Source organism: Emys orbicularis, chromosome 2 (assembly GCF_028017835.1).
Source record: "Emys orbicularis isolate rEmyOrb1 chromosome 2, rEmyOrb1.hap1, whole genome shotgun sequence".
NCBI classification, from domain to species: domain Eukaryota; kingdom Metazoa; phylum Chordata; order Testudines; family Emydidae; genus Emys; species Emys orbicularis.
Window position 1 is genome coordinate 204,689,887 of NC_088684.1, and position 251,483 is coordinate 204,941,369.

Genomic DNA, 251,483 nt, shown 5'->3' on the forward strand with positions numbered 1-251,483 from the left:
GTTCTTGAACCCTCTTTGATAAATATTTGTCTAGGTTTTATAGTAACTAGTTCCTTATGGGAAGAAAGACAACACTATTTGTGACTATTTGTTTATATTAAGGTAGCACTTAGAGACCCCAACTAGAGCTTGAAGTGCGCCAGGTCAAAATGGGTTGCATGCCCAGGAAATACAATTTCTAGGAGACAAACTGCGTTGCTGAGGAGTGTATAGTTTTCATACTAACCTCTCACTGGTTGCTTTCCCCACTTGCCTGCCTCCTAGGGTAGAGCAGCCATTCAGGCCTGCTGCAGGAATCCATCAGCGATCTCTCCCCCACCCCTCAGCAATCCAACACCATTCTCACAGGAGGGAAAACAGATGAAGGAAGAGAAAGAGCCCTTGCTCAGAGTAGCTCCATTCCCTTCCCTCCCCGTCCCAGCAACACTTGGCTGGGGAAGGAAGAGGGGGGACCCCACTTCAGCCTGCTCCAGCCTGGGAGCGGGGGTGAAGAACTCCAGGAGCTACAGGACAAGGAGAGGGGAGGCTGGGGGGTGGGGTGCAGAACAGATGTGGGAGTAGAACTGATATGAAGACGGGGGGGACAGGACTGATTTGGTGGTTAGGGGCAGAATTAATTGCCAGGCAGGGGGGCAGGCAGATGTGAAGGTGATGTGACCCCCACCCACTTTTTTCAGACCACTTTAAGCACTGATGCCACCTGAGATTGGAACCTTCTTGTACCATACAAACACACAGCTAAGCCCTAAGAGATAATAAGCCAAAAAAAAAATACAGACAAGAAGTAGGAGAAATGGAATATGATTAGCCCCATTTTATAGATGGGGAACTGAAGCACAGAGAGAATAAGCAACTCCAGTGGCAGACCCAGGAAATGAACCCTGAGGCCTAATCCAGTGTTTTACCCAGAGGACCATCCTTCCTCCCACTCTCACGGCTTCTGTAGTTAAGTTATTTGGGCTCGTTCTGTCTCTGCCGTTACGTTGTTTTAAGTTATCATTTCACTATTCTTTTCTGCTGCAGGCAGAGGTGGACTTTACTTCAATTTTTGTTTCAAACCTTATTTGAAAAACAGGCAGCAAACCTTCAGTTGCTTAGATGGTCCAAGCAGGAAATGTATCTGGCTTTTTAACCCTCAGACGCTGGTGGGGGATGTAAACAAACTTTGAAAATGCTGATGAGAATAGAGATGTCCGAATCTGCTTTGAATCAATCAGCTCCCTGCATCCCCTTTGTTCCCATTATGTTGGCAACTTGGCTTGGCTTCTTTTCTTTCCTCATGATTAGACTTAGCTGACTGACACAAGTAAAACACCGGCCTGGGAACCCTACAGCCTGATTACCACCCCCCACAAGGGTCAAGCCGCACTCGTTAAGAAAAAGGGAAGAAGAAAACAGAAGACTGAGCTGTTTGCTGGAAGTGAGTCACCAACGCCGAGGGAATTTTCTTCTATTATTAATGTTCATTATTTCTATCTGAAAGTGGAAGGCCCAGCCTGAGATATTACTAGAAGAGTTTGGGTTAGGTAATATTTTTTTCTGGACTTTTTTCTTTTGTGTTTTGTTTTTGCCACGCTAGCTGTGTCGGGGAGTGTCTTGCTTTATTAATGCTGAGCGGCTCCAGCACTTGCTGTGGTTTTATGATCAGTTAGTCATCTGCTGCTGCTGCTGCTGCGCTTGCTACAAGTGGCTGAAGAGCCCAGAGCCAGAGCAGTGCATACGGGCCCCCTTCTGTTCCAAGGCCAGCAGGGAAGGAAAAGGCGGGAAAGAGAAAGGGATAATACAGGTGTGTGTGTGGGAGGGGGGGAAATACAGTCCTACTGGTTTTCCCTAAGTGCCTGGTGAGAGGGGGGATGTTGTATGAGTGCTATTGGGGGAGGGGAGACTCTAGTTATGTATGAGGGGGAAGAGACCCCTGAATACTAGTGAGAGGCTGTGCAACTGTCCTTGAATATTAGTGATTGGGGGTTGGAGGAAGAGAGTACCAGTGAAGTGTGGGGGGGGGGAGGGGTATGTGTGTGTGAGAGTCTCCCTGAGCACCAAAAGAGCAGGTGGGGGTGAAAGAGATGCTCCCTATGTAGCAGGGAGAGTGTGTGAGTTTCTCTCTGTCCCCCAGATTAGGAATGAGAAGCAGGTGTGTGACTCTCTCCCTGAGTATTAGGGGTATGTGTGTCCCTGAGTACTCTTCCTGTATTACAGTTCTTTCTTTCTTCCTTTCTCTAGGATGAGGGGGTCCTGGCAGGCGTTCCCCCCTCTATTCTTCTCCCTTCTCCTTCTCATGCTTCCTCTGAAGGACATCTCAACCTCACCTCTGTCTGGTAGAGCCCAATCAACTCTGGTCTCTGGTGGGAGTGACAATGGACACACCTGTCTTGGTATGTATTCAGGTTTTGTTTGCTTGCTTTGTTCATCCATTTGTTATTACACTGGTAAACAGAGGCTAGCTGTGCACATAATAAATCATCCTTTATCTGTTTCAACAGCTGCCGCTGCTGCAAAACACCAGTAACTTAGCCCAAATAATAACTGTTTTAAGACTCTCAAAGCTAAAATGGAGTTTGGAGCTGCTGTTTTATAGAATTTTGGAGCTGCTGTTTGATAGAATTCATACCCTTGGTCTGCAGGAAATATTAGTGATACTGGCTTTCACACTTAGTAGCTAGAGAACTGAAAACAGGATGTGATTGTTTTTAATTTTGAATGTATGTTACTATGTTTTATTTTATTTACATATAGAATGTATGTTACTACAGATGAGCTTCCCTTCCCCTCCCACAAGACACCCTCAAAAAACAGAAGTTTCATCTCAGTTGGTTTTGCCTGGCAAAATCTTCTTAAGAAATACATCTAGGTTTGGGACACAGAACTTTGTGAGTGCTTCTTTGGGTTTGACAACATGTTCCCAGTGTTCAGGGTGAAATTCATCTGATGTGAAGGGCCTGTGCAAGGCTTTTTGCATCACTTAAGCATTTGCCTGCTTTGGAGGATGTGTCTGCTCTGGTCTGAAAGACCAGCACAGGGGGAAGCATTGAGAAATGTTAAGGAAGAAGCCTTGAGATACATGGATTCAGTGGTCCTAACTACCCGTACAAGCGGCATGGAGGTTTGCAGCTCCTCTTCCAGCTTGCATGCTGAACTAGTAGCCATGGAGGTTGAGATGTGGTTTAAATGTACACACCCGGGTCCATGCACTTAACCAAATATGCGATGATTTGGGCTTTATGAAGGTGGAGTGATGTTCACCCCTCTGAGTTTTGACAAACACGTGCACTAGCAAACATGTTGTGGTGATCTCCACAACATGGACTTGGTTAATTTAGTCCCAAGGTGTAGCAAATCTGATAAAAGTACTAATGTCAGAGTCAGCTCGGAGCATTTCTGGCATCTGTAGTTAAAGTGCAGTAGGCAGGAGAATCAACCAAGGTAGGGAGTGCAGCTTTTATTTATTTATTTAGTTTTAATTGACATATATTTACAAAACAAACATCAGTTTGCTTTATGACCAAACAGACTTTGTTTGACACCTTTTTGTCCCTCTCTAGATAATTCAGTTTTCACTGAACACTGCATTTTGCACACATAATCACACGCCAGACTAGTTTGAAAAATTCTGTTCCTCAATCTGCAGAAGGCTTTTTGGGAATAGACTTATGAAAATGAAAACTATCTTCACTATTTCAATGTAGTCCTATGTAAAAGGGGACTTTATGATGCTGTCTTTTAAAATAAAGACACTACAAACAATTTAGGGACTCCCTCCCTTCTTTGTGTTGCACATGTGATATTCTCCTCCATCAGTTTTATAATGATAGATAAACTGCTGCCCATTTTATATATTTAAATTACAACCATAGGGAAACAGCTGCTCTTCCCTATAGAGGCCCAGATCTAGGGCTCTACATGCAGGATAGGTGAGTTAGGAGCCCCTGAGTTCTGAGTCTGGCTTTGCCACTAACTTGCTGTGTGGCCTTGAAAAGCCAATTAGGACCAGATGTGTATACCCTTATTAACATTCATGTGTACCTTTTGACAAGAGTAGCCCTTTGCTTTCACTGAGGCAACTTGTCGAGCAAGTTACTACACACACAACTTCTCTGAAAAAGGTATGAGAGTGTGGCCTTTAACCCCTTATGTCTCCGTTTCCCCATCTGCTAAACAAGCAAAATAGTGCCCATTTCACAAGGCTGTGGTGAGAAATAGTTAATCTTTGCTAAACACAGTTTGAATACCAGGTATTATTGTTGGCCATGTCTAACATCACATTCTCTCGCTCTCCTCATTTCTTCTTTTGCATCTCTGTTGAATATTTTTACATTGCTAGTGAATTTTAAAATAAGCTTCTGTTCTCTCCTCAGTTGCCAGCGAGTGCTGTAGGGGATGTGTGCAAATGATCAGTGGAGTCTCTCGTAATGATGTGACTGCGTGTTGCAGTTGCATGGCACTTCTTGCTAATTGCACATTTTATTTTTTTTAAAACTTCAGACTGCACAGCCCCCTTTGCAGCTCCACTTTGGCTGCCCTTTGGAATGAGGCTATTAGTCAGAGAGAGCACAATATGTTTGGGCAGCAGCTCATTTAATCTTCTCTAGCTGACTGATATTGTGTGGGTCAGCAGCCACACTGGCCAATTTCAGCTTTACCAGGGCCAATGTAATTCTCCTTCATTCTTCTCATCAACTTCCCTGGACCACCTCTCACATTCATCTGTGAGAACCTAACTTCGGGGGTGCGGGGGCATGCAGTAGGCACCATATTAAAACAATGTATGTTTTTAATAATAATAATAATAACAACTTCAGAAAAGCAGAGGGAAAAACTAACCCATAATTCCAAGCTCTCCTGTGTTATAAAGTGTTAATTTGCAGCCCTGATAGTTTGTATGATATCCAACTTTTAAAACTGTCTAGCTGTGCTTTTTATGGCATGAATGCAGGACTGAATAATTTACTGTAGCGTATGCAGTGTAATTGTAGCCGTGTCGGTCCCAGGATATTAAAGAGATTTCCTCACCCACCCTGTCTCTTACTGTTGGGTAATAAATTCCAAATCTCAGATCAATGTTGTTTGCAGTTCCTGATAATTTAATACAGTGGCACATACCTAACACAGTGAGAGGCTTTTAATAATAATGCTGAAACAAAATGGCTGTTTAGATATTGTCTAGGGAAGCAGTGTGCTATAAAACATAATATATAGACCAATGAGTGCTGTAAAATGCCATACTTTGGCATCACTGTAAAACCACAATTCATTTTACGCTGACAGCCCAGGCTAGATACTGATCTCGTCTCACATGAACCAGTGTAAATGCAGAGTGAAGCCATTCACTTAATTGAAGTTACTCTTGATTTACACAGATGAAAGTGAGCAGGATTTGGCCCATACTCAGTAGTAAATGTCAAGTGTTTGCTATATTATTTTTTTCCTTTGATTGAGATACGTATATATGAATCCCAGGCATATATAGCTCTGTGGTAGTATACTATACCAACAGTTGAATAGATATTTTCATTCTAAGCCTGTATTTTCAGAGAAATTTCAAGAAATATAAGGTAACATCTTCAAAAGCACCTAAGTCCCATTTTAAAAAGTGACTTAGGCACTTAAGAATCTCATTGAAAGACAGTGGCCATAAAGCATACATATAACAATGAGTGCTGTAAAGAATGTATGTAGCATACTTACACACATTTTGGTGCTTTTTGAATATTTTACCCATCACCCTTTGGGTTGAAATTCCTTGTACTTGTTCTTAGCCCAAAGGTAAGCTTTATTTCCCCTTGCACCTTTAGTAACATTCTTTTTTGGCACGTTTGAATGATATGATGATGAAAAGTTGTTTATGATTCCCATAATAGCTGTAACTCAGCCACCAAATGCTTATATATATCTTTTCTCCTTATAGAGTCATCAAAAGTATTGCACGCACTCAATGAACACCTTTCAGTGGTTTGGGGAGTCCTACATTTTAATCTCTTTACTTTTGTGCATATAAAATGTAAAGATTGTAAGCTCTTTGGGGAAAGGACCATCTTTTTGGTATATGTTTGTATATATATGGTACCTAGCACAACTGGGGCTTCTAGGTGTTACTTCATTAATAACTACTGTGGTCGGGGGTTTTTGCATTAGACTGAGGACAAACTGGAAGAAAAGATATGATTAAACCATCCTGACCCCGGTTCAGACTTCAGTGGGATTTAAGCACATGTTAAAGTTAAGCATGCGCTTAAGCACCTTTCTGAAGAGGGAAGCTTTCCTGAATTGGGGTGTCAGAGAAAAGAGGAATAGAGAACATCACTTTTTAGACTACACACACACACACACACATTTTTATGTTAAACAATATAAAAGAGGCAAATCCATTGGAAATTCTTGTGTTATATATTTTGCTAAATGATTATCTTTCAGATATACCTTATGTAGCACCAGGCATCTATGTGGATAGGTACCACTGACCTCTACTGGGTGGAGTCAGAACTTTCCACATCTATACCATGGTCCCTGTATGGTATCTAGAGGAGAGAATAATAAATAGAGACCTTTGTTTTTTGAGCAGTAGGATCAGAGTTCTGTCCCTGCTATTGCATGATGCTCAGAGTGACTGTAGTAAACAAGAAAAGTGACACATGTGATGTTCCTAGGTTTTTGTGCCATGCCATCTACTGAGATGCAATATACTTAAAATATCATATATTTATATTAATATTTTAAATATATGGTAATGCACTACATTACATTATGCAGCATAGCTCAAATATAATGCAAATTGACAAATTTGGTAATATTCTAAATAAAATTTGTGTATTGCCACATATGTATTTAACATGCAAAATATGTTGCATAACACAACAAATTTAGGGGAAAATGTATAGTCTATGCCAACATTTTTAAAAGTGGGTACCTAAAATTACAGTCACATCAGTGTCTCTATCCAATGTGTTTACATATTATGCATATAATATGGAAAACTAAAATCTGAATTTTAACCATTAGATCACATTTCCTCTCTCTTTTTTTGGCTTCAGGGATGATTTTAGCCCAATATGTTGAAGCAAGTCAAAATACAACAAATTCTCTGCAGAAGTACAGTTCCAGAAATGTCTCAGAGCCCTCTTTGGCTATACACTCTATGCTGCATTAATCATCCCTAAGGACTCCAACTGAGATAGCCAAGACATTTTTTTATTAACTCTGTTTCCTGATTTTCCTCCATATCCTAAGGCTCGCTTTGTAATAGAGTTTTCTGAAACTTGGACAAGTATTGTATTAACTGTGAAATACAATAGATTAAGGGATATTGACTTAGAACAATGTTGTGCCTGTTGAAACCATATATTATCAGCCCCAGCTCTTTGCTAACTTACCAATCTATTCAGTTGAAGCAGATAAAAATACCAGTAAACATATGAGAGGTCAAGACAACCAGACTCCTCGTCCAAATGCAGGTGTAGGGGAAGGCAAGGTGGTAGGGGCCAGACAACTGCATGAAATGGGAGAAGTGCTCAGTGTGCTTCAGAAAATCCTCATTCTTGATATCAATAGGAAACATTTAAGATATATACAACATTTGGGAATGGATATTCATTTTTATAAGGGTCATTCTTTCACAGACAGAAATCAGGAGGTTTCGCTGTATATTTAGACCTGTCTTTATTTTCCATTGAACTTGAACTCATTTTATGGAGGATGTTCTTTAATAACTAGGATCAGATGCTGTCTTATGTTGCGAGCAGCAAAAACAATCCTTACCCAAAGTGGAAAGCAGGAATAATGGACTGCTACAGGCTCGTGCCCACGGGAGATTGGGGATGCTGTTCCACAGGAGCTCAGCAGGGCTAGGCTTAGGATCTTTGGAAGTGGGGTGGAGAAAGCAAGAAATGGAGCCAGCAATCGGTTCTTCTCTGCAGAGTGCTTCGCTCCTGATCCCATCTATTACTGAGCAAAAATCTATCCCTTAGAGAAGAAATACCCCCCGCAGCTGATTCTGAGCAACTGTGAGGGGAGTCAGCCAATGTTAGCTTGGCTCCTGAAAATTCAGTGCACCTGGATAGGAAATGGTACCTCCACACCTCAGCAGTTCAGCTTTTACAATGTTAATATGGGGTGATCAGAGTTTCCTGACTTCCTCCTGCAATAGCAAATGTCTTATTTAAACACACAATGGAAAGATACAACTTACTAACAAAACTGCTTTATTCCAGCTGCCTGTGCAGCAGAAACTCTCACATACAGTAAGTCTTCCTATTTGGATGTGCTCAGTAGAGTGGGAAGACAATATGTAAACGAAGTAATGAAATCCATGCAAGTAGACACATGCAGTGCAAACAGCAGTAGTACACACCGTTACACCTTGCACTGCTTCTAGAGGAGGGAGGACTAGGAATGATTACTCATGTTCAAGTGGAAAGGGGAAGGGTGAGATTTCTCTGTTTGAGTGGAGTTCATCCCATTCTCCAGACACTGCTCTATAGTCCAAGTTTCAAAAAGATACCGCTGAAGACCAAATATTGTGCCTTTCCACCAAATGGTATTCATTATTTAGGTACTCTTCTGCACAGACTGCCACCCCTCCTCACAACTCAGCACTGCTTTACAGAGTGCCTCCTTGTGCGTCCCAGTAGCACAAGGGGCAGAGAATAATTTGCAACACCCCTTTAGGGGGTACAACATTCTCTCCACTGCACAACTGGCTGGCTCCATGGGGCTGGGAAGGCAGAGCCATAGCTTCTTCCACACCCCGCTGCCTTTTCAGCGAGTTGCTCCCAGCGGAAACAAATTAGTCACAGTCCTGACGCTCCTCTGAGCACAGGGACTGCCATTCTGGGAAGCCCCTCCCAAGTTCAGTGACTTGTGCTAGCTCAGCTCGGGTGAGCTGCGTAACAGGGGAAGCATCGTTAGCTGTCTAAAAGGGGAAGATCGTTGTTTCCTCACCACTGTGTGTGTTTGTGAAAGGGCTAGCCACACTCTCGCCCTCAGAGTTTGCACAATGGTGGAAGCAATCTGCCTGGAAAGCCCCTCAGCCTTTCTCTCATTGCATGTCTGAACTGCACTTTTCAGAGGGGCAGTTTGCCTAACTAGGAGTTCAGTAAGGTGGAGGGGTGAGGAAAAACTCCATTGTCTAGAACCCTAGATCAAAGTAAAGGATGGCAAGCTATTCTCATTCAGTAACATGAAGGTCTGTGGGTTCATGTAGAGTGCCAGAGAATCCATTTAATAAAGTCTTGGCTTTACACAAACTTATCTGCAATCAGAAACCTGAAAACTAAAGAGGCAACTCTGTGTGCCTTGACACTTTCACAGCAGCCATAGATATAATTCTAATGATAGTTTCTTTTGTATGTTGCTGCAGAAGTGGATTAAGTTAAACTGTCTGCTCAGATTGCTAGAGGCTGCATGGCCAAGAAATGAATCTCTCTTGCTCTGGTTTTATTATAAGGGTATGATTTTTTCTAGTCTATTGGTAATGTCATTTTATTATTATACACTATTTTCAAATACATGGGGAGAAGTGCTCCTTGCCATGTGAATTTTCAGATTACTGCTGCTGAGTAAAATGGTTATGGTTTCCTCTTATCTCCTCATAAATTAATAGCAAATGGGACAAACTATCTCTAAAAGAGACAGGTATTTTATTAATACCAGAGTCTAGTTTCTAATGGCTAGTAGGCATTATAATACCAATGTATTTCTCCTAGAGAAAACATTCTTCAACCTGTCAAGGCGTTGAAACCTATTATCTAGTACCATGGAACAGGCAATTTCTCAAATCTTGTTTATAAAGAAAATCCCACACAACTACAAAATAAATGCAAGTTTTCAACTTCATTTGAGGAACCAATTTAACTTGCTTCAGATGTGCCTCACACAATATGAAAAATAAATCAAATATCAATTCGCTCAATTAAAAAAAGCTATAAACAGATATTTCTAGATCTGAAACTGGGTAACTTGCTTTTCCACTGAGCCCACGGTCTTATATACTCTCTGAAAATATTCTCTGACATCAGCAGAAGTGATTAAAGCGGTGAGATTTCACCAGGTCTTCAAAGGCAGTTGACTTTTCTTTTTTTTCTCTCATTTCCTTTTTATCTACCTAATGATTTTCCATTTTTAGCCAACAGAGTACAGACCATAAAAGTCTTATGAAGATTTGCTAATAGTTCTGTGTGAGGAGCTGATGATTGTAAATTTTTTTTAAAAAAAGCCTGTAGCAAAAGTGAACTCTGCTGATATTATTAGTATATGCCTGGCGAAAAATTGATTGTATAAATGGTGTATGATTATGATATGATCAGTGTGCACTAAGGCACAGTCCCTGCCTTGAGTATCTTATAATTTAAATTATCTTATAATTTAAAGAGAGAATTCCACCCTAAACTTCCCAAAAATCCACCTAGGGAATACACCTCTACCTCGATATAACGCTGTCCTTGGGAGCCAAAAAATGTTACCGGGTTATAGGTGAAACCGCGTTATATCGAACTTGCTTTGATCTGCCGGAGTACGCAGCCCCGCCCCCCCGGAGCACTGCTTTACCACGTTATATCAGAATTCGTGTTATATCGGGTCGCGTTATATCAGGGTAGAGGTGTATTTATAACTTCACCATGTGTCATTCTCTTCTAGGGCATTGGGAAGGAAAGGATGAATTGTTATGTTGATTTGTTTCCTATCAGTCTTAGTTTTACACTGAAATAAAATCTGTCTGTAATACATCAGAATGCAATCTGAACAGGCATCCATCTAACAATGTAATTAACATTCTTGCATCCATCTTATTGACATGCTGCTGCATCTGAAATATGAAGTGAATATAATACTTAGTTCAGTTTTTGGATACTATAATACAACTTCGAAGACCAGAAAAGAAGTGACATGACACAGGATGTACATCCTCCCCTTTCTGCTTGACCGCAAACATGCTGTGATTACAACATATAATTGCATCATCAATGAGAGTATGGTATCACACTGACTGGTTACATTAAATGGCAGCTATATGGATCCCTAACCACAACAGCAAATAGTTCCTTCCCGCCTGATAGAGTTCAAGAAGATGCTTGAGGTAGGAAGACTTCCACAAGGACTGACAGGATCGTAACCATGGCTATGGCTGAAACGTCATCCCCGCTATAAATGGCCACAGTACAGTGCTTTGAAAGAAAAGCAGATGTGCACTTGATTGCTTTGTTAATTGAGAAATGGATGAATATATCATGACCAGGCGATCCAGAGGGAATGCTATCAGGGGCTTAGGTGGCGAAAGAGCAGAGAAAATGCTGAGTTCTCTGTTATATAACAAAGACAAATGGAACATTATTTTTTCTGCCCTGCAGTCTTTGTCACCTTCAGCTGCTCAAAGTGACAGGTTGCTCAGCTTGAGGAAGTAGATGTTCAAAATCTAAATAAGCAACAGAGGGTCCTGTGGCACCTTTAAGACTAACAGAAGTATTGGAGCATAAGCTTTCGTGGGTAAAAACCTCACTTCTTCAGATGCAAGTAATGGAAATCTCCAGAGGCAGGTATAAATCAGTATGGAGATAACGAGGTTAGTTCAGTCAGGGAGGGTGAGGTGCTCTGCTAGCAGTTGAGGTGTGAACACCAAGGGAGGAGAAACTGCTTCTGTAGTTGGATAGCCATTCACAGTCTTTGTTTAATCCTGATCTGATGGTGTCAAATTTGCAAATGAACTGGAGCTCAGCAGTTTCTCTTTGGAGTCTGGTCCTGAAGTTTTTTTGCTGTAAGATGGCTATCTTTACATCTGCTATTGTGTGGCCAGGGAGGTTGAAGTGTTCTCCTACAGGTTTTTGTATATTGCCATTCCTGATATCTGACTTGTGTCCATTTATCCTCTTGCGTAGTGACTGTCCAGTTTGGCCAATGTACATAGCAGAGGGGCATTGCTGGCACATGATGGCATATATAACATTGGTGGACGTGAAGGTGAATGAGCCGGTGATGTTGTAGCTGACTCCAAAGAGAAACTGCTGAGCTCCAGTTCATTTGCAAATTTGACACCATCAGATCAGGATTAAACAAAGACTGTGAATGGCTATCCAACTACAGAAGCAGTTTCTCCTCCCTTGGTGTTCACACCTCAACTGCTAGCAGAGCACCTCACCCTCCCTGACTGAACTAACCTCGTTATCTCCATACTGATTTATACCTGCCTCTGGAAATTTCCATTACTTGCATCTGAAGAAGTGAGGTTTTTACCCACGAAAGCTTATGCTCCAATACTTCTGTTAGTCTTAAAGGTGCCACAGGACCCTCTGTTGCTTTTTACAGATTCAGACTAACACGGCTACCCCTCTGATACTTGACACCATGCAAGGCACTGCATTTAGCCGTATGGAATGGAAATCTATCAACCTCATGAAGAAACTTGCACAAATACAGACAGATATCATCTTCCTTTCCAAATGCAAACGGATGGACATCATACCAAATGGACTGAAGGTGAAAAATCCATTGCTATCTACATACTGCACAGACCACAGTGAGAGATTATGCCATACACTATCAAAGAAACTGAGGAACCACCTGATCAGCATCCTATACAGCAAACAGAAAAACATCAAGAAAGAGCTCTCCAACCTGGAGACTTTCATAAATAACCAACCCTCCACACAAATGGACTTTACTAAAATAAGACAGGAGATCTACATTATACGCTTCACCTCTCTACAAAGGAAAAAGGACCGTAAGCTGTCTAAAATCCTACCTGCCACATGGGGCCACAACAGGGGTACCCCTAACTCACCCAGCAATATCGTCAATTTATCCAGCTACACACTCAACCCAGCAGAAGAGTCTGTCCTATCTCGGGGACTCTCTTTTTGCCCCAGCACCCCCACGAACATGATACAGTTCTGCAGTGATCTGGAAGCCTACTTTCGCCGCCTCCGACTCAAAGAATACTTTCAAGATAACACTGAACAGCGCACTGATACACAGATACCCTCCCACCAACAACACAGGAAGAAGAACTCCACATGGACTCCTCCTGAGGGTCGAAATGACAGTCTGGACCTATACATAGAATGCCTCCACCGACGTGCACAGGCAGAAATTGTGGAAAAACAACATCGCTTGCCTCATAACCTAAGTCGTGCAGAACGCAATGCCATCCACAGCCTCAGAAACCACCCTGACATTATCATCAAAGAGGCTGATAAAGGAGGTGCTGTTGTCATCATGAACAGGTCTGACTACCAGAAGGAGGCTGCCAGACAACTCTCCAATACCAAATTCTACAGGCCACTTTCCTCAGATCCCACTGAGGAATACACTAAGAAACTGTGGGGTCTCATGCGGCACGGATAAAGCACACGACCAATGTGGTTGCAAGCTGACTCAAGCTGACTCCAACTCTGTTTATTACAAGCTTTCTTTTATAGTCTTTCTTAACATTACATAACACAATTAGGCTATAATTACACATCTACCGATTGGACAAGAAGGAGAATCATGTGTTTATCACATGTATAGCCCCACACCGATTGGTTCAATTGTTCCTTACATAAGGCCTCATCTTATATAACCACCAGGGGGCCTTACATAAGGCCCCATCTTATATAACCACCAGGGGGCCTTACATAAGGCCTCATCTTATATAACCACCAGGGGGCCTTACATAAGGCCTCATCTTATACAACCACCAGGGGGCCTTACATAAGGCCTCATCTTATATAACCACCAGGGGGCCTTACATAAGGCCATGATTTATTGCCAGGCAACTGTCCCATCGTGACCCTTACCCTCTCATGGAACTTTACATCCCCACAACCATCTATTCAGGACACTCTCTACACTAACACAGGAACAAATCAACATACCCTTAGAGCCCCGACCGGGGTTATTCTATCTACTACCCAAGATCCACAAACCTGGAAATCCTGGACGCCCCATCATCTCGGGCATTGGCACTCTCACTGAAGGACTGTCTGGATATGTGGACTCCCTACTCAGACCCTATGCCACGAGCACTCCCAGCTATCTCCGTGACACCACTGATTTCCTGAGAAAACTACAATGCATTGGTGACCTCCCAGAAAACACCATCCTAGCCACCATGGATGTAGAGGCTCTCTACACAAACATCCCACACACAGATGGAATACAAGCTGTCAGGAACAGTATCCCTGATGATGACACAGCACAACTTGTTGCTGAGCTCTGTGACTTTATCCTCACGCACAATTATTTCAAATTTGGTGACAATATATACCTCCAGACCAGTGGCACCGCTATGGGCACCCGCATGGCCCCACAATATGCCAACATTTTTATGGCTGACCTGGAACAACGCTTCCTCAGCTCTCGTCCACTCACGCCCCTTCTCTACCTACGCTACATTGATGACATCTTCATCATCTGGACCCATGGAAAGGAGACCCTGGAAGAATTCCACCATGATTTCAACAGCTTCCACCCCACCATCAACCTCAGCCTGGACCAATCTACAAGGGAGGTCCACTTCCTAGACACCACAGTACAAATAAGCGATGGCCACGTTAACACCACCCTATACCGAAAACCCACCGACCGCTACGCCTACCTTCATGCCTCCAGCTTCCACCCCGGGCACACTACACGATCCATCTCTACAACCAAGCGCTGAGGTACAACCACATCTGCTCCAATCCCTCAGACAGAGACCAACACCTACAGGATCTTCACCAAGCATTCTCAAAACTACGATACCCACACAAGGAAATAAAGAAACAAATCAACAGAGCCAGACGTGTACCCAGAAGCCTCCTGCTACAAGACAGGCCCAAAAAAGAAACCAACAGAACTCCACTGGCCATCACCTACAGTCCTCAGCTTAAACCTCTCCAACGCATCATCAGTGATCTACAACCCATCCTGGACAATGATCCCTCACTTTCACAGACCTTGGGAGGCAGGCCAGTCCTCGCCCACAGACAACCCGCCAACCTTAAGCATATTCTCACCAGCAACCACGCACCGCACCATAACAACTCTAACTCAGGAACCAACCCATGCAACAAACCTCGATGCCAACTCTGCCCACATATCTACACCAGCAACACCATCACAGGACCTAACCAGATCAGCTACAACATCACCGGCTCATTCACTTGCACGTCCACCAATGTTATATATGCCATCATGTGCCAGCAATGCCCCTCTGCTATGTACATTGGCCACACTGGACAGTCACTACGCAAGAGGATAAATGGACACAAGTCAGATATCAGGAATGGCAATATACAAAAACCTGTAGGAGAACACTTCAACCTCCCTGGCCACACAATAGCAGATGTAAAGGTAGCCATCTTACAGCAAAAAAACTTCAGGACCAGACTCCAAAGAGAAACTGCTGAGCTCCAGTTCATTTGCAAATTTGACACCATCAGATCAGGATTAAACAAAGACTGTGAATGGCTATCCAACTACAGAAGCAGTTTCTCCTCCCTTGGTGTTCACACCTCAACTGCTAGCAGAGCACCTCACCCTCTCTGACTGAACTAACCTCGTTATCTCCATACTGATTTATACCTGCCTCTGGAAATTTCCATTACTTGCATCTGAAGAAGTGAGGTTTTTACCCACGAAAGCTTATGCTCCAATACTTCTGTTAGTCTTAAAGGTGCCACAGGACCCTCTGTTGCTTTTTACAGATTCAGACTAACATGGCTACCCCTCTGATACTTAAAATCTAAATGAAAATCTCTGCAAATTTTACTTACATTATTGGTAGTGGGGGGAGAATATGTCTTTTCTCTGTGAATGTGACCATGCTTGGAATTTGCCAATAGATCCTCTCGCTCCCTTGTTTGAACCAGGGCTTTGGAGCGGAGCCCGGAACTGGAGCGCGGAGCAGCTCCGGAGCAGTGGAGCTGCAGGTTTTTGCCTGGAGCTGGAACGGAGCCAGAGCACAGCTCCAAAGCTCTGAAACCACTCCATCAGGTTCTCCTTGCCAGGGCATCAGTTTGAACATTTTGCCCTGGATAACAGGCTGTGCTCAGTTCTGCCTGAGTCTACAGATTTTTGTCTCCTGTCACATTCTCCCCTCATGCCTTTTGCTCTGCCAACAGTGTTGACCTCGATGCCCCTAGAGTTTTCTTCTCCTGCTCCCATCTTTGCACTTTTTCCAGGCTGCCATGAATGCAATGCATGACGTTCCGAACCCACTTCTCCCAGCCAGTGTCCCGTATTCATTCAAATCTTCCCTGAAGAGTCACTTCTTCAGTGAGGCCCACACACAACAAAAATGAAAAATAATAACTACTACTATTTAGAAATGTCAAAGCCAACTCCTGCCTCTCGTTTGGCTAGTGCGTCTTGTCTTTTTACTCCTGTCTTCGAGACTGTAAACTCTTTAGACCAAGGGCTGTGAAAGGAAGGGTAGTCTTGTGGTTAAAGCACTGGACTGGTACTCAAGAGACAAGTTTACTTCTTAGCATTGGCACGTATTTCCTATGTAAGCTTGAGCAAGTCATTTAATCTTTGTAAAATAGAGGCAGTAATAGGGGTTGGGAAGGTAAATTTGCTAATATTTCTAAGGTGCTCAGACATTACAGTGGTGGGGGCCCTAGATATATAGAATAGAAGTCCCTCCTGGATATGTTCCTAGCAGGGTTTCCATGGTGGGTATAGGGATGTACGGTATGTCTGCTCTGATTGATGTTGGGTCTCTGATTTTGTTGCTAAGTTTGGGATATTTTCTTCATTATGAATTGATTTTTTTGGTTAAGTGCTAGTTTCTTGAAATGTGCTGCTGTCTTTCTTCCTTGGTGTCTGTTTCAATTTATTCTCTGTTTTATGTAAGTATCCATTCTCATAATTAGCATGCCTTCTAAATTATATCTGTTAAGAAGTCCTGTTGAGGGTTTTGTTTAATGAGGTTAAGTATAGTGAAGCAGGGTTTTTTTTATGTCTATCATGAGATGGTGAGCTCCGTGCTATTCCCATTCGTGTCCTTGAATTGCTTCCTATAAAATATAAGGTTTGCTTTTTTCTATATAGAATTATATTACCTTGTAATAAAAACTCTCAATAAAGAGATTGGGCCTAATAATTTCCAATGGTGGTATATTTTCTCCACCACTTTCCAACTCATAACCTGGTCCATGAAGAATATCGCAGCTTTATGTGGGAAAATAACACCTTGTTTGGTTTATTAGCACATTGTGGCAGGGTCATCAATAGAGAATTTAACTGCCCCTTACTAGATATAGGCCTGACCAAAACCCTGAATGTTAATAGCTCTGAGCTTTTGGAAAGCTTGGATCTGTATCAGTATTTGAATTTTGCATCGCTCTTTTGTGTCAAACCAAAACCTGAGATCTGAATCCCCTCAGTAGTCCCTGGTAGGAGAAAAGAGACAGGACTTGGCTGTATTGAATACAAGGGGAATTCTTTATTTGGGCTGCTGGAAACAAATAGATCTTAGAGTTCTCTCCAGCTCTCTAGCTCCTAGAATAAACCCAGCCTGTGCTACTGATTGTCACTACACAGGCACACTCTCCAAGTCTGTCTACACTGCAACCGGGGATGTAATTTGCAGCTCATGTAGACATACCCATGCGAGCTTTAATCTAACGAGCTAGCTGGTGGAAGAATAGCAGTGAGGACATGATGGCATCAGCAAAGGCTGTACAAACCCACCTCCCTTGCTGGGTACATACTTGCTTGTCCAGCCAGTGCCAGCATGTCCTCGCTGCTATTTCTAGTGAGCTAATTAGATTAAAGCTAGCAAGGGTACAGCGACATGAGCTGCAGATCACAGCCCCAGCTTCAGTGGAGTCATAGCCTAAGCCTGGCTTGAACTTCGCAGTCAAGGAAGGGTCTGCTGATTATAAGATTATAAGAATTATAAGAATAGCCAAACTGGGTCAGACCAAAGGTCCATCTAGCCCAGTATCCTGGGTTCCAACAGTGGCCAATTCCAGGTGCTTCAGAGGGAATGAATAGAACGGGGAATCATCAAGTGATCCATCCCCTGTCACCCATTCACAGCTTCTGGCAGACCGAGGCTAGGGATACCATCCCTGCTTATCTTGGCTAATAGCCATTGATGGACCTTTCCTCCATGAACTTATCTAGTTCTTTTTTGAACCCTGTTATAGTCTTGGTCTTCTCAACATCCTCTGGCAAAGAGTTCCACAGGTTGACTGTGTGTTGTGTGAAGAAATACTTCCTTTTATTTGTTTTAAACCTGCTGCCTATTAAGACTTTGCATCATCTAACATGGCTCCTTTATAAAATTGCAGATCTCTCACCCCATAGCCTCACTGAAGGGAGATCCAGTGACAGGTACCCCAGTTTTATATGGAGCTATGTTTGACTTTTGAGCAACAGCTCTGTGCAGGGGCCAATGTGGAGTCACCTCACGAGGAGCACCAGAGACACCTCGACCTCTCAAAGGCACAGCTCTCCAGTGCTGCCCCTTGCACACAAGGAGAATGAAATGTGCTCTGTTGGGATTAAATAGAACCTCTTCCCTCATTCTCTGCCATTTCCCCTAGTGCACCAGCCTTGCTCTGCTGTCTGGTTCAGTGGAGGCAAGGCTGTGTTCCCGCTTGCTCCGGGCTGGAGCAGCAACGAGCAATCCCTGTGCTTACCAGAGCTCAGAAAGTGACCCATGTATAACCACATAAAGGGAGCGTGGTGAATTTAGGAAATATTTCGGCTTTAGCAAATGTTTATTTTGCTGTCTCGGGGCCTGCTCTTGCAAGTCTTCTGTGTGCGGAACCTCCATTGACTCCCCTGGAGATCCTGTGCAGGACTATGCCATGTTGTCACTGGAGTGTTTTGTTTGATGTGTTATATTTGCAGTTGGTGATTTCTAATCTACAGTCATGCAGGAGTTTTTTGTCCTTCAGCTTTTGCCTATTTCTGTCCTGGTGCATGCTGTGAAGATGTAACAGTTACGTAACTGTGAATCAACCATGGGCATGTGATTGCCAGTTATGTGCAAAGTGCCAAGATGCTGATTACAATACTGTCTGTTGGAATAGTATTGGATCTCTAGAAGATTTTTTTTCCTTCCTCAGTTTGTTTCTTAGGTGCAGGTGGGTTCACACTAGGGACAAGAATCAAACCTAGAAAATTGTTTGTTTGTACGGTGTTTCTCACCAGTGTGGCTACAGCTAGTTAAAAATTTCTAACAAAATATTTTTCTATTGGAAAATACCATTTTGTAGAAATCTTAACTTTCTGCTGGAACATGTAGATTTTGGCAAACTTTAAAAAAAATTGATAAAAAAGCATTTCTACATTATCAGAATGAAACATTTTGATATTTTATTTCAACATGTTTTTTTTATAAATTTATTTTATATGCTGTTATGATATAACATACAAAAATCAAAGTTTGGATCAAAACATCTTGATTTTATTGGAATGAATTTTGTTTTCAGAAAGTTTTTGTTCCAGGAAATTTATGGTTTTCTTCTAATTCAGAATTAAAACAAATTTTGAAATGTCAGATTTGATGGGAGTCTTGACCAGATCTAAATATGGCTATATAAAATGTAGGATGTTTTGTGCATTCATGTACCAATTGCATCCAATCTCTGGCTTGATAAGTAGCACTGTTTTAATAAAAGTTAGCAATATAGTGGGTTTTCCCCCCCAGAAATATTATCAGCCATGTAACATCTCAAAAAACAAAACACCCACTGGTTCATGTCCACTTGGCTTTATAGACACTCTATTTAATCCTGTCATATGTATGAGATAGTGATCTCTTTGTTTTGCTTGTTTGCAGGATGTGTGCTTGTGGTATCAGTGATTGAACAGCTTGCAATGTTTCACAACTGTACAGCAAAAGAAGCAATAGAGAGACTCTGCAACTATCTACCTGGTAAATATCAAATACACCATATGTTATGCTGGTACCACTGTATTTCACTGTTAATTAAAAATTCACTTGAATCTGAAAATGTTTTACTCACTATTGTAACACCATCTACGAATAGTGTATGTGAAAGATATCAAGGGTGAAACTGTGGCTCATTAAAGTCAGTGACAACTCCCACTGACTTTAGTGGAACAGAATTTCACCCCAAAGATACTTGCATATAATACCCCCAGTTTGTTTACTTTGTATATTTGTCAGCACTTTAAGAATAGCCAGTTTCACTGTATATTCAGTCAGTTTCCCCTTACATTTGTGCGAGTCTTTACATAGCAACTGGGAAGATGAAAACATTTTCAGAAATAGGAAACTGTTGTTGTAAAGTCACAAAAACTGGCAGAGGGACTGAAGGGCAGGTGTAAGACATTCAATTACTTTAAAGTAACTTTTTAAAATTGACTAGATGTATGCCATGGTGCTGGTAGGGAACAGTACCTCACTCCCCCATCCAAAACGTAACCCAGGAGCTGCACTGGTGCAACAGTAACACAATCCGCAGCATGCTGATGGCGTATCTAGCCCTGCAAATCTGCTGCCTTGCATGGGCAGCCAAGGCCTGAACAAGGTCAGGCAGGTGCTGTGCTGCCGAGGAGAGAAGGGGGAGAGGTGCTGTTCACAAAAGGCAGGCAGGAGAGCTACCCCTCAAGGGTCATGGCAGATTCTCCATCACTGACCATTTAAAAATCAAGATTGGATGTTTTTCTAAAAGATCTGTTCTAAGAATTATTTTGGGGAAGTTCTCTGGCCTGTATTATACCGAAGGGCAGATCAGATGATCACAATGGTCCCCTCTGGCCTTGGAATCGATGAATCTAAAGTTGATGCTGTCTCTAATTTCATGAATTTAAAAAGACAGTTTAGGATTTTTCATTAAAGAGTTTTTTATATGGTATCTTATTAATTCCATCTCTGAAAAACTAATGTCTTGCTCTTTAGTCCCTAGTTTCATGGAGGATGCATGTAGAATAATAATTCTATCCTTTCTGAGGTGTGGAGAAGGATTTGCTAGAGGTCATTCACTGAGTCAAATGATGGTCAGTCAGTTCCTGTTCCATGAGATATATTTTCATTTTTTACATCATAGGCAGATAACGATAGAGCTTCAATTATAAACCCTAATACTGCTGTTAAACTATGGTTTTCTTCTTAAAAAAAAAAAAGGCTCTGTAAAAATGACACACTGTGGTTCAGTGTTTATTTTCACGCAGTGAATCTATTTCAAATTTGTTCAGTGTACAAGTGATGAAATTTATTTTTAACTGCCAGACCTGTAAACTTGCCCTCCACTCTGAAGGTCAAGTTGCATTCTTTCTGGTTTATACATCATTGCAAGGGTAAAAATTCTACAGGCAAAATTCTGCCCTCCTCTGTATGTATATAACCCCATCATCCCTTCAAGTTACATCTGTGCAACCTCATTATCTTCAGTGAGACACATGGAAGCTATTGCTATTCCTTGAGGGAAAAGTTTGACCTGGAACTAGAAATTAGTTAACAATTCTGTGGATGATGCATGAGCCAGAATGCAATCCAGCCCTCTCTCTTCTAGATGTATAGGCTCTGCAGAGCTAACAAGAGTAAAAAGTAGTAACAACTTCCTTTTATCACTCAAGTCAATAGATATTATTTTGAATGCACACAGGGAGCAGAGCTGTTGAGGAAAAAGGTACCATTTACGCTGAAGGAGCAATTCTATTATTATATATATGCCTGAAGAGCCTCATGTGAATAACAAAAACAAAACTAATGTACAACAATTAGGTTTTTAGAGGAACTAAAGGGAACTTGTGGTTTCTGTTGGCCTAATCTAACTTCCTTTAAGGTCAATATTCTTCACCCTCTTAAAATAAGCATTTTTTTACTTGAACCTCTTTCCCCTAGCAAGGCTTGTTTCGATAAAAAAGACTTCTGTGTATTCTTCTCTTTGTATCTATGTCCATACAGCACAGCAGGAGATGTGTGTAAGTACAAATACTGACTGACTCTGAGGACATAAATATAAAATATTGGTCAGAGGTTGTGGTATATTGCCTGAAGCCAAATGCTGAATGTAATACGTACAATCCAAGAAGACTATATTTACCCTAGGGCAGTTTTATGTTATTGCTATTCCCCCTGGAGCCAGCCATTATTTGTTTTGTTATGTCACTGGATATTTATATGCTGAGATTCTTACGCTCATAAGGAATTTTGTGCATAGAAATGGCTCTAGCTAGCCAGCTCCCCAATGTCTACTTTCTAGAGTCGATGGCAAGCCAAACCAACCCCTCCTCCTAGCTGCTAGCGAGGTTGAGCCAACCAGTTATCTCTTCTTGGGCAAGAGACTTTGTACAAACCTGCTGGCTTGTCTCCTCAATGGGAAACATTAGAGGATGCTGTCAGCTTTTGTCCACCATGGGAGATGTTGGGGAAGCCAGCTATTTTCTCTTACAGGACACTTCAAAGAGCCAGCAGGCTTACTGGCTAGCTTTACCAAGGGTATTTTAATCAGTGATGAGAGCAGACACGGGACTGTTGTCATCCACTGCATGTGCCCTTTCAGGAGGGTAATAGCAAAATCTAATTCTGGTCAGGAGACTCATTTTTAACCAGCAGTTTGATTATAAAAATCCAATCGAAAGAAATTATGTGGCAAAGGAGGCAAATAAATGAGGCTAGTAACTTGATTGAAATAAAATATTTAACATGGGATAAGAAGGGTAAGCTATAGTAACTCCTGCAGCTATCAGCAACACCTTATCATTAAGAGGTAGTTGGGTATTTAATTTATGCACTCACAGCTAGATTGTTAAACCTTTGGGGCCTGGTTCTCCTTTCACTTATGCAGGTTTTACACTGGTGTCACTCCGTTCACATCAGTGGAATTATTCCTGATTTACTCTGGTGGGAGTGAGAGGAGAGTCAGATCTGCTGCTGTCTTAAAACCTAGCGGTGTTTTGGAAGGAAATCCTTTTTGTCTGGGGAAGAACCTCAGAATAGACCACTCCAGCTGGATGTTGGTTCTGATTCATCTGATTGGGTGAGGAAGGATAACTACTTTGATTGGTGGATCCTAAGTGTTTATTTGGGCACATTAAGACGGACAGGACAGAGATACATAGGAGTTTGGGGAACAGTGTTTAAGGGGGAGGTGACTGGAGACTTGGACATAGCTACTTTCTGGAGTCCTAGGAGTTGTGGGCTTTATTCTTGCTTCTGTATTTTGCCACATTTACCATATAGATACCTGTGTAAATGCACCTATATTTTAATGTCTGGCTATGAGTTGTGCTTCACTGCTTATTAATAAGCAAAAACTGATATCCAGTTGTTGATTACAAGATACAGGAGACTGGTTGGCATAACAGCCCCAATTGAGTAGTACAGCCCTGTTCAGCACAGCTCTTAAGCATGTGGTTAAAGTTAGGCACATGCTTAAGTGCTGTACTGAACAGAGATGCATTTAACAATATGTTCAAGTGCTTTGCTGAATCAGGCCTGAGTCCAATTATATGCAGGAAATACTCCCATTCCTCCACAGAACTACAAGATCAGACCCTAGTATTAGATTGTAACTGGATTCAAACTCAGGTTTCTCTCACAGCAGTGCACCGCTTTTCCCTCAAGGCTAAGAAGATAGTCCAAGTACTTGTCTTTTTCAGTAAATATGTTGCTAAAGTTTTTTTTTATAAACTGTATTTCTATGTGTATCCTTATTCATTCAACTTAAAAGAATGAGGTTTTAGTCACTATTTAGAAAGGCCATAGTAATGTGAAAGATGAAAGGAAAAAGGAACACGATAGCTATTTGCCAAAGTATAATTATTCCTTCTGTTATTCATTGCAAAATTATTTCTATACTAGAGATGAGTTTTTTACCTGCATAAACACTTGAAGACACTAAGTAATTCCAGCAGTAATATGAACTCATACATCGTTTTCTGCACATTGATTTATCTATTTTGCTTTCTTTTTGAGCTACAATATAAGATAACAAGTGCTTTGTCCTTAAACTGCTTAGAAGATGCTCTATAATAAATATTTTGATAATTCTTAGCACTTACATTATGCTATTCATCATCAATGCACTTAACAAACATTAATTCTCACAATAGTTCTGTATGACTCACCTACTGACACACAAAGAGTCAGAGCTTTGGTTAGAAGAATTTTCTGGTTCACAGTCATGTGCTCAAACCACTGACTGAGCACATGCCTTTCTATAAAATAACCTGATATTTACATTGATAAAGCAAATCCTGCTGTGTTTCATGAGTTTGTAAAACTATCTTTAATTATGTTCCCCATTGTTTCAAAAATCTATGTTTTCCAGAAATACTGAACTTGCAAGGCATCTGTTATTTGGTAGCTGAGCTTTATGGACCAGAACTAATTAAACTGTAAGTACTAATTTTTCATCTAAAGCTTGCTTGTTTTGAAGGATTGTTTTTGGTTTTTAATGTACTGATGTATTGTCAGTGTGAAGTGCGGGGGGTTCACTCTTCAAGTCCCATTAGTATGAGAGTGAGTATAACTCTTTTATATATATGGTGTTCCAGAGAGACACTTGATTAGGTAGTTTTGGCAATAGACTGAAGTTAGCTGTTGTAAGGACCCAGGCACTAAAATCAGGTCTGCAGAGACTGGGATGGCTGATAGTCCCACAGAACCCCTAGAGGCCAGGCAGAGGCACGGCCAGGTAGCACAATGGAGAATAGGCGCCGCAGGAAGTGCCACCCAAAAGACTCAGAGTGACGATACCCCGAGGAACCTCTGATTGGCCAAGCAGTCTAATTAACCCCAGGAAAGTTGTCTGGGCAACCATACAGACTTTGGCCTGCTGCAACACCAGATTTTCCTTGATCTCAAGATCTCCTGTCTCCTAGTCCAGTCTGACTCTGACCCTGACATTTGCTTATGGAACCTGCTTGCTTGTGCTTCCTCCAGCTCCTGCCTAGCAACTACTGTTCCTGGTGAGCAGACCTCAGCCTGGCTGTGCCCTCTAGGCCAGACCACCTATGCTCCGGTCCCATACAGCTGTACCTGAATGAATTAATAAATACTATTGCATGCTGCTACTACTAAGCATTTTTATAGACCTTTACATCTGTAAATCTCAAATCAGGTCCATCTGTCTTCGTTACCTTTTGAAATTCAGTCCATTTGGCTGTGGAAGAAATTTCTTGAACCAATGGTGTGTGGGGGAGATCATATAAAGGGTCATACTATTTTAATCTCTTGTTCCCTAGCTTCCTTTTTTTACCTTAATGGGCTTTCTAATTGTCATCCTCTACTTGCTTCCAGCCCTTGACCTTGATTTGAGCACTTGGGAGCCCCACAAAGCAATTTAAATTCCTTTAAAAATAAAAGTAGATCATCTATTCCTCTTTGCAAGTTCTCAAATTAATTAAATGAATGTTTGCTTTACTTTCTACTTCCTTAGGGCTTTTTTTTTTTTTTTTTTTTAAATCTAGCCTGGAAACCATGCTACAGAGCTAAGTAGTTCAGTAATCAAACATCTTGATTTAATTCTCTATAAACCCAGAGGTTTGTCCCAAAAGAAGGAAACAATCTTGGCACTTGTATCTGACTAGAGGTTTGAAGGATTTCTAGTTATTTTGTTGAGTCAGGGACTGAAAATTTGTACTAGCCAAATTGCATCTGGATTAACTTTATCCTTTAAATCTTTGTCACGTGTATGGTTGCTTGAAAATGAGTACAGTTATAATATATTTGATTATGGGGCAGTATGTAAAGCTCAGGGCTTCTTCGCCCTGGAATCTGGTTTTAAATGCTGAGTAAAATGCAATGGCAGAAAATAATTATGTTCAGGCAGCTACACTGAGCTGAGCCTAAAGACCATTATAAAATGAGTTAAGGGTCTTAGTATTCTGGATACTCATCCTTCCATTGAAGTAGTTTATATTTCCTAATACCCAGGAGAGCTTAATGGTCTTTGTTGTGCACCATTTCCCTTTAGGTTAAAGTATAAAATGAATGCTGATGTGGTATGCCATTCCATTAAGCTGTGTAAACAGAATGCAGGACAACCGTTTTGTCATTTGTACCCTCCTCCAAAGGTAAGTTATGCTTGGATTTCTGAAATTACAGTGTAGAGGTGTGTTAAACTTGAATTGTACAATAGAAAGGAAGAAGTTTGCAATCTTGATGCACTGAATTGCAAGCAGAAATACTTTAAATGTGGACAGTTCCAGAAAGCTTTCAGTAGAATAAAGGGTACATGTGTACTATGTGTGATCCTCCTGTCTGTAGTACCAGATGTATGGTTATCAGTCTCCATTTATCACCGTGGGAATCTTAGAGGTAAATTCTCCTGCACCATTGTGTGTGAGTGCATTTGCCCTAGAATGAGTAAAAATCCTGGGTTTCATGTTATATATAAGTAAACATCCAGTTTTTCAAGTAAAAAACTAATACACACATACACAAACCCAAACTTTCAAACTTAGATGCCCAAAGTTAGGTACTTACATGCATATTTAAGCACCTAAATAGAAATGGTTTGATTTTTCAAAGGTGCTAAGCATGCCCATGTTCCATTGTCGTCTGTGAGATATATTGGGTTGCCCAGCACATTTGAAAATCAATCCATAGATTTAGGCAGCCATTTTTGAAAATCTATAGAACCTTGGACAGAATTCAGAAATCTAAATCTGAGTAAAATGTTGTGCGTGGTCTCTGATCCAACGCCCACTAAAGTCAATCGGAGCCTTTCTATTGGCTTCAGTGGGCTTTGAATCAAGTCCAGAAGAAGCGAGCTGGCTTTAATTCTGTTGCTGTTTAGAAGGGGGAAAATAGAGGAGAGGGGGGCAACCTCGCTCAGCTCCGGTGCTGTGCTGCCAAGACTTTATCAAAGTGGTTCCCTCAATAATATTCTGACGCTGCTGGCAACTTGTTCTTTGGGTAAAATACCCCTTCCACCTTTCCACAAACTGCATCAATCCTATACTCCTCCTGCCTTCCTCCAAAAATCCACCAGTCCCATACTCTTCTCTACAAATAAATCCACCGTTGCTTCCACCCCGGCACCTGCCCCAGTATCTCCTGGATCACTGGGCTTTCCCCTCCCCAGCACTCACAGCAGCAATGGTGGTGTCAGTAGCTGCAGGGTTAGTGATAGTGCTGCAGCAGCAGTTTGGCCCTGCTTCTTTCTTTCTTGTGTGTTCCAGGAGCAGTGGGTAGGGAGGGACTATGTGGTGCATCCTCTATGCGCTCCTAGCAACATTGGTGGGGCAGGCAGAAGGGCAGTTCCCTTCCAGAAGGTGCCAGGGCAATAGTTGATGCACCTGTAGTGGTCTAGATTTTTATCTGGATGGTGTGCCTGTACAGGGGAGGAAGGAGGAGCAAGAGCTTCCCTCAGACCTCTGCATGCGCAAGACTACCTTGGACCTAGGTCAGCAGCAAACACCTACCCTCTGGAACAAGGGGAAAGCTGGAGTGAACTGTGCCTAAAGAGAGCAGAGAAGTGTCTCCGAAAGCATAGTGCACCGTATACCCTAGGGCTGTACCTAAAGACTGTACCTACCCCTGAGCCAGCAGCAGTTGGGTTAGTTCCAGCCTCAGAGAAGGCTAAAAATTTTAACAAGCCAAGATGGCCACAGTATATTTTGCCACTCCCTCCACCTAAAATAATGTATCCCTGTCCACCATTTTCACACTGCTGTGCAGAGAGTCAGCCTAAGAACTCTGGGAGGGGTTAGTGAGGTGATTTGGGGATACACCCACATTTAACTGACTTTTTGTATAAATAAGTGTGTGGGATGAAATCTGACCCATTGAAGTCAATGGCTATCCTCCCATTGACTTCAATAAGGCCAAGACTTCATCCTGTGTGTCTGCATATTTGATATTTGGTTCACCCCCACCAGTCTCCTACAGCAGAAGTGGAACCCTTCTGCCTGCCTCTTCGAACCCTAGAGAGCTGTTCACATTGATTACATTTTTCAGACTAAATCATCAAACAAAATGGCTGGAAACTTTTCTTAAAAGTCAAGATTTGGCCCAGCCCAGTGTTATTTTGGGGCTCATGCAAATCCTCTCCAGTAATAAGTTTGCTTATTACTCTTTCTGACAGACTTCATTTGTCTCTCATCACCAGCTGGGCAGATCAATTAACAAAGAGGTTTTTCCTCCCGAACTTTTCCCCTGAATCTTTAACTATTTGGATGCCCCAAGAAACTACCGAATGGAGGAGGGGAAGGTGTTTCATTTAGAAACCATGCTCTAATGGCTGATAAATTGCCCACGGTAATTCTGTGACAAGTAACACTGCTTAAAGACGAATTGTGGGTGAAAACTTTAATATGCAGTCAGGGACTCAGATGCATAAAACCCAGTTTACCTCACATTTGCTCCTTCAGTTTGTAGTTTGATTGATCATTTCAGTTATATGAGCATGCAAATGTTGGCTAAGTTCCCTGCCAAGTTTGAACAAGATTTTAATACTAACGACTGTTTCGTTCAACTCTACTGATTTTCAGGTACACCATTTATGCATTTGGATGCACGCTTTCCCAGGGTTAGTGCAATATTTGTACTGGCAAAGTGAATGCAATAAATATGTAGTTGCTTTTCTTTATAGGACAGCATAATTTTTGTTTTTAATTACCTTTATGACAACAAATATTAATGGCACTTTGATGTTTAACAGTTTTTTCAATCAATAATTTTCATTTTTGGTAATGTTGATATTTATAAATGAACATGTTGCTGTACCAAGGGCAAATGTGCTCCGCAAATAAAACTCACTGTTCCAACAAATTAACATAAATTAAATTTTGTGCTAACCCTCCTGTAGCCATTAATGCTCCCTGATTATTATAGGAGACTCAGATAATTATGATTAAAAATACTGCTTTCTTCATGAAGCGTGAAATTCACTTAGCAGAGCAGGAGCTGTAGAATGTCCCAGAACAGTGGAACCAACTCTGTGTGGGTGGATGGCCATGGAGTGATTGTGCGGGGGAACTACCCATTTACTCTATGTAGTGGAACTGGGGGAGAGAGAAGGGGAAGGTGGCATGCTTTTCAAAGCTGCTCAAGGGATTTTGACACTGAGTCCCTATTAAAATAGGAGATGACTGTCTAAAGCCCCGTGCTGTCTTTTGGAAATCTCCTTATCTTAGTTATATACTGTGAAAACAAGAGGATTCCATGCCCATGCATTCATTATTGTACACTTCAGAGAATACTTTAGCAGCCCTGTAGCAATTCTGTATTGTGAGGCCTGTGAGGAGAATGGGCTCTTAGGATCTGGTATCCATTATTCTTTTTTGACTTGGTGAAAGCAATATGGATCAAAGTCGGAGGAAATACGCAAGCTGTGGTGTAGACTTATCTACACCCACTTACTGATGGGTTAGCCATTCTAAGTTCATAAAACTTACATACTTAGGAACCAGGTGATGGTGTAAATTAAAGCTTAGTAGTATGTTGTGAGGGACTCTTTGTCTGCTTTCCAGCACTGCTTTTAAAATGTTTCATGTCTGCATCCACTGCAGCTCAGTGTCTTTATCCAACATCGCTTGTCAGGGTTCTTGGTCTTTGAGAATTAAGTATCGGCAATACTAGAAAAGGTTTGCCAGTTTAGCTGTACCAGAAACCTTCCTCTTGTAGATGCAACTTATACTAGCATAAAAGTGCTTTTGATGGTATCGCTAGTACCAGTTCCCCCAGTGAAATAAGCTATTCTATCAAAAGCACTTTTATGCCAGTATAATAGTATTTACACTAGGGCTTTTTCCAGTATAGAAACGTTGCAAAAAAAAATCACACCCCTAATTGACATTATTGTCCCAACAAAAGTTTCGAGAGTAGACCTGGCCTCACACTTCTGATCTGAATACTATAATTATTACTCCTTCTCTAAGTGACACAGATTGATTTGCCAGAAATCTCAATAATATTGAAGGGAGTTAAGTGATTCTGACTTAACAGAATTTTTTGACAGGTGAATGAGACCAACAACGTAGCCTGTCATTTGTATTGGAATGGAAACTCTGTGGCCCATTGGCATGTTGATACATAAGTGAAACAGGGACCTGGATGCAAAGGATAGATAAGAACAAAGAAATTAATGGAAACAGGTTACTCTGCAAGCTGTAGTGTTTGATTGTTTCAGGCAACCTCAGACACTTGTGTGCACCCTGCTTCTGTCCACCAGAGATATTCTGGATTGTACCTGATTCAGTATCCAGACTACCCAAATCACTAGGAATACAAATCACTCAAGTGGAGAGAGAACTTTTATGTGTGTATCCTAGCTTCTGGCGAGGACATTCTCACTCAGTTTGTGGCTAGTTGTCAGAATTTCAGACTTGACATGCTAAGAGGAAATCAAATGTATATGAAAGAAGCAAATATTAAACAGAGCAAAACACAAAAATGTCCCACAAAATCTTCTTTACTTGTTCACCTATCTCCTCAGGTGTAAGTGTGAATTGTTATAGTTAGGGGTGGGACTGATCCAAGCCCCTTGATCTGAAAGGCTTCACCCAGAGTTCAGAAACAAACAGAGAGTGCACAGTTTGAGCAGTAACTCATTCCCACTCCACCTCACTTAGCTACAACTTGTTGGAAATAAATGAAATGCAAAAACCACAAAGAAAAAAGTAGTTCGTTCCCCAGGTGGTTCTCCACTTTTGTTGATACCTGTCATTACTACCATAAGTGTGGAGTTAACAAAGAGCGCGGGTGCACGCACACACACACACACACACATATATGTATGTGTGTGTGTGTGTATAATATCTACACAGCAGCTTCCCTCAAGCAGAATCCCAAAGCACTTCACAAATATTGGACATACAGTCACACTGAAGTGCAGACTCTTCCCGTCCAGATAAATATAAACTTGCATTGAACTTTTCTACTGAGCCTTCAAGCCCAGTGGATTTAAAGCTAGCAATTATGTTCTTATGGTGGATTGTAAGAGGGATTGATAGGGCATAGTCAAAAGGAGCAGTTTGTCCTGACTAACCATTTTGATCAGCAGCAAAGCACTCACACAGTTGTGATCTGATAGTATAATTTTCCTTTCAGTTTGAAAACCGTTCAACATTAATTGATTTCTTAGTTCACTGATTCTTATAATTCACAGAAAGAAGGCAGGGATTCCTTCCACAGCAAGGTTAGTGGGGCATATGCTCAGCTCTTTCATTCCAAACGCGAATGACAAAGGCTGAGGGGATCAGGAGAATGTGCCCCTGACTGATATGACTGGTTATCAAAGATGGCCTAATAAAAGCAGAACAACACATGGGATTCATTGTAATTGTTGTGGAAGAGTATTATTTAAAAAGTAAGTTGTATAAAGGGTGGGTATTAAGATGTTGCTCTTATGAAAGTTCACAAATTTGTCTTAAGTTCTGGGCCTGTCCTGCAAGCAATCTGCAGAGTCAATCTCCAAAGGCACCTTACAAAACTGAACCCCAATTACAGGGGTCTCTGACTTCGGTGAAATGTAAACTTGGAAGATCTTTCTCACATCAATATAGCTACCCTTTCCCCCCTACTGAAACTTTTTAATGTATTGACATTTTAATAGGTAAAAAATTAACATTTTCATACATAAAGGAAAGAGAGTATAAGTATGTTCCAGAGTACACTGCCATTCACTAACGGAGATACCCTCTCCTCAGTATCCTGCATAAATCGGATTAATATTGTTTACAATAGAGGGGAGAACAGTTCCCCAATAGCTTAGCTACAGTGGCTTAGATTCTATTCTCAATTACACCCCAGTCAACACGATCAGTAGGGATATCCGAGTGTAACTACCAACAGTGTGGTTCTTCTGTACAAGGACTGGGAAAGAATTCCCAAAGGTGGGGAGGGGGAGGGAGCGGAGGCTTCACACCACAGTATGGTGCAGAGGTCTACTCCATAGTGTCTCTCTGTGCTTCAGCATTCATGCAAGGGTTGGAGGCAGGGCTGAAAGTTCTACTGTCTGAGGCCAGAGTATTTTTTGTGCTGTGAGGGTGGCTTCTCAGCTGCTCCACTACTCACTTCCTTCTGCACTTTTCTCAGGCCAGTCTGTCTGGACTGAAGATTTTGGCGCAATGTAACCAAAATAAGAAAATGCATCTGGACAAATTCTATAAGGGAGGCACAAAATAGGTGTAAAATGAAACTGCAGGTAGAAATTAGTTGTGGTCAATGGTGCACACCAGATTTTTGATTTTGCAAGGCTGAACAAGCAAAACAAGGGCCTGATCCAAAGATGCAATGAGCTCCCAGTGACCCTCAGTATCAAGCCCTAATATTAGGTGTAGTCCCAAGTGTAGTGTCAGAGTGCAGGTTTGACAAGCCAGGTTTGCTTCACAATGTATCTTGCAGATGCCTAGTCACAGATCTCTGTGACACACTACACACAGCAGTTGTTACAGATTAGTGGAGCTGCTGATAAGAACCTAGACATTGATAAAAACTAGACCCCTTGCTGTTTCCTTTTGTATCCAGACTGCCCGCTTTGTCCTAATAGTATTGCTGAATATTTGGCAGATCCTGGCTGTGAGAGCCAGTGTTGATGTGGATTTGACCTTCACAGAACATGGCATAGATTACCTCCTACTGCCATATGAGCAGGTCTCTGTATTACTGCTGTCATTCAAGTTCATGGTGCCTGATGCATGTGAATTCCCTTGTGAATGGGATTGGTTGGATAGATGGCCCAGTAATATTTCTTGTTCCAAAGAGTGACACTTCCACTGCAATTGGGGGTGGCTATGTGGGTCTTTGTGTGCTGCTGCCAAGTGTCAGGGATATTAGTGTAGTTGCATTTGACCCACTTGTACAAATGCAGGAGAGGCTTTTCTCCTTGACATGCCCTCTTTTTGGCCAATCTGTCCCTCTGTTCTGCTATTCCTCCCTGTGTAAGTAAATTTACTGCCTTTTGGACATCCACAGAATGCCTCATTAGAACATGTGCAAGTGGATTGCGTCACAGGGTGACACTGGGCCTTTGAGAGGGAGCAGGGCCAGTGTACCTGTGCTTTATCAGCACACTCCAATTTGGCCAATTAAGAGGGCTTTAAAGAGGGCACCTGTGCCCAGAGTAGGAAGGGTGGGGGAAGAGACCAAAGAAGGAGAGTCTGGGTGAATCAGGCCTAAGGGCGAGAGAGAGAGAGAGAGCAGATCTGAGACCTGAGACTCTCCCCACCTGCTCCCTGAGAATAAGGGGAGAAGAAGTGGGAAGTTCTCTGGGAGTGACAGCCAGATGCCTCTGGAAGGGGGAGGCAGAGGGAAAGGGAGGGAGACTTGGTGGAAGAGTATCAGAGGGGTAGCCGTGTTAGTCTGAATCTGTAAAAAGCAACAGAGGGTCCTGTGGCACCTTTAAGACTAACAGAAGCCTGAAGCCCATAGCGCTCGGGCAGCTCGGCTCTTAAACAGAGCCGAAGAGTCAGGGGAGGAGCAGAGCAGCCGCGGGAGGGGAAGTGCCCGGCCGGCATTTTCCCGGACATGTTCGGCTTTTTGGCAATTCCCCCCGGACGGGGGTTTGATTACCAAAAAGCCGGACATGTCCGGGAAAAACAGGACGTACGGTAACCCTAGCTTAGCCCTAGGGTGACCAGAGGGCAAGTGTGAAAATTTGGGATGGGGGTGGGGGGTAATAGGTGCCTATATAAGAAAAAGGCCCAAAATTGGGACTGTCCCTATAAAATCAGGACATCTGGTCACTCTTCTTAGCCCTCTGGCCAAGTCACAACAAACACAACCCCCTCTGGCATACCAAAGTTGAAACTAAAAAGTCTCCACCAAACAAAAAGGTCCCTCTGCCCTTTGGGGATTCTCTTTAACGCACCTGCAGGGCCCTGTTCCCAGCCTGTTTCTAGGCTCGGTGCCTCGTGTCCTTCCTGGCTCTGGTATAGAGCTCTGGGTCCCCAGGCTGGCTCCTCTGGAATATCCTTTTCCTTACAGACCCTGGCTCAGGGCTTTCCACAGGAGCCTGTGGTTCCAACTCATGGGATCTCTCTTCCACCAAGCAACAGAGGGTCCTGGTGCACCTTTAAGACTAACAGAAGTATTGGGAGCATAAGCTTTCGTGGGTAAGAACCTCACTTCTTCAGATGCAAGTAATGGAAATCTCCAGAGGCAGGTATAAATCAGTATGGAGATAACGAGGTTAGTTCAATCAGGGAGGGTGAGGTGCTCTGCTAGCAGTTGAGGTGTGAACACCAAGGGAGGAGAAACTGCTTCTGTAGTTGGATAGCCATTCACAGTCTTTGTTTAATCCTGATCTGATGGTGTCAAATTTGCAAATGAACTGGAGCTCAGCAGTTTCTCTTTGGAGTCTGGTCCTGAAGTTTTTTTGCTGTAAGATGGCTACCTTAACATCTGCTATTGTGTGGCCAGGGAGGTTGAAGTGTTCTCCTACAGGTTTTTGTATATTGCCATTCCTGATATCTGACTTGTGTCCATTTATCCTCTTGCGTAGTGACTGTCCAGTTTGGCCAATGTACATAGCAGAGGGGCATTGCTGGCACATGATGGCATATATAACATTGGTGGACGTGCAGGTGAATGAGCCGGTGATGTTGTAGCTGATCTGGTTAGGTCCTGTGATAGTGCTGCTGGTGTAGATATGTGGGCAGAGTTGGCATCGAGGTTTGTTGCATGGGTTGGTTCCTGAGTTAGAGTTGTTATGGTGCGGTGCATGGTTGCTGGTGAGAATATGCTTAAGGTTGGCGGGTTGTCTGTGGGCGAGGACTGGCCTGCCTCCCAAGGTCTGTGAAAGTGAGGGATCATTGTCCAGGATGGGTTGTAGATCACTGATGATGCGTTGGAGAGGTTTAAGCTGAGGGCTGTAGGTGATGGCTAGTGGAGTTCTGTTGGTTTCTTTTTTGGGCCTGTCTTGTAGCAGGAGGCTTCTGGGTACACGTCTGGCTCTGTTGATTTGTTCCTTTATTTCCTTGTGTGGGTATCGTAGTTTTGAGAATGGAGAATGAAGATCTTGTAGGTGTTGGTCTCTGTCTGAGGGGTTGGAGCAGATGCGGTTGTACCTCAGTGCTTGGCTGTAGACGATGGATCGTGTGGTGTGTCTGGGGTGGAAGCTGGAGGCATGAAGGTAGGCATAGCGGTCGGTGGGTTTTCGGTATAGGGTGGTGTTAACGTGGCCATTGCTTATTTGTACTGTGGTGTCCAGGAAGTGGACCTCCCGTGTAGATTGGTCCAGGCTGAGGTTGATGGTGGGGTGGAAGCTGTTGAAATCATGGTGGAATTCTTCCAGGGTCTCCTTCCCATGGGTTCAGATGATGAAGATGTCATCAATGTAGCGTAGGTAGAGAAGGGGCGTGAGTGGACGAGAGCTGAGGAAGCGTTGTTCCAGGTCAGCCATAAAGATGTTGGCACATTGTGGGGCCATGCGGGAGCCCATAGCGGTGCCACTGGTCTGGAGGTATATATTGTCACCAAATTTGAAATAATTGTGCGTGAGGATAAAGTCACAGAGCTCAGCAATAAGTTGTGCTGTGTCATCATCAGGGATACTGTTCCTGACAGCTTGTATTCCATCTGTGTGTGGGATGTTTGTGTAGAGAGCCTCTACATCCATGGTGGCAAGGATGGCATTTTCTTGGAGGTCACCAATGCATTGTAGTTTTCCTGAGACCTCCCAGAAAACGCCATCCCACATATCTACACCAGCAGCACTATCACAGGACCTAACCAGATCAGCTACAACATCACCGGCTCATTCACCTGCACGTCCACCAATGTTATATATGCCATCATGTGCCAGCAATGCCCCTCTGCTATGTACATTGGCCAAACTGGACAGTCACTACGCAAGAGGATAAATGGACACAAGTCAGATATCAGGAATGGCAATATACAAAAACCTGTAGGAGAACACTTCAACCTCCCTGGCCACACAATAGCAGATGTTAAGGTAGCCATCTTACAGCAAAAAAACTTCAGGACCAGACTCCAAAGAGAAACTGCTGAGCTCCAGTTCATTTGCAAATTTGACACCATCAGATCAGGATTAAACAAAGACTGTGAATGGCTATCCAACTACAGAAGCAGTTTCTCCTCCCTTGGTGTTCACACCTCTACTGCTAGCAGAGCACCTCACCCTCCCTGATTGAACTAATCTCGTTATCTCCATACTGATTTATACCTGCCTCTGGAGATTTCCATTACTTGCATCTGAAGAAGTGAGGTTCTTACCCACGAAAGCTTATGCTCCAATACTTCTGTTAGTCTTAAAGGTGCCACAGGACCCTCTGTTGCTTGGTGGAAGAGAGATCCCATGAGTTGGAACCACAGGCTCCTGTGGAAAGCTCTGAGCCAGGGTCTGTAAGGAAAAGGATATTCCAGGGGAGCCAGCCTGGGGACCCAGAGCTCTATACCAGAGCCAGGAAGGACACGAGGCACCGAGCCTAGAAACAGGCTGGGAACAGGGCCCTGCAGGTGCGTTAAAGAGAATCCCCAAAGGGCAGAGGGACCTTTTTGTTTGGTGGAGACTTTTTAGTTTCAACTTTGGTATGCCAGAGGGGGTTGTGTTTGTTGTGACTTGGCCAGAGGGCTAAGAAGAGTGACCAGATGTCCCGATTTTATAGGGACAGTCCCAATTTTGGGCCTTTTTCTTATATAGGCACCTATTACCCCCCACCCCCATCCCAATTTTTCACACTTGCCCTCTGGTCACCCTAGGGCTAAGCTAGGGTTACCGTACGTCCTGTTTTTCCCGGACATGTCCGGCTTTTTGGTAATCAAACCCCCGTCCGGGGGGAATTGCCAAAAAGCCGAACATGTCCGGGAAAATGCCGGCCGGGCACTTCCCCTCCCGCGGCTGCTCTGCTCCTCCCCTGACTCTTCGGCTCTGTTTAAGAGCCGAGCTGCCCGAGCGCTATGGGCTTCAGGCAGCCCCCTTGCCTCCGGACCACAGCCGCCGGCAGGGCACTTCCCTTCCCGGGCTCCGGCGGCGCAGGGTCCGGAGGCAAGGGGGCTGCCCGAAGCCGGTAGCGCTCGGGCAGCTCGGCTCTTAAACAGAGCCGAAGAGTCAGGGGAGGAGCAGAGCCTCCGGCCGCGGCGGCTCTGCTCCTCCCCTGACTCTTCGGCTCTGTTTAAGAGCCGAGAGCTACGGGCTTCGGGCAGCCCCCTTGCCTCCGGACCCTGCGCCGCCGGAGCCCGGGAGGAGAAGTGCCCGGCCGGGGGCGCAGGGTCCGGAGGCATGGGGGCTGCCCGAAGCCCGAGCGCTACCGGCTTCACGGTTTGCCGGGCAGCCTCCAGACCCTGCGCCCCCGGCTGGGCCCTTCCCCTCCCGGGCTCCAGCTGCGCTGGGGAAGCGCCGGCCGGGGGCGCAGGGTCTGGGGGCTGCCCGGCAAACCGTGAATCCGGTAGCGCTCGGGCAGCCCTTTTCGCGTGGCTGGGAGTGGGAGGGAGGAGGGGGCGGGGTTGGGGCGGGGAAGGGGCGGGGCTGGGGGTGGGAAATGAGTGGGGCCAGGGCCCCGTGGAGGGTCCTCTTTTTTTATTTGTTAAATATGGTAACCCTAGCTAAGCCACATCTCCAGCACAAATTGGTGTGTGGAGAGCTGAGGAGATCGACCTCTGGGAGGGAAACTGAGGCAAAGAGTACTGGCAGTGCCACATTCAACCAACAGGGAACACTACAGAGCTACGACAGATGGCAAATCTGAACTGATTTGTTTTCTGGAGACTGGGTGGTTCTTGCATCCTTACATCCTAGTTCTGGCCATCTTGAATCCAACAAATAGATTGCACTTCTGTATGAGTTGTTGAATTTTGTCCACTGTCACTAAGACAGCGTAGCTAAGATATGAATCCCAAATCTTAAACTGAGCTGGACTTCATCTAAGAAAATAAATGGTGCCCTGGAGTTTAATACATGGTGATTAGATAATTGATTATTAGTCCAATAAAAAGTAGTGAATGATTTATTTGTAGATCCATCCTTCATTTTTGTGCCATGACTAATGACAGAAAGAGAGAAAATATTGGGGGGAAAATATATAGGTAATGCAAAATTGATATATTTTGTTTTTCTCTTGCTGTTTTAGATGGGGCTGAATAAGGCCGTAAGGAAAGCAAACAGGATTGTCAGGAATTCCACAGTTCTGGTAAGAAATAAGGGTCAAAAGGTATTTTACGTTGTGACTGCATTTATTAGGGATAGGTAGCCTCAATTTGCATAATTTCAAAACCGTTTGAACCTCATAAATTTGAAATGCTGACTCAGACTTTAGTATTTATTGGTTCTGCACTGTGGTTAGGTGAGACTGAATACAGGAATAAAGAAGGAGCAAAGAGAATATCGAGTGTAAAAATAGGTGGAAAATACAGCAGAATGAAAAACAAATGCAGAGAGACTGTATGGGAAAATAAAAAATAGAGCCAGCAAGACCAAAACTGTAATGAAAAGTAAAAGAGTCTAGATCCTCTTAAGCTGTAAATAGGTATAGCTGATTTACACATCAGCTCTGGTGCAGTACCATACTGGCACACAGTTGGTGCTAGATTAACTCTTTGATGATTCATCCATCCTTAATACATAGCATTTTTTTAAAAAGAGGAGAGGGGGAAATAAAAAAGCTAGAATTACTGTATATGAATAAAAACCTGCTGAGCTCTAATTAGTTTTATTAAGCCTGCCAACCTGATAATGGTTCAAGAAGCTCCCTGAACTCAGACTCAGTGCCCATGTTCAGATCCTCATCTGAGTGTTTACTGCAGCGTTATGCCTCATTATTATTTATTACTATGTTGTTTGCGTTTGTTTATGCACAACCCTATGCTGACAGCATCACTCGTGTTGAATAGTGCTCACTCACACAAGTAACCTCATTGAACCCCATAGGGCCTCCATGGGAGTGTAAGGGTGGCAGGAATCCAGGTAATAAACACAAAACACCATAACGCTGCAGTGCTTAGAAGTCGGCTTCAGTAGCCAGATGTCAGATGCTTTGGTTCAAATCCTATTTAGATTCTTTACAGAAGCAGAAGTTTCCAGAGCCTGTCAGTTCTGTCCAGGGCTCTTCCTCCAGCTGGGTCTCCAGATCTGCTGCTGCTGCTCCAGCCCTGCCTAGTATCAGGGGGTAGCCGTGTTAGTCTGTATCCACAAAAACAACAAGGAGTCCGGTGGCACCTTAAAGACTAACAGATTTATTTGGGCATAAGCTTTCATGGGTAAAAAACCTCACTTCTTCAGATGCATGGAGTGAAAGTTACAGATGCAGGCATTATATACTGACACACGGAGAGCAGGGAGTTACTTCGCAAGTGGAGAACCAGTGTTGACAGGGCTAATTCAATCAGGGTGGATGTAGTCCACTCCCAATAATAGATGAGGAGGTGTCAATTCCAGGAGAGGCAAAGCTGCTTTTGTAATGAGCCAGCCACTCCCAGTCCCTATTCAAGCCCAAATTAATGGTGTTAAGTTTGCAAATGAATTGTAGTTCTGCTGTTTCTCTTTGAAGTCTGTTTCTGAACTTTTTTTTTGTTCAAGAATAGTTACTTTTAAATCTGTTATAGAATGTCCAGGGAGATTGAAGTCTTCACCTACTGGCTTTTGTATGTTACCATTCCTGATGTCCAATTTGTGTCCATTTATTCTTTTACGTAGGGACTGTCCGGTTTGGCCGATGTGTGTTTCAGTTACACTTTTCTTCCTAACCCACCATCACTCCAACCTTTTCTGCATGTGCAGTCCTCTGGCTAGTAGAGATAGGCCTAAACCAAATCCCTGGATCTGAACACCCCTGCGTTTTGGAGTTCTTTGAAATCCAAACATGTTTATGGTGGGCTGAACCAAACAAAATGCCTGGCTCCAACCAGCCTTGAACACTGGAGTTTGAAACCTCACATTTTGAGCCCTGCACCCATTTCTAATAGGTAGCAGCGAAAGGAAGTGCAACTTTTTTGCTGGTGGCTAGCTATGCCTTCAGTTTTATGAGTCAAGTAAGCCATGGAGTTTGCTTCCAATTTTCTTCAGGCATTTGATTACTGAACAAACATTTTTTGCTCTTTGCAAAGAAATTATTGATATTGTTTCTTCCTGAATCCTCACTGTGATGCTGCTCACAGGAATGAAAATTGAGATTCCTAATTAGCCATTGGGCTACTGCCAAACTGTGATGCCAAGGAAATAAATAATACACTAAATAAGGGCTTCAGCTCATGTGGAGCAGCAACAACAGGACCATGCTCATTATATCTATCCACATATCTATTCAAGTGACACCATCATAGGGCCTAATCACATCAGCTATACCATCAGGGGCTCGTTCACCTGCACATCTACCAATGTGATATATGCCATCATGTGCCAGCAATGCCCCTCTGCCATGTACATTGGCCAAACCGGACAGTCTCTACGCAAAAGAATTAATGGACACAAATCTGACATCAGGAACCATAATACTCAAAAACCAGTGGGAGAACACTTTAACCTGTCTGGCCATTCTTTGACAGACCTGCGGGTGGCTATCTTAAAACAGAAAAACTTCAAAAACAGACTCCAACGAGAGACTGCTGAGCTGGAATTGATATGCAAACTAGACACAATCAACTCAGGGCTAAATAGGGATTGGGAATGGCTGAGCCATTACAAACATTGAATCTATCTCCCCTTGTAAGTATTCTCACACTTGCTTCTTATCAAACTGTCTGTACTGGGCTATCTTGATTATCACTTCAAAAGTTTTTTTTTTTTTTTTTTTTTTTTTTCCTCCTCTCTTACTTAATTGGCCTCTCAGACTTGGTAAGACAACTCCCACCTGTTCATGCTCTCTGTATGTGTGTATATATATCTCCTCAATATATGTTTCACTCTATATGCATCCGAAGAAGTGGGTTGTAGCCCACGAAAGCTTATGCTCTAATAAATTTGTTAGTCTCTAAGGTGCCACAAGTACTCCTATACTTTCCATTGAATATCATGTTATTGATGGTCAAATATTTCCTCCCAAATTGCATGAAGTTTCTATTTTTTCCCATCACTGGAGAAATGTAAAACTGTATAAGGTTTGGGGTTTAGTAATGCAGAGACCTCAGCCTGCTTAGTGTCAGGAGGAAAAAACATTTTAACCTTATATTAAAGACACAGGAGAAAAGACTTAAAGCATTTGAAATGTAAAGTGCTAAGCAAGGCTTTCACTTTAAGAACATCCCTTGCTCACATTCCCTTTAGCTGGAGAGAACGTTTTGACAGTCTTTTACATGATATTAAAGAGGATGATAACTGTCCTTGAGGGAGAGGTCGGGGAAAGAGAAAAGGTGAGTTGAGAGGGACTGGAGCCATTGTTGCTGCGGCTGCTGTTAAAGTCCAATCCCATTTCTTAAAAGACAAAGCAAGACACACACACACAAGATGGGAGAGAAAAGAACAGCAAACATAGAAAACACAGTTTCTGTCTCTGGTGTTGACTCTCTCTTGCAATCTCACTGCTCGAGAAACACGTGCATGGAACACAGTCTTACTAGCCACTCCAAAACCTGGCAACTTGGGCCAGGATTGGGCTGTTTGGGGCATTGTTTTTATCTGCCTCTCTGGTCACAGGCTTACAATAGTGTTGTGAAATATGCAATCTTGGCTGGCTAAGCCAGACTCTTATTAGATGGAAGGAAAAAGGAGAGGGATAGGAATGAGAAGAAATAAGGTGGGGAAAGAAAAGGACACACTGAGGAGAAAGGGAGTGAAAAAGTCTCACCTCCCAGGTGGTTGTCAGGATTTAGCTGCAGCCAGTGGAGGTGGTGATGTCATCTGGGTCCCTCTCTCTGGCCTAGTCTGGTCAGAACATGTCTCAGGATTAGGAAGAAGACAGCCCAGTGGTGACTGGGTCCCAGGAGACAGTGGTGGTGGCAGCCATGATGGTAAAGCTCGCTCCTGCTGGTTCGCCCATCTCCCAGTCAGTAGCTGTTAATGGACAAATTCTTCTTCCTTTCCCCACAAAATCGTCTTTTCTTTTAAGGCTGCCAAGAGGGAATGATGGGCAGAGCAGTTCACCCTCTCATTTTGTTCACCAATTAAGCCTAATTTCTGACACACCAATTTTGGTCCATTGATTTATCGGTCCCATGTCTCTTTGTTTCCATGAGTTATACCAGTTGGCCTTTTTGTTTGAATTCATTCTTTCTTTCTGTCTCCTGTTTGGACCTTTTCCCATCAACATTTTGGTGTTATAGGTTATTGTGACCTTTTATGAATTTTCACTCACTTTTCACAGTTGATCTCACAATTAGGGTAAATGTATAGGCTCATTTATCACAACAGGGCTAGGCAGATGATGGCCCTGAGACAGGATGAACAATCTTTCAGTTATTTCTCAAAATACTAGTTTTCTCATTCACTGTTCAATGAATAATGAGCATGAATTGTTTAAGACAGACAACTACATGGTCCCAAATCAAAATTGCATTAAAATAAATGTTTTAATAAATTGGTTAGGCCCATCCTGTAGTTAATCCTAGCATACTTTTAGCAATTACCTCACAGCTATCCTTATTGAAACATATTTTAAAGCTACAAATTAATTAAAATTAATATAATTTCCAAGGGTTTAATGATCTTTTTTGACTCTCCATACAAAAAAGTGCAACCATACACTTTCAGTCTGATCGAGTTTTATTTTAGATTAAGGGTAACAACAAAGAAGAAAACAAAAGATAAGATCACTCTTCAGAGAGCACTGTGTGTGTGTGTGTGGTCTCTGTAAAATGCTGCATCGAGTGTGCTTCCCAAAATGGCAGCTGACCCAGCAGACAGACAGATTTGTCAGAAATTGCCTGGCCAACTCAAAAATGTCTGAATAGAAGATCATTTCAAATCATACCGTTTCTTTAAGCACAGCCCTGTATAGAGAGCAGGGGGAGCCGCATTGCCCCAAAGGGAGCCAGAGAGAGTTCCCTTGTGTGCACAGGGTGTGTGTAGGCTGTAGGATGGTGCAGTCTGCTCCCCTCAGTTCACCAACCCTGTACTGTGGGCCAGTGTGTGTATGTTGGGGATGGGATTGTGGGGGTGTAGCCATCTCCTACTCGCTAGGGACACAGAGATGAAAGTATCCCTGCAGTCCCCTGAGTGAAAGTACTTCAGTTGTTAGCTGGCCTGCACATGGGCTATGCAAGGGGAGGAGACCTATTGTGTACACATAGAAGAACTAGCTATAATCTCTTTTTTGTGTCTTCAGAGTCTTCAATGCAACCATCACCTCAGCTGCTTCTGCCCAAGGTGGGATGTCTGCTGTGTATGTGAAATCTTTGAAGTTAATGTGGCCTTGGTCTGAAGCTGTTTTAAAATGACAAACCAAAGGGAGGGGAGGAAAGTTTCTGTTCTACTTACAGCTACGTTTGGACTTAAATTTGACTGTAATTTATTTAAAGCACCAGATTGTCTTTCCAAAGAGACTTCAGATGTGGCTGTGTTAACATCAAAGGCTTTTGCACACTGCAGAACATCGTGACTTAGGGCTTGTTTACACCGGCACTTTACAGCGCTGCAACTTTCTCACTAAGGGATGTGAAAAAACACCCCCCTGAGCGCAGCAAGTTTCAGCGCTGTAAAGCGCCAGTGTAGACAGTGCGCCAGCACTGGGAGCCACGCTTCCAGTGCTGGTAGCTACACCCCTCGTGGAGATGGGTTTTTAAGAGCGCTCGCTGTGCCGTGATTACACAAGCCACGTTAAAGCGCTGCTCCTGCAGTGCTTTAATGGTGCCAGTGTGGACTAGCCCTTAGGCTGAAACTGAAAAACCTGAGTGAAGCTTAAGGTACTAAAAAATATTTTACAGTCTCTGTTGCTTTTGTATTCCTCATTTGGATTAGATTTACATGGTGGGGGGAGTCATTTAAAAAGTCAGATATATTTGTGCAAAGGTTTTTTTACAAAACTAAGTACAGTATATCCACACCTCCAAAGTTGTTTAAAACAATTACACAAGTTAGTTGGGGGGGGGTGTGTGTGTAAACCTCAGCTTTGTAAGTGGTATAGCATGTTAAAGTATCCCTTTATTGTGTGATATTTACACCTATTCATAGATTCCAAGCCCAGAAAGGACTATCTGTGATAAGCTAGTCTGACCTCCTGCATAACACACGTCAGAGAACTTCTCCCAAATAATTCCTTGAGCATATCTTTTAGAAAACCATCCAATCTTGATTTTAAAATGGTCAGTGAGGGAGACTCTACCATGACCCTTGGTAAATTGTTCCAATGGTTAATTACCCTCACTGTTAAAAATATACGGCCTATGTCCATTCTGAATTTATTTAGCTTCAATTTCCTGACATTGGATTGTGCTGAAGAGCCTATTATTAAATATTTATTCCCCATGTGGATACTTACAGACTATGATCAAGTCACCCCTTAACCTTCTCTTTGTTAAATAAGAACATAAGAATGGCCCTACTGGGTCAGACCAAAGGTCCATCTAGCCCAGTATCCTGTCTTCTGACAATGGCCAGTGCCAGGTGCCCCAGAGGGAATGAACAGAACAGGGAATCATCAAGTGATCCATCCCCTGTTGCTCATTCCCAGCTTCTGGCAAACAGAGGCTAGGGACACCATTCCTGCCCATCCTGGCTAATAGCCATTGATGGATCTATCCTCCATTAATTTATCTAGTTCTTTTTTGAACCCTGTTATGGTCTTGGCCTTCACAACATCCTTTGACAAGGAGTTCCACAGGTTGACTGCGTTGTGTGAAGAAATACTTCCTTTTATTTGTTTTAAACCTGCTGCCTATTAATTTCATTTGGTGACTCCTAGTTCTTGTGTTATGAGAAATAGTAAACAACACTTCCTTCTCTACTTTCTCTATATCAGTCATGATTTTATAGACCTCAATCATATCTCCCCTTAGCCATCTCCTTTCCAAGCTGAAAAGTCCCAGTCTTATTAATCTCTCCTTATATGGAAGCTGTTCCATACCCCTAATCATTTTTGTTGCCCTTTTCTGAACCTTTTCCAATTCCAATATATCTTTTTTGAGATGAGGCAACCACATCCGCACACAGTATTCAAGATGTGGGCGTACCATGGATTTATATAACGGCAACATGATATTTTCTGTCCTATTATCTATCCCTTTCTTTCTAGATGAGCTCTTTGAGTCTATCACTATAAGGCCTGTTTTCTAATACTATAATCATTTTCGTGGCTCTTCTCTGAACCCTTTCCAATTAGCACCTTGAATTATTGGCATCAGAACTGGACACAGTATTCCAGCAGCTGTCACACCAGTGCCAAAAACAGAGGTAAAGTAACCTCTCTGTTCCTACTCGAGATTCCCCTGGTTATGAATCCCAGGATTGCATTAGCTCTTATGGCCACAGCATCACATTGGGAGCTCATATTCAGCTGATTATCCACCACAACTCCCTTTCTCTGAGTCATTACTTTCTAAGATAGAGTCCCCCATTCTGTAAATATAGGCTACATTCTTTGTTCCTGGATACATATATTTACATTTAGCCATATTAAAATGCATATTGCTTGCACCCAGTTTACCAAGTAATCCAGATCACTCTGAATCAGTGACCTGCCCTCTTCATTATTTGCCACTTCCCCAATTTTGTGCCATCTGCAAACTTTATCAGTGATGATTATATGTTTTCTTCCAGGTCATTGATAAAAATATTAAATAGCATAGGAACCCCCCTGGAAGGACACCCGCTTGATGATGATTCCCTATTTACAATTACATTTTGAGACTTATCAGTTAGCTAGTTTTTAATCCATTTAATGTGTGCCATGTTCATTTTATATTGTTCTAATTTTTAATCAAAATGTGCAGTACCAAGTCAAATGCCTTATAGAAGTCTAAGTAAATTATGTCAACACTATTACCTTAATCAACCAAACTTGTAATCTAATCAGAAAAAGATATCGAGTTAGTTTGACAGGATCTATTTTCCATAAACCCATGTTGATTTGCATTAATTACATTGCCGTCCTCTAGTTCTTTATTAATTGAGTCCCGTATCAGCTGCTCCCATTATCTTGCCGGGATTGATGTCAGACTTAACAGGCTATAATTACCCACCTCATCCTGTTTAGCCTGTTTAAAAATTGGCATATTAGCTTTCTTCCAGCCTTCTGGAACTTCGCCAGTGCTGCAAAACTTATTGAAAAACACCATTAACAGTTCAGTGAGCTCCTCAGCCAGCTCTATTAAAACTCTTGCATCCAAGTTATCTGGACTTACTGATTTAAAAATGTCTAACTTTAGCAGCTTCTGTTGAACATCCCACAGAGATACCAGTGGGATGGAAAGAGTGCTATCACCACCTGCTGAGACTATATCTGTTTTTTCTCCAAATATAGAACAGAAATATTTTATGAACACTTCTGCTTTTTCTGCATTATTATTGATAATTCTACCATTTCCATCTAGTAATGGACCAATACCATTGTCAGGATTCTTTTTATTTCTCATATATTTAAAAAACTGCTTCTTATTGTCCTTAACTCTGCTGGCCATAGATTTCTCCTTCTGTCCCTTATCAATTTTCTACAATTCCTAATTTCTGATTTATATTCATTACTATCAACTTCCCCTTTCTTCCATTTGATATATATACACATACATATACTAGATGCCCCAAAAGCCATAGTCCCACATTTGAGGAAGAAGGCTGTGCTGGTTAAAAAAAAAAATTGGTATAGAAGGGAAGTGAAGGCAGCTATTCTCTATCTATCTATCTAGATATATAAATAGCTGCCTTCACTCCCCTCTAGACCAATTTTTTTTTTTTTTAACCAGCACAGTCTTCTTCCTCAAATGTGGGATTGTGGCTTTTGGGGCATCTAGTGTTCTTAAATAATTCCCAATTATCCAGTTGTCTTCCTCCTACCTGATTTGGCTCATAATTGTTTTCAGCTTTGTGAAATTACTCCTATTAAAGCATCAAGTATATATATATTACTGATCTGAACTTTATTCTGCTTGCACATTATAAATGTAACCAATTCATGATAATTTGTACCTAACTACCATTAATTTTTAGGTCCGTGATCAGTTTTTCTTTGACTGTTAGGACAGATCTAATAAAGCATTCCCCTGTGTTGGCTGCAACACTTTTTGAGTTGGGAAATTGTCATCTATAATGTTCAGAAATTACAAGGATGTTTTAGTTCTGGAAGCATATGTCATTCAAATTGAAGTCCACCATGATCACACAGCTTTTTTTCCTAGACATTATAGATAGGTGTGTAAGAAGGCGGTCATCCCGTTTTCTAGTGTGATTTGATGGTGTGTAGCAAACATCAACTAATACCCAGTCTTGTGTTTTATCTGTTAGGACATTGATCCAGAAGCATTCAAGATCATTTTCTTCCAAGTTGTCAGTGACTTGGAAACAAGTAATACTATTTTTGACATAGAGTGTCACTCGCCCTCCCTTTTTGCCTACCTAGTTCTTCTTAAATACCGTATATACTTGTTCATAAGCCGAATTTTTTTAGTAAAAAAGGGAAGCACCAGAGAAGGGGGTCGGCTTATGAACGGGTATAGAGAGGGAGAGGTGGGACACAGCCCCTCCCCCCAACAGAGGCAGCACAGCCAGCAAAGCCAGAAGGGAAGAGGTGGGGCCAGAGTCTCTCCGCTTCTGGCCATGCTGCTCTCCCCCCAGCCTCTAAAGCAGCTGCAGCTCCAGGGCTGGCAGGCTGCAGCCGTGCCGCTTGCCCCCCCTCCCCCCCGCAAGCAGGCTGTGGCCGTGCCGCCCGGCCCAGCCCGCTGGAACATATTGCAGCCGCACTGCCCGGTCTGGCCCGCCAGAGCAGGCTGCGGCCGCACTGCCCAGCCTGCCGGAGCAGCTCCAGCCAGGCCAAAGACATCCTCCCCTGGCCCTCCACAGATAAGGTGGGAAGGGATGGGATGGGGAGAGTGTGAGGGTCCTGGGCTAGGGGTGGAGTCATGTAGGGGGTGGTCATAGGGGTTACTCCCCTGACCCCCAGCTTCTCCCCCCCAAAAAAATTTCCCCACCAGTTGCTGTCCCGGCCTGTCAGGGTAAGCAGCTGGCGCGCCGGGACACTTTGTTTACTTAGGTTTACCTCGGTGCCTGCGGACGCTCGAGGTAAACAAACCATCTCAGCCCATCAGCGGCTTATCCTGATGGCTCGGGAGCCAAAGTTTGCTGACCCCTGAATTATAGGGTCGGCTTATGAACGGGTTATAAAATTTTTCCATTTTTACTTCTCCATCTTAGGGGGGTCGGCTTATAAACGAACCGGCTTATGATCGAGTATATACGGTAGGTTATAACCATTGATTTTAACATTCCAATAGTGCGAATCATCCCACCAGGTTTCAGTAATAACCACTAGATTGAATTATGCTCATAAATAAGCAATTCCAATTTCTCTCGTTTGTAACCCAGGCTCCTAGCATTGATGTTTAGGCAATTCAAGAATTTCTTGACTATCAGATGCTGACGGTAGTTGGCCACTCACTGTGCACCCAAGACATGCGGTTACCTTCCAATCATGTGTTATTGCCTGAGCAAATCTGTTTCCTTCCATCCTAATCCCTGCCACCAGGGGCATGTTGAGTCCTAAACACAGCAGAACTGGTGCATTGCTACAGTATTGGGAGTCAGGATGCAGGGAGCCCACTCAGGAGGTCTGAGTCCTCTTGCAGAGCACAGCACCATGGGAGCTAAGTTAGAGAGGGGGGTTAAAGTAGGTGGGACTGGTGGATCTGTGACTGTGACTGCCAGGCTGACCAGTATTGTTTCCTTGTACTCCCCCATCTGCCTGCCTGTCCATCTGTTGTCTCTTGTTTTATACTTAGATTGTAAGTTCTTTGGTGCAGTGACTGTTTTCGTGTTCTGTGTTTGTACAGCGCCTAGCATAAGGGGGTACTAGTCCATGACTAGGGCTCCTAGGCACTATAGTATAGAATAGACTACACTGTTTCTCATCACTTCCTCCTAGACTTCACTGGTGATTGCAGGTGCTCTGCACCTGTGCAGATTAGGCCCTTTTGACCCTTTATGATCTTCAAAGCTAGCTCCTATTTACTGATTATTCACTAGAAACTGGATATACTTATATGCTGGTACAGTAACTATTACAGAAGAGCAATTGAAACTACACAGAGTAGGGCATATTAATACCTTGATGCAAGGAGGAAATCCTCCATGGCCTGAGGAAAAGATGCTGTTCAAGCTGTTCATGCTTACACCCTACAAACCTCCTTAGCCCTTAGGCTGTGCACTGACTAAAGAATTTAGCCCTTCATATTTATAGTCCATTTGAACATATGATAGGTGATACTAGCAACATGTGTATTAAATTAATGCCTCATTTACATTATGTGAGCATTACTTTGACATAAGCATGTACCAGTAAGTGCTACTTCGTTGTGGGATATTGGGATTACTCTGTATCCTCCACATTTGGTTTGTCTCCAGTGAAGGTCATGTATTGTAAAAAGGGTTTACCTTGGAGCATAATTTTCTACAGGCGGTAAACATGGCCCTACCCTCGGTTTTCTATGTAAGAATTCCATTAAAAACCAATGTATGCACTATGTACACATCCAGCCCCTTAAATTATCCTCCTTTTGAGCCTGATCCTGCATCCCTTGCTCACCCAAAACTCCCACTGAGCATTCAGGAACAAGATTTATGTTCAATGAACACTTCCACAATTCCTGGTAAGTATCATTGTCCCTTGTTCTATTCTCATGCAAGGTGCAGATGGTTTATAAAACACTGATTTTATTGAAGTGAAAAATCCTGGTAAATGACCATTTTCCTCCAGGAAATTGTTCATCCCCTTTAATTTTGTGACAACCATTACACAAGCAGCTGGAAAGTACGTGGGCTATATGAACTAATGCACTGTTCTCTTTTCCTAGAAAAACACAGACGGCTTTTTAAATATATGTTCACTTCCCCCTCTGGTCAAGCTGTGTGAGAAGATTAAATAGTATGTATGATATTTCCAGTCCTTAATGGCAGACTTCATAATATTTGGGGCACTTGTTCCTTTTAATAACTAAACAAAAAAAACAAAAAACCTTCAGCTTTAAAAGAGCTTTGTTCTCCTCCTGTAGATGACAACATGGTTTTCCATCAGAAACATTCTTTAGAAAGTACAGCAGTCAAGGTACATATCGCTCCTAGAAGAAGATGCTGGAAATGAATTGGAATATTTTTAATATTGAAAACAAAAGCATAATGACAGTGGCGGTAACAAAAGCATAATGACCGTGGCGGTTGGAGGACATGCAGGCCCTGTCCCAAACTGGGGGTATCCTGGCATCTTCCCACACAGAGATTCCATGTCCGCAAGCTAGGTTATCATCTAATACCACTTTTCCTCTCAGATTTCCTGTCTCCAAGAGACTTGTCCATATTGGTCACTCACCCAGTTATTGTGCTTCCTGTCCCACTGGAGAGAAACATACTTTCCTTTGATCACAGCAAGCAGCATCTATATAATTCTAAAAGGCACAAGATAAGAAGTGGACACATATATTAAAGCTAGAGTCTCAGTAAAGGAACGTAGGACTGGGCATCAACTGGGCTACTATTTTCAGAGCGCATCTGTTGGAGCAGAGAATTTATGGGTTGGAGGAGGAACACTTGAAGCATATCTAGTAAGGGATAGGAACACATGAAGTATTTTTAGAATGACCCTATTCCCCAGCCCAATTTGTTCAGTAAAATTCCACTTTGAGTGATTCCATTTGAGTGAACCTCAAATATCAATAGTAGGAGTTGGGGTGATCTGTGTAGAAAATTTCTAGAGAGTCTGTAAAATCCGTTAAGTCAAGGCCAGAAGTATTATGAGCAGGGAGAATAGAAGATTTAGCTCTGTGAGTCAGATAGTGGTAGTCGGAGCCAAAATGTACATACACACTGTAAAATATATGCCAGATCAACGATGTTCAGTTCCCTCCCCGCACCAATATGTGGCAGAATAAGTTTTCCTCTTTGAACTTGTTCTGGATCTGTACCATTTCCTTTCAACTGACACTAGTCACAGAGACTGAACTCGCCTAAAGCAGGCAATACTTTCAAAGTACTGAGTGCACAGAGAACCAGGGTGACAAGTACAAATAAAAATGTGCAGAACCTATCTCCATTGGTTCTCAGTGCCTGATGCTAATGTAATTTGAAATCACCTAGCCTAGGAGCAGCAGCTTAGTTTTTTGACCCTGATTCAGCAGCTCTCATGCATCCAAGAGGTTGGAAACTCTTTGAAGGTCATATGCTTAGCCTCCCAAGGAGAGGATTCTTAGCATGTCATTCCAAGAACACCACCTGCTAAGCAATACATAAGAATGCTTGTTTCATCACTGAAGACAGATGCTGATCTGCTTTCTCTAGCCAAGGACAGATGTCATAATGTGTAGAACTACAGGATCCATGGGGTCCAGTATGCTGTCACTTTACATAATTCAGAAAGTATTAGGCTAATTTTACTACAGATTTGATTTGCTATTTTATTTTAGGAATTTAGTGCTAGATTCTGCTGTTATGCAGGTGTAACTCCATTTAACTGAGAACAAAGTGACTGAAATCGATACCCTGAAATGCGGAATCAATACCCTGAAATGCAGATACTTCTGCTTGAACATGGAGTGAGAAATTAATAATATATTAACAAGCAGCTTGTATATTTTCATCTCTTTACTGTATTTTTGTTTCTGAAACAAAGTATTGTGGTGTTTTTTACAGCGTCATAAAAAATAAGTTACCTTATGAAGACTTTGATGGAGATAAATTTAGTGCTTTCCCAGTAAGTAAAGCTTCTCTTTTGGTGGGATAATCCCCTATTGACAAGAATCTCTCTGAAGTTCCTTCTGGCTTCTACAAAACCTTTTTCTTTCATGGGAGACCATAGGAATCGAGTGAGAGCAGTTTTTATTATAGAAGATAATTTTCTTTTGGGGGAAAGGGGAAGAAATCATTCATTTATGCCATTTTTGGAGATAGCTGCATTGTCTGCAGAAGCAAACTGCTCTGCCACTGAGTAGTATGTTTATTGAATTAATAGATGGTGAAGCAAAGCCATTAAAAATATTAAAATTGGCAGCATGTCTTATTTCTGCATCAAAATTAGCACAATGTCATTTATTAAAGCTTAGTGTTGGGAATTTGGAATAAAACCCATTTACCAGGCTTTATTCCTGCACCTTGAGTTACACTCTCATTTTAGATATTTGAAATTAAAAAAAAAAAAAAAAAGAATAAGAAGAACATCCTATTTGTGCTTCTCTTGGCTTTTAGACCTTGAGGGGATATCACTGGAGAGGCAGAGACTGCAATGAAGGAAAAGCAATAGTGTACCCTGGTAGACGGTAATTTTGTTAATTATTTTTAGATACTCATGTTAAAAAGAAATATTTTATCATTTTTGGTCAAATCTTGAAAGAATATGCATGATTATTATTATCATATATTAATTTGTATTCTGATAGAGCCTAGATGACCCAATCAAGATGAGACCCAATGGTGGTAGGTGCTGTACAGACACACAGAGCTTATGGTCTAAATAGAAAAGACAGACAGAGGCTGAGAGGGGAGGGCAAAGAGAAGCACGGAGAGGTGAACTGATCTTAATCAGTGTCAGATGGCAAGTCAGTGTCAGAGCCAGGAATAGATCCCAGTTTCTTGAGTCCTAATCCAATAGACTACACTGTTTCTCATCACTTCCTCCTAGACTTCACTGGTGATTGCAGGTGCTCTGCACCTGTGCAGATTAGGCCCTTTTGACCCTTTATGATCTTCAAAGCTAGCTCCTATTTACTGATTATTCACTAGAAACTGGATATACTTATATGCTGGTACAGTAACTATTACAGAAGAGCAATTGAAACTACACAGAGTAGGGCATATTAATACCTTGATGCAAGGAGGAAACACATACACACACTATGCAATGTTCTGCCCTCAGATGCACATGCAAGGTTCCCACTGAAATCAGTGGGAGCTGTGCAGAAGCAGAAATGGGCCTACTGAAAGAAGAAACGGTCCAAGTATAAATATCATGTGTATTTGGGGGTCATATTCAGCCCTCGGTCCACATGTGCGGTTCCTACTGAAGTGGGTGGAAATTCTACGTATAGATGACTGGTTAGATACAGTGCCAGATTCCAGTCTCACTAACATTGCCATAAATTCAATGTAAGTGATATTTCCCCCTATATTAGGTAAATAACTCCCAGTAGCATCAGTGGGACTTACATGCACATGCTGAGTGGAGAACTGTGTGTCTGTGACTAAGACCCTCTATGCCCCTTACTTTACCCCATGCTACAAAATCATTTTAAAAAAAAGGTTTCTGCTCATATGATTGCTCCACCAAGCATCAACAGGGCATAGTTCAGAACTATTTTTAAAACTTGGTAGTAGCCAAGTCCTGAATAGTTTAAAAATACAGGCTTAGCAGAATTATGTTCCACTCACACTGGGCAGCACAACCATGTTAGCAGAAACAATCTTCTAAACCCACAGTGAACACAGGAGAAATTTTAAATAGGGGCACAATGTAAAGTGAGCATGAGCCAGTTGTACTACATGATGGGCCTGATCCAAAGCTTGCTGAAGTCAATGGGAGTCTTGGGGCTTTGAATCAGGCCCTCAGTAATATTTGATGAGATTTGAAATAGTGGTGAACTAGGGGTAAAAAAGGTAGGTCCAGTTAACTTCAATGGTAGTGGAGACTGCAAACACTTGTGCTATGTCTACACTAGAACTGGAGGGGTAATTTTCAGCTCAGGTAGACTTGTCATATCTCTGATCAAGATAGCCACACTAAAAATAGCAGTGTAGCTGCATGTCCAGAATGGGCTAGCTACTCCAAATATGTATCTACAGTTTCAGATGGGATTGTACTTGGGGCAGCTAGAAGCACTGAAATAAATTGCTGAGGGAGGTTGTGAAATCTCCATCATTGGAGATTTTTAAGAGCAGGTTGGACAAACACCTGTTAGGAATGGTCTAGATAATACTTAGTCCTGCCATGAGTGCAGGGGAATGGACTAGATGACCACTCGAAGTCCCTTCCAGTCCTATGAGTCTATGATCTTGATGCCCATGCAGCTGCAGCTACCATGCTACTGTGGGTATGTCTACCCAAGCTGGAAATGACCCCTCCAGCTCCATGGTAGACGTACCCTGGGTTAGAATTACTCAGCACCTTGCAGAATTGGGCTCTAAATCGCCGATGTGTTTTGGGGGGAATTTCACTTCTCTTAAATTCTTAAAAGAAAAACTTATATACAAGTTGAAATTTCTAATTATTTCCTTTAAAATGCTGACTGTTTGATGACCTCCAAGAAGCACAAGGTCTGACATTATGCTCTTATAGAAAATGGACCAAGGAGGCTGGTTTCCTTGAAAAGCACAAAGCATTTTATCGTTAACCCTATTTTATTATTTTTTTAATGCCATATCTCTTTTTGTAATTCTATATTAGCCCAGATAACTGGGATGTGGAAAGGGATTCTAACTGTAATGGTATATGGGTAAGTAAATGTTAAATCTTGAAATTTCTTCCTGATTTCCCCCTCCCTTCTCTTCTTCTTCCCTTCCACCCATCCACCCCCCTATTTTAGAATTAGTCTGTAAGTATTTAGACTAATTTCATTTGCATACCAGATTGTGATATCGCAAGTAATACCACTGAAGTCACTCGGTCTACTTGCGGAATATCCTTGTGAATAAAGACACTACTGTGGGTGGGTGGGTGGGTGGGTGAAGAGACGCATCCAGAACATTCTGAAACATGACCCTAAGGCAGGAAACCTCACCATACTTCAGGTTTGTAACAATAAAACCCAAATATGCAAGTGTTTCCCGATCTGGTGTTTTGTTTTGAGGTGTTGTGTGGGTGGTTGTTTTGCCAAAGTTTCAGGCGCCTTATGAAGGTCCGTAAGTGCAACATCCAAAAAAGAATTCACTGAAGTAATAATAGTGCTTCCACAGGCATAGCTGGAGACCATTGGGAAATTAAATTATCTACTGGCGAATATGGAAAAAATATCAGTTTTATGAGTGCAGCATTTGCAAGAGACATCAAATCCAATGTAAATCAAAACAGCATGATGTTTGAGACCTCTCAAACATTATGCTATTTAGATTTACATTGGATTTATCACAAAAGTCCAGTGACATAGCAAGAACTTTAAACTTCCTTGTGATCTCTATTTTTAAAAAAAAGGGAACTCCCAGACAAAAAACTTAGTTATAAAAGAATTAACGTCATGAATAAACATCCACTGAATTAAATCAATATTATTATGATGTGACAGTTCTGAAAAGCCAGTAATCCAAATGGTAGTCTTACTATTTGATTTGTGCTGTCACTTTGCAGGTATCAAATAGACTTCTCTTTCCTTTTCTCCTCTAACAGGGTGTAGATCCAAAAGATGGAATTCCATATGAGAAAAAATTCTGTAAAGGTAAATCATTACATTTAATACATGGCTAATACAATATTTATGTTACGTATGTTTTTATACAAACAGTCATTATCATTGTAAATCCAGAGAAAAGATGACAGATTTCACAGCTTCTTTATAATGACAAAAATGGCAAATTCACTCTTTGCTTTGATGTGAGGGGAAAACTCAAAGGGCATGTGCTGTTATAATATCAATATCAGTTTAGAAAAATGATTTTAAAACTGACTTTAGAGCTGAGAGATACCCAGCTGAGAGCATTGGAATTTGATTTTTTTATTCATAGACCAGGTACAGACTCCTCTTCATCCTGCCAATGTGCCTCAAGCTGAACTTGTAGGGTCTTCCTCTAGGAGTGAGAGGAGAGTTTAGTTTCTATGCACATCCAGTCCATCACTCTGCTGGAAATGCCAATAATGGTGCCAGTTGTAGTGATGATATTTTTCCTGGCATGGCTATCTATCCACTATGAAATGGACTGACACTAACAACCCAGGCCATATATAGCTATATGTAAAGGGGGAGGGATAGCTCAGTGGTTTGAGCATTGGCCTGCTACACCCAGGGTTGTGAGTTCAATGCTTGAGGGGGCCACTTAGGGATCTGGGGCAAAATCAGTACTTGGTCCTGCTAGTGAAGGCAGGGGACTGGACTCAATGACCTTTTAGGGTCCCTTCCAGTTCTATGAGATAGGTATATCTCCATTTATTTATTTATTTAGATACACTAGTATTATAATATACTAATATTAAGAAACCATAATAACAACTTTCAAACCTACATTGACTCACATTAAATTAGTGACTGAAAGGTGAAAAGCTCCTCTGCAAAGCTCTTTGTCATTTTAGACAGAAAGTACCACTCAAGTGCTAAGTAACATTAATTATTAAAAAGCTAGATTGTTCCAATGAAATTACCTTGAGAGCCCCTGACTCACAAATCTACTCTTAATATGAGTCATTACCAATTCCCTGAGTATTCTGATTTCCCTAAATGTTTGATTTTAAGTATTTTTAATAAATATTCCATAGGTAGAAAAAATGAATGTTAGCTTCACAGCAGAGCCTGTGTTAAAATAACAATTTGAATAAAATCTTATGGGAATCTTTCTCATTAAGCAAGAAGTTCTTTCTCTTATTCATACAGCATGCCTACTTGTTTTTCTTAGATTGTTGGCACATCTGTTTAGGCAGTCTTTTGGTGCAGATGGAGTGAAAATCTCCCATTCTAGGAACTGAAATGAACACATTTCAAACACAAATAGTGGCCAATGCCCTATTTCCATTTTACACACTGAATCTACCAGTGCTGTGTCTTTTTATCTTAATCTTGTTGTTTTTTATACAGAGATTCACTTTACGGTGTGACAAAGGCCAAAGGAATTTTAAAACTATTAATGAAATGTACTTATTAGATGCAGAGTCCAAGGGGATCATTCTGTTGGGAGATTCAGCTGGAGCTCACTTTCACATCCCTCCTGAATGGATGACAGCAGCACAGATGTCTCTGGTAAGGAATTCTGTTCTGATCCTTGAAGCAGTGCCAGCCTCGGATTGATATTTGCCTTCTCTCTTATTATAGAGGGTGCCAAAAGAGAACAGGTGCAAAATGCCCTTTGTTTTGGAAATCCATCACGTTTTTGGAGGAAATCTCCATTGGAATGAATTCTGGAGAGTCTTAGGAAGGGGAAACATCCCAATCTACGCCAAAACACTGCCAAGGGGTTCTTTTAAAAAAAAAAAAAAAAAAAAAGCACTAAATTTATAAGATAAAGATAAAGGTGAAAATTCTTTGCTGCCATGACTCCTTTGACATGAGTGGAATTAGGTCAGCAAAGAATTTGGCCCCAAAGCTCCACTATTGCACAGGAGATAGAACCCAGGACATTTGGCTTTATAAACGCACTCCTTGAACAAAAGGAGAATGTTGTTTTGCTATCAGTGGGCCCAGTTCTGGAATCCTTTCCTACAGTAAATACTATTTACATAAACAGACTCAATGAAGTCAGTAGGATTTATTGTATTCATTACACTAGGCTTAAAGGAAAGAGATTGTACAGGGTACTCTATCAATACCATAATGATGGCTCTTCATTTGGATCATATCTCATATGATCTCCATGTTTTTCAAATGGAAAAAAAGCCCGAATGTTAATTATGCTAAGGATGCAGATAGTGCAATGCCGTTCACTGAGGTGGAATAAAAAGGCAAGAGGAGTAAGTCACTTAAAAAAATTTCCACTTGTTGGTGAAGGGGAATCTTCCAAGATGCCCCATTCCTCCTCTTTATTCTTCCCTGAACAGGCTCCCTTGTGTTGCACAGATTTGACCCTCTACTTGAGAAGAGCTGTATATTAATCCCTCCGGAGTATATCGGCACTGCACTTGGGTCAGCAGCAGAGGGATTGCTCACAAGTGACACAAGTTAGCCAAAGAGACTGAATTTTTCTGTAACATGCTAAACTCACACTGGCCCCAGAGGAAGAGGAACATGGAAAATGTGCCATTTTAAAAGAAAATATTCTGTCCCAATAATTACAGCATTACTGGAGGCTTGCAAATTTCAATCAGAATTGTATGTGTTTTCCATCTTTCATTTGCAAAGCCAAACTGATTTAAATATTCTAGATTAGCAGTTGTTTTTCTTCGTTAGTAGTTTGAGAGATGATTATAGGAATGACATTGATGACAGAGCTGATGAAGGAACATAATGAATTAGTGGTAATGATAATTAAGATTAACTTGTCTAATAAATATGGTAATAATGGTGATGATGATGATGATGATGACGATGACAATAACAATACAATAGTAAAGTGATGCATTCAAGCTACAGTTTTATACTGTCAGCATTTCTATTACAAATCACTGATGTTCAGATTTTAGAACTTTTCTATAAACAGTTTCTCTAGGCTGAAACTTGGCCCATAACCTTTCATACTCAGAGCATATTTTCTGTACGAAATGCAACAAAAATTGGTTTACAGCATCCAGGGATTTCCCTACACCCCCCCTGAATTTCCCCAACACCCCCCCCTCCCAGTTTTGTGAACTAGTTACATGCACTGTTGCCAATTTCGTGATTGTTTGGGAAATTGAATTGAAATTGAAACATTAATACACACTTTAAAAGCATATAAAGTGTATAATAAAATACGTGTATCTGAAAAAGTATAATAGATTTGAAAAGTATGAACATAGACTAGCTTCCTTATACAGCTTTTATTTTTATGACAATGTCAGTGCATTCATTTCGGTGATGTTGGCCAACCTAATAATTTCAAATTATGATTTGTAAGCAAAGTCTAAATGAGCTCTCCCTGACAGCTAGTGATGAGCTGGGAGCTCGGGGGGAAAGGCTTCAGGACCAGATTGTATTTACATTCACACCTAATCTACCTTGGTATCCAGCAAACAGAGCTGTGTTGCCCAAGTGATAGATTTTGGCTGGGGTTGGGTTACAAATCACTTGAATGCAGGGGGGTAATGAAATGTTGTTATTGTCTGAGTAAAAGGCAGTAGAACTGTACTTAGCCTGTGCTGATTGAGGGCATCAAGAGAGAGGGTGAGGACAGGTGTTTTGCTTGATGGTCTGCCTGAGTCACAAGTACTATTTGACCTGCCCCTCTCCACTGTTTAAAGACAGAGCTGATTAGGCTCCATAGATAGTCTTTTGTTTTGTTAAGTGACACTACAGCTGAAATCACTGATAATCAGGTCTAAGTGCTTAGACCTGCTGTGGAACAGTGTTTCTGTGGAAGAGACGGCTCAGTCTGCACTAGCAGCAAGGTTCCCCCACTGAGAGCTCAGCTGAAATCACTGAGAGCCAGGTGGAACCTCAAGAGACCAACTCGCAGAGGTCACAGTGGCAGGTGGCAGCAGAAGGTGATGGCACAGGGCCATTGGCAATGGAACGATGGAGTGAAAGGTGGCACAACAAACAACAGTGTCCAGAGTGAACAGTGAGCAGCTGGAGGAACAAGCAAGGTACCTTCTTGCCCCCCACCTGGGAGGTGAACTCATGTGAAAGCACCTTTGACCTCTGAGTCTCCACTGACCAAGGACAACACCAGTGAGTGTTAATGAGGCTGGTAAGAATGCTGGAGACACAACACAGTTCATGCGAACAAACATGGCTGTGGCATCATACTTTCTATTTAAGCAAGAGATTCCACACACTACAAACTGGAGGCCAATGTTAAGTGCATTGTCACTTGTTCATCCTGAAGTTGAACACTGGTTCTGAACAAGACCAGCAAATGCTCACTATCTTTCTGCAAGAAACTCAACTGACTGGCTAGAAGCATGTGGTGCAATAGTGAAAGGTTCAACAGTTGAAAAAGTGAAGAACTCTCTCACCACATTCAAAAAATTTGCATACATGGCTGATGAATGCACCGTGCAAATGGGCATCAATTATTAAGTCATTGTGTATGTTTTCTTGATGTCAGTGTAGGCCAGTAGATGCATTTCTACATGTTCAAGTTATAAAAGACACATCGGCTGCATCTGTGACAACCCACATCTGAGAAAAGTTAAATGCTTATCAATTGGACCCCAAACAGATGGATGCTTGTGCATTTAATGGAACTACAAACTTCTCTGGAAGACATGGTGGAGTACAAGCTTTGCTCAGAGAAAAGTGTAACCCTAATCTCTCCTATACACACTGCAGAGGCCATCTACTCCAACTAGCACTAGTACAAGCTGCAGACTTTTCAAAAGACATTTAAAAAGCTATACATTTAATGTCATCATTATATTATTTTTTCAGCAAGAGCCCCAAAAGACTGAATATGTTGGAAAATATAGAAGATATACTGGGACTGAAGTTCAAATTAGTCCAACCTGGGAAAACCCTCTGGCTTTTCATGAGCAATCCTTGGCTGTTGTTTTAAAATTACTCCAGCCATTATTACCGACTTTGGAAAGTATCTACCAGATGGGATGGATCTAAGTAGTGAGGCTGGTGGATTACTTTTGCTACTACATTCAGAGAAGACTATTGCTATTCTCTCTCTTGTAAGTCTACTGTTGAAACCACTTGGATCATTAAACAATGCCATCCAGGCATCTGTTACAACAGTAGTAGATCTTTGTCCAGCAATAGAAGCTACATTTGGATCAATCAGAGAGCTATCCATTGAAAAAGTACTGGAAGAAGCAAAGACTTCAGTCCAGAAGTTGACTGATGAAGGCATTTATATTGAATCCTTAAGTGAAGAGGACAAGAAGTGTTTGTTAAGACAACTGAAAAAGTACACAGACTTGATTCTTAAAAATCTACAACTGCGACTTCTAGATTCTACTCAACCTCTATGTAGCTTTTACAGATCCTCGTCCTATAAAACATCGACAGTTGAGTGGAGTGAGTCACTACCAGCAATGGGGCTGCCATGTGCTCAGGACAAAACAGAGAATTTGAACACAGAGTGGAATATCATATGACGAATGAATGAAGATTTGACTTCAACTTCTTTTTTATCATCACTAGTGGCTCGACCTGATCTTTATGCTGTTTCCTGGGATGAAAGAAGTAGGAATTCATCTCTTGCTACTCCCAGTCACAACAACTACAGTTGAGTGTTCTTTTTCATCATTGAATAGAATTTTGTGTTCTGAAAGAAGTTGCCTTCTGCCTGATTATGTGAATGAACTAATGAGCATATCAATTGAAGGAATGGAAATACTAGGCACACAAGAAGCCACCAAAGATGAACGCATTGCATTCAAGAAGTGTATTAACAGAGTTGTGCAAAATTATAACAAGAAACCAAGATGGATGTAGATGTAGTGCTTTATAGAAGGCTTGAGTAGCCAACTTTAATTTGTGTGATGATTTTAAAACATGAGTTAAATCTAATAAAATGATCATAAAACATTTTTCAGTTTTTACTATGGTGCCATACAGCCCACTTTCACCCTCATGGTCTCACCCCTCATTGGCCCTGACCCCCCCACCCTGTAAATTCGATCATCCCTCCCACCCCCATTTCAATTCCTGGGGAAAACACTGACAGCATCTGCTTTAAGATGTGTCAGGCTTACCCAGTTTCTTATTAGTACAGGTTTAACCCTAGCATAGTTAAGATTAATCCAATAACTTCTTCTGATTTAAAAAACTATTTGCTGGAGGATTGGATGCAGGGGTGGATTAAAGCTAGCTGAGCCTCAGAGGCACTAACATTGTGGGGCTTCCTCAAAATTTCAGTCTCTCCTAGAGAGACATTCCAGCCACCTCATTCCTGAAATAGACATTTCCTCTTTCTCTGTCTCTTCCCAGCCCAGATGAAGCAATCCCTATCAGGCTCTTCCTCTTAGTCTCCCCAAGCCCTGAAAGACTCATTAACTTTCTTCCTACTCAAGTAGTGCAGTCCCATCCAATCCAGCCCATCAAGGACCGACTGGGTCCTTGCTTTGTGCCCAGGCAAAGCAGGCCTGCTCTCACCAGAATCAAACGGATTCCCTTGTAACTTCCATTTCATCCTTGTCAGCCTCCCCCTCTCACTGGTGCCAGTGGCGTGCCCTTCCCCTGCGTTGCTCAGTCAGTTGCCAGCCAGTCTACACTCTTCCAGGCAGCCTGGCACCCTAGCTCAGCAACATGCCTCAGTTGCCCAGGTGCAACCATGTTTCCCACAATTCCCTGTCTCTCAGCTCATTCGCTAATCATGACTTGAGAGACTGAAGGGAGGCCTGCTGCATCCATGGTGGCGTCGTATGTACCTGCTAATATGGTTGCGGGTCCTACCTCTTCTTAGTTAGGAGGCACTCTGCCTGCTGCTTTCCCTTCCTCCCCTGTTCCCTTGGGTGACAAAGTGGCCTCTGTGAGTGAGTTATATTAGGGAGCTGAATGCCTCTTGTCCTCATACCCCCAACTGGTGCTAATGTTAGTTTCCTAGGAGCAGGCAGCAGCTGGCAGCAACCCGCTGTGACGCACACCTCCTACTGTTGCTGTCGTGCTCTAGTCTGACTCAGTACTGCTTTCTGATTTTGGCTGGGCATTGGACTTCTCTGAGTACTGGGCTTACTCAATGATCCACACTTAAATCCTCCCCTGACTGGATGGGTCAGGGGGTTGATAACAGGATATAGAAGCTTTCACTTCTAAATCCGTGGTTTGAATATAGACCAGTTGGGCTGGGATTGAATGTTGTTACTGTCTGATAGCTGTTGAGTGGCCAGTATGTGAAATGGACTGATCTTCTCAATGTAGCACCGGGTAGACAAAAACCCTCCGCAGAACCAGTTGGCAGGCTCATTAGAGACCTCAAGGACAGAGTGCACATGGAGATTATGCTATCCTTTTCTTCCTAGAAGTGGTCTCTCTAGGTCAGGGTTAAGGCACATCAACAGGAGAGTGGTGACAAATAGAAGACTTTGTGTTTGTCCAGCTGACACCTTTCATGAGCACTATATTCACTTGCCATCCTAACTTTTTAAAAGGAGAACTTATGTGATCATTGAATGGTGGAATTTGAAAGAAATGCTTGTGTAAAAATATAAAACCTCAGAACCGACACCATGCGTTATACGTAGGGATAGAACCTAAGACCTTCAACAGACAAAACATGGGAGCAGCCCCATTAGCTGGCAGTGTGACGTCTTCATATTCTATCCCTTGTTCTTAGGCTTGTGTGTCCTTTTGTTTGTACCAGTATCCAAGCTCTCCAATCAAACTTTTAAAAGTTTGGACATGCTGATTTGTACACATAGAACTTGATTCTCTGTTGCCCTGCACCTCATGTAGTTATCTATGCCAGTGCAAAATGAGTGTAAAATTCTACCATTCTGCTTTGGTATGATTTTATACTCACTTTGCCCTCATGTTGCACAGGTATAATGGCTCCGTGAGGCTCAGGATAACAGAAACAAATTATTTTTTACTGTGCCCTATGCAAACTCTCCTACCAACCTGGGAAAATAGAACAGTTAAATGTTAATGAAGAATTATACGGAGCATGGCATGCTAAATGTAGTTAAACATCTTTGATCAAACAGTTGCAATAATTACATTTGATTTGATTTGTAGTTTATCATGAGAATGAACATTGTAGTCTAGTGGTCTGAGCACAGGATTGGGAGCAGTGATTCCCTGAGGGCTAATCCTGTCTCTGACACTGACTCTCTTATTCTCATCTAATCTCTGGGTCTCAGTGTTTCCATCTGTAAAATGGGGGTAACAACAATTTTCCTACCTTGCAAGGGGGTTGTGAATATTAATTGTTTCTCAAGCACTTTGAAGATATATAGTGCTAAATATTATTGTTAAATATACTTCATGTACATGTTTAAATGAAATTCTAGTTGAATATGAATCTGTACAGGAAAATTGTTAGTTTTTCTTTCATTTAAAGAAACTAGTTTTTAGTTAGGGAGAGAGTGTAGATTAAAGCCAATGAGCAACATGTCCCTTATCACTTGATCACTTTATTTGTGAAAAGATTTAAATTTTTTATTAAAGTTAATGTTTAAAATTAAATATACACACTACATGTGAGTTTTTTCTGACAGCATAAATGAGTGGCTAAAATTGGGGTGAATTTTGGTGCATGTGAAAAGGAACAGCTAATAGCATTATCTTGAGCCAATGCCAGTGAGTTCAAGTAGTGCACATCTTTACCTACAGGGCTTTGTCGGCCTGCCTAAAATTTAACCTAAAAGTTCTCTGCTCTTCCAATTCTAAGCCTTTCTTGAGCAGGAATTGCTAATCACATGTGGTTTTGGGTTGTGAACACAGAGAGAGTAGGCTAGTCACATCCTAATGCCACCAAAATCATCCTTAATTGAGACCACAGCAAGAACATGAATTTAGGCCTCCAGTGGGAAAAAGATTAGTGCATTAATCTACTGCACCACTTAGCTCCCCATGTCACATAGCTACTGTTAATTTATTACAATACACTTTGCTTTGATTCCTCCAACCCTCCTGTGAATAAATACTTGGGAAAGTGAGTTACTGACCAGTTTTTCCCAACATTCATTGCCTCCCAAAATGACTCAAAGATGGAAGTTCACAAAGGAAATGTTTTTCCTGGAGTATTTAAATCTTGGGGGGAGTGGGAAATGAATATGCTGCCTTTTCAGATTTATTAAAGGGAGAAGTTTACAGTCTACAGCAATTCCATGCACCCTTCAGTTCAACAACACCACACCACCGGAGACTATTAACTGCTGTTTTAAAGCTAATTAGATTAGGCAAGAATTTTCCAGGAGAGACTTTGAGAGTTTAGTAAAGAGACTCTGAGGAATGTCTGCTGTGCCTTGTTATGCTGGCTGTTCCTGCTCTGCCATGCGGTGGAAGTCAGGTTGAACCAGGGGAGAATTATAGAACAAATGATCAAATCTCCTTACTTAAGAAGTCTCAGGTTATCATGTTGGATAATTTAACAATCATCAGCATAAATGAGACCCAGACTTTCAAACATAGGTGACTAAATTTAGGTAGATAAATCTATCTTTAGGCACTTACAGAAGAGATCTGATTTTTTTTTTTAGAGGTTTTGAGCATCCACAGCCTCACTGAGTTCAATGCAAACGGCAGGTTACTCTGCACTTCTGAAAAATCAGCCCATAGATGTCTAAATATGGATTTTAGATACCTACAATTAGGCATCCCATTTTCAAAATTTTGACCCAGTAAAATGAAAGTCAGGACAGACACTTAAACTCTCTGGCCCATATCATGCCTTTCCACAGGAAAATTCCTGGGAGAACTGAGTGCAGGTGGCAAAAAATCAGCAGAGATTCCACTGTATCATGTGGTAGGAAGGGACAGTGGTTTGAAAACTACAAGCAGATGGGAGTATGACCTCTTCTCCTCCAGTCCTCAGATGACCAAATGTCCACAGATGTGACGTTCTCTAAAATATAATCATGCAAATCATTATTGCTACCACTGCTATATAATTGCAGCAAATCTTATACAAAATATAATTCATGGCCAGAAAGCAGCTTGCAGGCTGGATGACCTAGAGCCAATCTTTAAAGTCATGTTAGAAAACTATGCAAATGGTAACTAGGGCCATTCATGGTCGATAGGCTAGAACTTTGAAATGCAAACCTATATTATTAGAAGTTAGAAGTGATACTAATTGTGTGTGTCTTAAATGCTAGCCATGTAAACAGACAGTTTCTGTTTGTCACTATAGCTACTAATTCAGAGATCAAAAGGGAATATTAACATTTAGATGAATCTTGGGTGAAATAATGTCATTGTCTATATGTCTCTTTAAAGTTTGTGATAAACTGCCAAATGGATAAATTGCCCTATGTTAATTTGTGTAACTAATTACTGGTGGTGTTCAGGAAACAGAAGGTTACATCAAAAGCCTATTGTTTACCCAGGACTGTATGGTCAGGTAGAGGCTAGAAAACTGTATAAAAGATCATTGGGTCCTGATCCTGATAGCTCAGATCTGTTTAAGCTTCATCAGGGAAAGCTTAAGACACAAGACGAGATCCCAGTTAAGCTGGTACAACCTGGATATGATATTGGACATTGGACTATAACCTAGGAACTAAATTCTAAAGGAACTCTTTGCAACTACAAAGCTCACCATCTCTGCTATGAATCTGAACCTCAAGAATTGAACTCATGTCTGTATGTATATTAATATTTTAACCATACTGTCTCCCTTTTCTTTTTTAATAAATTTTAGTTTAGATAATAAGAATTGGCTGTAGATGTATTTGGGTAAGATCTCGAATAGTCATTAACCTGGGAGGTAATTTGTCCAATCCTTTGGGATTGGTAGAATCTTTTCTTTTATATGATGAAATAAGATTTTAAGAAATCTTCATCATATTTGACTTGGGTACCTGGATGAAGGCCTGAGGCTGGGTTTCTTCAAGGAAACTGTGTTGCTGGCTTCTGGGCAACCAGTGAAGTAATAAAAAAGCTGTTTTATGCTGGCTTGGTAAATCTAAGTCTTGGAATATCCACCAGCTTTTGGGGGGATTGTCTGTCTCATTATTTGCAGTTCACCTTAATTGAGTAACCTCAGCTGGCCCCCACTGGAGTCCTGGTCACAACAGGTAAAACCTGTCTATCCTGAGACAGTCATGGAGGATTAAGGCTTCCACTATTCTCCCTTGATCCATTGACCTAAAACCCCCTCACCAGCCCCCGATTCCTAATGCCTGCTCTGAGGGATTTGAATACAAGGAGCAACAATATATAAGAATTGATGCTGAGAGTGTTAGTGAGTAAGTCTTCATGTGTTTTACAGCAGATGAGTGGCTCTGTCCCTTATCAGTAGGGCCCTACCAAATTCACAACCATGAAAAACACATCACGGACCATGAAATCTAGTCTCCCCCCGTGAAATTTTATCTTTTGTGTGCTTTTACCCTTTACTATACAGATTTCATGGGGGAGACCAGTGTTTCTCAAATTGGGAGGCCTGACCCAAAAGGGAGTTGCAGGGGGTCACAAGGTTATTTTAGGGGGTCCCAGTATTGCCACCCTTATTTCTGCGCTGCCTTCAGAGCTGGGCGGCCGGAGAGCAGCGGCTGTTGGCCGAGCACCCAGCTCTGAAGGTAGCCCCCCATCAGCAGCAACGCAGAAGTAAGGGTGGCAATATCATACCATGCCATCCTTACTTCTGCACAAAGGCAGAGCTGCCGCTGCCCAGCTCTGAAGACAGCGCCACCGCCAGAAACAGTGCAGAAGTAAGGGTAGCAGTACCGCAATCCCCCCCTACAATAACCTTGCGACCCCCCCCCCCACACACACACACACAACTCCTTTTTGAGTCAGGACCCCTACAATTACAACACCGTGACATTTCAGATTTAAATAGCTGAAATCATGAAATTTACGATTTTTAAAATCCTATGACAGTGAAATTGACCGAAATGGACCATGAACTTGGTAGGACCCTAATTATCAGTTCTGACACACTACCCTTAAATCACCAGAGAGTCAAACATACAGAGGTCACATGGAAGATCTTTGACAGGGCAAGGAAGGTTGATACAACTCAGGTTCAGCTTCACTCCCATCAGTGGATCTTGGGTCTAGCATGTTTTGTGCTGTGTTAATTCCCCTCCCCCTATAGAAACATTCGGCATGGGTGATCTGTCTCTTTGACATTGAAATACAAAGTTTATAGCACAGAGATATGTGTCTTTAGAGGGGTTAATGGAAGTGGGAAAGTACTGTAGATTTTTTTAGGTGGAGGGCTTTTCTGAACAACTCATGTTTAAAAAAGACTCTCGTGTCTAGCAAAGGATATTGCCCTCCTGCTGCTCTGGCCATCTGCTTAGAATTGACTTACAAAATGCAGCACTTTCCTATTATAATGTGTCTAGGATAGGAGATTACCTCTAAATCTCGTTTGAAAGGTGATTCTTTTGAAGGTAAAGGCCCTATACCGTCCTGGTCTGAAATGCTGGTGACACTTCTTCTAGGAAGTTGAATTTTAGATAAATGTTCCTGAACTCAGTAGATTTTGATTTCATGCTGTAACAAGAGCAAAATAAATCCTTAATCTAGCTGTGATGCAATAAATATCTGTTTACCCAAGAGCAGAGTGGCTCTGGTCTTTAAATGAAATAATTGGTTCACATTCATGTCTCATATCCCTTCATGCAAGAAATATTTTCCTCACACTTTTTAGATGCCTAGCTCATGAAGAAAGCATAGTCTGAAAACTGTGCACTACAGGCTTGCTCCTGCACCATTGAAGTTAATGGCCATCTGGCCATTTCAATGGGAGCTGGATCAGGCGCTATGTTTGCTGAAATTGAATATTGTCGGTACAGAATCATCCATGCTCTAGTTTCAGTTTCATCCCCTGCAAAGTTCTTGCTATTTTCTATAAGCAAACGTTTTGGTCCTCAGGATACTGTTTTGTTGAGAAATTGGATTTTTATTTTGCTAATTTTAAACCTGCAGTGTTGCAAATTAGGAATGTTAAACAGGTAAAGAAACAGGGTCTGCAGTTTTAATAATTACTTATTTATGCTGTTAGAACAGAAACACAGGCTGAGATTTTCAAAGCTGACATGGGGACTTGGACACCTACTTCCCATTAAAATCAAGCAAGCAATTCCCATTAAATTGAATGGGAACTGTGTATCCCAGACCAAATCCCTTAGGTGGCTTTGGAAATCTCAGCCATCGTGTTTAGTATGGACGGGGAAAATTTTCATAGGCTCAGATGAGGATTAGGTGCCGAACTCCCCTTTGTAAAATATTCCCCTACAGCGAGGGGAAGGTTCTTTGATTCAGGCTCACTTGATTTCAGCATAGCTTGATAACTGTGTGCACAATCACCCATTGTTTTGACTTCCCTAGATGTGGCTCTTCAAGCTAGCACATGATTTCCAAATGGCGAAGCTATACTACCATCCTAGGCTAAGACGCTGCCAGAAAATGATTCCTAGGCTAGAATACTGCTTCATAACTAGACTTAGCTGGAATAACATTTGAGGCTAGAATACAGTTTCAAAACTAGGCTGGAACAGCCTTCTAATTGTTTTCTGCTAAAGTCTGGTTCCTAGGGTGCATCATCATTTCCAAACCAGGCTAGTCTAGAATATGGTGTTTAAACTAGGCCATGCTTGAATACCATTCTAATGTAGAACTCAGCTAGGGCCCCCTTCTAGACTAGGACATGTTTGCATGTTAGATTAAGCTAGAATGTATCTTTTTAGGTTAAAACACACTCTCTAAATGACATCCCTGTAGAGTTTGAGGACCAGATTTTTAAAGGCATCTAGGCACCTAAAGATGCAGATAGGCCCTAGGCACTTTTGAAAATCCCGCTAGGCACCTGTCTGCATCATCTTGAGCTTAAATATCATTAAAAGTCTGGCCTTAAGTACTTTGATGGATCAGGGTCTGTGCTAAACTGGAATACAGTTTTAGGTTGGAACATAGTTCTAAGCTAATACATGGTTTCCAAGTCAGGTTTAACATGGCTAGGTGCTGGCTATACTATACAGGTATTTAACCTAAATTAGCCTGAGAACCAGTTTAAAATCATACTATAAAACTTGTTCAGTGACAACAGTTCCCAGCCCAGTGTTGGCAGGTCCTAAAGAAAGAAGTGGTTTTAGATGCTTTTGTTTTAAAATACATTTCATCATCTTTTTTAAGCCTTACATGTGTATTCTGTAATTGATAAGGGATCTTAAACATTATTTTATATTTACTGATTTTATTTTAAGCATTTCATTTCCTTTCTTATAATAAACATATTTTGGGCCAAAATTTCAAAAGTGACCAGCCAAATTGTGTGCTTAAACTCCTTCACTTGTGCAGAGTTCCCAACAGGGCCGGCTCTAACTTTTTTGCTGCCCCAGGCAAAAAAGAAGAGCGCCGCCCTGCCGTAACACCCCCCCCCCCCGAGTGCCGCGCCGCCGACTCCCCTCCCCCCTCAAAGGGCCGGGCTGGGCCGGGCCGCCGAAACCCCTGCCCCCCCGATTGCCGCGCTGGGCCGCCCCCCTCCCAAGCGCCAGGTCGCCCAAAACCCCCGGAGCGCTGGGCCGCCAAACCCCCCCAAGTGCCGCACCAGGCCGCCGAAACCCCCTGAGTGCCGCGCCGCCCAAACCCCCGCCCCCCCCCCGGAGCGCCGCGCTGGGCTGCCCAAACCCCCCGAGCACCGCGCCGCACCGCGCCGCCCAAACCTCGGCCCCCCCAGCGCCATGCCGCCGAAGCCCCCGCCCCCCAGCGCCGCGCCACCGAAACAAAAAAACCCCCCTCTAACGCAGCCCCGCGAACAAAAACAAAACCACCGCAAGCGCCCCCCGTCACCCCAATGTTGGCCGCCCCTTATAAGGTGCCGCCCCAAGCACGTGCTTGGTCGGCTGGTGCCTGGAGCCGGCCCTGGTTCCCAAGTACTTGTGCATCTTCAGTAAGTGCCTCTTGCACACACAAATATAGAATTGGAAGCAGACAGATTTGAAAATTGTTCCCAGTGTTTTTCTTGAGAGTGAGATGAAGGGTTATCAAGCCAGAACTGTTTTCACCTTGGTAGCTAAAGCAGATTTACTGTAAGTAGGTCAAATATGATGTGACTTGCAGTCTCCCCTGCCCCCATCCCCGCCTCTAAGAATCAAAACCTGTAAAGATTGCAGGATTTAGCTCTTCTATTGTTCATTGTTCACCTCTGGAAAGAATTATCCACATGCTGGCTGTGTATAGTTGTGAGGGTTTTTAGAAAAACACAATTGCTTAAAAAGAAAATGAACCTAATAAATTAAATGGATTACAGCAGCATGTAGGTTTCCTTACTTTATGCTTTGACCTTCCTTTGTTAACAGTTTTTCATCAACAGTTTTTCAGCATGAGCACAAAGGACTTGTGCATTTGTCTTTGAAAGTGTACCTCGGATTGGTAAAAGCTGAACATTTACTCTGTCTTCTCACAAGGATGAGCTGGGGTGATTTTTCCAGGCCATATTCTTCCCTTTTGTGATTTTTTTTAACACTTTCACAAATCGAAATGGAAAAGAATAGAGTGCCATATATTGAATGTACAATAGAGCTTTCATCTGCATAGTGTCTTTCATAGAAACTGTATCCTAAAACTTATTACAGAGATAAATAAGAGCAGAGGCCAGGAAACCATAAAGGCTTTATCTGTTTTCATGAAAGTTCTGTACTAGCAGCTCTTCCGGCTGCTAGGAGGGTTTATATCCTGCTCCCCACTCTCCTTCTATGCATGTGCCCTCCCCTGACTCCTTTCCCCATCACTGGATTCTCCCCTGTAGCAGAGGGATCCCCAGTCATGTCTGTCTTGCCATGGGGATGATTCCTTCCAAACTCTGTGAATAAAAAAAATTAAAAATAAAAATGTTGTCTGAGGTAAAACCTGGAGGAGATTGACTGAGGCCCAGGAAACCCAGATTCACCATGTGAAGTTTCTAAAACGGCATGTGTTTGCACTCTACCCTTCCCACAGATCCTAGGGATCAGGGAGAAAAGAAGGCTTCAGCCCTGAGGTACATGATCCCTTAGGTAGTTATGCCTGGCCTCCCATCTCCCGCATAGCATGGGCCCTTAGGAACCATGCAGCCATTGGCTCCTTTGCCCACAGACATCCTGTTTTGGAAGGGTCCATGAGGTGAGTGCAGATGTTAATGCTGCAAGCCGATATCTACCATTCCCATGGTGCTGTAAGTATTGTATATGCTGTAGTTTGTGAAGCACTGTGGGGCCTTCAGAATCAGAGGTGATACTACAATATATGCATTTAAAATGTTTCTACTAGTCTGAAAGTGTTTATGGTTCTACTCTTCTTCTCCATGTTAGGGATCGGAAATATCTCAGAAATAAGTAGCAACTTTTTAAGTGTAACCACTGTATAAATGTACGGTATTATCACTAACTGGCTGATGCTCCAAATTGAGAATGTTGTTTGATTCTGTGGATGGGATTTTATTTGGGAAAGCAAAACCGTCTCAATTGCTTTTAAATTTCCTTTCAGAAATCATTTTCTAATCTCCCAGTGGCTCTTACCAATGAGCTTGACTGGCCCCATTTCTCAGGGACCACTGGATTTCTGAACTCCACAATTGGGTAAGCTCATAGAAGGACTAGGCCAAGTTTTAGCAAGCCTTGATGACAAAAAAAAAGAAAAAAAAGAAAAAAGAAAGATGTGGGGAGGAGAAACTAAGCAAAGACCATTGGAGAAAAATCCAATGCTTGAAAATGGAAAAATAAAAGTGCTGGCATGCTCTGCCTCTGCTCTTCCTAAAATCATGATTGTCTCAAAGATTTTTCCCCACACTCTCTCTCCTCTCAAATATTTTCACTAATGTGTGGGCTCCCAGACCAGCCTCACCTACTCCTTCAGCTTTGCTTGCCCTCCGCTCAGTCTCTAGAGATGGTCAACATAATTTATTTGAAAAAAAAAAGATTAAATTTTCCTTTTTTCAAAACCAAAAACTTTAACATAAAGCTCTTGGTACACCGCCCCTCCCCAAAATTTAATTCCAAAATTTTAAAATGTGGATTTTTTTGGATTTGTACTTTTTCTCCTTTCTGTTTCCTCTTTGCCACTGAATGAATGATGTCTGTATTTTTGAAGAGTTTTTCACTTTTTCATTTTTCTTTTCCACTCTGCAACTTTTGCAAGTCCTCACCTTTGAAAAAATTATAGTGAAAAAGGAAAAGGAAACACTCACGCTGCCACTCTGTAACTTTTACAAAGTTGGCGATGTTTGGAAAAGTAGAGTACTAGAAGAGAAAATGAAAAAGTGGGGATTTTGGGGAGGGAAGCCCTTGACCTCATTCACTTTATTGCACTGAATGGCAAAAAGTTGAGGAATGGGGGCAACAAGAGGAACAAAGGAAGGAAAATTCAAATGATTTAGAAAAAGTATTTCACAAAAAATTAATAAATGCAAATGAAAAATTGTTCCATTTTGATCCCTGTGAAATGGAAACAACTTCAAATCGTCAACATTTTTCCTGAAATTGTTTTTCCATTTTTTGACCAGCTCTAATAGGCTTCCATATGTGGTATGGAGAGTATAGGGGATAGTGTAATGGACACAGAGCAGCTCCGCTACTGCTTCATGCCCTAGAGCAGTGGTGGGCAACCTGCGGCCCATCATGCTAATCCACAGGCGGGCCACAAGACAGTTTCTTTACATTGATCGTCCGCAGGCACGGCTGCCCCCTGCTCCCAGTGGCCGCGGTTCGCTGTTCGCGGCCAATGGGAGCTGCAGGAAGCAGCGCAGGCCGCAGGTTGCCCACTACTGCCCTAGAGCATTGACTCTCAACCTTTCCAGACTTCTGTACCCCCAAGTTTCACCTCACTTAGAACCTGCTTGCTTACAAAATCAGACAAAAATACATGTGTCACAGCACACTATTACTGAAAAATGGCTTACTTTCTCATTTTCCCCATATAATTATAAAATAAATCAATTGGAATATAAATATTGTACTTACAGTTCAATGTACAGTATATAGAGAACTATAAACAAGTTGTTGTCTGTATGAAATTTTAGTTTGTAAAACTAGGCAAATATCTAGATGACCTGGAAGACCTCTGTGTATCCTCCTAGGGGTGCACGTGTCCCTGGTTGAGAACCACTGCCCTAAAGAGGCTGCTCAGGGTGTGTGTAGTAAAGTGGTCATGATAGGGTTAATAATGCCTAATTTATTATGGGAGGGAGTCCTGCTCCACTCCCACACCCTCTTATTTCCTGTTTAGTCGGTCTGAGGTTTTTTTTGTCACCACTTTGTTGTGGTGTAGTTAAATAAATAGCAAGGTCCCAGCCTGCAGTCCTGTGAGTAGAGTTATTTTTGTTGCACTGAGTGGTCCCTTTACAAAACTAGGGACTTGGAAAAAAGACGTAGGTCTAGGGGTTAGCATATATACGTTTGGATTCTGAGTGTCATGGTTTACTCCCATGTTTTTAATTTACATATCTACTTTAAAATAATTGGGCTAATATATATCTGGAATATGTAAAAGCAGGACTGAAGCAAAGCTAACTAAAATCCTATGTAAACTGAATTTAAAAACTGGGTCAGTATGCTGTTTTCTAGGAAGCATTTATGATTTATATTGATTAACTAAATATTGCATTCTTTGCTTTGCTTTCCACCTCATGCTGAAGGCTGTACAAATTTAATGTGTTACTTGTATAGCCTCTTTCATGGTTAATGGTCAGCATTATCACATTTCAAAGTAGGTAATATTTTGTTTTTCATTCTTGGTTTCAAGACTTGTCATGGCTTTACATTTATCTGCATTGTGTTTGCCATCCTTTATCCCAAATTCCTCTACATCTGAGTTCAAACACAACTTCAACAGCCCCAGTAGGGATCAACAAATATCAACAAGGGTTCTAGAGAGCGATCTTTTTATCAGCTTTCCTTAAGGCTCTTCTCCTTTACAGGGATTTTTACATTTTTCTCTGCGGTACAAAGGAAAGGGGAAAATTAATCAAATACAATCTGTCTTTCAAATCAGTCGGTCCAAGTTTTAAAACACTAGGAAATGAATGTCCTGCCAATACTTCCTCACTCTTATTTACTGTTCCACAACTATAACAAGAAGCCAAAATCCCTGCGTGTCAGTAGTATTGCTTTGGTAAATGGCATCCAGCATAAAGGTTGGTGAAGCAATTATCTGAAGAATCAGTATAAACACAACTAGAAATATGGACAATTTGAAAGCTACTGTCAGCCTAGAGAGAGCTTTTGGGGGGATATCTAGATTTCCACTTAAATCGTTATAGTTAAAAGAAAATTATTAACTGTAAAAAGAGGAAGCAGAAAAACAAAGGAATGTCAGGTTTGGATCTAAAATTGATTTCTGTCTTTTCAAAACCACTGAGTCTCCCTGTTCTTCAGAGAATTAATTCTAAAGGATGCTAATGTCTTGTTCAGCATTTTCAGGCTTGGGACCCTACTGTGCCACACAGCAAAGCTTTCCTAGTCATTTATGTCAGAGAAGAGTTTAAATGAAAGTCCTCAGAAATAGCCAGTGCAATTTAAACCCGACAAAGGCAGTTTTACCTTTTTCTCTCCTATGGGCTGCTTCCTCTGGCTACTTGGTTTTTCCTTACCCTCGTTAACCTGCTGATTGCCTTATCCTGCCTTTCTATCCATCTTTTAAAATTGTTGTATGCGTCCAGATTGCTATAGTCTGACAAATCTTCCCCAAAATGTTAATTTGAATCTCTTCCTAGAATTTTAATAATCAAATTGTCAAAATTATCAGACTCCATTGGCTTAAATTATGCCAAAATTCCAAAGTTAAACTCTGAGGGATGTGCTTAATGGCATAGCAAACAAAACATGCCAAACAATGCAAAATAATGGTCCAATCCAGCAAACACTTCGTAGTCCCATTGCCTTCAGTGGGACTACTATTGATAAAAAGTATTATACTTAATAGTAAATACTAAGCCCAGTAGTTAGTGTATACAGAATTGGGATCTAAAACTGTTCAGAGAACATATTGTATATTTTAATGTATTTTTAATATGTAATCTGCCAGCCCTTTTCTTTAAAGCTAGCCATGGTTTCATTTGTACCGTATGTGTTGAGTGCCTTTTGTTAATGTGTTTCAGAGGCTGGACAGACTCTCTCTATCTACGTTTACGCAGAAGAAACCGCTGCAATCACAGAGACTTCCAGAATATTTCCAAAAATGGTACTATAACCTCATTTTTTCCACAGATGAAAGTTTGATCTTGATGTTGAATTAATGGGTACAGCTCAGGAACACCATTCAGAATAATGCTACATAACTGCATGCACGAATTGTGGAGAAGTAGAGAACAGGATCTATTTAACACAGTGTCTTTTCTCTTCGGTTCAGTCTCGCTATTGATTCTGAATAAGAACTTATATATGCTTGATCTCTTTCATCTGGTCTATGACTAATGAATGACTTCTGCCTGACTCATAATTGATGTGTTTCACTGTAACTCTAACCTGGAATTCATTTTTCTCTGTCTAAATATTTTTTCTAAAATTAAAAAAGTTTAGCTCTTAACACTGAAGTTTGCATTGAGGTTCTATGCCTCCAGAATTATGAACTTTAGAAATTGGTGCTGGATTGGAAGTTCAAATATTTCCTCCCTCACCTCCCATGGCCATTCTACATCAGTGATAGAATTAAAAGCCTGCTTGTGTGATATAGAAAGCCACCATGTTCTGAGTTCTGGTTACAGAATGGGTAGTGCCTGACATGGTTGGAATACCATTTGGTCCTGCAGTGGAGATAGAAATGAATCATTCCTGAATTGTGCTATGACCTATGATTAGGTCCACAGTCATCCTGCCTTCTCAAGGCAGGTTGGTTCATGCATCTTATTCCTGCTCTAAAAAGAAGCAACATGCCTTCCTCCCTATCCCTGATTGTGTGCTGCACCCCCATTGTGGCATTCAGGTGTGCGCTAGGAGGTATTCCTGCCCCATTGTACAGGGATGTTCTGGAGATTAGATGCTCTGTTTGCAATACAACCCTTTATTCACGGAAGGCTGTTGTAGAGTACAGGTCAGACTTTTGTATAGTGTATACATAATAGAGCTATTTAAGGTGTCCTGCTGGCCTAGGGGATTGGCACTCAGAGGGTCAGAGGGCCCAGGTTCAAATCCCATTGGTCCCCTGAGGCAATGAAAATTATCAGATAAGATGATCACAATAGTCCCTTCTGGTTTTATAATCTGTGCAGATAACATCACCTCTCTATAGCAGCTTTATGTTCAATTTCCCTCTCTTTCTCTGGCCTCTCTTCTTTTTTTATAGAATCACAGAATATCAGGGTTGGAAGGGACCTCAGGAGGTCATCTAGTCCAACCCCCTGCTCATCTTGATGAGCTCTCCAACTCTCTCTTTTTTCATTTCACATAGATATTTTACACTCAGATTGCAGAAACCTGCAGGGTATAAAATGAGGTGAGATTGTGCCAGGGTAAATTCTCTCAAGAAAACTGAGAGAAAAATTTAGGAAGACAAAAATTACAAGCGATAGAAAAGTCCCATGATGACTTCCCTTACTGTCTTCTCTTGATCATCCTCCTGACAGAGTATTGTAAAGTATTTCCTCATATGGTGTAATATTTTCCCCAAACAGGAAAATTTAAATGGACACTGTCAACATTGGTAAGGCTAAAAACTGATCACTGAGTGACAGTGGTCCCATCTGGGAGAACTTAACCTATCTGCCTAAAATAATGCTTCCTACTACTTGAAACATGAAAAGAAAGAAGATGCAAAGAAATTCACGATGCAGAAATCCATTTCCTCTATCACAGGACCAGTCCTGCAATGTGCTGAGCTTCCTCAGCTCCCAGTGAAGCCACTGGGAAATGAAAGCACTTAGCATCTCCAGGAACCATGCGGCATTGTGCGGAATCAAGCCCATAACACTTAGACAAGGGTTTTCTTATCATATGCCTCATAGAAAGCTGTGTGTCATCTTTTCTTCATATTCCTAGTGTCAGTATGAAAACAAATAGAAGGAAGGCCTGCTCCAGATAAGAGCTTTCAGATGGGCCCAGACTCAGTCAATGGGAGATCAATTTTTTGACTTACTGACTTTGATGGATTTTCCTTTAATATTCAGACTTTGGAGATTAAAAGTGAAGCAGAGAGACAAACAAACAAAAATCAGCCATTTAAAAACATGTCTATCAAAATTCAGCTGAGGAATTGTTGCATATGTAAAGTTTTAGGTGCTTAAAGGAGAGTTTATTTTCTTGGTGTTGGTAGGGTTAGTGGAAAGTTTTGAAGTTTTGTTTCCTATGTTTGTTCATTTTACAACATGCAGGAATGCTGATCACTGCAGGTTGGCAAAATTCTGTGCCCCGTCTGCATAGGTGGGGTCTTAATGCATTGTGAGTGCCGTGGTTTTGCTGTGGGGGGGGGTGGAAAACTGTGAAGCATCTGCAGCGAGGCACATCTCTGTGCATTCCACATCTCTGTGCACAGTGGAGAAATGTTCCACAGCAGCATCCTGGGCCACAGTGCAAAGGGAGCCAGGAAAGACTGAGGGCATGGCCCGTAAGAGTTTTCCTAAACATAACAATGTCCAATATCCTATAAAGCTAGAAATGGGATTTCAGTGCCATTGCGAACTGGAGGGTCCCAATTTCCCAAGGTGACCTAGTAAACATTTTTATCCATGGAGAGGTCTGAGGTAACAACTGTTACATTTGTGACAGTCTTAAGGGACAGAAAAATCCTTGTAAGTTATTTGTGAAGATTTTTGTGGCTCCATCTGAGCCCTGCATGGTTGGACTCATGGTCTCTAAGGCACTTGGCTTTACAGATGGAGAGATACAAAAATAGTCACACTAGAAACTATAAAAACTCTCCAGAATACTCCTAAAATAGTTTATCTGTAACGTATGTGGTATATACAGAATACATGATGGTATGGCATAAAGGCTTTCTCCACACTCATTTGGAATGATGCACATAGCTCACGAGTGACTTTCCAACATGTTTAATACATGAGCTAGGTTAATAATTCATAACTAATCATTTTCTCTAGCAATTTCACTTCTTTTTTCAGTTTGCAAGTGATCTGTAAACAGTTTACCAATCTAATTTATTTGCTCTTCAAAATTATTTGTTGAATAACTTCTGGAAATAATTTTTGGAGCATAGCTTATTCACAATCAGTTCATCATACTTATTCAATATCTGAAGTCCTAAACTCAAACTGTTTTACGTGGATCAGTAGGTTACATGGCATATTTTTGTTTCCTGGCTGGATTCGTGCAACTCTTAGGATCAGGTTTCCAGTACTCACAATTATGAGTTGGAAATTTACTTTTTGTGCATGTTCTGCAATATTTGCTTAAAATCTGTTATTTTGGTGAACATTTCTGCTAGTGAATTTATTTTACTAGAATATTCATAAAGATGAACATGAGAGGGACATGAACACAGTCAAAGTGGATTCCTTTAAAAATCATCTAATAGTTACAGGATTTTGTTTTGCAGTATTCACCCACCTCTTTTTCACACACAGACATAATTGTGTGTGTATATTGGGGCTGTCAAGTGATTTAAAAAGTTAATCACGATTAATCGCACGATTAATCGTACTGTTAATAATAGAATACCATTTATTTAAATATTTATTGATGTTTTCTACATTTTCAAATCTATTGATTTCAGTTACAACACAGAATACAGTACAGTTACAACACAGAATACAGTGCTCACTTTATATTTATTTTTGGTTACAAGTATTTGCACTGTAAAAAAACCCAAAAGAAATAGTATTTTTCAGTTCACCTAATACAAGCACTGTAGTGGAATCTCTTTATCATGAAAGTTGAACTTACAAATGTAGAATTATGTATAAAAAAACTGCATTCAAAAATAAAACAATGTAAAATTTTAGAGCCTGCAAGTTCACTCAGTCCTACTTCTTGTTCAGCCAATCACTCAGACAAACAACTTTGTTTACATTTGCAGGAGATAACACTGCCCGCTTCCTGTTTACAATATCCCCTGAAAGTGAGAACAGGTTTTCTTATGGCGTCACAAGATATTTATGTGCCAGATGCGCTAAAGATTCATATGTCCCTTCATGCTTCAACCACCATTCCAGAGGACATTCGTCCATGCTGATGATGTGTTCTGCTCAATAACAATCCAGAGCAGAGTGGACCGACACATGTTCATTTTCATTATCTGAGTCAGATGCCACCAGCAGAAGGTTGATTTTCTTTTTTGGTGGTTCGGGTTCTGTAGTTTCCGCATCTGAGTTTTGCTCTTTTAAGACTTCTGAAAGCATGCTCCACACCTCGTCCCTCTCAGATTTTGGAAGGCACTTCAGATTCTGAAACCTTGGGTCGAGTGCTGTAGCTATCTTTAGAAATCTCACATTGGTACCTTCTTTGCGTTTTGTCAAATATACAGTGAAAGTGTTCTTAAAATGAACTTGTGCTGGGTCATCATCCGAGACTGCTATAACATGAAATTTTTTTAACAAGCATCATCACCATGGAATCGTGTCCTCTGGAATGGTGGCCGAAGCATGGCCATGCTTAGCATATCTGGCACGTAAATCCCTTGCAGTGCCGACTACAAAAGTGCCATGCAAATGCCTGTTCTCACTTTCTAGTGACATTGCAGATAAGAAGAGGTCAGTATTATCTCCTGTAAATGTAAACAAACTTGTTTGTCTTGGCGATCACTGAAGAAGAAGTAGGACTGAGTGGACTTGTAGGCTCTGAAATTTTACATTGTTTTGTTTTTGAGTGCAGTACTTGTGTGAGGTGAATTGAAAAATGTAAATATTTATAATCAAAAATAATATACACTTTGATTTCAGTTACAACACAGAATATAATATATATGGAAATGTAGAAAAACATCCAAAATATTTAATAAATTTCAATTGGTATTCTATTATTTAACAGTGCGATTAAAAGTGATTAATTTTTTTTATCGCAATTAATTTTTTGAGTTAATCGCATGAGTTAACTACAATTAATCGACAACCCTAGTGTATATACATGCAGTTTATAATGTATTGAGTGTAATTATGCTATCATTTTTTTATATGGAGATATACCTATCTCATAGAACTGGAAGGGACCCCGCAAGGTCATCGAGTCCAGCCCCCTGCCTTCACTAGCAGGACCAAGTACTGATTTTGCCCCAGATCCCTAAGCGGCCCCCTCAAGGATTGAACTCACAACCCTGGGTTTAGCAGGCCAATGCTCAAACCACTGAGTTGTACTTTTTGTTATCAGTAATTACTACTAGAGTCATATAACTGAAAGATTAATTGCATGGCTGAGTGATTATAGTGTAAATACAATATAGTTAATGTATTTGAGTTCTAAAAATACATGAATCAAGTATGAAATCAAAGGGGTGATAATAAGCAGTTTAGTAATGTAATTAAAATTCCAGAATGGGCCTGATCCAAAGCCCACTTAAATCAATGGAAAGACTCCCACTGATTTCAGTGGATTTTGAATCAGGCCCTATATGAACAGGTAACACTTAGCAGTTAAAAACATAATCATGGTGTAATTACACTGTATTTGCTATGTAACCACAGTGTAATAGTCACTGTATTGTAAAGCATATAATATGTGTGTATACTGTGACAGACCCAGACCAGTGAGGTACAGGAGTCTGGTAGAGGGCAAATATACTGGTCACTGGATGAGTAGTTTTCTGTTCCCTGAGTGACCAGAGAAGGGGCTGCACTAGAGTAATCAGGAACCTGCTAGAACCAGTTAAGGCAGGCAGGTTAATTAGGACACCTGGAGCCAATTAAGAAGAAGCTGCTAGAATCAATTAAGGCAGGCTAATCAGGGCACCTGGGTTTTAAAAGGAGCTCACTTCAGTTTGTGGTGCGAGTGTGAGGAGCTGGGAGCAAGAGGCGCAAGGAGCTGAGAGTGAGAGGGTGTGCTGCTGGAGGACTGAGGAGCACAAGCGTTATCAGACACCAGGAGGAAGGTCCTGTGGTGAGAATAAGGAAGGTGTTTGGAGGAGGCCATGGGGAAGTAGCCCAGGGAGTTGTAGCTGTCATGCAGGTGTTACAGGAGGCACTATAGACAGCTGCAGTCCACAGGGCCCTGGGCTGGAACCAGGAGTAGAGGGCGGGCCCGGGTTCCCCCCAAACCTCCCAATTGACCTGGACTGTGGGTTCTTCCAGAGGGGAAGGTCTCTGGGCTGTTCCCCAACCCACATGGTGAATCTCTGAGGCAAGAAAATCCGCCAATAAGCACAGGACTCACCAAGATAGAGGAGGAACTTTGTCACACTGGTATTAGCAGTGGGAACTTGGGGTGCGCAGCGCGGCGGAAGAAGGAGGGTGATTTAAAAAAACAACAACAACAACAAAACAAACAAACAAAAAGGGAGAGGGTTTATGTTTTTTCACCACAACGGATGACGTACTGCGGGCACTGATACAAGCTACGGCGGCCCAGCAGGAGGCTACCCGTGTCCAGGCAGCCGCCCAACAGGAGGCAGTGCAGCTGCAGCAAGAGACTAATCGCCTGCTGATGGACCAGGCTGCTCAAGACCGAGCTATGTTGCGGGAACTGGTAAACCAGGTAAAGTCCCTTACAGAGCTGAATCGCGGCCATGATGGGATGCGGCTCATACGGGCCAGCCATTGGCTGCAGAAAATGACACGGGAGGATGATGTAGAGGCATACCTTCTGGCCTTTGAGAGGACAGCCCTACGGGAGGCCTGGCCTCGAGATCAGTGGTCTGGCATCCTTGCCCCATTCCTGTGTGGGGAGGCCGAGAAGGCCTATCATGATCTGCCTGAAGAGGCTGCGGCAGACTACCCCCAGCTGAAAGCAGAGATCCTGGCCAGATCTGGGGTAACGACAGCAGTGCGGGCCCAGCAGTATCACGGTTGGAGGTACCAGGAAGATAAAACCCCGCGGTCCCAATTGTATGACCTCATCCATCTCGCACAAAAGTGGTTGCAAACAGAGTCCCGGAGTCCGGAAGAGATACTAGCGGTTCTGGTCATCGACTGATACATGAGGGGACTACCACCAGACCTTCGTGCCTGGGTAAGCCAGAATGAACCCTCCACCTATGACGAGGTTGTCGCCCTGGTAGAGAGGCGAAGGACAGCGAGCTGACCCGACCAGTTAAGAAAGAGGCACCCCGGGTTAAACTACCAACACCAAGCCCTAAAGTTCGGGTGACTGGGCCACCAGGAGGGCCCAGGTGGAAAAAGAGAGAGGCTGAAGGCCCATCAGAGGCCGCAAAGAGTCGGAGCACTGAGGGAGAAGAGGATCGTGATGTTAGACTGCCCAAACCAAGAGACCGGGGAACACCTAGGGCTCCATACAGATGTTATGCCTGCGGGGAGTGGGGACACATAGCTGCACAGTGTCCCAATGCTGAGGAGCCTATGCAGTGTAACCTGGGGAACTGGGCAGATCCATGCTCCCTAATCCACCTTGTGGGGGTCTCACTAACCCCACATATGTATACCAGACCAGTGAAACTAAATGGGGTAGGGACCACGGCACTGGTTGATTCGGGGAGTGCTATCACGCTTATCTCAGGGAAGCTCGTGAAGCGTAGTCAGCTGCTGCAGGCTAAACGTACGGGGATAACATGTGTCCATGGGACAGTTAGTTACTACCCCACCATCCCAGTAAAAATCGAGATCCAAGGGAACACTACTGAGGTAGCAGCAGGTGTAGTCCCTAAACTCCCATACCCGGTGCTCACAGGGAGGGACTTCCCAGGGTTTGGAAACTTACTCCCAGTAGGGGGATTGGAGAAAGATGGGGACCCTAAAATTGGTGAGGCATCCACAGCAGACTGTCAACCCCCAATCTTCTCTGAAATATCCCCAGATTTGTTATCCACTCCCAGACAGGGTAGAAAGACAAAAAGGGAAAGAAGGGCAGCTAAGGCCTTGGGAACCCGAATACTGACCCAAAGCCAGAGGGTCGCTCTTGTAGGTAGGCGGACCTGCGCAGACGAAAAGGAGGCCACGCAGGAGGGAGAAGCACCTGAGTCTGACCCCCACCCTAATGCTTCTGAACCAGTAGAGGCAACAGAGACTGGGCCCCTAGATCTTGGGCAGATTACCCCCGGGAGAGGAAATTTTGGACAGGACCAGGCAGAAGACCCAAGGTATGACAACATTAGGAAGGAGGTGACTGAAATAGGGAAGGGAAAACCCAGTGGAAGGGAAAATCCAGGGACCAGGACCCTACTTCATAATGAAGAAGGATCTCTTATACCGGGTTGCACCAGTACAGGGGCAGAAAGTACAGCAGATCCTAGTACCTCAAAAACACCAGAACGCTGTATTAAGTCTTGCTCATAGTCATCTTTTTGGGGGGCATTTGGGGGTAGAGAAGACCCTGGCACGAGTCCTACGACAGTTCTTCTGGCCCAGAGTACATGAAGAAGTACGGAGGTACTGTGCGTCCTGCCCGGAGTGTCAGCTGCACAGTCCCCGTCCCCACTTGAGGGCACCTTTAGTACCCCTTCCCATCATAGGGGTCCCCTTCGAACGAATAGCCATGGACCTAGTGGGACCCCTGGAGAAGATGGCTCGGGGCCACCAATATATACTTGTTGTTTTGGACTATGCTACTCGCTACCCAGAAGCCATCCCCCTGCGGAACACGGCCTCTAAAACTATAGCCAAAGAGCTCGTGGGGATCTTTGCCCAAATGGGGCTACCGAAAGAGATATTAACCGACCAAGGAACCCCATTTATGTCGAAGCTAATGAAGGACCTCTGTACGCTGCTCCATATACATACCCTGAGAACTTCGGTCTACCATCAGACTGATGGGTTGGTAGAAAGGTTTAGAAAGGTTTAACCGAACCCTCAAGGCTATAGTAAGGAAGGTGGTAAGTCGGGACGGGAAGGATTGGGACACCCTAGTACCCTACCTTATGTTCGCTATCCGGGAGGTACCTCAGGCCTCAACTGGGTTTTCCCCCTTCGAGTTATTATACGGGCGTCACCCCCGTGGCATACTAGATATCGCCAAAGAGATCTGGGAAGAGGAACCCAATGAGGGGAGAAATATAATAGAGCGTGTAATCCAGATGCGAGACCGGATAGCCTGGGTTACCCCTATTGTACGGGAACATTTGGAGAAGGCACAGGAGGCCCAGTGAACCTATTACAATCGCCAGGCAAAAGTGCGACAGTTCCAACCAGGGGATTGGGTTATGGTGTTGGTACCCCCGGCAGAAAGCAAGCTTCTGGCCCAATGGCAGGGGCCCTATGAGGTGGTGGAACCCGTGGGGGAAGTAACCTACAAGGTGCGGCAGCCAGGACGCAGAAAACAAGAACAGATTTATCACGTTAACCTTCTGAAACCCTGGCATGCACAAGAGGCATGCACAACGGTCCAAAAAGACCTAACCCAGGAAAACAAGCCTTCCAAACAGGTGAGAGTGTCTCCCGATTTAACACCAGACCAGAAGAATGAGGTGTCTGAGATGATCTTCCGGAACCAAGATGTGTTCTCGACAAAACCGGGTCGAACAACCGAGACATATCACCACATCGTCACGAACCCTGGGGCCAGAGTAACAATGAGGCCCTATCGGGTGCCAGCGGCAAAAAGGGAGGAAATAAAAGCAGAAGTAAAAAAAATGCTGGAGTTGTGGATCATCGAAGAATCCCACAGTCAGTGGTCCAGCCCAATCGTGCTGGTGCCCAAACCTGATGGCACCACAAGATTTTGCAATGACTTCCGGCGACTAAACGAAGTATCCCAGTTCGACGCGTACCCCATACCTCGCATAGATGAGCTAGTGGACCGTCTGGGTAATGCCCGGTACTTGACTACCCTAGACTTGACAAAGGGGTACTGGCAGATTCCCCTTGCAGAAGACACAAAGGAAAAGACTGCGTTCTCTACACCAGAGGGTCTTTTTCTATATACTGTCCTCCCTTTTGGACTACATGGGGCCCCAGCTACCTTCCAGCGCCTCATGGACAAGCTATTACGCTTGCATAACAGTTATGCTGCTGCCTACTTGGACGATGTGGTCATTCATACCCCAGACTGGGAAACCCACCTGGAGAAGGTGGAGGCAGTCCTCGATACCTTCAGGCGAGCTGGCCTTACAGCAAACCCTGCCAAGTGCGCTGTAGGGTTTACAGAGGCCAAATATCTTGGCTACATTGTGGGAAAAGGTTTGGTAAAACCCCAAGTGAACAAGTTAGAGGCCATCCAAAATTGGCCCCGACCAAGTCGCAAGAAACAAGTCTGGGCGTTCCTAGGTGTGGAGGGGTATTACCGACGATTTATCCCCCACTTTGCCACAAGGGCAAGCCCCCTGACAGACCTAGTGAAAGCCCATGGACCTGATCTGGTAAGATGGTCTGACGCAGCAGAGGAAGCATTCACAGACCTACGGACTGCTCTCTGCAGTAACCCCGTACTGATAGCCCCTGATTTCACCAAGGAGTTAATCCTGCAGACGGATGCATCGGAAGTAGGGTTGGGGGCTGTTCTATCACAGATGGTCGGGGAGGAGGAACACCCAATTCTATACCTCAGTCGGAAACTCTTTCCAAGGGAACAAAAATATGCAGTGGTGGAGAGAGAATGCCTCGCTGTAAAATGGGCCATGGAAACATTGTGCTACTACCTGCTCGGGCACAGATTTGTCCTCGTGACCGACCATGCCCCTCTTCAATGGATGCAGCGGAACAAGGAGAAGAACACAAGGGTGACCAGATGGTTCTTATTCCTCCAACCTTTCCAGTTCCATGTGCAACACAGAGCAGGGAGCCGTCATGGCAATGCCGATGGCTTGTCACGTGTGCACTGTCTGGCGTCCCAAGCTGCCCAACCCCTTGGCGTTGAGCAGGGGGGAGGGATATGTGACAGACCCAGACCAGTGGGGTACAGGAGTCTGGGAGAGGGCAAATATACTGGTCACTGGATGAGTAGTTTTCTGTTCCCTGAGTGACCAGAGAAGGGGCTGCACTAGAGTAATCAGGAATCTGCTAGAACCAGTTAAGGCAGGCAGGCTAATTAGAACACCTGGAGCCAATTAAGAAGAAGCTGCTAGAATCAATTAAGGCAGGCTAATCAGGGCACCTGGGTTTTAAAAGGAGCTCACTTCAGTTTGTGGTGCGAGTGTGAGGAGCTGGGAGCAAGAGGCGCAAGGAGCTGAGAGTGAGAGGCTGTGCTGCTGGAGGACTGAGGAGCACAAGCGTTATCAGACACCAGGAGGAAGGTCCTGTGGTGAGAATAAGGAAGGTGTTTGGAGGAGGCCACGGGGAAGTAGCCCAGGGAGTTGTAGCTGTCATGCAGGTGTTACAGGAGGCACTATAGACAGCTGCAGTCCACAGGGCCCTGGGCTGGAACCAGGAGTAGAGGGCGGGCCCGGGTTCCCCCCCAACCTCCCAATTGACCTGGACTGTGGGTTCTTCCAGAGGGGAAGGTCTCTGGGCTGTTCCCCATCCCACATGGTGAATCTCTGAGGCAAGAAAATCCGCCAATAAGCGCAGGACCCACCAAGATAGAGGAGGAACTTTGTCACAATACATATATATTCTATGTAGCTTGATAACTTCACTATCTGCATACAGAAAAGACTATTTGCTTCTGAAGACATTACCCCTATATCCCTAATTGTTGTTAAGAGTTCTGAACCTACCCTTATTTATTAATGCTGGGATTGTTTCAGTTTTTCAAATCACCACTTATATATTCCATCATTTAGTGCTATGATCTGGTGTATTGCTGTTTTTTTGCCTTTGACCTGAAAAGCTCAAGTACTATACCTGTTAACGTATACTCTGGCCCACTGAACATTAAAGCACCAGATATTTCACTGCAGCCTGGAATACAGTTAGAAGTTTAAAATGTTACCTTCATCTCAGCTGTCTGGGGAATAATAGTTCACCTGGATGTATTTGAAGAAACCTGGAGCCTTTTTCTTTGCACCCTAACCTTTTAAATTGCTTTATTGTCTTGAGGGGGCAAAAAGTTCATTAATCAATAAGACATTTGCAGCCAAGCAGCCCAGTGCTGAACGTTGGCACAACTTGGAACGTGACTCTTCCAGCACATTTCAGCAGTGCCCCTTTTCATTTCCCATATAATCTGGTGTGTACCAATCAAAATACCTATCTAGTGAGTAGCCATTAGTGACCTAATTGCAATACATAGAACTAGTATACAGCAAGTTAAAAATACCCACCTCTGATATTAAAAAGAAAGGAAAGAAAATGTCACTTTATATTAAGGTTACATTTATAAATTGCGTATACAGGTTTAATACATGATTAATAGAGTTTTTTAATAAATCATCAATCAATTATAGATTGTTATAGAGTCCAGCCGGTTAAAGAGAACACACAACTGAGGATACCTTTCTGAAGTGCAGGCTTTTATACATAACATTAAAATCTTTCTTTAATTTAATCAGCTTGCTGCCATTATTGTTCTTTACCTCCAAAATAGCCACAGCTACCATCTTGCTGTCACTACTTATGCTTTCTCCTATAGGCCACAGAGAGACAGAAATGACTTTGTCAATGTGGAATGACGGGATTGTGGACATGAGTAAGGCCTTGATTCAGTAAAGGATTTAAACACAAGCTTTAGTTTTTAAGCACTTGCTTAAAGTTACACATGTGCTTAAGTACTTTTCAGAACAGGGCTATTTTCCTGATTTAAAGTCTAAGTGAAGCCTCCACTGCAGAATACCACAGGATGGGTCTGCTGGTTTCCCTCCCCCCGGGGCAGAAGGTCTGCATCTTACCAGTTGGGTGAAATGATACTGAAATTCACAACTGCACCGTATGTTGTGAAAGGTGCTGTTGGCATATTCCCATTTTTCATATGCTTGTCACTCATAAGGTTACCAAGACGTGGGCCATTAATTTTTATCAAATTGTGAGAATGATTCACTTCTCAATTTATAGGGAAAGTTAGAAGCAGTTTGACTGTTCACAAACAAGGATGGTTGGTTTACTGGAGATGCCTGTGTGGACAAAGCAGTCAAATCTAGATTCAAATCCAGATTCAAATTTACCCAAAAGTTCAGAAGTATTTTAATCCGGGGTTTTGAATCAGATCCTTCACTATTATATAAAGTACCATTGGAAGCATGTTTATAGTGTTGGTCAGTTGCTGGTACTGTTTTGTGCAGGTGGAGGAAAGGAGGTCCATGGAAACATTTTTATTCAATAAATAGAACCCAAAAGAAAGGGTATGGAGATTGTGTGCTAAATCCCTAAAAAAAACAAATTCACTCTAGAGATCTGTAATTTTAATGGTGTTACCCTATTTCTCTTTCTCCCACTGTGTTTGATCATGTAGGTGGTTCTTCAAAAAATCTTCTGGAGTTAATGAAAAGGTAAGCACTAAATGGGATTTGTACCCTGGGTGCAGGTACAATAGTTAATTAGAATTCTACCTTCCAAAAATAAAACAAAATAAAACAAAAATATACTGTCTGACAGTGCTGTAAGTCTTAAACCATAGATTTAATGACCTACCATTATTTGGAAAGCTGCCTATTTCTTCTGCATCATGAAGAATAAGTAATTGAAATAAAAAATTGTGATTGAATTATGTCATACTTAGGGCCTGGACAAAAGCCCACTGGAAGTCAATGGGAGTCTTTCCACTGACTTCAAAGAGGTCTGGATCAGGCCCATACACCAGGTTTACACTGATGTAACTCCATTGACTTCAGTTGAGTTACTCTTGATTTACATCAGCATAAATTAATTATTAAACAGGCCCTTTGCCTTATTCGGTGAATGTAATTTCTGAAGTGTAGACTGATAAAGCTGAGTGGCTGAGGATTAACAAGCAACAACCCCAAGTCTGAGCTGAATTTAGATGAGTAGTAGGTTTGGTTTGAGTTGCCACACCCAGAGTTAATAGATGGAGGTACATTGTGGCACCCACACCCCAGGTCAATCAAAACTGATCCTTAGGATTTTCCTGTAATAGATCCTCACTCTTTGCTCTTGTGCCTGTAATGCACAACTGGAGGAAGTGCTGAGTCATTGGAGAAACAAGTGTTTCTGAGCCATTGGGCCACTTCACCAGCAGGAGAGACATGTCTGTCTCCTTGAGCATCCCCAGCCACCAGTGACTCAATTCCTTTCCCTCCATCAATGCGCTTAGCAGTTCCTCTTGGCTGTGGCTACTGGCAGCTGCTTTCAAATGTAGCTTTGTCTTCTCGTTGCTAATTGTAAATATTTTTTCACCTTTCTCCTTTTCTTTGGCAGCTGGTTTTTAAAGAGGAAAAAGTTTGACTGTAATAAGCTAGGCTTAACCCATGCTGTGAATTTTTGATGGATCACTTATTTCTGTGACAGTCTTTCAATAGGTGCAATGCGTGTTTCTCTGCACCTAGCCTGCTCTGCCATGGGCTGGCCCATTGCCACCCCTTTCTGGAAGGCAGAAACCTAGCACACAGCAGTGGCTCTGATTCCTAGCCACATGTGGCTGGCCCCTACACAGTGAGCACAAAGTAGGGAAAGCCCCTGCACCTTGTTCCCCATATTTCTCCATCCAGGCAAGGCCAGCCCAGTTTAGCTTTTAGTAAATAGATGGGCCTTACACTGTACCCTGAAGGTGAATGAACTCTGCCTGTGTTGGATCAACAGGAAGAGAAAGTCCCAGAGTTGAGGGCCTTAAGCAACCACAGTCTGCTTTCAGCTCCCAGCTGCTTCAAATATAGGGGTGATGAGCAAGAGCATTCCAGCTGATCTCAGCTATCAGTGCAGTACATATGAAGACACTGCTTTTCTTCCTGAACTAGGACTCAAACCATATACTTTATAGGTCAATGAAAACAGAACAAGAGACTTTTGAACTGATCTTCTAATATAATGGCACGTTCGTGGAAAAATGTGAATTCATGAAATGCCAAGGTTTCAGGTCCTGGGCATTGGCTAGATGCACCAATGGGGACATGTATGTTCAGTCTGAAATGACCCCCTGCTAATCAGTCACTGGAATCTGATCCTCTTTGAATTTGGGGGTGAGGTGGTTTCCAATTCAAATGTCTGGATCTATGGGTTTCCAGGTCAGCTCCAAAGCCAGAAGGGGCCTATTTTCCAGTTCCACTTAAATTTGTGTAAGATTTTCTTCCACCCTGAATGTTGGAAATTTTTTGATAATCATGATATTAACTGATTTAATGAGATTTCCTCCATCTTGGGCGATAGTCTTGAGAGTTTAGCTCTCGAGAGTTTAGCTCTCAAGAGGTTAGCAACGTTGCTGCCAAAACCATATCCTGATTTGACCTTGAACCCAAAGCTTTAGTGTAAACCTAATCCTGAGTGATACATGCCCTCCTTGTCCAATTTCTAATTAAAATGCTTTGGTCATGGTTTTACCTGAAAGGAGAGTGCTTGATTTAGATTCTGACTGATGCAAAGAAGATGGAATAGCAGCTCGTAAAGAAGTGAAAATAAATATATCAGGGGAAAGGGGAATTATGAAAAAAAAATTAAATTACCAAAATATAGGACTATAATAAAAACAGATTTAGAATGATTCAAACATAGCCTAAATCTAAAAGAAATACTTCACAATGTGCAGTATGCTCTCATGAGCACAGTGTGTAATTCAAACTACTGTATGAGAATGGTCTTCAACATTAATATTGCTACTTATTTATTTTTTATATTTTTTAGCTTGGCTAGGAATCAACTGTTCGACAATCCAGCCATAGTTATCTATGCTTCAATTGGGAATGATGTCTGCAATGGGTAAGGCATCAAGAAACTAAAATACCATTTATATTACCATATATATGGCTTGGAGGCTTTTCACTAGCGAGACATTTCAATCTTCTTATTTTATTCAATTAAAATGTGCTTTTGTTGTTAGCAGTGCTCTTTTTTATCTGTGCGGAAAAATATTAGTCACAGTTACAGGGCTAGCTGCTGCTGTGCTCCCTTTCACATCTCTCAGAGTGCATCACCTCACAGATAGGCCTCTTGCCCTTACGTGTGTCTAGGTGAAATCACGTGATTCTTTCACTCTTAACCCAGACCTGGGGACACTACGCTATGTCGTTCAATCATTAGCACCCTTCAGCTCCAACTGGACACTTGCATTTCTTCCTTTCAGGAGCCTCTGAACAGCGTTCTTAAAACAAAGTATTATTTAGCAGTAGGAACAAAGCATGAGTGAAAATCAGATTTTAAAACAACAAGCAGTGTACAGGCATCTTACCTAAAGTCAGTACACACTGTATTTTGAACATATAAAGTATTCTGAAAAATCAGGTCCCAGGTCTCAAATTCAGCGCCCAAATTACTGTATACTTTGGATCTTAATCTCTCTGTGCCTCAGTTCCCCATATGTAAAATGAGGACAATAATGCCTATTCATTTCACAGGGCTGTTGTGCAAATAAATTAATTAAAGTCTGTGAAGCACATGTAGTGTAGTGATGTGCACCATAAGGAAGCCATGAAGAAATCAATAGAGCAGGATTGGAATAGCGTGCAATAAATAAGGCTACAGACCACAGGCTGGACACTGAAAAAAAAATACATTGAATAGCTGCTTATTAAGTCAACACTGCCCAACCTGTGCATTCAATGAGGCAAGAATCTGCTATATAACAGTAGAACCTAGTACTGAGCTATTAATTAGAAAATAAAGCCATTACATTACCCAGTGGCTCAGTAATATGTCTAAAGCCGTGGAACAGAAGCAGGCTATAATGAAGTTCACAGTAATAGACAAGACATGACAATGACAAATACATACTACCTTTACACGGTAATATGTAATCATAATATCATTACACAAATGAAATATCAGGGTTTATGCGTCTTCATGCAACAGCTTAGACATCAATCTAATCCTGGAAACATACAAATGCTAGTATTTGTGATGCAGGAGATCAGACCATATGATCATACTGGTCCCTTCTGGCCTTAGAATCTATGAATTTCCTTTACTCTGCAATATTTCTTTCACTAATTCAGGTAACCCCTCTGCTTTCCTCTGTCTCTAACATAATTTTTTATTATTTTACAAAATTAATTCTCCTCCCCAATGCAAAATTATTCTTTGCCTCCTCCATTTGTGTAGATTTTTCAAAATGCTATTTATTATTAATATTTATTCAAAATAAATATTTTAAATTTTTTATCCCACCCTTCATCACATGACAGTGGTACTTTTGTGTGGTGAAATATTCTGTGCTGTCTGTTTCCCGCCAAAAAAATTACTGGGATCAAAAGCACAGGGTTATAAGAATACAGTCATTCTTGTTACTCTTTCTGTGAAGGGAAGATGCTGCTGCCTTATGCAGAAATTCACTGCTCCCACAGATCGAACTGAGCGGAAAGGAAACCATGGATTGGTTTTCAAGAAGATGTCTCTATATACAGTGAAACTTGTTTTGAGGCATCCACAGAGGTTCTACTGAATGCAGAGCATCTACTGGGTATGACTTTAAACAAAAGTCTAGACATAAAAAAATGTCTTTTAAGGCAGCTTTAAATTGCAGTAATAAAGACCTTCCAGCCTAATCCTATATTTCTCTCTTCAAAAGAGATAAATGCTGCTGTATACACTGCAGGAACGATCCTTAACCAAAGCACGGCTAAAATGCCAATATTTCCTCCCATGTGGGGAGCTGGGCAGTGAGTAATATAGGCATTTGTAGAGGAAAAAGATAATGAAATTGGCAGCACATGCACTACTTTCCCTCTAGTACCCACATTGTGGTGTCCAATCATGGGGTTAGAAAAATAAAGACAGATGGAGATTATATCTCTCTGCCTGCTGAGGCACAAAAGTGGGACACAATGAGGCTCAAAGACCCAAAATGGAAAAAAAAAAAAAAAAAAAAAAATAAGTAGTCAAGAAGCTTAAAATGCTGTGGAATTATTAAATGTATTCATTCCGTTTTATATAATAAACCATTTCTACAACCTCTTTCATGATTCTGTATTTATGGTCTAAAGACATTACAACTGAAATGATAGCAAACTAGTGTGAAATGGAGGTAATCCACTGTCTAAAATGAAGGACAGCTGAGATGTATGATGGGAATAGATGAACATTTCATTATTACAGTGCTGCCATTACTGGCTCCACTACCTACTGTCCCCAGTTCTGAAAATGCTTTATGCTCATGAGCACTCCCATAAACTTCAGTGGGACTAGTCATGTGTAAATTTATTCACTTATGTAAGTGTTTGCAGGACTGGGGCATCTCAGGACTAAGGGTGAAATTTACCCCTGTATATAGGACCAGCCCAAGGCATATGAGCTGTTGACGTCCCACTGAAATCTGTTTCGAGTATTTAAGTGGTGCATAGGCCTTGATCTGGCCTTCTGAGGAAGGCCCAATCCTGTAGTACTCTGATGAACAAGGGCTAAAGGACCGCACCCCAAGCAAGGCATTCCATCTTGTCAGTTATCAGACAAAAGCATGTGAGTGTGCAAACTGTGTGTGTGTGTGTGTGTGTGTGTGTGTGTGTGTGTGTGTGTGTGTGTGTGTTAGGATAACAATGAGAAATCTGTGTGTAGCTCTAAGGGTAATATATGGCCTTAATAATGTAAGAGCCCCTTAGAACAGATTGACACGAAGTAGCATTTTGTCAAACATCCACACATTAACATTTGGATGGTCTGAACTGACACAATGTACTGTGACAGAAATCAGTTTCTGAATATCTTAGTGTTATGGATTGCCATGATATGAAGCTATTGCAGAGTACTGTGTCCAAGAACTGTGATGATGTCCTTTGACAATGTGTTGACTGTGCATCCATACTTAGTGTTCTCTGACAAGCCTTGAAGCAACTGTTGCAAAGACTGAAATGGAAATGTCTGTCAGACATCTTTTTGGTTTGTTTTTGTTTCAAACTTGATCATGGAAAGGAAATTACAAAAAGATACATTAAAATAGCAGCCGCCTGATATAAATGGACAAAGGTAGGAAAACTTGGAGTTAAGAATGTCACTTTATCTTCAGTTCAACCCATTGTGTTTACATATTGCACAGGCCTTAGATCAGAATGGTGGTTTTGAACTGTAAGTGCTGCAATACCTGTGGGCTAAACAAGGTGAATTAAGGGCAGACCAGCAAACCTTATCGCTAAACGTCATTACTTATGTTATGTTAGTAGGTTCAAGCCTGAATCTTAATGTTGTTTTTGATTTCCAGCTAACTGGATTTTTTAAACACATTAGAAACATATACCAAACAAAGATTAAGTGCTGACCAAGGAAGCTTGTCTAATAATTAATTTGCATACAAAATACAGCACACGACATTATCCTAAATCCTTGCTTAAGCACATAGTTCTGTCCCGCAGGATTCCTTCCCTCCCCACGAACACACATTTCTAATACTCCAAAACTAAAACTAGAGCCTTTTCAAAGACTCCGCCTATGCAACATTCAGCTGTAAAATAAATTGCACCTGCTTTCCACAGAGTTTGTTGTTCATTGCAAGCATTAAGGTTAGCTTTGCACTACCCTCATGAGTTAGGGAAGTATTATTGTCCTTACTTTACAGATGAGGAAACTGAGGCACGGAGATTTAGGGTATGTCTACACAGCAAAGAAAAACCCACATCTGGCCCCTGCTAGCTGACTTGGGCTTGTGGGGCTCTGGCTGCAGGGCTGTTACACTGCTGTGTAGACTTCTGGGCTCAGGGACCCTCCCACCTTGCTGGGTCCTAGAACCCAAGCTCCAGCCCAAGCCTGGAAATCTACACAGCAATGAAACAGCCCCACAGCCCAAGCCGCATGAGCCCGAGTCAGCTGGCACGGGCCAGCCATAGGTTTTTCTTTGCTATATAGGCATACCCTTAGTGACTTGCCCAAGAAGAAAGTCTGGATGGAATCCAGGTCTCCTGACTGCTAGTACTGTAACCTGCCCCCAAGCCCACAAGTTGAAAAAAGAGTACAGGAGTGATGATAATAACAGGTATAGCAATACACAATGTGAGTTAGATCCCCAGCTGGTGTTAATTCATTTATTAATTGAAAGCACTTAACTTTTTTGTATCAACTAGTCCAAATCCTCAGTTTAAATCTGTATAGCTCCATTGACTTCAGTGAAGCCACACCAGTTTACATCATTTAAGAACCTGACACAATATTTTTAACACTATGGCTAAATTATAAATAGTTCTCTGCAGGTATTCAATTTTCAAGCTGTGTTTTGTTGTGACTGGTCAAACAAGTCTCATGGGATTGTGTCTGCTTCATGGCTTGAGCACTTCCAGTATGAATACTCAGGTGCACAAAGCTCAAATTTGCTTTCCGTGAATTCTTGTGCATGTGACTTTAGAATCACTTTCTGCAGACACTGATTGCATGAACGTTTGTGGAGAGCAAAAGCAAAAAGGGCACACACGGCTGAAGTACATTCATTTTAAACTGAGAGTGAATATTAATGGGAACTGTTTTACAGCATTCAGCCAGCACTAATAGAAAGCAATAGTATTAGACTCTCATGAATGACTTTAAGACAATTTAACTCCAAATTCAGGGCAGCAGTATAAACCTAAGCTCATTCACCCCATACCAGGGTATGGTCCATTTAGTACTATTTCCCAGTAGTTTGCATTCAATAAGATTTTGTTCCATACTGTGCATGGCAGCACACACGAACACATTCTGAATTTTAACTACAGTATCTTAAACGTCCATTTCTAAATGACTTTTGAGAGCCAAATTGTAAACACAATACTTTGTTTTTGACAGTAAAAATAGGTGTATATGGTAATGTCCTCTACCCAGCATCCACCTCAAATAACCAGACTGAGTACTGGGGAGATGAGGAGGGACTCAATGAGGCCACTCGATGGCATCTGTTTCAGCCCCATGGATTCTTAAACATAAACAGACTATGGGGTTGGGAGATAGAGCTGAAGCGTCCATGTAGGAGGCTCCTTCCGTAGATTGTCTATGACCTGTCCCCTGTGCACTTCCACACAGGGAGCCCCACAGAGCTGGGCTCCAAGCCATGTGGCAGGTGCGTGGGTAGCCCTCTCTTGCACAGCAGAACACCACCAGTTGCACCATCTGGGGACATCTTAGCCACAGAGATGAGGACTGGATTTGCTCCGCAGAGCCATGTTCTTAAAAATTGGCCTGTTATCTCTAGAGTCAGTGGAGCGTAAGTAACAGGAATGTGTACAGTAGGAATGTGTGTGTATATCAGGAAGTTTTGTATATAATAAAACAGTTGTTTGAATAATATAAAAAAAGAGGGATGTTCTTTAGGCAGCCCATTTTTTAATTCAAATTTATTTTGCCATCAGGGTTTTTTCTAAGCTGTTTACTGCTGAATGGAATAGGGGAAAGGTAAATCTGCTCTCACTAACAACCGAGACTCCCGATCAATGAAAACCTAAGTCTTTGTTGCTGTGTCTCACTGACAATCGCAGTATTTTAACAATGTTCCTGTGCAATTATTCTGTGGAAAATGAAATGTCTGCTGCTCCTGCATCTAATTTCCTGCATTTGCTACATCAGCAGTTTTCCACTCTCCCCCGGAGCACTGGTAAAAGACACACAAGATTTGAAAGCCTCAGCTATAGATGATGTCTGTCTGTTATACCCAGACAACAATGTATTGAATACGAGATGTACACAGTAGTTTGGAAAATATCTGATGTTATCCAATGCAACTGTCATAAAAGTATCTTAAATTTACACCACATCTTTCATCCTAAAGCTATTTATATACTCAAAAATAATTTCATCCTCTTCTGGGGTCAAACACAGCAGCTGTTTAACAAAACACAGCAAAACAATGCAACAATAAGTGAAGAATACCTTCTCCAAATGAAACTTCAGGGGGAAATTTAGCACAGTTGTGTGTAGATACCCAAACTGGAATTTGACAAGTACATCCCTGTACTTACTATCACTGTTTTCTTGGAAAGTGACATGGAATCTTTAATGACCACAATAGACAGGACCTTGGTTTTGTGTCTGATCCAAAAAATTGTACCTTAAGGCAGAATATTAGTGTCCCTCTCACCATGTCTGGGTACTGGTTCAATACTGATTTAGAGGATAAAATGCCAGGCTGAATCACAAATACCATTACCTACAGCACTTTGATGTTCCTTGGTGTTCCCCAGGAAAATTAAATCCCACTAGAATCAAGGTACTGGATGATACGGTATAGGTTCATGGATTTTAAGTCCAGAAGGGATCACTTTCGATAGTCTAGTCTAGTCTGCCCTATAATCCTAATTCCCCTCTCACTGGGTACATGAAAATTAACTCAGTTGGAATCAGTAGAGTTACCTCACAATAAAATGAGTGTAAGAGAGAAGAGAATCAGGCCTTGGGTCCTTTTATATAGGGAGGCCATGCTCTGTGCTTATTAGAAAGCATGCACTTGCTTGTTTTTTGTTTTGTTGAGGTCTTTTTACATGATTTGTGACTGTGGAAATAAGTGATACCAAACCAAAGAACATTGTTTTTCATTCCATTTTAATCAGCTATTACAAAATGGAGAAGCACTGACTAATAACACTGCTCTTTCATGGTAAACACTGTCTTTTTTTTGTGTGTGTACATTAATCAGTAAACTATCTGACCTTTTTTCCTATTCTTTCATATATAGGAGACCTGACACAGTGGCTCACATGACTACACCCAACCAAATGCACTCCAATGTCATGCAGACGCTGCAGTATCTAAACTCTCAACTTCCTAAAGGCAGCCATGTGATTTTAACAGGCTTGGTAGATGGTCGCTTTCTGTGGGATCAATTACATAGCAGATACCATCCTCTTGGTAAATATCTGACCTTGTTTTTAATTTCCTAGGCATGAATCTTGAACTCTACTGATGTACATTACAAGATGGTTTTAGGAATGGTGAGCCCCTGAACTCAGTGGCATTACACCAGGGTTGGATTTGTCCTGGTTTGTCCAAAACTGCAGTCTGTCTGGCTGATCATTGTTTTGGGGCGGTTGTTCCTGAAGCGAAACAGAGTCATTTACGTGAACATCTGTCCGCATCCAAATGTTAGATGTTTAGATAAAATTGGACCCAGATTTGAACACGCCCATGTCTAGGTTTTGCAAAACAAACCCAACTGATGAAAGTTTGCAAAAACAAAGTCATGCCCAATAGCTCCCAGTGAAAGTGGAGCTGTGCAACCCCAAAGTTCACAACATTAACAAGAATGTGCTTGGGCTTTTTTTAAACATGGAATTGTAATAAGGCACTTTGGGACAGTTCTTGGAAGCCTCTCATTTCAGAACACGTGAGGCTGCACCCGTGACCACGGGAAGCTCTTTGGGGCCTGTATTTTTGTTCTATGTTTGTACAGTGCCTAGAACAGTAGGGTCCTGGGCCATGACTGGGGCTCCTATACCCTATGGTAATATTACTATTACTACTACTAATAATAATAAATGCACACCCTGTTTATTGGCTTAATATTATGCCAAGCAAAGAAGGGGGGCATTGCCATGAAGGGCTGCACATGTATGGGCTGGTGGGAAACTCCCTGGAATTCACAATTCTTTGTATGTGAGACGAGTTATGTTGCTTGGGATGTGCTTTTTGGGGTTCACCCAGGAATACCCCCAAATACACACCTACCCAAAGTTAATAAGAAATGTAAAGGTTTTGTACAAAGAGAGAGAGTGAGACCGCAAAACCATTTAGCATACTCTCCTCCAATGCCTGTGTAAGGAACTGTGTATGCACACAATCAGTCATCCAGGGATCAAATATGGGACTATTTGCACCGAAGGCTTAAGGCACACACCCCATCACTAGATCTGAAGGAGTAATTGCCTTAGCTCTGAGTATAAGTGGAAGGCTGTTGTAGTCGCTGGGTCCAGTCAATAGCAGAAGAGTTGATCATACTACTAAACCAGTGTAAAATACCTGCAACTGATTTTGACAATCTATGGCAGGGGTCGGCAACATTTGGCACGCGGCTCGCCAGGGTAAGCACCCTGGCAGGCTGGGCCAGTTTATTTACCTGCTGACGTGGCAGGTTCGGCCGATCGCGGCCCCCACTGGCCGCGGTTCGCCGTCCCGGGCCAATGGGGGCGGCGGGAAGCGGCGCGGGCAAGGGATGTGCTGGCCGCAGCTTTCCGCCGCCCCCATTGGCCCGGGACGGCGAACCGCGGCCAGTGGGGGCCGCGATCGGCCGAACCTGCCGCGTCAGCAGGTAAATAAACTGGCCCGGCCCGCCAGGGTGCTTACCCTGGCGAGCCGTGTGCCAAACGTTGCCGACCCCTGTTCTATGATTTATCTCTCTCCTACATTCATCCTGTTAACTATTGGCAATGTCATTACAGCCTGAGAAGATTGCCCTATATAGCATGTGCTACTCTAACCCTTAAAAGAACATATTTTCTTACCCCACCACAGAGTGAACAATCTCCTTTTCTATTCCACTTTGCCAGTATCCTAATATGCTTTCTTAAAGGGGGTACTTTAAAAAAAATTAATGCTCTCCCTTTAAGACAGAGGTGCCTGTAACATTTATCTTTTTTACTAACGTGAATGTGTTGCTTTGCCAAATGCATATTGATCCCAAAGGTGTTTCCTTGTAGCAGAGAGCTGATCGTCAGATGTGAGGTTTAGCATTTTGGTATCAGTTTAATTAGTGAGTGACTACCAGAGAAGTAAGCAGCCAAAAAAGGCCTACAGTTCACAGAGCAAGCAGGGCCATTGTGTGACATGATGAATGTCAGAGGAAGTCTGCCTGGCGTTTAAGTTAGTGTTTGAATTCGCTCACCCACGCAGATGTATACATTTCCTTCTATGACAGGCAAATTGTTTCTACCTTTTAAAGATAACCTTTCTACGGTAAACGTGAAAACAGTGCTTACCCAATCGCCTTCAATCTTCCTTTTGGGTTTGAAATGGCTAAATTTGTTTGGAGAGCGAAAGAAGCGGTAATGGATAAAGCATCAGTCATTCGCCCTGGAGATTTGAACAGACTATTATATGACTAAGCTTGCATGGAGGTTGAATTGCCTGTGGAAGGAGGGGGAGGCGTAGGTATGTGGGAGAACGAAAACAGTTCCTGAACAATGAGGCTGAGATAACTGGCATTACGGAAAGTTCATGCTGCTGCTGCTGTCACTGTACCTGGGGCAAAATCCTGGGTCTTGCAGGATATGAGTAACTCTCGTTGACTTTAGTGGGAATTACTTGAATCCTGAAGGTGGAAAATAAGCTTCTATTCCCCTTACCAATGTGAGTAGTTCTACTGAGTGGGATTATTCATGCAAGTAAAGTGAGCAGGATTTGATGCCTGATCTATAAACTTTCAGTTCCTCTTAGCCTTCATGGTACAAAGACTTGGTAACCAGGTACAGTAGTGGGTTTCAAACAAGAAACATTGGACTTAAAATATGAAACACTAAACACTTTTTTTTTTCTAGGTCAGCTAAATAAAGATATCACATATGAACAAATGTATTCATTCCTAAGTTGTCTTCAGGTAAATTTTCCTCTTCAAGTTTTCCTCTTTAAATATCTCTTTTTTCCCTGTCTTATCTATCACTGAAACAGTATTTTGTTTGATCGCACAGATCAGTCCCTGCAATGGGTGGATGTCTTCAAACGAAACCCTCCGGAACCTCACCTCAGAGGTATGTCTAAAGAAGGCAGTTTAATAATCTCTTTGGTCATCCCCTTTTTAAAGGGGGTGTGTTGGATTGTGCTCCTGGTTTTCTTTGAAGATAGGGTCCCAACTGAAAGATGTCAATATTTTTATTTTCATAGAGATGGAGGCAAGCCCAGAAAATGCATATCTGGATTTCAAACACCTCTAAAGTTCAGGGCTCTTCAGGTCTGGGATCTGGGGTTAAACAATGGAATTCAGATTTGGATTCTAGTTCTCAATATGCCCCAGACTTATTCACATGGGACATGACTTACCATTGCACTATGACACAAATATACATATTGTAACCTCTTGTTCTTTAAGAAGAGAGCTTATTTAATAAAAAGAAAAAATGCCTGCTCGGAATCCATGTGAGTGAACGGGGCAAAGAGGACAAGTAACTGTGATGACAAAATCCAACTGCATTAATTTCAGTGGGAGCAGGAGCAGGCCAAAGTGTAAGGTCTTTACTCAGGCAAATCCCACTGACTTAAATGCCAATTTACCTGAGCAAAGAGTGCCTGAAAACTGGATTTGGCCCAAAGTATCTTAATGGGCAGGGCTACACAACGTTGCCAATGCAGGTTTCTCTATAAACTATCCTAGAAACCTGACTCTACAACTGGCAAATGAATCATCTGAGGGCCACAAAATGTTAGCCCCTTACTTTCTCTAAATGTACAAATATATTTGAGGTTCTCTCCCCTCAGTGGCTTGTCCAGACTGGCAGCTGTGGGTGTATTTGTGATAATGTTTCTATTCACTAAACAATAATGATGGCCCCAATTTTGCAAAGACTTACACACGTGCTTACCTTTATGTGCTGTGAGTAGTACCATTGACCATCAATGCACATAGTTAAGAACACACAGAAGTCTTGGCAGAATCAGAGCCTATGCCTTTTTATAAGACAATACAAACTCTCAGTACATATCTGTTGTCCAGGAACTATTCATGTGTCTGCAGGTCAACATGCTGAGCTCTTGTCTGAAAATAACTTTGCACATTCTTACCTAAACTGTGCACATTAGATGATGAGATTCTGATCTCCATTATGGTGGTTGAAATCACATTGGAGATACATGAGTTAGTTGAAGTCCACTGAAGTCAATGGAGTTACTCTGGATTTACTCTGCAGTAAGGGAGATCAGAATCTGGCCAGGGATATGGCATGCAGGTACTGCACCAGCAGCATGGGAATGGGCAATGTACAGGGAAGGAGAGAACTTTGCCTATATAAGGAATTTCAATTCTCTGCAAACTGTAGGAGGGATAAAAGGGCCTCCAAAATGAGGGTTCTAAGCCATGGTCTACACTACAGAGTTAGGTCAACGTAAGGCAGCTTGTCGGCCTAACTATGTCAGTGTACACACTACTGCCTTGCGCCCGCCAATGTAAATGCCCTACTACACTGATATCATAACTCCACCTCCCCGAGAGGCGTAGGGCTTATGTGGCTGTAGTTAGGGTGACGCAGTGTTCATGTAGACACCGCGTTACTTACATTGGCTGTTGGCTGTCGTTCTTGTCAATTTCACAGCTCCAAAATTGACAAGAAAGCCCAGGGCTGGTGGTGGGCTCCAGCTAGAGCCCGGCTGCCTCCCATCCCAGCTCCCCGCTCAGGGAGCTGAGAAGCCCAGACGGCTGCTCACCCCACATTGGTTACAAAAGCTGAACCCAAGTGAAGTGGTGTCAGTGGCAGTGAAAATCTCATTAATTCCTTGGTTTTTTTCCAGAGAGCTTTACAGCTTTCCAATGTCCTGAAAGAAATAGCGAGATCTGAGATGTTTGCCAATTTTGATATTTTCTACATGGATTTCCCACTGGGGAAAAGTAAGTTGCATTTTGTACTATTCAACAAGCATTTAGATAAGAACGGGACAAACGGCTTTAATATGCTTCTTATTTTTAGTGCTGTACAGTGAAAATAGCAGCACAGTCATTCAACCAACATGGACCTAGTGATAGGGTTGATGGTCACGTGAGGAGACTCTTCTTAGTTCCTCATCCCAGTTCCACTGCCTCAGTGTGATGTGTGTGTTGCGGGGGTATAAAATATGGGGGCATTATGAAACTCTCAGAGGAGCCTGAGAGGTCCCACACAGGGGAAATAGCATTCAGCCTGCAGCATTCTGAACAGCTAGAATTGCACTTAGAGTAAGCAGCACTTTTCATCCAAACATCTCAAAGTGATTTACACACAATAATAAATTAAGCCTTACAGCACATCTGTGAGGTACAGCAGGCAAGCAGAGGCTACTGACCATAAACTGGGTGATGAGAGAACAGTCTCTGTGAGGATCTCTCGGTCCAGGAGCAGGCTTCTACCCCAGGTCTGAAGTATTCCAAGTCTATTGACTTGCAGGGAATGCTGCAGGACACATCTATCTATGCAGGCTGCTACAGAGGTGAGCTTTGGAGAGGAATCAAACGCGGGGAGGAGAGGGAAGTTTGGTGCTCTGCAAGTGATCGAATTTTATAATGTATGGCATTTGCATCTCAGCCCTTGGAGAGATGCCCATTTTTCATTTTTGTACATATCTAATAGTAATAACAGAGGTTCTTCAAGCCGAGTGTCTGCATATTTGTTTTAATAATGAAGAAATTAAGACTCAGAGAAAGTAAGCATTTACCCAAGCTCCCAAAAGCTGTTGGGGGCCTGGGCATAAATACAGGATGGAGGGGGGGAAGGAGGCATTCCTCTTCTGTTGGGATCAGGGGAACTTGAGGGAAGCACCAGAGGGGCAAGAGGGGCAGCAGCAGCGAGAGGCGTGTGTACAATTAGCTGCTTGTCCCCCTCAACTTTAAGGCCAAACTTCCTCCAGTGATTAGAGGTACTGTAAGGCTGGCAAGGAAACTGAAGTTTTCCAGCTTTCCAATCCTCTGCCCTCCCCACTGACTTTCCTTCTCAGTTTAATATTTCTTCTCTATTGTGGTTACATATTGTAGAAATAGCATTTCTGTTTTTAAAATATCCTGATGTAATGCTTTATTAAAAACCTACACAATCATTTTTTAACCAAAAAAAAAAAAAAAACCCTCCATGGAGTTGGCTGCCGGGCCAGATGATTCTAATAAAAAAATATTGCTGTTTATACTGTGGTACATCAGATTTTCTAGGTTGGAGTTTATCATTGTCTCTGTACGCCTGAGATTGCACAGATGGCCATCATGAATTATAAAATATTATATTGCTTGACAGGCTTTTCATTGCATTCTCTGGGATGAACAACTCCTCAACAAAATTGTCTTTTTCAACCAGCTTTCTTCTCCTAAATAACACCGACTATACTCTCCAAAGTAAAGTGTTTTAACAAACTAATCTTACCACCTATGGTATTTTTATATGAGCACAGGGCCAGATTTTGAAAGAGTTCAGCATCTCATTTATTTCGTTGCTTAAATAGGAGCTGATCACTTTGGAAGATCTTGCCCTGATTGTAGGTGCTGAGCTCTTTTGAAAATATGGGTGGGATTTTCAAAAGTATCTAAGGCTCAGATCCTCAAAGGTATTTAGGCACCTAACTCCCATTGATTTTAAGCCCACCCGGGACCCTGAGTATGTGTTCGAGTGGCTAGCCTGTGCTCCCACGGCTTCACTGCTATTGTTGTTCAAGTTAGCTGGATCAAAGCTAGCTCAGGAGTTCTACAAACGCTGCTGTCACACCTCTGATTGCAGTGTAGACATACCATGATGCTTTCTCAGAGGATTCAGGACTGTGAGTCACCTTGTTACCCGTCGGCCCCATCGAGAAAGGGACTTGTTGGAGCTAAACTGTGTGTCAGCTCCCTGACACTCTGTGATGGGATCCCTGGGGTACAACCCAGATCTGGGGTACCGCTGTGCCTCCATAACTATCCATCCTGGGCTTTCTCTCACAATGCTTTGCTTGTGACAAGCAGCAAACCCCTCCAGGCACTGTTATCATTCAGTACAACAGCATGTGGAGCCCCACACCCAGATAGAATGCATGAACGCTCCCTGAGACACCCACGAATCACACAGTGAAAGGCACCAGCAAATCTCCCAAGCCCCCAGCATTGTACTCCCAGAATAAACCATCTTGCCCTGGCCAGTGTACGTTTATTACCCAGTCTGCCTATCCCTCAATGTGGAGAGGACACACACTAGCTTTTGTAAACTGAGCTGAGATTTCCCAAGCACTTCAATCAAAACACACTGTTTTAGGTAAAATATTTATTAACTACAGAAAGATAGATTTTAAGTGATTATAAGTGGTAGTCACAAAAGGTCAGAGATAGTTACCAAAGAAAATAAAAGGTAAGCGCACAATCTAAATCTTAAGCCTTAATAGACTAAGCAATATTTGGATCAAGCAATTTTCTCCCCCCACAGGATGTTACAGTTCTTAACAAACAGGCTTCCCCTTTAAGCTTGGGAACAGTCTCCTCAGTTCAAGTCTTTGTCTTCCCAGTGTTCTTATTGCTTCCAGTGTAGGTGGGGGAGAGAAGGGCCAAAGCGTGATGCCACTGTCCCCTATTTTATATCCTCAGTCCATGTGCCTGGAAAACACTAGCCCAGACATGTCCTGGTGGGCTTTGCTGAGTCACAGTGTTGAGCAATCCCCCATTGTGTGATGCTCGTATAGCTCTCATACAGCATTGTAAATCCCTTGTTTACAACTTCCCTGTTGATTAATGGTCACTTAACACCCTCCTGGTAGTGGGTCACCACCCCTGTTGTTGCTGGGAACTAGCAGTAGCAACTCTCAAACGTACAACATATTTCAGTAACAACCATAGAGCAAAAATCTCATAACTTCACTAACACACTAACTTTATGCATATTTGTACAGAACAATGCATTTAGTTTTCATATGTTATCTTACATGGCATGCTTTGTATGAAATATATCATAATTATATGACAGGGATGAATATGGGAGTTGCAGGGGGTTGCTTTGAGATACAGAATGCCACACGCGCCCTTCTGTTAGGCTCCCAGACCTTCTCCTCAGAAGGTCTGCCTGTCTTTACTCTGCCTTGCAGGTTAAGCTCAGGTGTACTCCAATCCCCAAACCTCCTTAAAAAGCATTCCCCTACAGTTCCTAGCCCCTGTCATTGGACACTCACAGAGATGACCAAGTCTGCTGTCTCAAAGAGACAGTGTATACACCAGCCTGTTAGCTCAGCTGAAGATTCTCCCATTAATATATAGCACTGAGATGAACTTATAGGAAAACCAAGAATAGGTTTATTTAAAAAAGAGCAGAGATTTAAGTTATGCTAAACAAAGGTAATAGAAACAGAAAATGGCTACAGATAAAACAAAAGTATAACATGCGTAAAACTTAACTGGCTACAATCCTTGTCTAAGGCAGTTTCTCACCTAAAGCCACCTCTCAACATCACCAGCCCACATGGCTGGGGATCCACCATTCATGGATACAAAAGGCACTGATCTCTTTGTTCCCTCAGTGATGGATAACCACAATGTCTTCTTTCCCCTCTTCTTATTGTCCAGTAATCCTTTGAAAAATATTCTTGTTGTTTGTTAATTTGCTTCTCCTGTTAACTTTCAGATGCAAATGTAATTCCCATTGGCTTTGGCCTGCCCTGCGTCATTTACATTCCAGACCTAGGCAGACATGCATATCAAGACGCCTTTGTCTGGGACAAATTTGTTTACCAGCCCTGCTTGGTTACATGGTTTGAGCATGTTTTTAGAACATGCATAATTTCCCGTACATACATCAAACAATGATTATGATGACCTGTATGGTATATGTTTTCATTTGATACCTCACATAACATTCTGTATAGATATGGGGGCCTCATTAGCCTGGAGAGGACCAGGTTAAGGTCCCATGTGGGAACAGGCTGTCTGATCTGGGGATATAGCCATTCCAGACCGTTGAGGAACCAGCCAACCATAGTTTTGGTGAAGACGGCGCGTCCAGACACTCCCGGGTGGAAGGCCGAGATAGCAGCGAGGTGTACCTTTATGGAGGATGCTGCCAGGCCTCACTGTTTCCAGTGCAGAAGGTACTCTAAGATGAGAGATACAGGTGCCTGAAGAGGGGGTGTACAATGCTGGGCACACCAACAAGTAAACCTTTTCCCCTTTGCCAGATATGTGGCCCTAGTGGAGGGCTTCCTGCTGCCGAGTAGGACCTCCCTTACCCCTGTTCCGAGCACAGAAGCTTCCTGGGGTTCAGCCATGAAGCTTCCAAGCCATGAGGTGGAGGGACCATAGGTCGGGGTGATGAAGACGACGATAGTCCTGAGTGATCAGTTTGGGGAGGAGTGATCGGGGCGTCCACTGACAGTTCCAGGAGTGTGGTGTACCAGTGCTGTCGAGGCCACGCTGGTGCCACCAGAATTATCTCTGCCCCATCCCTGCGGACCTTGAGAAGCACCTTGTGCACGAGAGGGAATGGGAGAAAGGTGTAGAGCAGGCGGCCTCCCCAGGGTAGCAGGAATGCGTCCGTGAGTGAGCCTGGGCTGTGTTTCTGGAAGGAGCAGAACATTGGGCACTTCCTGTTGTTCCGGGTGGCGAACAGCTCGACCTGGGGAAACCCCCACCTTTGGAAGATGAAGTGTATGACATCCGGCCGGATGGACCACTCGTGATTGCAGAAGGACCTGCTGAGGTGGTCGACTAGTTTGTTCTGCATTCCTGGGAGATAGGACGCTTCCAGATGAATGGAGTGGGCTATGCAGAACTTCCACAGCGGGAGGGCTTCCCGACATAGGGGAGAGGACCAGGGCTCCACACTGCTTGTTGAGGACCAGGGCTCCACACTGCTTGTTGATGTAAAACATGGCAGTGGTGTTGTCCGTCAAAACTGCTATGCACTGACCTTGTAGTCGGACCTGAAAGGTCTGGCATGCTAGTCGTACCGCTCTGAACTCCTTGATGCTGATATGGAGGGAGAGCTCATCCTGCAACCAAAGGCCCTGCGTTTGGAGGTCTCCCAAATGCGCACTCCATCCCAGGACTGACGCGTCCATTACCAGGGACAAGGAGGGCTGAGGGTTGTTGAAGGGGCCTCCTTCGCACACTGCCTGAAGGTCAAGTCACCATTGGAGGGACTTGAGTACTTGCTCTGGCACCATGACCACTGAATTCAGGCTGTCGCATCCCCGGCATCCCCACCTGGAATGGCCCGAGCCTCAGTCTGGCATGCTGGGTCATGTACGTGCAGGCTGCCATGTGGCTGAGGAGACTCAGGATCCCCTTGTTGTAGTGGTCAGGTACTGCCTGAGGCCTTGAATGATGTACATCATGGCTTGGAATTAGGACTCCGGCAAAAGTGCTCTTGCCTGAACCGAGTCCAACACCGCCCCGATGAACTCTATTCTGTGGGTCGGTGATAAGGTTGACTTGTTCACGTTGAGGAGGAGACCCGGTCTCTCAAAAGTGGATCTGACCAATTGAACTTGAGACTCCACCTTGGTTTTGGGGATTAGGAAGTATCGGGAATAGAATCCCTTGTCCCTGAGCTCCTGAGAAACCTCCTCCACCACTCCCATGGCGAGGAGCACCCACACCTCCTGGATAAGGAGCTGCTCGTGAGAAGGGTTCCTGAAGAGGGACAGGGAAGGGGGGGAGGGAGGGGAGAGCAGAATTGGAGAGAATATCGCACTTCTACCGTATGGAGAACCCAGCGGTCCGAAGTTATTTGGGACCAAGCACGGTTGAAGTGGGACAGATGATTTAAGAAAGATGGGGAAGGATCCAGAATTGAGGCTGGTGCACCTTCAAAAGGCCTACTTTGAACCTGACGATGGTTTAGTCAGGACTTGGCCCTGCCCGGGCGGGGGGTGGAAAGGCTTGCACCTGCCATTCCTGCCCCTTCTATAAAAGTCCTGCCTCGGCCAAGGAGGGTAGGAGCACTGCGATGTTGCTGAGGCTTGAAATGATTACGTTGGGTTGCTGGGGTGTGCATACCCAAGGATTTCATGATAGCCCTGGAGTCTTTTTGGGCTATGCAGCCTGGAGTCAGTCTGCTCTGCAAACAGACCTGCCCCATCGTAAGGCAGGTCCTGCATGGTCTGCTGAACCTCGGGCGGGAGTCCCGGAGCCTGCAGCCATGAGCTATGCCTCACGGCAATACCGGGACAAGGTGCACGCCGCTGAGTCCGCAGCATCCAGTGAGGCCTGTAATGAGGTCCGTGCCACCGCCTTGCCCTCCTCCACTATTGCGTCAAACTCCTCGCTGGACTCAGTTGGCACAAGCTCCTTAAACGTGAGCATCGAGTTCCAGGAGTTGAAGCTGTATCTACTCAGAATTGCCTGCTGGTTGGCAATCCTGAGTTGCAAACCCCCCCCCCCCCCCCCCCCCCGTGGAATAATACACTTTGCGCCCAAATAAATCCAGGCACTTGGCATCCTTAGACTTAGGCATTAGGGCTCGTTGTCCCTGTCTCTCCTTCTCATTTACCGCAGCCACCACCAATGAGCAAGGCTGCGGGTGTGTGAAGAGGTATTCGTTTCCCTCAGAGGGGATGAAATACTTTCTCTCCACACCCTTCATGGTGAAAGGGATGGAGGCCAGAGTCTGCCAAATGGTCTTAGCATTGGCTTGTGTAGTTTTGATGAGGGGTAGAGCCACCCTCGACGGACCTTCCAGGGCCAAGATGTCGACCATCGGGTCTTCCGACTCTACCACCTCCTCAGCCTGCAGGCCCCTATTTCGCACCACCCTGCGAAGGAGGTCCTGGTGGGCACAGCTGTCTATGGAGGGTGGTCCAGAGTTGGAGGTGCCCACAACCGCCTTGTCCGGGGAGGACGATGAGGAGGGTAATGGGAGAACAGGGCCCTCTTGGTTCCCAGGGGCCTCCTGTCCCTCAATTTTGGGGCCAACCACACCTGTATCAGGCTTAGGAACTGGGGTGGGTTCCAGGGGAGGTAGTGCGATCGGTACCTCCTCAACACCCAGAGGGGTGGGGTGACTGGCTGATGCCTCCGGCACCCTTGGTTCAGATGTCGCCGAACAGGAACCTTTGGATTGGTGCCCTCGGCCTGGTGGTACGCCCACGGGATCCAAAATGGCCACTGCATTGGTCCCTGCCACTGCACAGGCTATGGCCCTGCCCCCACATCAGACCTTCCACAGCCCAACCGATGCCGGCCCCACTCTGAGTATCTAGACCTCGTCTCCAAATTCAAAGACGGGGACCGCGATGGCCAGGGTGGTGCCGAGTGGAGCTGGACTGGGGAGCAGTGGCACGAGGCTGGGAAGCAGTGCCATGACCTGGAGCGGTACCATGAGTGGGGTCTGTGTGCGGACATGGACCAGTGCTGGACGTGAGGATCAGTGTCGCGATCGAGAGCGCTGGCGCGACCCGGAGCAGTGCTGTGAGTCCGAGCGGCATCGTGAGTTCCAGCAGCGCCATGAGTCTGAGTGGTGCCAGGACTCTGCCAGCGGTGCTGAGGGACGAAGCATCACCAGTTTGCCTCAAGACGGTGCCACACTTTGCGGTACTGGAGGCTTGGCACCAAGCGCCAGGGACCACGGCGCCATCATGGCGATGAGGTCCCTCGCGGCCTCAAAAGTGTCTGGGGAGGATGGTAGTTCCACCTCCTCAATGACCTGGCTCAGGGAGTCCAATGGCACCGGTCTCGGTCCCCCTTGTGGGGCCGAAGTCAACGGTGCTGGCTCCAAAGTTTTCAGCACTGGGTGCTCCTCTCTGGGACGCGCCCCATTGGCCGGCTCCTCTGGGTTGGAGATCCACTCCTCCCCTTCTTCCAGTGCCACTTCTGCGCCTAGTAATGGGACCGGTGCCAGGTCGATCCTGCCGGTTTCGGTGCCGGGGAGCAGCAGTGCTGTGGGTCTCTCCCAGAGTCCTTCCGCGGTGCTGTTTCTACCACTGCTGCCGGGTCACTGTGCACCAATGAGCTCAGTATCGGGTCTTGCCACGCCAATGTGGGTTGCGGTCTAAGTGCCACCTCCATAAGGAGCTGCTTTAGGCGGAAGTCCTGCTCCTTTTTGGTCCTGGGGCGAAACCCTTTAAAAATCCTGCACTTGTCCGGTTGGTGAGCTTCCAGCAGACACTTTAAGCAAGCGTCGTGGGGGTTGCCCATTGGCATCGGCTTCTTGCAGGACTTGCAGGGTTTGAATCCTTGGGACTTAGGCATACCCCGAGTCCCCAAGGGGGAATGCGGTCGGGATGAAGGGGAAACCCCCCACTCCCAACAGCTATCTGCTGTAACAACAGAAAACCACTTACACTGAATTTAACTAGACTAGAAATAACTGTAAACTACACTAAATTGAAAGGCGAGGGAAAAACGAGGAGAGCTTGCTAAGCAAGCAAGTCATTGCAGTTCCAACAACTGTCACTGGCAATAAGAAGGAACTGAGGACATGCCGGGTCGGCAGGGTCGTATATTGAGCGCCATTGAGGCACCACTCCAGCAGGCTACAAAGCCGACCCAAAAGGTGCTGCTAGGGGAAAAACTTTCCGACGACTGTGCACGTGGCATGCACACACCTAATTGGAATGGATATGAACAATCACTTGAAGAAGTTAAATTACTCACTGTCTAATTTATTTGGTTTAATGAAAAGAAGGATTACAACAAAATGAACTGTACTTTATAATACTACATCAAATAAACTAGGTAAACAAAATCAGCCACAACACATACCAATTTTATCTTGGAAATACATTTTAGAAAGTGTTCTACACCCTATACGTGTACACAGTAATATTGGCTTCCACTTGGTAAAACTGTCAATTCCCGAGTTCCCTTAAGCAGCCTGCTTCATAACAGTGATGGGCACTGACCTACTTTTTACTTTCACTGAAGTGGGTGCAAATCTCTCCTAGAATATCGAGACATTCAATAGTTAACAATGGTTGTATTTTATAATTTAAAAATTGCGTTGAGAACAGTCTATAACTACGTAGATGGTAATGCCCAGCGTTGCTTGCTCAGGATGAAATTTGGGTGCTATTGGTTTTTCCATATTTCAATCCCCACAGTGCTACTTAAGTGGGCATGCAAGTTGAGATGTTAACTTTGGCTGAAGAATTTATTAGTTCATCTAATGTGGAGAACCATATAATTTTTTTAAATGTGCATATAAATTGGCTTTAGCTCTTAGAAAGGCAATAGACACCCACAGACCAGATGTCTGCGTTCATCGAGCCTTTGGGCATACTCAGACAAGGCCTAGTCTATGACAGTTTTTAAAGTGAAATACATTGGACCAAATTCAGACCTGGTGTAATTGGGTTCAAACTGTCACTATTTCTTGATTAAGAACAGTATTAGGTCTATAAAGTAAAACAAACCACACACACACACAAATCCTAACCTACTAAGTAGTGTGATTGGGCCAAATTCAGGCACAAAACTAGGTGGTTACCAAAATGAGTCCCTGTGTTGTTGATGATAAAACAGTATTCAAGTGTGTTAGTATTGTGACAATGTATGGGCATGTCTACACAGCAATCACAGGGTGTGGTTGCAGTGCACGTAGATAGACCCGCGCTAACTTTAATCAAACTAGCGCTGGTCCAGGAGCAGTGAAGCCGTGGCAGAGAGCACTTCCGCACAGGCTACACAACCCTGGGTAATGACTCACCTGGCTAGTCTGTGCGGAAGTGCGTGCTGCCACAGCTTCATGGCCCCATTACTCAAGCTAGCTGGATTAAGTCTAGCTCGAGTATGTCTAGATGAGCTACAGTCACACCTGAGGACTGCCGTGTAGTCATACCCTCAGGCCCCTTTCTCAGTCCCGTGCCACCAGTCTAAGCCATGAGGCAAGAACTGGGACTCAGGATCCACTTTTGGGTCAGAAGCCAGAGGTTTTGAAACAATGGGATGCTCCTCTGTGACTGCAGAGCCAGGATACCAGGGCACCTGGGGCTCAGGGGCTGTGCACGGGTTGTGAAATAGACAGACAGTGAAGTACAACTTCCAGACAGTATTGTCATTGTGGCTTTTCTAGTAGGGGCAACTATCAGTCAGAAATTGGTCTATAGGCTTATTTAAAGTAGGAGTAGAAAAAAAAGTGAAGTGAAAATTATTAAGGGCTGGATCATCCTGTCCTGTGGAGAGAGGCCAGACAAAATTGCCAGGAAACTCTGTGAGATGACGCTCACTGAGCTTCTCAGCTTCACAGGTCCTGGGAGTTTATGGAGGGAGCCCTGCAGGCCTGGACACACATTAACGGCATTTGTCTGTGATGCCTTTGGGGTGTGTGGCACCAACACTCCCCTGCACCATGCTAGTGCAATTCTATTTGCTCCATGACCTAATGTGCAAGGGCTCCCTGCATCCTCTCTCCCTGCTGTGCAACCTGGCAAGGGCAGGCAGAGTCTGCCAGTTAAACACTAGTGTAGCCTACAAATCTTGTCCCACAACCACTGGTCTGTGTGTGATACAGAGTGTGTCATACAGCCATGTAGCACTGCTGGGGGAGGGGTGTGTGTGTGTAATGGTCCAACAAGTTACAAAGCCTATTGCTGCATCATTGGCTAGAGATGCTAAATGTAGCCATTAAATATATCAGAGCAGATCCTCAACTGGTGTAAATCAGCACAGCTCCATGGAGATTAGTGGCACGGCACTGGTTTACACCAGTTGAGAACCTGTCCAATAGCTTCTGAAGACGTTTGAGAACATGGGATACGTGGCTGAAGCCCAATCTCTCCCCTACCCACTTTGATGTAAATATAGATTAACTCACTTCCTTGCCAAGGAAAAGAATGAAACATGTTTCTGCTCAAACACTGACTTGAATCCCAAAATGATATGGTACCTTCAATCCAAAATCCGCACAGTATTACGCTTCCTAGGATTGGTTCATGCTTATGCCTCCCAAAGGCAATTTTTAAAATATCCTTAATGCATAAAAAAAGATACTAAACGGGCATACAAACCAAAAGGCATCATCCCTTTGCATCCTTGAATTATACCTCGCCTACTCTTTCTTGCCTATGTGAGGACCTAAAATAATTGTAATTGTGACAGCTCAATGTTGTCTTACTTTAGATCAAGTGTCCTGGATTAAAGTATATAGAATTGAGGTATGTCTGAGTAATATTGTATTGCTGCTGCATCCCAGATCCCTTATGAAAATGCAGTGTGTATCTCATGAGTAAATTTGTTTAAATAATATAATTGCCTAATTTAAAAAGGCCTTTGAGCACCATGATTTTTTTTTTTGGTGTAATGTACAAGGAAGATCCAGAATGAATGGTGTGTTACAAATAAGCAATATTTTTTTAAAATCTATCTGTTTTGAATCACTTATTCTTTGTCTGTTTAAATCAATATTGTGGGTCTGATTCTACAGATAAATCAGTGTTTGAAAAATCTGAATCGGGCCCTGGGTGCAACAGCAGTGATTCTAGGGCAGATTGTTTAGCCGAGCAGAAATGCTGTTTTCAAAAGGAGATGGAGGAAGAGAGCATGTTCTCTCATGATGGAATATGTGCATAACAACATTAAGAATTCTCAATCCATCATTATAAAATAAATTATTGAATTAGGAGTCGGCTAAGGCTGTTTCCACTGGTCCGATGCATGCTCGCCATTCAACCCTTTTCAAGAAAGGAAGCTTTTTATTCCTTCCATGACTCTGGGGCTTACTGAACAACATCATTTGCCTTGAATGCAATGCTTATATAATTCAGAAAGGTTATTTGTCAGAGTTGAAAAGGGCCACTCGCAAGAAAAGTAACTGAAAATGACATTCTGTTCCTGAAGACATCAACCCAACTGCCTACTGGTACAATCTCTTTTTCCAAGCAGAAGTGTTTTATTTTTGGTTTTGCTGAAGATGCTACTGAAATGTAAAATGAGGGAGTATTATATCAATGTTTAATATTTCATAGTGTCACTCACTGCAGCAGCATTCTTAGTTGGAAGGCAAAGTTAATTGTTTTACAATCATTTATGTTCAAAGAACTTCCCTGTATAAATACATTGGATAAAAAAATAAAGGCTTAAATACTACCCTACGGAAAGGGGATTGAATGCGGTATTGGCTCTGGCACTATTTCATAAATTAGCATAATCTTTATGCACAGCAGTTGTCTGCTAAAAATACTCTCTCTGATGTGGCATGAAGGGGATGTGATGTGTGTGTGTGTGTTTAATCCTTTGTGATTATGTGATTTACAGTTGTTGATGAGTGGCACAAACTAGGAGGAGAAAGCTGGCAGCTGATAGAACCTGCTGATGGATTCCATCCTAGTCAGGTAAAAAAAAATGTGGGAAAAGAGGGGCAAAGTTGTTTAGGTTTTCAAAGACTCATGCTTCAAACTTCCTGGAACCACAAGTTTAAATCTCAGGAGGGGCTGTCAGCCCTTCATCCTTCTAAGATGAGTACATTGTGTTCCCTTGTGTTTGGAGGACAGATTATAAACAGAGGTTGGTTCTGCTCTGCATTAAAGATACTTGCGTCCTTGGCCAAAGTTTCCCTGCTTTCCCATGTAGTTCAGAGTGCCATGTGCCTGCATGATGCCCTGTAGCCCCCGAAGAGTTCCATTTCAGTTGTACGGTGTTGTATGCTGTAGTTGGAAACCTTCACTGTCAATTTGCTGCTTTCCTTCACTTGTTCATCTGTATGTTGTTCATTGAGGCCCCGATCCTGCAAAGACTGGGTCTGTGTACACAGCAGCTGGGAGGTGTAGAGCTAGCACACTAAAAATGTGTATGGCACCACAGGCAGAGGCTCAAATTAGCCACCTGAGTACAAACCCGCCTGAGCGCTGGGTACGTACTCAGGCACCTAGCCTGAGCCAACGCCCATGCTCCATGGCCACTGCTATTTTAGTGCACTAGCTCAAGCACAGCTCATGGGTGTATGTCTACCCGAGCTAGGAGTTACACCTCCCAGCTACAGTGAAGACATACCCTTACACGTGTGCTTCACTACTACATGCTTAAAGTTAAGCACGTGCATGAGTTTTTGCAGGATCAGGCCCTAGTATATTAAGCTACTCAGTTAGGGCCAGTTTGCGCTCCACTGCCACATGGATGCACAATGTGGAGGGGGCACAAGAAGCCTTCCACCTCATTTCGTGTTTGACATCCAGGGAGCTGGCCACATGGAATTGTCTTAATCCATATCCGCAAAATGCTCCGAGAGAACGTAGTTTGGCATTTTAAAAAAATGATTTATAGCAACTTTCTCTTTGCTGGTTTCTTGGCTTTCAAAAATCCACAAGTAAAATATCAGCAAATATTTCCAGCGTTGCCCCCGAGTAGGGCTAGCTGCCACAGTGCGCAAACGCTTCTAGTGCTGCAGCTGCAACAGGCCATGGCAGATCTCCCAGCAGTCACTGCCTGGCATGAATATTAACTGTTAGCAGCCATCTCCTCTGGTGAGAGTGAATAGTTCTGAATTGCCACTTGTCAGTGGCAAGACTCCCGTTCTGTGCAGTGGCCTTAGGGTCCTGCCCTATATGGGGCCAAGTTCTGTGGTCTTTACTTAGTTTATATTTGATCCTTAACTCAGGCCAAATTCCTCTTGTCTCTATAGCAGGGGTGGGCAAACTTTTTGGCCTGAGGGCCACATCGGGGTTCCAAAACTGTATGGAGGGCCAGGTAGGGAAGCCTGTGCCTCCCCAAACAGCCTGGCCCCTGTCCCCTATCCGCCCCCTCCCACTTCCTGCCCCCTTCAGAACCTCTGACCCATCCAACCCCCCCTGCTCCTTGTCTCCTGACTGCCCTGACCCCTATCCACACCCCCACCCCCTGACTTCCCCCCGGGATCCCCTGCCCCTTATCAAACCCTCCCCCCCCACTCCCTACCCCCTTACCATGCCGCTCAGAGCACCAGGACCGGCAGCCACGCCGCCTAGCCGGAGCCAGCTACACCACCATGCAGTCTAGAGCACTGGGGAAGGCTGACGGCTCTCGCAGCCATGCTGCCCAGCAGGAGCTCTCAGCCCCGCCGCCTAGAGTGCTGGCGGCATGGCAAGCTGAGGCTGTGGGGGGAGGGGGGACAGCAGGGGAGAGTCCGGGGGCTAGGTTACCCGGCCGGGAGCTCAAGGGCCAGACAGGAGTTTGCCCATCTCTGCTCTATAGGAATTTGCTTCAATAAGGACCAACTGCCAGATTTTTAGGTGCCTATCTCCCATGTCTTTGAATGGGAGTTAGGCACCTACTCGGAGTATTGCTTAGCTACCTTTAAAAATCTGGCCCCAGGTGCAAACTGAGTGGCTCATGCTGGAGTTATTGCCTTAGTGCATTTTATCAGTTGTCACAGGATGGTTCAATTTCCCATGTTTTTAAAGCTTAGCGCATCTCAGATAGTGGAGCCAAAGGTTATATACTTGGCTATAATTACAAGACATTAAAATGCACAGAACAGGTGAAAAGTTTATTGGGCTTCACATTAAAAATGGAATCAGCCTAGCAATCTTTGTGTCATTTAGTTTTGTGCTGAAACTCTCATATAGGTGAGGTGTACAAGTCAGCAGTAAAAACAGTGGCTGCTATTAATCATCACATACTAAAGTTTAGAGATGGATTTACGGGTTTAGAAACATTTGCACTCCTTCTTATATTAGAAACACATGCCCTTGAACCATAGGCAGATCAGCTATTGGAATGTCTGACCTATCCTCCAGACTGGTTGTGGCAGCATATTCAATTTTGGTCACTGCCTGAAGGTTATTTTCCATGGCAGTGTTTCTGGGTCAGATAAAGTTGACTGGACACTATGGCAAAGCCACTGCTAGGAGTATTGCTTTCAAGGGCATTACTGCCTACTGTGATGGCCTTCAGTATGGTGGCCCTGGTTAACCAGAGAATATATGTGAGGTACCCTACAGGGGGTGGGGGATTTGAACACCAGTCCAGCCCTAGTTGTAATACAGCACAATATTCTCAAATGTTGCTGTTGGCCATGCAGTCAGGGCTGTGAGAGTGTTAAAGTCGTATTAGATATCACAGGCCTCATCTATTTTTTATAACCGTAATAGACAGCTGAGGCAATAGACAAGCATCTCTCTTTCCAAGTTAAAACAGACTCCTGCTAGAAGTGAGTCTCCTTTGCAGCAGACATTCTTGCTTGGCTAACAGTACAAATAGCTAGTCACATAAAAGTACCATCTCAGAGCCTAGTAGTGGAGAAAGCTTGGAATGGGCTCATTTTTCACTGAGAAGTGGGCTCAGTTTTCACCGCAGGACTTTTTGAATGAAACATTTGCAAATCTTGATGAACTATTTGAGGTTAATAGGCCTGTTGTTTTTTAATTGGCAACAGCATTGAAATAACAAATTACAGTCCAAATCTTTGGATCTGATTGAGCTGTGCAAAGAGCAGAACCTGGGGCTTCAGGGCAGAGCAAAGGTGGTATTACATCACCTTTATGCCTTCTTATCCTGAGGTGTTTGTCTAACCTGCTCTTAAAAACGCCAATGATGGAGATTCCACAACCTCCCTAGGCAACTTATTCCAGTGCTTAACCACCCTGACAGTTAGGAAGTTTTTCCTAATGTCCAACCTAAACCTCCCTTGCTGCAATTTAAACCCATTGCTTCTTGTCCTATCCTCAAAGGTTAAGAAAAACATTTTTTCTTCCTCCTCCTTGTAACAACCTTTTACATACTTGAAAACTGTTATGTCCCCTCTCAGTCTTCTCTTTTCCAGACTAAACAAACCCAATTTTTTAAATCTTCCCTCATAGGTCATGTTTTCTAGACCTTTAATCATTTTTGTTGCTCTTCTCTGGACTCTCTCCAACTTGTCCACATCCTATACTCCAGTTGAGGCCTAATCAGAGCAGAGTAGAGCGGAAGAATTACTTCTTGTGTCTTGATTACAACACGCCTGCTAATACATCCCAGAATGATGTTTGCTTTTTTTGCAACAGTGTTACACTATTGACTCATATTTAGCTTGTGGTCCACAGATCCCTTTCCATAGTACTCCTTCCTAGGCAGTCATTTCCCATTTTGTATGAGTGCAACTGACTGTTCCTTCCTAAGTGGAGTACTTTGCATTTGTCCTTATTGCATTTCATCCTATTTACTTCAGACCATTTCTCCAGTTTGTCCAGATCATTTTGAATTTTAATCCTATCCTCCAAAACACTTGCAACCCCTCCCAGCTTGATATTGTCCGTAAACTTTATAAGTGTACTCTCTATGCCATTATCTAAATTACTGATGAAGATATTGAACAGAACCAGACCCAGAACTGATCCCTGCAGGACTCCACTCATTATGCTCTTCCAGCATGACTGTGAACCAATGCGAACTACTCTCTGGGAATGGTTTTCCAACCAGTTTTGCACCCACCTTATAGTAGCTCCATCTAGGTTGCATTTCCCTAGTTTGTTTATAAGAAGGTCATGCTTTACTAAAGTTAAGATATACCACATCTACCACTTCCCCCCATGCACAAGGCTTGTTATCCTGTCAAAGCTATCAGGTTGGTTTGACACGATTTGTTTTTGACAAATCCATGCTGACTGTTACTTATCACCTTATTATCTTCTAGATGTTTGCAAATTGATTGTTTAATTATTTGCTCCTTTATCTTTCTGGTACAGCAGTTAAGCTGACTGGTCTGTAATTTCCTGGGTTGTCCTTATTTCCCTTTTTGGCACTATATTTGCCCTTTTCCAGTCTTCTGGAATCTCGCCTGTCTCAAAGATAATCGCTAATGGCTCAGATATTTCCTCAGTCAGCTCCTTGAGTATTCTACGATGCATTTCATTAGGCCCTGGTGACTTGAAAACATCTAATTTGTCCAAGTCATTTTTAACTTGTTCTTTCCCTATTTTAGCGTCTTCTGATCCTACCTCATTTTCACTGGCATTCACTGCATTAGACGTCCAATCACCCCCAACCGTCTTGGTGAAAACCAAAACAAAGAAATCATTAAGCCCCTCTGCCATTTCCACATTTTCTGTTATTATCTCCCCCCCACACCCCCGTCATTGAGTAACGGGCTTACCCTGTCCTTGGTCTTCCTCTTGCATCTAATGTATTTGTAGAATGTTTTCTTGTTATCCTTTATGTCTCTGGCTAGTTTGAGCTCTTTTTGTCCCTACATACTTGTGTTATTTGTTTATATTCATCCTTTGTAATTTGACCTAGTTTCCACTTTTTGTAGGACTCTGTTTTGATTTTTAGATCACTGAAGATCCCATGGTTAAGGTGCCTATAGCCAAAATTTAAATAATTAAACCCCAACTCAGCTGTGGCCTAATCTTGTAGGTGTCTAAATCCCCTAGGTGCCTACATTTCTGCTGGTGAAGTCCCCTAAATATCGGCCAATGGGCATGCGCAAAGCCTCCTAAATCATGCTGTTACCGAGCAGCTCACTGCTTAACTCGTGCCTAAGCCCCAGTGGCACCGTCTAACTAGACATTCTCCCACCTCTCATGCCTGCACAGCCCAGTCTGGTAGATGTGCTCAGGGGCCACCCAGTGCAAAGGAAAAAGAGGATATGGCTCAGAAATGAGGCTCACAATACTGTATGTCCTTATAATCATCATATTTTAAACACGCCTGGCTCTCTCCCCTTCAGCACTGTTGTAGCTCATGTGTCTTCTTAGACGATAAGCGCTTTGGAGCCAGAATCCTGTCTTTGTACAGCACCTAGCACAAATCAGCTGTTTAGGCAAAAGTGGGACTACTGAGCCCTCCAAACCCACCAGCCTAGGCTGCCCCTCACACTGTGGTACTAATATCAAGCTACAAGCCTCTGACAGTCACTGCACGTACCCAGCCATCCACAGGCAGGGACACATTGAGCTACATGAATGATCTCCCAGCCATTCATGAGCCATAAATAGCCAATGCGCGCCCCCCCCCCCCCCCGCACCCTCGCACCTCAGAACCGTAATGTCTTGCACTGCTCAAGGACCCCTTGGACAGTGCAAACTCATTAATAAGTTCATCACTTCTTCATAGGAAAGTGGACATGCACCAGCCTTTGTAATTTGAGCTGAGATTCCCCTAGCACTTCAACCAAAAACAAACACATTTTAGGCAAAACAGATTTATTAACCACAGAAAGATAGACTTTAAGTGATTATAAGTAACAGGTATAGAGATCAGAGTTGGTTACCTAGGAAATAAAAATAAATTCTAACTTAGACTAAGCAAGATTTGAACCAAAATGTCTCTCATCCTAACAGCTGGTACAAGCAGGTTACAGTTCCTCAATACATCCTTCCAGCCTGGGACCAATCTCCCTAAGACAGTCTTTGTCTTCCAGACAATCTTCCAGTGTTGAGATAGGGGGGTGGAGGAGAGAAAGAGAGGCCATGTGATGATGTCACTGCCACTCTTCTTCCAAGAGCTAGAAAGATCCCTGCTGTGACGTGGGTTAGTCCGCCCACCCCCATGGAGTATGTGCCTTCGCTGATGGGCCATTTACAAGGTCTGGGCCCTCCTTTGTTACAGCTGAAAGGCTGGCTGTTGGCATTTCCCAACCTCGCAACATATTTCAGTAGCACTTATAGCAATACTTCCTAACTTCACATACAATGATAGTACATACAATCCAACAGGATAGTAAGGTTCAGCAGATCAAGACTTTTAAAAGGAGGGGGGGAGGGATAGCTCAGTGGTTTGAGCATTGGCCTGCTAAACCCAGGGTTGTGAGTTCAATCCTTGAGGGGGCCACTTAGGGATCTGGGGCAAAATCAGTACTTGGTCCTGCTAGTGAAGGCAGGGGGCTGGACTCGATGACCTTTCAAGGTCCCTTCCAGTTCTAGGAGATGGGATATCTCCATTTATTTATTATTTATTATACCTCACAAGACATGCATTGTACCAAACATATCATAATCAGATCATAGTGGTGAATAGGGGGGTTCCAGGGTGCTACTTTGAGGTAGAGTGTAACACCCTGAAAGGGCCTAAGTGCCACTTTCAACCAAGTGTGGAAATGCACACCCTAATTCAAGTGCCCAAGTTTTTCATTTGGGATCCACCTCTTATGTAAAGTCTCTATAAGAGTGATTTATTTTCTTAAGTTGCTAATCTATTTTCCAAATGTTTAAGTGGGAGCGATAGAGGGTGAGATTGTGAGAAGCACTCAGCTGTGGCCTAGCTCTTCTCCTAGTGCAGTGGACACAGAGTCAGGCAAAGGTTAAGTGGTTTTGAAAATCCCACCCTTAATGTTGTCTTGTGAGTCATTGCTTCAGGGAAGTTACATGGGATTGTATTTATACTGTAATTATTTTTAGAGAGAACGGTTTTGTTTTTTTAAACAGACAGTAAATACAATTATTTTCCTTTAAGCTCCTAGAATCCTGTTTTACTACAAAAATCCCACTACAAGTTATTGCACGGCCTACATAGCTTTAAGGGCAATGCTTGTTTTAAAAGCAGCTGATTACTTTGTACATATGACACGACCATGCATTTCAACAGGCTTCTATAAAAACAAAACCGTTATTTGGTACATGAACCTACAAAAAAAAAAAAAATTCTAAGCCCTGAGTCACAATCAGAACCTGTATGAGATGCTCTAGAGGATTCCTAATGATTATGTACAGGCAGGAAAATACAGCTTTAGGGTGATTAGAGTCTCCCTTAAGTCATGACAAAATGCATTTGTACTAGAAAGACAAAGCTGAAATGACATGGGGACAAGTTATGTAATTAAAATTAAAGGGAAATGTACCCTGCCCCAGCTCAGAGCAGCTCGACAAAAAAATTAAATAAGCATGCAGGGCCAGATCCCCACTGGTGTAAATTGGCATAGCCCCCATTGAAATCAGATACTCTGTTTTTTAGAAAAGTACACTAATGGTCTGCAAAAGGTTAGTAGCAGGTCACTGCAGTTGTAGGTTCCTGGCTGACATCTGACCCTGCTGGGTCTCTGCTCATCTGGCAGGTACATGGTAGCACATGCAAAATGCAGTTGGTGATCTTTTTACCCATTTAGGTACAGACAAATGTCTACAAAGCCCTGTAGAACTGGTAATGTTGTTGGCTTTGCAGAAAGCCAAGAATGACCCAGTGCTGGAGATTCTCATCCCCAAAGTGGCCTTTTTGGTCAGAGTTGAAGCTCATTGCTACCACGATGTCAGATCAGTTGAGTGCCGCATCTTGGCCACTCACCAGACTGCGGAGAGGGGACTCAGACACCCGATCCCACAAAGTCCAGTCACTGCCCTGAGTTCCCTAGGCACATGCATGAGGTGTAGATCTTCTATCTGACATACCCTGCTGGGAGCTTAGACCACAAGGCCCACTGCCCAATCTCTGGCCCCAGTGTACAGCCCTCAGACTACTACCCACCTTGACAGCTGAAACACAACCTCACCCAAAACTCTACCTGAAGCTGTGAACCTTCTGGTTTTACCTGCTCCAGAGGCATGGAATAAGGTAGAGTCCTGTGCAAAGTCCCTATGTGGCACATGTTTAACACAATGGTTCTCAAACTTCTGTACTGGTGACCCCTTTCACAGAACAAGCCTCTGAGTGTGACTCCCCCCCCCCCCCCCTTAAATATATAAAAAAGTGTTTTTAATTTATATCAATATAAATGCTGAAGGCAAAGTGGGGCTTGGGGTGGAGGCTGACAGCTCGCAACCCTCCTGTAATAACCTCAACCCCCAGTTTTAGACCCCAGCTTTAATACACTATTGCTCTCTCTTTAATAGCACAGGACACCAACAGATTCACACAAAAATAACCTACCCTCATTGCCCTGTCTCAGTTTCCTCACCACCCCAAACCATTCAGGAGTCAGGGGAGCCATCATTTGTGTTCTGAACAACTGAGCTTTCTTTTCTCAGCTTGTCTCCTTTGACCTCATCTGCTCCATCTCCTTCTCCTCTCCTGCCCAAACTTCCCATGGCTCTTTCAATCTCTTGGGTAGGTGACTTAAGGAGCAGCCTTGACAGGTGATCACAAACCACTAGCAGGTACCAAGTGTCCTTTCCCCTGATAAATCAGTGTCCACAGTGAGAGCCAACCTGGTGCCCAGGATGGTGGATGTAGAACAGAGGACCAGCCTGGGTTAATGACTCTCTCTTGTCAGCCCTTGTACCTCTCAGAATTTCAGTCCACCGCAGAGGTAAAGAGGCAACAGCGAAGGCAACTAGCCTTTGCAGTTAAAATAAAGTTTGCAGCTTGGTAAAAACATGTACACTATTCTGAAACATCTGTGTTGGACAAGCAATTTGGTCCCATCATCTCAAATGCAATGGCTTTGTTAGTCCTATTTTAGTCTTGTAATTATAATCAATGCAACAGTGAGTCTTCTGAGATGAAAGTAACACCACCGTATAATCAAAATGAAGAGGTAGAATTGTAACTCAGAAATAACAGTTTAAAAAAAAAAAAGCATTAATTGCATTTGAAAGAACTTTCGTTACAGAAGAGTCAGACTGAGATAGAGCTGCCTCTTTTTTTTTTTTTGAAGTAGTGTTTTTTGTTTATACTGTTTATCAGTCACCCTCTTGCCCTTCTACAGTGTTTAAGAAGGCACTGTGGGAAGACAGTAGCTGGGCTAATGACGGGACTAATTAAGACATATGTAACCAATCAATGCTGTCTTCATGCAAAAGGGACTGGCAATCAACCAGCACCACTTGTGAACTAGCACTTGCAGGCTTGATTTGAACCTAGAACTAATGGGTCTCATTTTCAGAGGGGCTGAGCACCTGCACTTCCCATTGACTTCAATGGGAGCAAGAGGGATTTGCAAAAGCACCTGACAGATTCAGGCACACAAAGTTCTTTGACTTTCAACAGATTTTTGCTTTAAATCCTATAGGTGCTTTTGAAAAGCTCCTCTGAGAGAGTGTTCACTACCTCTGAAAAACCAGGCCCAGTTTGTTTGTTTGCTTGCTTGAAATAGCAGCTCATTTTGAAGGCAGCAGCCCTATGACGCTGTAGACTGCAATAGAATATGCTGCCTTGAATGCAGCGGAGTGGACTACATGACCGAGTGAGGTCCCTTCCAGTCCTACACTTCTGTGATTCTCTGCTTGAGACTTGCAGCCAATTTATCCATTTTTTCATACCTCATAATAATCTGAACGCACATCTGAAAATGAATTTTAAGTAGCTGCTGCGTAGAGCTGTCTACATGTACAAGCAGCCTAGATTACTTTCCTTCCCTGATGAGCGGCCTGAACAAAACAGTTTCATTCAAGTGGTTGTTTAATCTAAGCTTAGAAAAACCTGCAAAAAGAAAGGCTACCAGCTAAATGTGCTGCCAGCTTGCTTCCAATTACAAAGACCAATCACTTTCCTCAGGTCAATTGCATCTTAGATCTCATACCAGCAACAACACTTCCATCCAACTCCTTGCTCTGCCTAGGAGTTGGACTGAATGACCCTGCCCCAGCAGTACCATCTCTTCTGTTCTACTCCAGGTTTGCTTTACTTCCTCACAAAAAGAAAAATATTGCACCTGCTCACTGTCTAAGTGGAACTGACCCGCAGGTGTAAGGAAAGCAGGACTCTGCCCATCAAAGTGAATGCTCTTGGGGGCAGGGACTGTCTTTTTGTTCTGTGTTTGTACAGCACCTTGCACAATGAAGTACTGCTCCATGCTGAGTGCTCCTAGGCACTACGGTAATACAAATAAAAACCAATAAGAAACTGACCGTCTTTGTGTAAACTGTTTGCAGATTACTTCAGCCCTGGGGGCACGCATTATCTGGCAGAAGGCACTAAGCGAATGGCCCCATGTGCTTGGAAAGGAGAATCCCTTCAATAAACAGATTGAAGATGTTTTCAAAGATCAAGGGGGACACTGAGTTCAACATTGCCTGAGCCATGCAGCACTGTTTATTCTTACTAGTGTCTTCCAGGCTGCAGAGAAAAGAAACAAAGCCAGCCTCTTTTGGCCAGTGCAGCAGTATAAAGAGCCAGTACCTGTATAGATGATGTAAAAGCCTTCTTTCCAAAAAGTGTTGTATCTCATCTGCAAAGCCACATACGTGAGTAACCTAGGCGTTAGCTTTGGTTATGTATAGAGTCATGAAAATGAATCAATGGATGTTTGCCGACAGGACTATTTAACCACCTCAATTTGCAAATCCACAACAGGGCTTTCTCTGCCTCTAGTAAATTGAAGAAGCCTACCTCAGATTTCTTCCGTGATCTCCCTGGGGATGACTTCAAATGGTTAATCCAATCAAACAAAAACTCATTGATGTTGCCATAAATTGTACGTAATGGTTAGTGTGGCTGTGTCAATCTATTATTAAAACTGCTATTTGCTTATTAAAAATGTGCCAGGGATGACTATGAAACAGAATTTTGATTTGCCTGGCAGCACTAAGGCAATCTGACTGGGTAGAGGTGTTTCCCCTGCCCCCATTGATAGTAAGTAGGGTCCATCATGACAACCCTTTATGCATTTGGGGGGGGGGGGGGGAAGCTACTTTTTAAGAGTTTAAGTATATTATTTACACTATTTGTGAGTTGTCATTGACTGCCAAGGACAACTCACAAATAATGTAACATACTCACAAAAATACTGGGGCCAGCCTGCAGCCTTTACTCACATGAGGAAGCTTTTGAAGCTAAGAAGGGGTCAACACAGGTTAGGACTCTATATAGATATATAAAGTGTTGGAGGGTTGGATCCATTGGTAGCAGTGACATCACTGCTACATTTACCTGCTTGCCATCACCTGGCTTTTAAAACAAAAAAACAGTTACAAAGTTAGACTTCGGATAAAACAGCCCTAATGAAGAAGAGTTCATGCCCCTTATTCCATTCTTTATGCCAATCTACACAGGAGCAGTGCTAGCCAGTAGGAAAAAATCTGTTTAACTAAATTATATGGACTTCGATATGCTTGTTTAAGCATTAAAGAATACAGCCTGTGTTCAGATTGTAAACTCTCTGGGGCAGGGACTGTCTTTTTGTTCAGTGCTTAGCACAATGGGGTCCTAGTCCATAACTGAGGCTCCCAGATGCTACTGCAATACAAATAGTAGGCAATATGGCCTAAGCCTGCAAGCTTCTGAGTGCACTTAACTCATATTGAAGTCAGTGTGAGGTGAGGCTGCTCAGTACTGCAGGTAAGCAGGGGTTGAGTTGTAACTACTGTGCCTGCTGCTATTAACTGAGCTGTCAAGCTGGCAGGGCACAAAGCCCAAATTGGCTGTGGGTTCTATACTTAGATTTCACCAAACCAAGTATCTAGTGTAAACCCCTCAGACACTAAACAGCCTAATGCAGGAGTCACAGACAGGCCCTTATCTAGCTTATCACCTAGGCAAGCCTGTCTTTATGCTGGATGGTCCCTTACACCAAAAATCACAATATTACTCCTAGTCCCAAAGGACCAGTCACTTACCCCAGGTCAATTGCATCTTAAAACACTTGTAGCCACTCCTTGAATAAACTAGCTAAAGAGTTATTAACTAGGAGAAGGAAAGAGTTATTTACAAGGTTAAACATTCACCAGTGATTCGCAACCTATATACCAGTGTGGGCCGCAGGTTGAGACCTGCACCAGATGCTCTCTGGCCCACCCAGCCCTGCACTGCCAGCGTGCCCCTTTCTTTCTCTCAGGGGCAGGCCTGCACCACACCGACCTCCAGCACAACACCCCCACCCCAATTCCCTATGCCCAGTGCCCCCGCCCAGAGACGGCTCTACAGACCCTCCCACCACAACTGCACAGCACCCTGCACACCACCCAGCCCTCCCACAGCCCCAACACAGTGCCCCCACCACCACCAACCCCACTCTCCCGCACCCCACTGGGAGGTGACTGTCTGCTGGGGATCACACTGGCCCCTCAGGAGAGACGCGATCAGCCAGGTTGGCGCAGGAGCAGGGCTTGCCCAGGCCAGGCTCCCTCAGGACCCACTTACCCAGCAGGGCCCCCTACCTTGGACTGCTGAGCTATTCCCCTGCCACAGGGGGCTGCTTCGCCTTCACTGCTGGCAGGAAAGCTCCAGCAGGACTGCATGCATTGGTGGATTAGCTGACGGGGCCCATGCCCAGGAAAAACGTGTGCCCTAACCCACTCCCCGGCAGCAGTGCCGGGGGAAGGCCAGCGCCCAAACTGTGGCTACGGCCCCGGGACTGGAGGAGCTGTCTCACTCCCGCTGCAGCCCCGGGGCCATGGCGGGGGTGGGGGGGGTGGAAACAGAGCTTCTCTGGTCTCAGGGCCGCAGGGGGCGTTGAGGGAGAAAAGTGCAGGATGAGAGGGGCAGAATGGGGCAGGACCGTGAGTGGAACAGGGGCAGGGGCCACAGGAGAAGGGGCAGAGTGGGTGGGGCCATGGACAGGGCTGTAGGCAGAAGGGGTGGGGAGCCCCCTCTTTCCCCACTTGCTCTGATCCAGGGACCCACAAAACCTTAATCCGCCTCTGACTGCGTGGTGCTGTCACCCTCCCGCCCACCAGACCAGAGTGGGAAACTTTGAATTTTTTTTGAGCACACAGCTGGGCCCCCAACAATGTGCTAATTGGGCCACATGCGGCCCACAGGTCGAGTACCACTGACAAACACAAACGTGTTAGTTTTAGGTTTGTAAAGGTAATAGAAGCTTCTCTAATAAGCAGTCGTGGGTATAATAGGCTGGAGGAGGCTAAGCCTCCCCACCAGGATGCAGCACACCTCCCTTTGGCCCCACCCACACTCCATTCCCCAAAGCCATGCTCCCACATCCCGCTCTTCACCCATGGCCCCACCCACGCTGCACCTCTTCCTGCCCCTTCTACGTCTTCCCCTCCCTCCCCTCACACCTTTTTACTCCTTGAAAGGCAGGGCGGGCGGGGGGGAGGGGGAAGGGGAGAGAGACGGGACTGTAGGGGGATGGGGGCAGAGAGGAAGGGGCAGGGCAGCCACTCAGGGATGGTGTAAAGAGGTACAGGTGGCAGGCAGGGCACCTTGGGGGAGGATCAGAAGGGGCATGAGCAGTGGGCAGGCCTCAGGGGATGGTGGGGCGAGCAGGAATGGGGCCTGAGGCAGAGTGGGGGGTGGAGCATGGGTGGGACAGGGAGTAGGGCCATGGTCCAGGCACTCATGGGTTCCCCCCACACACACTTCTAGGGAGCCTCCAGCACTCCAGCCCAGCCTCCCCAAGTGTGGGAGTCACATGCCACCCATGTGAGCTACATAAAAGTCCCTTAAATCTAATCCAGGCTAAACACAGGGGCTCTCTTTCTTATGCCTAGAAAACCTGGCCCTCAAGCAACAGACAGCTACAGTTCCTTGGTGTTAGGGCTTTTTATTCTTCCCATACCACCTGCTTTGAGTTGCAAACTTAGCTGGTGGGAAGAAAGCAATCAAAAACACCTTTCTCCTCTGATGTTCGAGAATAGTTTGGAGTCAAGGTGCATTTCCTGTGGGACATGACCTAACACCTTCTGTTGGAAGCCAGCATTTCACTCTAATAATCTCTTTCCTGTCTGGTGATTTACACAGAAGCTTATAATGCAAACACTTAAATAGACTAATACCATTAAAAAAATTAAAATATAAGTTCCCATTTAAACCACTTTTTTCCTCAGTCCTCGTCACACCCACCGAGGTGCTACAGTCAGCAGCCCAGATTCAAAGTACGTTGGAACAGATTTAGTTAAAACACAAGCAAAACTGCATGTTACAATTTACACACACACACAAAGTACACATGAGAATAAGTGTTTTATCACCCAGATTTATTGACTAATACCCTGAGTGAGTTAGGCAGGACATCCAAAAACTCTGAGAAGACATTTCTCACATCAGCCTGTCATGGGATCTGAGCGAACCATGTATTTACAGACTAAAATTTAGAAATGCACCATTCTTTTATCCTTCCACCTATAAAGCTAAGCTCCCTTTGTACAATAAGACCTACTCAATAGATCTGTTTTCCAAAGTTTTAAAAACACTTCCATACACATGAAATTTTGGATCCAATCTCTTGCGGTTTTACTAGGGCTGGAAACTTGCTACTAGAAGGATGGGAGTCCCTGGCTTTCTGTTGGGATAAAGAACCCATTTCTAGCTTTGGAGTTGCAAGATATCAAATATACCCATCACTGTGCAGGAATTACGTTGGCAACAGAAGCTTTTTAAACTGCTCAGGAGTTTGGACAGCTTGCAGTTCAAAAAGAGATTGATCGTGAACAGCATGCAAATGAAGTGGTCAGAAGCTCAAAGTAGAGCCCAAAGTTTTCATTTCAATAAAATTTAAATTCACATACACAGGCCTGATAAAAAAGCAGGGAGGGCAGTTTTCTGTAACTCACATCAAATTCTGAAGTACCTACATTTCATATGTCATCAGCTCCATTACCCTCAACTTGAGAGGTCTCCTTTGATGCTGCTTTGAGCATTGCTTGTTTTGAGTGTGTCCATCACTGGTGGCCAAGAGACTTTCTTTGCAATTTTTCTGGAAGCTGTTCACTTGTGAAAGAAGATAGTCTCCAAGTTTATGCACCTAAAGTCCTCTATCCAGATAGAGCATAGACAGTGGAAGTACAGGCTTCATGCTGCCCTGTCAACATGCTTCAGTCCTGACCAGGTTGGACCACCGCTAGTCTCCATACCCAACACTTGGTGTCTGATGAAGTTGCCAAGAGGGTAGAGGTCTGTAGCATGATTACTTGACCACTGAACTGGAGTGAATATATCAAACAGACCAGACAATAGTATGGTATGGGCCAGACATCAACAATGCAGCTGGTTTTCTAGTACGAGTCAGTCTTCCCCACCACTGAGCACAACCCAATCCACCATCTGTATATGGACTAGAAGTCCTGAAATGTTATGCACTTCCTTCACAGCCACTCTTCTCCCCCTCCAATCTGTGTACTTCTATGACTGCAGACAACCCATTTCTGAGAAGCTTACTCAGTGTTTTTATTCTTTACATAAAGGCAATAAAATAAATCTTAATACATCATTCTGAAATATTTAAAGACAACAACAAAAAAAGCTAGATTCAAGAGCGATAGTACAAAATGACAGGATGAAAAAGGTATGGGTGACAGAATTTAGTGTTTCAAGGGTGAAAATTTAACAGTTTATAGCAATTTAAAATACATTACTGCACTCGCAGTGGTGCTATAGTACTTTACACTAAGCCCGGTGGAAAGCTTGTGAACATTGCATCTTTGGACTTTAACTGAGTAGTTCTGCCATTTTACTGATGGCCTGAAGTACAGAGAGTTTTACCTGCACTTACAGCCAACTCTATGGTATTACTTATGGCCAGAAAAGTATTAGTTGGTATATAGCAGCTTTGTTGAGTTTTATAAAAAAAAATTTTTTAACAATATATTTTCCTGGTGTTCAAATGCGGAATAGTGAGAATTATAGTCTGTACAAATCATGAGATTCAGAAACCACAATTAGGGCAGTTTGAAACTAAATTTATAAAACCCTAGTAAAATATTCAAGACATTTTATTTCTATGAAAATGTGCAACATACCGCATACATAATTCAACTCCTGTAAACCACATAGCGTGTGCCATGCACTTGTCCATAAGAAATGGCAGACAAGATTAAGAATGTAAGAAACAGTTATGGATGTATCTGTACATTTTTTGTTCTGACCACAAGTAGTTTCCACAAGTGAAAGTTTATACTGCGCGCTGTAAAGTGCACAAAACTGGCAACTTTTCTGCCTAAGGAAGGATTACTAACAACCTCAAAGCATTGAAGTTCCTTCCTGCTTCAGCACCCTACCTAGTAAACTGTGTGTACTCTGATGAGTAGCTGTTCCCTTAAGGAAAATACAGTTAACTAGTACACTTGTGTTTTACAAGAAATTTCTGATTTCCTGTGATAAACCTAAGTCCTGATTTAGCGGTTTCAAAATAAACTGATATTTTAAGAGAACATACTAAGCTGTACCAAAAAGTGGAAGTTTATATTAATATTTAGCACAGTCAAAGAACTTAATTGCTTCCTATCACACGCATTAATGCTAGGAAAAAAAGATCAGTTAAAATTCTAATAGAGAAATACAAATACTGCATAATATAGTCCTGTATAATTAATGGCACATACTCTTCCAGATTTAAAGCACAAAGTATAATAAGTAACCCAGAGGACCTTAGACAATCCTATATATAAAAAAGGATTTATAATGTAGTTTGTTTGTTTTCTTGTACATAAAATCTCATGGCAATTTTCCTCATAGTTTCAAGGCTTTCCAATAGGTTTGTAGCATGCATCAGGCTGCCACATACGAAGGTCAACAAGAACTTGGTTGAGTTTTTGCATCCAAAGGTTACGCTCTTCTTTAGTATCAGCAGATAACCAGTTCCTAAAAAAAAAAAAAAAAAAAAAGGCAATTAATAAGATCTGTTGCTACATCCTTCCCACTCTCCATACAAGTCACTAAGGCCAACCACCCTTCCGAAAAAGTCCTGCTAATCCTCCAACCAATCAAGACGCAGGAGCTCAGAAAAAAAATGAAGAAAAAAACCGAAAACAAGAAAACAAAAAAAACCTTAAGTCTGCCACACAAAACATAGCTATGCAAAGTGCTGTCAGACAAACTACATGACACTAGTACTGCTCTCAAAATGAGAGCTGCAGTTCCTCATTCTCACAACACTGGATGTGAGCAGAATAGCAAAACAGAACTAAACAAAATGGCTCAAGATTAACCCACTCAGTGTCTTAACATAGCAGTTGATAATGGTCCTATTCAAATTCTGAAGATCAACAGCATCATCGCCTGTTAATATCAATCCTAATACTCTGCAGAAAGGTTACAGCACTTTAAAGTACAAGAAAGTCATATGTATTCACTCACTTGGTAACACAGAGAGTATCTTTACATTGGCTGACCAGAGTCTCTCTATCATCTTCCCTCTGAGGTCGGACAGTGATTAGCTCAAAAGTGTTGGGTCGGGCACAGAACTCTCTGTTGGCTGGTTCAATCTGACGATTAGTGCAGTTAGCCAAGTTTATCCGGCCCATAGGATGCTGAAAGTTAGTGGAAAAGTCAGGTTATAGCAAACAGGATTTGTAATGCTACATAGCACTGTTTGCCGAAAGGTATCCTATTACGTGAACCCAGAACAGATTTTCCACCCATACATGAACAGGGTTCACTTCACCCAAAAGTTGAAACAGCCACATCTGGAGTGGGAGACTAAAGATATTACAGTGGAATAAGCAAGCCCTACCCTGCCATGTACTCCATGGCTGCAGAATTCAACACTTGCTACAGAACTATGCTCCAGCATCTATTTAAATTTTCAGAGTTGAATGACATAATGGGGGAGGGGAAGGAGTCAGACAATTATTGAATGAGAATTGTCAACATCACATGTCAAAATATACAAAATAAATATCCTTAAATCAAACTAAGTTCTCAAGTAGCACTTTTCTTACTTTACCTATCATCTATGGGGAAAAAGTGTGTGTGTGTGTGTGTGTGTGTGTGTGTGTGTGTGTGTGTGTGTGTGTGTGTGTGTGTGTGTGTGTGTTGTGAAATTGACACTTATTAACAAAAATCAAATCCTTCCAAACCTACTCATTAGTCACAATGATAGCTTTGGAAGTATGAACCAAAACTGATGCAGTGATGGTTGCCCAAATCTATTGAAAGTCTGAAACAGTAGCATTGGGATGTAAACTGCACCATTCATTTTAGTGCACAGCATGATTAGCCACAGGATTTGGTAGAAGGGAAATTAGTTTTATTACATTGTACGAGCCCTGCACTGTTCCACAGAGACAGAGCTGTAGTTTAGGTTTGCAGATAGGGAGCCAGGAGAACAAGAAGGGTAAGGCTCACAAGCTGAGCAGATGAGCCACTTAAGACATTTCCCTTGACACATGGAGAAGAAGGTTCTGAGCTGGGCTACTGAAACAACTGTGGAGATGTTTTCTTAGAAAGGCCAACCTAAGACGACCTATTGTTTAAAGTAATCATTGACAAATTTTAATGTTACAGGAGCCATAGTTCTGGTGGGGAATGAAAGACTTTGAGATAGAGTAAGTTAACACTGCTACGGAATTTAGGGGTTCTTGCCATGGTATACATAAGACCTTGCGTTTAGGCCAACAGGAAGAACAGTGACACAACAACAGTTACAACAAAAATTACATGCTGTTAATAACGTTACCTATTACCATAGCTGCCCTGCCCACAGTTATTAGAAAGAGGCAATGATACAACCTGGAAGACTTGATACAAGGAAGTTTGGGAAGCAATCCCAAAGCTCCTTAGACAGCAAGGTACAGAGAACTTTCCTATCCAAGTCATCTTTCAGGCTGTAAATTAGAGTATAATCTCTCCCAGCCGGCAGGGAGGAAGAGTATATGATACATTATGGCAAAGCTGGCCAGTGTACTGTCTTCTTCTGCTAACAGGGAGATGCTAGATCTATGCATGTGGACTGGCATAGAAAGCCCAAGAGGTTCAGTGTTTGTCCCAGAAGTTTAAGAGGAAATTTGTGCTTTGACAATAAATTAATCTTTTAATGGTAAACTACCTAAGTGAGTCAGAAAACAGCTTGAAGGGAGCCCTCAGGAGTTGAAAACATTTACATACACATGTAGAACCAGACTGATTTGGACCCCTCTTGGCTCCTCAATGAGAGATGAACCTTTCTGATTTGGGCCATTAGCTAAAGAGAAACTCAAACTGTCTACAAGATATGTGTTTAAGCACCACACACTCAGCCATATTAAGGAGCTGCAAAACTACACACCTCAGTTGTAACATGGTTTGGTGAATTCCATAGGCAGTAAATCATGCTATAAATACAGTTGGGCCCCTACTTTCTGACAAACTTGTGAGGCAATCCACATATTTCAATGAAACTTGCTTATTAGAGTTGTCAGGGGATGTTACATCACCTCTTTTAAATTGAACAACAAGACACATCATCATCAGACAAGATCACTAACAGAAAAAGCTTTAAATCTTGAAAATTAAATAGAGAAAATGAGGACCTCGTGCCCCACTACCATGGAAACTGCTACCAACTTCAGGATCTGACTCTCCATTTTTGTCCTGGGTTATACAGAATCAAATTGAGAGAAGAGTTATCTTGCACACCCTACCACAAAAAGCTTTAAGAGCTTAGATTTCTAAGGACTAACTCTGCATCAGTAAAAAATGAATGCAGGATTAAGGGAAAACAGATACTGTGAAATATTGCAGATTAAGAACCCCCATATTAAGCAATATAATAGGTGGATCATAAACTACATTACCTTTCGCTTTTCATCATCTGGATATGTCCAATAAGAGATGCAGTTTCCAGAAAGTACACACCAGCGCCGATGCCAAGCCCCAAATCCACTAACATCTTCAAACATAGTCTAAAAAGAAAAATTAAATGACCTGTGAGACTTAGACATGTTCTACACACCTAGTTTATCCTGGTTTAAACTACGTTGGTTAATCATACTGGTATAAGCACCTTTATATCGACCACTGTTTGTTTGTTTGTTTTGCAGGAAGAGCGCAGAGAGCATACCGCTTTAATGATATTAGTATATTCAATTTGTGTATAGTCAAGGCTGTAGTAAATCAGAGGCTAGATCTTGCCTTTAGACACAGTAGGACAGATTTTCAAGAGTTCAGCACCCAGCATGCTGAGGTTTTGAAATCTCGCAGTGTCATGGTGTCCCTATGCATTTAGGAACCAGAGGATAGGATTGACCACTAACAGCATTTAGAATTCACTATACATGTGACATTTCCTCCCATCCCTCCCCATAATATTAAAACATGCTTTGTCTTCTCACCATACTTAATTCTCGTATAGGGCTTTTCACAAGATCCGATTCACTGCTAAGAGCTGGCATTTGTAATGACCATGATGTGACACCAGGTTGCCTTCCACAGACCTCACATCCATTAATGTAATAAGCTTTATTGTGTGAAAAAGCTCTTGATATGCAAATTGAGCTTTTTTATTTTTTAAAAACACATCTGCAATCTAGAAGTTAATCCTATGTTTAGAGTGCTGCTACCCCCAATATTTCAAAAAACAAATAAAGTTAAGAAGTTAGTTTAAAAAGAAACTTTTTAATAAACATTTTATATTCTAGCGCTGAATTGCAAGCATTTCAAGTGTTAGCTAGAATAGTGGTTTTCAACCTGTGGTCCGTGGACTTCTGGGGGTCCGCAGATTATGACTCAAATTAAGAGGTTCACATCTCCATTCAAAATTGTTTTAGGGGTCCACAAATGAAAAAAAGGTTGAAAACTACTGACCTAGGACAGACACTGGCTGAAAAGGTTCAGCAAAATGCAACTGTAAGAGTGCAATATAGGAGTAATTAAAAACGTTAACCGATCACAGTTACACAAAAATCAGAAGCGAACTTAACATACTAATATATAGAATTTGGCCATGTTACGATAGGCTGAGTGAGGAGTCGAGTAAGCTTAAATAAGAAGTTGGAGGGGAATTTGCAGATGTTACAAAACTACTGAAGATAGTTAAGTCCCAGGCAGATTGCAAAGAGTTACAAAGGAATCTCACAAAACTGGGTGACTGGGCAACAAAATGGCAGATGAAATTCAATGTTGATAAATGCAAAGTAATGCACATTGGAAAACAATCCCAACTATACATACAAAACGATAGGGTCTAAATTATTTGTTACCACTCAAGAAAGAGATGTTGGAGTCATTATGGATAGTTCTCTGAAAACATCCACTCAACATGCAAGGACAGTTAAAGCGAACAAATGTTGGAAATCATTAGGAAAGAGATAGATAATAAGACAGAAAATATCATATTGCCTCTATATAAATTCATGGTATGCTCACATCTTGAATATTGTGTGCAGATCTGGCTGCCCCACCTCAAAAAAGATATACTGGAATTGGAAAAGGTACAGAAAAGGGCAACAAAAATTATTAGGGGTATGGAACAGCTTCCATATGAGGAGAGATTAAGACTGGGACTTTTCAGCTTGGAAAAGAGATGACTAAAGGGGGATATGATAGAGGTCTATAAAATCATGACTGGTGTGGAGAAAGTAAATAAGAAAGTGTTATTTACTCCTTCTCATAACACAAGAACTAGGGGTCACCAAATGAAGTTAATAGGCAGCACGTTTAAAACAAAAGGAAGTATTTTTTCCCACAACGCACAAACAACTTATGGAACTCCTTGCCAGAGGATGTTGTGAAGGCCAAGACTATAACAGGGTTCAAAAAAAAGAACTAGATAAGTTCATGGAGGATAGGTCCATCAATGGCTATTTAGCCAGGATGGGCAGGGATGGTGTCCCTAGCCTCTGGTTGCCCATTCCTAGCTTCTGGCAAAAAGGGATGTATCACTTGATGATTACCTGTTCTGTTCATTCCCTTTGAAGCACCTGGCATTGGCCACTGTTAGAAGACCAGATACTGGGCTAGCCTACGCCCCTGTATTTCTTTAGTTTATGCAGAGCATTTACTTCTCTTGGCAAGATTGGCAGTTTTCCTGTATCACATTACACACCCTTTTCTAGGCAAGTCAGAAGGCAACACATTTCAATAGTACAGGAAGCCAGTGTAAAAGAGCCCACTCTCGAAGGCTTTTAAGAGTGTAGTGAAAACGTAAATATTATTGTTTGTGCTTAGCATAGTATAGCAATCCATTTAACTACATGAAAATAGAAGTTTAATGTTAACCCAAAAGAGTCTGTTAAGGAAAGTGGGGGCATAGATAACTAAGCATGCAATAATTTGCAGATCAAACTGATGAAGAGGATTCTAAGAGGTAGACTGTAAGCTCCAATTTTATCTATATAGAGAGGAAAGGAAGACCGACCTTGGACTAGGAATTAATCAAATTATAGTAGACACTTGTGTTTTGCAAAGGCATTTTTGCAACACATTTAGTGCCATCTGCTGGATACAAATGTAATAATGCATTTCACTAGGTTGGAATGGCAGCTACATTTAAACAACCAAGGCCAGATTGATTAAGGTTTGGTTTTACAGATGTTGATTTTAAACACTTTGTTTCTGACACAATGAGAGTAACTTGCCTGCTCTGAGCCAAAAGCTAGAAGGAGAACATAATGAGTACATTAAAAAAGTTTTGTTTGTTCACAAAACAGAATACATTCTATTACATATGATTTGCTTTTAATAGGTCAAAAAGAGTCCAAGTTGTCAAAAAAAAGCTTCCGGTAGCCTCTAGAATCTCACCCAATATCACTGTCGTTTACTAGCCAGATTAGCTCCTTCAAAGGGAGATTAATGGAAGGGCGCGATGACAATAAAACGTCTGGGCACAACTATACAAAATAGACAATTAGAGTAAAACAAAAATAAATCAGTCTATCAAAAGGCAATATTGATACGAAGCAATTTCAGCCTAAGACAACTTTGCAAATTCAATAGGCTCTGCTTTTTAGCTAGGCAAATAAAATATCTTAAACCGGTCTTACAAATTTTACTTTAAATCAAAAGATATGGGTAGAGTGGAATCATTTCAACCTGAACATTTATTAAGCCTGTTTTGGTTACTGACAAGAAAATAAATGTGCTTGTTTTACTTAATGTAATTCAGAGTGATTTAGCAAACAGTGAGCAAATTACCTACCAAAAATCCTTTTTCCTCCACAAAGGAGTCTACTTGACATTTTAGTTTTAGATGTATATGGCCTTCCAAAGGAGACAAAAAGGGAACCTGCAAAAAAAACAAAAAAACCTAACTTAGTTATTTAATTTTGATGCAGCTCAACAGCTTTGTTCCCAGTACAAACAAATCAACACCACCAAGAGATTAGCAAAGAATGGTTTTGACATCTGTCATTGGAAGAGTGGCCAGAGTGGCCCTATATACCAGGGCCAACAGCCACTTGCTGTCAAAAGTGTTATTGATCTTCAGACTCCACTTATAAGGGCTTATCTACACAAGGAGCTATTCCTGATGAACTCCATGTCTGGATGCTCTTATCTGGAATAAGAGTGCCATATTCCAAATAAGATTAATCCATTCCCAAAATCTGCACAGGAATAATCAGGAATAGCTACTCCACTTTAAATTCACATCCAACTTAATCTGAATTAACTTCGCAGTATAGACAAGCCCTTACTTTTCTAGGGTATGAGCAGGGATGCTATTTGTATAGCCATCTAGAAAGATTCATGTTCAAGGTTTGGCTATGTGCACGTAATCTATTGTCCTCAGTATTAGGAGGCACTTGGATGCCATCTGAACTCTCCTTTGCTTACAAATGTATTTAACCCACCCACCCATGCGCACACACACCCGCCCCCTGGTAAAAGGGGAAAACATAACCACAAGACAATATATCCACCAATAGTGTTTTTTAGCTAAACCTAAAAACCTTGGTTAGAGTATTCATTACAGTTAAGCCATGAGATAATATAGGTTTTAACAGTTGTTTGTATAAACCTATTAAAACATTACCAAGCTAAACTAGGACATAAGTAGGTTTTGTGAAACTAAAGGGTAATTAGAACGCTAAGCCTTGAAACAATTCCATGCAAACATGATAGAATTTAGAAATGAATGAGTCTTCATCATCCCATATCATTAACAGGTCTCTATTTCAGGGACAGATAAATTGTTTATAAACAAGCCAACTGTTAAACCTCAAATTTTGCCTTGTAGAAGCTGTTTCTGTAGGGGAAAAAAACTTCTTGCAATAAAAGTTGAGTGGTTCACAGAATCTCTCCAGGATTGGAATGATTTGGTAACTCAGAATCTAAGTGTGTTATTTTGAAACATAATATTGTGTTCACTAGTGTTTGTTTTTCATGTTACTGATGAGATCCAATGTAGCCATGCAATGTATAAAAGCAAAAAAGCCCATGCTTCCAGCAGATACACCAATATTGAAACACCAGTGTGCTCACTACTATACAAGAAGAGTCCCTTCTCCCAGAGATGACTTTATGTGTATATCAAGTGAAGAAGCATCCAACGGAACCAATGCCATCCATCACAATTGATAGAAATTTTGCCAGTGACTTCTATGGGAACAAGATCAGGCCCTTCATATTTACTGCTTAAGGGTATGTAAAACATCAAGGGGAAAACTCCCTAAATAAGATGACATTTTAAAACATGCTTTTATCAGTAGTCAGAAATGTTAGCACTCTTTGAATTGAAAAGCTTTTAGGTAGTCGGTATGTTTAGCCCAGATATGTAAAGCACATCTGCAGAGGCAAGCGATCTGACCATTTTTAGAGTACTAGATTATCCCAGGTGAAGTGTGTGGTTTTATTCCTGCACTAGGTACTTTAAGGAACAGAGAAACCTTGGCAAATGTATCTTGAGCACCAGCAGAGAGGAGGTCTTCAGGTACCAGATCAGTTTAAAAAAGAAAGACTATTATAGTTTGGAGAGAAAAAGCACTAATGCTGGATTTTTGCTTACAACAACAGAAGTCCCATGGCTCCACAGTTTACTATGTTCCAAGAGAAAGTTACTTAGATTCAATCAAACTACAGTAAAATCCACTTTAAAAGTTAGTTTAACCAAGTAGTCTGGCTCCGTTATTAAATTAGAAAGGGTCTCCACAGTGGCAAGAATAACATTTCCAGTGAGGATCATAGCTACCATCTACTTTGTAAATGATAGGAAAGTTATCAAATATAGCTGCATGGCAGCTAATGAAGGCCCTTGATCATGTGACTAACAAGTTGACACTGAGATTTATCAAGTGACTAAGAAGAGTTGGGGACTACTGCCAGCTATTGTGTGTGTGGGAGGGTTCTTTGAAACCTCCTCTTGTGTGGGAGAAATATGCTTCTCTTGACAAAGTCTCCCTCAGTGTTGAAGTTTCCTTGAATGAGAGGTAGATTTGCTGGACAACTGCATAAAAGAGAAAAGACGGTTACTTACCTTCTGTAACTGTTGTTCTTCGAGATGTGTTGTTCACGTCCATTCCACATTAGGTGTACGCGCGCCGCGTGCACGAACGTCGGAAACTTTTTCCCTCAGCGGCTCCCGTCGGGCCCGCAGGGTCTCCCTTCCCGCCAGAGCGGCGCCCCGCCCTAGCGTATATATATATCCCTGCCGGCCCGACCCTCCCTCAGTTCCTTCTTGCCGGTGACTCCGACAGAGGGGAAGGAGGGTGGGAAGTGTAATGGACGTGAACAACACATCTCGAAGAACAACAGTTACAGAAGGTAAGTAACCGTCTTTTCTTCGAGTGCTTGTTCACGTCCATTCCACATTAGGTGACTCACAAGCTTACCATTGGAGGAGGGTAGGAGTCAAGGAATAACTGATTGCAGCACCGCCCTGCCGACCATCGCGTCATCTCTGGCCTGATGGTGGATCGCGTAGTGGGCTGTGAAGGTATGCACCGACGACCAGGTGGCCGCCTTGCAGATCTCCTGGAGCGGAACCTGCGCCAAGAAGGCCGTCGAGGACGCCTGGGCCCTAGTAGAGTGAGCCCGGATCTGAGGTGCAGGCATGTTGGCGAGCTCATAGCACGTGCGTATGCAAAGCACGATCCACGCCGACAGGCGCTGCGTCGAAATAGGCTGGCCCTTCATCCGTTCCGCAATGGCCACAAACAGCTGAGTCGATTTGCGGAAAGGCCTGGTACGGTCCAGATAAAAAGCCAATGCCCGCCGAACATCGAGGGTATGCAGGCTACGATGGCGTGGGTCCGTATGGGGCTTGGGGAAGAACACCGGCAAACAGATGTCCTGCCCCATGTGAAAACTCGTGACCACCTTAGGGAGGAATTTAGGGTGAGGTCTAAGCTGCACCTTATCCTTATGAAAGACAGTATAAGGAGGCTCCGAGGTGAGGGCCCTCAGCTCCGACACCCTACTAGCCGAGGTGACGGCCACGAGAAACGCGACCTTCCATGAAAGGTGCATGAGGGAGCAAGAGGCCAGGGGTTCAAAGGGGGGCCCCATGAGCTTAGTGAGGACCAGATTGAGGTCCCATGGGGGTACAGGTGGGCGAGAGTAGGGGAACATCCTTTCCAGCCCCTTGAGGAATCGGACTACAGTGGGGTTGGAGAATACGGACAGCCCCAATTCCCCCGGGTGGAACGCCGATATGGCGGCTAGATGCACCTTAATAGAAGCGGGGGCGAGGCCTTGACGCTTGAGGTGCAGCAAGTAGTCCAGAATCAGTGGTATCGAGGCCTGCAAGGGCTGGATGTGCTGAGGCTCACACCATAGGGAGAAGCGTTTCCACTTGGCAAGGTAGGACGCCCTTGTGGAGGGCTTCCTACTACCCAGGAGGATTTGCTGGACCTCCTGAGAGCACCTGTGCTCCACCTCACTTAGCCAGAGAGAAGCCACGCCGTGAGATGCAGCGATGGCAGGTTCGGGTGGAGTAGGCGACCTCGGTCTTGTGTTATGAGGTCGTGATGGAGGGGGAGGGCTATCGGAGAGGTCACGGACAGTTCTAAGAGAGTTGTAAACCAGTGTTGACGTGGCCACGCTGGGGCGATGAGAATGACCGTCGCCCTGTCCCTGCGGGTTTTTAGGAGGACCCTGTGGATGAGTGGGAACGGGGGGAAGGCATACCGCAGGCTCCCGCCCCACGGGATTGCAAAGGCGTCCGCCAGAGAGCCCGGACTGCGGTTCTGGAAGGAGCAAAACTGTGGGCACTGGCTGTTGTCCATGGTGGCAAACAGATCCACCTGGGGAAACCCCCACCTCAGGAAGATTGAACGGAGGATGTCCCGTCTCAGCCTCCACTCGTGCATGAAATAGGACCGGCTGAGACGGTCCGCCAAGCCGTTCTGGACCCCGGGGAGATATGCAGCCTGGAGGTGTACTGAATGGGCTATGCAGAAGTCCCAGAGGAGGAGCGCCTCGCGACAGAGAGGAGAGGACCGGGACCCGCCCTGCTTGTTTATGTAAAACATAGCGGTAGTGTTGTCCGTCAGAACTGACACGCCGTGCCCTCTTATGGTGGCGTGAAAGGTCTGGCAGGCGAGGCGAACCGCCCTCAGCTCCTTCAGGTTGATGTGAAGCAACTGTTCCTCCCTGGACCACAAGCCCCGAGTGCGCAGGTCCCCCAGGTGCGCCCCCCAACCAAGGTCCGACGCGTCTGTCACTAACGTCAGAACTGGTTGTGGGGCGGCGAACGGGACCCCCGCACAGACCTGCTGTTGGTCGAGCCACCAACAGAGGGTGCTCGACACCCGAGCCGGGGTCGTGACGACCATGTCCAATGGGTCGCTGTTGGGGCGATATACTTGGGCCAACCACAGCTGCAGAGGCCGGAGCCTGAGGCGGGCGTGTCCAACTACGTGGGTGCATGCTGCCATGTGCCCCAAGAGCTGTAAGCAACTTCTGGCCGTGGTCGTGGGGAATCTCTGAATGGAGGTCACGGCCTCCTGGATCGCCAGGAATCGCGATACGGGAAGACTCGCCCGTGCCGCCACCGAGTCCAGGACTGCCCCTATGAACTCCAGTCTCTGTGTGGGGACTAGTGAGGACTTGGGCACATTGACCAACAGGCCGAGTTCGCGGAATACTTGTAGCGCCAATGTCACGTGAGCGCGAACCTCTGCCTCTGACCGGCCCGCCAGGAGCCAATCGTCTAGGTACGGGTAGACGCGCATCCGTCTTTTCCGAAGGAAGGCCGCCACCACGGACATGCATTTCGTGAAGACACGTGGGGCCGTTGCCAGGCCGAAGGGCAAGACCGTAAACTGAAAATGACGCTGCTGGATGGTGAAGCGCAGGAACCGCCGGTGGGCCGGGCGGATAGCGATGTGAAAGTAAGCGTCTTTCATATCGAGGGCAGCGTACCAATCCCCCGGATCCAGGGAAGGAATGATGGTACCAAGGGAGACCATACGGAAACGTGGTTTTTGCAAGTACTTGTTCAGCTTGCGAAGGTCCAGGATAGGACGGAGGCCCCCTTTCGCTTTGGGAATGAGGAAGTATCTGGAATAGAACCCTTTTCCTCTGAGGTCTGGAGGAACCTCTTCCACCGCCCCTACAGCGAGGAGGGTCTGTACCTCCTGCATGAGAAGTTGCTCGTGAGAGGGGTCCCTGAAGAGGGACGGGGGTGGTGGGTGGGAGGGAGGGGGCGAGGAGAACTGGAGGGTATATCCTGACTCTACCGTGCGCAGGACCCAATGGTCTGATGTTATATGGGACCAGGCACGGAAAAAATGGGACAGGCGGTCCCTGAAACACAGGGGAGGATCCGGAGAAGAGATAGGTACGCTGTCCTCGATCGCATCTTCAAAATCCCTGCTTATTTCCCGGCTGCGGCTTATTGTTGCCCTGGTTTTGGCCTTGGTTAGGCGTATTGTTGCGCCTACGCCTATTGTCTCTGCCCCGCCTACGGTATGGTTCGTGTCGAGGGCGAGGCTGGTACTGCCTCTGTGGAGGCTGCGGTTTGAAGGGCTTCCTCTGTGTCACAGGGGTATGCATCCCCAAGGACTTGAGGGTAGCCCGCGAGTCCTTGAGGCCATGGAGTCTGGCATCCGTCTGCTCCGAAAACAACCCCGTCCCCTCAAACGGTAGGTCTTGGAGGGTGTTTTGCACCTCAGGGGGAAGACCAGAAGCCTGCAGCCACGCTGAGCGTCTCATCACCACGCCGGACGCGATAGTCCTAGCGGCCGCATCAGCCGAGTCGAGCGAGGCCTGTAACGAGGTCTTGGCCACCGCCTTTCCCTCGTCCACTATGGCCGCAAACTCGGGTTGCGATCCCTGAGGCAAGGCATCCTTAAATTTAGACACCGACGCCCAGGAGTTAAAATTATGTCTATTGAGGATCGCCTGCTGGTTCGCGATCCGCAGCTGGAGGCCTCCCGACGAGTAGACCTTTCTGCCGAACAAGTCCAATCGTTTCGCCTCCTTGGCCTTGGGGGCTGGGGCCTGCTGGCCATGCCGTTCCCTCTCGTAGACCGCCGAAACGACCAGCGAACATGGGGCTGGATGGGAGAAGAGGAAGTCAAACCCCTTGGATGGGGCAAAGTACTTCCTCTCGACGCCAATTGCCGTCGGCGCAGAGGTGGCTGGCGTCTGCCATACAGTCTTATAATTCGACTGTACCGTCTTTATTAGTGGAAGTGCGATCCTGGAGGGACCCTCCGGGCTGAGAATGTCTACCATGGGGTCCTCCTGCTCAACCGTCTCCTCCGCCTGCAACCCCAAATTGAGGGCCACCCGGCGGAGCAAGTCCTGGTGTGCCCGGTGGTCAATCGGGGGAGGGCCGGACACTGTTGTGCCCGCCACGGCTTCATCCGGTGAGGAGGAGGAGGAGGAGGAGGTCATGGCCTTTTGAGCGTCCTCATCCTCCTGTAACTCCTCCTCAGCGGGGTGGCCCTCCGGGGTGCGTCCCCTGCCCTGAGTCAGGGACGGTGCCGGGCTCGGTGCCGAGTTTGCCCTCTCTGTATCAGGTGGTCTGGAGACCGTGGCCTCCGCACGGGAGGCAGGACGGCACCGTGGGGAGCGGGACCGGTCTCCTGAAGGGCCCGATCTCGAGGTTCTGGACGGAGGGCCTTGCTGATGATAGGCCCACGGGGTCCACTGTCCCGGATGGCTCCAATGCGGTTGCCAAGAGGCCTCATGCTCTCTAGCGGCGTGCCCTCTGCGGCCATATCTGGAAAACCCCGAGCCCTCTTCCGACGCAAGCGACGGCGACCTAGAGGGCCACGGCGGTGCCGTGGGGCGGTGCCGGTCCGGTGTCGGGGAGCGGTGCCGTCGGGACCGGGACCGTGAGTAGCGCCGTGCCGATCTGGACCTGGAACGGTACCGTTGGCCGCGGGACCGGGAACGGCTGCGGGAGGATGGTCTGGGGACCCTCGCCATCGAAGCGTCCCGGTGCCTGCTCGAGCCGGGCTGCTGGGGCGGTGCCTCGCTCGCATCGGGGCCTGTCTGTTCGGAGGCCCGTTGCGTGGCGGGAAGCCGGGAGTCCACCGAGGCGGAGCTCGACCGGGACCGGCGCCGTGAAGGCGACCGCGATGGGCGCATCATCGCCGGCTTGCCCTTGGAAGGCAGTCGCGGCGGAATGTCTTTAGCGCGGAGTGTATTGACGGAGGACAATTCAATGAGGTCCTTTGCCGCCTCAAATGTGTCCGGGGTGGAGGGCTGTTCCAACAGTTCCTCCAGCCCTTCCTCCTCACTCGACGCGCTTGTCCCGGGGCTCGACGGGCCTTTCGGCGCCGGAGCCACTGGTACCGGGACCTGTATCGGGGCCGGCACGGCCTTGGCCGCACTTGCGGTCTTTGCTGGTGCCACCTTTTTGTGCGGGGAGCGACCCCGGGCCTTGGGCTGGCTCTTGGGCTTGGCCGGCGAAGCAGACCGGTGCCGGGCGTGATCTCGCCGTGGCGGCACTGTAGGCTTAGTCTGCACCGCCGGTGTCGGGTCGCGGACCGATGCCGGGGCACTCCGCACCGAAGCCGACGGTACCGTGGGAGCGGAGGGCTGTAACGCCGTCTCCATGAGGAGCTGTTTAAGACGAAAGTCTCTCTCCTTTTTTGTCCTGGGCTTGAAAGCCTTACAAATTTTACAGCGCTCCTTCTGGTGTGCTTCCCCCAGGCAACGGAGACACGACTCGTGCGGGTCGCTCACTGGCATAGGCCTGCGGCACGCGGCACAACCCTTGAAGCCTTGGGCGTGCGACATGCCCCGCCGCCCAGGGCCGGTGCCGGGGTTGACCAAACCCCTATCACCAAGATCTTTTTGGTCTTTGTGAAGAACTAAGTAACTACTTAACACTAACACTTAACTATACTATGAACTGATAACTATTGCTAATGGCTATGCTAAGGGACACTCTCAAGCGAGAGACAGAGTTGTTCCAACGTCGCCACGGGCGGTAAGAAGGAACTGAGGGAGGGTCGGGCCGGCAGGGATATATATATGCTAGGGCGGGGCGCCGCTCTGGCGGGAAGGGAGACCCTGCGGGCCCGACGGGAGCCGCTGAGGGAAAAAGTTTCCGACGTTCGTGCACGCGGCGCGCGTACACCTAATGTGGAATGGACGTGAACAAGCACTCGAAGAAGAAAACTCTAGTCCATGATCTTTGGTTAGCTAGCCTGGGACTACCATTAACATTGATTGACTTGGAGCTGCTCTGTAGTTTATGAATACTATATGCTGACATGGGTATTGGCATGTTGACTGTAGGAATACACTGTTTTTCCTAATAGACCCTAGTAAACTAAACCAAGCAAAAAAAGGGGGGGGGGAATAAAACAAAATAAAAAAAGAGTTGTTCAAGATAAGTCACTTGTCCACAAATACTTGAGGGCTTAAGAGACAATGCCAGGACAGGAAGAGATTCCTTTCCCCATACACCTCAAAAGTTGGGGAGAATAGTTCAGGGGAACTAGACTAAGATGCAAGCACCTGCTGAGGTGTCTGAAGTTACCTAAAAGCTTGCCAAGCAGGCTAAGATATATGTGGAGACTCTAACAGTAGGAGAAAAGGATTTAGAGAAAAAGGATTTAAAGAAAAGAATACTTTGGCTTTAAAAAAAAAAAAAAAAAAAAAAAAGCAGCACAGTTTTAAATTTGGAAGCTTTGGTATTAAGTAAAAGCGTTGGTGGCATTTAAACAAATTTGAGTTCTAGCATGCTGGACAGACTGATACTGCAGAGATTTCTTTTTAAATGACTCAGTTGTATTATATTTCACTTGTCAATTTGCTAAGTTTATAGGAGAATCTTTGTAAGTGTCCTTCTAGAAAGATTTCAACTTCTAACTACTGCAGAAGCTTAGAGCAACAGACATGAGCAACATGCACTAGGAAAGGAGTGTCTTAAGTTTTAGTCACAAGCAAGTAAACATAGCAACCTTGTCCTGGAACATAAAGTCCAGTAGCTCTCTTTCCTTCCCTCCATAATTTATCTGGGGAAAAAAAGAAATATGCTGAATGTGACTAGGTGTGAAATGAAGTTTTTTTTAAAAAGCAGCATAAAACTACATTTGAGTATGTTTCACTCCTCCTGCATTCAGTCTTGCATTGTAAGATATTAAGGGCAGAAGCATTTGTAACACCACCCTGGTGGTCATCTAAGCCCCCATAAGGGGAAGTATAAAGCAAATTAAAAAGCAGTTCAGTGCAGTTGAGGGGCAGGACATAGCTAAAGCTTTAAAAAAAGTCACATGCTTGTAAGCGGTGTCAGATCTCCACTCTTCCTGTATAACCATGTGCATTTATGCTATTGAGAAACTAAATAGCTTAACATGATATTCCTAGAAGGATTTCTAGGAAACCTGTATTTCCCAGCTTGGCGCATAAACTCATTCAAACACTATCAGATGATCATCATGGCTTCTATAATATACTTTTCCCATCCAAAAAAAAAAGGAGAGTACTCAAACATGAAGCACTGAGCACTAAGGTAAAAAAGACACTACTTCCCCAAAAACCAGAAGACTCCAATAACCAAATCAAGTGCTTTAATAATCCAAGAACAAATCCCACAAGAGACCCAAGTCAAAAATGAAAAAAAAAAGAGTTGAAGGAAGCATCAAAGGGGAACAGAGTTGGCATCTGGAGCTCGTTTGCAAATCCCTAGCCTGTCATGGTCTATAAAGATAGTTTACTCCAGAAGTGAATTGCATTAAGTCCAATCCTTCTCAACCAGACTTCAGAATGACATTTCAAAGTTTATTAGAGAGTTCTTGAAGTAACAAGAGTTAACTTGCACAAATATAAAAAAAAACCAACAACACTAGAATAGCTCTTGGCATATAGTAATAAAATTGTTTAACAGGGTATTTACATTGTGAAGGGTCTGTTTTCTCTTTGTTATGCAGTTAGTGTTTACAAATTCTAGAATCACACACTTATGTGGAATGTAACTGTGACAAAGCCATATTTACACAAGACCGAGTTCTACTGACAACAGCTCTCCAGTTTTTAAAAATCCATCATCATGAAGAACATGGATGCTAACCAAAGTTTTAATTAGTACCTGAATTAAATCTGCAAAAGATAACAGATACTCCTGACTATATTTACATGGTAAGAATGTTTTTTGGTGGGTTTTTTTGTTTAAGTAAACTCCAAATGAAATTCAGTGCAGAGGAATTCAGATAATGTGTCTTCTGACAATTGATAAGTTAAGTGGCTTATTTCTCGGGTTATGGCATATTTTAAGAATGGTCTATAAACAGCCAATTCTAAAAAGATCTGCATGAATGAGCTTACTTCTGATAAATTTCATTGATCTAGAACTGATACAATGCATTGGTGGCCATATGCTACTGTATCTTACATTTAGCTACAGTAACAGTGGTTCTCAGTGCCAAATATTAGATTTTTTTATATTGCAAACCTGTACTTCAGACCTCTAAAAACTACAGGTGGTATTGTCTGAAAGATAAAATCATTTAAAAATCTTAAGTAACAATATTGCCTAGAAACACTAAGCCAGGCAAAATTCCATTCTTTCATAGTAGCACACTGATATCTTTGAAATAGTAGTGAGAAATAGGTTCCATTACCTTGTCCAAAGTAAATTTGGAGTTCCCTATTGAAGACAGGGAAATCTTGTGAGATCCAACAAGTACAAAGTTACTAGTGCGCACAGCATTGGGACCACTTGGACTGGCCATGACTGTGATGGGTTAAAAAAAAAAAAAAAAAAAAAAAAATGTTAAGACAACATAACACATGCAAAATTATATAAGGTGTTGCTGGGCTCACACACTACAATACTAAGCAAGAGATGGAAAGAATGGAAAGGGAAGGATGGTTTTTCTGCTAGCAACTTCTCCCCTGATTCTGCATGAATGGGCTGTGCCTCCTCCCTGTGAAAGGCAGAGGCACAGGGCATTTATGCAGAGTTGGGGAGAAGCCATACAGTAGAGATGATTTCCTCAAAGATAGGAATATAGACATGTGAGAAGCGCCAATGAAATGCACCATTGATAATACTTTAAAATCCATTCTTATCACTGGTTCTCAGAGTTAGTCCCAACAAACAAGACTGTTACAAAATTATGTTATGCGATATTGCATCTGTTGAAAGCAACGGAGCCCAATATATGGATTAAAAAAAGAATAACCACCAAGTGTTAGTTTACTTAAACACACTTTTCCAGGTGAGAAATGGATGCTAGGTATTAATTTTGGAGTTGTACAGTAAAATTCAGCTACTCTCAGCAATAATTTACATGTAAACCTGGGGCCAGATTCTCAGCTGGTGTAAACTGACAGTTTCATGACTCTCACCAACTGAGAATTTAGCTTGGGATTAAGTACAAGACAATCCTGTTGAGTGATTATTATTGCTTCTGCTACCCCGTGTTAAAGATATTCCCCTTGGTACAAGAAGTTTAGGTTTTGCTTACCTGGTGTAAGGAGGGTGCTTTTCTGGAAAGACAGAAAGATTCATTAGGGAAAGAAAATAGAGAAATCAACGGATTTTAGAAGCTTGCTTTGTGTAAATTAAGACCAGTCTTAAGTCTAAAACTGCACTTGAAATTCTAGATCTCTTAAAAATAAAGCATATGTACTAATTTTATCCTTTTTAATGTATTTGGAATGCTCAGCTAGCACATGGTTATGTCCTGAAAAGGCTTGAGAGAAAGCTAGGTAATTTCAAGTTTCAAGCGAAAGAAGATACAAGTTGTTTGAAGTGGGGAAACAATGTTGTTCAGCATGTGTGAACATGGCCTTTAGAAAAGGCAGTTTAATTTCCAGAAGTCATTAGAGTATTACACTAGTACTTACAGTAGTAATAGATGTCAATAATCTCTTTGGAGTAATAACCTATGAAAAACAAGACAGCATGAAGGCCAAGTACATTTCAGATTGCACATTGTAGTTAAAACCAAGTATAGTTTTAATATGTATGATAAAAATGCCATTCAAGTTTTATAGTCTAAAGCAATTCTGACTGGTCATTAATTCTTGTCCTGAGTCAGCCAGATTTGTTTTCCTATACCTAAGACCCAAGGTTGAATAATTCCACTGAAGCATGTAATAAAATACACAGACCAAGAGGCAGAAAACATATGTTTACATTTGTTGAAATGTAAAAGTATCCATTAATTGGGTCTGGACGGCAGGTGTTTTTAAAACGAATATCCAAGCCTTCCATGCATGTGCAAATCTTTGGTGCATTTAGCAGCACAACTTGCATCTGTTACTCTAGTAAGTTTAGCAGTTAATTGAAATGAGAATCAAATAACGCATACTATTGTAAGTAAGTGAGTGCCTAATGTTTGTGTTCTTGTATATCGACAAGTGTCAAGTTATAACTTATCAAATGAACGTAAATATATTACCTGGGGCTTTGTTTAGTTTAAAACAAAAATACATGAACAGTAATTAAGAACAAGACAAGTCCATCCTGATGGAAAAAGATACACAAAAGATAATTTGTCATCAAAAGTAGATACAGTAGACCAATCGCCAGGAGGCTGGAACTAAGAAAGGTTTCTAGATGACTTGACTCCTGCAAACTTTCATTGAGCAGCACTGAAAAGTACCTACTGAATGGTCCTGGTTCTCCCTTCCCTAGACAACAGAAAAACTGCAGTTCCAGCTAACAAGTCAATGCAGTGCTTTTAAGGCGGCTGGTTCCTGGCAAACTCTGAAGCACCCCAGAAACTATAGCACACAGGAGGGAGGTGGACCCAGGATCTACTCTCAGTCTTGCATCAGCTGGAAGAGGGAGAGAGAATCAGACATTCCCTGTGGCAAGTTTCAAGACACTCAAATGTTTTTAATCAGTGAGTTATGAACACAATGAAAATCCTTCAATGAGCAAAGACTGATCTTAAAAAGTAGGATCTTGGTTCAGTGATGACCATTCCTCCTCTCCCTGCTGCAACCAACTTCCTCAGCAGAAGTCAGAGCTAAGGAGTTGCAGCACTATTGGGTGCTTTGAATGGATGTACTTCACACCTCCAACCCTGGATCTGTGCAGTTGAAGATTACCACAGAGTAGGCTGGGGGCAGGAGAGAAGAGTGCACACAAGAGGTCTCAAGATCATCTTTATATGGGAAAAGAAGTGAAAACTTGAAGGGAAAGGAAAACTGAAATCCGAAGGCCAACATTTGCAGGAGCTGAGCCCAAGCAAGCCTTTTATGTCCTCTAGGAGCCTAATTTACATAGGCAGGGCGGGGGTGATGGGGGAAAGAGACTGAACCTTTTGGTTCTTTGTTTTACATTAGAGGGTTCAACCCCCCTCCCCAAAAATAGTTAGCCTTTTTTTTAAGCCACACAAAGTTCAGGTCTCATCTGTCCTGGAAAGTCTATAGTAATCTTTACCAATGTTTAGTCATAGAAAAATGCCACAGTTAAGGTTTCAATCTTTGTTCTATTACAGTGGTGATATACTGCCGCCCTTTCCCCAAAATACTCATTTTCAAAATACCAAAGGTTAACTCACAGAAGTTTATATTTTCCTGAGGAGGTAGAGAAGGGAATGAGCACACTAAGAATCATTACCAAAGAGGCAAAAGTGTCTTGTACTAGATGAAAGCTTGGAAAGCATGCCACTTTGCAAAACTGCTAGAAGAGAAAAACAACGAACTTTCAGACCTGACATAGTTAAGTGCCATGTGAAGATGGCCAAGTCTCAATTCTACTCAGTTGAAGGACTCCAAATAGAAAGACATTTAGAGAGAGAGAGAGAGAGAGAGAGAGAGAGAGAACATTAAACAGACTGATCAAAAGAAAAGGTAAAGTGATGAAAGCTAAGGATATAGATTTTTTGTGAATGAAGAAAACTTCCTGGTAACCAAATCAGTACGAGGAAATTGCACCTGCTTTTAATATTTTCAGAATTAAAAAACAAACAGACTGTAGCTCAGTTCTTCTCTCCTTGTTTATATTGCTTCTAGTGTACCTTCTTATTGAACTAGTGTATCAGTTCTTGCATTTACCTTTGACTTATTTGACTTTTTCCTCTTATCAGTAGTGCCTGTGCCGTCTTTCCTCTGTACCTGTAAGACAAGAAAGCATTTGAGAAATGTAGAGTGCCTGGCTCCCTCAAGTGGCCTTTTAATAAAAAGACAAGTACATACCAAATGGTAAACTTCAACATTTATTTCAAAGGCATTGGACACATCTTGCCTAAAATAAAGAGGGTAGACTACAGTTAAAAGCATTAATAATGCCAGTAATGTTTTTTAAAAGTTAGTTATCAAAACAGAATAGTTCACAATAACTAGTTATTCTGAAAGCAACATCTACAGTAGTCAAAAGTGTTGGGTGTGAATCTAAGATAAAATGTAATAGCAGATATTTTTTTATCAGTACACCATAGCACTGCCCTTCCAGGCAAGAATGGTGGTCTGTCAATTCTTTTCCATCTCTACTATGAACCGGTTTTCAAGAAACAAAGCGTTCCAGCACATGAAAGATTAGAATATTTGAGACTGAGACTAATACATTGCTATCTTGAGATAGATTCCAGATGTCACAAGCAAAAGAAAGTGAAATACAATAGAACCTTGATTATATGATCATTTCCCCCCCAAATAGAAAAAAGATAAAGTGATGTTAAAGAACAAGTTGATATCCCTTCACAGCTAGCAGCGAGCAGCGGCCGGCAAACAGGGCGGCTAACAGGGGAGTTTAAGTGGGAGTTTACAGGGGGAGGTGGAAGGGGAGGCAGGAGGGCGCGGCGGTCGGTGTGCTCTGTGTCCCCAGAGGCTGCAGGCAGAGACCATAGCAGCCATGAGCCAGGCAGCAGGGGACACAATGCAGATGAAAGCATGTAGCAGCTGCGGTATGTATATAGTCCTAGCAGGTGCACCTGATCAGAGGTATGTCTGTATGAAATGTCGCCTACTTGCCCTGTTAGAGGAAAAGGTTCAGGGGTTGGAGATGCAGGTAGAGACCCTGGTGGAGTTTAGAAGGGGGTTTGAGCAGCTAATGGAGCAAAGGCAAGGGGTGACTGAAGGGGAATGCTCGGGGGTGCAGGTGGAAGCGGGGGCTATGGTCTGTGAGGGGGGAATGTCGGGGGGAGAACAAGAGCAGTGGAAGCATGTGACCGTGAGAAGCAGGCCAAGGAAAAGGAGGGCTAGTGACGGGGAAATAGAACTCAGGAACAGGTTTGGGTGTTTGGCTAACGAGGAGGGGACGCAGCAGGTGGTAACTGATGGTGGGAGGCAGAGGAAGAAAAGAAGGGCAGCTAGTCCAATAGACGGGGGGGAGGAGTTGATGGAGACAGCATCAATACTCAGCCCCGGGAGGATACAGGATGGCAATAGGGGGACTATAAGGGAAAATGGAGACAGACAGGAGTTACGGCCGCAGGGAACAGGGGAAAGATTGGTAGATTGCGCTGCCCCTAGGCAAAGGCAGGTTTATGTGATTGGGGACTCCTTACTGAGGAGGTTAGACAGGCCTGTGACCAGGGCGGACCCGGAAAACAGAAGGGTGTGCTGTCTGCCGGGCGCTAAGATACGGGATGTGGACCTGCGGTTGAAAAGGATCCTAAAAGGAGCAGGTAAGAACCCCTTGATCGTCCTTCACGTAGGAACGAATGACACGGCTAGGTTCTCGCTAGAGAGAATCAAGGGAGATTATGCCAGGCTGGGGAAGACGCTTAAGGAAGTTGAGGCTCAGATTATCTTCAGTGGGATTCTGCCTGTTCCTAGAGAAGGACAGCAAAGGGCAGACAGAATTGTGAGGATAAATAGCTGGCTGAGGGAGTGGTGCTATAAGGAGGGCTTTGGGATGTATGGCCACTGGGAGGCTTTCGGGGACAGACAGCTGTTCTCACGGGATGGACTTCACCCGAGTAGGGAAGGAAATAGACTTCTGGGAGGGAGGCTGGCTCATCTCATCAAAAGGGCTTTAAACTAGGAACTTGGGGGAGACGGTTGGGAGATGTCCAGTTAATCTCCACGCCAGATTCCAACACTGAAAAAGAGGGCAAAGAGATAAGCACAGATATAGATAGGGGTAGGGAATTGGACATAAGAAGGAGGGGGCGGATGGACACTACGGGGTCCGTACCAAAGTGCATAACTAATGGGAGAAAGGATAGACAGCATACGGTAAGATGTTTATACACCAATGCGAGAAGCCTAGGTAACAAAATGGAGGAATTGGAGCTCCTGGTCCAAGAAATGAAACCTGATATCATAGGAATAACCGAAACGTGGTGGAACTGTAGTCATGACTGGAGTACAGGTATGGAAGGGTATGTGCTGTTTAGGAATGACCGGAAAAAAGGTAAAGGTGGGGGTGTGGCACTGTATGTCAATAATGAGCTAAAATGTAAAGAAATAATAAGTGATGGAATGGATAAGACAGAGTCTGTCTGGGCAATGATTACACTGGGTAAAAGAACTACTAGAGCCTCCCCTGAGATACTGCTTGGGGTGTGCTATAGACCGCCAGGATCTAGCCTGGATGAGGACAGAGAACTATTTAATGTTTTTAAGGAAGTAAAAACTAATAAGAGCTGTGTAATCATGGGGGACTTTAACTTCCCGGACATAGATTGGGGAACAAATGCTAGTAACAATAATAGGGCTCAGATGTTCCTAGACGTGCTAGCAGATGAATTCCTTCATCAAGTAGTAGCTGAACCGACGAGGGGGGATGCCATTTTAGATTTGGTGCTGGTGAGTAGTGAGGACCTCGTTGAGGAAATGGTAGTAGGGGACAACCTTGGCTCGAGTGACCATGAGCTAATTCGGTTTAAACTAAATGGAAGGATTAACAGAAATAAAACTGTGACTAAGGTTTACGATTTCAAAAAGGCCAACTTTAATAAATTAAGGCAACTACTTAGGGAAGTGGATTGGGCTAACATACTTAGAGAGCTAAAGGCAGATGAGGCCTGGGATTATTTCAAGCTAAAGTTGCACGAGCTGTCCGAGGCCTGTATCCCGAGAAAGGGAAAACGGTTAGTGGGCAGGAGAATTAGACCTAGCTGGATGAGCGGGCGTCTCAAAGGGGCGATTAAGAAAAAACAGAAAGCGTACAAAGAATGGAAGAGGGGACAGATTGGCAAGGAAACCTACCTTATTGAGGTCAGAGCATGTAGGGATGCGGTGAGAAAGGCCAAAAGCCGTGTAGAGTTGGATCTCGCGAGGGGAATTAAATCCAATAGTAAGAGGTTTTATAGCCATATAAATAGGAAGAAAACAAAGAAAGAGGAAGTGGGACCGCTGAAGCATGTAGATGGAGTGGAGATTAAGGATAATCTAGGCATGGCACAATATCTAAATGAATATTTTGCGTCCGTGTTTAATAAGGCTAATGAAGGGCTTAGGAATAGAGGGAGCGGGACAGAGAGGAATAAAGGAGGGGCGATTGCAATTACAGTATCAGAGGTGGAAGCCAAACTTGACCAGCTAAATGGGACTAAATCGGGCGGACCGGATGATCTCCATCCTAGAATATTGAAGGAGCTGGCGCGAGAAATTGCAAGCCCCTTGGCGATAATTTTTAATAAATCTGTAAACTCGGGGGTGGTACCGATGGACTGGAAAATAGCTAATGTGGTTCCTATTTTTAAGAAGGGGATAAAAAGTGACCCGGGTAACTACAGGCCTGTTAGTTTAACTTCTGTAGTATGCAAGGTCTTGGAAAAAATTTTGAAGGAAAAAGTAGTTAAGGACCTTGAGGTGAAAGGCAATTGGGACAAATTACAACATGGGTTTACGAAAGGCAGATCGTGCCAAACCAACTTGATCTGCTTCTTTGAGAAAGTAACAGACCTTCTAGATAAGGGAAATGCGGTGGATCTAATTTACCTCGATTTTAGTAAAGCGTTTGATACTGTGCCGCACGAGGAATTATTGGTTAAATTAGAAAAGATGGGGATCGATATGAAATTCCAGAGGTGGATAAAGAACTGGTTAAAGGGGAGACTGCAGCGGGTAGTACTGAAAGGTGAACTGTCGGGTTGGACAGAGGTCACCAGTGGGGTTCCTCAAGGTTCGGTTTTGGGTCCGATTTTATTCAATCTGTTCGTTAATGACCTCGGAACCGAATGTAGGAGTGGGCTGATAAAGTTTGCGGATGACACAAAGTTGGGAGGTATTGCCAATTCGGAGAAGGATCGGGATATTCTGCAGGGAGACTTGGATGACCTTGTAAATTGGAGTAACAATAATAGGATGAGATTTAATAGTGAGAAGTGTAAGGTGATGCATTTAGGGATGACTAATAAGAATTTTAGTTATAAGTTAGGGACGCATAGGTTGGAAGTGACGGAGGAGGAGAAGGACCTCGGAGTCCTGGTTGATCGCAGAATGACTATGAGTCGGCAATATGACGTGGCTGTGAAAAAAGCTAATGCGATTTTGGGATGCGTTAGGCGAGGTATTTCTAGTAGGGACAGGGAGGTGCTGCTTCCGTTATACAAGGCGCTGGTGAGACCTCATTTGGAGTACTGTGTGCAGTTCTGGTCTCCTATGTTTAAAAAGGATGAACTCAAACTGGAACGGGTACAGAGAAGGGCCACTAGGATGATCCGAGGAATGGAAAACCTTTCCTATGAAAGGAGACTCGAGGAGCTCGGTTTGTTTAGCCTAACCAAAAGAAGGCTGAGGGGGGATATGATTGCTCTCTTTAAATATATCAAAGGGATTAATACCAAGGAGGGAGAGGAATTATTTCAGCTCAGTAGTAATGTGGACACGAGAACGAATGGATATAAACTGGCCGTGGGGAAGTTTAGGCTTGAAATTAGAAGAAGGTTTCTAACCGTCAGAGGGGTGAAATTTTGGAACAGCCTTCCGAGGGAAACGGTGGGGGCGAAAGACCTGTCTGGCTTCAAGATTAGGCTTGATAAGTTTATGGAGGGAATGGTTTGAAGGGATAACGTGATTTTAGTCAATTAGGCATTAACGTGCCATCGCGGGTAAAATGAGGGTCCGGCTGTAGAATCTTGCCTGTATGCTCGGGGTTCTGCTGATCGCCATATTTGGGGTCGGGAAGGAATTTTCCTCCAGGGTAGATTGGCAGAGGCCCTGGAGGTTTTTCGCCTTCCTCCGCAGCATAGGGCAGGGGTCGCAGGCTGGAAGATTCTGTTGTGGGTGGGTTAGCTTTTGTGGCCTGCATCATGCGGGAGGTCAGACTAGATGACCATATTGGTCCCTTCTGACCTTAAAGTCTATGAGTCTATGAGTACATTCTGAAACCTTCAGTGCATTGGAAATCTCTTTGCAGTGGTTTGAAGTACAAGAAAGTGATGCAATGCACTGTGCTGCGATTTATGCATCAGACCTTCTTTTATTTTGAGATGTTCACTTCTATGAACTCTCAATCAGTTCCTAAGATAGGGGTTTTATGTACTACATTAGGTTATATACACTCCCTCCAAACAGTGTCCCATCTACAGCAGGACAAGAGTATGTCCAGAATGCTGATTCAGCTCTCCAGACCAAAATTTACATAACTATTCTGAAAGGCAGTAGTCTACCTTTACTATCACCTCAAAATAGGTTTCAGTGCCTTGCATGGCTCCTCAGTTTCCAAGGTTTAAAATTTTAGACTATATAGTCACTTTAAACAGGGCTGGCAGAATTCATTTTTATTTTATAATTTAGAAGGATAGTGACATTTAAAGCATTTTTTCAGTCCATTTTCAATTTAAGGAAATTATGTGGGGGGCGAGAGATCGGACAATTATTTAATGACAGATGTTGAGATTCAAAAAGTTAAAGCTATATAACAATTAAAACAAATCATCAGCATCACATGTCAAAATAATATACAAAATAAATAAGCTTAAATCAAACTAAAGTTCTCAAGAAGCATTTCTTTATTGATTTGTGCATGAATAGTAAAGATGACATTTACCACAAAATTTATCATTCCTAGTCTACTTTTTAAAGTAGCATATATCCCATCCTAATCATCCAACTAAACTCACATTATTTGTAAAGAATGCCTTTAAGCCAGCTATTCCTCTAACATTTGACAGGTACGTAGTTAAATTTTAGTCCAAAACAGAGTTGTCGTCAGAGACGACAAAAAACAAAAATGGCCAAGTAGAATGTCAGTCATTACAGCCAGTAAAAAACTCTCTCTCAGGGAGAGTAACTAACCAGTCATTGCAGGTGTCCAAGAGATGACAGGAGAAAAACAATCCATTGATTAAATTGTTCTTTATGAAAAAAAGTTTGTTCCAAATATTTCTAGAAGAAAATACTCATGCCACAAGACCTCTGAATGTTTGTGGAATACAATACCCTTACAGAAAGGTTAACATTTTAAACTAGTTTAGACAAGATTCTCAGGTATGCTCTTCTTCAAAAGCCAGCTAGTTGAGTTCTGAAACTGTTTCTTTGTACTTACAGAGTAAACGTTGTAGTAAAAGTAAGAGCGTCTCCATTTAGGGAATTTGCAGTGCTTGCTACGGGAGTTGCTACCATGTTTTCTGCTCCCGATCTCAACAATATTATGTAGTAGTAGTTAGTTGCTTCTGTGGACAGATTTGAGATGATCACTGTAAGTAGGGTCTGTGCACCCCATGGAACAAGGACCCCAAATTCTACAAAGTTAGCTTATTGCATGGCCGTAAAAATACCCTTCATTCCCACCCTCCACAGACATTTCAGTCAAAAATACTTGATGAATTAAACAGTGATTGATTAATTCTTCTCCACTACGTTCAGGCAGTCTAGCTCTCCAGGCTTCAGCAGTTAAGATATGGTCTGGGTAGTTCATCTAGGTCTTAACATGACCTGCTACATGCCAGAGGATGGAGGGGAGCTTGTAGTCAAAATTCAGTAGTTCCTTATCTGAGGCCTGGTCTACACTACCCGCCTGAATCGGCGGGTAGAAATCGACCTCTCGGGGATCGATTTATCGCGTCCCGTCAGGACGCGACAATCGATCCCCGAATCGACACTCTTACTCCACCAGCGAAGGTGGGAGTAAGAGCCGTCGACGGGAAGCCGCGGAGGTCGATTTTGCCGCAGTCCTCACAGCGGGGTAAGTCGGCTGCGATACGTCGAATTCAGCTACGCTATTCGCGTAGCTGAATTTGCGTATCTTAAATCGACACCCCCCCTGTAGTGTAGATGTAGCCTTAGCTCTACAGGCCTCTCCTGCTGCTCTGTTCTCTGAACAGACTGACTACCCAGCCTGCATACTAGCTTTCTCTGCTCCATGGCTCATTAACCCTCTCCTTTCTGCCTATATCTGTAGAACAATGAAGGAGTATATACTGTCATCCTGTTAATTCCCCTTGTGGGGAAAGGTACAGAGTAAGAGGCAGCTGCAGGCATATCTGAGCAGGGCAAGGAGGCAAAACAAGAATCCTGGGTATCTGGCTGCAGCAAACAAACTACAGCAAAAGTGCTGAGTTCTGTGGCATCTTGGAAAAACACCAAGCTCCACAGCTGCATGAGATGACTGGAACAGTTCTCTCAGAGGCATCGGTTCAGGCACTTAGCAGACTCAGACAATGGTTTACACCGTTCACATGTGAGGTTCTCTTCAACAATAGAGGCAGAACACTTCCACCAAAAAAAATGAAAGCTGAGATTTTGAAGCACAATTATGGCAAATTCCAAATTTGTGCAATACGACGTAGGGACCTGACTGCAAATGAGATACAAAATGAAAAATGGTTTTGGCCAATTTACACAACACAGTTGACAGAATCACTAAAAAGGAAATAAAATACAGCAGCATGTTTGTAACACATGGGGATAGAAAGCAAGTATCACATCGGATACATGTGCATCCACGCCGCCAAGATTCACATTGGAGAACGTTAACTGAATTCACATTTTATATTTTATGATTCATTAAATGTAAAAACAGGCTGTTTAAAGATAGTTGTATATCTCAGGCAGTCAATAAGAGTTACTAAACCAAATCTGGTCCTCACAATTTAGTGCTGCAAAAAGTAGTAACACATTAGAAACCACTGAAGTTTCTGGCGGTATTACATAAATCAATGACATTGGATAAAGCGTGCTGGTTAATGCAAGCTTGCAAATGGTCAGATTTAACCACCACTGGGCACAGGAATTTCAGGTTTTCAAGTGTTTGCCGCAAAAACCTTCAAAAAGTTATTAAGCAGATATGGTTTTAGTTAGTTTGGCTAGATGAAATATTGCTCCTTCAGATCCATGTTTAACAAATTCAGATCTTAACTCTTCTCAACTCATTTGATTTAGACACACCAAGCAGACAGATAACTACTTTTCAGTAAGAGTATTTAATTTTTTAATTTGAAACATAACTATTCCTGTTTCTCAGCAACCCTAGTTTAAACACGTACTGAGCAAAATTTTTTTTTTAAATAATAAAGTCCCTCAAATCAACATCCACATTGATACAAGGCTAATACTAGATATTAGTCCAGAAATTCATACAGCAAGTTCAAACAGCACAGAAAGTAGAGAACTAAAATCCAAGATTTTTCCCAATACATCAGGGAAAACTACAGGATCAGACCTTTTTTTTTTTTTTGAACACCAGGACTTAGAGCAGGGGTCGGCAACGTTTGGCACGCGGCTCGCCAAGGTAAGCACCCTGGCGGGCCGGGCCAGTTTATTTACCTGCTGACGCGGCAGGTTCGGCCGATCGCAGCCCCCACTGGCCGCGGTTCGCCGTCCCGGGCCAATGGGGGCAGCGGGAAGCGGCACGGGATGTGCTGGCCGCGGCTTCCCGCCGCCCCCATTGGCCCGGGACGGCGAACCGCGGCCAGTGGGGGCCGCGATCGGCCGAACCTGCCGCGTCAGCAGGTAAATAAACTGGCCCGGCCCGCCAGGGTGCTTACCCTGGCGAGCCGCGTACCAAACGTTGCCGATCCCTGACTTAGAGGAAGTCAGAATTTCTTGAACATTTTTAGTGAGTCATGAGGTACCTTACCTTATCAAAAGGAGGAAGCTTACTTTTACATTTCCTTGGTCTATTGATAAGAACAGCTTGAAGTTCAGAGGATTTTCACTATACTAGTTCTGGATGCATCAATTTTAGCCTCTCTTCTCTTAATTTATACTAATTAAGGACCTAATTATTCCACATAGGCAGTCAAATTAATTTGTAGGATCAGGGCCCAAATAGGCTTATTTTCTGATATTATTTGCACCTTACTGGAAGAATACAGTGCAGGCACCAGGCTAAAGAGAATCAACCTTTTCTGAAATTCAAGTTTGATGACAGGGTTTTTTTGGCACATTTTTACCAACTGCTGGGGATCATCTAAATCTGCAACTTCTGCCTATTGCAAACAGGTTTCATTCAGGATTTTCTTTGCATATGAATCATTTCCAGGCATTACCTTATCTCAAAACAACATTATTCTCTGAGAAACCACACTATGAAAGCAATCCATCCAAAGACTAGGCAGCTGGGTACCCAATAATATTGCCACTTTATTCCTGTGAGAAATCAGTGTTATAGCATTTCCTTAATACTAAATCCCTGTTTTTATTGTAAAGAGGGTCTGGGAATTTTTGTTCCCTGATCCTAGGAATATTTCTGCCACAACCCCAGAAAGATAAAAAGGAGAGTTGTGGTCTTAAGATGACTCAGCAGTGGCACGTGTAGCGCAGCTAGAGCAAATCTTATGCTTCTCAAGGCCCTGATTCCAGAGTCTTTATCCCCCATGCCTACAATAGGACAAATACCACTTCTGAAATGTGCACTAGCATCTCACAAATCCTCTACCTGATTGCTGAAATAGTAGTGAAAGTGCAAGCAAGAGAAGTTCTTCCATCAGTGCTGAATCCATGTTGCTGACCCCAGTTACAGGGAATGCGCCGACCCAAAAATGGCTCAGTTGGATGTGTTGGTGGGCTAAGAGCACTTCCAGTCAAGTTCTGTGGGATGGACAGTCAAGTTCTCCCACAATACACCATGAACCAAGCCCTAGAGCAGTTACAGCTAACTGTGGTTGTAAGAACCCTGGGATACATTCCCAGAATCAGGGTCTTGAATCATGTCTGCACAGTGCAGTATGGATGTGTTAGCATGCGTATGAGGCTCATGTAGTAACACAGCATGGACACTCAAGAGAAAGCTTGGAAAGAACAATCTGCAGGCCTGGGTCACAGACTTGGGTTTACTATGCAGTGTAGACATTCCCATGAATGAGCATCCACGGGACATTTATTTTGGATTTTTTAAGTCACTTACTTTAGCTTTTAAAAAATGGGTGAGAAGAGGTGATGCAATGAGAACTACAATATCCAAAATAGGCCAGAGGTCTCATTTTTTCTCCCTACTTCAAGGCAGTCAGGCTGTTTCTTGGGAGGTGCTCAGATAGTAGGACAGGTGCTGCTAAGAGAACTTAGAATAAAGTTTAGCTAAAACCAGGTTCGTATTACAGTCACTACACTCTCCTTTTCAAATACCATGGCATTTGTGGGAAACACCAACAACCATAATGATTAAAATGCAAGCAATGCAGGCTAAATATATTTTCTAAAGTTACAGCTAAGCACCTTACCTGGTTTCTGAACTGTACTGCAGACAAAGTCTGCTTTCAGAGGTAGTCGCATTTCTGAAAGAGTAACAGATCCCCTGGACGGAGCAAATTCACGGGGCGTAGAAGCAGCTTTATTTTTTTTGCCCTGAGGTCCCTCATTCTTCAATTTGTTGAGCTCTTCAAGCAAAGCTTTTCTCTTTTCAGCTGTAAAGAGAGATTTAAATTGGAACAGGGGGAAAAAAAAAAAGTGTAGAGAGAGGGTGTAGCTAAGTACCCTTTGCTATCAATTCCTTTATTGGGTAAGTGTACCATTATGAAGAGTTTCTGAGAACAGAGTGCCAATATGCAAGAAGAAATTGTGCAAGAGAGTATAGTGGACTGATAGAAGGGTGTGGGGGAATGGAGGGGCAAGTGACCTTTACCCACCTAATCACTTCTTCCTTTCAGAAGAGGGATTATAACTAATCCCTAATAACCAGAGAGAACAATAGAGTGTCATCTGAACTGGATTTTCCTGGGCTTGTTAGCTTGAAACGTCAACCATTCAGAAATTGTTCTGTAATTTAAAGGATTAGTCTGACTATTAGCCATTCTTGAAGACATACTTGCAAGAAGGAGAAGTCTCTCTGCTTCAGCTTCTTCTTGTGACCCTTTTCCATGTTCCTCATCAATACAGCAGTTCAGAGCTTGGCTGGCCTGATGAATCACAGTCTGCTGCAAACTGATCTCATTATTCAGCTCCTAATATAGTCCCATAATAAAAAAAAATCATAATAGTGAAGTTACAAAAGAATTTTACTCTTTGCGCTAGTATCGAAGAAGAAAGCCTTTAGAACAGTATTTTCTTTAAATGGTTTCTTCCAATCTGTAGAAATATAGCTAGACAAACCAACTATAAAGCTTACAGTATGAAGTTTTACTCTCACAAGGGTTTGTCTTCCCTTCCACCATTGCTGACAACAGTACAGATGTGACAAGGCAACAAGTGGGGAACCTTCAATAGAGCTGCTCACCAAAAGTTAGGAGATACATGGTAGAGAGAGATACAGATGGATTTGTAGGCAAGGGAGGAAGGTCAGAAAACAGCCCGATTAAAGCTATAGTTACAATACCTGCATAAACCTGGAAATGGCAATATCGTAGATTAGTGAGAACAAGCAAGAGTGCCCAACAGAAGAGCCATGCTCTCTCCAGACTATTGGCCCACAAGTAATGGCCTCACACAACAGCCCCCATTAAATTATACAGAACCAAAGTACTTAGCATGTATCAAATTACGCTACATTTGTCCAGTCTTTAATATTAGAGTCCTAAATTGGGACAAAAACCTTAATTTTGCCAGTCTACGCAACATTTATTGTCTGTGGCACATACAGAACAAAAACAAAAAAACAAAAAAAAGAAAAAAACCACAAGAAAGCAGTAAGTGGGAGACTAGGTGGGTTTTTTTTTTTTTTTTTTTTAAAGTTACACATACCTGCATTTTCTGTTTAATATTAACTTGATCAGAAGTTCCATTCCTTTTTACTTCTAGTTTAGAAGCAACATCTTCTTTGCGAACTATCACCTGCTTTATTGAAGGACGATCTGTTTCTTTAAATCTTTGAGATCGATAAGCATCAATGCTTTTTAAAAGAAATCAAGTGTTAGATACATTTAACATTTTAGGGTCCAGCACAGCTTTTTACATTAGCATTGATGCTTTGGCCCACATATTCTGAAGAATGCCCAAGTCAACACATTTAGATGGGAGCAATTTTATTGCAACTTCCTGTCCAGATTAAGGTTGTGGCAATATAAAGATGACTTTTTTTTTTTTTTTTTTTTAAATAAAGATGTAGAGAAGAGGCCTTTGGTGAAGGCTTAATTGCCAGCAGGGATCTTCTGGGCATTTCACATTATCAGGTCACTGCCACTGCAGGGGTCACTGCCACTGCAGGGGCCTCTGGCATTGGTGGCATCTGGTTCTCCCCTGTTCTCTACCGTTGGCACACAGTTTAATTTCCCTGAGGACTGAAATGTTTTGGTCTAACTAGAGACTTAACAGAGAGGTATCTGGGTGAATTTAATGGCCTGCAATATTAGCCTTAAACTCTATGACAATAAGAGATAAATTCTTGATGAAGCCCTATCACAGCTACATCACTGAAATAGTCTGTTGTTGGGGGCCAAAAGATAGGCTTGAAAAAGCTTCAATCTTTCCCCTCTCCAGGAGGCACCCGGTTTAATAAAGACAAATATTTCCACAGTGACTTGATTTGCATGTTTAAGGTTCAGACCAAGCCTCTGAAAATTTGTTACCTATATAGAAGGTTGTGTTCTTCTGACAAGGAGCCAATACTGTCTCCAGATTCTGCTCTAGGGACCCGTGTCCTTTGGAATTTGCCAGACTTTGGACTTTCATCACTTATACTGCTGATCTCAGCAACTGACCTACTAGGAGAAACAAAAACCTGGGGAAAAGAAAAAAATTGAGTTATGCATCATAAATAACTGGCCAGTTAAATGTGGCTTATTCTGCTCCCCCCACCTTTACTTCTCTCTCCACCCTTATTTACTCTTCCCACGCATTCCCTTTGAGTAAGCAACCCCTTACCTATATTTACATTTCCATAAAAGTCAGAAGAACTATTTAAACTGTACTTTGCAAATACACTTAGGATATACAATGACAGTTTAATGGATTGTTCCTTGCCTTCCCTTTAGGTACTTTGACAGGTGGGTTGAAACTGGAACATAAAGTGAGTCTTTAAGAACACGATGCTGCCAGCTTGACATTAAGTTGAAATCCACTAGCAAGAACCACAAACCCTTAAAATATCTTAAGGGAAGATGATGAAGTATCTTATTGCATAATTAGTTCTGTTATATTTTATTCTAAGAGACAGCACTGTATCTAGTACCAGAAACAATTTGACTGATGGCCAAGAACAAGAGTCAGCAATCCTTATGCAGCCAGCGTTCCCACTGATATTAATGGGAGTTCTGGCTAAGTAAAGACTTCAGGATAGAAACATCATCTCCAAGGAAAGGCAAGTATTTGACTAGTAATGGGATTTAAAAATAACTTCTTGGAAGCAGTGAGTCAAAATGTTCCTTTTCTAGTAGTACTTTTAAACCCTATATAGGGTTTGATCTTTCTTTAGCATTTTTGTTATTTAAGCAAACACCAAGCTGCAACTATCTTGTAAGCTACAACCCAAGAATTACATAGCAGGAAGATTTGCCAAAATGTTTGTTATGGTTCTTCCACCACTAGACAGTGATTTCACTAGATGAAAGTTTAAGGAAATCCAGGGTTCAGTATGAAATGCAGATGAAAAAAAGTAGATTACATATCGTTTTGTCCCCACCACCTCTGACCTGCAAAGCCCTATGATTTCTTTAGAAAACAAGTAGTAACATGAATAATCTTTCGGCTGTTCCATTTCTACAAAGTTGACTGTTATGAAGAAATGAAAGTTAAGAAGTGAAAGGAAAGCTTTCTATTACTGAAATGCAGCCACTTCACACATAAAACAGCAGCTGTTCAACTGCGGGGGGGTTGCAGACGGTTGCTACAATGTTGCCAGAATGGTTTAGTTGACCCTCCTCCCCGCAACCACATCCACACCACCACAGAAGGGCAAGTACCAGGGGAACTGCAGCTCTAACTGACAGTCATAGGAAAAATAAAGAAGCTGCTGTGCACCTCTTTCAAGCCACAGAGCACAGTTTATCATGGATGAAGTATGCTAAAATAGAAAGGGAGAGAAAGAGATGAGGATAACTACTATTTTCCCCTTGCCTTCGCAGTATCAGCAGTAGGTACTGAGTTAAAACTTTCAAGCTGACGCTGTTTGTTTCAAGGAGATCTCACAGAGCTGCTTTGGGAGTATTAAAACTAAGAAGCAAACCCAGTGAAAAAAAATTCTGCATCAGTGATTAGGTCATGGAATAAGTGGGGATAGTCATACTGCCCAAGGCCTATGATGCTTCTCTTATGAAAAGAGGTTAAACGGGATTGCATGCTATTTTAACAAGTGTTTAGGCACAATGGATTAAATTGGAGGGATTTTGGTTAGAATGTGGAGGACCAGAATGTAAGTATTTCACTGATTTAATAGAAAAGTCTCACATTTTATTCATATTTGTTCAGGGACCACAATACAAAATACTAACATTTGTGAAATAGCATTATTGGTGTACAGTCAAATTGTAGATCCCCGTATTTAATATCTGTTCTTACCTCTGGACTTACAACACCAACAGACTCTGCTAACGGAGTTAGCAGAGACATTGATGAAATATTCAATGAATCTTCCTGCTCATCATCACTCTCAGCTTCCAGGTTCATACTCATTTCTTTCTTTAGTTTTTCTATGTCTGGTCCATCCTCTTGAAGAACTTCATCAAAGATGTCATTTATTACCTTTGAGCTATTCATTTCATCATTCACACTCCTCTCAATTTCACATACTCCATCTGAAAAGTCAGAGATCCCAAGATTACTTATGAGCATATCCTGTAGTACATTTAAAGCACTGATCTTTATTAAAACAGAAGAGGAAGTAATTAAATAGAAGAGGCAGTAATATTTTCGAAGTAGTTCTGTACTGGCTTATTTCTATAACTACATGAAGTATTGGCACTTGAAATCAGTTAAAGATGCACTTAGCAAACAAATCCCAACTTTGAATTGAGGTCTTAAAATTAAATGAGTGTTTCATCACTGTAGGAACAGTTATTTTTTCATTGCAATAAGTTCACACAGCCTTCTTATGTTCCTTTGAAGCCTGAATATCACAATATATTTCTATTTTCCAATTATGATAAAATAATTAAAGAAACCCAGGAATGTTCATATGAATTTGATCTCAAATATATGCTGAGATAGCAAAAGACACTTGCTGAACTAGAAGCCCACTTAATTTGCAGGAAATTAATGTTGTTTTGTTGGACAAAATAATAGTGATAAAGCTCATTTAGGACTAGCAAATGAAGTGTTACAAACCATTCTCTTTCTCTGTAAATTGCTCAAGCTTTGAGACAGATACTACTTTTAGTGGATTCTTTAGCAACGTGGTCTTCAGAGGACTGCGTTTTTCAGTCTCTCCACATTTTGAAGCATCTGGGAAGTTTAAAAAAAAAAGAGTAAGGTAAAGTTACTGCAGGTATGGTCAGAACTATCCACTGTGTCTGATTTCTAATTCTTAAAAAGTCCATAAACCTACAAGTAGAAGAAAAAAATAATCGACAAAATAAGTACTATAAGTTTGTTTTGTTTTTAAATTTTAATCTGAAATATCTTGAACCTCATGGAACACTGGGGAAGACTCCTTCCCCCACTTCATGAATGGAGAGACGCTTGGATGGAAACAGAACTGACAGACTGCCACTCTGCTCCGAAGGAAGACATAGGAGCCACCGCACTACAAAGAAACTAGGGCAGAAGATCCAAATAGCTGTGTTTGGGCATGCAGAGCCAGCCCAGCATCTCCACGCACAAGGGTGGTAAGGGGGACTCTGTCCCTTTTTCCTCTATGTGGCAAGGCACCTAGGTTCTCATTCCCTGACTGTTAAGTATTTGGTGGAGTGTCCTATAAGCCTCCCAGACACTGCCAGATTCTGGGAGCCCTCTGTTGCTGCTCCTCCTCCTCCCCTATGGTGATAGACACTTGGCTGCTTCACGATGCCTATCACACTGAAGGAAAGGGGATGCTTCTCAGAAGTCAGGAAGGAAGGCTTACACCCAATTGGGTTGCTCCACAGTTTTATTATTCCAGTATGGGTAGTTACAGCACTCACACATACTGTCTCTACTCCCTACATACACAAATGTCAGATTAATATTTTACTGTCAGTTTTTGTGATTTTAGTTCACATCTGCCTGTATCAGAAATGCCATTATCTGTTGACAGTCCGTTAAAGAAGCCTAGGACTGGAAGTGCAATGATGTTACATGTCAAGATCAAGATGCATTGGCAGCACATGGGGAAGTGGTATGCCTATACACTATGCCCAGTTCTAACCAGTGCTGAGAGTCCCAAACGTTCATAACAAAGTATGAACACAAAAACCCTTTACACCAATATTAATCATATCAACTCAAGAAGGATTGTTCTCACCTGAAGATTCTGAGGGGAGAGATTTTACTGGTATCTCAGATGCTGTGGTCTTTTCTGCTGCTACAAGCGAAGTAGCATCTGAACTAGCGAGCTGTTTTGAACTAGCTTGAGCTTGGCTTTCCTGAATAAGAAAAAATTACATTAAAAAGTCAGTCTCAGAATGTACTCTAACTTGTGGCTTGTAAAACTAAATGAACTAGTTGATATTTGAACATTCGTGGCACAACCTTATTACTTACGCAAAACAAATTTTATAAAAATATCAGTCTTATTTTGAAAGACTAGAAAATAAAAGTTACAGCTATGAGGCTCCTACTCAGATGCAATGACCCAGCAAGTCAGATTCCATGGAGAGAAGTATTTTACTTTTTAAAAAAGTATATATCCAGAAGGGCAAATTTTTAACATCGCAAAATAGCACCTACCTTGAAGGTGAGGCAAACCTACTGTTGAGATACTATTAGAATTTAAGTAATAAATAAGTGAAAGTGAAGACTGAATATTTTCTTTAAAATATTGGCAGATATAATATACTCAAGAGTGCATACACTCTAAGTTGTTTCTTTCAATTACTTTAAAAATGTTTAAGATTCTGTAGCATGTAAGAAAGTGCTAAATCCAAAGCATATCATCAGAAAGTTGGTAAACTCATACTATCTTTTCCCCTTCCCTTTAAACAAACTGTTATGGTTCTTGGAGAGAAAGGAAAGGAGAGGTACTCTAGTAATGATTTTATTCCAAGTAGTTTATATAAAGTCTTTTACAGGCCTATATATGCTTGTCCCCAAGCAAAGATTAATATAGATTATTGTACATTTACATGCTTATCCATGTGTTCTGGGTTCTCTGACAATTTATAGATGGGCATGTCAAAAATACACTCTGACATATATTACCATTTTAATTTCTGGATGTTTGCTTTTTGAATTTTCACCTCTCTCAGCACTCCACAGACTGCCCTTGTCAAACCGGCCACGAATACAAGCAAGTTCTTTTTCACGTTCCTAAGCATGAGAGAAATATATGTTATACAAGAACATACTGTAGGCTGTAGCTATATGTTAGAAACGGTTTTTGCTGTTGTTTTTTAATCCCTAGGCAGTTTTAGAGAATTAAGAAACATTCCTGAAGATTATAAGTAAGCTATTAAAAGTTAGCAAATCATACCTGCTTGAGCTGTTGTGCTAGACTGGCAGTGGAGGACGTTTCATTCTGCTTGAAAAGTCTTTCCTGGATTGTCTTTGTGTTTGGGGTAATAATGGGTGTTCTGTACCCAGTAGTAGTTGTAGCAGGACTTTGAGTGCTATGCTCTTGAAGCCGTTCTCCAAAACGTTCCAGAAAGGGTTTGATTCCTGATCCCCCTACAAAAACAATGGTTTTAGCTTTGTAAGAGTCATACACTTTTAACAATTTTTAGACCATAGACACATTAGTTGCTTTCTTGTAAGGCCTTCAATGTTTTGCATACCTTACTCCACTATCTTTTGAACATGCTCAGCATGTAATTGTTGCTCTTTCTCCAAACAGAAGACAAATGGACATTACAGCAGTGCAAATCAAAGTTTAGAGTGAGAGATGCCTCTCAATGCAAAGGTCCATCAACTGATGGTTAAAATGGCTTGGTTCCTCACCTACTCTCTCCAGAACCAGATCTCACTTACAAGTCAGTACAAAGTGGCTGAGAAATACAAAGTGGAGAAGCTGCTTGGCATTTACCTTACTTTAAAATAACATTGAGTATAATAGCATAGATTTGTCTTCTACTCTAAGCGAGTCTTGGAAAGAGAAACTTAGGCCTTGTCTACACCCAGCCGCTAGTTCGGCGGCTGGGAATCGAAGTTCCGGGTTCGATTTATCGCGTCTGGTCTGGACGCGATAAATCGATCCCGGAAGTGCTCGCCGTCGACTGCGGTACTCCAGCTCGGCGAGAGGAGTACCGCGGAGTCAACGGGGAGCCTGCCTGCCGTGTGTGGACCGCGTCTGAACCGCGGTAAGTTCGAACTAAGGTATGTCGACTTCAGCTATGTTATTCACGTAGCTGAAGTTGCGTACCTTAGTTCGAAGTTGGGGGTTAGTGTAGACCAGGCCTTAGTGAAGCAAAACTGTAGAGCTTAAAGAAAAAAAAAAAAGTTCAGTTTGCCAATCTAGCTCAGTTCTTTGTAAAGCTGATCAGCTAGGTACATGAGACTGTTTGATTACTTTCAAGTAGTCTTCCCTAATCTTCTAGTGTCACATCATTAAGAGTCACTAGAAGTGCTCTCATAAAAATCCAAACATCACACACATCTTTAGAAACTGAGAAATGGATGGAAGTTTCATGCTGTAACTCCTGTGTAAGGTATCAACCGAACACCTCTTTGGTCCATATGCAGCAAGAACCTATAGGATTTAATAATTTGCAAATCACTTTAAATGCACCAAGTTGGCTAGTGTGACATATCACAACCACACGGAGTATCTTTGGAGAGTATTGTATAACCGTCATAAAGTTAATATGTATAGTTGCAGGCCAGGGATTATGTTCTACTCCATAGTGGACGGTTACTGCAGCTCATCCAAGAACTAGAAACAGTGGGGATAATTCTTGCAGTAACTGGGACTATAAACAATTCCAGAAAAGTACCATCACTTGGGGTGGTTTGCATATACTGGTTCAGGACTGTCTCCTGTGTCTTTTGAGCCTAAGAAAGAACTTGGGGTATAAAAAGGCCAGCTTGAACCGATTCAATTAATTATGATCCCAACGGTCAAAGGTGCTGTAAGCCTAAACCCCTGGTCAGAAGGGAAAGGGACGTTGATCCCTACCCAGAGTGGCAACTGCTAGAGGCCTGAAAGAGCAGAGTATTCCTTCAGCAGACCACGGAGAGGGTTCAAAAACACCAAAATTGTGACACCTGGTTTTAAAGGGATTGAAATATTCTTTATGTATAAAGAAGATAGTTCAGAGTTTAAAATGGTTCCAGTTCTCTTAAATTATTACTAGGATGCTTGATTAGAATTCTATTAGTAAAAAGTTACTAGAAATTCTAATCCATAATTCAGAATATGAACAGCTAACCATTACATGGTATTGTGGAAGCAGAGATTCTCCGACACTATAGACCAGCATTAGCTAAAAGGTAGTTTTAGACCTCAAGGAAAAAAGATTAGTACAGTTTGTTGGAAACATTTATGATAAGTTAAATTTAAAACTGAAGGTAATGGTTAAAAAGCAACTATATCACTCATTGCTTTAAAAAACACAGGTCACTTACCTGGTGTTGTAGGCTTATCCTTATGTTCAAGTTGCACATGTGTTCTTTTGATTGGCTCTTCTTTGGACTGAACTGGCTGGGATGAGATTGGTTTTATTGTTGGCTTAAGTTCCTCTGTTTTCTGGGGGCTGCAGGGCTTCTTTTTTAATAGTTGTGGTACCTCAGGTTCCTTAGGACTGGGATTGGTTACTCTAGAGGATTTTGCTAAGTAATTTGGTCCCTAAAGAGAAAAAGAAATATACATTTGGCTATGATCTTAATTAAATGGGAAAACCACACATTCTTCACTCACCCAGAAAAGGCTAGATTAAGAAATATTGCATATAGCTCTGTTTGAAATCTGAACACTCTTATTTCCCAAGAGAACAATAGAAAAGACAGAACAAGTTACATGATGCCTTTAAATCCAATATATCCGTTTTTCAATATTTGATTACATAATTTGCCACCTGTTAGACTAACATTAAAGAATATGTGTAGCCTTAATTCTAAGTTCAGTGGAACACTGTAAGTTCATGAATGGGATAATTTTCATAACAGATGCTACTACTTTCAGATGTCTGACTTGCATTTTATAAAAATGTTTACATTTACAGTTGAGAGTTACAATTAACCACATGAACAATTGATTTCTAGAAGCCAAACTCTCATAATTCCTGCCTGTCAAATGTACTCAGGGAGCATGCCACTCTTACAAGTCCCCATTGGTGACTAAAAAGGAGTGCAATTCACATACATTTGGAAGCCATTGCTCCCCTCTCTTGCTCATATGGTCCATCTTAATTTTTGCAATGAAAAGAGAAGCAGCTTATGATACCTTTTAAGTGTCAGATGATCAATAGTATTAAGATTGAAATGAAAAGCAAGAAATAATTAAGGTTACTCATTTTAAAACGGTCATGATCATTTGCCACTAACATTCTGATTATAGACATGTACGGGTAACATCCATCCCACAAAAAAGACATCAGGTTAGTTGTTAAATCTGATCACTCACCAATATCTTAGAGGTTGCTGGTTTATTTACAGATTCAATAGCCCTTTGAGAACAGGATGCAGCTTCCTGCTTTCCACTGCCGCTATTGATTCGAGCAGATGCTTCACTTGTAGTAGACAATTTGGATAAACAAGTAGTGCCAGGCTGTTCTTGTGTATTGTTTTGCTTTGCAGATGGATGACTTAGATCATTTTCCCAGGAACCAATTGTAGCAGCAAGGTTAGCTAAACGGCCTTTTCTCCCAACTGGGGTGTCACTTGCAAGAGTTGGCTGTTTGGGTGGGGAAACAGCCTGTTCTTTTGACAGGAGGGGAGATAGGGGAGAACTTTCAGATGGATCTGAAAATTAAGACAGGTAGTTAAGAGCTACACGCACTTTTTGAAACATAAGACACTAGAAAGAGTCAACCTTTTGTAAAAATAAAGTTCCTATGCAACTCAATTACAATTGTTGTTAAGTTAGGTTATTTTGCAAAGACAATGGCAGATTATTTCACTAGAACCCAAGAAATGTTAAATGTCTAAAAACTGATTACACCATGTAAAAATCAGAGGGGTTTGGCAGAGTGTACAGAAGGTGTATTCTCAATGATTTCCCATTTTTTGGGCACCCATTTCTTTTCCCACAGTATTCATTTTACAAAAAAATATAAAAGTCGGAAATTTAAAGAAATCCTGTATCAGAAACAGTCACTGAGAAAAAAAAAAAATTCTCCAGTGCTTGCTTACTGTCACGACAAATAGTTTAATTTTTAAATTATATGAAGTGGGACATACCATTATCATCCCAGTAACGTCGCTGTTGTGCCAGTTTCTGCATACGTGTTTTGACTGTAAGGGCTACAGGTACTTCAGATTTCAAGTTCTGCTCTTCCTTCTCAACAAGCAGTGGAACAGGCTGACCTGAGGGAGCCCTGTTATTTGCAGTTGCTTGTGGCTGTGCAGTCATCTCAGGAGGAAGATGTTTCATGGAAGTTGAATTAACTGGCTGTCTATTCTCTGAACTAGAAACGGGAACCTCCATGCTGTCAGAACAGAGCCTTTTTGATGGGGATGGCTTTGTACTAGGTTTCGCTGTAAAAGTTAAAAGTATTTGAACCAGTCAGTTATCAGCCATCATCTTCACAGCCTGCAATTAAAAGCACTGAACATGCTCCATCTTTCTGAAATAGCTTTTTAATTTTTAATCCCTCCACTATGTCTTATGCAAGAGTTCCTTTAAAAAAAAAAGGGGGGGGGGGGAGAATAGTTGCCCAGTCTTTATGTCCATCATCAAATCTTGATTGTCCCTTTAAACTCTGCATTCCCCAATGTGTTTCAGTATTACGAGCTAAGGAGAGTGACTTTCATAGCAGTGATTTGTTTAAACTATTAAGTGGGCACTAAATTGAAGTTAGTCAGTCATCTGCAAGACATTTGCCACCAGTTTATTGGCTAGTCACATTTTGGACCTAATTAAAAAGGCAGGCAATAGCATCCCTTACTGCTGAGTTTAGAAAGAAGAGGGTTAAATTTTGGTGCTAAAAGGTATTTTTTTAGTCAAAGCAGTATGTGTCAAAAGAAATAAATGGGAGTTTTCACACAGAAACAGTGAGCCATGTGATTTTTTCAAGAGGTTTTTTATTTCTGTACTATGCCTATGCAAGATACCTTCTTCACTGGGCAAAGGTGACTGGTTACTAGTTTCTGACAAAGGTTCTCTAGTTCTCTTTGTCTGCAGCGTGGGCCTCATTCCTGCTGTGGGTCGCTCAGCCATTTTCTTCTGCAAGTTCTCTCGCCTGGCACGGGTTCGTTCAAGAAGCTTCTAAATATTTAGAAAGGCACAGATTGTTACATACTTCAGTATTCTAGTGGAAACGCATGTTACTAATAAAGTATAAATTACTGAAACACTGAATTTTTACAGTAAATTCTCAGTTACATGTTTCTAACATCCTACGCCAGAGGTCCCCAAACTGTCAGGCACGCCCCCCTAGGAGGGCACAGAGGAACATTCAGGGAGTGTGACAGGGCCCCATGGAGGGTGCGGAGAGAATGCCACCCAGCCCCACTACGCTCCCAGCTCTGCTCTGGCCACAGCCACAGCTCCCGACACCACCCCCAGCCTCAGCCCCTGACTGCGGCCTGGCCACGGCTCCAGTCAGCCCCGGCCCTGCCCCCGGCTCCATTTCTGGCCCCAGACCCATCCCCAGCTATGGCCATAGCCCCCTTACCCCTCTCTGCGGTATCTCCCCCCTCCCCAGGAGCCACAGACAGGTTTGGGGAGGAGATATGGACAGGGGTATGGGGGGGGGTACGACACTGAAAAGTTTGGGGACCACTGTCCTACGCAAAAGATTCCCACCATGGAACCAAAAGTTTGTACATCTTTCAGATGTTGCAAGCTTACTAATTACACTATCCTTCTAAATAAAAAAATTCATAAGTAATGACAGTGACTAATAGTGAATTAGTGACAATTGACTTCTAAACTACCAGGTGACAGTAGCATTGCTAAAAACAGTCAACTTTTTGGTTACTAGTTTGGGTTTCTTTTAAACCAAGTTGCCAAAATTGGCGCACACACCAGCTACATTGCAGATGTGCATTCTCTACATCAACCCTTCTAGCTGACTGAGGTGCACCATTAACAAGTTCCGAAGTGAGCATGACCAAAGGGATGTAGGGATTAGAGAGATGAAAGAAGAGCATTTTGAAGATGTCATGGATGCAGAGGATACCATTAAAAAGAAGAGATCTGTACTTGCATGTTTAGACGGCAAAAAACAAAAACACAAAACCACACCATCACAATATTTATCTTTATACTGACATAAGTATTCCATTTAAAAGAGGAAAGATTTAAACAAAGATATCAGTTACGTCCCCAAATATATGGGATATTTCTTCTGATCCACCGATCTAATTGTTATAGTTCACATACCATTTGGGGCGTACTGACCTACTCCATTACGTATAAATCACTTCAATGAAAAGTTTAGAACAGTGTTTCTCAAACTGGGTCTCTTTTACGGCCTGCTGCCATTAAAGGTTTTCCCTTCTAGTGAGAGAATGGTATGGTAGATCTCAAATCAATGAAGGCTACACTCAGAAAGACCTCAAGACTTCTGGAATATGCTGCTCAAACAGTTTCACTTTTGTTTCTGCTGCCTGTCCCTCCCTTCTCACATTTATCTCCAGACTTCTTCTCCTTGTCCAGATCTATTCCACCCCCAACAATCTTCTATTCATTGAACTTTTTGAAACTTTGCACTTTTAGAGAGAGGTAAGGGATTGACTCTGTGTACACAAATCTGCGGAGGGACAATAGGGTTGAGGTCTGTTATTTCTCACCTCTATATATTATTTATTTATTTAAAAACATTTTTGCTGTTAACAAGCATGTTATCTTTGGAGACACAAATCCACAGTTTGAGAACTGCAAAACTAAGCATCTCTGATGGTATCTTCTATACTGAGTCCCATTGGGTAGATAGAAAGATTAACCTAAATAATCTATTCAGAAGCCCCTGGAACCCCATAAAATTGGGTCCCTAATCTATGAACTATTGGAACTCATTTACAAAACTTTTCTTAAACATTACATGGATATATTGTCACATACTATAGAATTAGAATTTATAATCCCTATTCCATGATGAGCTATCTTTGAGCTATAATATATCTTCATTAAAACTATCTTTAGACAGGTTTTTTTCCCTCAAAAAAGCATTTTATTAAAAAAATCCTATTTAAATCAAAAAATTCCGATTTAAATTAAAAAATCCGATTTTTTTTTTAAATCATTGATTTTTATCCACCCTGATAGTCAACCTGGAACTCGTTGCCAGGGCATGTTGCGAAGCCAAAAGTATAATTGGGGTCAAAAGAAGAATTAGATAAGTTCATGGAGGATATGTCCATCAATGACTATTAGCCAAGATGGTCAGGGATGCAATCCCATGCTCAGGGTGTCCCCAAGCCTCTGACTGCCAGACTGGGTGAGAGGGATTGGAGCACTTGATAACTGCCCTGTTTTCTGTTCATTCCCTTTGAAGCATCTGGCAGAGGCCAATATCAGAAGACAGGATACTGGGCTATATGGACCATTGGTTTGACACAGTATGGCCATTCTTATGTTCTTGTTGTATTACTAATGGAATGTCAATCTCAGCAGTTCTGCGTGAAAGCAAAACGCTGACTCTAAATTTCTGTAACTAACAAAGGAGGACTGGAAAACTACATGAAGCCAGGAGTGCCTGTACCGACAAATTGCATGTCAGTTTTGGACTCCACCCTGTTCCCTTGCTCTACCCACACAAAAAAGTGAAGTGCACAGGGAACCATGCATGTGTGAGAAAGTTTTCAGATGCAGAGACTAAGTAATAAATATGCAGCAAAGGAATAGTTAAATAGCACGTGTAAGGTGGGACACGCAGAGTTATTCAAATACACACCCACATTCCATTCTGTTCCGTTAGCCCAGTTTGAACTAAGTTTCAGTTGCTGCAGCTAGGATGTCATTTAAAAAGAATGTGTAGCTCCATTGTTGAACTCAAACTTTTACTGGTTTGCAGCATGCTCAAATTTTCCAAGTAATAGTCATAACTCAAATTCTGCTCTTACACACTTGATGAATAAGCCACACTTTGAAGTGACCGTTAGAATTAGTTTTGAAGCCCACTGGCATTTTGGGGAGGAAAAAGGAGGGGAGAGGGAAAGAAGAGAGTCTTACCGTGTTGTGTAAGAGTTTTGCTAAGGGCTAGAAGTTTAATTAGAATGTTCGCAGTTTTTAGTACTTGCCATAAAAACATACTTCCTAAATATATAACAAACTAAATGTATACACAGTCCATGCATGATCTATCATCATTTCTTAAAGGTGCATACAAGCGTAGGGCTCCAAGTTATCCTACTTCTCACCTACACAGCTAAACATTGTTAAGGGCGTGTCTACACTTAGAGTACTGCATAGGCGTAACCGCGCCATTGTAGCACTTTAATGAAGACACTCTATGCCCACGGGAGAGAGGTGGTAGCTATGTCGGCAGGAGCAGCTCTCCTGCCAACATAGCACTATCTACACAGGGGGTTAGGTTGGCATAACCGTGTCGCTCAGGGGTGTGGATTTTTCACACCCGAGTGACGTAGTTATATTGAGATAGGTCTGTAGTGTAGATGAGACATAGTGATAAATTGTTAGCTGACATTCAGAAGTCAAGATCGTGTTAGTTTTTGTATCTAAGGCTATGTCTACACTGTACTTTCGTCAGTAAAACTTTTGTCGGTCAGGAGTGTGGGGGAAAAACAAAAACAAAACAAAAAAACACTCCGGCCAACAAAAGTTTTACTGATGAAAAGCGCTAGCGTGGACAGCGATTTGTCAGCAGGAGACACTCTCCTGCCAACAAACCTACCCTCATTGGGGGTGGTTTTATTTTGTCAGCAGTAGAGTTGTCTCCTGCCAACAAAAAGCAGCTACACTGCGTACCTTACAGTAGCACAGCTATGCCGCTGTAAGGTACGCAGTGTAGACATAGCCTAATATCAAGAGATATATTATTATACAACTAATGTATCTAAAATATTAAACAGATGGTGCTTGGTATTTAATTTTAGTTCAAGGAAAGTTGTGTTAGGCTTGAAGGCTGACCAATACTAGCATACCATACTCCTTTCCAGAAATAATGGAATCAGTTCCTCCAAAAAGTTGTTACTTGAAGGACACTTCTCTCTTGAAGCACTGGAGAGAGATACCCGTTAGTATTGTGAAATATTTGAATAAAGTTTACTCTAAGGAACAACCTAACAGCTCCAGATTGTACTTCTCAAAATTCAATTATGTACAAGGTTGTGTGCATATTGGAATACTTCCCAGCATGCAAAACAATTTTAAACTCAGTTCAGTAGTTTGGACTTGAAAAGAAATTTAAGACAAGTCTCATCAGGTCACCCGCTACCAATTAAGGAAGCAATGTAAAGTTGTTTATATATAACAAACGTTACATACATAGAGAGACTAGATGGACTCAGTTTTAACATAAACTAAAGGCACAACTACTGTTTCTGCTCCAATTTAATTAAATGAGTGCTACCTCTTTGTGCAGGCTCTCGTCAATCATTTAAATTAAATCACTGTAAAATATTCAGATACTCTTCAAACATTTTTAAGAGTGTATTGGGGGGGGTTGCGATAATTTAAAATCAATATAGAATTAGTTTTTAAACTTCAGTTACATCAATACACAAACTGTTTAGACCAGTCTCAGTTAAGATCTTAAATTTTATCATAGGAGAAAATCTGATAATCTGCATTCATTTTGAATTTATATATAATTGATAAGAGTGTCAAATGTTTTGGGTTAAACAAGGGTAAATTGGACTTTTTGAGGCCATTAGTGTTCAGTACAACATATTAACAACCTGCACAAGTCAGCTCCACATTGGTACCTCGGTGTCATCTCTTTGGAGTTAGGAGAACAATTCTTCAGATGTTTTATTTTCTGTAAGTAGCACGTTTAGATCAATTGCAACCACCTCACTCAGTTCACCTTGACTTCACGTTTTGTATTTAGAAGCCACACATCACCTAAGCGCAGCCACGCCTAACACTCATCTTAGAAGCAGCAGCCGCCGCCTTGACCATATGATAAAGTCAGGAAAGGGAGAAACTCCACAAGGGTGGCTACATCTGCCAGAGGCGCTACGTGGGAGTGCCCTGCCCGATGGCCTCTAGTCTCTCCCGTGCTACAAGCGAGAAGCCGGTCGCACCCCCCTACACACGGGACGGGGCGGGAGGCAGACACCGCAGCGCCGCTGAGACAGACACGTTTTTACAGGCTGTATAACGCGAACCATCAGGCAGCCAACCGCGCAAGAAATGACACTTCAGCAGCAGCAGGGTCGGAACCTTATTGTGCTTTGCCGGCTTTGATGCTAGAGCTGGGGGAGAGGGGGGGTGTCTCACCTCCACCGGGAGCCCCCCCCCAGACACTGCCAAGCCCCCCACAGGGCACCTCGCAGCCCAGGAGCGTGTTGAAAGAGCAACGGTTTGGGCTGGGGGCGGGGAAGAAGGGTCAGAATCGATTCACACCGAGCTCGCGGGCAGCAGCGACCCCCTGCGCCCCGATCCCCCCTCCCTGCCCGCGACGGGTCCGACATCCCAGCGCCCCGATCCCCCCCTCCCTGCCCGCGACGGGTCCGACATCCCAGCGCCCCGATCCCTGCCCGCGACCCCGAGGGCCGTTCCAACCCCGGTCGTTTGCTCGCTGTGGGGGAGGGGACCGGCCGCTCACCTCGGTGAAGGGGTCCATTGCTGCTGCTGCCGGGCGCCCCCCGCTCCGTCCCTTCTCGCGCTGCTCCGGGAGTGGCTAAACCACCACCCCAAACCGCTCTTCGGATTTTGAATTTCAGCGCCCGCCTCCACTGCGCACGCGCCACGTGAGACACTTCCACCCTAAGGCCAGCCTGCGCGGTCACGTGATAGCCGGGCTCGGGCAGAGAAGGGAACAACCCCCCCCCCCCCCAGCTCCCTCTTGCGCATGTGCACTCAGAAGTCTCAGCGCAACCTAACCCACCGATTGAATCCCGATCATCATTGCTTGTGCAGGGGGAAAGGGGCGGGATAAAAGCTGTGACTGACATGGGCACTGGCCGTTCAGCGGGCAATGAGCGCGCCCATTCACCGTAGGGGCAAAGGGGAGCCGACAGAAGTGCAAGGGAGAGTTGCCAACTGTTTAATCATACAAACCCCCTTGCTCCGCCCCTTCTCCGAGGCCCTGCCCCAATCACTCCATCCCCCCTCCCTCGCTGTCCCCCACCCTCACTCACTGTCTTTCACCGGGCTAGGGCAGGGGTGTGGGCTCTGGGCTGGGGCCAAGGGGTTTGGAGTATGGGAGGGGGCTCCAGGCTGAGCCTGGGGCAGGGAGTTGGGGTGCAGGAAGGGGGTGCAAGGTACAAGCTCTGGGAGGGAGTTTGTGTGCTGGAGGGGGCTGGGGCAGGGGGTGGGGTGCCGGTTCTGGGAGGGAGTTTGGTTGCAGGAGGGGGTGCAAAGTGCAAGCTCTGGGAGGGAGTTTGTGTGCTGGAGGGGTCTCGGGGAAGGGTGAGGGGACTGGGGTGCGGGAGGGAATGTGGGGTGCAGGCTCCGGCCGGGAGGCGCTTACTTTGGGCAGCTCCTGATCGGCGGCACAGCAGGGCTCAGACAGGCTCCCTGGCTGCCCTGGCCCTGTGCCGCTCCCGGCGGCCGGCACATCCCTGCAGCCCCTGGAATCGGGGGGGGGGAGGAGGATGGGGGGAGGGCTCTGCGCGCTGCCCCTGCCTGCAGGCACCACCCCCACAGCTCCCATTGGCCACAGTTCCCAGCCAATGGGAGCTGCGGAGTCGGCGCTCGGGGCACAAGCAGCACACGGAGATCCCTCAGTGGCCACAGGTACATGCCGGCCACTTCCGGGAGCAGCATGGGGCCAGGGCAGGCAGGAAGCCTGCCTTAGCCCCGCTGCGCCGCCGGACTTTTAGCGGCCTAACATATCTCAGATTGGCTTCCGAAGCCTCCAGGAGACTCCTGATGAAACCGGGAGGGTTGGCAACCCTGGCCCTGACCCATGCCCTCCTCCTGTCCTGTCTAGTGGTTCAGCTTACAGCAGCGTTCTGCCGAAGAAAGCACAGCAGCTTGGCATCACCACCCTGATAGGTTGCATGGACTCTTCTCTCTCAGAGCAATTGTTTCAGGCTCTCTGCAGACTCAGGTCGCTAGTGCTGCTACGCTTACACACACTTCATGTTTTCAAACTTTTCTTCACACCCACAAGAGCTATTACTACACTACAAAAGCTGAGATTTTGAAATACGCAGACCATAATGCCCAGGCTTTATTCCAGCTCTGCTGCCATCTTTCCCCAAAAGTCACGCACAGCATTTCCTTGTTGCACTGAAATGGGAAGTCCTTTGTCACTTCAGATGGCATGTATGGAGATGTCTTTTGTACTGTGCTATAATTGGAGTAGAAAGTGGCTCTCTGTCCCCATCTGTAGCGGGGTGGTCACCCGCTACTGCCCTGAAGGGCTTGAAATCAGCCCTGGGAGAGGGCTGTGGCAGGGAAGGAAAAGCAGGGCTGATTGGGGGAAGCAGCCTCAGCTGGAGGCCACGCCCCAATCAGGCCACAGCTGGCTTAATGAGGGCCCAGGTGGCCTTTATAAGAGGGCTGGGGCCAGAAGCCAGAGGAGGACTCTCCCTCTAGCTCTTGAGCGAGAAGGGCCTGTAAGCCTGGTGCTGAGACCTGTAAGAGTTTTGCTGCTTGGTTTTTTTATTTCTTTTCCCAAAATAATAATATACATTTCAGCTTCCCCACTTCTATCACTCTTTCCTACTTCCATTCCTCCACCCCGCCCCTTCCTTATTCTTCCAGTCCTGTCTCCCGCTTCCAATCCACAATTTCTTCTCTTTCTCCCTACCCTCTTGCTAGCCCTCCTCTCCCGTCTTTTCAAATTCAAATACATTTATTGCCATGCCAAGCTATACTAGTGTTGCCTCAGAAACAGTGCAACACAACATGTAGCAGAAGTTAAAATTTAGTATACCAAGTAATTCCCAGGCTTTTCTGGAAAGTGCACAAGAATGTAAGATTGCCATTCATTGGACATCTTCTAACCAGAAATTGTGCTTGGGCTGCTCTCATGTAATGGGGGTTGCAGCAGATCTCAGTCCAGAGGTTAGAACGTGCTCATGGGAGGTGGGCAGCATTGAGACCCACTATAGAGACATATCACTTACACTATGCTCTGTGACCATACAATTAATCACAACTGTAAGAAGGGTGAGACTTCATTTCCTTCTCCCAAAGAACAAGCCACTACTTGTGGGGGTAAAAGATCAATACCTTTAGTTGGAGTATTAGAAGACTCCATAAACGATAGCAGAACATCCAACATCCAAAGGGAAGATGGATCAAGAACCAGGAGGCTGTATCGTCAGACATCCCCATGAAACACATGGTGCATGTGCGAGGGGTCTTCAGCTCTCTGGAATGCATTTTAGAACTGCTCCAGTTTGACTTACTACACCTTACATATGCAGACCCAGTGGGATCATGCAGTGCTGCTCTAGCCTGTATTTCTGCACCTCCATGCACGCACTCCATCCTGCCACTGCACTCCTTCAAATGTACATACCATATTGCACTGGGCTGCACCTAGGGGCATTGTGACAGGTTCCCCCCCGGGGTGCCACCTGGAACTGGGTTGCACTGAGCCCTCTGACCTACCAGCATGGGCTCCCTCTCACACTGTGCTGCTGTGACAAGTTGCAAAGCCCTCCAAGCTTGCACTTTCACCAGCATTCACACAGGTAGGGACACATCCAGCTTCCCAGGTTAGGAACCCAGAGCAGTACTGTCCTGCCCTGGTCAAATCTGTCCAGTATACGGGTTTAACACCCAGTCCACCTCTCCTTCAATGTGAAGAGAACAATGCACACTTGTGGTAACCAAGTAGAGATTTTCCCCAAGCATTCCAGTCAAAGCTCACTGGTTTGGCTTAAAACATAAAATAAGTTTATTAACTACAAAAGGATAGATTTTAAGTGATTATAAGCGATAGCAAACAAATCAAAGCAGATTACCTAGTAAATAAACAAAACCGCAACCTGAGCTTTACACACTAGATAGGTAGGACATGAATTAGCAAATTCTTACCCTGAGTGATAAACAGGCTGGCAGATTCTTAAGGCATAAGCTGCCTTGGCTCTGCAGCTTGGGTTTTCCAGGCTTTCATACACAGGCTAGAAATTCCTCTAGCCTGGAACCATCACTTCCCACAGTTCAGCCCGTGTTTCCAGGTGTGTTGTTATAGGGAGAGTGAGGTTCCTTCATCAGATCTTCTTCCCACTTGCTGGAAAGCTCTTTTGCTGTGACCTGGGGCAAACAGTACCAATTGTATAGTACTATCTCTGAGAGGTGTCTATTGTACACAGTTCCTGGGGTAATCCTTGTGCTTGTGTGCATTTCCTCAATAAGACATTAACGTTATTTGGCCTTTTTACTGTTGTACCTGAAAGGCTGCTTGTGGGTGTTTTCAACCTCACAACATGTTTCAGTAACACATATATAGCCAAACTTCATAACTTTACATACAATGATAGCACACACAATCCAACGAGATATTAATGTCTAGCAGATCAAGACTTTTAGAATGATACCTGACAAGGCATACTTTGTACAAAACATATCCTAATTACATGACGGTGACTATTGGGGTGCCAGGGTGTCACAGGCATCATTTTGGTAAGTCCATCCATTTCACCTTAGACATTGTCAAGCTGCATTAGTATATTGTACACAATTTTGATCAACTGTGTGGTGTGCAAACAGTGAATAATTAACCCAGAGTTTAGTCTTTAAAATGAAATTAAGATTAAGATTTCTCCAAGCGTATATGTTTACTATTATGTTTATTTTCTCTCTGTTCAGTACATAGTCAATAAATGCTTTATCAATTTAATCCAAACTGAATTGGTCTCTGATTGATGTGACTGGGAAAATTTATATACTGGCATTCTCAAAGGAAATTACCTCTGTTATCACTAATAATACATAGCACTTTTCATAGTTGATCTCAAAATCCTTTACAATCTTTTATGCATTTATTCTCATAACACTGCAGGGTGGTAGTGCTATTATCCCCATTATACAGTTTGGGAACTGAGGCACAGAAAGACTAAGTGACTTGCCCACGGATACACAGAGAGTTTGTAGCAGAGCAGGGAATTGGACGTGGGTCTCCCAAGTCCTAGGCCACTGGCAGAACCACTGGACCATCCTGCTGCTAATATGATATCTTTTTATCAGTCAAAGGCTTCAAAGAAGGTCAATCTTCTGGAACAATGCTACAGAAAAGCTTGTGAGCACAACAGTGGCCAAGGAACCTAAAGTTACCAGGTTTTATCACGACACTTTTTCCCCCAAGTAAATTCATACTAAGTTTTAGTGTTCCATGGGGCCTAAAAAGGAATCAAAAGACAGGCATCAAATCTTTTTTACAAATTTGAAAAACTGAAAGAGCAAGGAATTCTGTTTTGGAGATAGGTGAAACAATGCCAAGCACTATGCACTAGACTCACAGTATTGTCAGTCTCAAGGATTCAAATATCATGAATTAGGCACCCAAATATCAGGAGATTGGTTTGAGGGATCAGTTTGGGAGACCATCAGATTTTCCATTTTGCCAGGTGACAATTGTCACATAGCAGTAGTGAAAGAGAGTCCTGTGGGTAATAAACAATAAAATGCAAAGTATGTATAGAACACTTTCTGCATCTTTGAAAATTTATCATGAAAACTAGTAGCCCAGACACACAGAAACTAGTCACTTGCCTTTTACCATGATGATGATGATGATTGATAAATAAATAAAATAAATACCTGACTTGTTCATTTCCCCTACAAAAATTACTAGTACAAGTCAAAAGGATGATTTTACATTTTCAAAGAGCTGGACAATCATGTTCCTAATGACTACTAAAGTGGAGCATCTTCTTACCTCACTTGGAAAGTTTGGGCCAAATGCTGCCTGGCTCTTGCTTTCTTCCTTAAAGATACCAATACAAACTTGTGTGTTAAACACTGAAGACAAAATCCTTGCCTTATTATGGTCCTCAGTGTGCAGCCAGCCAGACTGTGCAGCCCAACTAGGGTGACCAGACAGCAAATGTGAAAAATCAAGACCGGGGTGGGGAGTAATAGGAGCCTATATAAGAAAAAGACCCAAAAATCGGGACTGTCCCTATAATATCAGGGCATCTGGTCACTCTAAGCCCAACCCTACTACTCACCTATGAAGCACTACTCTAATCCTGAAAGAACACTTCCTAAACCTTGCCCTTTGCTGACAGGATGGTGTCTACGATCCTGATGGTTCACCCGCAAAGACAATTGGGAGGTACTATGCATGCAAAGTGCCTCCCTAGCTCTGTGGACAAACTTAGAGGAACCATTCAGAGACAAATCCTAGTTGACTGACTACTTCCAAACAATAGAGGACAGTTCCCTTTCTATACAATAGATACAACACACACAATTCAAAGTGAAAGCTTACACTGAAGTTATTTGCATCTAAGTATTGAGGACATTTCAGAAAGATTTCTTATGTTTACATGCAGTAGAATCAGGGGCGGCTCTAGCTTTCTTGCCGCCCCAAGCACGGCAGTGAGGCTGCCTTCAGCGGCTTGCCTGAGGGAGGTCTGCCGGTCCCGCGGCTTCGGCATACCTGCCGCCAAATTGCCGCTGAATCCGCGGGATCGGCGGACCTCCCGCAGGCATTGTGCCGAAGGCGGCCTGACTGCCGCCCTCGCAGGGACCGGCAGGGCGCTCCCCGCGGCTTGCTGCCCCAGGCATGTGCTTGGCGCGCTGGTGCCTGGAGCCGCCACTGAGTAGAATTTTATCTACACTAAGGCTTGGTCTACACTAACCCCCCAAGTCGAACTAAGGTACGCAAATTCGGCTACGTTAATAATGTAGCTGAATTCGACATACCTTAGTTCGAACTTACCGCGGTTCAGACGCGGTCCACACGCGGCAGGCAGGCTCCCCCGTCGACTCCGCGGTACTCCTCTCGCTGAGCTGGAGTACCGCAGTCGACGGCGAGCACTTCCTGGTTCGACTTATCGCGTCCAGACCAGACGCGATAAGTCGAACCCAGAACTTCGATCCCCAGCCGCCAAACTAGCGGCTGGGTGTAGACCAGCCCTAAGTCATTTTTACAAAAATTCATGCTGAGTCAGCTGCTATAGTGAGAACTCCAATATGGATGACTCTTATACTCTGGCTGCTGTTCTCAGTACTGTCAATTAAAGCTGCCATCAATTAAACCAATTAAGAGCTAGTCTAATCAGCACAGTGCTTGAAACAGCTGCTGGAACTGAAGAGCTGATATACACAAGGATTAATTCTCCACAACATTGCACCTTGTGCCATCATTTACATCTGTGCTAAATGGGTATAAAACACTCCCACTCTGATCTGGCAGTGTTTTACATTCACTCCAGGTGCAAGGCAGAGGAGAGTCAGGCCATTGTCTAGTGCACAGGACTTGGAGACATAATCTTCTAAATGAGCCCAGCTCTGACATTGATTCCAAACTTGGGCAAGTTACATAGCCTTTCCTAGGTCTACACTACTGCGGTAAGTCGACCTACGCTACGCAACTCCAGCTACATGAATAACGTAGCTGGAGTCGACGTACCTTAAGTTGAATTACCACAGGGTCTACACCGCTGACTTACCTCACTCTTCTCGTTGGGGGTAGAGTGCAGGGGTCGACTGGAGAGCGATCTGCTGTCGATTTGGTGGGTCTTCACTAGACCCGCTAAATCGACCACCGGTGGATCGATCTCAGAGCTTCGATCCCCGCTGTAGTGTAGATGTAGCCTAAGAGGGAGGATCCTTTTGCAGAGTTTATTTGGGATTGTTCCATCAAGGTGATTACTCCATCCCCACTGTCCATGGATCCTGGAGAATGCAAAGGAGACCAGGACCATCTGCATGGAAGACGTACGTCTCTGCACCAGCTCTGTGCCCTCACAACCAGGGATTCCCTTGGCCACAGCTCCCACCGGGCTCCCACCACCAGACTGTAGTACCCCCTCTCCTGAGAAAGCTCTGCGGTAGCTGTGAGATGACAAAGTGTGGCTTCTGCCCTGGAACATGGTTTCCTCCTGTCCAGTACGGACAGGGTTAATTTTGAGAGATCTGTACAAATCACAGTGTAGACTAACCCATAACACTATAAACATGAGCCTATCAGGGGATCACTCACAACAATGTTAATAAATGGCTCCATTTTCTAATGCAGTTGGGATCTTAACTGTATTCCCAAATCATCCTACAGTTCTGCTGTCTCCACGCTGGTAGTACACTGCTTTCATGCCATCCAAGGAATCCCCTTCCAGAGGAAATTTCCCAGATCACCAAGTTTGCAACCTTCTGTGCCAGTGGAGTTGCCCAGAAGAGGTTGTAGCTCAGAGTATAGGGCTCAGAAAACAAAAATAGGTTAAAAAAAGATGGTTATACCTCAGCTGTGGGGCTGAACAGTCTTCAAATGAAGAAAAGACAGGTTATGAATCACAAAAAATGTGTATTTACAGGACAAGGGGTTTTTGCTGTGCTATATGGTGCCTTAACTCCCAATGCTATTGCTTTTATACACTGATCCCTTGATTTTAAATTATAATTCAAATGTATGTTTTTCTTGCCCTTATTGCCCCTATTTCTCCTTTGCGTCTGTGAGTCTGTATTGCTTGTATGGGAGGCTTTGCTGCCTCAGAGAGTTGCTGCACATTTCTAACAAATAGAAACTCAAAATTTCTGTTCTGCAGGAAATTTCAACATAAAAAAAATTCTGATTTCAAATGAAAAATCAAAATTTTGAAATCTCCCATCAAACATTTGTGAAAATTTCTCATTTTGCATCAATCCAATTTTTTTATTTTTATATTTTTATTAAATTTTATAATATAATATAAACAAACATTTAAAAATAAAAATAATACAATACACTCTGGTATAAAATTAAAAATATACAAGAAATTTCACGATGAAATATTTTGAAACAAAAACAATCTAAACAGAACATTTTTGACCTTATAAAAATACTGTTTGTATTATTTTTAAATGAAATGTAAAAATTGCAGCACGTGTTGATTTTTGACAAATAGAATGCTTTTCTGTCCAAAAATATCCATCAGAAAAATTTCAGCCAGTTCTACTAACAGCCAACAGTTAGGCTAGATCTACACTTACGGCAGCGGGTAGAGTACATACGTGGCACGTCCCCCTATATATCTGACATGGCTCTCTACGTGCCCAAGCAGTGCCTCCCCCATCTACATGGCTATTGCTAGCAGTGTAGTGTTCCACTGGTAGAGCCTTTCCCTTCCACAGAAAGGCTCTAGCAGCTTCCTGCTGCTAGAGCCTTTTCTTACAGCCTGCCTGAGCCTTCAGCTGCTGTATGTAGCTACACATTGCGGCTTGCCTGCAGTCTGCTTTTCACTGCAGTTTAGGCATGCCCTCCATGGCACCACCAGTGTCGCCAAGGCCTTAGGATCTGTTCTCTCTGCAGAACCAGAGCTGATCATACAACTTTTCTGAATACATGTGAAAATCATCTTGGCATTATATATTGGCAAATTTGGCAGAAAGGATAACTAAGATGGGATATAATAGAGGTCTATAAAATCGTGACTGGTGTGGAGAAAGTGAATAGGAAGTGTTATTTAGTCCCTCTCATAACAGAAGAACGAGGGGTCACCAAATGAAATTAAGTATTTCACCAAAGGAAGTATTTCTTCACACAACACACAGTCAACCTGTGAAACTCTTTGCCAGAGGATGTCGTGAAGGCCAAGACAATAACAGGGTTCAAAAAAGAACTAGATGAATTCATCGAGGATAGGTCCATCAATGACTATTAGCAGGGGTGAAAGTAACGTAAAGGACTTACCAGTACGCATGGCAGCTGGGCTCCTGGGCAAGGTGGGGGGGGCCCCCTCTGGGCCCCTGGAAGGGGCGGGGCCTTGGAAGGAAGGGGCGGGGCTGAGTCCAGACTCCCCCAGCCAGTGCTTCAGTGCTGCGCAGCCCGCTCCACCCGGGGTTCTGGCAGCCATAAAACTTCCCCAAAATAATCCCTGGAGCGTATCTTTTAGAAAAACATCCAATCTTGACTTCAAAATTGTCAGTGATGGAAAATCCACCACAGCCCTTGGCAAATTTTTCCAATGGTTGACTACTTTCATCATCATAAAATTTTGCCATATTATATTATCATACACATTATAAATAGGTGTGTAAGAAGGCAGTCATCCTGTTCCCTTGTGTGATTTCATGATCTGTAGCAGATACCAACTCATACCCCATCTTGTGCTTTATTGGTTAGGACAGAGGTGGGCAAACTACGGCCCGCGGGCCACATCTGGCCCACAGGACCCTCCTGCCCAGCCCCCAAGCTCCTGGCCCCGGAGGCTAGCCCCCGGCCCTCCCCCGCTGTTCCACTCCCCTGCAGCTTCAGCTTGCCCCGCCGATTAATTTTGTTCTCACCATCTCGATTTTGTGCTGTGTGCTCAAATCTTCCCTCTTTTTACCCTCTTCTTTTGATATTAGTTTAATGCCCACCCAGTTACTCTAGAGGAATAGGGGCTGAATCATTTAACCCAAGGTAAGGAAACCAAAAGATATATATTTTTCAAATTCTCTGTCACTGTTGGAGCACCATCCCAAATTTCTGAAATGAACTCTACATGCAACTCAACAGCAAGCTTTCAAAACTGAAATCTCCTGAAGAAAAACATTGTCTGAGCAATCCAACTTTCCATCTTTCCAAGGCCACGTAGGTTAAGAAACATTTCCCTGGAATTTGAAAAACTTTGCTCCATTCTTAATCTTTTCAGTGTAATATTGTATCACAAAATCATAGAAGTTTTCCCAGGACCTCTCTGAATTGAGTCTTCTGACTTAATCATTGATGTAGAAATGCAGAGGAGGGAGAGAAGACAAAGACCGCTTTCATTTGGTCTAATTTATTAAATACCTTGTCTTTATCCCTTGCCATTCAATACAGCTGTGACATTTTGCTGACATAAAACTCCTGACAAAGACCAACGGCCAGATGGCAAAAATGGAAGTATTTCAATGGAATTGTGCTTATTTATGCTAACTGAGGATCTGGCTTCAAATCTGCACAAAACGGTGGTTGCTGGTTATGTGAAATGACTCAATAATGACAAAATCATATAATTAATTATATCCCACATAACATAGTATCATATTTTGTATTTTGGAAGGAGTTTTTGAAAAACCAAGAAAATAACTTTTTCTTTAAAAACTGGAAGATTTTATTTGAAAAGCTCTTTTTAATTGAAAATTTGTTTTGATGAAAAAATTTAAACCAATTACAATCTGGTGACAACATGCAGTAAATTCAAAAGCTAATAATTTTCAGTATTCTATTGCTGCCAAGGACTGATTCTTGTCATGTTGAATTACTGTTTGACAGTACACAATAAGCATGTGCTTAAGTGCTTTGCTGAATACTAAGCACACAAGTATGAGCTTAAAAGCTTTGCTGAATAAGGGCCTAAGATCTGCATCTTATGGATATTATATTGGCTTATGAACTCGCTTTCTCTACCATTTCTTTTGCATTTTGTACTCTAACAAGTTGGTGCAGTTAGCCCTGAAATCTTTTATGCAATAACAACATGTTTACACTAGAGGGCATGACTTAAACAACTAATGGCTTTTAAGATTATTTAAAACGTTTTGCAACTTGAAATCAATTTTTTACATTAAAATATATAAGCACCGCTGAAATTAACAAGAAGCTGTGTAAGAGGGTAAACTGCTACCATGCTGTGAGCAAATCAAATCTAAATATAATGTAGAAAATATTTTTTCACATATCTACACTGAAGAGACTTTATTAACATAGCCATCTCTGCTGCAGTATTAAGCTACTCAGATAAACACAAGAAGGCGTTGCCAGAGATGACTAAATATCCCAAACATTTCAGTCCAGCTTTTATAAATATTATTGAGTCAATGGAAAATAGATTAACTGTAACTAAAGGGACATGGAATAGAGATTTTGGCATGCACATCAATGAAGCGCATAAGCAAAAACCTCTGAAAATAATACATAAAACTAATATGTAACACAAATGCAGTGCTATATATTGTATGGGTCTAATACAAATACAGTAGTATATAATGCATGGGTGTAATACAAATCCATGGACTATGGGCAGGATCACCTCCTCCTGCAGTAAAACCCAAAGGAAGAAAACACCAAAAGGATTCCCTCAGAGGAGTCCCATCATTTTGGTGGTGCTGTTTTGGGTGAGGGGAGGAGAGGGGCTGCTTGTCCTTCTACAGGTCTGATACAAAAGTCCTGCAGATCCGGGGGGGGGATCCACAGGAGGCCAGTGTTACCTGTGCAGAGGCCCTGTAGCTCCACACTACTTCCTTGATACCAGTGCTTCCTATTATGATAGATATCTTCCCAACAGGGGGTGCTATAGTATGATAGTACTGTAGGCTTATGTATAGGGTAATATCCAGGCACTTAGGGAAGTCTACTTTCAAAAAGTGCTAGATTAGAGAGGAGTATATATGTGGAGCAGGAAACAAAGCTTGAATGTTGCACTGTCTTGGTTCTCTCTCTCCCTCTCACCTTATGCTTGAATGCTGAACACTTCCCCTTGCCACATCTGCCTCTGAGACCTTGTGAAAGGGGGATAACTCACCATGGAGGGCCCTCATTGAAAAGGTCAGAGCTCCCAGGCTGTACTGCCTGCCCTTGAGGAACTCCACAGGACTGGTGAGGAGACAACCCTGGCCAGGCTAGACAAAGGCCACTCCACTCATGCAGATCCTGACTCTGGGGACTGGCTCTCCGTAAATGAGACATCGCTGCAGAGGCAGCTGACCCTTCCTGCCATAGGTGCTTGAGGCAGTGGCCACTGAAGTCAATGGCAAAGCTTCCATGGCGCAGGACCAAGCTCTAGGAGAGCATTGAGATCCGCATGCAAAGAAAGCTTCAGGGGCTCTTTTACTAAGTCATCTATTACTAAGTCCCGACCTCTTTTAAAAATCTGATTTGTTAAAAGTAGCCAAAATGGGATTTGAACTATTGCTCTCCAACAAGATTGAAGAGCACCTGGGAAATCCGTATGATAAATGAAAAGGAGAGAGTTTTTTTAGGCCCAAATCCTGAAGTCTTAACTCTGTTTTTACTTAATCATAACTATCACCGCCTTCACTGAGAGTTTTGCCTGAGAAAAGACTGAACAAAAACAAAGGAAGGACTTCAGGATTTGGTCCACAGTTGGTAAAACGTACTGATCTAAATTCAATGGGAAGGAAAAGGACATAAAGCCAAATTCTTCAGTCAATTAAACCTGTGCAAACCGATTGAAGTCCCTGGATGAGATCCACTCCTGCAGATGTAGGAAGGTGGAATTTTGTACTAGCAATGGCTGCCACATTCCAGGGATTCACAGTCAGGTGGGGCAGGAAGTATTTCCAGTGCCACCATCCCTCATGATTCCATCAGGAAACAGCTTTCGGTACCAGATCGCTCCCAGGCTGTGCCACTCACTCCAGGCTGAGCTGGCTGCATGCCAGTAGCTTAGCTAGTGGGGTGCAGGGGAAGCAGCCGCTTCCCCTCAGCACATTTTCCCCAAAGCCGCGCCTTTACAAAAGCGGCTGGAGGAGCGAGGGGGGGCGCAGGCTGGTTTCACTGCACTCCGCCCGGAGCTTTGGCCAGGGAGCTGATCCGGGGGTCTGGCCGTGCTCCGCCTGGGGCTCCGGCCGGGAGAGCGGGTCCGGGGGTTTCTCTGCACTCCGCCCGGGGCTCTGGCCGGGGGAGTGGGTCCGGGGGTCTGGCCGCACTGCGGCAGGCGCTGCAACCGAGGGAGCGGGGTCCGATGCTCCGGCCGGGAGAGCGGGGCAGGGGGGTTGGCTGCGCTCCGCCCGGCGCCCCGGCCGGGGGAGCGGATCCAGGGGTTTCTCTGCGCTCCGCCCGGGGCTCTGGCCGGGGGAGCGGGAATTCGGTGCTCCGGCTGGGAGAGTGGGTCCGGGGGTTTCGCTGCGCTCCGCCCGGGGTTCTGGGTGGGGGAGCGGGTCCAGGCGTCTCACGGTGCTCCGGCCGGCGCTGCAACCGGGGCGGGGAGCGGGGTCCGGCGCTGCGGCCAGGAGAGCGGGTCCGGGGGGTTCGCGCCATTCCTCCCAGGGCTCCGGCCGAGGGAGCGGAGGGGCGCGGCATGCGGCCCGAAGCACGGCCAGCAGCCGCGGCCGGAGGAGCGGTGGGGGGCACAGGCTGGTGGACGGCAGCCATGGGGGGGGGGCTTCCCCCCCTTCCGCCGCGGCCTGTCAGTGCGACCTGCCCACAGTCAGGCCCCACCAGCAGCCCCGGGCAGGGCAGCGCCCCCGGGCTAGGGTGACCAGATGTCCCGATTTTATAAGGACAGTCCCGATTTTTGGATCTTTTTCTTATATTTCTATTTCTTATATAGGCTCCTATTACCCCCCACCCCGTCCCGATTTTTCACATTTGCTGTCTGGTCACCCTACCCCGGGCTGAACGGGCAAGCCGGGCTGCAGCTCGCTCGGACCGCGCCTGGTGGGGCTCGCTGCCTTCTGCCCCCACCCCCTAAGGGGTAGCGCCAGCGCTGAGCCTGGGCTGGCACTGCACGCGGGGAGCCCCTCTGAGGCAGTGACAGCGGGGTTTGTTCTCTGCTGCTGGCTGGGCTGGGCCGGGCCCCGCGGCCGGGCCCCGGAAAGAAGCAGCGGAAGGGCAGGCAGCAGACTACCAGGCTCTCCCGGTCCCGGGGGCAGCTCCAGCCCCCTCTGCACAGAGAGCCCCGGGGACCCCAGCCCACTCCCATCCCCGGTAACCCCTCCCCAAGCTCCATACCCTGTGTACCCCTCCCATGTACCCCATGCCCCTGTCTTTCCCTCCCCCTCATACCCCCATCCTCTGCCACCCTCCCTACATCCTCCCCTCCACCTCCCCTCAAGTCAAACCCCGTCCTCCTCCCTCCACATCCTCCCCTTCATCTCCCCTCATACCCCCGTCCTCTGCCACCCTCCCTCCACATCCTCCCCTCCACCTCCACCTCCCCTCAAACCCCCTGTCCTCTGCCAGCCTCCCTCTACAGCCATGGGGGGGGGGCGGCACAGCCGGAGGAGCAAGGGGGGGGGGGGGTGCAGCATGGCCACAGTGTGGCCGGAGGAGCCAGCCAAGGGGGGGATGGAGGGGGGGGCAGAGTAGGAGCCAGGGGGCGTGGCCAGAGGAGGAGCCAAGGGGGGGTGCCTTTTTATGTTTGCTCCCCCTGCTCTTAGAACCTGGCTATGCCACTGCTGCATGCAGTTCTTGGCATATACCAGCACTGAATTTAGCCCCTATATTCAGGCTAACTTTAAGACCTGAAGCAGGACCTACTCTTTCAGAAAGATCTGCACAGTACCTGCTTGCCTTAAAGGTGTAGTCCCATTGAATAGGACAGTTCGTGCAAGTAAGGCGATTTGGCCCTCTCTAAACACGTAGCATAGTCACTGTTTACAGGGAGAACTTTAGAATCCAGTCAAAGTCCAACAGCGATGTCATAGAGACTTTAGGAGAAGGTTCTAGAAAAGGTGCAACTGAGAGAGAATCAATTAGAGGCAGATTGTTAGTGAAGTTGTTTGGTCAGAAACTAGTCAAGCAGTTAGCAGAACTCCTAAACCAGATAATGGGGGATGACCCTTCCACTGCGACTGCTCTGAGTCTGTGCCAAATAATGTGAACTTTTTATTTCAACTACCCTGGTTCTGTACTAATCTTTCTGAATGGAGTACGATCTCATGGACCGCAGAAATTAGCCCGAACACAGGGACCAACACAGCGAAAGGAACAAAATAAAGCAGAGATTATTTTAAAAAAATAAATAAAACAGCTTGTGATTTGGCAGCATTACTTAAATTGATACAGAGTAGGGAACCACAATATCTTTCTGCTTTTCTGGATCATAAATGTACAGACAATAATGCTCCTGTAAGGATATTTTTCTATATGCAAGTAGGTCAAATAATTATATTTCTGACCAAACAAAGTGACATGATCTCTGGAATGAATGCAATGTTGAAGTGGAGATTTTAAATCCCAGGTTCTGTTCCCATGTTAGCTTTAATTCTCTCTCTTAACGATGGGTGAATAGGTTGAAATTGGGATTTAGATTTGTTTGTTTTCAGGAATCCTACTATTTGAGATCGTTTCCTATGAATATCATCTGATCCCAAACATCAGCCCCCAGAGTACAAGACTTCCCCACAATCACATCCATCCTCCCAAACAGGAGCTAGCTGCACCCCCAATTTATCTAGACATGTCTTTTCTGTGGAAGTGAGGGAGCCCTGCAGTATTTTACCCACTCTCCAACTGTATTGACTTTCCAGGGAGAGCACAGTCTTTTTGCGGTGCTGTACCAGGTTTCAGGACATTTTTAAATGCACTAGATTCTTGGTATGACTACGTGAGCCAGATTTCCCTCTAGGGTGAGCTCATGTGCAGCAGTGACCCCTGCTTAATAGACACTGCACAGAACGCAATCAGTGCCACGCCAAAGGCGATCCAGGCACTTGACTGAGCACCCTGCTTCCTCACTGCTGCTTGCTATTGCTGTCAGGGAAAATGCCAAACCTTGAGCAGCCTTCTCCACTTCCCACCTCCTGTTACCAGCAGGAAAACTGGCACTGAACTCTCAGGGGCTCCCTACCTCCGGAAACCACTATGTAGTCCTTATATCAAAGGGGTAGCCGTGTTAGTCTGAATCTGTAAAAAGCAACAGAGGGTCCTGTGGCACCTTTAAGACTAACAGAAGTATTGGGAGCATAAGCTTTCGTGGGTAAGAACCTCACTTCTTCAGATGCAAGTGAAGAAGTGAGGTTCTTACTCACGAAAGCTTATGCTCCCAATACTTCTGTTAATCTTAAAGGTGCCACAGGACCCTCTGTTGCTTTATGTAGTCCTTAATTCTGCTTACACTGGGATGACTGAATGCAAGCGGGAGTGTGAATGGGAGAGAAATGAGGCATGAGGGAGAGGTAACCACCATGGATGGCAGGTAACCAAAAAAGGATGGGAAGACGTCTGGTGGGGAGAGGGAGGAAGGTGAACTGAAACTATTTAATTTTTTCAAATGCTCTGGCTTCCAGTGACTTTGGGCTGTGGCCCCAAGACTCCACTGAATTAAGCTACCTTCAGGATCTGTGGATCACTGAACCAATTCAGGACTCTCCCTGCATCCCCAACTTCACAGTAAAACAAAGAAAAATCAGGGAACTCTGAGTCTACATCAGTCTGCAGACAGTTAATCGAGTTACTTTACCAGACAGATATCCACTACCTAACACTGATGACTTCATCTTACCACTTGCAGGATCTGTGTACTTCTCCAACCTGGACCTGATTCAAGCTTAGCATTTAGCTGACTATATCCAGAACTCATTCATATCTCCTCAGAGTGGCCTAGATCCCTTAGTGGGTACACATTGCACTGGTATTTGCTGAAAACTGCACCCATGCTAGTGGGGGCTGCTGCACCCAAGGAAGTTCACCCTTGATGAAGAGAAGGCAATGTCTTTCTCTGCTCCCCCTGGCCCTCAGGGTTCTGCAGGGGGAGGACAGCTCTTTAAATACTTCTGACGGGGCTGTATAGGAGCTCCACCAGCAAACGCCACATGAGAGAGGTGCTAAATTAGCATGTTACCCAAGTGCATTGGTGAAGACCAATCAATTTGTTATTCTCTTATTCTGATTATTTGCATTGCTTGAACTGATTTGCTGTTTTTATTATAACTGCCAGGTATCATGTGAAGTGATAACTGGCTTGTGAGCAGACTCTAACCTACCACAGATAGCTTGGTCTATCTATATTTTAAAAATGTGTTTATTAATTTCCTATGAGCTTTTTGACTTGTAGAGAAGCCTGTGGCTTCGGATACTCCAGTGCTATCAAGATTTATTATAAATATACAAATTAGATCCATTTCTTTATAGGTTAAACTAAGATTTGCTTTGGACAAATTGCAAATGCTTTCTACTCCTAGAAGAATTCAAGTTAAAAAGGATCTAAAGTCTGTCAGCCTTTAACTATGTGTAATTGTATTTCAGTACTAGCTCTCATGTTAGTATAGATTCTGAAAATGTCATTTAGCTCTCTTCACAGAATGAGTTTTAATACCCTGGCTTTTGAGTACATATGACACTGCGGTGATGGTAACAAAGCATAAGGCTATCTTTTTTTAAACTGTGACTGCTTGTATTGTGGTACAATCTGAAGCCCGATTTTTAAACATCGCTTTTGTGTCCTATTGTTCTCCTTAGGTTCCTTGTACATAGCCTGGGAGCTTCAAGAATTTAGAAGACTACCAAGAATGGATGGGTGACATATTGCTATCTAGATTCATGGCCTATAAACAGGGATAGAAAGAAGATAAAAATCTATATGATCAGCATTATGTGGGGAGAGCCCAGTTACTCAGCCATTGTATTTTATATTTAAAGATATCCAGTAGGAGGATTCATGGAGCTCCATGAAACATTTTCAGGTAGGACTCAGAATTAAATTTTTAACTTCTGTAGAGTTGGGGTTTGGACATTCATTTTCTGTTACATCGTAATACAATCAGATGTCATGATTTTGTATTATTACGATTTAAGAAAAAAGTCCATATACAGTATGTTGTATATTTTTTTAAATGGTTAATTCAAATACTGGACATTGTACATAATTGGAAAACAGTGACTGAAAGTGTCAAAGTGCTGACCATTTAGAAAAACAAAATGTATTACTGTACAAAGTGTATTCCAACAGAGTCTGATTCAAAAATATTTATCTCCGTAATATTCTGAAGTCTGAAAGAAAACAAAAACCTCCTAGAACAAATGTATGTTAGTTGTTCAAACAAATCTATGTGTCAAGGCAGTGTAACTAGCTGCTATTTGACATTTAGTGGGTATTTAAAATTTATGTAACTTACATGTCAAGGGACGGGAATGGGTGTCATAAAAAGAAATGCAAACAGGCTGCTCTAACATACAACAGCCTCCCTGCTTTGAATTGCATCCACAGCATCATCCAAACTCTCAGATGCCAAATGCAGCCCTAGTGTAAGTGGATACAACTTGCAATAACTTCAGTGAGAGTTGACACTGCTTACACTAAGATTCGATTTGGGCCCCAGAGATTTCATAGTGGTATACGTCACACTCAGTTTGCACATGCACTGAATGTTAAATTGGCACAAGTCACATTACTGGGGCAGTTATATCAATTTTTCTACATTATACCCGAGGTGTAACTTACACTATAATTTATTTCATTGCTGAATTTGGTCCAGTATTTGCATTTACATCAACTAGAGTAAAATCACAAGAGATCAAACTGGAAAAATAAAAGTAGGGCCCAACTCTGCCCACTTGAAATGGCATGGGGAGGTGTCAGCCACAGTCCACTGTGCAGATCTCCACGTCGGCTATGGCATACAAAGCACTGCCGCATGAGTTTGGCATGTCTGGGGTTGGCAACTCTGCTTAACCTCCCTTCCAGACTACAAATCCCAGGATGCAATGCTTCAGCTTGCTCCCGGCTGTGCAGAGGACTGCTGGGAATCGTTGTGGCGCACTGCATGCTGGGACTTGTAGTCTCCATCCGGAAAACCGCATTGTCTCCCTCTTTGCGCGGGTGCTGCGTTTTGTTGTTCCGTTCTTCTGGCCCCAGGGCTGTGCCGTGCCATGGAAGGCTGGCGAGTGTCCTGGCAACAGCCTAGCCAGCCCTTTTCCTGCTGTCCCTGAAGCAGGGAGTAGGGGAGCTAGCAGCTGCTGCTAGGTGTGGGTGGGGGACAGGCTGCACATAGCCCTGCACCCTCCCCACTGCTGCAGCCACCTCAGCCCTCTCCTCCCCTGCCTCCCCCTTTCACCAGCCTGTGGATAAACAAAAGGAGGATACTATCTCCACCCTGCTCCTTGCCTGTGTCTCTCAGCTCTCCATGCAGAGGGGGCATATTTAGGGTGTTAGGGCAGGAGAGGTAGACACACACACACACACAGACAGCAAGAGGAATGATGCTTGAATCCATCCGTGTCACTGGTGAGTATTACTATTCATTATTACCATTAGCTTTCAATCCTTCCCTTCGCATCCTATTCCTGCAGTTGCCAACTACAGCAGGAAAGCAACAGTTTAAGCAGGTAAAGTGATTAAAATGGCATAAAATACCCCCTCTCCCCATTAAATTATTAAATAACTGTTAATATTTAGTTTCTGATGTGCCTTCCGTCGTCCCCTGATGAAGTTGGGATGCTGCACTGTTATAATGAATAACGATCACATTGGAATAAAGCAATAGAAAAAAAAACCCTGAAATTAAATACTAAATGACTCATAATTTTGTTCATGAAGTGGCCATCTCCCACCTGCTGATATATGTTCTGGGGCACAGCCTTGCAAAAATATAAACATTTCCTAGCAACATCAATTAAAATGACATCAATACAGAAAAAAAACTGTAAAATGGCAACCAAATAAAATACTAAATGATCTCACTTAGTTTATAAACCCCTCACTGCCCGGGTGTTCAGTGACAAGGTGAGTTGGGGTGTTGCACACCTAAACAGCTTAAATTTAACAAGAAAAGGGAGAGAACAAAGGAGGAAATGTAAAAATCAAATAAAACACTAAAGTATGCTAATACTTTTGTTTATGAGGCACCCTTCAATCCTAAGAAGTTGTAGAATTAAAATGTAACTACAGCATTTTAATGAAAACAAAAGAGAGGTAACAAAAGAAGCAAATAAAGCATTAAATAATAGTAAAAATTATTGACAATTATTTCTTCAGTATCTTTCTGATCCCTTTGCCACTAATATGCTTAGAGAACTGTGCAAACAGTTACTATATAAAAACATCAATAATAGAGAAAGCAGCATAGACTATAAATACCAATTAAAAAACGACTACATAATAAATGCATTATATAGGAATACTTATATGTACAATACTGTATACAATTACTTTTAAACTACAGGGATATCCCATTAACTTCTTGTAGTTTGAAACTAGTTTTGTTTTGTTTTTCCCCATACAATTTCTTTGTTAAAAGATAGTCATTTTGTACATCATTTCTTAAAGTGCTTCTGGCCAATACAACCCACCACTGGGAAACCTGTCCAGCAATGAGGGGGCATGATGGAGTTGATTGTAAGTGCACTGTCACAAGACATTGTTATGCTCATTATTAGGATTTCTTTTAATTAGAATTAACCTGAGTAGCTTTATAGGCTTTTTAAATGTGTATGGCTTCAGATTGGTAGTGGCACTGTCAGTTGAGGGATGGTGAAAATGTCAGTACTTGGGGAAGTTAAAGGAATAGAAATAAGGATTAGAGGGGAGAATAGATGAAGTCTCTCCTAGAAATGTACAGTAATAATAATAACCTTAAATTATAGTTAACTGTGAAAGTATTACTTTTGGGTTCTGAGTCTGCTACTGAATCTGAATATCATAAATGACCTGGAAAAATGGGTAAAAAGTGAGGTGATAAAGTTTGCAGATGATATAAAATTACTCAAGATTGCAGTCAGCTTTGAACTTAACTAAGAGTTAAAAGAAATCTGGGTGACTGTGCAAGAAAATGGCAGATGAAATTCAGTGTTGATAAATGCAAAGCAATGCACATAGAAAACATAATCCAAATGACGGGGTCTAAATTAGCTGTTACCACTCAAGAAAGAGATCTTGGAGTCATTGTGAGTTGTTCTCTGAAAAGTTCTGCATAATGTGCAGCAGCAGTCACAACAGCTAACAGAATGTTAAGAACCATTAGGAAAGGGATAGATAATACGACAGAATATATCATAATGTCACTACATAAATCCATGGTACACACCCCCTGAATACTGTGTGCAGTTCTGGGCACCAATCTCCAAAAAGATATTAGAATAGGAGAAAGTACAGAGAAAGGAAACAAAAATGATTACAGGAGTGGAACAGCCTCCATATGAGGAGAGATGAAAAAGTCTGCGACTGTTCATCTTAAAAAAAGAGATCACTAAGGGGGTATACATAGAGGTCTATAAACTCAGGAATGGTGTGAAGAAAGTGAATAAGGAAGTGTTATTTACCCTTTCACACATAACAAGTATCGGGTCTCCCAATGAAATTAATAGGCCAGTAGGTTTAAAACAAACAAAAGAAAGTACTTCATACAACACACAGTCAACCTGTGGAACTCATTGCCAAGAGATGTTGTCAAGGCCAGAAGTATATACGAGTTCAAAAAAGAACTAGATAAGTTCATGGAGGATAGGTCCATCAATGGCTATTAGCCAAGATATCAGGGATGCAATTTGATGCTCTGGGTGTCACTAAACCTATGACTGCCAGAAGGTGGGTCTGAACAACACTTGATAAATTGTCCTGTTCTGTTCATTTCCTCTGAAGCATCTGGCACCGGCCACTAATGCTGGACCAGATGGACCATTGGTCTTACCCAGAGTGGTCATTCTTATGAAACTCTGTGCCTCAATGGAACCCAGTTGAAGCCACTGGGCTGAAACTTACCCTTGCAGCAAAACTTATAGTTTTAATATAAAAAATACACTTGGAATAGCAGATAGTAGGTTGCAAGATACAAATGTAAGTGGAATTTTTAAAGAATCCTACAACCAGCATTGACTTCTAAAATTTAATTTTGCAGGCATTTCGTAACAGAGTAGACCCTGTAGATAGGCAGTTATCTGTTTTAATGTATGAGCTATTGTGATGGCATGAAAATTAGCCATTATGCATGCTCAGTAGAATTATTCTTTTTATTGAGCTTACTGACAAACTGTACAATTAAAAACCATTTTCAGTCAATGGCAGAGCTGGTCACACCGCCTGTATGGCTAAGGTTTCCCGACACTTTCCATTGTAAGACCCACATTGTGAGCCTCCGGAAAAAAAAAATCTCACTTCACACAGATAGAGACTAAGCAGACACGAGAGTGTCTTGGAAACTTGTAAAGTTGTCTAAAAAGGCTAAGTATCTGAAAAATGTGGTCCTAGGTGTCTCATATTGTGCACCCAAAATTAGTGGACATTTGACAATTTTGGCTTTAATTTCTCTGTGCTACAGTTCCCCAGCTGTAAAATGGGGATAATACCACCATGTAATCTCACGGTAGTATTGTGAAGAGAAATTCATTAATGTCTGTAAGCACCCGGATACTATCCTTGTGAGAGCACTATAGAAATGCCTAGGAGGAAATTGATAATTTGGTATTAAGTGCAGGGTTAGGATGGCGTGCATTAAATAATTCCTGAGGCTTACTGAATGAGGAGTGTAAAAAGAAATATTGACTAAATACACAATTATACATATAATTCACATTTATAAAGACTGTATCATAATGCAGATGCACACGAAGGCTGAATTCAGGTTGCACAGGCATCTTTTGAGTTCTTTACTTTGCAACCCAATCGTTCTTCTAACATAGTTTTCCCCCTCCCCCCATGTCATATGTACTATATATGCACCTATGCAAATGAAGTCTCTGTAGATTGTAAATTCTTCAGGTAGGGATCATGGAGCAGCTTCATCACCAGGACAGGGAATAAGTGGAGGTGGCTGAAGCCTACCCTCTTCATGGTCAGAGTCCTGCACGGACCCCGTGTAGATTAGGGCAGCCTAGAAGGCCACCTTAAGATATGTCCCTGTTTCAGCAGCCCCTGTAAGCTTTTGCACGGATACAGAATCACCAGAATGCAGGTCTGCCTTAGCCATACTCACCCAATACATCGCTGTTCCACCTCAGAATGCTCCCTATAGTGGTGGGCACCAGGTCACTCTATGCTTTGCATAGGGTTCTCCAGTACTGGGGGGCTGTTCCCCAGAGAGGCCTTATACTTGCCCTAGGGCAGTGACTCACATCCTGTGTCTTCATATGTGCTTTTACAGAGCCAAACACTGTTTGTTTATTGCACCCATCCTTGGATCAGTCTTCCCCTCGCTTACTGCAGAGATTGGTTGCTACTGCAATATAATTTATAAATAATGAGTCAGCTGGAATATGTTTATCATTATAAGAAAAGGATGGCCAGACAGGATTTTTTTGTTGTCACAGTGCTGCAAACCATGGTCACTGAGCACCACAGTGAAAGAGGGTTTAGGAGTCAGAAGCTGTCATTTGAGCTAAATAAGAATATGGTGCACATATACATTTATGATATTGCACAGCCATCAGAATTTTGATTCTGCAGCCCTCTGCACAAACAATGCACGTTAGCTTGAGTCTTCAATACAGTCAGAGCATGTACCATCTATTACATGTTCATGACAAATACTGAATTGTTTACAAGTTTAAAAATACCCAAAAAACACAACTGCAAATTTGTGGGATGAATTAGAGGGCGGACATCAGTCCTAAAGACATTAGTGAGATATCTTCCCTACAACTTTTAGACTTTTGCTACTTTATTATTTTGTACATGAATTGCTGTAAACTACTTGGCCTTTCTCCAAAATAGACAGCCAAACACATGATGTTATTGTGTGAGGTTGCTGTTATTGAATAGAAAAAAAATCATATTAGGGTAACTTATTGAGAGTCATGCTCTAAAATAACAGTCACAAACTTAAAAAAAATCAGGGCCATATCTTTACCTTCCCACAATTAAACACACAGGAGGGTGGGCTGGAGAAGAAATCTTTCCAAGGACCTCCGTGCAAAGATTCCTCCCAAAATCAGTACAGTGAGTGGGACAGAATTTGCCTCTTATGCAGCAAAGGCCACTCTTCCTGTGTGCCATGCAGCCTAATTCCACAGGGGATCATTACACAAACTAAAAACTATTTCCCCATGCTAATTTCCCCCCCTGCTGTTACTCACACCTTCTTGTCAACTGTTAGAAATGGGCCATCCTGATTATCACTACAAAGGTTTTTTTTTCTGCTGATAATAGCCCACCTTAATTGATTAGTCTCATTAGAGTTGGTATGGCAACACCATCTTTTCATGTTCTCTGTATATATTATCTATCTTCCTACTGTATTTTCCACTCCATGCATCTGATGAAGTGGAAAGCTTATGCCCGAATAAATTTGTTAGTCTCTAAGATGCCACAAGTACTCCTCGTGCTTTTTAATGTAATAAATGATGCTATTAACATGCCAGTTTCTAGACGCTGAAAGCAAATCATTTCAGTAAGATATGATATGAAATTTAAATCTATATTAATAATTTCTAATAACCTCCAACAAATATTTGCTGCCACTGTGTTTCTACATGATCTGAAGCTAGGCATAGACTAAAATAAATGCAGTTTATAAATGCAAAATATATGTTAATGCTACATTTTGATGAGGTCCCACATACACAAATAACGAAAGGCAGAATTATGGTTTCCACAACAACCACAACTCATCCCCAGTCTTGGGCCTGAGTCTCTTTTTGCAGTGGGATAAATCACATGCAACTCCACTTAAGTAAATGGAGTTATAGTAGTATAAAACCATTGTAAGAGAAATCAGAATTAAGTCCCGTATATTTTCTATTGCTATACAGTGTATGGTGTTGATTTTCATGCTGTGCCATGAACCTTCAGTGTGCCTGAGCTGTAGCTGCTGTAGGAATCCTGACAGTTTCCTGACTTGGGTGTTAAGAACTCAGCCATAATATTGCAGAAAGTATTTCACATTTAATTGTAGGTTGGTTGTAAAAGCAGGAAAAGGTGAATAAGGAGAAAACTACCCAGTCTGTGTACAAGTTGATCCACAGGTGTTAGGAAGGGACTGCACAATTGGGTAGGGCCTCAGTGTTTGCAGCTGCTGTGTGTTGCAGAGGGGAGCAAAAAACATGGAGAAAGCCAAACTGGGATAATGTGGTTTTAATAGACTCTAATGTTTTTTTGTCAGAGGTATTATGTTTTTGTGATACAGTTGCTGGGTATTGTGCAGTGGGATCAACTGAGAGAACCTATGTGTATATCACATAGTTTTAGAGAGGTCATCAGAGCTGCCCAGAGTCTGGAACAGATGCTCTTTTTAATTTTATTTTCTGTTGTATAAATTGAAATAAATAAAATAAAGTCAGGAAATTCATAATTATACTTCTGAGAACAGTTGAAACTTGGTCCCCTTGCACGTAGATGGTAGGGCATAAAAGTTGGTACCATGTACAATAATGTGATATACAGTATGGTGTCAACTCTTCACCTATGTGTGAGGGGGCCAATTTATTGGATTTTAATCTTAGTATTAACAGTTTTGTATTTAAAACAGGCAACCTCTTGTGGATTCTGTTTAATAGTACTGGGTTTCTTAGAAGCCAATACATTTTTGATTGGATAAAGCTATTTGTTGGTAGGCTGCAGTTGGATTTAAAACAATGTAGTATACCCTTCACCACACAAATCCCTACAACATGTGAATATACTTCAGCAACCATCTTTCTTTTATACTTGTTTATATTTTACAAATCCTGATTTGTTTTTATATGGTTTCAAAGAGAAGCAAAGAAGTTCCTTTAATTGTAGATTAGATAACACATACCAATGAAATGGATTGTCATACGTCATTTTATTTTGTTGATTCAAGGCCACATCATCAAGCTAGAAGAAATTCATAGGAGGGTATTACCATGTTTTGCTTTTCTAAGTTACTCTCTTTACTAAATACTTCAACATTTAAAAAAACCCTCAACAACCCCAACAATTGACTGGAATTGTTTTACATCTTCAAGGCTCTCTGCAACACAAAGTGCTAGAGAAGCATTTTACTTTCACATGAAAGCCAAGATTAGCTTTGTTTTTATTGGGGCTTTCTGCCTTAGGCTTTGTGGTCCCCAAAGGCAACCTCTGTGTGCACATCTATCACATACAAGGTGAAATTCATCCCTCTGGGGAGTATCAGCTTATGGCCTATGCACCACTTATGGCCCCTTGAATCCTATTTTGAGTACTTAAATGGAACTTAAATGGTGCAGAGGCCTAGAAACAGATTTCCATGAGTGCTCAGCACCCCCACTTGGGGCTAGGTTTTCGAACACCTAACTGAAATGGTGAGATTTCAAAAGTGCTCAGCCAGGGCTTGCTCCAGGTACCAGCTTGGCAAGCAGGTGCTTGGGGCGGCCCCTCCGGAGAGGGGCGGCAGATCCAGCTATTCGGGGGCAATTCGGCGGACAGACCCTCACTCCCGCTGGGAGCGAAGGACCTTCCGCCGAATTGCCACCACAGATCGTGATCACAGTCGCGGCTTTTTTTTTTTTTGGGCTGCTTGGGGCGGCCAAAACCCTGGAGCCGGCCCTGTGCTCAGCACCAGGTTGTTCCTATTGAGAGCAATGAGAAAAATGCTGGGTTTTGAAAATCTGGCCACTTTGTGTAGGTGCCTGAATGGGAATGGAGCTGCTTTGAAATATTCTGCCACTGGTGCTGGTCTCTGCACTGGGGTGAATTTCACTCACAATTACAGGCTTTTTAATGCATGAAGGCACTTGTGTGTGCATATGCAGTAATTAAGCAGCTAATTACTATATGTGCATAACAAGTGAGTGATTTTGCATATATCAAATTAGAGGCCACATTGATGCTGGATGAAAACTTGCCGTATGGCACACTATTAAAAGGTATTTTCAAGTATTTTAGAACATTTCAGTGAAAAAAACCCAACTAGTTCTAGCAATCTCATTTGATAAAGGTCAAGCAGACCAAAGAGGTTGATTTCTTGAGCGGCTTTGGTGCAGTTGTAGCGCTAAGACATTGCTTCTAGTAAACTTGATTTGCCAGCTCATGGCCCTACTGCGATTGGGAAAACAGATCTGTAAGACGTACCTTGGTTAACAAAGTGGAATCATATTAAATCAAATAGAACTTGGCCATTTTGGAGTTCAGCCCATTTCGGTCAGGGGTTGTGTCACCAACTGCCGTTTAGCCCAGGGTGCCTTTGTCCTGTGCAACTTTCATTCAGAGCCCCGATAGCAACAGCCTGATTACAGCACAGTCACCTCACCCTGGCTCCCACCAGCCTGCTTACTCCCTGCAGGGTGACACCAACAGCCTTTCCAGCCCTGGGTTTCCCCAATACCATCTCCTCTTTCGCACTCAGCCCCTCTCACTGTAGCACTGTGTCACCACCTGCGCTGCAGCCTGGGGTGAAGCTATTGTGCTGTAAATGGGCTGCTGGTATCAGAGCTCTGAGCAAAAGCTAAACAACACAGTGGCACCCAGGGCTACAGGGCAGGCAGGAACACAACCCCCTACTGACCTGGATTGAACCCCAAAGTATCACAGCCATATGCTACATATAATTTTTTAAACCAAAAATTCACACTGATCTCAATAGTAATTCTGCAGTTATATGAAATGAACTCCCAGTGTAGTCTGTGCTATGTCGACAGGAGGGCTTCTCAACATAGCTACCACCTCTCAGGGAGATGGAGTACCTACACTGATGGGGGAAGCTCTCCCATCATCGCAGGTAGCATCTTCACTAAACGCTACAGCAGCACTGTAAGTGTAGACAAGATCTCAGAATCAAATAGGGGAGGAGACGCCCAGTCCTTCCTAGCAATCAAGAAGCTGGAAGGTAGGGTTGCCACCTTTCAAATCATTGGTAACTGGAGCCCCAAGGCCACGCCCCTGCTCTGCCTCTTCCTTGCAAGGCCCTGCCCCTGATCTGCCTCTTCCCTCAAGGCACCGCCCATGCTCAACATCTTCCCCCAAGGCCCTGCCCCCATCACTCGCTCCTCTTCCCATCACTTGCTGGATCATCTGAAGGATCCTGCCTGCAGGTAGGAGGCAGCTCTGGCTTAGCCAGGGCTAGTGTGGGTTAATGACCCGGCGCCTTTCCCCCCCCAGTGGTAACTGGACTTTTCGTTCAGGTGCCATTTAGGGTTGCCAGGTCCCCTTTTCAACCGGACTGTCCTGTCAAAAATTGGGCACCTGGCAACCCTAAATGGCACCCAAACACAGAAGCCAAAAACCAGACTGTTCTGGGTAAGACCTGGATGGGTGGCAGCCCTAATGGAAGATTCCCTCTTAGCAGTCAGGAAGAGGGATATCTTTAATGGTGTATATATAAACTGTGCACTTAAAAGGGACACCATCAAACTAAGGAAAAAATCATTGTCTAAATTATTTGGCCTATTTTGCTACTTGTAGCTCTTAGGATTACTAAAAATGAAATAAATAAATAAATAAATAAAAATAGAGGAAAACATTAGTTTACTCACTGTATGCATTTGACGGCAATGTTTCAAATCAATTTAATTGTTTCCTTGTAAGTTTTCCTTATTAATTGTGTGGGTCTCATGCAGTAATAGGAGAGGGATTTTTTTTTTTTTTAAATGTGGTCGTAACAGTTGGCAGAAGGATTTGGGGGGTAGTATAGGGCCTGCAACTACTTGTATCTAACACTAAAACGTATACTAGATTTCAAGTGGACAGTTTTCCTTTAAGATCTGGTACTGCCTTGTATGGAAAAACTCCCATTGCAATGTATTGGAGTTGGGAGCATATGGGTCAAGGACAGTGTTTTGTGCATAGCTTGTACATTTTTGCTTGCACGCCTAATGGTACAGCTCACACAAAATATAGAGCAAATATGGCTGTGCACCATGGCCTCAGTCAGTCTAACAGATCTGCAAAACTGACTTTTCTGATATTTGCTGCAGTGAAGGACATTTCAGGCCCAAATGATATTCTGCCTCTTAGATGGAGCAACTGAAGTGTGTCATCCTCTGCAGATGTAGAGGCATTAGGCAGAAGATAAGATTATTGCACCTGAGTCTCCTCTCATCTACCTCAGAGATTTCAGTGTGGTGTAAGTGAGAGGGAAATCAGGCCTACTGCATGTATAGCCGCACATCTGGTGAAGGCTCTAACATTAGCACTTAAGAACATCGGGTGGATTTGGGAACAATCCTCTAGTGCCATTAAGAATTTTGTTTGACAGTTTGGGGCAGATATAATCCTGCTTCCACATGCAGGTCTTCAAGAGACATTGTAGCCATGTCTTAAACAAACAATGACATTTCAAACCATGAATATGTTTCAATCTGAATAAATTCAGGTATATGAGAGTGTTATTTAGCATCATCTTTTGACATTTCAGACTTCTGAAGTAAAATGGGTATGTTTTTCTTTGTATCCTTGTTAAAAACAACGTGAAAACAGAAAAACAGCAAATTGATGATTTATTTTGCAAGAAGGACTGTGCCATTTTGAGGCCTCTTTGCATGTATAGCAGTGAACTGACAGGCTGGTCTCATGCTTACTATTCAGATGGGTCATGACACCAAAAATATACCGTGCCATGGATTGGCAGTGACATGGCACAACCGAGGTAATAGGTCACTGATAAAAACCAGGTTTAATATATATCTGTCACTGGACCAGGGCAAGTAAAATATCAATGTTTTAATCATTATCAGTCACCAGTTGAATTGATTATATGCCAAAACAATTGCATTTTCATGACACTTTTTCAAAGATGCTTTGCCCATTATGTCTCAAAATGTCACTCTTCCACTTTATTTTGGAAAATAATTTAGTGAAGATTACAGTATCAGATAGAGTATTCAGCACAACAGTTACATGCTTTTTGACCTTTGTATAATCTATGGAAAATAATATCTGTTATAATAATTCACATCTTTTGGCTCAGTCATTGACCCTTATCTTCCAACACAAATGTCTCAGACAATATTAATCCTGGTTATATTCTGTGTAAATCTAGGTTGGAGAATGTTTAAAGAGCCCATACTGTGTTTGGCAGCTGGTTGTAAGGCTTTTTCTCGCAAAATGCACATTTAAATCTAAGGGTATGTCTACACTACGAGAGTAGTTCGATTTCACTTAAATCGAATATGTGGAATCGATATTACTAAGTCGAACGTGTGTGTCCACACTAAGGACAGTAATTCGACTTTGTGAGACTTTGTGAGTCCACACTAACGGGGCAAGCGTCGACATTGGAAGCGGTGCACTGTGGGCAGCTATCCCACAGTTCCCACAGTCCCCGCTGCCCATTGGAATTCTGGGTCGAGCCCCAAATGCCTTCTGGGTAAAAAAATGTGTCGAGGGTGCTTTTGGGTACCTGTCGTCATCCGTCCGTCACTCCCGCCCTCCCTCCCTCCCTCCCTGAAAGCGCCGGCGGGAAATCAGTTCACGCACTTTTCTGATCAGTGACAGCGCGGACGCCACAGCAGTGCGAGCATGGATCCCGCTGCGACCATCGCTGCAGTTGTGGCCGTTCTCAACGCCTCGCAGCTTATCATCCACCTTTACCAGAGGCAGATGCAGAGAAATCAGGAGAGGAGGCTACGGCACCACCGTGAGGGCCTGAAGTCGGAGAGTAGCACAGAGCTGTCAGAAACCACGAGACCCTGCGCCCAGGACATCACGGTGGCAATGGGTCTTGTGGATATTGTGGAACGGCGATTCTGGGCCCTGGAAACAAGCACGGACTGGTGGGACCGCATAGTGCTTCAGGTCTGGGATGAATCCCAGTGGCTGCGAAACTTTCGCATGCGGAAGGGGACTTTCCTCGAACTTTGTGAGTTGCTGTCCCCTGCCCTGAAGCGCAAGGACACCCGGATGCGAGCAGCCCTGACTGTCCAGAAGCAAGTGGCCATAGCCCTCTGGAAGCTTGCAACGCCGGACAGCTACCGGTCAGTCGCGAACCACTTTGGTGTGGGCAAGTCTACCGTGGGGGTTGTTGTCATGCAAGTAGCCAAGGCAATCGTCAAGGTACTGCTATCAAAGGTAGTGACCCTGGGAAACGTGGAGGTCATCATAGATGGCTTCGCCGCGATGGGATTCCCAAACTGCGGTGGGGCTATAGATGGGACTCACACCCCTATCCTGGGACCGGACCACCAGGCCAGCCAGTACATCAACCGAAAGGGCTACTTTTCAATGGTGCTGCAAGCACTGGTGGACCACAGGGGACGTTTTACAAACATCAACGTCGGATGGCTGGGCAAGGTTCATGACGCTCGCGTGTTCAGGAACTCTGGTCTGTTTAGACGGCTGCAGGAAGGTATTTACTTCCCGGACCACAAAATAAGTCTTGGGGATGTGGAGATGCCTACAGTGATCCTCGGGGACCCAGCATACCCTCTAATGCCCTGGCTCATGAAGCCCTATACTGGCGCCCTGGACTCAGAAAAAGAACTGTTCAACTACCGTTTGAGCAAGTGCAGAATGGTGGTGGAGTGTGCCTTTGGCCGTCTCAAGGGGAGATGGAGAAGCTTACTCACTCGCTGTGATCTCAGCGAAACCAATATCCCCATTGTGATAGCTGCTTGCTGTGTGCTCCACAATCTGTGTGAGAGCAAGGGGGAGACCTTTATGGCGGGGTGGGAGGTTGAGGCAAATAGCCTGGCTGCTGATTACGCCCAGCCACACAGCCGGGCGATTAGAAGATCCCAGCGGGACGTGCTGTGCATCCGGGAGGCTTTGAAAGCTAGGTTCAAGACTGAGCAGGGTATCCAGTGACTGTTAAGTTTGTGGACACAGATGCTGAACCTGCCCCCGTTTCTTTACCCAGTTACTGTTGACTATCCTTCCAAGTTACATAGCCCCTTCACCACCTTCCCAAAAAATAAAATCTGTTCCGTTTTGTTAATGAACACCGTTGTCTTTATTACTGTTTTCGTGGGAATGTTTTAAACTGGGGACGCAGACTGTGGCGGGGAGCGGGTTTAGTGTTCTGATGCAAATGATGCTTCTAAACTCCGGGAATGACAGGCTCCGCAGTGGTGGACTGGTTGTTTCAACGGAGCCTGCCAGCACTCCTGGGCGGGACTGCGTGTATGTGTCGGCCAAGTGACTTTCTGGCAGGGGGCGGAGGGTTACAGACCCCCTGCTGCGTGGCTCTGTGATCCAGGATAAGGACCGCGGCATAAGATCTGTAACTGCCCTCCCCCGCCACAAAGTCACAGATCAACCCCCCCCCTCCCAGAACATGAAAACCACCTCCCAGACTGACCAGGGTAACTGGTGACTGCACTGTGGATGTGTCCTGATGCTGGACCTGCCCCCGCCTCTGTACCCTGCTAAAGGTGACTGTCCTGTCCAATTACCAACCCCCTTCCCCCCCTTCAGACAGAGTCTCCTCCAAAAGAAAATCTTGGAAACAGTAATCAACAGAAACGAATAGTTTATTATGAACCACACATGAAACGGGGGGGGGGGGGAGTGGTTGAAACTTGGACGGGGGCTTGTGTGAGGTGGGTAGGAAAGGACTTTTCAAACATTGGGGAACGAGAGCCTTCTAGTGCTAGAGCAGTCTGCAGGGGTTGACTGAAAGTTTTAACGGCCCTTGCCGCCCCTCCTTCTTTGGACTTTGGGTGAGGGGGGTGTGGGACTTTGTGGCGGGGGAGGGCGGTTAGAGATAGACTGCAGCGGGGCTCTGTCCTCCTGCCTCCGGTCTTGCAGAACATCCACAAGGCGCCGGAGCGTGTCCGTTTGCTCCCTCATTAGTCCAAGCAGCGTTTGAGTCGCCTGCTGGTCTTCCTGACGCCACCTCTCCTCCCGTTCCATGATTGCTCGGTGCATTTGGGACATGTTCTCCCTCCACTGTGTCTGCTGGGCTGCCTGGGCTCTGGAGCAGTCCATTAGTTCTGAGAACATGTCCTCACGCGTCTTCTTCTTCCTCCGCCTAATCTGCGCTAGCCTCTGGGAGTGTGATGCCAGGCTGGGTTGGGAGACAGTCGCAGATGTGTCTGTGGGAATGGGAAAAAGGGAGTGAATTCCTGAGACAGATAAATGAAGTTGTGAACAAAGAACATAGTCTTTCTCTGGGAACAAGACCATGCACTGCACCTCTCACATGCGCACTCAGGACAAGGTCGAATTTTCGGCCCTCGCCTTCAGTGCCTGGGGTCTTGCAGTTGCGATCTGAGAAGCGGGGCAGGACACCTGAACTTTTGTAGCAGGCAAACATGGTAAGCCGTAGACTTGTGGCTGCTTAAAACTTTAATAGTAGCACTGGGCTCCTTTCACATTGAAAGCAATGCCAGTCTCTGCTGGCAGCAATCAGGGAAGCATGAGCTCTGCCCCTGTCCCACCACCTCGCGGCTGTCCCAGGGAAAGATCCCTGTATGCTGCCCCTCTGCCGCCTCCACCGCGTGGCTGTAAAGCAGTCCCAATACTAACATTCCCCTCCCTAATTCAAAGCAGGGCGTCATGAGCGACATCACGCTGATGAGGATCTCGGAGAGCGACAGGGAACGGATGCTTCGGGAGAGCATGCAGAAACCAGGGCCGTATGCCGCCATGCTCTGCCGTGCTATGATCCCAGAGTACTTGATAGAGTCATGGCGTGGAAACGTGTCGTACCATGGTGGACCTAATAAGATCGCCCTGCCAAGGAACCTGATGCACAGACTTGAGCACTACCTCCAGGAGAGCTATGCTGAGATCTCCCATGAGGATTTCGTGTCCATTCCCGGACATATAGACCGTATCTTGGTGTAGCTGTACTGGCAGGGACTACAGAGTGGAGCGTCTTGTGCAGCCTAATCATGAAAATCCGGACATTATTTGATTTTTTTTACATAGTTGGGACTAAATAGTTGCCTAAGGCAAAGAAATCATGAACAACCAATTGTTGATATTATAAATATTCCTGTTGTGTTAAAAATAAAAGTTTATATGTTTAAATGACTTAATGAGAAACCCACTGTTAATAATATAAATATTCCAGTTATGTTAAAAATAAATATTTAGATGTTTAAAGCACTTACTGCTTGATCCTTCCCCTGATTCGGTGTCCGGGGTAACGGATGGGGACGGTTGGTAGGGGATCTCGGTAAGGGTGATGAAGAGCTCCTGGCTGTCGGGGAAATCAGCAGTGCAAGCGCTGTCGACTGCCTCGTCCTCCTCATCTCCTTCCTCATCTTCCCCGTCCGCTAACATGTCCGAGGAACCGGCCGTGGACAATATCCCATCCTCAGAGTCCACGGTCAGTGGTGGGGTAGTGGTGGCGGCCGCACCTAGGATGGAATGCAGTGCCTCGTAGAAACGGGATGTGTGGGGCTGGGATCCGGAGCGTCCGTTTGCCTCTTTGGTCTTCTGGTAGCCTTGTCTCAGCTCCTTGATTTTCACGCGGCACTGCGTTGCATCCCAGCTGTATCCTCTCTCTGCCATGGCTTTAGAGATCTTCTCGTAGATCTTTGCATTCCGTCTTTTGGAGCGCAGCTCAGAAAGCACGGACTCATCGCCCCACACAGCGATGAGATCCAAGACTTCCCAATCAGTCCATGCTGGGGCCCTCTTTCTATTCTGGGATTGCACGGCCATCTCTGCTGCAGAGCTCTGCATCGTTGCAAGTGCTGCTGAGCTCAGCACGCTGTCCAAACAGGAAATGAGATTCAAACTGCCCAGACAGGAAAAGGAATTCACATTTTCCCGGGGCTTTTCCTGTGTGGCTGGTCAGAGCATCCGAGCTCGGACTGCTGTCCAGAGCGTCAACAGAGTGGTGCACTGTGGGATAGCTCCCGGAGCTATTAGCGTCGATTTCCATCCACACCTAGCCTAATTCGATATGGCCATTTCGAATTTAGCGCTACTCCTCTCGTTGGGGAGGAGTACAGAAGTCGAATTTAAGAGAGCTCTATGTCGAACTAAATAGCTTCGTGGTGTGGACGGGTGCAGGGTTAATTCGATGTAACGGCGCTAAATTCGACATAAAAGCATAGTGTAGACCAGGCCTAACTTCAGATTTGGAGGTGGCAGTTGGTGAAACATTGACCATATATTTGAGCTGTATGGATCTGGGAATCTATAGCCCAGACTGCAACACCCACATATGCATGATAGTCACAGCAGGATTCGGATTGTTTGCTGCTGCTGCCCTGTGTTGTGCAGAGATTGGCAGACAATTGTGTGATCCATTAATGGATTGCCCTGGCAGTAGTACTTAGTCTTAGACCCAAAATCTCCATTGGCATGTGCATCCCCAAATAGGCACATGATATTAGATTGATGCAAGGGTAGGGTGACCAGACGTCCCGATATGATCAGGACCGTCCCAGTATTAGGGACTTTGTCTTCTATAAGCAACTATTCCCCCGAAAATAAAAGTGTCACGATTTTTCACACTTGCTATATGGTCACCCTATGCAAGAATCTCTGGGGTTGTATTTTATTTTGGGCTGTTTTCTGCATTTTACTTCTATTTCACATTTATCATTTCTTAGACATGCTTGTGACATGCTACTTCAGTTCCAAGGAATCGCTTACATTGTAGCAATAGAAAACCCCTCTCTACCCCAACACTGTTTTGGTTAGGTTCAAAGTGAAGGTGACAAATTTCCACTGTTAGATAGCTGGAATTTAATTGTTTTGTATATACTGTGGCTAAATTTTCAAACGTGGTCAGTAAATATACACTTTCAGTTTTGCATGCACAACCAAAACTGTGTGCCCAAAATTTTGTTTAAGATTTCACATGATCCAGCACTTAGATTGGCACTCCCACATTTAGAGACTATGTTGAGGTCACTTGGAAAACTTGCCCTTAAACAGCATCCACCTTTATTAAAGGCAAAGAGCCTCACTGTTAGATTTAATAAATGCCTGAAGGTAGGTTTCTATACCTTCCTCCTTTCACCCTCTCCCCAAGAAAGAGATGAGAGCAATCCTTTTCTTCTTGTTGCCAAAAGTACCTTTAATTGTGTAGCAAAATGTATGTGTACTAATGTGGCTTGTGAACTTTAGCCCACTGGAGAGTATCCTGACTGCACCATACTCTGTGGGACTGATACTTGATATTGTTTTCTTTGTGCTGGGAATTGTGATTTCTCACACCACTACAGTATACACCAAAGCAAAATAAGCTAGATAAGCAGTCTGTCCTGCATTGATTAAACTGATCTTATTAAACTTGAACTGTAATGCCCTGAAGCCTTCTCTGTGCCAAGCGTAAAGGAAGCCTCTCAAATGGACCATAAAGCAAAACTAATCTTACATAATATCTGCTTGTCAGAACAGGGAAAATAACCGAATACAGTAGAATCTCAGAGTTACGATCACCTCAGGAATGGAGGTTGTTCATAACTCTGAACTGTTCGTAACTCAGAACAAAACATTGTGGTTGTTCTTTCAAAAGTTTACAAGTGAACATTGACTTAATACAGCTCTGAAATTTTACTATGCAGAAGAAAAATTCTGCTTTTAACCATCTTAATTTAATTGAAACAAGAACAGAAACAGTTTCCTTATCTTGTCAAAAAAAAATTTTTAATGTTCCCTTTCTTTTTTAGTAGTTTATGTTTAACAAAGTACTGTATTTGCTTTTTATTATTATTTTTGGTTCTGCTGCCGCCTGATTGCGTACTTCTAGTTCCAAATGAGGTGTGTGGTTGATCGGTCAGTTCGTAACTCTGAAGTTCTACTACACTTCTAACTTCATCCTTTCAGTGTTGGAAGGACGCTCCAAGACTGTGTGTGGTATTTCCCCTCCCCCCCATTTCTAGATATGTTTCACATGAATGTACAATGTACACGAGACCACAGTACATTGATCTGTTTACTGCTTGCACCAGTATCCCGAGTTGCACTGAAGAACAGGAGTTTGTACAGTGTGAAAGATTAAAATGAATTCATAAAGCATCAAAACTTACATAGTGGTATGGTGTTATTTTTTGTCTCATTTGTTCTGAGAGCCAAGTCTAATTTTAGTAGGAAAATAAATCTGGAATTAAATTATTGATTCAGTTACCTTTGAGGGATTTAATGAGCCCTTTGTTAATGTTCTATTTAGAGCATAATTATTGTATATATAGTTAATTACAGCTTGGATATGTCTAACGCTGGACCAAGTCCCGAGGTTTTTACTAAGTTTAACTCTGTGCATACTCAGGGCCATATCCTCCATTCCATGGATCCTTATAATTTAGGCACATAAATGGGAAATGTGTATCTAGGGCATCATTCCCCTCTTAAAGGGTTGCCAACCCTCTGGGATTGTCTGTCATGTGATGAAACCTCCAGGAATGCATCCAACCAAAATTGGCAACCTACCCTCTTAGTCCGTTAGGCCCTGCAGAAGCCTACCTGTAGTGCTGAGGATCTGCTTGGGAGGAGTGGATAGGGCCAGTGAACTAACTCCACTAACTCCATGAGGAATCAGCACAGATGCTACATATGGATGGAGACTGTATTAACTTTTATGTGCAGCTGCTTGGCACTGTAGAGATTCCCTCCTCCCTGAGGGATGTCACAGGGGAAGGAACCATCTGCAGAGTTGAAGCCAGCAGGGCTCCAAGCCATTAGAGCTGCCCTGCCACACAGCCCAGCAAGGGGACAAGGGACTCTCTTAGTGAAAGTGGATTTAACACAGTCTGTAGGTGTGTAGGGGTGTGTGGCCATCCTTTGCTGTCAATCTCTGAGGGAGGCCACACCTCTTTGCTGTCACACTCCTGGAGTAGCAGTCTATCAAAGGGGGGAAATTAGCAGTCTCTTGGGCTCAACCCTCAGGAAAGGGAGAGCAGCAAATTATTCCAGGGCCCAAGCCCTTAGGTGAGGCGGGGCTCCAAGCAGTTTGAGTTCCCGCCCTCAAGCAGGGTAAAGTATTTAGGGACAGTGCAGGGACCCAGGCCCCTGGGCAGGGCAAGGCACCTTGCAGTCTAGTACTCTAGCCCTCAGGCAGGGGCGAGCACCAACCGGTCAAGGGGCAAGCACCAACCACAGTCTATGGGCTCTGGCAAGGGAGGAGCACCAAGCAGAGTTTATGGGGCTCAGGCGAGGGTGTCTGAGGAGCGCAGGCCTCCCAGCCTAAGGAGGGGGAGTACTGCTCCCCGCCCAGGTGGGGTGGCAAGGGAGACATGTGCCCACTCAGCTCCACCACATCCCAGCCCAGGACAGAGTGGTCTGTCACTGGGTCAGCAAGGACTCCATCCGCAAAACACTGACTGTGTCTCCAGCGGCACCACAGCCAGACAGTAATCTGGTTCCCCTGGGCTGCTTCCTGTACTCCCCGTTAGGTGTACCTGCATCCAAGGGTCATCCTCCATCTCTCCAGGGTACACTGCAAGCAGCAGTCCCAGCAACTCCTCGGTGTCAGGCATGTCTGGCTGTTCGGGTAGGTCAGGGGCCTCCTGCACAGAAGTCTCCTGCAGGCTCAGACTCCAGCAGCAAGCAGGTCATATCTGTCTCCCTCAACAGTTCCCATTCAACTGAGCTACAAGGCCCGCCTTTTATACTTCCTGTTCTTGTCCCGCCTCTCTGCTTCTGGTGTGGACTTCCTGGTTCCGCCCACCAGAGTGTGTGTGGCCCTCCCTCGCTGTCAATCTCCGAGGGAGGCCACACTTCTTTGCTACACAGTCCTTAACAAACTTTATTTGCTTGATGAATTTAGTTTAGTTTGTCATGTTTATACTTTAAAGTACATTTTTTTAAACCCAGCTGAGTGTTGATATTGTACAGCTTTGAGTAGATGTTTTGAAAATATGGGGTTAACTTCCTTAGAAATGGCTTTGGTACTAATTGCTCTCTTTTCTTAATAGTTTTAATTTAAGTGATAGCTGATAAACCGCCTGGCAACTAAAAATGTGAGTTTGGGGAAACATACTAAATACCTGAATATACCCTACCATTTTTGTCGAGTTGAAATTTGTTCGCAGGGGCTGGCACATCCTAGATATTCCTCACCTCTCTGGGCGCTTATTCTGGGGAGTTTTCTGGAGAGGGACAGTTTCTTTATAGGTAGGGCACTTCGGTTTTGGTTATTTTAATTTTTGCCAGGAATTTATTGGTGTTTATTACTACAACAATAAAAACAGGTGAAAATTGGTGGAAAAAAACTATTAATATTTTTTTCTGGGTAAATATTGGGGTTTATTTTGGTAGACAGAAGGACGGGGGGGAAGTATTTAGTAGATTAATGCTCTGATTAATGGAATTCAATGTGGTTTGCTGCAGAACTAAAACAGAACTAAAAACACAATGCCACCTCTGACTTTAAAAAGCAATGCATCTCTAATCCCCAAATAAAAACGTTCATTTGAATAAACAGTTTACTGCTGTAGACTTAGAACTATCAGCCTCTAAATATTTGCATTTAATAATTGAGCCACACCATTTGCAGCACATACACTCAAGTTCATCCTTTTCTCCTGTTTTTTTTTTTGGTTTTTTTTGTTTTTAATTTCAAATACTTCCTTGTGTTCTGAAAGGTATTCTGATACAGATTTTTGTTTTCTTCTCATTTTAGTGTGTCAAATATTTAAACCGTTATCTGTTAACAGCTTGAAATGTGTACGTGATGGGTGTGAGATTCATCAGTATGTTCAGATGTGCATGCACTTCAGAGCTTGCATGCGTGCCTGTTTGTTTATTGTATGTACCTTCCAGACTAATACATGTAGCCTTACTTCAACAGGTAGCTTTGCATATACATACAGACTAATGTATTATCATAATACATATATTTCATGCAATGTATTGTATTTTCCTGCTAAAACAAGTTATTTTTATATATATTTGAATGATACAAAAGTAGGGTGAAAAATCAGGGAAAAAAACCAAATAATACTTTTTGTAAAATGTGGGATTTTTTCAGTCAAAATCGGTTTAAACTGAAAACGAAGGGGCTTATTTATAGGCTAGATTGCTAGCAGGCCTAACATAGCTGCTCAGTGGAAAAGGGAGTACTAAGGCACCCCTCACTCCATTGTGTGGTAACATTAGGGCTGCTTGCATTGCAGCCCTGGCACTTGTGGCTTTCTCACACCAGGAGCAACCGGGCTGAGAGTAGCGGGTAGATGAGATCTGTGGTTCTGACCCTACTATTCAATGTCTCGCAGAGCAGACTAGATGCACGTGGTAGAATAAATCACACTCTTAAAGGACTTTACACATTATTTTCCTCTCCAGCACAACAGAGGAGTCCCTGAGGAACTGTGTCTAAGGTCTTGTCTACACTGCCAGTGACATGTAGGGTACATGTAGTTACATGCCACAGTGAAAAGCAGACAGCAGCCATATGGCAATGTGTAGCTAAAAGCGACAGTGAAAGGTTCTGGCAGGGGCCTTTCCCCTCTGCCTCTTGCCTGCCAGAGCGTCTGCCCACTGCTGAGTCTTTCGCTCTGGCAGCTCCCTATGGTGGGAAAACGCTCCAGCAGTGGGGAGTCAGCGGGACACTACATGGCTAAAGATAGCAGTGTAGACAGGAGAGGTACTGCTAGGACATGTAGAGAGCCAGGAAGGGGTATATAGCTCAAGGTTCTGGTGTGTCTTTATTTTACTTGCTTAAGCTGTGCCTCACTGCTATTTGTAGCCATGCTAGTGGGGCGTACAGTGTATGTACTCTACATGCTGCCCTATGTGTAGACATAGCCTAAGAGGAGAGTTTCTGAGGGCATGTCTTACTTTTGGTGAGGTGCACCTATACACTGCCCCTTACTGCTTGTATAATTCAAGGATCACAATATTTGTAAACAGCAATTACTTTTTGAAAGAATCTTTAAAGATAATCATAATTTGCTTCAAAATAAACACAAGTAGAAAAGCTGATTACATAACTGAACTATTTAAATGTGTATACACATGCACAGCACCTGAATTTAAACATGGTAGTTGCTGAGATGTGCACTGAGGCCTGGTCTACACTGGGGGGGGATCGATCTAAGATACGCAACTTCAGCTACGAGAATAGCGTAGCTGAAGTCGACGTATTTTAGACCGACTTAGAATTACTTACTTCGCATCCTCGCGGCGCGGGATCGACGGCCGTGGCTCCCTCGTCGACTTTGCTTCCGCCTCTTGCCGAGCTGGAGTTCAGCAGTCGACGGGAGAGCGATCGGGGATTGATTTATCGCGTCTACACTACACGCGATAAATCGATCCCCGATAGATCGATTGCTACCCGCCAATCCGGAGGGTAGTGTAGACGTAACCTGAGTTTGTACACCCATATTAGACAGATGGAGATGGAGATGGGCATAGTTGCTTGCATAGGTGCCGACTCTGTGGGTGCTCCGGGGTGGAGCACCACAGAGAAAAATTGGTGGATGCTCTGCACCCACCGGCAGCTCCCCGCTCTCTCCCCCCCCGCTCCAGCTCACCTCTGCCTCCACCCGCCTCTGCGTGCTGCGTGCCCGCTTTTTCCCCCTCCCTCCCAGCGCTTGCGCCGCGAAACAGCTGTTTCGCGCGGCAGGGAAGGAGAGGGAGGAGGGGAACGTGGCACGCTCAGGGAAGAGGCAGAGACGGGATGTGGATTTGGGGAAGGGGTTGGAATGGGGGGCAGGGCAGGGGTGGGGAAAGGATGGAGTCGGGGCAGGGCCAGGGGCGTGAGCCCCCACCAGCGCCGGGGAAAGTTGGCGCCGATGGTTGCTTGTGCAAATTAGGCCTGAAATTCCACATCTAGCTTGTTTAACAATACATGCATGCTCACACACACAAACATGCATACGCATGCACATACACACAGAGAGAGAAATGCCTGTTTCCTTTTATCTTAAAATCAAGATTGTCGTAAGGTAGTTGTAGTCATGTAAAGTTATTTAGTATTCAGATTCTGTGTTTCATACTTGTTATTCGGTTAGGTCCTAAGAATTGTATATTGTTTATTGTGTCATTACAGAACAGTCAGATTTGTTCTAGCTTTCTGTTTTCTTTTTTTTTTTAAATGCAGAAAAACTTCACTGGCCTGAGCAAGAGCTCTCTAAAAAGTCAGTCTTAAATCCAGAAGAACATAAGCTGACCATTCAGAATGAAAGCAGTCTTCAGCACCTGTCCTCTGGAATCCTTAAGGATATTTTCACAACAGGAACCAGTAGCTACAATGTCCTTCTGCAAAGCAAAGAGGAGAAAAAACACCACTCTCAAAAGCTGTCATCTGCCTACCACAAGAGGCACAGAAAGTCCACCAAGTCTTCTACTACCTCGCGAAGCAACGAGCACCGCAAGATCAAAGTCCCACTGCCTTTGCTCAGCAGTGGCTGGTATTGCATGAACAGGCAGCCATCCATCTTTATCGCTAGCCCAGTGTCTAGCAGTGCAAAGTTTACACACAGTATTTCTGTTGCCGGGAACAGCATAGGACTGCCACCTCGACCCAAAAGCAAGGCTAAGAGACATTATTTTTCTAGTCTAACAAAGCCAAAGCAGCCTCAATTGTCAAAAAGCCATGGTAAAGAGGTAGATGTCTCTGGCCGAAAACTCTGTATACTAACTGCCATCAAGCCTTCCAATGTGGAAAAAGAGAAGATTAAATTCTTCAAGTCCGATTTTATCTATAATCCTCAATTTGAATATGCAAATCCTGCATTGCCAAATGTGTTAGCTAAGCACAGCCAAGCATCCAACAAGTTTCTTAAACAGGTATAGTTATTGTTATGCATGCTCCTTGTTCACTCCTCTTTGTAGTACTTTTTTCCACTTATAAAGACAGCATTTGGTTTTGTTTGCTGAGGTGAGAACTGTGACGTTGTGCAGTCTATATGGTTTTATAAAAACATGATAATAAGTGAATATAATGTAACTGGGATAGTTTTAGAAAAATATGGTAATAAGTGAGTATAACGTAACTGGGATATGCTTCATGCAAAAGGTCTCTTGTAAGGTATCATTACAAAGCTTATAATCTACTGAGTATGATCATCCGATTTGTAGAAATGTACCACTCTTGTATCTAAAACTAGAAATATAAACTATAACTCTGAGGGCCTATTGTAATTATGTAAAGTGTGGGCCATTAATGATGGTTTGGAATCTTGATGACTCCCATTAACCAGGACCATTGTCTGCAGATGACTGTGTTTACCTGTTAGGCTTCCTGTATGTGTGTGTGCTGGCAAGTGGGAAATGAAGTCTTGCAGTGACATGTGATCATGTCACCTGAACTGGAATCCATCTTTAACCTGGTGCTTTTCCAGTGGGGGGGGGTGGAAACCCAGAGGGACAAAGGGTTCCCGCCTTATGCAAAAGTTATATAAAGGGGTGGAAGAGAACAGAGGAGGGAGAGAGGAGCCATCATGAAGAATCCCCTAGCTACCACCTGAGCTGGAACAAGAGCTGTACCGGGGAAAGAATTGTGCCCAGGCCTGGAAGGTGTCCAGTCTGAGAAAAACTTACTGAAGCATCTCTGAGGGTGAGATTATCTGTATTTAGTTTGATTAGACATAGATTTGCGCATTTTATTTTATTTTGCTTGGTGACTTACTTTGTTCTGTCTGTTACTACTTGGAACCACTTAAATCCTACTGTCTGTATTCAGGACTCCAGCACCCTGTCTTGCTGAGCTGGCAGGGAAAACAGGAGCAGGGGTAGTCTTTGCACATCGGGTGGCAGCTCCCAAGGGGGTTTCTGTGATCCAGCCCGTCACAAGAACATTCTTCATTATCTCATAACAGGCTACATTAAAATAGAGTATGAAAATATGGCATTTGACAGAATACAAATTATATGCCACATTAGAAGTACTTAATGCACATCCGTATTATAGCAGCCTTTTCACTTTGAACGTGTTTTGATTTTAAAAATCTTTTTCAGGACTAAAGCACCTGAAACATACTATCATAATCTATAACTGGGGTAGGCAACCTATGGCATGCGTGCCAAAGGCGGCATGCAAGCTGATTTTCAGTGGCACTCTCCCTGCCTGGGTCATGGCCACTGGTCCGGGGGGCTCTGCATTTTAATTTAATTTTAAATGTAGCTTCTTAAACATTTTAAAAACCTTGTTTACTTTATATACCACAATAGTTTAGTTATATATTATAGACTTATAGAAAGAGACTTTCTAAAAACATTAAAATGTATTACTGGCACGCAAAACCTTAAATTAGAGTGAATAAATGAAGACTCGGCACACCACTTCCGAAAGGTTGCCGACCCCTGATCTATAAGGATTTGCCCACAAAATGTTAATTACTAGATGTCTTTCTTTATTTCTTGTTTTCTTTGACTAGCCTGCTCTGTGGATCAAGATTTTACTATAACATTTTGTAGCTCTAACCCCATTTAAAGCATGAAAGGGGCCACATAGTAATTACTTTTTTTGTATATGTTTCAAGGGGGCGCTGGAGGGAGGGAAGTAGGGAGGGAGGGAAAGAGCCTAGAAAACCTGCCAGTCCTCTTGATGACACGAGGATTTAGGGGGCAATCATACATTCATTATTGCTTGCCTTAAGGTCACGATTATTGGATAAGCATGTGTTGATTTCATTTGGTTTAATTAGCTTTGGAAGGATTTTCACATTGCATCAAGCTCAGTCAGGCAGCAAATCAGTGCCCATGCCCTTGAATGTGACTGAAATTCTGTTCCAGGGACAGGTAAAGCTGCATAAATCAGTTTTCCTATGATACATGGCCGAATTTCAGTGTGGATTATTGTGGATTATTAGGATGATGTTGTTTGTCTGATCACTAATCTGCAGAGTTTTCCATTCGTTTTAGTAATGTGGCTTCCTACCTATGTATTCTCAGGCTCAAAATGTTTTTATTTTAACTTTAAACTATTTTAACTGTAAACAAAATAAGACACAGTCAGGGCTTATCTACCCAGTTTCAGAAGTGACCCTCTTTCCACTAGTGCTTTTTTAGTAAGATCCTTGACTAGCCTAGGAAATAAAGGGTGTTTGGAAAATGTGTTTAACAGAGAATCAAATATTGTAAGTGATGTCCTGGTTACAAGCTCTGTCATTGTGTAGTAGGTTCTGGTTTGTGAGCATGAGTAGGCAAATTATTTCACTTCAAAATGACAAAGAAGCTCAGTGCAAAAATTGAAAACAAAAAAACCAAGCACCCATGACTCTAACATCTGATTTAGGGAGAATTTTATGGCCACAGACGTGTTCAGAGATTCATTTTTATTGATTCACATAGCTGCCTTATGATATTTAAAGGTGTAGTTTGCAGATTTATATTAAAATATATATTAATGTAACCCACTAGCTTGGTTTTATTATTACCATTATGAAAAACAGAACTTATAACTTATCTGCTCTGTCCTAAAAAGTGGAAAAAAATCCTTTATTGAGGAGCATGTATTTGGTTTTTTCTTTCTCTTTCTGTCTTTAAAAAAAAAAAAAAAAAAAAAATGTCCTTTTGCTCGTTGGATAATTTTAGAAGCATTAAAAATAGATGATTGCAAATTCAGGTCCTCTTTTCCTTCTATAACTAATAAAATCGTTTTATTGTTAAACTAAATTTTGCAGAATGCACTTAAATTCAAAAAGAGCTAGTGATATTATGAAAAAACAAACAATTCAGCCTGGTATGTTGGAATTTTTTTTAAAATATGAGACCTTAAAAACATTTTATGTGAAGATTGCATATACAGAAACCTGTGAAATATCTGTTTAAAGGTTTGATTTCTTTCAGCCTATTTCAGTAGACCGAACCACTGTAATAATGAATAAATGCCTTTTCTGATAGTGAATGGTTCCTCAGCAATATGCTGTCTGGTTTTAGGGACTGACATGTCACTTTAAGTTTTTCTATTTTATAATTAAAAGCAGAGAACCACAATTTTTAATATCATAATACAACAGTAATGCAATATGTTTGTGTTCTGTCCAGTGAACCGTGCTATTTCTGATGGTTTCTCATTAGTCAGATACATAGCAAGGGAAAACGTCTCTTCCCTGATAGAGCTGCAAACGGCTTGATCAAATGAATTATTTTAAGTGATTGAAATGGTAAGGAATAACATCATCTCAAAGTCTGACTTGTTAAGAAATTGAATAAACAGATTCTGGACTTTAAATAAACAAAATATGAGCAGTCATAACTCAAATAATACCAATCCCAGCAGATGGCACTATTTCTTTTCATTTGCAGTAGAAAACCTCATCTTCATGCAGATTTGAATTTAGACTCTTACAGATTTTGTCCAGCTGAACCAACATATTATCTAAAATGACAATCAGTAACTTGTATATTCTTGCTAAGGTGTGGGCCAAGTTGTTGCCTCACTTCAGTGTGAACTGAAAAATGAATTTGGGAAGAGAAGGGGGAACACTCTATAGCCTTTTATAGTGACTGATACATTCTGAAGAGACAGTTCAACTCTTGGAACTAGTTAACCAACAGTACCCAGTATGTCAAGTAGTTTGTAGTCAAATACCGCTATGTACAGTACATAAAGCATTTCCCCTATAACAGGACATAGGCCCCAGTGTTTTTGCAACATTCTCAGGCTTTGATTGGTTACCATAATTATTCTGGAAGGGCTTTCTTTCTACAAGTGACTTGCCCAAGGTCACACAACAAGCAATAGAACCCAGGTCTCCTGACTCTGAGGCCAGTGCTCCATCCACTGGTTTACAGAGACTCCCATGCCTAGCATTAGTGATCGGAGTTTCCTGTCACTGAGAGCTTCATTTGTGTTCAGTGTTCTAAAGAAATTTCCTCACTGCTATATATAATGAAGTAGTATTAGAAAATATTGCATTCTGATTAGTTAAATGGCAGAGCATTCTTCTGGGATAGTACCGTATGTCAGAGCTGCTTTTATTTGCTAAACTGCATCACAGGTAATATCAACATTCCTCTATAAACAATGTCAAAATGCAGGATTATCTACTAAAGATTACCTGTAATTGCATTTACTAAACCTCTTCATTTTCCTTTATCTATGAGCTTTCATGTTGTGAACAAACTTACTCAGCACCAGGCAGTACATATATTTTCATCCACATCCTCAAATCTCTTCTCAATCCCTTTGTCCTTACTCTAATTTATTGTGCTCTTTTCATATATCATCCCTTCCCTAGCTTTAGAGATTAGTTCTTATTCTTATCATCTTTGCCACTCCTCTTGCCCAACTTTGCTCTCAAGATTCCTTCCAGCTCTCCCTCCTCCTTATTTATCTCTGTTTCTTAACAAGGCTTAGTCCCCACCAGTGAGAGCTGTTTTTCATTTAATTTTTTTAAAAAGTTGAACTGGGACTAGTGTGGGCTGCCCTTCGTGTTTGAAGCATCTCTCTGAAGCCCTGATGAGATACTTGGTTCTGACAGAAAAAGTATGTTGAAACCACTGCTGGGACACATCCCTCAGCAGCCCGTAGCATGAGGGTAGGCCTGCCTTTTACTCCCACTTCCACACCCCAACAACAGAGATGATTCTGATGCCACATGCTGCTTCCGACTCAGCATCTAGTAAAAATTAAATGAAAAAGAAAGTCCTCGAGTGGTGGCTAGGGTGGAAAAAGCGGAAAAAGAAAGGACTTGGGGAAAGTCTTGGGAGTAGGAAGCCACTTAAAGCATGTAAAATACAGATTTTTGTAAAGTTTTTATTTTTATTTAAGATAAGTTGAGTGATCAAAGTAGGGGACAGGAGTCAGGATTCCTGGATTTCATTCCTGACTCTGTTACTGACTTGCTGTGTGACTTTGAGCTAGTAACTTACCACCAAATTTTCCAAAGTGGCTACTAATTTGTCTGCCTCCATTCTTGGTGTGCTCATCTTGAGACTGATAGGGCTTGAAAGTGCAGGGCACCCACAACTACAAGTGAGGTCAGTGAGAGTTGTGAGAGTCAGGCCTGAGGTATCTTAAGTTGGGCTTCCAAAAACAGAGGCTCCCAAAACCAGCAGCTCCCAAAACCAGCAGCCACTTCTGCAAATTTTGGCCTTAACCTATCTGTGCGTCAGTTTCCCAGCTAGTAAATAGGGACAATTATTACCTCCCCGAGTCCCCCCAAGAGTGTAGAGAGGCCAATTTTAGCAATGTGTGTGAAGCACTTTGACTTGACTATTAAAGTAATGATTTTAACATTTTTTTTCTATTTACAGAATTGAAAATATGAAACTTTTTTCACAAGGATTTATTACAATTTTGATCAAATTATTTAAGAGCTTTTTAAAGGCAATGTCATAATAAATAATTGTACATGGTAACTTTAGACATATTACGGCTTCTTGCGGAGTTGCATTGCTCTGCCTTTGGCCTCATGACTAACAACCCACTCAAGGCGTGGCATGTTCCACACCTGGAACACTCCCTATTGTTCATTGTGTAAACATATTACTGTGGTTATTATATAGTTAATGTATTATTGTTGTGGTTAAATTATGAAGTTTAACATAGTTGTGACAGAAAGTTTTAGGGCCTTATCTAGCTCTCAGTTGAGAAGCTCTCATTGGCATTTATGAGAACTGGCTAGTACCCACGGGGACAGACTCTGCTACCCTTATGCTGAGTAGTACTATAACCTGCAAGGAGTTCATTCAGTATGAGTAAGGGTGGCAGAGTTGGGCCTTTACTAATCAATTAGTGCAGTAATTTCACCTACCAGAACTGCCTGTTAAATTTAATTTAAATTCTTATTTTCAACATCTTAATGCATTTTAGTAAAAGCTATCCACTATTCATTTATGAGAGGTGGAATTGAATAGATGTTGGGGGTAAGAAAGAGAGAAGAAAAGAGGGCTGGGAATCAGAATAAGAGACTATTGGTCAATTAAGTTTAACTGTGAATGCAGATCTCTGTTGCATGTTCAAAGGGATTTGAGCCTCAGAGACTATAAAGGTGCCCAATTCTTAGCATTTCAGGTGCTTACCTAACAGACTTCATTGAATTTCCTTGTTTAAAAAGCAGTGAAGAAAAGTCTATGCCAAAGGATAAAATATTAAAGGAGACATTCTGTTTAAATGAAAGAGTGAAATTAAATTTATTGTTCAGTGAAACCAGATATATATAGCAACTAATAGGTAACATGAATATCTTAAAAGATCTGGTAAGCTATAAGAGAAACTGAAGAACTGTTGTACTGAATTATTCAGGTTATTCAGTGAAAGTAAACTGTACACCTGTAACTAAGTAGGAAACTTATTTTACTTATAAGTGATGTATACAAGCATGAGAGCACACATCAAAATCTGCACAGTAACAGGAAAGCATCCATTTAAAATGAATATCAGAAGATGGCTAGAACAAGTTAATAATTCAGCCTTAAAAAAAAAACTTGGAAAAAGCACACAGGTTCTCTGACTAATAAACAAACTGGGCTATTAACTAAGAACTAAATGTTGCTTAGATTACGCCTGGGGGAATTCTGCACCCCTGCGCATGCGCAGAATCTATGTCCCCCACATATTTTTCTGCGGGGAAGCAAAGAAATGACTTTCTGATGGGGAAGCAAAGGGAAGCCACAAGAGCGGTCACGCGACCCTCCCCAGCAGTATGTTTTGGGTGCCCGGGGCAGACGGCAGAGAGAGAAATCACTGTGGGGCCGGGGACGGGACTGGGGAAGACACTTATAAAGCAGTTCAGTAAATAACTTGATATGGTAAATCAGGTGCAGATGTCTGTTAGGGAGGAAAGGTCATGCTAATTACTGTACACGTAATACACAGATATATCCTTTGCCCCTGAACCTGTGTATAAAAATAAAAAAGGGAGAATGGCTTCTTTAGAGCTAAGTTTAGTAACTTTGCTGCTGATCGACACAGTTAAATAGAGCCTTCAGATCTCACAGGAGGCCCTTTGGATACTGTAGTAAGTGAGAGGCAGCATTCTAAGCTTGATCATAGGAAAGTATCAGAAATGGAGTGGAATGTTTGTTCAGCATTCAGAGAATCTCTCTCTCTCTTTCAGCCAAGAGCTACAATACTTAAAGAATGTCTCATGCATAACATTATAGTGTGTTCCAATGATGATTGCTTGGCATTGCTCCGTTTTAGTTAAAACAAAACAAGACTATCTGTAGCTGTGTAAGTTTCTAAATTAATCATATTTTATGGACAGTAAGTCTACCCACCAAGTTCCCCAAATATCAGAATAACCTAGTCGCAAACTGTGTGCATAGTCACCTTATTATTGCAGTATACTGGGAGTCAGAGCATTTTAAAAAAAGTCTTGTGTTTCCCATTATTATAAGTGGTATTATATTTGCAGTATTAATGTGGTAAGGCTCAGTCCTGTTCTAATCTATTTTATATAATTCGTATAGTGACCTTATCATTGTAGCATCTGGGTACCTTCCAGTAGTACACTAAGGCTTAGCAATGTGACTAACATTGGTAAAGTATGGTTCCTTCTCACTTTGATCCTCTCCCCCAGGGAAGGTGCTGAGATCTTCTATTCACATTGAAGTTAGGAGGAAATTCAGCTCTTCTTCAGGGAGGTTCCAGCATCTTGAAGGAGCAGGCCTATAACCAGCAACACAGTTTGCAGATGCAGTTCTCATAATTAAAACATTAAAATCTCATTTTTGCAAGAAACTAAGGCTATGTCTACACTTCAAGATTGCAGCTCCAGTCAACACACCCGAGCTAGATTTAATCTAGCTAGCCCAGGTCCTGGAACAGTGAAGCTGTGGCAGCATGCCCTTCAGTTGGAACCATGGGTAATTACTTGTGGGGCTAGCCCACGTTGAAGTGTGCGCTGCTACGCTTCACTACTCTGGGACCTGAGCGAGTTATATTAAAGCTAGCTCGGGATATGTCTACACAAACTACAATCACACCCCGTGACTGCAGTCTAGTCCTACCCTCAGAGATACTTACTCAAGGCCCAATCCTGTAAAATGGTGCAGACCCTGAAATCCCATTCATATTAACTGTATTTGAGGGCACTAGGATCAGGCCCGAAATAAGGGAGCAACAAGAAATATTGGAGGAATACATTTGAAATGATGTGACATCATCTTAGATGGGTAGTTTTCTATAAACAGTCCTGTGCAGCATTGTCAACTCTCATCGTTTTATAACAAGTCTCATATTTTATATTTGTCTGAAAGCTCCAGCTCCGGGAGTCTTGTGAACATAAGAGAATATCAGCTTTTTTTTTTTTTTTTTAAAGGAGATTTTTAGCCCTGATGGTTGTAGAGAAAAGCTTGAAAATGTGACCCAAATGAACCCTAAAGGCTCAAAAATAGCAGGGAAATAAAAAGAACTCAACCCATTTTTTTTTAAATCTCATGATTGTTAAGTCAATTTCATGATTTTTTAACATTTGTGGTTGGCAAATACTGGCTGGCTGGAGTTCCTGGGAGCTCCTTGTAAAAATTCTCCCAACAAATTGAATTCTCCTCAGCCATCCTGTCTCTGAAGGAGTTCTCTTCCCTGCTTTGCTACTGCTAAATCATCCCTACTAAAGTTGACATATCCTGGATATCATAAAATTGATCTTCATAAGTATTTTATTGTCTTTGGAGTGCACTAAATGGCATATTTGAAAATAAATCGGGGTAGGCTATCCCCATCTCTCCTATAAGATCTTCAGCCACAATAACCTCAGTTCCCATCATACAGGGCTGAACACTGTGCTATCTATATTCAGTTCTGTTTTCAGCAACAAAGTATAAGCATTTCCAGATAAATACACTTAATATCAGTTTGTGTGTCAAGTGTTGTTTGCCACCTTTCTTGTGCTTACGAGGAAAATAGTTCCATAATTAAATGGGAAAACTGAACAGATTTCCCAGTCCTTCACCCCGTATCTCTCCAAACACATGCATCCATTGTACAGAGGGGTTAAAATATCAGTAATCATCAGGAATGCTCAGTCATGATTCAGCATTTCTAAATTAAAAAATATCAAAAAATAAACAGAGAGATTGTAATAATGCTTAACATTTCTACATTGAATGAGAGAAGTGATAACTCCTTAACCCTCAGATCATCCCTGTGAGGTAGGAAAGGACATATTTTCATCTCTGGTTTACAGATGGGGACATTGAGACAAAGAGGCCCAGATCCTCAAAGGTATTTAGGTGCCTAACTCCCATTGAGTATCTGGGTTTAAGTGACTTTTCCCAAAGTCATAGAGGAATTGGTTTCCATTTACTGAGCTAATACTAGGTGTGTGGAGCATGATGGTGTCCATAGGAGTCTAATATGAGTAAACCAGGTTCCTGCAACTTTTTCTTAATGTATCTGCATTCATAATGTGGCTCTGAGGATGACAGAAGTTGATTACTGAGGGTATTAGCTTATATGTAACTACAGGAGTTCAGTAATGTATCCCATAAGAGTTAAAGGGAAAAAAAACAACCATTTGTCCCATAGCTACAGAGGTAATACAATTGCTAGTCTGCAGCTGGAATCTTATTGCACTTATGTCTGCTATGCATTTTTCTTTTACAGTCTGTCAATATTATGGAACGGACATTGCAGAAATATGGAAGCTATGAAAAGTTTGAGCAGGCTACTGGAGGCAGCCTGCTACCAAAAAGTCGCATTTGGAATCATGTCAGGAAATACATGGTGAAAGAAGGCTGCCTTGGTGAGGTAGGATGCACACAGGATCAATGAAAAAGCTTCCCCTTTAATCACAAAATCAGAAATTAGAGATAGAAAAGACCTATAAGATTATCTAGTAGTGCGTCCCTTGTCAATATAGACTTGCTCCTTACATTATATTTTCTAATGGGTTTGTCCATTCTAGTTTTAAATGATCTAAACAATGTGGCTTCCAACTACTTCTCTTGGGAGATTATTCCACAGTGTAATAGATCTCATCAGGAAGTTTTCCTGCTACTTGAATTATGTGTTCCCATTCTTAATTTCATTCTGTTACTTGGAGGTGTACCTGAAATAACAACTCTCCTTCCTTATCCCTTCAGTTACTTGTAGAGTAGCACATCCCCATTTAGTCACTTATGTGTATGTCTGCCCCAACCTGCGCTGGGTTTTTCTAATGCTGTATCACAAACTCCTCTAATTTGCAGTCATCTTATATTGCAAAGCTTTTTTTTTTTTTTTTGCTGCTTCCTATATTTCTTGTTCCTGTTGTATACATTTATGCTGAATTAGGTTTAAACAGGAGAGCTATGCTGGATTTTGAATTTTACCGGGTAGACCTCATTGGTTTGTCTAGTCTTACCTGAATGTCAGGAATGAATATTACACACACACACACGGTGAAATTTACTCCTGTGGAAAGAGTCCACACAAGGACTGTGTACCACTTAATCCACTAGAATAGGATTTACGTATTAAGTGGCCCATTAAGCATCATAGTGCAGCAAGATAGTATGCTAAGCCTTCCCACTTCTGTAGGTGACCTTTAAAGATTTGAAATGAATTTTTTTAAATAAATCTTAGTTTCAATGTATTTTTAAGTGTGTGTGTATATATATATATATATATATATATATATATATATATATATATATATATATATATATAATAATTTTTAAAAAAACCTGAGTATATATATATATATATATATATATATATATATATATATATATACTCAGTCAATTTAAGTACCTATTTGTCAGGGTTTTTTTTTTAATTTACCTTCTCTTGCTACTAGTAATATGCAAGGTTCCAATAAATGACTTAAAAGAGAATTATTTTCTCTTTTCTCTTTTCTCAGTTTGTTAACTTAGTGCATTTGACCGCACTTTTTGTTCAGTCAGTTTCACTGTTTCCCCTCTAGGACGGTTAGGTTCCAGTTCTGCCATCTGGTTTGCATGTCTGAACCCTTATGTTCATGCGAAGTCCCACTGAAGTCAACGAGGCTTCACACAGGCACAGGGGAACAGAACCTTTCTAGAGACACAAAAACTCATTTGCGTCTTGTTGGGAAGAGCCTTGAGAGGCATGTGACTGAGTCCAGATAGAACACTGGGGGAGTGAGAGGGAGAATAGAAGCGGCAAAAAGCAGGAAAGGAAAAGAACTCTTTTAAGCCTCAAGCCTTTCTTTCTCCTTAGATTGTAGTTCATCTCACTGAGGACCTGCTTTCTCGTGCCTCAATGACAGTGTTGAATGGCCGCCCAACTCTGACTATCAATGTTTCCACTGCACGTGAGCACTGGCTAGAAGGGATGCTGAGGCACGAAATAGGTATGGACACATGTTTTGAATTCTTCATGCCAGAGAGACTATGTGCATTCTTATTTATTATTTGTTTTCAGTAACACTGACAACGTCCTAGGCGTTGTACAAACCCAAAAGAAGTTCTGGCCCCTGCTACTGTAGATATGGTAAAGCATAAGAAAGGACTATTTATAATTGTAGTATACAGTAGAACTAAAACACCCGACTAGTACCTTGAGAGATGTAGATGTGAGAAATGTTGCCAGTGAACCCCAAATCTGTGCAAGTCCCCCCTGGTTTTGAGTTATCTGGGGAGAGGATGAGCGAACAAACAACACAACATATGTGTAGTAGTCATATTGCTTAATGCACTGCTGGAAGGCACTCAGACACTACAGTGATGAGCATGGTATAAAAACCTCTATAACATAGAATACAGTAATTACAAACATTTAGCCCAGGATAGTAGAAAGTTTCTCAAACTTTTTCTAGGTTTTGGGTGACCCAGCCCCAATATACCAGACCAAACCCAGATGAAATCCAATGGCTTTGACCAAGTTACTCTTTTAGGTTTTATGCCTGTGAATGCCCTGCACCACCGTTATAACTACCCTCTGGTTACAGGGCAATAGCCTCCTCTACAGCTGCAGTAATGCTCTATGATCAGCCTCAAGGAGACAGAAATACTCGTGTATGTTGAATCTTCCCTCCTCTGTTCTCCCCACTTCCCATCCACAGCAAGGCTTTGTCTACACTAGAGAAATGTTGGTGGGTTGTGCACTTCTGAAAAATCTCCCTGCAGGGATTTAGGAGCACAAAGTTCCAGTGATGTTCAATGGGACGTGTGCTCCTAAATCCCATAGGTCCTTTTGAAAATCTCTGCTGGAATCACCCTTTGGACACCCTGCACTGTTGGCGCTTAGATGAGTGCTATTCCACTCGTTTAATTACCATTGATTACCTTCTCCACTGTCCTCAAGGCCAAAGTTACCTCCTTTCCCAGTCCCCCATTGTCCCAATAGGTGAGAATCCTGAAGTTGGGTCCTAAACTTGGTTAGCTCCTGTGATAGCTAATTGTACTATTATTTGAGACACTGGTTGTTACTGTTCTAAGCTCCCTGCTTCTTTCCTTTTAGGAACTCATTATTTTCGAGGTATTAACAACAACAGCCAGCCTTGGTGCAATTGGAATGGACGTAAAAAGCTCGGGTTAAAGCCAATCAACCCTACCGAGGAAGGCCTGGCGAGTATTCACAGTGTCCTGTTCCGAAAAGACCCCTTTCTATGGAGGGCTGCCCTTCTCTACTACACTGTCTATCAAGCTAGCCAAATGTCCTTCAGTCAACTCTTCCAGGATGTGGGGAGATTTGTCAAGGACCCCAACACTAGGTGGGATTACTGTGTACGAGCCAAGAGGGGGTGGACTGATACTTCCCAGCCAGGTTGGTTTCCTATGTAGTTTGAGCACATTCCATCTTCATTCTCCAAAAGCTTTGTTCAAAATAAGGGGCCTGTGCAGCTCTGTTGGCAGGTGATAGGATTTGTGCAAAGGGTTGTGGAAAAATTAAACTCTTTGTTTTCTAAAATGGATATTATGAAGTGGCAAGGATCCTTCATTTAAAACAATGATTGAGATGAAAAACAGTATTTTTTTTCAGGACTTTCAAAGTGATTTGGTAAAGGAATTTTTAAGGGATGTTAAAGGAGACACTGTCAAGACCTTTAGGTTCACAGTTTGCCCTATCTTGTTTTTTATGCCATGGGCAGGGCTTGTTATGATAGTGCTGCAAATTTCTGTGACCGGGGGTTTTAAAGCTGCTCAGCTCCCTGCCTTACACTGTCAGATTCCCAGCAAGCTAGTCTGCCTAACGGCCAGTACCTTTGCTTAGGCCTGGTCCACACTAACCCCCCACTTCGGACTAAGGTACGCAAATTCAGCTATGTTAATAACGTAGCTGAATTCGAAGTACCTTAGTCCGAACTTACCGCGGGTCCAGACGCGGCAGGCAGGCTCCCCCGTCGATGCTGCGTAGTCCTCTCGCTGAGCTGGAGTACCGGCGTCGACAGCGAGCACTTCCGGGATCAATCCGGGATCGATTTATCGCGTCTAGACAAGACGCGATAAATCGATCCCAGAAGATCGATCGCTTACATCCGGACCAGGAAGTAAATATAGACGTACCCTTAGTGTCTTTCACGTAGGCTTAATCCTCTAGCCAATGGGTGTCAGGTAAATTTTGCAAGTCCTCGGACAAAAATATCTAAATGGCAGGAAATAAAATAATTTTGTGTACAATTACTTTTGGCAAATGCATTGCTTTGAAAAAGCCTGAAAACAATACCATGACTCTGATTCCTTTAGGCTGCTTCAGTAAGGATCAGGTATACTTGGATGGCATCCTCCAAATCCTAAGATACAGGGAGTCTATCGATTTCCACTTGCTGATGGCTCTTGGAAAGGTGAGTGGAATCAATCTCCAAACAGAAGCAATAGTAGCAATTTAATAAGCGCTTTCCTAAATAGTCATTAAGTTGCATGAACATTACGGGATCACTTTCTGTAGGTGTTGTCTTAAAATGTGCTGGTGCCCTTTGCATCACCTTGATCTTGAATCTTCACTGTCTGTAAAATCAGACATCACTGTACATTATAGTATAGAGACACCACCAACTTGAAATATAGTCAATTTCAAAGAGTAAGTTAGAAGTACTTTCAGGATCTACACCTTCCTGTCAGGTTCCTACCACCTTATACCTGCCTGTTTGTGGTTTTACAGTCACATTTCTCTGTTTTTTAAAAATCTTTTTCTCCTCCCTGTTTGCATGGGCCTTTTGCACCTCAACAACTGGAGCAATGGGCAGACTTTACACAAAGTCCTGCCAATCTACAAAGTACACAAATGAAATAAAAAAGAAATAATGTCTCTCTCTCTCTCGAAATCATTTTTATCTTAGGTGTTTGTAACAATGGCAGGTAATGTATTTGCAGACAGAAGTGTGATTTTATGTCAGTGGGTTTCCTGTAGCCCAGTTGCAGCGTTAACTGCACAGACAGGGAAGTAGCCACCAATGTGGGATTTGACTTTAGATGAGAGTAGGAAGTGTGATCTGGTATTTGAAGAAGGACACAGGGTCAGGAATCCTGGGCTCTGCTCCCAACTTCGCAAGTCACTTAACATCTTTGGGTATGTCTACACTCCAGCTGGAAGCAAGTCTCCCATCCTGGCTAGACAGACTTGTACTAGCAGGGTTCAAGCTACCATGCTAAAAATGTTTCAGCACCAATGGAAACTTGGGCTCTTAAGCCCACCCAACTGCCTGGGTCTGAGCTGTGGGGGACAGCCTGAGTCTCTGCTGGTGCCACAACATCCACACAGCTATTTTTAGTTCATTAGCTCACGTAAAGCTAGCGTAGGTCAGTCTACCTGGGCTAGAAGGCTCACTTCCAGCTGCAGTGTAGACATAACCCCTGTGTCTCAGTATGCTCATCTATGACTGGATGCTATTATTACTGGTACACCTCTACCCCAATATAACGCGACCCGATATAACACGAATTCGGATATAACGCGGTAAAGCAGTGCTCCGGGGGGGGGGGGGAGCGGGTCTGCGCACTCCGGTGGATCAAAGCAAGTTCGATATAACGCGGTTTCACCTATAATGCAGTAAGATTTTTTGGCTCCTGAGGACAGCGTTATATCGATGTAGAGGTGTATTATAATAGCATCTAGAGCCCCAGCCACATTCAGGACCCACCTGGCCGCCTGGTCAGAGCTCAGGTTGCTAGCCCAAGTGTCTGGCCATGCAGCAACGTCCACACTGCTATGTTTAGCATGCTAGCATGAATCTGTCTACCAATGCGTTGGCCCTTTGGGTGTCAGCTGAGGGGGAATTACATGAAAAAAATGTAGAAATTGTCTCAATGTACAAGTTTTGCCGAAACCACTAAAATAGACTTTCCCAAAAAATCTACTGAGTTCCACTTTAAGCAGAGTCCTCTGCAAATAAGGTTCTCTTCTCTTAGCTGCCGCTAGCCATGTGATCCATTGTCTGGACCCCGCAGTAGTGGGGCACACTGGTAATATTTCCATGTAATGGTTTCACCACGGCTTCAGTAATAACCGTTGGCAGGCTTCTTGCTGTGCACTTGAAAACTTAATTTGATGTTACCTCATTCTCTACATAGCTCCAGGAAGGCTAGAACGAGTTCCTCATATTTGAAGAGGCTGGAAATGTCAGGGGCTGACGTCTAGGAGAGCCAGTGAAAGACCTTGGTCTATCCAAGGCCTTTGCTCCATTTTAGAAGCCTGGTCAGGAACATGTGACTCAGGACATAAATTGCTTCCTGCCCTCTAGAGAAAATTATAGGGAAGTACTTTATTTATATGGAGAGAAAGCAGATGTGGTTAATAATATACAACAAATAAGGAAACTATAACAGAGAAGTCATTGACATACAGATGTTACCAAGTAGTTTGGCTTTCTTGTTTGCAAACCATTTCAGAAATACACAATGGGCCTAATCCAATGCAGTTACATTTGGTCCATATAATATTAAGCTATATAAATAGTGTATCACATTGAGTGGACATGTGACAAATGGACTTTATTTATAGGTGACAGTGGTAGCGATATCTATAGTTAAGGTTGTCTAACATTTTCCATGATAAGAATCTATTTTCAGTTGTTTCTAACTGCTGAACCTTACCATTTGGGCTAAAATTGTCCACAGTGAGTGTCTGCCTTAGGCTGACTTTTTTGGGAAAGTTTCTATCAAAACAGGTCAGCTGTTAGGTTAAGGGAAAATAAGTTGTTTTGCCCATATTAAAAAATTCTTGCAGCTGCCGTGCTTCCATGCTTTGGAGCAGAGATGTGAAATTTGACAGGAAGTCACTCTGGTATCAAGGATGTGCTTTTTGATGTCCTTGTGATTTCCCTGTTAAGTTATAAGCCTCTGGGGGGGGAAAAAAAAATCACAGTTCACACATACTCAATAGATGTATTTTAGAGGCTGGCAGCATTATTTTCTGACTGTTTCTTCTGTGCTGGACTTCTTCAATCCCCAGAGTTCCTGTCTGCCAGTCGAACTGAGTATGCGCCATCCCTGCAGAGTATTGCCAACCCTCAGCGTTAAAAAAAAAAAAAAAAAAAAAAAAAATCACAAGTCAAGCCCCTCAAAAATCATGACTTGGCTTAAAAATTATGAGATTGTTAAAATAATATATTTTGTTCCTTTTGTCTTCTGGTATTGGATCATTTAGGGTTCATAGTTTCATGGTTTTCTTTGGAAACATGAGGACTAGAAACTTACTTTTTTATTTTAATGAAATCTGAGATTTTTCAGGTAATAAGCTGACTCCAGTAGCTGGGTCTTTAAAATAATCAAATTGTGGGTATTGGCAAGTCTGCAGCTGAGCATGCTCTGTCATAGCTCTGCTGGGTCTGAGCAGGACTTTTTTCTGCAACCACTTCATCTGGTTGCCAGGGGCCACTGTGGCATCAGGCACTGGAACTGAGAGCAGGGGGACTATTTTCCCTTTGCACTCTCAGTGTTCCGCTTACTGGCACCCAGGCAACAAAGAAGAGTTGGAGGATGTAGACTAACTAGAATGGAAAGGAGTGAGGGAAGACTGGGAAGATAAGCAGAGGGGGGTAGGAATGGGGCATTGGGGTGGACAGGGGCAGCAAGGTCTATAACCATTTGAACACACTCCCCTTCAGAATCTAGACCTGAACCCAGGAGTCCTGAGTTCAGCATTCCTGTGCTGTCAGCAAATAGGTGTGAAACCCACTAGCAAACTGTGGTCCAGACCATCAAAGATATTTAGGCTCCCACATTTCATTGATTCCAGTGGAAGTTAGGAGCCTAAATAATTTTGAGAATCTGGGCCTGTGTGTCTAGTGGCTGGTCCACATAGAGGATAATAGCCGACTACTGCTACCACATACTCCATTAAAGTGGTGAAAATCTGGGCTGTGGATCCAAAGGTCCCATGCCAATGACCCATGTGATTCTATATGATCTAAATTCTGATTTTGCAGTTTGGTTTTATTCAAACGTTAGGAAATTACATAGAATAAAAAACTACTTTAAAAGAACAATAAGGTTTCAAAATCAAGTGCTCAAAAAAGTTAGGAGCTGCCAGAATTAAGGTTTCCTGTGCAATCTTAATTCTGCCCCCTTGCGTGCATCCATTCGGATACAATTATGTAATCACATACTATATTTCTCACAGGACCCAGCCTCATTCAGTGCACAGGATGGGTTAGGCTCAGGGAATGAAGGGAGTTGGTGTATGTGTGAAGCTGTAGTGTGCCTGGAGGACCCCTCCCTCATTTGCTGCAGAAGTTGGAAGGTGTGTAATGAAAGAGGCAGGGGGTTGCAGGAAAAGAAAGGAGAGTCTTGTGGTTAAGGCAGCTGAATGCTACCCTGGAGAATTGGATTCTATCCCTGTCTCTGCCATAGAACTCCTATGTGATGCTAGGCAAGTCTTTTAAACCAACCTTTTTACACACGGTCACTAACTGTGTGTTCCTCATTTTCTGGGTGCCCAACTAGAGATCCTGAGGTCTGATTTGGAGAAGAACTGAGCACTTCCAACTGCAAATGAAGTCAGTGGAAGCTGTGCTTTGAACATATAAACTGCTATAAAAATGCTAAGTACTCTGAAAAAAAAAAATCAAGCACAAGATTCCTCAAATTGGGCACCAAAAATTAGTCAACATGTTTGACAATTTTGGCATTAATCTCTGTGCCTTTTCTCCATCTGCAAAATGGCAATAATACCACCTTATGTCACAGGGATATTATGAAGATAAATTCATGATTGTTTGTGAAACACTAGATATGACATTGATTAAATGTAATAGAAAAGCCCTTGAGGAAATTAATAATTTTGTGTTGGTGCAGGATTTAAATGGTATGCAATAAATATAGCCTGCGGCTACTAGACATTGAATGAGGAGGAGGATTAAAAGAAATATTGAATAAATAAGCACTGTCCATCCTGTGCACTGAATGAGGCAGGTGTCCTGTGGAAAACATAGCATGGGATCATGCAACTAGACTGTATCATAATGTATGTACACAAGAGGACCAAAGTACAGTTACACAGACACCCTTCATTCTGGCATTTGCAACTTTAGTGTTCTTTTAATGTGGGTTTTTAATGTAATTTTAATACATTTTGTTATATATCTTTTACAAGAAAACTAAGACTGAGGCTATTCTTAGAAAGTCAAATTCTGCCATCAGACATGAACAGAAGGCTCCCACTGGAATTTGACGTATGGTAAAGAAGTGTTATGATGAGACCAACTTAAACAAAGAAGAGGAGGATTTGGATGTTCCAAAAAGAATATTAAGCTTTGCTGAAAGAGCTTGAAAAAATAAAGGATCCAATCATAATGAAGATTTCCATCCACTTGGGAAATTCTCTCTGCAAATTAGAAAATGTTCTCATGGCTTATTGCAGCAAATGTACTGATTATTCTGGGCAGATGACAGATCACAAGATGTGCATTTTCCTCTGGCATTTTTCTACCATGAATACAAGTTCTATGTGGGTCCAAAATGGAATAACTACTTTTTATATTTTATTGATAAATTAATAGGTCTGTAAAATCAATCCCTGATTTATCATGGGAATGTGTTTAGTATAGTGCTCATTAAGGAGTTTCTATGTCTTCTTCCCTTACCCCAGTGCTAAAAGCCTTGTCAATCCCAGGAAAAGTCCTGTCTTTTGCTACTTCTCGTTTTACTTGGTATTTTGAAGACAGCAGTGTGTAGGAATGCAAAGAGTAAGACTAATGTGCTGGTGCAAGCTGCTTGGCCTGCCCAGAGGGGAGAAACAGATGAAAGAGGCTGAAGCCTGGAGAGAAATAATATTGAGAAGTAGCCATTTTAGAGATTTGCAGTGGTTTAGCTAGGAATTAAATCTTGGAATCCTTACAGCCCAGAATGTGATAATCATGTACAAATAAAGCTAGACAATAGAAACAGAGCTCATAGCTTGCACATAATTCCTAAATGCATCAAATCAGATAATTTTTAAAGTCAGAATGTAAAATGTGACTAATACACATTTTTGGAAAGCAATCTGACGAGCGTGACAGAAAAATCAGCTTAAAAAAATCAACTCAAAAACAAAAAATCGCTTTTTTTACCCAGTACAATAGGTTTGCTTGCACACAGTGGTGGAAGTAGCCTATTAAGAGAGAGCTATGTGGTGAGTCATATATTTCCCTCCTAAAATGTTGCCAAATACCATATTTAGTGATGGCAGTGGCTGGGGGAAATGCAGCTTGATTGGGGCATAATTTGATCACAGCTATTGAGCACCTGGGTAGATGCAGGTCAGATAGGAATCTGACCTTTTGTAAGAAACAAAAATTCATTGTCCTGTGGAGGGAGGAGGTTGAAATTTGAAGGCAAGGTGCTGAAAGGGCAGTTTCATAGAGCGGTCCTGCCTTGAGCACTCTTCAGCGGGAGGCCACTGCATGACAGGTGTGCCTGCTTCAGTCTCCCTCCTTCGGAGTCCCCAGTAACTCCACACAAGCTTTCTTGACTCACTGATACCCTCCTGGGGGGCAGGATATTGCCAAAACATCGTTTCAAATCCATAACATGGTCCATTTCTCACAGCCAGTGTGTGTAGTCTGTAAAATCCCACATCCTTGGGTCCACTGACATAGCACATACCACGCTCCAGCATCTTCACCACACCCAGGCTCTTCCTGGATCCTCTCCAGCCCTTTTACTAGGACAGCCATCCCAGCTGAAGTGCAACCCTGCTCTTCCCAGGTGGGATCCCCCACAGCCTCTTTCCTAGGAGTTCATCCTCACATAGGGAACATCCCTAATACCCACTTGGCCCTCAGCCCTCTGGTTTGGGAAGACCAGCCAGCAAATCCTTCTTTCTCCCCTGTCTTTAGCCTTCCCCCAGGAGCAACCTAAAGCTTCCTTCAGGGACCTCTCAATCTCCTGGTCTCTGGCAGCTCTCACCTACTGATTTCCTGTCTCTCTCAGGGTTCGTCTACACGGCACTAAAATAACTGCAGCTTGGCCGTGGCTGGGCTGGCTCAGCTGACTTGGGCTTGCTGGGCTCAGGCTGTGGGACTAAAAATTGCAGTGTAGATGTTCAGGCTTGGGCTGGATCCCAGGCTCTGAAACCCCACAAAGGGGATGGATCTCAGAACCCAGGCTCCTGTCTGAGCCTGAATGTCTACACTGCAGTTTTAGCCCCACAGCCCAAGCTCTGTGAGCCTGAGCCAGTTGACCCAGGTTGTGAGACTTGGTGCTGCAGGTTTTTTATTGCGGCATAGCTGTACCCTCAGGCTGGCGGGCACCTCTCACCTACTTCTTTCCTGACTGGACCCTCTCAGGCCCAAGGCCTTCACTTAACTCATGTGGGAGGTAGCTGATGAACCACATGTGCACTAGACACCACTTCCTCTTAAAAGGGGCCAGACAACTTGTGACATCTTGTAGGCATCTAACCTCAGCCATCCTACCTTGTACACAGCAACGCTCAGGGCCGTGTCCCCAGCGTGAGGGGAAAGATTCCATTCTCTGCCACTTTCCACATAGCTTCCCGGCACACAGCCAATTAACTTGAGCTAGGGTTTGGCTTTTAGATGTTTCTATATTTACACTAGTCAGGCTGTAATGTAGCTCTTCCCTTTTTGTGGTCCTCTTAAACAGTAAGTCTCCCATTTGACCTGGATTAGCCTGTGCTTGTTCTCTTTTTATCATGATTTATTTTTCCACTGTAGCTCAAAAGACATATCTGTGCACAAACAGGTGCCTTTCCCAACCTGCTCTACAAACAGTCTGCACACTATATGAAGTCCAATCTCACCCCTTTCCCGGAGTGTGGAGTTGTTAAGTAACGACAACAAGATAACGTAAGAGCAGCTCCCCAGACTTGGCTGCTCCTAGTCTTCCTCCAGACTGCTCAGTCTAAACCCTCTTTCCACCCCACCCCCTTACGTATAGATGGATTAACAAGCCACCTGCCTCAGGGAGTTAGCAGAACTTTCTTTAACTCTTTTCCCAATCTGCTATATCACTGCCAGCCTGTTCCACTGTGATTAAAGCTGTATCCTAGAGAAGCTACATTTCTTTCCATCCCTGCAATAGCATAGGGGAGAATTGTGGGGGTGGGAGAAATCTATGCAATATTACAAAGCTCTCTGGCCACCCTGCCACATTTTGTAAAAACAAATGATACGTACTTTATTTGTTCCTTATTTAAAAATGAATCAAAGAAGCTCTAGCTGAAATCCCTTGCAGAAACATTTTCATTTCTAAGGTTGCTTTAATTTTACAAAGACAGGTTTTTTTTTAAACTTAGTGACTGCACATGCTCGATGAGTAGGGCCCTACCAAATTCATAGCCATGAAAAATATGTCACAGACCGTGAATCTGGTCTTCCCCTGTGAAATCTGGTCTTTTGTGTACTTTTAACCTATACTATACAGATTTCATGGGGGAGACCAGCATTTCTCAAATTGAGGGTCCTGACCCAAAAGGGAGTTGCAAAGGGGTTGCAAGATTATTTTAGGGGGGGGGGTGTCACGGTATTGCCACCCTTACTTCTCCGCTGCCTTCAGAGCTGGGTGGCTGGAGAGCGGCAGCTGTTAGCCGGAGCCCAGCTCTGAAGGCAGTGGCCCGCCAGCAGCAACACAGAAGTAACGGTGGTAATACCATACCATGCCACCCTTACTTCTGCGCTGCTGCCTTCAGAGCTGGGCGGCCGGAGAGTGGCAGCTGCTGACTGAGGGCTCAGCTCTGCACGCAGCAGCAGAGAAGCAAGGGTGGCAATACCATACCATGCCATCCTTACTTCTGCACTGCTGCTGGCAGTGGCTCTGCCTTCAGAGCTGGGCTCCCGGCCAGCAGCCACCGCTCTCCAGCTGCCCAGCTCTGAAGGCAGCACCACTGCCAGCAGCAGCGCAAAAGCAAGGGTAGCAGTACTGCAATTCCCCCCCCCCCCCACTACAACCTTGCAACCACCCCACAATTCCTTTTTGGGTCAGGACCCCTACAATTACAACACCGTGACATTTCAGATTTAAATAGCTGAAATCATGAAATTTACAATTTTTAAAATCCTATGACCGTGAAATTGTCCAAAATGGACCGTGAATTTGGTAGAGCCCTATCGATTAGCAAAGAGAAGCAGGTAGTTGTGTAGGGTGAGATCTTGCAAAAGTGCTCATGAGAGCATTCCCCATTCCCATGCAGGAGCAGAGCAGGATTACAGCCTTGTACTTGAGACTTCTAGGGAAGAGGATCTGGCACAAAAGCCTCAGAGAAATGTGGCGTGCCAGTTAGTAGAAACATCCATGCCTCAGGCCTGCCTGTTGCACAACAATGCAGGGGCAATCATGCTGGACATTGCCCCAATGCTCTTGTAGCTAACACCCGAGCCAGCACCCCTCCACTCTTCCTCCCTGCACGATTCAATCACAGTGCTGCCAACGCTCACAATTTTATCATGAGTCTTGGGATACTTGGGATTTTTCTTAAAGCCCCAGCTCCTGGAGTGGGATGTGAGAATCTCAGCTGTCATTAAAAAAGTAACTATATAGTCTGTATGGTAGCGGAGAAATGCTTGAAAATGATCCACCTGCACTCTGAAGGCTCAGAAAATAAACCCATAATTTATTATTTTTGTAACAATCTCACAATTGTTGAGACCTTACTCATTGGTTTGGAATGCTTAGATTGCCAATACTGCAATCATCATTTGTAACAAGTTACTTACTAATTGGGTTGCCACCTATGCAAGTTTTCCCAGTATCATTCCTTTTTGGAGATACTGATTTCCTAGGACAGCTAAGTACACCCTGCCAGCTGTCCAGTTTTATGGGCCCCAAATCATCCTGTATGTCCCAGATTTTTGTACCTCAGAGGTGGCAACCCTTGTACTAGAATGACACGTTTTAATTTTGCTCCGCACAAACACAAATTAATTATTGGGGGTGAAACTAAAGCTTTGGAAGCTTGGGTCATGTTAGCACTCACAGTTTGGCTGCTTCCCCAAAACTTCTATGAACCATACGAGGACTCCTCCCATCCCTGCAGTCTCCATACATCCACAGAGCCTTTTCATTTCCCTTTCTAGTTTCCCAAACCTTGGCCACAACAGCCCCCCCTTCCCTCCTCACATCTCCTGTCGGGCCTGCCGCTCCCCTTGCATGTGAATATGTCTAAGACCAGATTTTCCATTCCTTCCCCCTCACCTAAGAGGCCTGCAACAGCCCTCATCCTTCGTGTCCGCAGGCTCATTCGGTCTTTCACATCTTGCTCACATGGTGGCTTCTGTGTCAGAGTGCCCCTGCCCCAATTGCACTGTGCATCTCTGTCAGGAAAGCTCCAGAGCACATAAGGTGTGCAAGGAGAAATCAGCCCCAGTGTAAGAAACTGGATGTCTGCTGGCACGTACAACAGGAACGTCAAAAAAGAAGAAGAAAGGCCTAAGTAGACTGTGTAAGCGTCTACACTACCATGTTCCTCCTGCTGATTTAACTCGCCCGCTACACAGACCTAACAACTCCATCTCTGCTAGAGGCATAGCACTTAGGTCGATCTAGTTAAGTTGACGCAGTGTCCGTGTAGAAACTGCATTACTTACGTGGTCTGCTGCTGCCTTTGACAGCTGTCAGCCCTGGGGCGGTGGGGCTCCGGCTGTCAGTGCCCCCAAATGCCCCACTTAAGTTGGTGCAAGCGTTCCTGATGAGGACACGCACCCCCGACAGAAGAAGCATAATGTGGACACCAGTGGTCGATTTAATTACTGTAGTGGCTGTACATTGACCTAACTTAAGTCGACTTAATTTTGTAGTGTAGACATGCCCTGAGAGTCTGTTCATTGACTTCAGTGGAAGCAGAACCAGGCCTCCTTTGACAGGATGTAGTAATTCCCCGGGATCATGTTCTAATGCACACCTTACTGGACCATGCATAAAACCAGACTTTACTATCACCTCGAGAGAAGGATTCTGACAAGATGCTTTAAAACACCTGTGCCCTGGAATCCTTTTGTCACCTATGAGAGGGGAATGAAATTGTGTGTTTTAGACATGTCAATTTGCAAAATGGGTACAGCTTTGACTTAACCCCCTGTCCTCTCCTCTAGGTCTCTTACGAGGATGTGGATCGCTTGAAGGAATTTGCGGTGATCGAGAACATGAGAGTACCACACTTCTTGCAGGACCATGTCAGATACATGGAACACTTGGAAAAGATCATGGAGGTGAATGAGCTGACTGACCAAGAGCTCCAGGATCTCATAGTGTAATAGTCAGTCAGTCTCTTTTACCGGAAATCTGTTCTGTATGCAGCCGGTTAGACAGAACTGGACTTCACCACAGCTTGCAAAACTAGAATGTTTTGTTTTCTGGCAAAAATCTAGACTATTTAGATTTGTTAATTTTTTTTTAAAAAAAAGAAAAAAATACAAACCTCAGACTATCGATTCAGAAATGTTTCTTTGAAAAAGGGTTCTTTGAGATTCTTTCCTCACTCCCATCATATATATTGGAGGGGTTTTTTTTTTAAGGTTTTGTGCCTCTTCCAAATTAAATTATGGATTGAACATAGGCACATCATTTAGAATTTCCCTTGTAACTGGTCAGTCCCATTGTCCCTTAAATGTTCTGTACACTGAGCAGGATCGTTTGAAATGTCTTGCTTTTATGATATACTGCTTTTTATTCTTTCTATTTATTCTGTGTTTTGTAATTTTCCCCCTTGGCTCACTCGCATTGGCCTCATTTCTGGTCACGGCCTTCAAACAACCCCCCACAGCAGCAAAATTGTGGAACTACTACAGACTATGCCACCATCTTCTTAACTCTACCCCATTGTATACTGCTTCCCTCCTTGTAAGCTCACAATGCGCAGACACGCTCCCTTGCACAACAGTATTGTAGTTTGGACATGCGAGAAAGAGGTGATTTCCACACCTCATGTTTCAAATAGCAGCAGTTAGGGTTACTGTGTAAATGGCTGTAAACAGACTAGAAAGTTGCCCTCTTCCTCCCAAGAGGAGTTGTGCTGTTGCAGCACTGAATATATGCCTTTCACTGAAGTGACTGTCCTCCTCTGGCTTGTACAGTATAGGTTTCAAGAGGATGAGCTGCAGGAAAGGGCCTTTTTTTGCCCTTGAGGACCCATTTAGCATGTTTAGCAAATGGAACGTGTTAGTGGTTTGGAAGAAGGACTGGGCTGAACTGAGTTTTCAGACTAAAGTACATAATGAATCCAGATACAGTGCCATATTTCATTTCAAAAAGCAAAAGCACCCCTTCGCTCTAGCGCCTGAACCCTGTGTGGGTTTGGTTACTTGGAGTGGTTTCGGCCCTAATACTGCCAGGAGCTCTGCCCTCATGGCGCTCACTGCCAGATTGGGAACTTTAATTGGCGGGGGACAAAATTCACAAGTGCCCTATTCCCAGGGCCGGCTCCAGGCACCAGCCCACCAAGCATGTGCTTGGGGCGGTGCCTGGCGGGGGGCGGCGCAGCGGGGCGCTCCGGCCGGAGAGCTGGGCCGCGACTGGGCTCGCCGCCCTCCCCCGGCGCTCCGGCAGGTCGTGGAGATCAGGGCCCCGGCCGGGCTTGCCGCCCTCCCCCCGGTGCTCCAGCCGGTCGGGGAGAGCGGAGAGCCCCCGGCGCTCTGGCCGCCGGGGAGAGCGGAGAGTCCTGGGCGGGCTCGCCACCCTCCCCCCGGCGCTCTGGCTGCCGGGGAGAGCGGAGCCGCGGCGGGCTCGCCGCCCTTCCCCCAGCGCTCCGGCCGGTTGGGGATTGCGGGCCCGCGGCCGGGCTCGGCGCCCTCCCCTGCCGCGCTGGGGGGGGTGGGGGCGGCGGGGGGCTTTTTGCCTAGGGCGGCAAAAAAGCCAGAGCCGGCCCTGCCTATTCCAATATTCAGAGCAACTGAAGAGTTCTGGCACATCTGAAGCATCCTGAGCTCTGTTTTAAATGTGGGTGCAAAACAAGTAGCGAAAGCACATAATTGTAGGGTCATCTATTCAAACTAATAACTTAGGCAAGGCAAGAGGGTTGTTCACTACAGAGACCAAATTTTCTGAGTCCAGAGTATTAGGAAAGCGCTAATAGTGGCTCCCTAGCACATGCTGAATCGAGCTTTGCACCTAAGGAGTCCCAGACTCACAACTCCTTCCCTTGCGCCTATGGGGAGTGGGGACAGGAGCTCCATACTGCAGCTGTGAAAACAGTTCAGCTTGCTTCCCCACCCTCACATTGGCTCAGCTGGTCAGTATGTTGTCAGATGGGGGAAGAGAATTGGAGCCAAAGTTCCACTTGCCTGCTTTGCGGGGGGAATACTGGCCACAATCTTCTCCTCCTCACATACAGCAGGAGCTGCCTGCAATATGTGGAGCATTAATGCAGACACACCATGGGGGTAGGGAGGTCTGACTCCCCGGTATGGCTGCATCTGGCTGAATGACAATCCAGCCCCTGGCATCGAGTTGTGTGGAACTTAGTGGCTTTTGATTAAGGAATGGAATAACTCCCAAAGCCTCTGACTTTACACCAAGTACGATGGTGTCCATTCCAGATTTAAAGTTTAAACAACACGTTTTGTGACCAGTGAGGAAAAGAAATCTCACCTACCCTAGAGGTTTTGAAGTTTTTGAATAACCCATCAAACCAGCTGCCTTTAAAGTACTATTACACGTGTGTGCTGTGGTGACTGCCTGCTTGAAAAAAAAAAGAAAAGAAAAAGAAAAACATTTGAGCTGCTCCAGGAATTCAATGAGCAAATTTGCTGATCTGTTTTACAAAACATGGACCAAGAACACCTCACAGTAGCCTTAATTTTGTATTGTTTAACAGCTTCAAACTCTTTTAATCTCTGCATTCTAGTGGGTGAATCTTCCCCTCTGGCCCCAAAATACTAGTCTTAGCCTTGCCTGCCTAGCTTTGTTTCAAAGCCCTTCAGGCGAACTGGGGAGCTGCTGTACGATTGCATCAACCTGGTGGAAATATTTGCACGGCAGTACCCAGTAATGCACCCAGACATTCAGAATGCGTCAGCTCAGCTATTTTGCTGCGAGCAGCAGAAGTGCAGATCAGACTTTTCACATGTCAAAGGTTGAATGTGAAGATTCCAGGTAAAATCCATCCTTGGGGGTAATTGGATTGAGGCCTGCGGAATTACACCAGGGATGAATTTGGCCCACTGTGTTGAAGCAGAGGTACATATGTCCTATTCTTTGTGAAAGGGCCATAAGTTAGAGGTGAACTTTTCTTAACTGAAATAACTCCTGCATTTCTCCAATCGCTTCTGTAGTAAATATAAACATATGCTTAAGCAACCCAATATAGTCATGAGAATAGTCTTGAATATTATATTTACAATAATGGAGTCACTGAAAACATTACGTTTATGTGTAATTATTGTTACAGAATATGATAGTTACCGCCCCTTCTCAACTGCCTGCTGATACTCCATTACTGCTCTGTGGGTTTGCTGATGTAAACTCCAGGGGCTTATTTTTCTTCTTTAAAAGACCTGGGGTTTATTTTCCCCACAGAAGTTGCTCCCATTCCACTTCTACCATTCTCCATTATGCGAATAGGTGTACTCCAGATTCTGGAAGCGTCAGCATGGATGTGTCAGCATAACAATAGTACTGTAGCAGGCACAAATGTCAACCTCTATTTCTCAGCTTGTCCTGCCTCCTTTGTAACAGTGTTTCAGATTTGTAATGGTAGTTTTGTAAACTTTTTGAAATTTTTATTGTGATGGACCTTGTTATTGTCATAGTATTGAAGTTCTGTAATAAAGTATGTGGATGATAACTGCATAGAAACTCACATCATCAGAAAGTCTCACAATGTCTCTAATGTGAAAACAGACTTCTGATCTTTAATAAGTGTTTAAGTTGAAAAGTGAAGAATATCACCAGTGTCCCACATG

At 43.3% G+C, this 251,483-nt stretch overlaps 3 protein-coding genes across 3 annotated transcripts; 2 read left to right on the forward strand and 1 right to left on the reverse strand.

Annotated features, from left to right (window-relative positions):
• Positions 1-2,224: 2,224 nt before the first annotated feature.
• Positions 2,225-125,952, forward strand: AOAH (acyloxyacyl hydrolase). Its single transcript, XM_065399069.1, has 21 exons — positions 2,225-2,375; positions 19,748-19,843; positions 24,210-24,276; positions 25,857-25,956; positions 37,918-37,977; positions 49,712-49,782; positions 51,540-51,600; positions 52,092-52,162; positions 54,283-54,331; positions 55,219-55,267; positions 56,682-56,776; positions 71,702-71,793; positions 75,309-75,391; positions 88,522-88,558; positions 90,861-90,935; positions 97,792-97,964; positions 100,586-100,644; positions 100,736-100,795; positions 102,546-102,642; positions 114,916-114,992; positions 125,358-125,952. The coding sequence occupies exons 1-21, from the start codon at positions 2,225-2,227 to the stop codon at positions 125,484-125,486; spliced, it is 1,752 nt and encodes a 583-aa protein (XP_065255141.1). The 3' UTR covers positions 125,487-125,952.
• A 5,885-nt stretch (positions 125,953-131,837) lies between these two features.
• On the reverse strand, positions 131,838-180,560 carry ANLN (anillin, actin binding protein). Its single transcript, XM_065399118.1, has 25 exons — positions 180,543-180,560; positions 174,919-175,072; positions 174,046-174,342; positions 173,270-173,607; positions 172,273-172,492; positions 170,186-170,379; positions 169,915-170,022; positions 169,019-169,139; positions 167,905-168,021; positions 167,140-167,375; positions 165,213-165,364; positions 164,389-164,536; positions 163,517-163,652; positions 162,933-163,115; positions 158,819-158,945; positions 152,575-152,623; positions 152,434-152,493; positions 150,271-150,309; positions 149,889-149,910; positions 149,040-149,152; positions 147,381-147,434; positions 138,215-138,301; positions 134,874-134,981; positions 132,457-132,629; positions 131,838-131,961 (listed from the first exon to the last, which is right to left on the reverse strand). Exons 1-25 carry the CDS (start codon positions 180,558-180,560, stop codon positions 131,838-131,840), a joined length of 3,378 nt encoding a protein of 1,125 aa, XP_065255190.1.
• A 40,399-nt stretch (positions 180,561-220,959) lies between these two features.
• MATCAP2 (microtubule associated tyrosine carboxypeptidase 2) lies at positions 220,960-247,838 on the forward strand. The gene is made up of 7 exons (XM_065398402.1): positions 220,960-220,990; positions 222,449-223,137; positions 232,850-232,993; positions 234,425-234,557; positions 235,667-235,972; positions 236,893-236,990; positions 247,677-247,838. The coding sequence occupies exons 1-7, from the start codon at positions 220,960-220,962 to the stop codon at positions 247,836-247,838; spliced, it is 1,563 nt and encodes a 520-aa protein (XP_065254474.1).
• The last annotated feature ends 3,645 nt before the right edge of the window (positions 247,839-251,483 follow it).

Excerpts from the sequence above, each read along its gene's own strand:
- MATCAP2 (XM_065398402.1), top strand. The coding sequence starts at position 220,960 with ATGGCTAAAGATAGCAGTGTAGACAGGAGAG. Across the intron at positions 232,994-234,424 it reads AAGAAGGCTGCCTTGGTGAG|ATTGTAGTTCATCTCACTGA; the intron begins GTAGGATGCACA and ends CTTTCTCCTTAG. Across the intron at positions 235,973-236,892 it reads GACTGATACTTCCCAGCCAG|GCTGCTTCAGTAAGGATCAG; the intron begins GTTGGTTTCCTA and ends TGATTCCTTTAG.
- AOAH (XM_065399069.1), top strand. The coding sequence starts at position 2,225 with ATGAGGGGGTCCTGGCAGGCGTTCCCCCCTCTATTCTTCTCCCTTCTC. Across the intron at positions 25,957-37,917 it reads ATTTGTACCCTCCTCCAAAG|ATGGGGCTGAATAAGGCCGT; the intron begins GTAAGTTATGCT and ends TTGCTGTTTTAG. Across the intron at positions 100,796-102,545 it reads TCCGGAACCTCACCTCAGAG|AGAGCTTTACAGCTTTCCAA; the intron begins GTATGTCTAAAG and ends GTTTTTTTCCAG.
- ANLN (XM_065399118.1), bottom strand. Across the intron at positions 138,302-147,380 it reads ACTTTATGTTCCAGGACAAG|GTTCCCTTTTTGTCTCCTTT; the intron begins GTTGCTATGTTT and ends TTTTTTTTGCAG. Across the intron at positions 134,982-138,214 it reads TGGAGGAAAAAGGATTTTTG|ACTATGTTTGAAGATGTTAG; the intron begins GTAGGTAATTTG and ends TTTTCTTTTTAG.